The sequence below is a fragment of the Dromaius novaehollandiae genome, chromosome W (genome assembly GCF_036370855.1).
Source record: "Dromaius novaehollandiae isolate bDroNov1 chromosome W, bDroNov1.hap1, whole genome shotgun sequence".
Lineage (NCBI taxonomy): Eukaryota > Metazoa > Chordata > Aves > Casuariiformes > Dromaiidae > Dromaius > Dromaius novaehollandiae.
Window position 1 is genome coordinate 21,698,093 of NC_088130.1, and position 220,239 is coordinate 21,918,331.

At 39.6% G+C, this 220,239-nt stretch overlaps 1 protein-coding gene across 1 annotated transcript; it reads right to left on the minus strand.

Annotated features, from left to right (window-relative positions):
- Nucleotides 1–51,961: 51,961 nt before the first annotated feature.
- Nucleotides 51,962–215,448, minus strand: LOC135324160 (chondroitin sulfate synthase 3-like). Its single transcript, XM_064499765.1, has 3 exons — nucleotides 214,354–215,448; nucleotides 212,768–213,051; nucleotides 51,962–56,664 (listed from the first exon to the last, which is right to left on the minus strand). Exons 1-3 carry the CDS (start codon nucleotides 215,045–215,047, stop codon nucleotides 55,102–55,104), a joined length of 2,541 nt encoding a protein of 846 aa, XP_064355835.1. The 5' UTR covers nucleotides 215,048–215,448; the 3' UTR covers nucleotides 51,962–55,101.
- Nucleotides 215,449–220,239: the final 4,791 nt, after the last annotated feature.

Genomic DNA, 220,239 nt, shown 5'->3' on the forward strand with positions numbered 1-220,239 from the left:
ATCCTACTGGGGTCTGTCTTATCCCTCACCTCCCTCAATATTTAGAACAGGCTCCATGGTAAAATCACACTGAAAGGATTTGCCAGGGCAGAGGGAGCAATTATCTGCAATGCCAGAGGTGCTCGAAGAGGATGGCTCCAGGAGAGCAAACGCCACCACTAGAGATGTTTGGAAAAGCCAAGTGCCCTGAAAAGTGCATTAGCCTATCCCTAATTTTGATCACACGCACGCACTACTAGGATCACACACTGATGACTGCTGGGCAGCGCTATGCCACCCTACAACCCCCACAGCAGGCAGAATTGCTATTCCTAGCATGCTGCAGCTTGAGACTCACAGAAACACACTGATAAATTTGGCATCTCATTTGCCTGGAGAATTGAGCTGTTAGAAAGCTGTCTGTGAACACTTTTGCCTATTTTGATACACCAGGCAACGATCTTTTATAAGGTGGAGCTGCACCATGGAGCTGATCACTTCCTGCAAGAAGAAAACGCAAAACAGTCCTGGTGTGAGAGCTGAGTCCCAATGTCCCCACAGGACAAAGGCCAAGAAATCCCAGAGCATTAACTATTGCTAATAGTTCATAAATTAAGGAGCCTTTTCTTATAGACTGTGCCTTTCTAACCCACAGTTATACAAAAAGAAAAGATTTCTAGTAATTTGATGGCTTTAAACTAAAAGAATGATCACTCTACCTGCAACTTTCTTTCCCTAAATGTATTCAAGTGTAGTGGTAATTGCAGATTTGCTGTATGATACATCAATTTTAAATGCTAATCTGCTCATATCCTTGAAGCATCTCAGTCTCCAGCAAGTATAGTACAACCAGATCAAGAGAGCCTACTTGCATCATTGCAAGATTACAACCACTTTTAATTCAGTCATGCTGACCTTCCAGCGGTGAGCTTAAAACAGCTGAAAAATGAACCCTTCAGTGATAAGGATGACTGTCATTGAAATTTAATTGTCCCTGGTGTTGTTGTGATTAAAGGCCTCACCTTGTCAATGCTTGCACTGGTTTTGGTAGCACCAATAAGCAGAATGCTTTATCAGCTCTGACAGTCATGCCTGAGAGCAAGGATTTAAAATAAACTAGTTAAAGGAACAAAAATATCCTAGCCGCTATTTAAAAATGAAGAGTTATTTTGAGATTTCTTATCCAGTCAGCCTTCTAGGATCTGCAGTTTAATTGTTCCAAATACTTTTGGGGGGCTTCAAAATACAGGAACTTTTTCATGCACTGAGCTTACATTAAACTTGCATGAAACACACAAAAACCAAAGCAGAGTGCCAATGCTTATTATAGCTGACAAATAAACATCACAGGTGGCAAGTGACCCAGTGGCATATTGGAGAGCATCTTTCTGCTAAAAAATAAGGAAACATACAATCACACACTCCGTTTAGCTTTTAAGTGGAGGTTAGCTGTTAGATACATTTATACTTCAGAAATGTTGGACATGCAGTGAAGTTAAATTATCCAAGTACCAATCCAGTGAAAAAAAAATGTTGAAGAGAGTGATATGCTAAATTTACTTCACTTCATGCAAGAAAGCTGGAAATGGGCAGAGGAAGGTCCTGAAACATCTTTGTGGAAGACATTTTTGGATAGAGGCACTGCATGTTATATATTTTTCTTTTCCTTCTTAGAGCAAAATTTCTGTTTTAAAGTGTGCTAATGGTTCACATTAATTCCAATTAGTAATGTAAGGCCAAGATTATAAAATATAATGTCAGGACTTCCTGACAAGGACAGACAGGAATGGAGGAGTAGAGATCTTAGGAAAACTAATACAAATGACAGATATGGCATTTTTATGATCGCTATGTCACGTATGAGCTGCATGACGAACAAATGGCAAGCTAGAGGTTGTGAATTTAATAAAATGCAAATATGGTGAAACTCTTTCATGATATATGATTTATAAAGTGTTGCAACAGTCTTGAAAATGCTGTTAACAGCAGAAAGGCTCTTGATGCTAGAAGGACTCTGCTGAGTGATGCTTAGAAGAGGAAGAAGGTGAAGTTTTGGAGCAGGCACAAAGCTGCCTCTGTCCTCCCGCTGCCTTCGTATTGGAGTTTCCACCCTGGTGATGGGAAGGGAAAGGAACTGGGGGAAAAAAGGTGGTTCCTCATCGCCCCTTCTGCCCTCCCCTTCTGCCAGCCCCCCTGTGCCCTACTTCAGCAAAGAAGGAATCTCACTGTGAAAAACTGTCCCGTCATTACTGTTCTATATGAAGCAGTTTCCAACTTGGTAATCAAGAATTTGATCCTCTCTTCTGCTAGTCTAGACACACAGCAAATTTTTTAATAAAAAATGAGCTTAATGTGAATGCGGCCAAATACGGTAAGTGGATTTTGCTGGGATTGTTTGCGGTGCTGCAGATAATCCCTTTGGATGTCTACGTGCAAAAGCAAGTTTGGAGCATCTGGAAGTTCAAATTTGTTTTCCGCTAATGCAGATCAAATTAGGGACTAGTGGAAATGCAGTCTGTAATGGATGTAACAGCGAAGTTTCTGAATCTAGATGTACTTAGCAAACGAGTATCCTGAATTGTTAGTCATGTACTGACTCCTACCAAATTTCAACTGAAAAACTTTGAAAAGTAGAAGCTTATCATTGAGACAGAAAAGCAAATCTTCTGGTGTGTTGATTTCTAAAACTACAGCTCCTTAAGGAAGGGCAAAAAGGCTTTCAAAAAAAACCCATGAAATATTGACAAATGCACACTAACAAGGCAGAATATTATATTCTTCAGATGTGTATCTAGAAAAAGAGAGAACTAAAAAAGTACATCCATGTCCTTTAGGGCTCAACTGGCTAGGGCCAAAAACAGTATAAAGGCAAATACAGAACAGAAGACAAAAGTAAATTAGTAGAGACGAGATCAAGACTACTACTAGGTGAACCAGCATTTCCAGCGAGACCTACACCTTCCTGTCCCCGGGCAGGGTTGCACATGATTTTGTGTAGATACCAGAGTGCCAGTGCCTAGGTAATTTGTAAGCCTCTTTAAAAGAGAGCTGGAATAGTGGATGTTCATCTTAAAGAAGAAAATAAAGCTATATTGGACCACAGCTGTCACATGAGCTTTAAGCCCCCATCAGTAGTTTTTGACCTTTCCCGATTTGTGGGCTCCCTAGCAGTTCCAACAGGGTGTAAAATGGAGAGTGAAGGTAAGGCTACAGATAGCCAAGCTTCCTTGTCTTTCATAAAGATCCTAAAAATAATCTGTGCCCCCTCAGTTTTCCATCCCTCAGGTGCCTCTTATCGCAAGTCGAAACTCTTCAAAATATCTAGACTTCCTAGCCGAAGGCGTTGGCCGTTTAGCCAGCAGAAGGCCGTAACTCCAGTTCTCGGTGCTGCCTAGCAGCCAGCTTGCAGCCAAGAGAGGCAGAGCAACTGCACTTCATGATGCATCGTGTGCACAAGCTTAGCCTGAAACCCCCCTACCTGAGCAGAGCCGCAGCGTACAGTCACAGAAAAACATCCTACACCACTGCCACAGACATCACCTGAACATACTAATTTCCCAATGTAAGATGCATCCATACAAAAGATGCTGCCACCGTAACAATTTCTTGTGAGTGTGACTTCTACCTGAAATAGAAAGTTTTGCCTTCAGAACTACGCTGTATTTGCTCTAAAGGATCACTAAACAACAAAAAGCAAAGCCATATACAACAGGAACTATGCATGCATGCAAAGACGTATGATAATTTGTCTGACATGAAACATAACCCCCTTACTACCTAAAATGTATTTCCATTTTTTCCAAAGACATATCAGATTTGGCATGTTAAATTGTGAGATCACTTTTATAATTTAAAGAAATTTGAAATAATAGAACCTCAGTTCAAGTCACAATATTGCTAATGCATTACATCTATTCATATTCATTTAATCCAAAAACTCCAATGCTATTAACGTAAATGAACCTGCAGAAGAGTATATTTATCTACTACTTCCATGCAAATGAGAAAGAATTATTAGTAAGAACTCAAGATCCAGTTTGCCCATTCATCCACACACAAGAGCACTGACTCAAACTCATATTTTACATGGAAAAATTCCAGATCTGGGCCCAAATTTGTGATCCTGCTAATTCAGGAGTTGTCATTTTTGTGAAGTTAGGAGCTAAAACTGCCTAAAGGAAAGGTCTAAACCCATTCATTGTTATATTCCAAATTGTAGGTCTGATCCTGTCAATACTCATTTTGATACTCTTTTTATGTATCCATATATCTGCATCTATCTATATAAAATGCATAGTCCTGCCACCTATAAACACTGCTAATGGTACAGAAGAATATATTCCAGCTGTTGATTTAATAGTATTTTAATATTTTATATTCGGCAATATTTTTACAAAAGGAGTTCTTGGGCTGTCTAAGAAATGCGTATCCTAAGCAAGCAGGATGTGTGGGATGTGTCATGTCCCACAACATATTTCCTGTGATGTATTTCTGAGGCTTGTCTAACCGTGCTTTCAGGTTTGTAAATGTTCAGTATATCATTGGGGGACAAAACAAGGATGTTCCTTAACTCCTCCACAGCCTTTGATAGTGATTGAACTTCCTGCTGTAAATACGGTTAATGCATTCAGCCCCTGATGTCGGTAGGTGATGTTCTGCGAATATCAAGCCTAGGAAAACTGATAAGAGATACGACATGCAGGAAGAAATATGGGAAACTCAGTTCACAGCCATACTGTAAAAGAAAAGAACAGTCAGGTCTCCTTAACATAAAGTTTCAGCATATTATTTTCACCGATCACTCTTTTTCCCCTTAGGGAAAGGTCAGGGTTTGCCTTATTCAAGTGTTACAAATTTGTGATGTTACTATCATTACAAATCTTTCTTTTGCTTGCCTCTCAACCATCAGAAAAATTAGATGAATAATGCTTTTCAGAGCAGGTGTTATTCTTTGTCTGATTTAGGAGCCACAATATATGAAGCCCATTGATTGAAAATTAAATATATATATATATATATATATATACATTTATAAATGTTGCTTTTATTAACTGGTTACATGTTAAAACTATTACCAGTTTTAAAATCCTTCTTAAACAATTCAACACCAGCAGAAATTATAATGTTGTTAATAATGTTACTGTATTACTATTCCCCATCTTAGGAAATGCTAATCTTCTGTTTAGATTTTGCTATGGGAACAGCCCGGCTCCTTTCTCACCCATACACTCCTCTAAATGTGTGCCACGCTCTTAGCACAGTACACCTGCTTGCAGTGAGACAATTAAACCAGTTTTTCTTTTGAAGTTTGTGACTACAAGAAGATTTAACTACTCCTTTAATGAGATATAGCATTCCCACTGGCATTTTATTAAGATCATCCTTTGGCAAAAAAAAAGAAAAGAAAAGAAAAGAAAAGAAAAGAAAAGAAAAGAAAAGAAAAGAAAAGAAAAGAAAAGAAAAGAAAAGAAAAGAAAAGAAAAGAAAAGAAAAGAGAAAAGAAAAGGAAAGGAAAAAGAAGAAAAAAGAAGAAAAACCTTCTCTCCCCAGCCCTTACTGAAAACAACGCTGAATTTATAATCTCATTCTCTGCTCACACAGAAAAAAGAAATCAGCAGCTCAGCAAGCGGCTTCAGTTCAGCCACTGAACCGCTCTGTGTGCCACTGCTTGTCCTCGAGCGCCTGCCCACGGCGCGGTCCTGTGACCAGAGGTGAAAAAGAGGGAGAAGGAAAACACTCTCCTCAAACCAGAGAAAGACAGATTAGGAAGTTATGCTTTGCTTCTATCTGTGCTTTCCTCTGTTATGTCTTCAGCCTGTGGCTGGAGGTGCACATGGCCAATTTTAGGCTTTTGCTGCAGGCTTGGCTTGCTCTCGCACTGATTTCTAGAAACTCTGGAAACCTCTGGTTTCCATCTCCCAGGCTTTGCGTGCACTGCCTTGGCACACACAGTGGTCACCTCCACAAACACCACCTCCCCCATCGCCCCCATCCGTAGTAAGCACCCTCCAAGGCAGGGTTCCGCTCGTGCAAGCATTGCCATCAACTCCAGTTAACCAAAAATACAAGCTTGTGTTGGCCTTGTGCCCGTGGAGATCCCTGAGTAGGGTCCTCTCCACTGCTTTCTGCCCCAGGTCACTTTGGCCATTCCTCTGGTGGGCTGACAGGAGTTCTTGCAAAACCTGCAGTCAACCAGATTAATTCACAGACTATTAAAATTAAAAAAAAAAAAAAAGAAAGAAAAAAAGAAAAAGGCTTTTCAGCTGGATCAGTTTGCTGGGTTTTAAGTTAACCAGCTCCTCATGTTCTTTCCTGCATAGGAATGGAGGCAAACCAGCGCTGGAGAAGTTTCCTTGCCAGAGCCCCCAAGACTCAGTTAGATCCTAATTTCTGTAGCACTGCTGTTACACAACCGAGTAATAACGCATTTAAAAATAATAGGAATTAAGCAAAATGCACTTTATGATGTAGCACATAAAATGAGATTGTAGAGATTAAGAACATTTGTCTCCGGCTGCCACATACAGATCAGGCCTTATATATGCAGTGTGGTTGACCAGCATACCTAATATTTAAAAAACTGAAGAATATGACTGAAGAATATAGTTAAAAATAATGATGGAAAATGCTTCTAAAATCCAAAAACTGTTTAAAATCAGAAACATAGATTAAACAATCAGGAACCTTTAACACATATTTTTACTATAAATTGTGCCAAGAAAAGTATGTGAAGAGACTCAGCAATTTTCCTCGCACATTTTTCACATATGCACACTGACGGATAAATACACATATACACGAGCCAGCTTCTTATAGGAAGAATGGCATCTAATTCCCCTTGCAGTTAACAGAAATAAGGCACTTATTTTCACTTCAAAGTCTGGACCAGATTAGAAAATTAGGGTCCAGCCCTTGAAAGTGCCAAATGGCGTTTGGGACATACTTGCTTCAGTAGTTGGCAGAGCATTGAACAGTTAGCTGGAAACTCCTGCAGATGTGCTGGGCTTGAATTATGGTGTTGCAGATAAAGGGGTAGAGCTGTGAGTTAATGCTGATTTGCTATTATGCTAATCTGTTATTTAAAATTGTAATCCTCAAAGATGGATAAAATATAATTTGTGGCCTTTCCAATAGCATACATTGTATTTCAACATTGTAATTATGAGCATCTGTAATAAACAGCAGAGGCAAAAAACATGGGTTCCTGGTTCTTCAGATTCATTCATGCCCAATCATCCTATGACTAGATTTCTCATGGGTGTTACTACACAAACAACAAAAAATCAGTCAACGCAAAACTTTGACAAAATTTCGCATGGTTACCTGGTGTTACAGAAGAAAGCGGATGCTCGATATCAAGCACTTGTTCCCAGAAGAGTTTCAGCACATTACTGGTGTTCCAGTGGCTGGTTACACGTTGAGCTGAGAAACATGGGCATAATAAAGTGAAGAGGAAGGGGACAAATCCCTTATTCTATCCTATGCTTCTGAAAAGCTGATAGAAATTTTGATGTCAATGGTAGTAGATGGATGAGGCTTCTGACCTATCATGGATAGTGTTTTACGTCGTGCTAAAGAAAACACCTCTTTTCTTTCTACTTTCCTAAGGAAATGCAAAATCCATACATCTTACTTTCACAATACTTGGGACAGTTGGCCTAAATCTGAATTCTTTTTCTCTCTGAAATTTACTTTCCTTCAACTTGTATTCATTTTCTGTGTAAATGGCCAAAGGATAATTTTAAATGTTACCCAGGGACCCTGCATAAAATGGATTAAATGGTAAAAACTTAATGTTTTGCATGCAATTAATCATCTTGAAATGAAAACCAAGCCTTAGTCTAAATGCCTCGTACTCTGTAATAGTTCAGGGACACCATTACAATGCTTTCCATGTCTATGGTTGTAGCCAGTAAATTATCTGTACTCTTCTTTTGCATGTCTAACAAATACAAAGAGATAAATCAAATTTTTGTTCAGTTGATCTAGAGTGGTAAATGAGCTAAAACCAACTGCTTTCTCTGTGTGTGCACACGTGTGCGTTTTCAAAACCTGGTGCTGGGATTTAATAGCTTTTATACACATTAGTACCATCTGGTAGAACAATAGAGATCTCTTAATCTCCACATCCTTCTTGGTTTAAATATGATTATTCTTGAAAAGCTAGCACAGGTTTCAGAAGGGAAATGAACAAAAAGACAAAACCCAAACAACAGACACCAAATTAAAATTCATGAAAAGGATATCAATCATCTCTGCCAATTAAACAGCATCGTGTGGTGTTAGTTTGCTTTACTATCAACGTGTCCCATTCAACTCCCTATGCAGTGATGTAGAGCAACCTTCTCTATGTAAATACAAGGTCTTTGATCCTGAATTTGGCTTCCTTACTGAAAATATCTGAGAACTGTAATCTCCATACAGTCACCAAGCTGATCTTTACATCTGACATATACTTAATCTCTCTTCTCTTGTTTTCACTTAAAATGTCTGGATGAATTTCTTTTCTTCTATGACTTTTGGAGAAGGCTGCCACTTGCACTTTCACGAGGTGTGAAGTACTTCTTTTGTCAAACCATTTTCCCAGTCTGCTGTGTAAATACGCTGGGTTGCTTTGGAAATTTTGGGTGGAGTTTGGGTTAAACTTCAGAGGTTGCTGCAAGCCTATTGTTATATGATACACAAACTGGGATTTTGTCTGAGATGAGTTCTGTTATATGAAAGAGAGAGGAAAGGTTGGAGTGAAGGTTGTCTATATGAAAGAGAGAGGAAAGGTTGGAGTGAAGATTGTCTAAAAAATATCATCACTGGGGGATTCTTCTGTCCTGAGAACTACAGCCTAAAGATACAGTCTCATCAGTAGATTTATTTTTCCATATTTATCAAGGCACCATCATAATTCTATTTCAGTCTTAACCTGAGGGGTATGTTCCCTGCTTGGTGCATAATTAGCCAAACAGGTTTGTAGCAATATGTAAAAACACTGATTACTAAATGCTTTAACTCTGTAGAGGGCAGATTGTGCCACTCTTATTCATATTGAAGGCTCTGTTATTGTGCGAGAGCTTTATTTGCTGCTTGGGAGCTACGGAAACAACCAAGGCCAAAATGCGGAAGAAAGGCAGAAACCCTGTGTGCCAGTTATCCATTTCGCTTCCTATAGACTGTAACATAGAAACAGCTTGCTTTTTCTGTAATTTGGATATCTGCATTGCTTGCCTGAATGTGTCTTATGTGAAATAATGAGCTCTCCTCGAAAGTGTCCCCTTCAGCATACGTAAGTGGGAAGTAGCTCTCAGAAACATAGCTTATTGCATTGCGCACTCACAGGCGAGCACTGAAGCAAGATTCGTCATCAAATAGCTGCTTAAGTATTTGCTTCAACTTTAAATTAAAATGTTTGGAGTTGAATCCTAAGCGGCTGCTTTCAGCGAGCTCTAGCTTTATCAGAGATAACAAGTAAATAGCTTCCCCCCCATACAACATTTAATTACAAGGGATGCAAAAATGAAATCCTTGCTAACATCCAAAGCATTTCGAATTCTTATACAGTCTTTCAAATATAAATTATGATGTTTCAGCTCTGAATAGGTTCTTTTTCATGCTCTTATTATGTCTGTTGTTGCTGCCTGAATTCTTAGCCATATATCGCAGCAACATATAAAGCTATCATACCGAATAAAATCGGGAGGGCAGAGGGCCATGCTGACGAAGCCAGAGTACGGTGAAGCACAGCTCGTGGACGAGTCGGCCCCACTGCTGCTCCCCTTTCTCTTGGTCACTCACTGCGCCTGGGTAAGGAGGAGCAGGGGTCCGAAGGGAGGCTGCTGGCACAGATCCTTGATGGTACAGAATACCTCACCTGGCTTCCTGCACCCTGCCACGAGTGCAAAATAAGCGCAAACCCTGCTTTGTTTTTTGGCGTCTTGCGTACTGAAAAAGAAAGTTGTTCTCTGCTCTCCCTTGGGGAGACTCGAGAATCTCTGCAATACAATCATTGGGTCTTGCCCAAACTGTGCAAGAAAGAAATCCTGTGTATCACTCGTATATTATAATGTTGTCTTTCCCTAAATCAAGTCTCATAGCTTTCCCAAGCCATCCACATGAAGATCCAGCATCATTCTCAGACCTAACGCTTCCTCTTCCAAACAGTAATAAATATGCAGGTGCACAAACAAGGGTACATGAGGTGCTATCACTGGTTTTTCCATCTGATAATTTCTTCACTATAAATGTAGCACTCTGATTTTATTAAAAGAGATTAGCTCATTTCCCTCTCTGGGACTGATGAAATGCTTAAGAAAAAAGGTGTTTTTTGGCCAGCGTCACTAGTTACTGCATGCAGTCTTACTCTTCTATAGGAAAATGAACTGTTTGCTGTGCCAGTTGAAATTGGAAAATACACAGGATTGGTAGAAAGACCCTAATTCTCCCTGAAATCCAAGGTGTCTTAAACATTCAGGATATTATGTTGCTATTAAGCTGTTAGATTTAGGTCAACGTGCTATTCCTTTGGAGGTTATAAAACCATTCTGACCTGGATTCTGACAACACAGGGCTGTCTCACAGCAGCTCCTGAAGTCGGCAAGCTATAATGTGTTAACAAGAACAAGCCTGGACACTTTGCTATTTGGATACTAGATGGAGCTCAGGGAAATTATTTGGAAATTATTTGTAACAGGCTTTCAAACAGTATGAATCATCCTCAACACATACATAGCAATTTACCCTAGCTGCTTTGAGGTGTATGAATGGGATGCTAAGGGTCTCTAGCAATTACCTGTCTGACTCTGATTTACTATCTGCGTATACAGATAAGGAGAAATTCAGTGTAGTAGTAAGAAGAAAATCAATATTGTATTACTTTAGATTAGACACTTCGCTGGTGAAGACATCAGTACTGTAATACACAGCAGCTATTCTTTTCCTTCATCTAGAAACAAACTGTGACAAAGTTCCTTCCTTAAATGGCGTAAAATACTTACTTGGTCTTAGGCTTTTGAGCAGCTCCACTGAGCCAGGAAAGAATGGGCTGTCTTATATTATGGTCTTGAAGCTATAATTCCCAAATCTTTATGAGGCAAAAGTGAGAACAAGAAAGAAAGGGGAAAATTTAGATAAGAAAGAGTGCATGAGCAGAGTACAAGCTTCAGGCCTTTCATACACTTGCTCTAAGCCAGTAACAGCTTCATGCTCCAATCTCTGCTTTGTTTTCAGCAAAAACCCGGAGTAGCTGTTTCGCCATGGAACAGCAATGACATGTATGGTGATTATTAACTTTATTATTTCTCATTAACAGGCAACTGTGTAAACTCTCCCCTAACCAAACACGAGCTGCATATTACAGTAGAAGCTGTTTCTTATGAGTCACTGAACATGCAATGTAGGACCAAGAAGAAGGAAAAGTGTGGCACAAGTTATTGCATGAATCAAGATGAACAAAGAAAACCAACTTTTCACATCCCTTCTCTCTTCTGGTTTCAGTGGGAGTTGGAATAGATTCATAAAGATTTCACTGAGAGCTGAACAGAGGCTCAAAATAGCAAGGGATCTGATCCAGCATTAGGAGGCGGAATTGTCAAACAGCTTTTAATGTACACTTGTGGTTCCTTTTATTGCCTGCAAACCTAATTTCTTAATAATTAAATGTCAGGCCTCTCATATTCATGAATCTGTGAATGGCAGCTAAAAGAAGAAAACCCATCAAAGGCTGTGAAACTCATAATGAAATGATGAGAAACTCATAATAAATTGGCCAAAATTGGCAATACGTAAGGGTCTCAAAACAGTAACTGCTTTCCCCAGGTGTAAGCATTTGTAATACTTGAAAGGTACAAGATTTTTACCAGGAAGCCAGCCAAGGGCTGCACACTACATTTGTATATCTCTTCTATGAACTTATTTGGCAGAATTGTAAACAGGAACTGTTACTACAGTTGAATACTTAAGTATTTGTAAAACTGCAAATAGCTAATCTGTATACTTTTGTCTTCTGAATCAATACTAAAACTGCATCCTGTATTGTTTCTCCTTTTTCTTAGGCCAAAGACTTTTTCAGCAGGATAGATGGCATCGTTCAACCGTTTTTTTTCCCTGCTAAACTTTATGTATTCATTCGTAACGCTAACCACTCGGCTTCAGGGAGTATTGCTTTATTTTCAGCAGGATATATTTCGGTATCTCTGGTAGCAAGCCACTGCTTCCAACAGAGCCAGGTGTAACGGCAGCTAGACGAAATGACCCGATTTCCCATGTAGAAAGCAACCTTTTTTTCTCGCGGGGTGAAGCCATGCCGCTTACTCTAGGTGCTGCCATGCTGGAAAGGGAGGGCAGAGTCCATCCGCCTGCTGCAAAGCCCAGGGAGGTCACGGCTGCTCGCTCCAGACGGGTGAAAAGAACAACAGTGAAACACAAACTGAGCATCTTGCCAGGAAAATACATTTTAACGGGATTTCAGAATGTTAAGGTTTTGAATAGCAGCGTTTGGGGATTTAGTTATCCCTTATGTATTACAGAGGCTCTGTACTCTAGAACTTGTTTTTCATTTCTTAGGACTGTTTCGCACAAAGTAGGAATGAAATATTAAAATGCCAGTGAGCACACCAAAGACTTAGAGAACTCCAATTGCTTTACTTATTTTCACTACACTCATGCTCTAACTTATTAAGCAGCCACTAATCCTTTCAGTTAATATTCACCCAGAGCTATACTTTAAAGAACTGAAAAATCATTCTCTCTGCAAGGTCTACTGCATTTGAAGAGCTGTTTTCTCAGCCCCTGTGCGAAACTATCGCTTAGGTATGGTGTTGTAGTAAGTACCCTATTGCCTACACACAGTGTGGTTTTGTTTTTTTTTGTTTTTGTTTTTGTTTTTTTGTTCCAGATGAACAGGCCAGAGAAATGATTGCTTTAATTGTCATTTTAAAATCTGCATTAAAGTGGATCAAATCCTGGTTTGCTGTATGCCATTCAATCCACACGGTCCCATATCTGTATTGCAGAAAGTTGCAGGCACGGTATTATATGCAAGATACCAATAACTTCCATGCATAGCATAGTAGTCAGATGTATGCACAAAGGCTCTCTCTTTTTTTTTAATTCCATGGTTTTCACCGTGGCTAATAACATTATGCAAAATCAGGGTACATCAAAAGATGTAATTACCTTAAATGGAATATTCTTCCATAATACACGAAAAAAACCCAGCCAATATTCCACATCAAAGCCTTTTCAGAAACAATTGTGACATTTTAGAGAAGGAATTTATAAACTGACAACCTGAACTCCATGAGAGGAAATGGCCTTCCCGTATAGAAAGTGCTTGAAATCTTGTCTTTCTGTCCTCACATGCACCTACAGAAGTGATAATAGACATTTTCTTCATCTGCACATCAGTTATATACTGTTGATGTATTGTTTTATGTTTTGCTTTGTTCTCTAAACATTTTCCCCTTCTTCCTCCCCTGCAGACAAGATGACTTATTCACAGACATACTTCCTGACCTTTTCACTCGCATTAAATTCATCTTAACAATCTCAAACAATCAGGAAATTACAGATGTCCCGAGCTGAGTGAAGGCATATCTACACTGGGTTAATAATACTAAATAGAGCTGTCTCCCATTGCTTTGACTAAGCACTTTGCCAAGACTCTTGCCCTCCACAACCTACTGGTTGAAGATTTTGTCCTAGGATCAGAGGATCCATAGATGTATACAGGGTCATGGTGGTCTTCACTTTCCTCTTCTCTTTTGCTTTCCTAAGAAAGCCCTCTATGTCCTCTTTGCCCTTTCCACCACCCCTGAGCTGATCCTTAGAGAACTGTTTGTAATGAACCCATGGTTTCTTTCTGAAGGGTAACAAGTAGGAGAGCACCTGATGAAGTGAAGATGGGGTGAGTTATTCCTGTGTTACTTTGTACTTATGGCTATTGAATGCCATTTGCCATCTCATTTGCAGTCATGCAGCATTAAAAGATCTTTCTGCAGCATTTCACTTTCAATATAACTATTCTGGGTAATTGAGTTTCACCTGCAAATTTGGTCACTTTACTCGCCATTCCTTTTTCAGATCAGTTATGAAGACATCAGCCAGCACTTCAGAAATCTCGTGGCCTCTCCCCACTGGGAAATGGGATTATTTCCTTGCAGCCTTTGTTCCTTGTCTTATCATCAGCAGGGATACGGCTTGCTCAGTTTCTCAGGTTTCTTTCACCAAGCACTAACCTAGACGCTGGCAGACTCCAAATTTGACTGAGAAAGCTGCTTATGTTAGAAGCGAGTGCGAGCCCTGAAGAAGACAGCTCTGAGCACTTTGTAAATCTAGGTGCACACTGTTCCTAATTGCTATGAAATGCTGGTGATTTTGTCTCTGACTTCTGTGGGCACAGAAGTCCGAGTTTCACATGGTATTATGAAGATACGTCTTGTGTTTTGTACCATCCCATCTATCCTCTTATTTTTTTTTTCTTTTTCTTCAAAGCCTTATTTAATTTTAAGCCTTATTTAAGCCTTACTTAAGTTTGAGATGAAAGTTTTCCCCATGTTTCTATTCACTCCAGATAAATAGCTTTTGTAACTACTTGCTACCAAAGCTGTATTTTGTATGTGTCTAACATTTCCTATAGCCCCAGGATCATCCCCATAAAGATCTCGGAGCCCAGCAGATGAAGGATTTTAATGAGTCTGAGGGAACTTCTAATGAAGTCACTAGAAAATCATTCTTTGTCTCTTTTATTCATTGTCTATGCTCTTTATTGTCCTTTTTTATTCCTCAGGGAGTCATGATACTTTCCATTTCTGCAGTGAGAAAGGACATTACTCAGGACAAATTGGAGACAAAATTTAAATCCAGCAAGAGCCTGGGTGATGTTTTGTGTATATCACTTTATACCAAGCTGCTACATCTATTTGTATCTCTGCTCTAATGAATTTTTACTCTAACGTTACTCATAGGTTTTCTGTAAAATGGGAGTTTTAGTCATAATCTGCTCCAGTTCTTTTATTTCTGATCCCTCATTTCTCCAATTTAAATGCAGTAACCATGTAGATAGCTGCGTTAGAAGCCAAATCAAAATGATAAATACATACATGCATGTGGGGACATATATATGTGTGTGTGTATACGTGTGCATGGTTATGGATATAAATATATATAAAAAATATATAATTATCAAAATCTGTTCCACTGTTGAGCACGCACAGTTACTTCTCTTATGAATTATTGAATGTCTTCTACCTAGACAAAGAGAAAGCTTAATTAATTGCCATGAAATAACTTGCATGACTTTCAAAGCACCATTTGGAAAATAAATGCAAAAGCAAAATCTACAAGCATGACCCTCTATAATAAACAAAAAGATCCGTTTTTCATTTGTTTCACATTTTTTCACGGTAGTTATGGAGCAGTATGGCAGAGGTTCTCACACTTTTCCTGGAAAATCAACACAATTGGCTGCCTCTCTGAAGTGCCTGTACATTAATGCACACAGAGTGGGGAACAAACACAGGAGGCATTAGAGGTCCGTAACTGCCTTTACTGGTAAGATGTGCCTTCAGGATTCTCTGACCCAAAACCACAGGGGAAGTTTGGTGCAAAAAAAGACTTACCCTTGTTGGAGGAGCATCTAGTTATAGGACCCTTAACCAAACTGGACAGTCCCATGGGACCCGGTGGATTCATCAATGGGTGCTGAAGACACAGGCCAATGGGTTGCAAGGTCACCCTTGATCATCTTTGAAAGGTCGTGCTGATTGAGGGAGTTTTTTTTGAGGGCTGGAAGGATGCAAATGTCACTCTTACCTTCAAGAAGAGCAGGAAGGAGGACCCAGGGAACTGCAGGCCAGACAGGCTCACCTCGATCCCTGGGCAGGTGATGGAACTAATCCTCCTGGAGACCATTTCCAAACATATGAAGGAGAAGAAGGTGATTGCGAGTAGTCAGCATGGATTTATGCAGGGGAAAGCATGCCTGACCAACCTGATAGCCTGCTATGACAAAATGACTAGCTCCTTAGATGAGGGGAGAACAGTGGTCATTGTTTATCTTGAATTTAGGAAGGCTTTTGACACTGTCTCTCATCACATCCTCACAGACAAACTGATGAAATACCTACTATAAGAGGGGCTGGCGAGGTGAACTGAAAACTGGCTGAACTGCCGAGAGTCCAGCAAAGGGCCACGGAGATGACTAAAGGACTGGAGTATCTGACATACGCGGAGAGGATGAGGACTTTTCAGCCTCAAGAAGGAAAGGCTCTGGGGGAATCTTCTCAATGTGTATACATACCTGATGGGAAAGTGAAAAGAATATGGAGCCAGACTGCTCAGGGGTGCCCAGGAACAGGACAAGAGACAATGGGCACAAATTGAAACACAGGAAATTCCATCTGAACTTAAGAAAAAACTTTTTATCATAAGGGTGGTCAAAGACTGGAACAGGTTTCCCAGAGAGGCTGTGGAGTCTCCATCCTTGGAGCTATTCAAAACCCACCTGGACACAGTCGTGGGTAACCTGCTCTCGCTGACCCTGCTTGAGCAGGGGAGTTAGACCAGATGATCTCCAGATGCTCCTTCCCACCTCAGTGACTCTGTGATTGTGTGACTGCTGTTTTCAAGCAGAACATACACTTTTAAATTATCATTTCTACCTCATTTTAGTATTTTGGATAAGAAGAGCATCAAGAATGGAATCTGTTACAATTCCTCAACAAATACAAAGACAATGCACACAGCAGCACTTTGACAGAAGAAAGTACACCTGTCAAAATGCATTACAGTCTTATAACACACTCTGAAACACAGAACAAGACTTTCTGCAATATTAAACATAATCTAAAAAGAAAAGAAATAGCTCATCACATGAAGTTTTCCTCATTTTAAGTTAAGCATGTCCTCAGATCCAGGAGGATGGTGTTGTTCCCATTTCTATACACTGCAGGAGAAAACCCCATATTCACAGAGCGATTAATACTATAATCACACAGCTCTTGTTCATCTCCTGTAAATCTATGATTCTGTGACAGTAATAATTATTGTTGTCTGTTATACAGTGAAATGCATTGACATGAAATACAATAGCCTGATGGAGAGTAGTTCTATGAGTAAATGAAAAATATCTATTTATTGTTCTTTTGTGCCTGTCATTATAGTGCTCTTAAGTAGATCACAGCAGTATGTCCATTTTCAGTTGTTTCTAATTTTCCCTAATATATATCTTCGGGGCTGCCATCTCCTATCCTTGGTCACTGTTTAAAACATGAATGTTTTTCTATACTGTGAACAACAGTTCAGTTTCAGTTATGTGATGATGAAAAAGTTTCTCTGCTTGTTTTCCAAACAGAAACGTCATGCTCGGACAATTCAGTAACTCAGGAACTAGAAACTCCCAAACTGGAAAGTAGCTTATTTTGCAGAGACCACCATTATCAAGGTTGCAACATATTTAGCATAATAATTGTTTAAATTTTCTGCTTCACCATGAGCAAAAGTGTTCTTCCATGATTCAAAGGCATTTTCATGCTAGGTACTCACTGACTGGAGAAGCAGGAGGTTATCAGCTTCACGGAGCAAACTGAATCTACTAAAAATTCAGCTAAAAGACCATAATTTTATAGTGAGGTGGAAAGGTCTATGTCTTCCAATGACCCGGAGTCTCCAGCTTTTAGAAATTCTGTCAGGAGATATATGGGATTAAAGAGCCGTTAGCAAACAGAAGGATTTTAAACTCCTGAATTTCAAAATAAAACATAACAAAATTCCTTTTTTTCCTCCTATTAGTTTTAAAAATCTGAGGCAAAGGCCTAGGAAGAGTTCATATATTGCTATACTGCAGCAAAGTCAAGCACTCCGAGTAGGCGTGCACTAGAGTTTTCAGGAAATTTTATTACGGACAAATAATGATGATGCAGGTAAAACCAAATTAATTACAGCCAGATCAGTTATTTCACTTGAGTAGTACCCTAGGGAAAAGAAAAAAGAAAAAAAATGAGATTCCTATAGAATTTAGGAAATCAGGAATCAGCCCAGCAGTTTATCACTGCAGATGACTTATTGCAGCCTCAGAGTAAGACGCAAAAGCCACAGAGCAGAGAGCTCTGGAGACACTCATTCTCTGAGATGGCTTCATCCTAAATGTTTGAAATTGTTTTAAGTGCAAGAGAAAAGGGGGGCTTTTATTCCTCATTTGCTATGTTAGAAGTCTTTAGCCAAGATTTTCCAATCAGGAGGGATTCTCCCCTATAATAAACGTCCGATGAATGTACAGGGATGTTCTGAAGAAATCTCAAAAAGCAATTTATGAATGCTCCCACTTTCTTGCTTGGCCTGCTTTCCAGTTTATTATCAGGAGCCTTAGTCCATACCTCCAAGCTACATGAGACATGCTGAGATACACTTTCTGACACTCAGCTGGGAAACCTCTGTTAATTATTTGCCCTGCAGAATTAGGGAACACAGTGTGAAAAGTTAGATTTTTTTTTTTCTCATGTGCTGTGTTTACAGCAAAATCTCAATGTGACATCAAGGGAAGGAAGTGATTGTTCAAAAAGAAAAACAAGGCAAAACCCAAAATTGGATGATCCCATCACACTGAGTCTTAAATGATTCAGTGGTATGTCTGAAAAAGATTACATTAGTAAGCAAATAGAAATGGAACATTTTTTTGACATCTTAGTCATGATTTTCAGTAAAAGGAGACTGCATAGTCCTTAGCTGTTCACATTAATGGTCCGCCAGCCAGCCTCTCTCATCTGATGAAGGGCTGCAAAAGCTGGCTGAGAGCAATTCAAAGGGAATAATTATATCACCCTGTGAATTAAAATCTCACCACTGCTATTCCCCCAAAATCGGGCAAGCAACAAGGGCAAGGGGAGCTGCAGTGGATTTCCAATGTAAGGGAGAACTCACCTCTGCAACAGATATATTTAACCCATTTGGTTTAACTCCTTGTCATGGCTTCATGAAATAAAGGCTGACAACAACGAGAGGAAAGTTGCAATAAAGGTTAACCAAGACGAATGTTTTAAGGCATTGTCCAGATCAAACATGGGTTTCCATTGCTACGGCGCGGCTCAGTTTCATGTCTTCTGAGCTTTGCTGCGGACATGTTGAAAGGCGGCTGGAAAAGTGAAGCTCATTTGTGTTTTATCTTACATAGATACCAGAATACTGCAAGGTGGTAAGCAAAACAGAGCCGCACTGAAATCAAATATGTTCATGTGCAGACCTCAAGGCACTTCTCAGGGCTACAGCTGAACCACTAAGGCAGCTGGCCACTCAATGAAATTAAACATAGTAAATTAAAGGCACATGTAATTGGCTCTGTCTCTGTATTTATTGCTCTCTTCCTTTTGAGTGCATCTGAATATGCTCTGGACTGATTTCCTAAGATCTCTTTTGGCAGAATTCCCCTATTCTTTTTCTTGTACTTTCCTGTAAAAAGGACCTCAGTGAACACCACAAAATAGATTACAACTAGCATTAAACTGAGGCATATATGCAAAATGGTTCTTCAGAGGCCTTCCGGTCCCTCTGTTATTTGTTTGCTTCTCTCCAAGGGGGTCTCAGAGGAGACAGGATTGACTGTTATGGTCTGAACTGAGCCCTCGTATTCCATTTTTTGGGTCTGAGGAAATAATCTCTTCTCTTTTACTGCCTCGGTTGAAGTAGGTAATGAAAACAAATATGTACAAATGAAAGCTATCTTTCCAGTCCCCAGACATCTCTTTAACAACCTGTCAAAATCTGTCATCAGTGCCATTATTACAATACTAAGTTAAAAGTGCTCCTGTTCCATTTACTTCAACATCTGACACATCTGTCACTGGTATGATCAGTGCTCCCTTGCACTGGCCAATTATTTCCTAAGTGGCAAGGTAAATCTTAACAAGGGAACTTAATGTTGATGTAGCAAGAGCCCAGAAAATGCCACTTTTCTTCATTAGGGTCTTTGAAATTGCAGTGTTTATATGTGCAGTTGAGATCTCCCAACCAGACTAACTGTTTGACTGTGAAACATCTTCGCCAAGGCAGGAGATACAGCTTTTGACACGTGGAAGGTGAGAGAAGGCAGTGCTCTAACCTCATCCTTGGCCAGCTTTGCTTGTGAACAAGCAGCACAGCGCCTTCCCTCTGTTACTAATTTATAATAGGAATGCTAAAACACATTGCTTATTCCACATTACGCTGCCTTACCTTCATTTTGTTTCCACCGGGAAGTCAGATTCATTATGTGGCCAGCTCTAAGGAGCAAGCAGCTTTCCTGGGACCGTTTCTGCCCTCCTCCTCCATGCAGATGCTGCCCAGCACGGGACCAGTCCTCCGAGGCTGACGCAAACTTATTGGCCTTTCAAGGAGAAAAGCAGGCTTTGCATCATGTTAACATTGGGCTAATTACTCCACACAACCTCACTGCGCTTCACCGAGAAAGGAAGCTCTTGCCATTTATAAAATTGATAGATGGAGCTGATACCAAAGTGCATCAATCAACACAGATTTCAGAAAGTAAAAGAGTGCACATCTAACAGATTTAAAGCCCCTTTTGTAAACATGATGGATCTTCATTATCTTTAACTTAATGGAATATCAAATGTTACCAAAAGCAGAGTCTTTCTGACAGATTCACATTAATTTCTCCAGTACTTTCTGGAAAGCAATTAGCTATTAGAGGACTTCTAGAGTATTTTTCTTTTTCTTTCTCTCTTTTTTTTTTTTAACATGCAATTTAAAGTAATTAAAAAACTGTCTTCTTTTATAATAGCTGTGGAAAACAGAATGATTTATTTTGCTTCATGCACAAAATGAACTGCAGAAGACGTGTTCAAACTTTGTAAAAGACATCCGGCAGCAGAACATAACAGAACCTTGTACCAGAAAAGCCAAAACAAAAAGAAATTAAAATGGAATTTTTATATATCATTTTATACATCCCAACTGCTTCACTATGTTATTCTTATCCTTATATCCCAGCAGGCAGCTTTAATCCAGACAGCTCATGTTCTGATAGCAACCTAGCCACAACAGCATAGGTTTAACATAGGCTGCTTAACCCAGCTGATGTTGTTCTCAGTGCCAAAACCAGCTAGTTTCAGTGCTGAGACCCTCATATTGGTTATCTCATCCCTGAAACAGATTTACCCATGGGAAAATAACGACAACACATCGGTGAGCCTTCTAAGACTTAGCGTGCCTCTCTGCTAAACTACTGGATTTGTAGCCTTAGAGGTACGTAGTGAGTCTGCTTTTCAGGGCAGATCTCGTCCAGGGGCAGAAGAGACTCCCAGAGTCAGAAGAGCTCACAAACTCTTTTATTCCAGCTTTGCAAACGCTTCACTCGGACTAGCCGACTGCAGTCATTTACAACTTCTGTTTGCTTCCTTCCATTTTTTGCAGCAGCGAATTTCTCTTGCCGCCCTGGGATTCTCTTATCAAGCAACCTTCATTCTTTCCAAGCAGAAAAGGTGAGAGGAGAGCTTTGAAAAGTGAGAGGAAGTGTGATGGAGAAGTGTAGAGAGGGCTCCAGTGGGAAAAAAAGGAGCACGTAATCAAGTAAGAAAGACAGCAGAGAGCGAGGCGCAGAGCTGCTGAATCGATTACATTGGCAATGTTAATTGTCATAGTTTGTAATTTCCGAGAGATTGATTTAGCAGCCTTTCTGCGTTTCCAGCGCTGCCCGCGGGGTCGTTGCGCAGGAGGCTCCTGCTGCACAGGAGGCCCAGGGCTTCCCTGGCATCCCCTGACAGACAGCGGCGGCCAGGAGCCAGCGCAGCAGCCCCGCACTGCTGCGCCCCGCCGCGCTTCTCCACCGCAGGTCACCGGGGATCTCCTGAGCTGCCAGACTGACACGCTGAATTATCAATGAATTCCCGCTCACTCTTCCTTTCTCTCCCCCCCCCCCCCCGCCCCATCATTTTTTAAAGAGCTGTTCAGTTGAACTGGCAGGATAGTTCTCTTGTTCCCAGGGGGGGAAAGAAGCTGGTTTATTTTCATATGAATCTGCCAGCCTTGATTCGTCTGCTTACTACAGTGCAAGTAAGTTGGTACATTTGCTTCAAAAAAAAAAAAAAAAAAAAAAAAGAAAGAAAAGAAAGCAGAAAAAAGCCATTAAGCCAGTTTCCCTAAGTCAATGCATTTCCTCAGGGGAGCACAACCAGGATGTGGAGGAAGAGCCCTTTCCCCTCCGCTTTCGCTCTCTGGCAGAAGGATTTGCTGAAGATTTCATGTTTGGAGCTGCACCCATTCGTTTCCGACCCATTCATTGATCCCAAACTGGGCCAAAGCGCTCCAGTCTTCCCTTCCCAGACGAGGCCATTTCTAGACCTGAAGGGGACAGTCCTAGTCCATTAGCTGATTAAAGCTAATTCAAAGCTGCTGAATACACCTGCCTCTTGTAAACCAGATGTTACAACCTGTGCAAGTTACCACATTTAAGAGTGCCTTTTCAAGCGGAGAAACGGGGGTGGGGGGAGTTGGGAGGGAGCTTTTCAGTTGTGCTGCAGCATTACAGACAGCTGAGCATAGCCAAAAGGCAAAGGCAACCCAAGAAGAGTGACAGGAAAGGGTGACCTTGCCGACATGACAGAATAATGAAATTATCTGAGTATATAACCTCAGTGAGAAGAGTTGTACATTTTCTGAGCTGTGTTATTCCCCAAGTATGCCCTCGATACAATGACCGTAATTTATAACTCTGAATGTGAGGAAAATAAAGATCAGGAGAATTTATTATGGAGTTGTCTAGCAGCATTAGTGATGGCTTATTAGTGCTCTTCTTATGAGCTCCTGCTTGCCTCAACCCCACTCACGGCTTTATAAAGCTGAGGACTGAATCAAAATTGAAATAAAATGGGAATTTGCTTTACTGGGAGCTAAGTGTGCCCTGAATTTAACAGTACTAATTCTGGCTCCACCCTTTATTTTCATTCTAGTCATGCATGGTTTTCCCAAGGTCTGACCAGGATTGGAACAGATTGTTAAAGCTGGTTGGAAAAATCCTGATGAAAATTTTCTTTCCGTTTCCTGCTGTTTTGCCTGCCTCATTCTGGGGCAACCTGCCATAAATCCTGTCTGTATGGATTCCATTATCCTGTTTTTCAGCACAGGGTGCTTTATTACATTTACTTTCAAACATTTCCGGAATGTTAGGGAGAGGTGGAGCACATGGTGGAGGACACAGGTTTGGGGAAAAATATACTGAATTTGGGGGATAAAGGGGATATTATGGGGAAAGGGTTTATTAGAAAAACCTTATTTCAGTCTGTATATACTATGCACTATACAGTCAGTGAATCTGATAATTCAGGGAAAATTTCAGAGGTACTGAGCACAGGCTGAACGCTCACTGCATGCCACGTGCAGTGGGGTGGTAGCTTCAGTGAAAGTTCTGAACATGCCACAGCACGTGTCCTTCTTGCCTTGAGTTTTCATGAGAACAGTAATCTCATCAGAGACATCTTACCTTCTAGAGTCACCAAAAATTGCAGGGAAATACATGCATATACACCTCAAAATCAGGCTGAACAAAGTTTCTGGCAAGAGAAGACAACACATCTTTGAAAGCTTTGGGACAGTTTTTAGCAAGTGTAGATCTGGTGGGAGGAAAAGAGGAAAACAAGGGGTTAACAGAGAGACAGTAGGAAGTGGGTATCTGGAAGGAGCAAGGAAAGGTATTTTGGGGTCAGGAATGCTCAGAGCATTATTGCTGCTGTGACAAGGAAGGAAACAGAAGCAAGCAACCTTGTGAGCTTACAAGGATATCCTGCCCATTCTGACTTTAAGGACCACCTTACTTTTTGATAGATACTTTCAGCATGTACCTACACAATGATTTTGCATTGAATAGGGAGAGAAATCTGCCACAGCTATTTCAGGAAAAGTTACCAAATGATCATACTGAAAAAGTCACAGAAATTAATTTTTAAAATCTCAAAAACCCACCACATCTCTCTATAAAAAGTAATTTTTTTTCCTCCCCACTCAGTGCAGAGAAGGACTGGCCTGTATACTGCAATAATAAGGAACAATTTTAAACAAGCCCAGTTTAGTTTCATGATCTCTCTGTAACATTTCTCAACTAATCTGATTTTTCATATGGGGACAGTTTTTGTTGAGCTCCCACTAGCCTTTCATAAGTTCCAAGCCTAAAACTGTAACTGTAGGATGGATAGTTTAAATGATTCACATCAGCTCCATCCATCAACTCAGCCACATTCAACATCAACTATCAATATCACTTATATCAACAAAACGCAGTAAAAACTCAGATCATTAATGGTACAAGTCCAGATTTAGCTATTCTAATGTAAATGGTAAAAAACTGAAAAACTGTGATTAAATATATATATGGAATTCAGGCAAAAAACACATTTTCCCCATGAGGTGACTATGAGTTTGGCTTTTGATTTTGACAAGGACAAGATGTGTGCAGTGACAGTGAATAATATCAGACCCCCAGAATCTTTATGGAATGTACAAAGGCACCGCTTAAGATTAGAGCTGCAGCCTTTGTATGAATTTTATTTCTTGGCTTGCTGAAGTTGAAATGTTAATGGCTTTTGGGGTTTGTTTTGATTTTTTTTAATTTATAGGGATAATTGCTTTTAGCAGCAGTAGCTCTAATTGTAGCAATTAACGGTGTCACTTTTTTCCTCTTAAAAAAAATTCCAGCTGAGAGTGTGGAAAGAAATTATGAAAGAAATGAGATTAAAGGTACTGAAGACTTCCCATGATGGCATATTTCACTTATACCTTCACTAAACAAAGAGACAGCAGGATGATTTTCATTTTTGAGCTTACAGTGCAGCTCTGAGGAAAAGAAAAAAAAAATCAGCACATAAAGGAATCGTGGAGACCACAGAAATTTCTATCCAGCCTAGAAGGTCACCTGTTCTTCACCTGAATAAAACCTCACCGTTCCATTTCCGTAATTGCCTTTGTCCTGATGCACTCCGCATCCAGAGGGCAGTGAGTGGTAACCAAAGCTTTCAGACTACCAACAAATAAATAACTAAATGAGCTCCGGGCATCTGCACTACATCTTGCTTTATTTCTCCTCCCTTTACTGCCTATTAGTACAGCTGATCGGTTCATTGACCTCTGCATCTTCTATTCATTAAACGCAGCCTTTATGTAACTTGTGAAGAAAAAGAAACTCAAAGAAGTCATTTGAACTTCCAAAGTATTTCCAGAAATTTTTCTAGACATACGTCGTGTGTGCAGCCTCCCCAGATTTTGCAAGCTTAACTGCCCTAGCAACTGCTTCCTCCTCTTGGGACCTGGGTAATGACAGAGGAGCTCCGTAGCCCCCCTCGTGCCCTGTCCTTCCTCTGCAGAAGGCAAACGCCAATAACGACCAGCGAGGCCAAGCCGGACAAGGCAGCAGCACGTCACAGGCAGACAATAACCTAGCTGAAGGAGCACGTCATTAGTCAGAGACGGAGCGCGATGGCATGGGCATTAGTTTTCCGTATTGCTTTTTTTTGGTCAGTCTCCACCGAGCAAAAGGGTGTCCTAGTTTCCTCAAAATCACGGTAGCTGCTTTGTCTCTCTTTTTCAAACCCATCTCAAAATCCTGTCAAACAGTTATAGGAGCGTTTTACACAGATTATGAGCATACAACTGAAACTAAGGCATGCCAGCTATATCAGCCAAACAGGAAGAGGAATACATTTTTGAAGGAAGGATAAAGAGACGAGGCACTTGGGTGGCCTTTAGATGAATAGCTGTGGTAATCCTAGTACTGTTCTAGGGCTCTGTTTCAGATCCCATTAATATACTATAACTAAGCAGCTGCATATTCAGGTCACTTTTAAACCACCCCCTCCAGCCATACAAGCTGCACCTCTCTAGCAGCTCAAGTGCAATTTCTTCTTTTCAGCCAGTGCGCAGTGCATTTAATAATCTATTACATATCCTTAGGTAGTACAAATTGATACACAGCATTTTTTTCATGAAACACTGATTTGCAGCTCAGCATCACTTCTTGGCGTGTCTTGTCACATCTTAACCTAACACAAGATGGCCCCCGACTGCATACCGTCTGAGAAAAATACTGCTATAAAGGGAAAAAGGCAGAAATATGCAGTTTCTTGAGTTTGTATCATGAACAGAAGGCCCCTCTGCAGTAGAATCTAAGTACTTTCACTATATTCCCAGTCCTTCCTTTTTATGCTCCAGCAAGCAGGACAATCAAAGTGAATTTAATTCTGGGGAGTTGTTCAGGTGCTCTGGTAATGTGCACTTTATAGCAGAAAGGAAGAGTGAAGGAGGGAGGTGCCGCTGTTTTGTGTAGGCTGTTAATATCTCCCTTGCAATAAGGAGGAAGGCCATTGATTGGAGGCCAAATGGTTTTCTGGAGAAAAGACAAAAGGAGGAAGGAAAGAAGAAAGGAAATCAAAGCAGTGGGAAATGAGGAATCAGCAAATATTTAATAAAATAGTTGACTGGGAAAAAAGCAGAACTTAGAAAATATGTGTGTTAACAAAACAAGTACATCTGAAAAGGTCTGGAGAAGTTTGAATCAGTTTGAATCTTCAGAATTTTTGAGTTTTGATCTCCCATTAGAGATTAGTATCGACCTTTCAGACTAGAAGATTTGTCGAAGAATGTAGATTAAATCCAGTGAAAAACAACATGGAAAAATTTCTATAGCAATTGAATTTTGGTTGTGAAAGGAATACAGGATCAGGCTTTATATCAGTTAGCTGAACTTGTTCTTAACCATCTGTTCCACATCTTGAATTAATATTAGAACCTTCCCTGGGGTGGTTGTGGAGTCTTAAATAATTCTGCTTCAAGAAAACAGCCAGAACAACAAACAGGTGGGACTGGCCCTGATCAACGTGAGTGATGTCCAAAGGCATTGCTCTGGGTAGCAGGAGCATCTGACAATGTCCCTTCTTCTCCAAGCACATGTCAGATTAGGTTGTGTGAATGCCAGGGTTGCAAAGAGAAAAGAAACCAGATTATTCCTGCCTTCTGACCTCACTGTAAATGTTCAAAGGGGAGAAAGAGAGAATCACATTTTAATAGATTTTTTTTGTAAAGGAATTATTGTTACAGAAGAAATTCATCTAACTGATCAAATACCGTCTATTCTTTGCAAGTTTTCATTTTAGGCTCTTTTCAAAGGGAAATGTTTTAAAGAGGATAACTTTCCTTAAAGGAGTGCTCGGGGGAGTGATCCAGCTGCACTAAAATGTCTGGCAGCTGAGTTCAGTTTCCTTTAAACAGCAATTTGTTATAACAAATAGAGACTGACTGGCAAGGTACCTAATACACTTGTGCTATCAAAATATTGGTACAAGTTCAATTTTTCATTAATAATTCCATCCCACGCATTTAACTTGTTAAAGGTCAGGCTTTCCTTTCTGTGTACAACATCCCAGAGAGAGCTCTTCCAGTCCCAAACTGACGTTACAGATACCCTACAAAATGCCTCTGTATCATTATGCTCAGCACTGGCCACTGGATCCTCAGCTGAAATCATAAAAACATAGCCTCGAGCATACTTAGGTTATGAAATCTAGTGTATTGCTGACTATAGTAATAACAGTAGAGGTCAACATCCCGTCCCCTTGTGGCAGTAACCCTAGGTTGTCTTTTGATAGAGGAACAGAGCTGCTTCTGCGAGGGCTACATGGAAGTTGTCCATGACATGACATTATCCTCATTCCTGGGGTTTTAGCCTGATATGTTCCTGACATGTAGAACTTTATAAAGTTTCCTGGAGCTTTGATGCAAAGATGGACAAATGTGGGAGAGTTAGCTCCTGTATTTCTGCTCAAGGTTGTTCATCACTTGGTACTGCTCTTTTAAGCATTAGGTCAATGAATACTGCAAGTAATTAGCACCTTTTCCTTCTACACTTAATGAGAATATGCAGCATCATGCCTCGCTCCTGCTTTTCTGAAGGGTGGGTTTGCCTTTATAAATGCAGCGATTTTATATTACATTCTTTTTTCCAGACTGCTTCCCTGAGTCATCCTTTCCCTCTGGGAGAATTCAGAATGACCCATGCCTTAATAGTCACACCTGTGAATACCACAGTTCAGGTCTTAACTTCAATGGGATTTTAGCTCCATTGCAACCTGGGAGACACTGAGAGGCTACAGCAAGAATGGGAACGTCCTGGACTTGGGGTGTGACCTGGTGCGAGTCCTCCAATAGCTGGGGCTGATTTGTCTGATTTCGACAGGCTGCTGATCACTGTATGGAGTGGACTTTGGTTTTGATGCTTCTGAAAAGGTGTAACTGATACCTTAGCCCAGAGCGTGAACGCAGACGAAACACTACGTAAAGGCAATGCCTGGCTCGCCCTGCAGCATGCGGCCCTGCAGTACCAGGCATCCCTCTTTGCAGGGAAGTGGTGATTGCCTCTTGCGGAGCTGGGCATGCCACCGGCAGAGCTGCCTGCTCCCCGTGGAGGCACATCTGCCCCCAGGGCCTCAGACAGTGTGACTGACATTTGCTCATTGCTAGGAAGGCGACATGTTGTAGGACCGATGTGGGATGCTAAGCAGTCTGTTGCTTTTTTTCTCTTTAAATGCGCAATTGCTTTGAAGCTGGTTCTTGTCTCTGCCTCTCTCTGCCAGAGATGGCAATGTGATTATGTCAAGTATTCAAAACTGCACAAGCTGTTTCCCTGGAAGTTATTCCCGTTGGATGAGATAGGAAAGGCTTATGAGTTCAACTGCTGTTCAGATTGGGGAATGTGAAGGTAAAACAGAGAGGAAAGCTTTGTACGCCCAGGATAGTTCCTCGAGATCCCTTCATAGGCCCAACATTTCACAGGTGAACCCCAAATTGTCAGTCTCTCTGCCTAAGTAGAGGGACTAATGACACTTAGGAAAGTTTTGAATGCTCTTCATATCTTTCAGTTGGTTTCAGCGTTAACATTAGGCTGCTTTAGCTCACTGTAGCCCCACAGCTGTAAACAATGTAAGCAAAAAATATTAATTAATACTTCCTAGGTATCTGGCCAACAATATTGTTTCAATAAGAATCTCTTCCAGTAATTTCACTGCTCTCTCTTCCTTATGATTACATATTAAATGAAACCATGACTGTAAAAATAATTGATTTATCTAGAAATCCTGTATGGGATCTCTGGCCAGAGCAGCTGCAAAAAGCCTTAAAATTTACAGACCTCACTGGCAGCAATTTTAACAGAGTTGGCAAGGCTGAGAGAAACATATTATCAGCAATATGTACAAACAGCCTATGATCTGTATCCAGAAAAAAACTTTTTTTATGCGGACTGAATCTGCTAAGACACTGCATCCAAAAATACAGAAATCTGCTCATTCAGTATTTGTTACTCTTCCTCATGGGACTAGCCCACGTGAAAAATGTCAACCCTTCAGCACATGGGGAGGCTACAGGGAGCTGAACTCCTACTTACACTTTCAAGAAATACCTGAATACCTGAAGAGAACCTCGCAACACCACTTTGCAAAGGTCTGGCAGATATTTGAACCGTCATGTTTCTGGCACAACTTTTCTTATACTGAAGATTTAAAACTAAGGGATAGTGGAGGACTTTGTTGTTTTACTTGGGTGTGTGTTTTACTTGGATGTGTTTTATGAAGTGTCTTCATAAAACTAATAAATTATTCAATTCCTTTGCCATTTATCTGGATCTTTTACACTGGGGAGAGGAACATGCTTTAAAACACAAAAAATGCAGTCTATAAAAAAAAAAGAAACATGCAAAACCACACCATCTTTTGCAGGATCCAAAGGCAATGCAGCATCTGAACTAAGCTACTTCTGATCCTTTAAACCTAATGATTTCATATAAAGATTCTCCTGGAATTCTGGATTATCTGATGTTATTGCCCTAAAATTCACAGAGGTCATGTCAAGAGCTCCCAAGCTCCTAACAAATGTTGCATTCTCACCGGTCCACTTGCTCAGGCAGCGAGTGTTGGCTGTGATGCAGAGCTTAGCGGAAGTAGAACCTGGAGACTACCTCCCTTTGCACCACTGAACATCATCTATGGCTTGGGACATCACAGGAGAGAGCAACTTTTGCCTCTTGTTTATAAATTCAAGTCCAGGTCACGCTGATAGTAACAATATTTTCTTACCTAGGGATGCGGATTTCACCATGCTCCATGTCAGAAGAAGTGATGCCACATCCGCATCAAACATGTCTCTGCTGAAATCCAGCAGTTTTGCCTCTGACTGCGGTGGTGGTGGGAGCTCATTGCTGGTAGCTCCTCATCTACGCCAGCCAGTGTCGCAGAAGAGAGACCAGTGTATTAGTAGGCAAGAAAACCAAGTGAATTCTGGCCGTAGTTGTTGGAGATGAGGTTTGAGCAGATAGATGCAACTCACGTTTGTTATTGAGAGCTTGCAGATGCATCTGTGGTAGGTTTGACCTGTAGCTATTCAGAGAATATCCATGACTGGCAGTTTGTAGCCAGCAATGAGCACTAATTGCACATGGTAGTATTAGAAATAATAATAGATCAAAGCAGAGGAGATGCTTTTGAGACAGAGACATCATCAGTGCAGAGACAGACAAAACACCGATGAAATAGTTTTCTTTAATGATTGATTTTATCTGCTCACTTCAATAAAAGGAAGAATAGTAAAAGCCAGAAATGATGCACAAAAGATGTAATATTTGTAGCTGCTTTGTAGATGATAAGCAGGGTATTGTAACAGAACAACATGAATGTTGCAGACTTTCTTTTCTTAACAAATTGGCAGGACTAGCGAATGGGCATATGATATTTTGGGAAAAGGGTACTCAGTTCATATATCGCAGAACAGGCAGCTGTAATTGTGCAAAGCTCTAGAAACTATTTCAGACATGCAGTATGAGGTCTCTGAGCAAACTCTATTATTATTTTTCTCCTGCTGTGTTTATTTCGAATGTCACATGTGGAGATGGTTTCTTTAAGGAAAGGTTTTGATAGGTTGCATTCAAAGAGCCTAGCACTTGCCAGCATGCTAACAGACTCCTCCCCACCAAAATGCCCCTAAAAAGTAGTCTTTGTTGTTGTTGAAATATTCAGATGATTTTTCTTTTAGCACAAAAGGTTAGGATGAATAGGTGACATCTCCCTCCTCTGAACCAAAATGAATGGAGCAGATGAGCATTTGCCTAGCAACAGCATAATGTTTATTACTGTCATGTGTAGTTAAAATAGAAATGTTTTGCTTTTAACAATTTTTATAGGAGATTTTAAAGTCTCAGGTTGGCCTTTCACAACCATAAAGCATTCAAAGCCATTTTGTAGATTTTACAAATGATATTTATAAAGGAAGGCACCATTTTGATCAAAGGAAGATATGCAATTTTTGAGAATCGAAATTAACTACAGATGACTAATTTAATGGTAAAGACTGATTTGGTTTGTGCTAATATTTTCCTTTAAAACTGTGATGAGGTTTCTTAATTATAAAAATACAACCAGCAGCTGAGAGGCATCACCCTTTACATCATTTTGACTGGAGGGAGCTTTTCACCTGGCCTTATATTGGTATAAAGAATTCTAGCAATGGGAACACACAGTTTTGAAGTCATTGTCACCATAAGGTTGTCATATTATTTTTAAGTGGCACATTTACTGGCGAGGGCTTTTATTTGCTGTATTTAATTATTCATTTTTCAAAAAGGTGTCTTTGAAATAGCTTGTTTATAACATAGAACATCCTGCTACTGTAAAACAAGAGTGGCTCGCTGATCAACAGCACACAGTGACTACACAGAAAAAGCACAGCAAGCATCACTTCAGGTCCAGCTCTTCTGTAAAATGAGAGCACTCACTGGCAAACACTCTCTCCTTTGTTCCCATTTCCACTCCTCTTAATTTTAATTTTCTCTTATAATGCAAGAAAATGTGTGCTCACAGAAACCAGCCAGATGACCAATGTGTGGCATATCTTCAAGAGGAATACTTCAGTAATAAGGCAACACATTTCTGGGCAAATGTAACAAGCCTGCGGTGGGGCTGAAAGGCAGGGGAGGATAAGCCAAATGGCTCGGACATGTGCTACCTGGAGAGTCTAATGAAAATGACCTTACGCATAGAAGTGCAGCAGTCAGATTTGGCGGTGAGCTTAGCAGAGCTCATAGCCGCAAGCATGACGTCACCCGCCACCAGTGCCAAAGCTGCATGTGTGTCACGCGCTTCCAACCTGTTTCACACTTTACTGCGTACGGAGCAATTTGCTCTTAACCAATTTAAAGGAGTAAAAGGGTGCAACCAAAAAAACAGTAAACCCCATTTTCGTAAAAGACTCTTCTGGAGTTTCATAAGGAGGGGAAGGACATATTCGAGGCACCTTTCCTTTGGGTTCCCAGATAGTGCTGGTGCTGCAGAAAAAAACCTGAGTGTTTGGAATATCCCCCATTTCATCTCTAGTAGGCGAGAGTTTGTGTAACACACTTACGACAAAAATATACTCTTTAACTTGGCACTTTCAGCGTCACAAGCACAGACCTTCAACTATCTGACCCAGTGCAATTACAGTTAGGAATCCTCCTTTTCTAACTTGCACATCTTCAGGGAAATTAGGATCTGCTCTTCGACAAATAATAGTTTTGGTATTGGATGGAAATATTATATGGAAGTTATTTTATAGCACGAGTACAAACCGGCTCCTTAGAGCCTTAGGGTTTGTAATCATTTCCATTTGATGCACCTGACGGGATGTGCGAGAATAAGGGTCAGACACTTCCCCCTCAGTGCAAGAGCATGAACGCACATACCGCATTAGTAAACTGCCTTCACTGAGGATAAAGGAATGTGTGTTCCTCTGTTGTTTCTCCAGTCATACTCAATGTACTGTGAGTCAACAACAGAAATGCAATTAGTCTCAAGCAATACAAATATGCTGTTGAAGTTGTACCCTTTTGTTCATCACTTCATCGTCTACTTCGGAGCATTTGCACTGAAATTAGTTTAGGATCTGTTCAGCTGGCGATATGGGATATAGCTGCAGGTTGTTCTGATTGCACCCACGTTTTGCAACAATTAACTTTACTTTCTAAATAGTTTTTTCAGCCTTTGTGAATTATGTTCATTTTCATATACCTGATTTCAGAGAAGTGAAGATACTGAAATATAGCAAGGCAGCATGATGTCATAACATTTCTTGCCCAGAAATTTTAAGTCTCTCAAGAGCAAATCTGTTCCTGTGAGATTTCCAGACCAATTTCCCAAGCAAAGAGCTTTGATAAGAATCTGAACATCAGGGCACTTCATCTGAACTAGTAATCCTTTTGAGGTCTGCCCTTCACTAATCTTTATGTAATTCTGCTCTGCTGGAGAACCATTTAAAGATCTTGGTAGCTGAAAATACTTACCAAGGAAGGATGAGGGTTCGCTAAATTACGGGAGTTTTCTGAGGAATGACATGGCACTGAAGATCAGTTAAGGAAGGTGGAAATACGGAGGCAGGATGGAGTGTTACAAAGGCAACATATAAAGAAGAAAGCAACATTACTCCCTCCCCAGGATCTACTGAGCAGCATGCAATTATTTATGATAATTAAACAATAGGAGATTTATTTTGGACTGTTTCATAATTCATTACATTTTATGACACTTTCCTAAGGTGGTAATACATATATGGCCCCCATCTGCATAGTATTTGTCAGGAGTCTCTGTTAGTACTCACAGTTTAAGCCCACTCTGCAGCAGGCTTTTGCTGGTTTGCTTACAACTTCTTCCAAGAGTTGCATCACGGTTCTCTTTTTATGAGCAGAGAGAAGGATGATTTAGTTCCCTTTTCCTCTCTCACAGAGCCATTCCTTCTAGGAAGGAAAAAAAAAAAAAAAAAAAAAACCATAAAGACTGCTGAAGACTCAAAAGAGTGCTGAGCAACCCCCATATCTTTTTGCCTGCATCTTCTTACTTGAAAGCAAGTCAGTGCCTCTCAGGATTTTTTTTTTTTGGGGGGCCAGTGGAATTACAAATAAATATAGCTTGCCTTACACTGATTTATCTCCTTTTTGAATCTATTTACTGCTTTCTCCAGAATTACTGAAACTGAGGTTTCGAGTGTTAAAATACTGAGTCATAGGATTCGGTTCTTCTCAAGTCCCCAGAATGAACCTGGTGCCATTTGGAAATGTGACCATCACCCAACTCAGTAAGACAGTGCACTGCACATAGGGTAGCCCAAAAGTCCTCCTTATTTTTATATATATATATATATATATATATATACATATATATATACACACACACACACACACACACACACACATATACATATATATATATGTATATACTCAGAGGGCTATTTGTCTTCAAGCTGTTGTTCTTAAAACAAAAAGAGACTGAAGATTCTGTAGCAATAAAGGCAACTTTGGAAGTACTTGCTTCTGCCGTCCTTTGTCCCATTTCAAGGTGTTTGTGTCCTTCACTTGGAGATCCTGCATTTTCCCCAGACCCTCTGGCATCTGCTGAAAGCCAGACATGTTGTTGCATGGCAAAATGCATGCATAGGCTTCTTCGCAGCACTCCTGTCAAAATGCAAGAGAACAGGGATACATCAACCTAACTTGCAAATGACGTGCTTTTGACAAGTTTCCTTATGTTCTTACTGGCAGGAAATTCACCTATTCAAAGCTTCTAATATAATACAGTTTGATTCCTAAAATGGAAACAGCTAACTTTGAATTTGTCAGACTGTAAGGATTTGTCAGTGATATTCTGAGTTATTTCTCCTCGGGCCACCGGTTCCCTAGTTCTCACAAGGAGCTCTGAGCTCTCCTCTCAAGGAGGCCACTCAAGCGCCCTACTGGAAACACTCCATGGCTGGACAAGCATGGCCATTCCTTTTCACTCTGTGGGCAAAACAGGACCCAGCGTTTTCATTTAGCGAACCCACAAACATAAAGAAGTTCAGAATTAGTTACAAAGGGGTCACACAGAAAAAGTGCTCTTTAAACAGGGCTGAGGTTATTCCCCCTCTGAGAGCCTCTTCTGTAACTATGCCAAATCCTAGCAAATCCACTTTCATCCAACTGACACGGTGAAGCTGTAACCCCATTACTTCTCGAGAGTCACTTCTAAACACAGAGGCTGTCAAATTGAAGGGGAATATATGAACACTAAAAATGCTAGCACTAATTACTATGGCAACTCTGAAAATGCTGGTGTTAAAATTAGACACTTTGGTTTACATTTCCCTTTTCCTCTGGAGGAAGAGAAAACCAAAAACATTTCCTATATCTTACTTATAATGAAAACATTTAAACATATTTACATTCTTTTCATAGAATTTCTTTAAATCCAGATAAGAACCCTGAACACAAGCTGATTCTGATCTGAAATCCATGAAAGATCGCAAATGTAAAGTGAAAATATTCTACAGAAATATTTTGCAGGTAGAGTTGAGCAATGCAGTGTGGAAAGCAGCCCGAGTAATTATTTTCCACTCATGCTTCTCTCACTAGCTATTAAAATGCTTTGTTTTCAAAATAGCAAACAGCAATTCTCTATGTTAAGAACTAAAAGCTTGTAAAATGTCATCCACTGAAACAGCTAGAGGAATGACAATGATGCATTTAACAGGCAGAGAATATTCTTTGATGGTCTAGAATTAAACATTAATTTTAAGAAAGATTTATCTGGGGACGGGGGACATAACAACTAAAAATCAATTGGAAGAACATAAAGTGAGATTCCCACCTTGATATCAAGACTTCAAGTTGCCTAGGTTTAAATTTAAACTCTGAGTTATTCTACTCTCTAAGAGGGGAAGTAAAAATAATATTACTAGAAAAGCTTAACAGGTTTTCCTTGCTAGGCACTTTTGGATAGCCTTTGCTACTGCTTTAATTGGATGCTGAAACGAAGGTCGATAAAGCATCGAGGCAGGCAGGGCAAAGCAGAGAGAACCAGGGCTGCTGTCAGATGTAGCTGCTGTGCTCGCAGAAACAGCCAAGTGGCCGGTGGAAAGGCCAACCCTGCACTTAGCAACTGCTTTCCATCACGCACGTCACCACCTGCCTCCTCAGCCCTGACCCTCTTGGGCAGCCCTGTAGCTCCTCTCCACCCACTCAGGCAAATCTGGTCCCTGGGAGGTGCAGGCGGATGGGGAAAAAAGGGCACGGACAAATCTTGCTCTCGCTCTGAGCTGGGACAGGGCTTGAGCATCCTCCCAGACCTGGGAGATGCTGTGAGCCAAGTCAGAATCAAACCTAAAATAAATATCAAACACCACTTCAGTAGAAATTAGCACAGCTTCTCGTGGGCTAGGTACCACATTCAGGTCTTAACACTAAGTGTATCTTTAACTTTCAGACATACTCTTCCCATGTTTGAGTCTCTCTTAGCAGGACCATATATATGTTGTCCCTCTTGCAAGAGATAGTCAACGGGGAATTTTTGACAAAGAACGGGACATGAGTATCAAAGAAAAAAACTCCCTCATTTTTAATTAGATATTGCTCAACAAACAATGAGCACCAGTGGTGAAATGGTGTGGGATTTTATGCCTCCATTCTCTTAAAACCAACTCGCGATCAAAGTGATTCCGAGTACAGTAGTCCATCAATTTTCATAAGCAAAACCCATCAAAGAGTGTCTGGTTGCTTACAGTGGCCCGGGTCTACAGCATAGCCATGGTACACTCCACTGTGTTATCCCTATGATTTCTTCCCTTTACAATGCCTGGAAAACGCGTGGGAGCTGAGACAAAGATAGGCTTCTTGACGGAGCAGGGAGCTGTTCTCCTTCCCCCTCTCACTTTGTCACAGTTGTCAGCTCATCTCAGATTATGGAAATGCTTTCAGTCTGCCTTTCTGCATTAGCCTGTCACTAGTTTTACACTTTGTTCCTTCATCAATGCCTCTTAATTACTGTAATTTTGTTCCACAGTCTTTGATAAACTCATGCAGTGTCCCCTTTTCACGTTTTCATCCTGTTGAGTTGCAGGCGAGGGCTCCGGGACCTGTACACGGCGGTAATGCAGGATTAAAATACCCCACCACACACAAATGGTTGGATACTCATATCATGATTCCCGCTTTAGTGCAGTTATTATAGAAGATAAGGCTTTGACACAGGTTGAAGAAAGGCCGACGTCCAGCACTCGTGGGAGGGCAGGGAAGAGATCCATGCGGCAATTTCATTACCTTTCATCTGGACCCGGTTGTGGGCTTCACGCCCACAGGTCCCTGGCAGGTTCTCTGCTGCCTGTGTCCAGGTATGCATCAGCTGTCCCTGCCTGCTTGCCAGCACCAGGCGGCCTGCAGGAATAGGCTTTAGCTTTATAACGCTTAAATGAATGGATGAGGAGAGAGAGACTTTGCTCCCTGCAAGCTGACAAAAACAAAATCCTAATCCGTGACTGGATACAGCTGCAAACACAAATGTTGCTCTGAGGATGACTTCCAACTGACAGCTTCAGAATGAGTACGTTCAAAGGCAGTGTGACCTTATCTACAGACAACCTTGACAAGACAATATTTTTTTTTTTTTTACTGGTCCACTAAAACCAATTACTTCTTACTGGCACTGTTTCTCTCTTTTCCATGCAAGAGATATCAAAGACAAAAGTGTGAAAAGTTTTTATATGAGGAAATTAATTGCCTTGTGCTCTGAGCCTGGTAGAGGGGCATTTAAAGTGGGAGATCTATGCAGCAGCAGGGGTAAGCCTCTGTTAAGCAGACACAGAGAACAGTTTTCTGGGACATACACATTCAGCCTTTGAATGCTCTAGCTATAAGCTTCTAAACCCAGAACCATTCAATTAAACCTTGAGTTGCAAGGGGATTTAGCTGCAGCACTCATTGACTTTAATAGGAATTGCATGGCTAGAATCCATGCATTGCTTTGCAAATGTCTATGTAGCTGTTCAGTCAATTTTGTTATTTAGCATTTCTAGTGACTGAAGTATTTATACCTAATGGAAAGCAATTGGAAGTTACTACAAAATGATTGAAATTACTGTAATATGCATTCCCCTGTTTCCATGGTTAAAGTGGGAGAGGTCTAATGGCTGTCATGTTATACAGCATTGTCTCTGCAAAACTGGCCTAATTAGATCCTGTATCAGTATATATTTTTATTTGAAAATAATATTATTTATGTGTAATCTATTTTTATTACACAGAGAACTGTAAGTAAAATAAAAGGCAAAATCATATAGGGTTTTTTTGTTGCTGCGGTGTGCAGAAGCCCACAACAGGACTCAGCATCAGCATTGTGCACAGTGCAGACATACCAAAAAGTGGAACAGGCCCTAGACACCAACTAGCCATGCCTCAAATGAAAGAGGAAGGCAGCAAAATGAGGCTGTGTTAGTCAGCAATGGCAAGCCAAAGCCACCCCAAAACAGCTGCACAAGGTGCTTGATTTAAAAATATAAGAACAGAATTTGGCAGTACCTGGAGCTGGGCTTGGTATGTTGATGATGAAAGAGAGGTGGTGAATAGAGCAGTGATGCACTGGGCTGACCTCTGAAAGCAGAAAAGCAGCATACGTTGTAAGGAATAGAAAAGGCAGCTGGTTGGCATGCTGCCAGGTTCCTAACTTTCTGTGAGTTACAATCTCTTAATAAAAGTTAAGGAAACTGTATTATGCAAAATGGAGCATGTGTTAAGCAGTTGAAGGTTACTCCATCCAGACAGGTACCCTCCGCAAACCATTACTGTTAATCGAAAGTGATAACGCTGAAACTTGGGAGGGTTTCTACGGGGACAGTGGTGATGGTGATGATGATGTTTAATGGCATCCTATTTCCATGGAAGGCATCCTGATCTCATTGGGTTTAGCAGGCTGTCAAATTACATTGCTTTGATTAAACTTTGAGCTGTGAACTGATTGTTCCTATGATCAAAAATATACTAGTTGACAAAGCTAGTCACGTTTGATTCCTTCGGCTTTTGTTCAAGAACAACTCCTGTGGCTGTAGGAGCTTTTCACCAGCTTCTGCCAGCATGGTCCTCTGAGCCCTTTCAGCTCCGGCACCACAGACGTGTACTAGACCTTCTCAAACAGCTCCCTAGCTTCAGGGCCATTTGCACCCCTACCTTTTCCTGTAAACAAGTTAATAACCTAGGGTAAGCAGTAAACTTCTCCCTGACTTCTCTTTCTTGTCTATACAACTGTAACATGTAGGGGCTCTGGGCATGGCCCAAGATGCCATGGAGGTAGGCACTGTGGGCACGCCATCATTATGCTTCCCCAGTCACTGGGAATTTTCTCTCAAAATTCACCTCCAGCATCTTCTCTACTCTCCTTTTTTTTTCCCTTGTGCCCTCTGACAGCCAAGCCTGAAACTAGACCACACTCCTGGTGTGACACTTGGCAATGCCAAAGCAATCCTTTTCTTCTCCAGGTAAAGCAAAAGGTTTGCAATGTCTCCACAGCAGGTATTTCTGTCACCCTGTGCTTCCTGGAGATGTCCTGCACTTCTCGCCAGTCTGGGAACCACTAGCCGCCACAGCTATCCATGGGATATCAACAGCATATGCAGTAACTGTCCGTCAGTTAATCTCATGTGACCAACCAGTCTTGGCATAAATTAAAGCAATTACGGGGCTGCTGCAGCATGTGTTCACCTGCCTATTGGGCTCTTGCAGCAAGTGAGACAAGCTGAAGCACAGCAGTCCTTTGCCAATGTCTTCACAGGCTTTTGCTAACTCTATCCTATTCAGGAAAACCACCAGCCTACCAGCCCTAACAACCTCTCATGGTCCAGCTGTGGGCAGTCAGCAGCTACCATTCTTGTTCCCTCACTCCACAGATATATATATGTACTGTCAATCCTACTTTCATCTTCTCAAAACTTTTAAGCTGTGGCTTGTAGTCCCAGTAATGAAGCCTACCTGAGTGGTTAGTTCCTGCTCCTTCTCTCCCAATAGCCACAGGAAACCTGCTGCCTCCAAACCTGGCAGAGTCTCACCACCTGCAAACCCCTCTTTTCTCCGCACTCTGGAGGAAAATGGAGTTTCCTACCTGTTCCAGTCAATTATTCTGTCTCCTCCTTTCCTGAACCTGCGTGCAGTCTTTCATAACATCAGTAATCGCTCCCCATGCCAGGGGTGAAGCTTTGTAAGGAGTGACAGAGCTCAAAAGAGACTTGGGCCTAAAGTCTGTCTTAAAAGATCAGTTCAGCTTTCAGTACCATTTTGTCCAATAATCTTAAACCTTCGCATTGGTCACTCTTGCTTTCTCCTAGATGACCTTTGTCGCAGCACTTTTCCAAAAGCTGGTCTTTCCCATGCTGCAACAACAGAGCTTCTGCAGAGCTTCTGAGCCAGTTTAGGCATTTCAAATGATGTCTGTTGAAGTGGTAATCTGCCAACTAATGTCATCCAAATGACATTCATCCTTCACTCTATTCCTCTTCCCCACAGAGTTACATTTTAATAAAAAAACTCCCTGCCGAAAATCTCAAAAATCCTACATCAAAGCCTTCTCATCTGTGAATGGGCCATGAAATAATATCAGAAATTCCTTCTGTCTTACTCTCGAAGTGAGGGCAGATGGAGAGGCAAATATGATTCACTCATATGGCTGAATGAAAGTCATACAGATTTCAAAAAATCCTCTCTAACAGTTAAGTTATTAAAAAACTAGATACATGGCATCATAAAAAATATGGTTTATATAGAATATGGCCTGCTGCAAACTGCCTTATCAGTCTGATTTATGAATCCTTTCTAGGTGAAAAAAAAAAAAAAAAAGAACCAAAAAAACCCACTTTCTAAATCAGCCCAATAACTCACTTCTGTACCAAAATAGGGTGAACATATCCTGGTCTGAAGTGCTGCAGTTCAATTTCTCAGGAACTGAAAGAGCTTTTGGAAAAGGCAATTGGTTCAGCTGGCTTGTGTCTCCCCACATCCCACCACTGCTCTTAACTTTCTGAAGGTGTGTGAAAAAGAACAGAAAAATTTGGTTCACATTAAGTTTTGCTGGATGACAAGATGGCAGCAAAATACCAAACACTCACAAATGTTTAAAAACATTTTAAAAAAGGAAAAAAAACAGTTTGCAAGAGGAAGAAAAGCAGAATATCTAAACATGTTTTGTAAGCAGCACTGAAAGAATTACTTCCTAGGCAAAATTTTATTTCATTAGAAAATAGATACAGGTCCAGACCCTGAGTCCTCTCCAAATGTGATCTCAGTGAATGGCTGCAGTAGGACCTTCAAGCCATTCTCATCCCATCCATTTTGTCTAGCCTGTGACCAAACTCAAGGCTATCGTCATATCATTCAAGCTCTTCTGTCAAGTCGAGGAAAGTGTGCGCCGCACTCTCTGATGTGGCATGTCAGGCAGGAATCATAGTATCTTGACACTTCTCTTTTAGTGCTGACACACTTTCAGACACAGTCAGGGAGTTAGGTTCCAGCTCTGTGTGGTCTGATTCATGCCAAAATTAGATACATAAACTAACAAAGGAGTTCTTGTCAAGACCCCATAGAGTATACTAGAAAAAAAAAAAAAGCCCCTAATTCCAGTGGCTTGTAAAATACACCATCTGCATTGCTGATATTAATGCGCAAATTCTGAAGTTACTACAGTAATCTGAAATGTACAGCTTGCCATTGCAGGATCAATTGCTTTTTAGATATAGGAAACATTAGGGCACTTCAGTGCTGAGTTCTAACAGATGCTTCAGTCTTAGAGGTATCCTTAATAGCTTTGCAAAAGTGTCATTTCTTGCTCCTCCTAACTGTTAAAATACCATCAGCAATAATCTAATTGGCTACATGCTGCTCTCCAGAGCTCTTACTATCATTGTTCTGTTGATGAATTTGTTCTGACAGACTGACGATGAGTCCATTTTGGCATATACTTGTCATCAGTGCTGATGACCACCACTTTTAGCAAGCCTAAGTGACCCAGAGCAGACAAACACAAAAAAGAATCTATTGAAGGAGCCATTCACTCCTTTTTCTAGGAGTAAACATTACTGGCTAAAAAAAACCCAAGCACTGACAAAACATAGATTTCTCTTATTTCTATAATCCTAAGAGATAGCAATATGTACAGAACATTTCCCATGAGTGTCAGTGACATTCACCACAGTGCATTTTCTTTTGTAATTGAGATGTTACTATTGCTCTTTGATGCTTTAAGAACAGGTCTGCAGGAACCAAAAGCAAGCCAAACTTTTGTCCATATATAGACAAGATTATTTTAAAAGATTTTGAATGACCATGAGAGGGGCAAGCGAATTCACCATTTATTAGTAATGGATCTCAATCAAAGGTTTTCAACCCCCAAGTATGTGATGACTTAGTTCATCAACGCAGTATTGTTGCACATTACAGATATCTCTGGCCATGCAGGTACTCAAGCTCGTCAACCCTCATGATATCAGTTCAGTTCTCAGCACATAACTGTCTTCTTAACAGAAGTAGCACTATTGGTTCGATTAGTAACGTGAACAAAAAACTTCCTTGAGGTACTCCATATCCTTTCTGACTGCTCACCATTGCATCTTCTTCCTCAGAAATCATCGGCGAGGACTGGACACGCTACCTACTATCGTGAGACAAGGTAGGCCCTGGACAGAAGCTTGTACTGACTATTTTTCACCTACATATTTCATTCCACAGATGTTTTTCAAACAACAATCCAACAGAGTTTTTAGCAGTATGAATTGGATCTGAAAATACATGCAGGTTACTAACCCAGAGTGAAAGCAGTGGTTTCCACTGGAATGCTGCCTGAGTGCCACCGAGTTTGAAAAACATGGTGCTTTTGACAGTTAAATTCTGACGAAAGAAAAAATATTGTTGGCAGTTTTCCCAGCCAGTTCTTCTCACATATAATTCTACTGCATTTTTTAAGAACATAAAATTGTTTCAAGAGAATTCAGTAAAGAAATAATAAACATTGTGATAACATTTCGTGTATTGTAACTTACAGCAGGATCACAGTCCTGACCTTTAGGAGAGCAGACTTTGGCCTGCCCAGGGACCTGCTTGGAAGAATCCCATGGGGGATGGTCCTGGGAAGAAGAGAGGTCCAGGAGAGCTGGTTGATTTTCAAGGGTCACCTCCTCCAAGCTTGAAAGTGGTCCACATCCCCATCAGCAGAAAGTCAAGCAAGAGTGGCAGGAGGCCTGCGTGGATAACCAAGGAGCTTCTGAAAAAACTCAGACATAAAAGGGAGCCTACAGGAGGTGGAAGCAGGGACAGATGAGCTAGGAAAAATATGGACACACTGTCTGAGTGTGCAGGGATGGGGTTAGGAAAGCCAAAGCCCAGCGGGAATTGACTCTGGTGAGGAATGTGAAGGGCAACAAGAAGGGCTTCCACAAGAACATCAGCAGCCAAAGGAAGAGCAGGAAAAAAGCGGGCCTGTGCTGAATGGGGCAGGAGAACTGGTGACAAAGGACACAGAAAAGACAAAAGTACTCAGTGCTTATTCATTTCTGTCTTTTCTGGTAAGATTTGCCTTCAGGAATCCCAGGCCCAAGACCACACGGAAAGTCTGAAGCAATAAAGACCTACCCTCAATGAGGGAAGATCAAGTTACGAGGCACTTAAATGAACTGGACCTAATGCAAATCCATGGACCTGATGGGATGCATCCACGGATGCTGAGGATCCTGGCTGATGTCACTGAAAGGTCATGGCCATCAGGGGAGTTTTCTGAGGGCTGTAAGGAAGCAAATGTCACTCTTATCTTCAAGAACGGCAAGAAGGAGGATCCAGGCTGGCGAGGCTCACCTTGACCTCTGGAAAGGCAATGGAGCCAATCATCTTGGAAACCATTTCCAAATCTATGAAGGATTAGAAGGTGAATGGGAGTAGTCAGCATGGATTTATGAAGGGGAAAGCATGCCTGACCAACCTGATAGCCTGCTATGATGAAACGACTGTCTCAGTGGACTAGGGGAAAGAAGTGGGCATTGCTTATCTTCACTTTAGCAAAGCTTTTGACACTGCCCCATATCACATCCTCATACACAAACTGAAGAAGTACAGGCTAGAAAAGCAGATGGTGAGATAGTCTGAAAACTGGCTGAACTGCTAGGCTCAGTGGATTGTGATCAGCAGCGCAAAGGCCAGCTGGAGGTCAGTCACTAGTGGCACACCCCAGGGGTCGACACCAGGGCCCATGCTGTTTAACACCTTCATTAAGATAATGGGATTGAGTGCACCCTCAGCAAATTTGCAGTGATACAAAATTGGAAGGAGTGGTTGAGACACCGTGACCCAGTGGTTGTGCTGCTATTCAGAGGGACCTTGACAGGCTGGATAAATGGGCTGACATGAACCTCATGGAGTTCAACAGAGGGAAGTGCAAAGCCCTGCGCCTGGGGAGGAGTAACTTCATGCACCAGTAGAGTTGACTGGCTGGAAAACAGCTTTGCAGAAAAGGACCTAGGGGTCCTGGTGGAGAAGTTGATCATGAGCTGGCAAAGTGCCCTTGTGGCAAAGAAGACCAGCAGGATCCTGGGCTGCATTAGAGAAAGCATTGCCAGCCGGTTGAGGGGGGTGATTCTTCCCCTCTACTCAGCCCTGGCAAGGCCACACCTGGGGCACACACTGGGCTCCCCAGGACAAAAGAGACATGGACATACAGGAGTGAGTCAGATGAAGGGCCATGAAGATGATTAAGGGATTGGAGTGTCTCCTCTCAGATGAGGAGAGACTGAGGGAGCTGAGATTGTTTAGCTTTAAGAAGACAAGGCTCGGGGGGGGACCTTGTTAAAGTGTATAAATACCTGTTTGCGGGGAGCAAAGACAGAGCCAGACTCTTCTCAGCAGTATCGAGTGCAAGGACAAGAGGCAATGGTCACAAATCAAAATGCAGGAAAATCTGTTTAAACATAAGAAAAAAACCTCTTTACTGTGAGGGCAGTCCAACACTGGCACAGGTTACCAGAGAGATTGTTGTGAAGCCTCCACCCTTGGAGATATTCAAAACCCGACTGGACATGGCCCTGAGCAGCCTGGTCTTGCTGACCCTGCTGGAGCAGGGGTTTCAACCAGATCTCCAGAAGTGCCTTCCAGCCCCAGCTGTTCTGTGACTGTGTGTGATCCTGTGATATATGAGCGGTACACCAGCCTGAGGGTCTCCAGCAAGGTGCTTATTCATCTCTAGGGAGCCTGCCAGCTTTGTGAAAGGGAGTGTGACCTGCAGAGGCCTTGCTGACCCCGCATCCCGGGAGCCCTCCCAGAGCAAGGTTTGGGGTAGAGCAGTGTGGGTGCATTTCTGCTCCCATTTCTCCTCCAAAACCCTTTCCTAACATTTAAACCTATTTCACAAATAATGTGATCAAACAACACTTAGCAGTTAAGTGTAATAAAGCAATATAGTTTTCATGAGTGTTAGCAGAAAAAAAGGTACTATAAAAATGTGACCACAAAAAGTCTGATATATGTCTCAGCAGCTAAGCACCTCTCTTTTCTTCATCATTTTCTCTCTCCATTTTAGTGGGCTCGCTCCTGTGTGTCACTGAATCTTTTAACATCTGCTGGAATCAGTGGGAGTCTTGTATGCTTCAGCCCTAATTTTGGAGATGCATTTTAAAGTCTGGAAAGGTTTTGTGTTCCTCTTCCTGGCAAGAAACTCAAGCTGTCAGGAGAAGAGACTAAGGGAAGCAGTAATAAAATTCAGGATACTTTAAAAAGTGAAGTGACAGGCAGATGGAAATGGCTTCCAATAGAGCTGGGAACTCATTCAACAAAGTGCTGTAGTTCAGCAATTTGACACAGAACTGACATCATTACAGTGTCTAACTTAATCATACTTGCATAAATAACCTACCAAGGTGTTGAAAAATCATTTTTTTCTGGAATATCTAACATTGGTTTAAATGTATGCTCACAACAAGAGCTGTGCCCAAAACCTGATTCCTTCCTATGACAATACTAAAAAGAAGATACATTTCCAAAGTCCCCTGTGCTATATAAATTTGTCAACACAGCTCAGTACCTAAATACACCAGAAGCTGGAAATCTGAAGGTGGAATGGGAAGGGAAGAAAGGACAAGCTCCCTCCAAGTGCCAGCTCTTTGTCTGATCTTTGTCATTTTAGGACATGATAATGTCAAAAAAAAAAAAAAAAAAAAAAAAAAAGAATTTGGTTCAGAAGATATAGAGTAACATCAGTGTTGCCATTTCTCTACCACTAAGCATCAACTGTCAGTATCAAAAAGAGCTCTCTCAGCTTGTTTACTGTATTCAGGAAAAAGAAAATGCCAGTAATATCGAAATAGTATGCTACCCCCCAAAAAGGGTAGGGACAAACCAATATGAATATAAATTCAGATATTTTAGGCTCTGAGAAAAAACAAACAAAAGCGCGAATATTTTAATATTAGCTTGTCATTTGCTCCTTAAGTGACTCCAGGTAAAATACTGTGGTGCAGTGCTGCAGAAATGTTTCCCATAACCATTTCCTAAACTCAAACAACACTGGGAAGTGTACTGTGCCCACGGCTTAACTGTTATATCTACCCTAGGCCATGCTTTTCTATTTCAGTTACTTTTATATTTATTAAATCTTTCCAAGTTTGATTTTCTTATTTTCTTCCTGAAGTTTCCTTCCTTCTATTGCTTGTTCTACTTTTTATCCATCTATTTTCATGCCAGTTTTTCTGTTTTCTGCACTCTTCCTTCTATTCTTATGTCTTTATGCCTTCTTATTCTCTCTCTCATCACTGGCTCTTCCCCCCCGCATGTCAGGGCTGGTAAATTTTCTTACCCACAGACCTGAATTGCTACTTCACAAGGACAAAAATCCGTTTTCTTGGCTCCTTATACAATTGCCCATGCACTTTCCTTCCTGTCGCCCACCCACATCTGTTCCTCTGGCACACACAGCAATGTGCTTCCCTTCCCTAGGGCTTGCTGTACGGGCTTCTTTCCTGCTGGTGCTGCATCCAGATCTGAGCAGACCTAGCAGCTCCCTTCACAGGCTTGTGATGTGAGTCCTTTTGTCTCCTCTTTTCCTCTTTGAACGTAGCAACACTTCAAATAATACAGTTCTGCCATGCAGAGCAAAGTGACATGCCAAACAGAGAGGAAGAAAAAGAAAAAAGGACTCTTCTCCTCTTGCCTGCTCCTTTCCTTGCCCATCCCCATGTTTCTCTCAGAGTGGGCTCTCTTCTGCTTGTGTGCTGGGCCAAACCGTGATCACTTTTGGGCTCCTTCCTACATGAGGGCCAGATCCAGGGCCGGATCCAGGGATCTACTCTTCTATGGTTCCCTTACAGTGGTTAAGGTAGAAACAATGACTGTGATATAATTGTACAAACTAAAGGAATCCTCTGGTACAAGCTGCTTTGGAGTAGAAAACCCTGCGTTCATCATTCATTTTTACCAGAGACATCTTCCTATAACTTACATATATTCTCCAGATATCCTCCTGGGTGCACAGCTCATCACTGCGCTGCCGGTGCTCCATTTGGTCATTATTAAAGAAATTTGCTCAGTTTTGTCAACAGAAAATATTCAGAGTCACAGTGCACATTTATACTGGTTTTCCCATCAAGCAAAATCATTGCATCAATGCAGCGGATAAAAAGACAGAAGTGAACCTGCTTTATTTCAGCCGTGTAGCTGTGCTTGCTAGCTTACACCAGAGGTACACCAGTGCTCCGCAGTCTCTGCTGAAAGAAATCCTTTTTCTGACTTAAAGCAGCAATGCGCCACCTAACAGTGCACAGTATGAAAGCCACAGTAGAAAGACTAGAGCATCTGAGGCACAAATAGAACAAACTGTCAAAGATCTCACGCCTAGTTAAATAACAATAAAGTGTGTCGTGCTTAAAAAGAGAACAGGAAAAAGTCATAATTGCCAGTTAAACTTTCACTCCAGTGAACCTGGCTTTTTTGCTCAGAACAAACCAGGTGTGAAAGGTCTATAGTTTTGGTACTGCTCCAGATGGTTTCAGCACTTGTCACTGCGCGTACGAGTTAAATGCAAAGCTAGGTGAAAAGGTCTCAGGAAAATAAGGAAAGCAAAGTTCTACTTTAAAACAAGTCATGTGTTCTGGTCTCATCTCTTAACACAAAAACACACATCTCTGGATTAACACCATTCCCATCCCTCCTGTCACCCATCCAACAATTTTTACTCATTCACTTCTTTCACATACAGGAACTGAGCAATCCCCTCAATAACCCCAAAATATACAGCATCTCCTCCACTGCTGCCTGTCCTACCCTCCAAACCCTTTCTGAGCCTAGTCCACATCCCAGTCCTCCCTCTCCTCATATTCCTCAGCCACTTTCTCTCCAGTGTCTTCTCCAGGACTTCCAAAGAGCTGTAGGCTACATTTTCTTTCCTAACTTCCAGCTGCACATTTATCCTTCATTAAACACCAGGGCTCTTTCTTTACGTGCGTAAGGCTTCCATTTTTATTCATTGTCTTCTCCAGTTTTAAACTACTTGTGACTAATGTAATACCCCTATTCTCATTTCCACCTACCAAACTGATCCTTCTCCATTACTCACGCCATTTATTGTCAACTACTGAGGCTGCTAACAAACTTTAAAGGTGAGGCATGGACTGGAGCGGAAGTGAATAAGCTTACTTGGGGTGTTTAGCACCAAAATGTGCTCCATATGAAGTAGTGAGTGGTGCCAGACACTGGTGGGGCAGAGAAAGGAGGCGGCTGCGATAACAATTTTCCCTGAAATAACTACTGCAAACTAATGAACTTTGTTCTCAATCTCTCCTAAGCTACTGGAAACACATTCAAAGTCATGCAATAAGTTAGTTTTCTAAGTCAGGTACATAAAATAGCAAAGTGCCCAGGCATTTGACAAACCAAAGACCTATATAAATACTGAACAACTTCACACACTCATCAAGTAACTGCAAATAGGTGCCCTAAACTTAAAAATACTAGTCCAATCCACAAGTGCATACTTGCATACAAGAAATTACTTCTCTCTACTCTGCCTGGCAACTATTACTATTCCACAAATCCCTTCCCCAGACCCATTTCTTTCTGCCAACTTTCTCTTACTTTCCTCTCAGGCTTGTACTTAAGAATGCTATAATTGAAAGCAACAAAAAAGTGCTCTACACCAGCAAGCTTGTACCAAACCTAGATGGCTGTCGTACGATAGTTACTACATTCCTCACTTTTTTCTGAAACTGGTGGTAGCACTGTGACTGGAGTGTGTGCCCGCTCCCCGTAATGGCATGCCAGAAGCATGAGGGTGGATCCCCCAATACCATGACCTTCTGTATGAACTCAGGTTTCTCCATCTTATGTCTGTCCAACACAGCCAAAGTCAGTAGAATTGTCCTTGTTCTGGCCTGAAGTCTCCTGTGAGGAGAGCTGAGTTTTGGTTTTGAGGCTGAACCATTCTTGGCAGTTCTCTGTCTTCAGTCTTTCACAGTCCAACCATCATCACCTTCAAAGCATTTAGAGAGTCTGATCATCTTCTCTTTAGCCGAAACAGCAGCATATGGATAAATGTGTGAAATAGGTAGAGCTTATTGCTCCACATAACTCCAAGCAAGGGCAAGAGCGAGTTATGAAGGCTTCCTAAATAGCCCATAATAAAAATGTTTGTGATCTCAAACATACTTTTTTGCATCACTCATCTTGTTCTTTCCATTCCTTTTTTTTTTTTTTTTTTTTGGACAAAATCAGCTAAATGCAATTTGCCCGTACTAAGTGAAGGTATTTGGCGCCCTTCTTAGCTAATGTGAAGCCCTTTCAGGAATATCTTCACAGAGCCCATGATATCACTGGGGTGTCTGTTTTGAAGGGGTGCCTTTGGCCAGCACGCACAGAAGTTGTGGCAGCAGATGCACTTGACCTACGCAACTACTTACTGTTGGAACACGGACCGAGAACGCCACACCGGAGTCTCTCTGAACCTGTGGATCAGCCTCTTGCACGTTCAAGTAAGTCTGATAAATCACACTTGCTGTACATACCTGGATGCTCTGCCCATAGCTTTGCAGAAACTTAAAATAGCTGCGCCTCAGGACTGTTTTGTGGGAAACGCTGCCCCACTGCAGGGCCTCCTATGCACAGCGGAGGCCCTCATCTGGGGAACTTCTTCCCACCAGCACTGCAAGAGAAAAAAAATCCAGCAGGCTACAGTATATAGTACATCCTTTGATCTCCACCTACGTGGTTAAGCTTTCCACTAATGCTAAATAAACACAAACCCAGCAAGGATGCTTTCATTTATCTACAAAGTTCCTACAAGCAGCAAACACTGCTGAATCATTAGGGATCTAGAAAATAATACAGCAGTATGTAGAAGTACAGCTTGTATCCTCTAGTTCATATAAGTGCTGTCTTACATCCTAATGATCATTATTTGTTTTACTGAAGTATTTATGGAACCACTAAATTCACTTCTGGAATTGTGGATAAGACATTTTAATGCCAAAAAAAAAAAAAAAAAAAAAAAAAAAGTGGGGAGTAAAGAAAAATCCCAGGTTCTATTCATTTTCCTAGAACTGAGGATTGGAAAGCCTTTGCATTTCCTTGCTTTGGTGAGATTCCAAGATGAAGGAGACTAGAGGGAGGGATGAAGTAATAATATTTGGAATACTTTTAAATTACAGTGGCAGGCAAATGGAAACAGTTTGAAGCAAGAATGGAAACTCATTCAGCAAAATACCCAAGTTCAGCAGTTTTATATGGCAGTGACATCATAAAACCATCACACTGGATCAAAAATTTCCAACCACCGTAGCAATATGTACTGCGAATGGGAAGACCCAAAGAAAAGCAAAATGGGAAGGAGAAGGTGAGTCATGAAAAGCCAGCACATTAATCAAGTGACTAGATGCTGACAGAAGAGAATGGAAAGAAAATCATTCTAAGAAACAAAAGAATTAAAAAAAAGATTGATTTGACTTTATATGTTATTTATGGACGCAAAACCTTCAGTGACACTCAGCTGTAGTAAATAGTTCGACTTTTGTCATGCATCTCCTTGGGCCGCAATTTAAGACCATAATCACCACTGCTACCCTCACATTGTGGCTGATTTTTGTATGCATCCATTATAGCTTTCTTCTCTCATCTGATTCTCTTTTAAAAATAGAACGGAAGCAGAAATCTTTCCTCCAGTCAGCGACTCACCAGTTCTCAGTCTGTGTTTTTCTCCAATAATTTTAACTGATTTCAAGTTACAGGAAAGCAAAAGATGTTGACTGCAAATGCTTTTTTAGCTATGATATCTTAAAGATAGCTTTGCTCTTTGGTGTAAAATTCTCTGTGTGACAAACTACCTGTTAACTAATCACTAGAATTGTCTTCTAAGAAACCAAGAGACATTTAAATGATGTATTTACTCTATTTAAAGTAAGTGGTTAACTCATGCTCCTGGGAAGTCTTCACATGTCCTCAGGATCCATAGTACACTCCTCTGAGCCGTTTGAGCATCGTTATAATTTCTGTAAGAGCAGTGCAGCACTCTTAACCCTTCACCCCTCCAAGGGCTCGCAAAACCTTCTGGTCTTTGGTGAGTGCAGGAGGCACTTCTCTCTCTGTACTGCTTTTTGTGAAGACCCTTAGGCACCCTTTTCCCTAGGTCTCCCACACTATGGCAGGACTCCAAGGACGTGGTCTAACCCCACAAGCTGGACTGAGGACCAGGAGCGCAGTCTCTGCCCTTCCTCCCCTCCGCAACGTCCCTTAAGGAGGAAATTGGGAACATAAGCATACAAATGGGGAATTACTCCCATTCCCATCTTGCAACAGAGAGAATCTGTGCAAGACACAGTGCTGCCCCAACCCAGCAAAACCTGCGTTCAAGATCCTCCTCCCAAGCCCCAGTTACCCTTTTGCTTCTCCAAAGCAGCTGCTCTCACCAAGCACTCTCTTCCTTCGCGCTGCCTCGGGCTGCCCACATGCAGCTCCCACGAGACGCGGCTCCTAGGGCCGAACCCCTCGCCTCCCCCGGGCACTCCTCCCTTCCCCACATTGAGAACAAATGTTCTAATGCAGCGTTTACTCAGCAGCTCTTAGCAAGCCCAGCCTGACGCCCTTCCTTCATCTGGAAGATGCAAGTGTTACCTTAAATACTGTGAATGGCAAAACATGTCAGAATGGGGGAAAAGATAGGAGAAAAAATTTATTTTTTCTGGTTTTGTTTTTGTTTTGTTTTTGTTTTTTTTTAAAGAAAGGCAGTGTCTGAAAAGCCAAAGTGCAAGCAGTTCACATCCCACTTCCCAGCAATCAAACTGGAGAGCCTATTTCCAGGCTTAGGTTTTGGAAAAATTAGTCACTGTGTTGTATTGTGAAGCCATTAACTACGCATATACAAAGGGATATAATACACACTAGAAATTTCATTTTACAGTCAAGATTATGATTAAGACTGGACAAAAGCAAACAGTTGTTTAGCACAGACATTCCCATCTTAATCTATACATCCATAAAATTAACACTTTTGTGCTTCTTTTTTTTTAATATGATCTCCTCAGAAGGCATATTATTCCTTAAACGAACTAACACAAGTTCTCAAGTTATCTCAGGACAGTTATTTCAAAAGACAATGCAATATTTTATAATGAACACTTATAATCAGGCTTTTAACAAAGTAATTCATCATATAAACAAATGAATCAGTCAGACACTAAATAAATATTTGTAATGGTAAATACTAGCATTTTGTTTATATCACTTAGGACCTGATCCTGCAAGCCCTCTGCATACAGCTTCATCCCCGCTGAACGACTGGTTTCATTTCTTCTATTCTACTATTTTAATTTGAGCTGAACAAATACTTTCTGGCCATTAAGTGAAGTCAGTGAAATTAGCGCTGGAATATATCCAAGGAGATAATGACTTCCTCAAATATGTTTGTAAATCATTATTTTTATTCATGTTTATGGAATCATCACAAACATTTGTCGGGGGTACTTATTTTCTGGTATTTGCAGTCTGAGTTGCACCAGTTAGTTGAGACTGCTCAGACAAATCGTATGTTCCTTGTTCTTGGCTCTCTAACTGAACAAAACATGAGCTTTTCTGGTAGAAATGCTCATGCAAATTCAAAGAGAGGTTTCCAAGAATTTGTTCATAAGTAATACCACATTTTACTTTGGCCAAACATCTGAGTTAAGAGTACTGGGCTAGGAAGACAAGAGCCCCCCCAGGAACATAACAGAGGAGGGCAGATAACTGTGAATTACGCCTGTTGCGCCCATGATCCATTCTCCTCTACCACAACTACCCCCGTCCCCAAGGCAATGGGAATAGCCTTTTTTTGAAGCACACCAGAGGTGTGAGAAGAGCCACCGGCGTCACAAGATATTATAACCTTTTAATTAGAGCATCTGCCTCAGCTCGCGCTTGCTGCCCACATTAACCTGTGCGCATGGCTGCTCTTAGCGATATAAGCACGTGCTATGGAAGAGGGGCGTTGAAATCATCCTGCCTCCATCTCTGTGCAATTATAGCATGCCAGGACACCAGGGGCACCGCAGAGCAGCTATGGCCAGCACTTTTAACTCTGAGTTTACCCACTCCTTTTTTTCAGTGATGGCTTTTTCCTCGCATGGTAAACCCAAAACCGAGAGCCACAGACAAGAGCTCTTAACTGACCTACGCACCCTCACAGTGCCTTAGGTACCCTTCATCTGGGTATCTTCATACAAATACGTGTGCCAGTGAAGGCCCCTCACTTGGTTGTTTTTGGAAAGTAAACACAAGAGGGGCCAGCCACAGCCAAAACCTGCATTTAAGCATATCAAAACTTAAATTCCAAAGTGACTTAATCTATTTGCCCAGCTCAATTTGAACTATAGTTTGAAATCAAAGGTACCGGATGGACCCACTACGTCAGTTTAAGTTGGGCTGAATTCTGACGGTTCCTTGGACGCCCTGGAGCTCTCACCACAGTATATCATGAAACGGTCCAAGCACGTGGCAAAAAGAATGACAATGATTGTAACAAAACTCCACCTGAACTGAAAAAAGGAACAGCTTTTGAAATGATTATATATATATTTATATAATATATAGGGATATATACACACACCCACACAAACATATATATATATCCCTATATAAAAATCTCTCTAAAATACAAAAATGATATTATTTCTTATGTTGGTTTCATTTTAAATTACTTTACTCCATAAATCCATAATATGATAACTTCAGGCTGTCCAGAGAGATAAATCTTAATACAGTCCTACAACCTCCACTAATATAAATATAATGGCAAGGAACTTTGACCAGCAATAGTAAATTTTCAAACTTAAATAATTATTTTACAGTTATTTTAAATTTCAACAACAAATAGTTTCTGCGTACCAATATTCATGGACAACGTAAAAAAAGATGCAGCTTTAACTTTCAACACTCTGTATCAAGTGCAGCTTTAGGAAAGGAATGTAAAAGAAAACTATATATTAGACTCATTCTAAAAAGAGAAAGAGCAACTTTTACTAGGTGTTTGAAAAAAAGAATACTGTATGCCTGCACTTTATTATAAATAACCATGGTATGTCATAGTTTCTTCTTGCCAGCAAATGAAGGACATTGGTTCACAAAGCTTCGAAAGTGTACATGAGTTTTTGATTAAATCCTGTTTCTTGTGAAAATAAAGTTCATTCACACTTAGAGTGAACAACAATGAGGAGCTCGATACTATAATAAGACATTTAAGGACCTTGGTAGCCAGTACCAGTTGCATTTGCAAGCGACTCCTCAGTTTTTCTTTTTTTTAAAAAATAAAGGTACAATCATAGTTATTCATTTACTTTAAAAATTCTAAAGATGAAGAAAAGTAGTGTTTATATATTTAAGTCCTCATATAAATTATAAAACTCAAGTTTATGTTACAGAGTTCCTTCCCCAGAGGAAGCATAAAGCACTTTTGTGGTACCTTCACCAGTAAATATTTGTATCGCATCAAGTCTGAGAAACACAACAAAGATGATATTGCATCCTAAAGCCCAAAGAGAACATTCTTCTGACGCAGCCTCTCGTGAGGGATGTGCTCCATGGGATCACGATTGCCATGACTTAACTGAATTTCAAACAAAAGAAACATGAAAGATGTCACCTAACCAGTTCAGTAGAAATAAGAAACATCAGTGAACAGCAGACTCGTCCTGTTTGAGGTCAACAGTCTTTGGAAGACAACGAGGAGGGAGTTTAAAAATATGACAGCAAAATAAAATAATAAGAACAATAATGAGGTAAACTCCCCTAAAAAGGCAAAATGGGCTGGGATGTCAGGAGAGAGTTCGATTGTACCGGACTCCCAAATGTTTCTCTAGCCAGAGTTCAGCAAGCTGCATGGTAGAGGCAAATGTACTTGCTTTGGACCCTAAGCACATTTTATATTGTTTTGGATCTAAATTGGGGTCACACTGAACTGGATGAAAAATATGTACAACTCCTACTTCTTGACTTCTAAAAGCCTTCAAACCAGATGTTATCACTTTAGTAAAGAGGTCTACGTCCTCAAGTCCCCAGCCTTGAATTGAGGTATCAAATCCACCAGCAGTCAGCAGATCACTTTTGTAAATACAAGTAATTCCAAATCCATACTCTCTCCAAAATCCAGTTCTTTTTGTGAAAACAAAATTACTGTCAGCTGGAGGGTTGCCTCCATATATTACTTTTGGATCATATTGGCTAAAGATGATAGGATAGTAAACCTGTTCTCCCTGAATAGTGTTATCTCTACATCGTTGGAGAAAGTCTGGTGTGAATATCAGATCGACGTCACAGAATAGCAGCAAAGTGTCATTGTCAAACCGAGATGAGGCCATTTCAAGACCTAAACCTCTAGAAAATTCTCCTGCCATAGGAATCAGGGTCATATCTGCCTTGGGATACTTGTCGCTATATTCTTTCATCAGCTCTATGTGTTTGCTGGAGTCCTGGCTAGACTCCGAACCAAAGAGAATTATTGCCAGCTTTACATTCTGCCTGGGAATCAGGCAAGTCTTCTCAAAGTTATCCATAAATCTTGCAAAAATATCGTATCGTCCTGTGAGAGGGACAAGAATATGTATTTTCTTGTCACTATGTCCCACAATGTCTTTGGTGCCTTGGAACGATGAAAAAATCTTTAAAGAATTTGAAAGAAAAGAAAAAGATTGAGTGTCAGTGTTAGTGTCCTCCACTAGACTTCTTACATCGAGCTCCTCTGCTTCTCTGAAGAAAGGTTTGCTGAACAACTGCTGAAGGTAAGCGTGACGTCTCACTGGAACCGTAACTTTTCTTCCTTTGTGCCTCTTGTACAAAAGCAGTAAATCCAGGATGTACTCCACTCCATGCATAGGGTCCACCCTGCGGTAGCCATACTGTATTTCCTTGAAATCAATGAGCCTTCCTCTAGACTTAGAGTTCTCGTTTATCATTTCCATGACTTGCATGACTGTGTCATCCAGCGCGGCCCGCAAGACGCTGCTCAGGCTCTGCCGGGGCGGCTGGTTCTCCGCCATCGAGTAGAGAAGTTTTCCCGTCAGGAACTCCCATTCGATGACTTCAGCCCTTTCGCGCGGCTGGAACCGATTGAAAGATGGCATCACTCCTAGTTGTTGGTCTTCCTTATTTATTTCGCTGTTACTGAGCTTGCTCATCAGGGCACTTTCCCTGTGGAGCTGAATGGTCCGATAGCGCAGCTCCGAAATTTTGCGGCTCAGGATGTAATTGTGCAGCCTGTATTGGTAGGCTGGTCTTTTGTTTGGATGAAGCGTTATGGCCGTATGGATTTTGCTGTTGTGAAGATCTTGAATGTAACCCTTCCGGTTGTGTTCATAATTTTCATGGAACAACTGCTGCATCTAGAGAGAGAGAGAGAGAGAGAGAGGGAGAGAGGAAAAAAAGACATTAAGTAAAGGTGCTTCTACCCACAAAAAGACTCCTGTTAGTACTGCTGATAATTACTAATTCTTAGAGACCACAGATTCTTCTTTTTGAGCACAGAACTTCAAAGTGTTCAAGGAGGAATTACTTATATCGCTGCCTGTCTCAGTTTCAGTGCTGCCCACAGCAAGCAAATACTGTCATCTAAATAAATACAAAGGCAGACACCTTGATTATCTTGACTTTATCCACCTACAAAACTAAACCAAACACTTAGTGAATAACTATATATATTTATGAGGATGCAGGCTGAATGCTGCTGTGCATGAAACACTAAGTCACCAACTACATCTAAACCCCTATTAGTACAGATCCTTCGTGAAAGCTTAGCTGCATTGAGGATGGTTTCTTAAGGCCGTGGATTTATGTCTGCGGAGAACAAAGCTGCTCGTATTTCCTACAGCAATACACAAATGGATTGTGCTTCTTAATGTTGATTAAGCAAATGGATGTCATTTCAACAAAACTGTTGTGGGGTTTTTTCTTTTTTTTTTGTTTTTGTTCCACGGAGACAAAGAATTAAGTGACTGAAATATAATCACTGGAATATGTGTGTTGGCAATGATACATGTATAACAGCACATCAAATAAACTATATGTCATGCTGGTATAATCTACCCTGAGTAATTTCCAATTTATTTCTGAGGCAAGAAAAGACATTCTACCTCTGTCAAATTACTAGCTGCAATATCTTCTAAACAGCAAAGAAATACAGTCTATGGCTAAAACACAAGACTAGGATTTAGAGTACCTGGCCTGCATATCTTTCTGTGCTAATAGCTTCACTAAGAGCAAATCGTAAAACTTTCTGTGACTCAGTTTCCTCCCCAAAAGCAAAATTAGCTCATTATTCACTTACTGCAGTGAATACTTATTCTTAAACAGGGAGCACTATAGAGAAGTAAAATATTAACTTCATAAATATATTTAAGATCCAGCGTGCCTTGCTAAGTTAACACCTACTAACTCCACAGCAACAGAATCATGTTCCCATGAGCGACAGATTAAGGAGGAGAGGCTGCTCTTTTTCATCTGAAACCACACAGGTCTGTAATTAAGACATAAGGAAAACGTGCTAATTAGGTAGAAAATGTTGCTCAAGGAGGTGTTGTAAGCTCTAGCTATAATCAGATTTTGAGGCTGGCATGGAAGCTTGTCTTTTACATGCTGAGCAGATCAAGAAAGGTGACATCTGATAACACAGTATCTCAGACTCAGAATGTTTAGCCCATCTTACTGCCATTCTTTCTGGAACAGAGGTTTTGCTACTAGAGGTAACATTAAACCTAGGATAATAAATGTAAAGTAACTCGCAGCAAAGTTAAGATCCATGACAATAATAACTACATTAGCACATACAGTAAATGCATATTGCCATATTTAGAAAAAAAAAGTTTTAATACATAATTTCTAGAATCTCCCCTCTACTTCGTCCCTGAATGATTCTGCTTGAACACATACAGCTATTATGATCAGTCACCTCATTTTTTTTAGGCTACAATCACAATATGGAAAAAAGAACCAGACTATTTCAGAAAAATGCCTTAAGGTATGTTAAATTTGCCTTTAGTATACCAGGTATTTCAGACCCAGAGCAGCAATAAAAAAATACATACATAGTTGCAAAAGGACTCAAATACTCTACATTCCCAGAAAAACTTCTGTCTGAAGCTCTGCGAGCGCATCTGTCCTGCCTCTGGTCTTGTCACTTGGGATGAGATGAAGCAGGGACTCGAGGATTCGGGCGATTTTCTCGCCATCACAGAGAACAGGCACCAGCAGGACTGAGTCAGGGTTTACCAGCAGTGCCGGCAAAATTGAAATTTGGCTTCCCCTTGGACGAAACGTGGGCACTGGCAGGATGGGCAGGTTGGAGAATCACAGACCGAATCCTGGAGAAATGAGCCTGCAGCTGGGACAGGGTTGGGTGAGGATTCCTGCTCTCAGGAGGAGCCATTCCTCCTTCTGCCCCTACGATTCATATTTTGAATCATGAGAAAACATCGGCTGATCAGCTGAGATTCCCACCTCTCCAATTACATGCTAAACTCCCATCCTTTCCCCTTTTAGTGGAAGCTGTCTATTGTGTACTAGGCAAAGTGACTGTGATTTCATATTCTCCTTTCAGTCACAAATCCCCAAAGCCAGAATCTCCGTTTCCTTAGGACACCAAAAGTAGCAGTATTTTATTTATCGTAAAAATATTGAAAAAGTTGTTATTTTCTGGACAAAGCTGAACCCATGATTTTCAGGTCTAGAATTTCACATTAAAATCCACACCTAAGAGAGAACGTACCCTATGAATTTGGGGAAGAAAATGCATCACTTTGAAAAGAAAGGTCAGAAGAGAAAGTGTTTCTGTTAAGGAATGGTATCCGACTCACGTACCTCCCCCACAACCCCTGATACTCCACTCTTTCCAAAATCCTCTAATCATAAAGAATCACTTGGCTTCCTCCTTTCCATCCCCGAAATGGTATTTGAGTAAAACCCACATGACCCTAACTACCTATACACATTTAACTTACGGTACCTGCATATTCACAATATGTTTCTTTTAAAGTATATAGCTTATTTTACCCCCCATTTTTTAATAGATGACAAGCTCACTGTAAAACTAAAAGCTGTCCTTCTATCGTGCTCATTTTTCCACAACCCTTGACTTATTACAGGCTCAGCTTCACAGCAGATTCATTAGCAGCACTCATTTAATAGGCATATTCTATTAACATAAATAGTGCATTTCTATTACGTTCCCATTTCAGATGCCTTGGTTTATGAGATATGCTCCAGCGAAATCCTAGCGAGAGGATGTACTCCATTATACTAATGATTTAGCTTTTGATAATCAACAGCAGATTGACAGCAGTACTGGAAATAATTTTGAATCAGGTTGGTAGCACAATATTATCACATACATACAAAAAACAGTATTTATCTGTTTTCAGTGCTGTTACTGACCACTTTTAATACATGTCAACATTGAGAAAACAGTTTCTAACATATCTGATCCTGAAACTGTAAACTCTATTTTTGAAAATCAGAACAACTGTCTTCTTGGTTGTTTCTGCACTGCAAAGTATAATGCGCTCCTGGTACTTGAGTAGATTCCCACGTGCTATTATAATACAGAGTATAAATAAAAGAGAAGGAGATGAATTTCTGCTTGAAGCATTATGCTAAATACTAACAGAATATTCAACCGTCAGATGAATTCTCCCCCAATTTGAAAGCAATGGTACAGCAAAACAAAAACTTGTTTGAAAGAGCCAATTTCAATTAATCAAATTTCAATTTTGTCAGAAGTATCCCATCTTAATCTCTTCATAACAAAACCTTTTTGATTTTGAAACAATTAACTTTTTTAATTTCAGAACTGAAATTCATATTAGAACTACAAAAATGTTTTCAATTTTTATTTTTTATCTTGCTGCAAAATAGAAACTTTTTTTCTATGTTGTAGGACAGAAAATGTCTTCTCACCACTCAAACTATTAACGTCTAGATGAAAGCAGTTCTAAGTGATCCTAACTTTCCTTTTTTGATATTTAGAAACAACATGGTCAAGCCTAAGCAGCAAAGGAAAAAATGAACAGTTTTCCTGGAGAATGCATCTGTGCAAGGGCCCGAAATGCTCAACAGTCATAAGTGATCTGGAAAAGGAGGTGATTCAGGTAGTAGCAAGATTTACTGAATCCAAATTAAAATTACTTGGGGTGATAAAAGTGAAAGCCGCCTAAAAAATTCTCATGATTTTGAGTGGCTAGGAAATAAAAGGGCAGATGAAACTCTGTCGATAAATGTAAAAGCACATGCGAAGAAGGCAATCCTAATCATCTCTGAACAACCATGGACCGTGTGCTAGCTGCTAGCGCTCTGGAAAGAGAACTTAGTCTTACAGTAGACAATTTATGCAAATGTCACCTTGATCTTCACAAAAACAGACAGGACATAAGGAATCATCAGGAGAAGTCTAGAGGGAATCAGAAACATTATTATACCACTGCATAAATCCATAGCGCACCTAAATCGTGAACGCCTTGTCGATACCCTGACTTCCCACCTGACATTGCGAACGTAGGACTAGAAAGGCACGGACCAAGGCAAGGAGATGGTCGCGGGTATGCATTGCAAGGTGACTAAGCAGAGACCAGGGCTTTTCAGCGTGGAAGAGAGCTGTCAGATGAGGGCCAAGCCAGAGATCTATAAAATCAATAGCATCCTAGAGAAGGTGGACAGGAATAAATCACTGTCTCTTGTAACGTAACTATGAGACATAAAATGATGTTATCAAGATTCTAAAGCAGAAAAGGACATACATAGTTAAACTATGCACGCTCATTGGCATAGCAAGTTGTACGTGTTAAAATTTTACACAGGTTCAAAGAGCGAGTGGACAGTTTAATGAAAGACTTGCATCATTGCTATTTATTAAACACAAGGTCCAGTCTCTCCCGAACATTGCTGCACTGCCAATTGCTGGAGCCTACACGGAGGAAACATCACCACAAGCCTTTACTGTTCTTAGAGCCCTCCCGATGTTTCTTCTAGCGGCTATTGCAGAGAGAGGATACTTGGTCAAATGAGCCGTTGGTCTGGCATGGTACAGCTACTTTGCATTCACCAAAATCAATGAACAGGAGAAGTGATCTTTAATTCAATAAAGGGAAGCACATGTTAATTTTTCATACTACATGACTCCGACTTTTCTGAAGAGCTTGCTGCCTTCTGAGGAATTCTCACAGCACAACTAACACAACGGTTGGCAAGGATTTCTGCTTGCCTCTGCTCACGCTAGCTGAAACTAGAAGACTGTGAGAAACGTGGATAATCTAATCATGCTCTAAGGAACTCTGAACTGCAAGCAGGAGAGAAAAAAAAGGAGAAGAGCTGAATTAGAATAAAGGCAATGCTTTATTACCGTGGCAGAGAAATACAATAGTTAATACGTAAGCACAATGTAATTTGCATTGCAAAACTCTGAACTCATTGTAATCTCCGTGATTTACTGATGTAATAACAAATGAAAGTTCTTATTACACATACACAAAAGCCCAAACCAACACACTTTTATTATTGCAAGTCTATCACATATAAAAAGACTGAAAGCAAATGGTGCTTTTTAAATTAACACATTTTTTTCTTTAAGCATTGTTTATAAACAATTTCTCCCATTTAACAGGGAAGACATGAAACTTAATCTTCCATCCACTCTAGCTCTTTTTTAAATCTACAACACTACTAAAATGTCCACCATTTTATCTATTCTGAACTTGGCTTTTAATAAAGTTAGATACGAGATGAATGGGAACTATTCCTTGGCTTTCCTCAACCTGCTCGAAGATTTTAAAGTTTAGGGCTCTTCCACAAGATAAGGATATATTCAGTATTTCCAGTGACTTCAAGGGGAATTTAATTTGTATGAAGAACATATGTAAAATCATAAATCCACTGAGTTCAGGATAGTACTTTCTGGCTGAACAGCAGCAAATTTAGTACCTTAATTGAAGGACAAGGAGAAAAGCAAATTCAGGGAACTACAGGCACGTTAGAATGTTCTCAATAATACGCAGTATGATAAAATGCAACACTGAGCTGTCCAACGGGTGATCGTGAAATTCTGGACAAGAAAATAGATTTCAGCAAGTCACTTGGTATGCTGCTATGAGAAAAACTGTTTTGTTAACCTGCAGAAGATGAGAATTAAGATGGGAATTAGAAAACGAATATGAATGAGATAAAAGAGAGGCAACGCCAGTTATGTTGAAATGGGGAACTAACAGTTTGGAGGGAAGCTATTACAGAAGCTTCTGAGGAAAATAGGCATTATACTTAGTGACGCTGGCACGAAATGTGGGACACAGTTAGCCCACGACCCAAAGCTGGTGGCATCATCAAGAGGAAAGAGGAGAGAAGAGGCAGAGAACGCCGAGAAGCAGCACTGCAGGAAATCCAACCCCCCAAATCCTGCCCCTGTGGTTTCGAGAGGTAGGTGCCTGAATGTCCTCAGAAAGCGGGCGTCTGGAACTGCAACGGCGAAGGAGAAGGTAAGCGTATATGCAGACTCTCAGGTGATGCTGGCAGGTCACGAGACACCAGTGTGATGCAGCCATGGAAAAGGAAAATGAGAGTCTAAGTTGCACCAGTCACAGTATTTCTGAAAGAGAGCAGACAATTTCACACGTTCCTGCACCTGCATATGACCATATCAATGCAGATCAATGCCCAGGACTGGAAACTACCCCATGAGAAGATGTTGATGTTACTTAGCTTGCTTAATCTAGCAAAAGGAAAGAAAAGAATCATACTGTCCATAAATACATTGAAGCAAATCCATGAGAGAGAGAGAGCGCACAAACTAACCATAGGTGCAGCCAGGTAGGAAATCACAGGAAAATTTGCAGCTGTCTGAAGAGAAAGGTTTTGGATCAGATTTCCAATACAAGTAATGGATACAATTTAGAGTTTCATCAGGTTATAAAAAAGATAGATTGCTTGTGAGTAGGGCAAGCAGTGACTTGAGAAATCCCATCCGTTTTTCCTAATGACATGGTGTTTGGCTTTAAGAATTAATTATATATTAATTGGCAGCAGCCACGATTCTTATGAAACAGCCGTTACACTGAAAGCGCCTAGCATCATCTGTCTATTCACAGCCCTTAGGCAACGCTGCTTCCTTGTTTTCACTTGGTCTAATACCTAACACAAAACGGTTTTATATCCATAAAACCAATGATTAGTAATGTAGTAGCTTTATTATTTTATAAGCAGCCGATTTGTTTGTAGTTGATACTGCATCCAAGTTGCAATGCTACGAAACACTTTTGCCACAAAAACAGAACAAGGCTTCATGTTCTACTGGTCAAAGTACAGTGAGGGAGAAAACCTGCCGATATTTTTATATTATGCCTGTCGCTTTAAGAGATGATGCACCCAGAAATAACATAGGCAGAACTGGAGTGCAATTATAATCTACCAGTGATTGTAAAATGCCATTTATGCAAGAGTTATGTCTTATTAAAAGGCACATCTGCTAATTCTTAGAGAAATAAGTTTAAGCCCCCTTGGCGGCAGAAAGTGCTGAACACTCTTCTGTTTCACACATCATTAACAGATACATTAACTAATTTAAGACACGAGAAACTACAATCTTGCTGCTGACATCCTTCCCCAGATGAACAAAACTTGATGTATTGATTCCAGCTCTGGTACGTAAGGCTTGGTAAGCGGAAAACTTGTAACTGCAGGTCACAGTTTCAATTAATTGCTTCTTCAGCACTGGGACTGCTCACTCATCGGAAAGGAATCTAACTTCTTATTTATAGATTAGCTAGATGCGATATATAGCGTGCAGAACAAAAATGAGTTGTATGTTTTTTGATAGACCTTTGTAAGAGTAGAACTGTGCATTAATTAATTACTTACAACTCTTTTGTTTGCCCTCCTCTTAATGAGATTAATAAATGAAGGTTAACAATAAACCCTTCCGCATGATTTTTTTCCAATTTTTCTCACACTAGTCATGCCCTTGGACTGAAATCAGCTCAGCACTCTTTGAGCCAAGTGATATCAAGGAAAGTTCTGATGAAAGAGTGCAGCTCGGTTAAGACTAGTAGGGTTTTTTTTTTTTTTTTTTTTTTTTTTTGGTCTTACCTTTTTCTGGGCACAGTTTTAAAACCAAAAAACAAACCAAACCAAACCCCCAAGCCCCAGTGTTTTGCTGCAGCATAGGAGAGACAATACAAGAAGGGACCTGATTTGTCAACAAGGTCACGCTCTGCTTATATCCAGTTCTAGCGAACCGTTTGTTATCGGGGTGCCTCACCAAAACCGCGATATAACAAAATTCAACAAAACCGTACAGGGAAAAAAAACCCCCACACTAGAAAAGGAACGGCAAATACTTAAAACATCTGCAATTTAGCCCATAAAAAGACAAACTGAATTGCCAATCTATAAATGCTGCCAGGCAAGTACAGCAGCATACATGCCCGAAGTCAAAGGAAAACATTTAAAATGACCCCGTGGGGACTCAGGAGACGAGGGAGGGTCCGTATTTTCCCTTAGTTACGCAGAAGACCCTTGCAGGTGCTCTGGAAGCCACCAGTCCTCCCGCAGAGCCCACTCGCTGGCGGTGGCTCTGCCCGAGGACGTTGCCTTAAATCGAGATTCTGATTTTATTCCTTTGGGAAAGACGGACGCCCAGTATTGAGGAGCTGGCACCGTCTGAAGATTTAAGACTGCTGCCTTGGTTTCTAAGAAACCTGTTGCACCTGGGGGAGAAGGGAGAGTCCAGGGCTGTTCCCCACCTGTCAGCGAGCTCCTAAGAAAACTCAGATGTGGAACAACTGTGCCAAAGGTGCTGACTTTGATTAACTGTCGGCTTCTTGTCTAAGCTTTCTGACAGGTAACCCTTATTCTCAAACAGTTCTTTGGTAGGGAGTTTCTTTAAAAACAGACCTTTCTTCACATATAGCTCATAGAACTTGAAGCTGTATAATGTCTTACAGCAATATCTATATCAATAATTTGGAAAGTATAATTCTTTGTATATCAAAATTATATTTTCAGGCTGTAAAGGCTATGATGATTGGTCTCAGAGCAGCAAGCAGTACCGTTCAATGCTCTCATGCTGAGCTATTATTTGCTACGATCAAGGTGAAGAAAATCCATTTTCTTTACAAATGCTAAGACCTGAATTTCAGTAATTTCTCTTTGAGATATGCAGTATGGGACAGGCAGGTATTTGATTAATAAGCAGTATTTCATAAATTCTTGTTCAGCATTTCAGACACAATAAAAATGAACTCTTTCAGTACTTCTATCCAAAACCCTTAAAATATTTTATTATTAAAACAGCATGCTTAATTTCATTATGATGGTCTATTAATTATGATTAATCTGAACCGAGTACATGCTGCAAAAAGCAATCTTAACTGTGTTACGTACTTCTATTGCTATTTACAGAATTCCTATTACCTTTCAAAAAATGAGCATTACAAAAATTGCTTCCCCACAATTACTTACAAAAAGAGAAAAAATCACCTTCAGTATACATCACTAACACTTCAAATGTTCACAAACAAACTTCATCACAGCATTTAAAAACAGAGTTTTATCTACAAAACACACACATTTTTAATATGCAGTTAAGACGTCAGCTTAATCCTTAATTTTAAGCAGCAGAAAAAGAGGAAAGTTATTTTGCTAACATCCTCTCCTTCAGGGTAGAACCCCTCTGGACGTATTTTACAACTGTCATCAAATCATAAAATTAAAATTTTGTTTTCCTCTTAGTAAAATGAATAATTAACAATTTAATATTATTACAGAATTATTTATTAAAGTAAGTGAAAGGTACCATTAACTGTATTGCATAATACATACAGTCTCTTTAACTGACCCTTCCACACTCTGTTAACTAGAAAAAAAACCAGAATCTGTTTAGATTGTCTAGCAGCTATCTGCCTCCTTTTATAGGCCTTTTTCCTAACCCCGGACTCATCGGATCCCTTGTGTCCTTATTCTGCCAACCCACAAGGCTCAGCAAATCACTCTAACTTAGCATGCTAATAAACCAAGGACATAACTAGTGTTCATGCAAGACTACTTCTCTGCATTAAGTAAATGCTCCTAATGCCTTTTCAACACTTAACGCCTAATGCCTTTTCCATGGAAGGTAGCGCAAGCAGCAAACTACATTTCTACAACTGTTGCAAGGAACGTGGGATGAGCTGGCCAGATGTGGCGTCTAGCACTGGGTAAATATGAGCTTTGGCCTTACGCAAAGGCAAGAATATTAAAATCAGTTAAATCACTAGTCCTCAACGCTTTTGCATCAGAAAAGAATGAAAAAAAAAGTCTTTAAATGTCATACATTTGGTTTCAAATATCAAACTGTATCCTTCGGATTAAATGAAATGGTGATTTGGGGACTGATTATCTCCTGTGAGTCATTTCAGTGTTTTTTGTGAAATGAGCTAAGCACATTTGTTTAATGATAAACTTTACCAAAACAAGAAGCTGTACATCTGTGTATCTGATCAAAGATCTGAACACTGTAATTACTCTTGTAAGTGCATTAATAGCACAAAAGCTGATTTCACATTTACAAATTCTATAAAAACCAGAAACTTGATATTTTCATGCTATATGGATAATATTACGTTTGGATTAACCATATATCCCACTTTCCAGGATTACCCAGGAATGAATTTTCAATTAACAATTTCTCTTTTGTTACAGAGACCTGGGCCATGGGTGATTCCATTATTTTCACATGTTTTCCCAAAGCAGGTTGGATTTCTCAAGGCTTATGATTTTTGATCTTATATCTTATTTATGTAGAATTGGGGAACATTTGGTGGCTTGTGATATTTAGTGGGGACCCTTCTGCATCAAGCAACTGGGATGTATTTGCCTGTATCGGTGCCTATAATCCACAGCGATGGATTTCCAGCCTTACATTCCTAACAGCGCTCCTATTTTTATATTCAGCTCATTCCAACAGCTCAAAAGAAAAAGTGGACTTCCAAAGAAACCCTCCAGGTCTGGACAGGTAACATGGTCAGTGTTTTTCAACATGAAAGTAGTAAGCACAGTAAGAAGGCTGACGTTCTCCACAACGCTACTTTGTTTTATGATCGTATTAAGGTGCACAAGACTTTTTTTTGTAGGTACCTGGCTAGAGCCATTCCTATAAAAAGGGGCCGGAGGCACATGCCGGTGGCTGTGCTTTGGGCCGCAGCTTCACCCATACCATACAACCCAACACGAGCGTGGAGAGCCAGCGTGTGGGCTCTGCTCCTGGCACGTCAACCCATGTGGGAGCATCATTCCCTCCACTCGCACCATTGCCCTATGGGACACCTAAAAACTCTGCCACTTCATGAAAGAGTGGCGAGATTTTCTTATGTGCCTTGATTTTATGGTATAATAAAAACAAGTCACTCTTCCCACAGGCTCTATGCTACAAATACTCTCCATGGGTCATCTGAACACAGTGGGAGAGAACACAATTTAGACAGCGGGAGAAAGCAGTCCCCCCCACCGAGTAACAACACTGGCTATATAGAGTACGAGGACCATGTCACGTGAAAAATCCTTCTGCAGCGTTATTTTGTAAGACCCAATCCTCCAAATGAATTACTGGGAGAAAAGTATCTCTGCATACTACACGAACCTCACACAAAGGCTCCCTGGTATTTATGAGAATAAATTCTCATAAATCTCTTACTCTCCACAGGGGAATAAATCTGTACCTTACGCAAACTGCTCTGCAGCACAGGCGCTGCACGTCCTCAGTTGCTCTGCAGCAAAGTCCGGAAGTCCTTCCTTGGCTGACTCCAGCCATAAGCCTCCTCGCTTCTGCAGTAACTAATTCAGTAATTCAAACATCACGGAAAATAGTGAGAAGTCATTTTTGTTTCTGATTCATCTGAAGAGAGTATAAAAACCAAGCTTCAGGACTAGAAACCCCGAGGATCAACATTTGGAGGTAAATGGCTTCACATTAGATGCACTTCTCTGCCTCGCTAGTTGGTCATATCGCTGGCTAAATGAAATGTGCTGAAGAGAAGCAATTATTTGCATTTAATGTTCACAATGTATTTGTCAGCGTATAAAAAGGAAATGCTCTGAGGTATTACGTACCAGCACGGGCAATTACGAGAACACAACAGGATTTTCCTCTTCCTGTTTGATCGGCTTTTAGGAGTCTGTATAGGTATTATTGTTTGAGGCTAAAATTCAATGAAAGACAAGAAAAAAAAATGTTTTTAAAGATTTTTTTTCACTGCTCCTTTTCCCTGAGTTCTGCCCAATTTTCTGCATAATCAGTTTTGATACATAAGACTGTCACAGCAAAAACAAACAGCCCTATCCACCCCCAAGTCCACAGTTATTTGAGAAGAGCATTTCATTTCCCATAAATGTTTAAAAAAAAGAAAAAAAGAGTAGAAATGTCTGTACTGTAACTATAGGATTTATCCACACAAGTCATGTATTATAAAGCTTCTCCTTTTAAGCACAGCATTCAAATTATTTATTAGCACTTAATATAAATCGTCTTTGCATGGCAATAGGCGTTCTGCCACACCATTCTGTCACCGTCCATACTCCTGTCTTCCACAAAAAAATGAACTTCAGGAACTTGCTTGGAAATACTGTTAATCCAGAGCAGCCTGATTCAACTTTGATCTTCAACCTTAAAGCTGATCCTGCTTTGAGAGCAAGGGTTGGACAAGATGATCTGTAAGGTCTCTTTTGACTTCAATTATTCTATGATTCTATGATGCTGTATTAATATTCTGACACTATAAAAGTAATAACTTGAACAGGAACATGTTGCAGAAATTTCTACTGCCCTACCAGTGTTAGGGGGTCTGTAGCTAGCATTCTCCAAAAGTCCTTCACTAAAATACAAGCTTTGGGAGCTTGGAAACATTGACAAGCCAGAGTATTTTTAACTCGTTAACACATGAGCTACGTTATACAGCATATATGGCAAAGGTAAGCAGATGGCATGTTTCCAAATTTTTTGGAATAACTCAACTTGAAAAAGATGCTACCTCCTCTATTCCACTCCTTCATCCCTTTATTTCAGTCACAGTTATTTTATTTATCTTTTTCCTCTATTTCTTTCCTTGGGAGTCTCTTTGTCTTCTGCTGACTTCTAGAAAGTACCCAGACACAACAGAAATAATCATTCTCCTTTGCTTAATCGACATATTTTAACTACCATTTAATCAGATACCTGCATCTTTTTTTCCTTATATTTTTTTAAATATTCAGGAAGTCTGCAAGTAAGTAATAGTTTACATAGGCCTGAAATCATGTAACAGGTGCCCTATGAGAAGCGTAATACAACATTGCTGAACACGAAATACAAAGTCTCACTGCAGACCTCAATAAACTCACTAATCTTCTACATGGTAAAATGAAACCAACAGCAATTTAATCAGCTGAACTTCCACGCAACTTAAAAATCCTGGCTAATATTGTGAGAGCAGCCAGCTGACATTATGAAAAATGCTGCACCATGAAGCATATGAGACTTCTTTTTTGCTAACCAGACTGTATGTACCTCCGCCAGATAAATGGCAAAGGAGAATACTCAACTTCAACGTATTTATTGCTTGGTCAAATGAGAAAATCAGTTTGAGAAAGTGCTTTGAAAGGCATGCGCGGAAGAGAACGGAAATCTCCCAAACACGAGAACTAGTGAGAAAGAGGCATCTGAAAAAGCCAAAACAAAAGACAAGAGACCATGACCCAAGAAATTCTGCGCAGGGAGAGGATGGGACGCAGGCTTGTTACGGAGCCGGGTGAGCACCAGCTGAGTTATGGCACCTAACGGCAGCAGGGAAGGTGAGATACACTGGAAAGGACTTTTTGTGCAGAAAACGTATCTTGCCCAGAGCAAAGGAATGCTGTACATGGAGGAGATTGCGCTCTGCTAATAAAATACTCCTGAACAGTAAAGAGAACGAGGCAGAAAATTACCTACAGGGCTTATTTCTGCCTGAACTTATAAATTCTTTAGGCAACAAGCGAATACCAACTTGCACCAGCGTGCTCCTACTACGACTGCGAAGCAAGCGTTGCTTGCTGCACCCATCTCGCTCTGCTGGAGAGTTAAAGGGCACCCAGGACACTCGCACAGCTGGAATGGCGGCATGTCGCTGCCAGGGAGACGTAAGCACTGGACTCTTGAAGAAGGCAGCTTTTCTAATACGAACGCGTTGCCAGGCAGATGAGCGCCCAAAGGGGCTGGAGCCGGCAAGCGTCCCAACACGGACAGCATCCAGATCTCCGACCACTATAAATGAAGATGTATAAGAGAACACGGCATTTGCCTTTGCTTTTCCTCGCATGATTACTCCTAGGGAGAGTTTCTCCTCACTTATATGCAAATTGGAAAATAAAAGCAGCCTAAAGTGTTTTCATAGCTGAAATTATTCATAACTCGTAACGGCAAATCAGATTAGTAATGAAAAATAACTCGAGCACTGAAATGAGAAAAATTGTTTCAAAAATCTTTGAGGTCCTCAGGAAAAAGATGAGATTGCCTGGGAAAAAAACCTGTAACTCTATCTGTGTTTCTATGCAATCCATAATAACTATAATGCATCGGAAATTTCATTTCTCTTGCGGCAGAGCCGCACAGTTTGTTTTCTTCTTTACTGTTCACGAACTATAATTTTCTCTTTTTTTTTTTTTTTTGCTATCTTAAAAAGTTATCATTCTACTGCAAAATACACTTCAGAAAACTAATGTTTTACCCTTTAAAGAAGCTTTTGAAGGCTCTAATTATTAGAAGAAAATTCAATAAATTGGTTGCATAACGAATTAAGTGCAAATTTATACTCCAGCACCGACTAGCAGATAATGCAGAAATGATGAAGCAGAACAACCGTAGTTTCCATTAAGCAACACCATGAAGCCCGAGTTTCAGTACTTCAACAACCAAACAAATCAACCGCCTGAATATACTACCTACAGGTTTTTAATAATGCCTAAAACACCTACAACAAAACCAGCGTAGCAAAAACACTTGGCCTCAAATGTCTCTGTTTATCCACAGCAGCAATATTTCACATCCTGTTAGTTTAAATATTTCAATTCCCCACTCCATTAGCCCTGTTCGGATAGTTTTTTTCAGAGGAAATAAAGACCGGACAAGTATTATAAAGAGACTTACATAACTGAAAGCCTTAAAAGCTTAGCATAGGTGTGATACATAGTTATCTGTTTAAAAATAGAGATTAAGAATTCAATTTGCAACATCCATTTTAAACTACGTTCAGCCAGGCAGCATCAGATAAAAAGTCCCTGAAATCTTTCATGTGGTGCTGGCATAAGGACACAGGCAGGAATGGGAGCTAGAGGTAACACATTTTCTGAAACTAATGACAAACTAAACATGCTTTTAGGGGGACAAAACATTAAAAGACCTACGAAGCTGCCTGGAAGCCTTTTTGACTATTTTAGCAAACTGATTTCCTTGCTTCAAGCACTGCAAATGATGTTTGGCTTTCTGTCTCCTGGCAATAAATGCAAAACATTGACAAAACCTGAGGTATCAAAAGGCACCTTGGCCGGCTGAAGTTGGCAAACGAAGAAGAGAAGTAGGTCAGGGCCAGCGGGTGGGTATCTGACCCCCAGATTTTTAAAGCTGGCAGAAGCTACAGCCCCTTCTGCACACACTGGCCAGGGTGGGGAAGCACAGACCGGCTCCCGCTTCATGCGACTTTGGGAGCTCTCGCCTTGACAGGCAAATGACAGGTCACAAAAGCGCTGAAGTGCGTTTAAGTGCCCAGCTATAACTTACGCATATGCATTTACATGGAAGCGGCTTGGTAGGCTTTGCGCTGTGACCATGGGCCGCCCACAGCAGGCAATGCTGTTACCTAGTCATCTTAACCCCTCTTACATTTGACTAAAAAAGCAGCCATAAACTGTTCCACCGTGATGAGGCACTAAGCAACGCCCCTTTGTGCGACACGGCACCTAGGGGAGCCAAAACGCCTGAACACTACCGAGGCACAGAAGTTGGCGTGAATCGAAGGGGTGAAGCGCACGGAGAGCAGGAGCAGCCAAGCAGGCGGCAGAAGGGAGGGGAGCGGCGAGAACCCTGGCTGCTCCAGGGCCAAAGCAGTTCGGTAGCTCGGTAACGGCCCATCGCGAGGTCTCGGCAGACAAAGATCAAGGCTACTGGATGTAACCTTAATAACCCTGCTCAGAGAAATGTATTTAGTAGAAATGAGAATTGGTACGCTGTTGCGTACAGTGCAGTCGTGGAAAAAAAGGTCACTTAAGCGAACATACTGAAAGCAGAATTTCAAGACCTTTGGACAACAAAATAATCAACAGGGGCTGGTGGAAAAAAGAACGTTTCTCTGTTTTTAACTTGGTGAGCACTCCACACAAACATTTAAAATTTAGTACCAAATCCCATTTCTAACTCTCACATTAATCAAGAATGAACACAAGTATCAGCAGAGCTACATGGCATGGACCAAGGCTCCTAGTCTCTCTCTACTGATTAAATGCTCCTTTCTGATAACTAAGTTGAGCATAAAATTTGCAAGCAAACTCGGCGAACTTTGAGAACAATTTAAACCTGGTTTTAGTGGCTGGTAGACTTAGAAGTTGCTTCCCAGATCTTATCGTTGGAGAATTAAAGACTGAGCTAGAGAAATCCGAAACACCCAAAAAGTCAGAGCTCTCCCCAAGAAACAACAGAATAAAACCAGTATGTAAAGATTTTTGGTTATGCTTATCCATGCCCTTGACAAAAAGGCCGTTCAGCAGTCGGCATAGTGGTAGCCTGCGCAAGAGGCCAGATTTAATCTCCCTTTGATTTAATTTTCCTGCACTTACTTTTACTTTCTTGCATTGTCAGTAAAACAAACAAAAAAAAAAGATGTTCAAATTAAGATTTTAGTCCTTATGGTGTAATCAAGGGGATTAAGTAGAGCTTCCTTCCAGCTGATTTTAATAACATTAAAGTTTATGATAAATTATGAACCACCCTTGAGCTAAACATCCAATTAAAATAACATAAGCATGGCAGGATGTCTGTTATAATGTTTTTCTTAGAAGAAATCCTAATTATATTGCCATTATACTTTTCCACGGGCATAGCTGTGTTTTCTGCCTGGATGGGATGAAAATGCAGCATTAATTAACATGAATGCCTGCTTGTAACTTTACTGAGAATTAGTCTTACACTAAAAATAAACACAATCCAAGCCTACAGAGTTATACACTTCATGAGGACTGGAGATGTCGCATTGAACTGCGATTCTTCATCTTACCAGCATTACAAAATAACCTTAAGAAGATACTTCACTGTTGGATTTCTGAATTAGGAAGTGCTGCAGATTGGCAAAAAGAAAAAGTCTTCCAGCTATACAGTGGTAATTTAAAAACCATTTTATACTGCTTCAGATGTCTTTTTGGCTGAAAATGTTATTGTTTTTAATATCCATTTGAAGATTTATGTTATGAAAAAAGGGGCATTACCCTCCTAATGGCAATTTCTACTTCGAGTCATGGAATTCAAACTTTTTTTTTTCATATGGTAAAAGACCCGAGTATTCATTGGTTCTTCAGTAATAAACTCTAGCAGCTTTCTTACAAATCACAAAAGCACGTCGAGCTTAGTGATTAACTCTTTAAGGAACTCATTGCCCACATACACTGTATCTTGTATAGCATTAAATTACCTCGTTCAGTTTCAGACCAAATCTGTTACAACATGATCAAATAGATGGAAAACAGTTCAACAAATGCTTACCCTAAAGATCATGGGGGAAAGAAAAGACAGCAAATGGCCACAATTTATATTTTTGAGGAAATACTCAAGAGAAAAGCATCTAGTGAATGCAATTCAGAAAAAATAAAACACACTTCAGATTGCATCAGGGTAATATCAACAATTGGCCTAAATCACTCAGAAACGAGTTAGACTTAGGTTTTTTTTAATTATTGGTTGGTTTGGCTTGTGTTTTGAAGGAAGGACTTAGGGGGAGAAGGGCACAGGGAAAGGGGTGTAAAAATTAAAACAAAATGCATTAGCTCATTTTAATTCTCTTCTGACCCTCACTATAAAAGTGTCAAAGGACATGAAGGAATGAGACCAGAACTATAGAGAGCTGGAGTTACTTCTATAGAATAACACTGTATATTTTTTTTTTTTTTGAATAGGATGAATACTACAAAAAAACCAACTACTCTATCCAAATGGCCATTAGTTCTATTTCTTAATAATGGCCGCACCACATAATCAGGAGATACAGGCTTTCTCACACTATTTCATTTTCTGGTCAGCTTGTAAAAAACATTAGGGAGCATTTTCTGAGACCCACCTCCCCGACCATCTCTATTTGTTTTCTCAGATATACGCCTAGTGGGAGCTGTCACTTCTGTTACAACTGTGCCTTTCACTTCCTATCGAAAGTAAAGTCACATGCTGTTTGTTTAAAATGGATAGGGAGTGTGGGGCTATTGCCCATGTGCATGAACCTTGGCAGCTCCCAGAAGCAATTGAGCACCAAGGGTATTTACATTCAAGTTACACTGAGATACAGCTCAGGAAAGTGGGTCAAAAAGTCACTGTATTTGGCTCAAAACCAGGTAGACTTTGCCTTCCCAGAAAAATTACATGCTATACCATGCAAATGACCACATTCTTTACAAACCTTATCAAAAAGGAAAGAGTGTGTATTGGGACTTCCATTTAATAAGTTAAAAAAGCATTAAGTCCAGTAAATAAAGACAGAACTAGTTGCTGTTCCTACCTCCAGAGTGAACACTGATCCATTGGTTGCTGAAAAGTATTCAACTATCTTCACTTTGAAATGAGTTTTAGTCTGTTCTCTTTACTGTCAATTGGGTTTTCAAATGTTTAAAAAATCTACCAATATATTTTCCTAACAGCTATCACCAACAGGATTTTTTTTTCCCCAAGTGCGTGGGTTTTTGTTCAAAAAGAGGTTTAAATAGAAAGCTATGGCACCATTTGGAATTGCAACAATTTCTTTCACCAAATAGGAGTGTTGTATTTAGCCAGTTTGTAAAATGAAAAATAATTCTGTTAACAATTTGGATTTAAGCTTTATCGTGTTTAGTCCATCTATGCAACAGCTGCTATACGTTAATGTATTTCAATCACTACCAGTCTGAATTATAGTTACACCGGTGACTTAGAATAGCTTAACACCACAGTAATAATGAACAAACCCATTTAGCCAAAAGTGAGTATTTTAAGGATCTTTCTGCATTTACAGAATTAGGAAGCATGTAAGTTCCATCATTTCATTTCTATCTTTGTATCAAAGTGAAAAACCTATTTTTTTTTTACTTTCCAATTATATTCTTTTCCAGCTCAAAAAGCCTGCAGGCTTAGGAACTGGTTTTCACTTATCTTTCCGAGATGGGTGTGTACAAAAAAATTCCTTACTATCTCTTGATTTCAAAATGTCCACATCACATGCTTTGCTGCGTGAAATATATTTTTGCATTTTTAACATATTCAAACACAAACTCAAGGCAGTAACTTATTACCTGTGTCTTTTTTAAGGCGAGTAGAGAGTGTCACGTTAAGGCAGCAGGGATATACATTTGAAGAATATTCTGCCCAGATGCAGCTCCCACCTATCCTGAAACTCAAAATTCTGAGCCTCTCTAATAAATTAAACAAGCTCACTTAAAACCAGACGTGGAAAAAAATCTGCTTATAAAATAGAATTTATAGGAAATCGTTTCCTAATAGGAAATAGTAAAAAAAAAATACCCCAAGCCCATGTCTGACAGCTCATCAATTTTTTTTCTTTTTCTTCACAAGGACATAGCATGGCAATATTAATAGACTAAATTCCTTAAAAGACATGTAGCCATCTTTATAAAAACACTAATTCATTTGATTTTAAGACAAATCTAAAAATAAATTCAGAATGACTGAATTTTAGTCTTCTTGTTTTCCTTGTCAATCCTTCCCATGCAAGACTTGGAACACAGAGCAAAACTTAGACATAACCCATACACAGTAAAGAGCATCCACAGACTATTACACTTAATAACTGCCTTAACATGCTGCAATTTTGCATACTAATGATCTATCTTCCATTCAGACTTAACTATTAATTTGATATAAATGGCTTAGATTAGAAGTAAAGGGGGGGGAGCAAACCCACTTAAAAGCATCGCTTCCTATTAAACACTGTTCCTGGTGATCCCTGAATAGCAGCTTTATAGTGTCTCCAAATGCATACAAAACTAGGCACGTAACTCTATGGTACTGCCTTCACAGAGTCCAAATAACTTATTCAATATTTCCCAGGAAGTTGCCACATAGAGACTTTTTAAAGTCACTTTAAGCAACTTTTGTTAACCTAGGAGAGCCACAAAGCCCCTGGCTTCGTTGGTCTCAAGGCTATAAAATCAAAACCTCCTGCAAAAGGTCCTGCAGTGGCAGAAAGTCATCAGCTGGCATCAGGAAAACCCTTCAGGTTTGCAAATATTGACTTAGCGGGCATCAAAAAAATTTTGTAATTGAATCCTCTCTCAAGACTTTTTTGAAAGACATCAAAAACCCAATTCTGATCATTTCTATTACTCCCATCTGCTTAAATTGCTCTTTCTCCTATGCTATATCACATTCCATTTCTTAATAGGCTACTAACACTATTAGTATAATTGATACAGTATCCTGAACGACTGCCAGATAGCTTTATTCTTAATTCTTATATAGATAAGCACAGAGGAGCCAGAAGTCGTATACAGAATTGTTAACATAATGCCTTCATTAGTCCTGGAAAAGATGCTTCATATACTTATTGCATACTGTGTACAGGGAACGCACCTGCTAGTCACCTCTACTACCTACTTGCAAACAAAATATACATGTTTATTGTTCTTTTTCCCAAATAAACACTGCACAGTTTGCTTGTTTGTTTTTTAATAAACCTGAAACAGATCAGTAAAATGCAGGAGTGACTTTCCAGTTTAGGATCAGTGAAAACGACTCAGGAGTTCATCAGTTGAGACACCATGGTAAAGGCTGCTCACCAAAATCAAATACCTTTCCAGAACACATGTTTGGAAAACTCATGATACTAACCCTATTTGTCTAAAGTGACAGCCACATAGGAATTACGGTAAGCATATCAATACCGAAGGTCAAAATCCTCTCTATTACCTACATGTTTACCCTCCAGAGATGGATTATAAGTTCAGTAAGTTCAATATCCCCAAGTGAACAAACAAAACTGCAAATAATAAAAACCTGTGTGAACGCAGTATTTAGAAGCAAAAGTAGCTAAAGCACACATTTCCCAGAAACACTAAGTAAATTGCAAAGGAAATCCACAGTAAGTAAAAATTTAAGTTTGCAAAACTAAGATTCAGACCTTAGGAAACACAAGGTCCTTTGGAAAAGGACCCCCCCAAAATTTAAAACAAGTAACTGCTATCCCTCCCATATGACATAAATTATTGCTCTGCTCCAGTTCTGGACTTCAGGAGTATTTCAAGATTTCGAGATCAAAGCCTGGGAGACAAGACAGCTGAAAGCGCAAGGGCTCAAGCCTGGCCTGAAAACACCCAATTATGCCCATTTTGACCCCTGGCTGATAGGAAAACAGCTTGGCCTTCTAGGGCCTCACCAGAGGCTTCATCCTTTGAATGAATGAAGAACCATTAGTAAAAATTCCCCAACTGCTTTCAGCTCCTGCTGACTGGAACGGGCTGTAGAAATGAGAACTCTTGTTTTCAGGTCAGAAAAGTACATGCTCCAAAACTTACAGATCTTTCTGTCTCTGTCGCCCTGTCGGTCACCATGCAAAACCACAATCCCTTTAGAGGTCAATTGTCACAGTGATGCTAAGTACCCAACTCGATCTTGGTCACCACCCTACTAACTTGCAAGTACCCAGCCCAAAGTGTGACTACTTTGGGACAATTTTATCAGTGAGAAGGCACTTCCATTTTCTTTAACGTGGACCTGCAATAGTTCCCCTAGTCTTGTTCTTCGAAGGACAGCAATATTTTCCACCAAATTTCAACAAAGCAGTTTGTGGCATAGAAAATTTCAGAGCAAATTGTTTCAACTTGGTAAAATTGTAAGCAATGAAAATGAGCCTCTCTCCTAGGGAGAGTTATGCAGCACTTCATTAACAGCAGCACCAGGCTAAACGAAATGATCGAATAAGCTTTGCAGAAGAATGATGGACTCCTTAGACTTCTCATACAGAATGAAGTTTTTCTTCCTCTTGCTAAAGCAAGAGAGAAATAAACACATTTGATCAGAAGTCCTGTCATGTCTATGAGATATACTTTGATTTACCCCAAAGTTCCTATCACACCTACTACTATAGCATCTGTATTTGATAAAGAAGTTCAGCTCTTCAAGGTCCCTGGTTAGATTTGCAGCTGTTTGAGTATTACCTTTCATTGCGTAAAGAATATTTACTTTGAAGACTTCGCTTAAGGTTTAAAATATTGGAATTTGTTATTCTTTCTTCTTCCTTTTATTTATATTTCTCTCTCTCATTTTATATTATTTTATTTCCTATCTTCTTTCAATCATAGCCACAGCAGGCTTTTTTTCCCTTTCAGAGAAACAAGGCAATATAGTGCAATAGGCCCTAGCATCAGTGCATCCATTTATTTCCCTGTATTAGACAAGTTATTAATCCTGAAGATTAATTTATGAATAATTATTAATCCTGAAACTGGTGCTTTATGATTGGACAAGAGTAGCCAGTGCTTTTTCTGTCTGTGGTAGGTAAAACCATTTGAAGTTTCATATTTGCAACTGTTCCTGCAGATTTCTATTTGCAGAAGAAACACCTTGTTCTTATCCAAGGCTCTTCAGTAGTCTTGCCACGCAGAAAACTTATTTCCTCTGGACATTACACTGCAGATAATAGCTGACTGTAAAATTTAGGTTTCCTCAGATTTTGCCAGAGATATTTTGAGAGGAGTCATTTTTGGCAGTCAGCAGTCCAGCTAATACAGAGAGCGCTTTTTCATAACCAGCCCAAGATGCACCAGGTACTTCAGAACTGTGAACCTAAGATATTATACTGGCAAACACGTAACTGAAGTTTGGGGATTTTTCTGGAAAGATTTGGTTTGAACTAAACTGAAAATGTAGAAGGAAAGACTGTAATCTGATGAGTAAGTAAAAAAACACAAGGAAAGTTCTTTGGATTGCAGACCAGATAGATGTATCTATTTAAAAAATCATTGTCCAAAATAGCACTGTGTGAACATACCCAAAACGTGGAAGGGAAATTAATGCAATGAACGGTTTCACAGAATTAATTTCTTCCTAATTTTTCCTCAATAAATCTACAGATTTTCTTCAGAAGGCATGACCACGCAGACCATGCCTGTCTCTTTTACCCCCTGGCAGGATGTGACATGGAGACAGAAGCCTGCACAAAGAAAAGCCTCGAAGCAGGATCGTGGCATCACTGACAAACCTTTGACAGCAGCAATCCAACTTGCACTTGCCTGCTCAGCAGAATGTGTATTGTATTTATAGACTTCTACTTGTATGAATGAAATCTTTGCTGATAAAAGCAGAACTACCATCACTTGCACTAGCAAAGTGCTTTGCACAGATGTTCAAGGGCTACAAAAAAATTACAAGTCAAGCTGATTTTATACTTGGTTATATTTTCTTTTAAAACAGATGGGTTTCTTTTTATGGCTTGTAAAGGCATTTTTTATATATATTTTAATTATCTCTATTCCATCTGTGCAGTTTAATTACTGATTTATTTCCATTTTTAGTAAGATATCCATCTACATATATTTAATTACTGTCTATAGTGAGGAATGCAAATAACTTCATTTTCCTCATGAAAACGATGATGTGTCTTTTAAAGACAGCACAGACAGGAACATGTCATCACAAATAACCAAACTAAAGAAGCTGCAAAGAGCAACACAGCACTGTAACTGCAGTTCCCTTTACCAGTCCCTGTATTTTATCAGCTACTTGTAAAAAGAACAGTTTTGCTGATGAGACAAAACAATATAGAGATAGATAGATAGATAGTAGTACGATGCCTGATTTCCACCTCATTTTGCGTAGAGCTTGCCCAGAATTACATTACCATCAACTCTGCAACTCCACATGATCCACCCCGGGGCCTCTGGAAAAGCCGATCACTTTTTAACCTAAACCCTAAGATACAAATAGGGTAATTTCCCACTTCAACCTTGGACAGACCCATTCTGCTTTTGCTGCAATTCTGCACAAACGGAGAACAGTGGCACGCTCCCCCCGCCTTGAGAAGGTGAACTCTTTTCAGCAATAAAACATAACGTGGGCAAGTTATGAACACTTTCCAGCTTTGATATCAGCCCTTTCCAAAGCAAAGAGGTGTTTAAGCAGTCATAAGGAAACATAGCAACACAGTAAGGAAATACTAGGACTGATTCTGTTCACAACTCGCAGTTGGGAGGTTATGTATGTGCATGTATAAAGTTTTGGAAAATGGTATTGTTAACTCTTTAGAATGGATCATCTGAATTAGTAAAACTAACACAGTTGCTTTAACAGATACCACACTTTTTTTTTATCTCGGCTTTTTTGCACGTCTAAGATGCTTCAGATCAAATGGAGTATACAATAGAATAACCATTTATTGCTATAGCTCATTAATGATTTTCCTTTCTTGGAGTAATTGCTAAGAAATAACCATATATTTCAATGGTGCATTTTAATAGATGCAAAAAAAGTGAATATATATATATATATATGCACACACAGAAAGCCTGCAGAAATGCAATAATATTTCTACAGGCTAATATGTATACCAATCCAAATTTTAAGTCTTTTAAGAATGCACGTTATCTTTGAACATGCTGATAAAAAATGGGATCAAATTGTACCCAAATAGGCATCTTTTGCATTTCACCTAGCAATAACCAACATTGACATAATAATAACGATGAGAGAAAATAAAAAGGATATGCTAACACTCTTCTCAAATAGCTGCTGTATTTAATTTATATGAGAGTTGCTGTGAAATATAAAGACTTTCTAACCACCTTAAGAGAGCTGAAGTGTTTTCTTAGAAAGAGAAATGCCTCAGATGATCCTGGCCCCGAACGGAGAGACTGCACATGCCAAAGGGGCAGCTAACCATGCTATTATCTCTTCTCTTGCAAGCAGCACGGCAGAAGAATTTGAAAACTGTACTTTTGTTCTTTTTGTGCTTGATCTTAATTGTAGCTTAAGATCATACATTCACACCAGACGTCACAAAGCATAGAGAAGTCTTTCAAAAATAAACCATTTATCAACCCAACTTGTCTCATTTGGGATTGATAGGTCAGGGTTAGGGCTTTATTGGAGCAGTTAGCGCAAGCTGTTATACTTCAGTTACTCTGCTAACTTTAGCCCAAGTGAAAGCAGTCATCCTAGGAATCGATGCTGAAGCCAGCGTGGTTGGTGACGACCTCACGAACTTCGGTAGCTCCAGCTGCAACGTCTCCCGCACCTTACTGCTCGGTCATCAGCATCACGCAGGTTTTAGGGACCCTTCCATGCTCTGGCATAGGCTGCCTGACAAGCTCAAATCACCACTTACTTCAAACTGAGGATTTTTGTACAGAAAAAGGGTAAAAGGCAAGAGCGACGAGAGTCACGGGGCCGCTTTCGTGGAGGACGCGCTGGAGCAAACACGCTCTGCCGACCCCGAGGCAGCTCCACAGGGACCTACCGCCACGCTTCTGTCCACGGGCCGGTCAGTGCGCAACTCGAATGATCCAGCCCCGATTACTTTGAGAGACCTCCGCGCACAGAGCTCAGAGAGCTGAGGAGACGGCCTCCGCGCCAGCTGCACCAGCTATCACACACGACTATAAATTGCACCAAAGGAGTCTCCTCCTGTCGTTAACTGAAGCACCATCTTACAGCAGGGACCCTTTTAAAACTGAGTTTTGAAAGACTGATGACTATTTAATTACCCCAGCCAAAAGGAAAGTTGGTATTTTTATTTGCATATTAAAACTTGCAGGTATCTTCTTTGGTAACTGCTGCCAGAGTACTGGAAGGGAGCCATAGTCGTCATTAGATAGGGAATAACATTACTATAACTAAACTCGCCATAATTATGTGGTTTTTTCTTTTTTTTTACTGTCCTTTAATTCAGAAATAAAGTTACTTATTTAAACAGATTTCTCTTCTGTAAGATTGATTAGAAACCTGAACACTGCCATCAAAAAAGAGAAAAAGAAAAACCTTAAATAACTCAAGACAAAGTGTAATCCTTTGCAGAAAACTAATACTTATAAAGACATTCAATATGATAAGGCAGGATTCAATAAAAAGACAAAAAGAAATTTAATAATTTCAGCAAGAAAAACAAGGAGAAAATTTCTGATTTAAGAATATACTCCTAATCCCAGTATTTCTTAAATCTTAAAATAATAAACTGAAATAGTTCAGCTGATCACCCAATTCTCAAACCCCAGGCTTTTAAGAAAGCCGGATCCAAACACAAACAACGTCTCTATGACTATTACTAAAGAGCTCTGGGCAAACCCTCAGGATGTCTCCCCACAGCGATCAGGACAACATACAGTAATGCCGGGTGTCCAAGACCAAGGTCTAAAGCCAGTGGTCTCGGAAGGTGACAGGGCATAACTATTCCAGACTTCGCTGAGGCCATTTCAGGCACCAGTCAAAAGAACTACTGCTTCTCGATGATCTCCTACTAAACCAAATTTAACCTAAGACTTACCTGAATCTTCTTTCAGCTAAATTTAGCACTACATTTTGAAATAACATAGAGGCAGTTAATACAGTATTACCAACAAACGCATTAAGTTCATACCAGCAGCTCATTTTGCCTCCTAACGTCCAGTAGCCTGTGATTAATCCGACAGTCTCACAAAGTTATACATTTTCCTCTATTTTCTCTCCACAGCCTTCAAGAAAGAACCTCAAATGATTTCTTAGATAGTTTGCAATTGCTGTTAACTTGATCAAAGCTGAAACTGTGAAGAGATAAAATCAGAAATAGGTAGAAGCAGGCAAGTTTGCATAAGATGATGAAATGAAAGCTGAAATGGGAAGAGGGGGAGTCCACTGCAACAAGGTTTCTCCTCCTCTTGGGTTAGTATTTTGTGCCAGGCAGTAAAATCATTCATGCTATCAGAAAGTGCTCCAGCCAGAGAGAATACAAGATGAATTTGATGAGCTATGATCAAGACAAAACTTTAACAACCTGTCTGGAAATATAAGCAAGTTATGAATCTTATGTAACAGGTCATCGGTTCTCCTTGACCATTACTTCCTCCTTTTGCCTTAACTTGGGATGGCTACTGTAACCAAATCGCCCTTTCTAACTGGAAATGCTCAGGCAAACAAGATATATTTGCCTTTTAGACAGCAGCGAAGGGCTGCTTCTCTCAGCTATCAAAAAAAAAAAAAAAAAAAAAAAGCCCTTAAAAAGAAAAGTACAATTTAAGAAGTTATAAAATCCAAGAGGAGCATCCCGCTATATTCGCTGTATCCACTTTGGGTTAATATATGGACTCCAATAATACCAAACCATACAACAAGAGCTGGTAAGCTGCTGGAAGGGTACTTCCATGTATTTAAGAAACAACTGATGGTATTGTAACGCATGGCTTAGTCCAGGGTCCCAGGCATGAACGTTGATAAATCTCTCCCTAGACAAAACCAAGCTACTGAATTCTTATAGGAACATCTCAAAATAAACGCTCCAGCAAATGTAGCGCTACTGATTTCTTTTACTAGACGGTTCAATATATAACCTTAGGAAACTAAGCAGCTTTGCGGAAGCACATCTATTTTGCATTTTAAATGGGATAAGCTTAAAACCATTTTTAACATGAGCTCAGATTGTGTTAATTTTCACAAAAGTATCAGACCAAAAATAGCCTTTGAAGTTGGACTTCTTTAAATATTATGGTTAAAACGTTGTGTTTTAGTGTGTTCTCTTGTCACAAGCATGACCATCACACAAGAAACATGGTTTATTAAGAAACTTTTTTGCAAAACTTTCGTGGTAGCTTCTCCTAGTAGTATCTGCCAAAGCTGATCAAAATATGATTTTGTCATCACATTTTTTCCATCTCCTATGCTTTTTCCCCCATGTTGTGTTTTAGGTTTCTCACATACATAACATTATAAGAAACCAGCAGTTTTCTGCAAACTGAATTTTCTTTTCAGCTGAAAAGCCTGTTGAGAACAACTAATAGCGCTATAAAAATATAGCAAGCACTATTATTATTAACTGAACTGTAAGAATCTTGTAGATTGTATTCACAACACAATTGTTCTTTGACACTCATTTAATTTGTAATATCAAGTGACAGCAGGAATCAACAGCAATACTAAAGCAGGAATTAATAACAACAATAGCATAGCACTTCTGTTGTCTGCATGTGATTATACCTGTGGCATCTGTACAGTAGCAACAAAATTTTAAGGTGCATCTCCAACCTTTTCAAGTGTCAACATTACAGGCTAAATGATCTGCAAGCACAAAGTAACACAACTTTTTTGCAAGACTGTCTTCTTCACATCCCATAGTCTTTTGCTTCACACATACTACGCTCCACAAAATATGTTTTCACGTTAGAGCAAAAAAGAAATGAATTTGCCTTTACATTTATTTTCCAACTGCTTCCACTGTTAATAAAAAAAAATGGCATGGTGACACTTACTGGACAGAAATTCATGTGTTTGGACTGAAAACCTGATGTAGCAAATATGTTAGAATTAATACTTAGTTAAAATATCTGCTTTGGATGCTACAGTTCAAACTGCCTTCAGTAAAGGCTCATTTAGGGAGAAACTGCTAGTTTCTGGTTATGACCCTGAACACATATGAGAAACTGCTAGTTTCTGATTATGACCCTGAACACATATGTTCTCATATTTCCAGAATAGTAAGAAACAGCACCTCACCCTTACTTCCACTATTCAGCTACACCTCATGGCAGTTTTAAATTTAACAATCAACTGATTCTTCAGACTTCAACTGCAAAATACCCCGGTTTAATAAATGGCCTGGCAAGAAGGAAAGACCTCCGGTTTTAAAAACCTAACCAGACACAGTTGGCTATGGGCATTCTTGAGATCTCAGAAGGAAGCATGCTGAGGGCTTTCTTCTCTCTAGTTAGAGAAATCTTTCAAGAACCACTTAAAAAAAATATATATAAAAATATGAAATATATATATACATATATATATATATATATATAAAAATGTATAAAGCACACACATATATGTTTGTGTTGGTGTATCTTCAGGGCTGAGGACTGGCTCTTCCTCTGGTAAATATGTTTATTGACCATGTGCAAGAGAAGCATCAGGGACGAAACCTTACAGCCACTCCAAGCAGGGGTAGCAGTGGAGCCACACAGGGTCCATGAGTACCCACCCCTCTCTCCAGCGAGGGAGTCCCGGTCCCAGTCCCGTGCCCAGGGCAGTGCTCCACTGTCTCCCACCTCACAACCTGCTCCTATCGTCAGGCTGCAGTAGAGCAGTCCCTGTGCTTGAATTAGGCTCACCTCCACGTATGTGGTGGAAGGGAAGAAAGGAAAAAGTAGTTTCTTTTTTAAATTACTTTTCTGGATGCACCTAACATTTATTTCATCTGCCACTTGACAAGAGGAAAGGAATCCAAAGTTTCATGAGCTGTCCTTTTGAACTCAAATGCCAGTTCTCAAGAAGAAAATTTTCTAAATGCAATTTATCATAGGTGAGAAGAGAACCCTGCAGAAAGCTTGAACAGAAATCAGAAAAAAAAAAACAGAACAAAAAAACCTGGGGGTTGCTGTTTGTGTCCACTACCAATTCACAGTTACATTTGTGTTGGAAAGGGGGGTTGTTCAGTTCATGCGGTTTGTTTGCGGCAGTCACACCGCCTTCTGAATATTACTGGACAAGTATCTTTTTCAGTGTAATTCAATATCTATTTCCAGCCTTCAAGCTGCAAAAATACTATTAGAATACTAAGTAAAAGAACAGTACATCGGTTCCTGTTACCATTTCTTCCCTCCAAACATGTTAAACGATAGCCTGTAAATACTAGCTCTCCCCGGTTTCTATTGCGTTGTAAAGAATGCCCGCCCGTAGGTGAGGTAACAGGTGACAGCTGTCCTTTAAGGCTGCTAGACCAAAGATGGCTCTTTTCCAATTAAAAACACAGAAGTCGGGGCGGGGGGGGGGGGGAATGAGGATGCCAATTTTAGCTGTCATATCCTATTACCCATTCTGTAAATTCTAACACATCTCAAGTGCTTTTTCAGGACATAAACAGTCTATAGTTATTACCCAGAACATAACAGAACATATTACTTTGTGCACAGAATTTCTCAAACAACCTTTAGAATTTACCTGGGAATTTATTTCCAATGCAGACAGCCACAGGCTGAATTTATTTTTAGATCCTTTTGATTACTTCCACTAACATTTCCAAGAGAAAAATTAATAGAAACAATTCCTGTCCCCCCAAATGATCACCTATCTTCTGATTTTTCAACCCATGGGACCCAAACATTGAGAGAGAAAACAAAGATGTTGCTATGAAAAATCTGTGAATAAGTGAATTGTGTATCACTACTGCCTACTTTGACACATCAAACATATAGAAAAAGAACAGCTTCAAAGACTATTCAAGGGAAAGAAATCTTTGAACCTTCAAGAAAGAAGTTTCTCGTTGGAACAAGAACACTTCAGCCTTTCTTTGCTGACTTTCTAGCAGAAGACATCTGCTTATGGTTAGGTCTTTCAGCAGCTATTCTCCAGCACATCTGATCCGTGTGCCAAACTTGCTTAAGAAACACTAAAATGAAGTTTCCATTAGGAAACACCTTGCAGCTGCAGAGCACTTGCCAAAATATGACACCTTGCTGCTATGTTAACACATTTTATCATACTCCCTATTGGGCCTCCGTTTCTTTCAGAAAGAAAGAGGGTTGGTCCTGTCTTTCATTTGCTCTTGCCAAAAAAAAAAAAAAAAAAAAAAAAGGCGGGGGGTGGAAGGCAGCAGACCTGATGGCAAAACCCTACTGGTTCCACACAAATATACTACTGCAAGATCTAGTGATACAGCTTATTTAACAGATGCATAGAGTATTGTCTTTTTTTTTTTTTTAATAAAAAAATAGCATCTTTCCTTTGTCATTCTGAAAACTAGAAATATTCACCCCAGCTATGGACTGATACAACATTGGTAAAAAATTATCTTCCTCTTTATTGTACCTCAAACACTCATTAAACAAAAGAAAGTGTAGATAAATAAGAATGAGAGGAAAGACAAGACTGTGATTAAGCCATAGGAGTTTGAGGAGCCATATCCAGTTACTTAGGGCACCACAAATCTACTGGTGTCACTTGAGACAAGTCACTTTGCGCAATGAGAAAAATCCTAACACAGATGGGCAACAAGGCACTAAACAGAGATTTGGGCACTTTGAACCCAAAGTCACACTAAACTTCAAGGACTTATGGATGCGTATTGCTAAGTCAGCACTGGGAGGTACCTGTGCAGCTGGAATGGAGCAGCACCACCGCCAAAAAGGTGTTCAAAAAGTTGATTAAATAATCCACCACCAACAATTTGCCAGGTTTTGGAAGCTGTTATATATAGCCTTTTTCTGTCTTTCCTGTTCTCCTCTTTCCCATCACGCAGGGCTCTTTTTCTTTCTTCTTGGGAAATGAGAGGAAAGGGGTAGTCAAGGCAGTAAGATCAAAACCCAGCTCATTTCAAGTAAATTTTCCCCACCAACACCAAAACCTCCCAAAGAGTGCTAAGAGAAGTCTTTCTCCTAAAAAGAAAAAAAAACCCCTCTACGGTTAAAAGGAAAAAAAAAAAAAAGAAAGGAGACTGTCAAAAATGCAACCCTTACTTAAAAATTTGTATTTCAAATGCTTTAGTGGTTTCCCCCCCTTTCTGTATGTTAATGAAGTGTTTAGAAGATTTAAGTAGCAATTATTTGCCAGATATATGGCTCCGTATTGAAATCCCAAAGCCTGCATAACTGCTTAGTATTTTTCAGTGAGAGGATCATATTAATCCAATTGACTTTCTGGACTCATCTAGTCTAGCAAAATTAGAGCAAATAGGTACTTGCAGGGCAGTTTCAAGACGATGCATGTTTGAAAGCATGGAAAATCTGTAAGCTATCACCAGAAATTAATGAGTTTTTCAAATGTGGTGGAAAGCCGCATAAGCCAATGGTTTGAAGTACTCCAAACACGTGGAGATGTCTTCACAGTACATTTGCAGCTGTCAGTATCAGCCAAATCCACATGTTCTCTCTCGGTCCATTTGTCGGACACTATTCAACACAACATCATCTCTTCTAGGTCAAGGGATTTGAAATGTTAGGCAAACCACTCTCCTAGGTAGGTTTTTCCCTTAACTTCCCCTAGTCCTAACGCTCTCCTGGACTGTTGTGTAGATGGTGATTGCTGCTGGTGGCTTTGAGAGCGCAGCAAGAACAAGGACGTACTGCAGGGTTTCCAGTCGGAGGCCGCAGAAATTTTAGGTGCGGCCACTGGCCACCTCGAGGGCAAGAGAGGAGAATGTATATCACCATCAATTGTCAAAGCGCGGACTGCTTCCATTTTTAAACTGGAAGACATCTAGAAACCATTTTTTCCGAAGCTTAAGATGGTAGCTGGAAGTGCCGAATAAATGAGAGAGTCTTCAGCCACCCATGTCTCCCCCCATAGATATTAAGGCCAGAAAGTAGTTATGCGAATTCATTTTTGCCTTCTATATTATATATTCTATAGAATTTTACCTTGAATTTCCTGAAACAACCCTACAAACTTCTGATTAAAGTTTATCTTTTAAAAAGATAGCCAATCTTAAAAGACCTGGTGCGAAGAAAGCCCACATGCAATTGATACACTGTTTCAACAGTTAATTGCCTTAATTGTTAGGAATTGTGCCTTGATTCCTGTCCAAATTTGCCTTGTTTAAACTTCTACTTGCTTTTGTATCTTGCAGTGCCTTTGGGATTGAAAAGTATTCAAACCAAAGCATCTTACCCGTGCCAAATTACAGTATGAAAAGGGATTAGAAATGCCTGAAGAACATAAAAGAAAGGAGGTGGTTTTGTGGATTTCCTCAAAACTCCAGAGTGACTTAAACACATGTGGCTTTTAGGAAGATTATTACTATTTACTTAAGAATAGCCAAAGATTAATGACCTTTCTGAAGAGTGGGAAGAAGAGTCAGAGTAGGTAAAAGAAGAGAGAAGTAAGAGTTTCCTCTGTATACTAAAACTCTTCAACTTTGCTTTGCCGTTCATACATGTGGCTCATGTATTTCTAATCCTTTGTCTCTTGTGCATATACAGCTCACGCTATTTACAGGAGATATGTTATTATACATTATTTTATCGTTCATTTCTCCCTTCTGTATGCGTTTTATTACTAGACAGAGCTGTAATTTAAAAGGCAGAGAATCAGTCCGTCTTTAATGTTCTGGGAACAAACTAACACAGCTTCAAGAGGGGTCAGAACCAATAGAAGCCACAAGGGAATTACTTAGGAAGCATTGAGATTCATTTCTAATTTTCTCAAAGACCAAATTCTATTAATTCAATCAGCCTTTTGGTCTTCAGTGCTTTACCATTTTCTGAAATAACAAAAGGAAACAAACAGGAAAACTTGTTTCTCAAACAAGAAAAAAAAGGATAAATTTTGGTAACTGTTCCTAGCTCTAATGAAATCTTCAATCAGACCCCACTTCTTGCTAAACATGGAAGATGTACACAAAATACTGTCTCAGACTTCCAACCTAGGTTAACCAATGGTGTCCAATGGAGAGAAGACTATTACCAAATTCTTCCACTGGCTCATCAAAACAGCGTCAGTTGACCGCGTTTCTACAGGCAAAGCACAAGAGAGGGTACCTGCAAGCAACACAAAGTGGAGAAAGGTTGCGCTATGGAAGGATGGGCACAAGCACCGTGCCATGGAGGAAAGCAAAAAAGAATAGGAAAAAAAAAAGGAAACATCTGGAATAGAAAAAAATTGAAACACCTGGAATAGAAACTGAAAAACAGCTAAATGTCTGCTACTTTCAGTTGAGCAGAGGAACTGGGCTGAAGAGAAGGAGAAAAAAACACAAGTGAACAACTGCAATAGGGGAAGTTGGAAATGTGCTTCAAGGCAAAAACAAGGATTCACTCCCAGAAAATGAAGCAAGCAGGAAAAATGCAAAATCTCTGGGTTTTGCTAGATAAAAACGCCCCAACATCTGTTTCTTTTTTCAATTTCACTTTGTGTTTCAAATATGACAAGCAAAATGCCTTATTTTTAGATATTCTCGGTGCATAAACAGTATAGAAATTCTAAACATAAGAGCAATATAATCTCTGCATAAACAAGTATATTCAAGCTGCTACAATAATCTTCCTTCAGAGAGATTTTTAGAGATATTGCTCTGAGATGCTGGTGTCTTAAACATGGACTGCCTAATGTTCTCGTCCACAGAAAACTATTAGTTTTTCTTCTACAGTCTCAGCAGCGTAAGATCCACAGGATATTTCACATCCTGTGAAAATTACTATGAAGTAGTACAGGCCAGAGACTCCACTGAATTTAAAAATGCAAGTTATAAAGAAATTAGTAGATCCATAGAAAACTAATAGGGCCTTGCCAAGCCAATACTGGAGGAAATAAAACAACTGGAAAGTTTTAGCTAACTTTTTTTTTTTCATGGTTAATCTTTTTGGGAATTTCTCGTTTTAACAATAAATGCAGGATGACCAAATTTGGCAATTAATCTAATAAACTGTAATAAGTTTCAGCACTGGTAACTAAAAAGTAAATACCTTTTGTTTCTCAATTACTGTAGCTGTAGAATTAATATTTCATTTCAATAGTCCATAAAACATAGTTACTTTTTACATATGGCAGCTTTAGTATTGAGTTTTCCATTATAATTGACAGGAAACAGGAAAAGATTTCAAAATTTGAATCGCCAACATCTGTGGGCCTGACTATAAATAGGCATTTCACTACAGAAAGAAAATAATAATTTTGCCCATTACTGCCTCAATTCCACAACGAAAAAGTTAGAAAGGTTTGTGCTATTGTTTTTATAACATTTTTTTCTGGATTTGTTCTTAAACATAGAAATAACAGGAAAATTAAGCCCTCTCTTCCTGGGGTTTTGTCTTTACAAAGATTCTGTGCATGCAGCAAGAGAGTTCTGTTTTTTCTGCCTTTAACTGGAGACACTTGGATATACTGAATCTTTAGCAAGTTACATAATTTCTTTAGTCCCTTCAAACTGTAATTGAGTTATCCAGGTGTTAATGTCTAAAGCTGTATTTTGTCTTATGAACAAAAACTGCTTCCTTTTCTGCATCAGCTGTTTGCTCCTTAACTCAAAACATAACAAATTGTATGGCCCGTCTTTTCCTTTTATTTTCCTTTATAGGCAAAACTATAGAAAAGATTTTTTTTAAATGCACAGAATGGGAAAGAAAGATTTCTTTTTAGATTTTTTGCGTATCATATTTCACAAATGAAAGAACGCATACATATAAAGTGCTTTATATATTTTTTAATGATTCTTTATTTTATATATTACGTGAAATTTGGCATATTAAAGTTCTTAGCAGGGTTAGTGAAAGGAGAATACCTACAGGAATTCTAATTTCCCTACAAACCCAGCCACAGTGTTTTAATGCTTACAACTACTATTTAAAATAATAGCAAATGTAAGACTGCCTAAATAAAATGCACATCCATCTGTGACCACCAGTTTCCTTGCAAAATTGCTATCTGCCCTGGACAAGCACAACCCAGAGATTCTCGCTTAGAGATGGACTTAAACCAACGTGTTTCTTTATTCGTGTGATGGGGAAATCACTGGAGAACTCCACAGATGAGATGAAGTCACTACTCTGGACTTGGGGAGGGATGCTTTTGCCCAGTTATTTTCTGCATTGCTTTTGAGACAAGAGTGGTGACAGTCTTTATTTGGCTTAATGAATCTATCAATTTTTTTCTTAGTCTGTCACCATCTACTGCATAGTTTCTGAACTGTACATCATTTGCACCTCAGTCTGGTACAATGCCTTTCAACCAAAAAAAGATGCTGTAGTGCCTGAAAATCTCACAAATTCAAATTGTAGTCTCACTTTGGAATGTGCTAACTTATTCAGATTTGGAACAAAACACATGCTTAAAAAAAAAAACCCTAAAGGATGTTTTGGTTTATTTTTAGGCTGAAAACATTATTATTGCTCAGGGATTAATTTTACCATCTACTGGATGCACCCTCATGCCCGATGCATGACTGTACTAGCTTTGAGCAGGTCCTGACTGTACCTAGAACGGGAAGGCTGAACTCCACTGCACCGATGCAATTAGTCTTTACTGATTCAGTGCGTGAACAGTGAACAGCACATGCACTGGCAGCAGCTCTCCATAACCCTAGCGCAACACGTCTAAAGAAGGTACTGGTACAAACTGGGACTCACTGGTGCAACAGAAGACCTCGCCACTGCACTGCTGTGGCCTGTTTGGGCGATCGCAGGAGCGCACAGGAGCCAAAGGACAGACCTCGCCCTACCTGTTCTTCTGTGCACCACGTTTGCCTACTGTATTTGGCTCTCACTCCCCAAGTTTCATATCTCTCTTATTTGCTTTATTGTGATCAAACAATTGTTACCTTCTGTTTCGTGTACCAACCTGGCCATTATTTCCTCTCGGTGTTGACAGTTTTCAACTTTTCTTTGATTTTAATTATCTTAGGTTATTATTTTAACCCACCAGGAAGCGTCAGCAACACCGCTGAGTTGCGAAACATGGTCCTTCAGTTGTTAAAATTATTGCTCTGCTTATTCGTATTAGCAAAATGCTGACAGCGATCTTTTAGAACTTTTTATCACCACTCTCAAAACCTAACGTCCTCAGCTCCACCAGCTCTTACTCACTCTATCTTAATTCTCAGCATTGTATTCAGACTTTTTTTCTACAGTACCATGCATGCTTTCATCCTCCCTCCTCTGCCATAGCTTCAGGAGCACTGTGTTTGCCACTTCCTTTTCTTCGCTTTGCTGCAGGAAGACATCAGAAATGCAATTTAACTAGCTAACACATCCAAGAGCAACTTGGCAACCGCTAAGCCAACAAGGGTCATTCATTTTCATGCACTAATACACAAACTAATGGACCAGAACATCCATTATAGGACACGGTCAAGCTTACATACAACAAGCCTTTACATACCTTCCAGTTAAGCCTGGTTCTGAATTCTATATATTATGTTTGGCAAAGATACAACTTTCCAAAAGGCACCTCCTGATTGGAAGGCAAAGGGAAGAGAATCTGCCATTTGCCTTGACAGGTGTTCCAGGAATTAAACACGCTCTCTTTAAAACGATTGTAACCTTTTCAGCTGGAGTTTTACCATTCAGCCCTTTGCTCTTGCTCTGCAAGAAAGAGAACCATTTACAGCCAGTAATTTTTTCACTACATATGTTTGAAAGTACATATGCAGTAATCCAGTCATGTCTTCATCACTTTTCTATAAGCAAAACCATAACTCTTACATTCACCCAACGTAAGATGCTTTCTCTAACTCTTGACAGTTTTCTGGTTCTCTTTTGAATTATTTTCTCTTTTCAAAATGCAAACACTATACACCTTCAGGCAACATTCATGAGTTTTCTCTGTAGAAGCAAAAACACTGCCTTTCTTCCGTTCACTTCTTCCCTGTTTCCAAAGACTTCACTAACTTTGCTGACCACACTGTGAGCTCAAGTTCGGTTGTTTTGCTGCTCTGATCTCTGAATCCTTTACAGAGCTGTTGCTTTCCAGGACAGAAAGTCTCCAACCATACCATATAGGAATAGCTTGCATTCCTTGTTCCTGAGGCAATAACTCTTCACTTGCTCCTGCTAAAAAAACCAACTGTATGCTGGTCAAATTTACTACACAATGCAGCTCACTCTGCTCTCCTCTAACCAGTCTTTCCATCATGCCTTTTGCCATTTATGTCAGGTCTAGCAGAAATCTCAGTACCTAGAAAGATCTTGTGACAATCACTCCCAATTGACAAATGTTTTTAGAGATCTGACACATACTAAACTGTATCTTAATGCCTTTAGCAAGCACTTTATTCATAGTATTAATGCTATTAAGAAAAAAAAAAAGGATGCCATGGAGTAATTAAACACTTAACAAAAATCATTAGTTCTACACAATTTACCTTTATTAAGCAAATCTGAATCTCATCAAGGACTGCAATTGGATCTGGCTGACAATTTTTATTTTCCATATAGCAATTCTGATGAACATTAATTATGTTCCTTGCTTTTAACTCTAACGCATGCTCTTTTATAATTTCTAACACACAGTGGAAAGGTGCCATTGGACCCGAAGCCATTACTTTAGTTGCAGTACCAGTTTACAGAAACAAATTACACAAAAAGTACATTCCACAACGAAAGAGCAAAGAGGGTCATATAGACATTGATGTGCGGGCATACAGAAACTGAGTAGGAAGTATATTGGGTTGAGGCCATTTCCTTTATGTTACCAAGCTTGGAAACGAGTTTCATCTGAAAAGGCTGAGGGGCACATCACTCCGTAGTGCCACCCCACAACATGAGGACAAAGTAAGGCAACCTCTCTACAGATGTGCGGAAAGGAAACCACTGCCAACAGATAAGATGGTTTTCTAGCACCTGCAAAGCAGCTGCCCCAGTCTACACCAGGCATGGCATGATCCACTAAAGTAAAATATTTCATGAAGTTACTAATGAAAATACAGTAAGGTCTGAAATACTATTTCAACAGTATTCCCAATGACATCCAAAAAAACCCAGCAAAACCCAAAAACAAATAAAAAGTGAAAGTCCTGATAAAAAAGTCAGATGAACATTATTCTTTCCTTTATCAGTCAAAGCTTCCCCTCCTCCCCATCCCCATTAAGCACAGAATCCACTCAGCTGGTTATAGGAAATGCTAAGGACATCAAGCTGGAGATAGTAATCTCTTAATTTTTCCTGAAAAAATATCACGAAATATTCAGGTCAAGCAGTTATACAGAGAAGCGCAATTATAGAGTAGCCACAGCCTGAGAGAAGGCAATATGCATTTTTTGGACTGCAGGAGTTAACTCTCCAAAGTGAACAAAGAGTCTTCTGTCTGAATGTAACCCGCTGAGGCCAGCAGCCAAGAAAACAAATAGTCTAACTGCGCTTTTACAGTAAATTACATAATTTCACAGTTATAGATCCTATTAGCAGATGACATCATATTTTTGATCTAATGCTCAAAACTCCTGGCTGAAATCAGCTATTGTGAGCACACTGTCAACACGTCTGTAGCTAAGGCTCCTCCATGAATACTCTACTACATGTTACAGTTCAACATTTATTGCACTGATTACTATAAAATTGTAAAATAATATAACAACATGAAAGCTCTCTTTTACTCATAAAATGAAGGACTAGACTCAGATATAAACCATCTAGAAACTAAAAAGAAACCCATCAAAAAAACTGCATGGTTTCAACATATCCAGTGTTTGCTGCATGGTAGCTAGCAGGAGACAGAAAAGCTAACTGCTTTTTGGGTTGTTTTGTTTTAAATAATTGCATTATAATTAAAATGAAATAGGAATATATTCACAGGATGCATGGAATACATTCAGCAGATAAGACCTCACCAGGGAAGTTTGACTTGCATGATAATCTTTAGTTATAATACAAGCAGTTCTTCAGAGTTCACACAGAGTCATCACAGGAGCAAATTCTAGTATCTAAGCAGCTCCTGGTACAAAAGGTCTTCTCACATTTCTGCAACTCATCTTATATCAAAGGAATCACTTCTGTTAAAACATAAACTGAAAGTCACAAAAATTGAACATACTCTTAAATTGTCGTCAGTGCCAGTAACTTAGGGCTCACAACTGATTCACTTTAGGAAACTGAGCCTAATATGGGGCTGTTTGTGCCTGCATTTGTGACAGTACATAGCTGATTCATCTATAAATTCAACATTTTTTTTGGCTGAGATTTGGCTGAGAAGTAATTTTTTGGCTGAGAAATACAGCATTACAAAAAAGGCAGCAAGAGGATACAATACTACTTATCCAGATTACCTTTTACTGCACACTATATAAGCAGCTCTGAATAAAATAAACATATAAGTTACAGAAAAAAACATAGTACATTCTAAAGATCATAAGTTCTTAAGCTTGCACACAACGGTCTTCAAAAAAACCAAAACAAACGCACTCACTAAAAATGTATTTTGAAAAGAGGTGAAAACACTGCTGTATTGTTCAGCTTATCTCCATTTCCAAGAGAGTCTTCAAGATTGAAGGCAAATGTAGCGTTCTTGACGTACCCTACTCATAAATGCAGAACAAGAGTATTTAGGGCAACATCTGCCTCAATTTACCACCAAATGTTCTCTCTGGCCACAGTCTGTAAATAAATCTTCTGGGATTTAAAAATTAAGAGAACTGATCTCCACTGGATCTAACATCCAGTGGCGTCAGTATCCAACAAGGATAGATGGCATAATGTAGTTCTAAAACACGTTTCAAAATATTTTATTCAATTTCAGAGAACTTGACAACAAATAAATAACTACTGATTTCATTTCCAATGCATATTTTACTTTACTGCACTGATTACTTATCACTCCCACTGAAAACAGTAGTTAGCTTGACTGTTTAACCCAGATTTCTTTCAAGGAAATCTAATCTTTACATAATCGGATGCTTTTCTGCATTGGTTAGATTTCGGGCTGTAAAAGATTAGATTATACCTTAACTTTTCACCCTACCATGCAACCCAAGTACACTAGAAGTGTCCCACAATAATGACATAGGTAATGTTGTAAGGAAACAGAGAAAAAGCTCCTGATTCTATGGTAGCATCATTAGGTACCACAGATTTGAGTCTGGGGGGGGAATACACATGACCCTCTTTTGCATTTCTTCTCTTTCCAGAAGCAAGAGCTCCTAGAATCCTGCACATATATTTACAATTATACTTACAATTTCAATACTTTAAGAGTAGTATTCATATATATTACATATAATCTCACTGTAAGAGATACCAAATCAATTTTCTATATTCTTTTTTGCTCAAACCGTGGATAATCAGGTCTGCTTTGCTGTCAAATATACAGTGCATATACAATACCTGTCACTCATGTAAAAATGAATTATTTTACAAGCAGATGATCTAAGCAACCAAAAAACCATACACTTGGTTACACAGAAACCACAAAACATCTGTGGCACACACAGCTCTCCTAGATAAGTCCTTATGCAACAGACAGGCAGCAGCTTCTCCTAGATATCTCTCATTTCTCCACTCTCAGGTACAATGTAGTCAGCTTGGGTGAAAGGGGTAGAAATTCTCATGTATTACTAAACATGGCTTAGATAGCATCTAACATCCTCCCAACCTACTAGAGATCTATGACATTAAACACGTGCCAAATACATGTCACGGGATAGGACCTGCTTCATTATGCTGCTGTAATCCTACTGTTACGCTGCTTTTTCAAGCATCTGCTACTCTCGGTTCTCCTCCGTCACAAGTTCATTCATCTTGGCAGGCAGCTCCGCGCAAGTGACCAGCAGCTGCTGGGTCAGTAGATCCTGGCACTAGATGACAATACGCTGTAACGATACACAGAGATGCACGTGCTACCTGTTTCAGTTTCCTCTCTACAGGCTTCTCATCCAAAAAAAAAAAAAAAAAAAAAAAAGCATATATAAGTTTCGATTATTTAAATGAACTAAAATAACAAATGAGATCAAATGAAGTCATGCTCTTCCTTACAGCAAAGGCCTTTCAGTGCAAAATAGCCTTTCAGTTCCTTGAAACACAGCGCTCAATAAATCATGTTACACTTACTAACAACAATTAGTTTAAGTTATTAACAGCACTTAAAAAAAATCTTAAGAAATAAGCTTGCAGAGTGCTTTATAGATAGTAATACCAGAAAAGAAAGATCAATCTCTAAACAAGCCCTAATAGGATTATTAGCTATGCTATTGGTGGAGAATATCCTGATAATATTCATCCCACTGCTAGCAATATGCCTCCAAGTGCAAACAGATTTACATGAAGAAAGCATGAAGCCTTCTAAATCAATTAATAACCCTCATATTAAGGAAAAACAAGGGTTTAGTTTTGCTTATTTTTTAAGCACACCTTCATAAACAGAAAAGGTTTTCCTTTCTTCCTCCCACATAAAAATTGCACAAGCTTTGGAGTGTGCCATGAAACAAATGGAAATGAAATTCCACCTGGTGTGCAGTCTTCTTTCTACGATAAACTCAGTGTGACAGTATCGATGTTTCTGTGTGTTAAGGTTGGTAGCTAGCCACTTATTTTCTACCTTCGAATCTTCCAAGTGAAAAATATAACGTCGTCTGCACTCAGTGGGTAATATTTAAATTTGCACTGTTGTATCAAGAAGTTAAGTGCGTCTCTCCTAGCTCCTAAGAAGCTGGGATTTTACAGTACATATTTTACACTACACAGAATCCATTTTCTGGGTCAACTGCTCAACAAGTAGCTTCCAGTTTTTCAATGGCAACTGCTGGAGAAACAGTGTCCAAAGCTTTCTACAGAATGAACTGCCTCTACCTTCCAGACGCAACATTTCATTTCATTACGGGGCCTGTTCCATGACCAGGCTAATTTTGTCTGGACAGAGCTGCCAGGATATGTATAGCCAAGGACATTGTGCCAGGAAATTGAAAACAAGCTTGAATGCAGAATTTCAGACCATGCTAGCACAAAACCAGTTCTGAACACATCCTGGGTTTAGTAAGGTAGGTAAGACTGCAACCAATAGCCAAGTCAATATTTGAGCATATATTTAAACTTCTCCCAATGCTACTAAAACAAAAAAGGACAACTCCCTGAGTATCTGGCCAATACAATATGCTTAGTGGACAAACAACAATGCAACACTGATTTTAGGATGAAAGCATAAATTGAATCTAAATTAGTCAAAATATAAGTGATATATTCAGTCTGCATCTTCTTCAATGTACCTTTTGAGTGATGAGCTGACCTTCTCGTCTTGAAAATATGCAAACCAGTAGAATACTCTTCAAAGATGGAATTCAATGACATGAAGTGACAGATAAGAACTAACAGTACTTCCTTACTTCTTCTTAGAAAACACATTTTGCTCAGCTGAAGTTCAGCAGTACTTGTATTTTATCACCTCTAAAACAGCAGAAAAGAAAACTGATTTAAGGGTCATATTCAATGTTTTAGACCTCATAAACAACCGTTGCCCAATAGCAACCAAAAGAGAAGAAAAGCAACAAACAATCCCCCAATATGTTTTCAGCTTTTCTGTCTAGCATAGGATAGCTGTATGTAGTCTGGAGCTAACCTACTCAAGAGAGGTGAAGATAATCAAGAAGAAAAGCAAAATCTAGGGGCAGGGAGGGGTAGATGGCTTCTCAGTTTAACATAATTTTATTTTTTGGCATAAGCACAATGCAGTAGGCAGCTAGGTCCAAAAATCAACGTTCATCGGTCTTCTAAAGATGCTATGATGAGCATAAATCAGGGAACATTAGCACAGCCGCTTGGGCCAGTGGCATCAGAATGATGACAAGGTCCTTCCTGCACCTGCTGAAAACTGAAAGGCATAAGAAACAACACAAATGAGAAGAGCAGTACACATCCACCAAAGAGGAGGAATGGAAAACCAGAATAGGGTATGTAGACATGGTATCAGAAGGAGAAGAGAGAGGCAAATATATAACTTGAGCTCTACATGTAATCGTTCTTCTTTGGTCACTGCCAAAAAACCAGCATCTGATTTTTTTCATACACTGGAAAAGGAAGAACGCAACAAGTAATTTGGAGATCCAGGTGCAATTGTCTGCTTCTTCCTTATACTGTTTTCTAACAAATCTTTCAAAAGCCTAAATGAGAAAGAGTAGCATATAGCTTCTATAGAAAACATATTCAGAAATCCAAGTTGAGAAACAATCCTTAAATTCAAACTTTTTCGGAGGATCCTTTTCCTTCATTTCTTGTTATGATTAAAAGAAATGCTGACATCGCTGCTTGTGGCCTTGATTCCTCCCAGCCAAAGAAGTAGTGCTGAATCAAGACGTGACATGACAAGGAATCACTGCTTCTCTTAAATAACCCAAGCGAAAACATTAGAAAAGTGAAGAGGAAAATGCAGCAAATATGACTAATACATCTATAACAAATAAGTAGTAACCCTTCCTTTCAGCATTACTATAACCCCTATTGTGTTCAGTTTGGGGCACTGCACTTAAAAATAATATAAAGGATAATAATGATAATTTTCAAGGCCTAAAAGACATGATCAGTGAAAAGTGATTGAAAGAACTGGGGATGACTGAGAAGAAACACACTTTTTGATGCTAAGAGATATTGTCTCCATAGTGGACTGGGCAAGTATTAATAGCTGGACTTCAGCACGGGAGAGCAAGGGAGAAAGAAGTTAGTAAGAAGAAGTACTGAAATAGCTTGCCTGAAAAGGTTATGGAATGACCATCACAGTAAGTTTCTAAGAGCAGCCTAAGCCAAGATTTATCTGGACTGACACAGCTAATTCATCCCGCAAGCGGGAACTAGACAATGCTGCGAGGTCTGTACAAGCCTCATTTTTCCACGAGTTAACATTAAGGGCTTCCTCTACTTAAGGCCAATAGCAGCAAATATAGATGCTGATGGTCCCTCATGGAAGGACAAGTGACAACATGGGATGTTTGCTGGGTTTTTAAGACAAGGACAAAAGTCAAAATATTTTTTAAATTTGAGCAATTCACAGCCTAAGATACCTTTACTTTCACAGATATTCAGAAGTTCCAGAAGCAGACCACATGTGATGTGCTGACCATCATGTTTAGATGAAGTTAAAGGAGCTAAAAATATATTCTGGGACATATTTTACATAGTGACACCTTATCTAGAATATTATCTTCAGTTTTGGACATCACCTTTTCATGAAGATGCAAACAATTTACAGAAGTCAGGAGAAAGCACAAAAATAAACAAACATGTTGATAACATGATCTAGCTGGAAAAAACTGAAAGAGTTGTGCTTATGAAGAGAAGAATGAGGGAAAATACAGTAGCAATGTTCCAATATTCAAAACATCACTGCAAAGAAAATGGTGATGAATTTTTCCCCATGTCTAGAGGATCTCCAGGCAAAGGATATGAGGAATGGGATTTAATTAGCAGCAAGATTATTTTGCTTGTGCATTAGAAACAGACATTTCAGCTACACAGACAGTGAAACTCTGTGACGCATCCTTTAATAGGATATCCTAGAATCCGCCCCCAGGAGGCCTTTAAGAACAGATTTGCCAAACTTACGCAAAGGATGGTCTAAGTAGATTTAAGCAGGCCCCAGTGCACTTAATCAGCTGATGTGAGATGACCATAGTTCTATTTTTGTGTATCAAAATAACCCTGAAAAATCAGACCCACACGCTAACTTCAGCAACCAAAGACTTATGTACCCAAATCAGAAGGAACAAACCAGAAACCAAATATATTTCAGCTGTGAATTAGCACCAGTAATGATCCTTTGTAAAATGCCTGAAGATTCATGAGATAATAGTTTATAAACAGAAACATCTACTTTTCATATAGTTGCAATCTAAAAAGTTCTGAATTTTAAGCAGTATCTACAATCAAAAAAGCCTTCCAATAAGACAGTGATCATTACAGTGTTTGAATAAGACTCTGAGGATCCGGAAAGATATCATATTCTTTCAGGAGAACTTCCAGTAACCTTGGAGTTTTCGAAACTGCTGAAAACCATTACTCATTTCAGTAATAAAAAAAAAAATACAGTTCTAACTCAAAGGCTATGCTTTGCTTGGCTCTAAAATACAAAGGCAGGTCAAAATATTCATGATGCAGAGGAATGCCTTTCATGTACCAGCTAGGGAGTGCTTTATGTACACTTCAAATTATCAAAGCTTTTGTCAGTCAAAAAAAGTGTTTGTCCTTTAAATTTGTCCCCTTGAAGACCATTAGAAACCTCTTGCTCAGAGGCATGAAGGTTTATTATATCTCTCTCATTGCTTTTTTGGTACAGTTTGACTGTTTTGCAAAGAGGAGAAATCCAAGGTTTTCTTTTTAAAACACTCCCCTGAGGACAGACCACATGCAGGAGCTCACTCATAAGCAGAAGGCAAGAGGGCTGTAACGCTGCATTGCCACACAAAAGACAGAAGGGCTCCAGCTCTTCGGGATGCTGCTAGCAGCCACATGTTCCAACACATTTCGGTACACTTCAGAGGTCCGAACAGCACAGACACAACACCAGGGGCAGGCGACAACCTCAGAGTGTTTGGGTGGGTCTGAGCTTACTCAAGAGCTCAGAGAGGTAACTGTTAACTTCAACTTGCACGGGGAAAAAAACTGTCCAATCGAAAGGGTATACCCACCAATCCCACCTGTAAAGTTAGCACTATAGCCTCCTCATTTTGTTAATTTTTTGCATTTTTTGCACTGACAAACAAGAAGATTTTCCTCCAGTCTTGTTTCCTGATACTCTGGTTCAAAAAAAAAAAAAAAAAAAAAAAAAATACAGCCTGGCATAAAACACCTGGAAGAAGCTCAGCACAAAGTCAAGAATATTCTGGCATCTTTATGAAAACTCAGATAAGCAAAATGAAACCTTCCATGATCAGGTGAGAAGTGAAATGAAAATCCATGACTATAAACAAGAATCTACATTTTAAATACTGATTAAAAATAATACACTTATGAAAAGAAGGCTCAGTGACATCATTCCGATATGCTGACTAGAACATCTGCTGAAGATCAAGTCTTCTGGAGCTAAAAAAAGGACAGCCGTTTCGCAATGTTATGAAGACGCGCATTATTTATCATTCATTGTAACTGGGTAAGCCTTTTGATCATGTATTATTCACTCTAATTTATTACCATATAAAATCGAGTAAACACAATGCTTAAGTTACTGCTTTCGCACTAGTCCCTCTTACTAGCCCTCAGTTTTTTCTTTTTTGAAATAAATTTTCCCACTCTCCTGTTTTTTACTGAAAACTGTTTTTCCCACTCTCACCTTTTTTTGTTTGTTTGTTTTTACCTTTCTTCCAGTGCAGTATTTTCTTTTTTTTTTAAACCACAAACCCTCATTCCCTCCTCCCAGTACAAATAAGGAACATTAACATGTGATTTGACATATTAAAAGCAACAAAGAAAGCACTCGGGCAAGGCAAGAAACACAGCGCTGAAGTTGAACTATCATCGCATTCCCAACTGATTATGTGTCAGCTCATACATTAAATAACAAAGCATGTCCCTTCCGTATACAAAATATTATACGAAGTCCAATCAACGCTAGCCATCAGCCTGGGCTTGCTTATTAACTTGCGGTCACCTCAGTGAATGCAAGCTTGAGGAAAGTGAGTGGTGGTGGTCGGACTGCGCATGTGGAGTGGTCCCATCCACATTACCAACCCTACAAGCACTCGAATTTGTTTCTTTGGTGCCACTGGGGGTTGAAATACATAGTGGAGAGCAGTAGCGCTATACTGACATTTAAAACACAGAGCTTTACTGCTATTTGTGGCCTAAGAAAGGTCCTGTTTCAGATATGCCTTTTTCTTGGTAATTTTTAACTACATATGCACGTTTCTGTGGCCAGTGTGATCCACAGCCCCATAGCTAGAAGCAGGATTTATATCTAACTACCCTTTTTTTCCATTGGGACGCTTGCTGTCAGAGGACACCTCCCCTTACCTCATTGACCCGACCTGGGAGCGGGTTCACACTCTGCATTACACACTGCACTTTTTAAACAAGGAGAAGATGTTTGCTATAAAAGACAGTGTTAACAGTCGGGAAAAAGGTAAACTTTTAAAGTGCTAAAAATACCTACAGGAATTCAGCTAAGCTGAGGGAGGTTTATCCTAATAAATTCCTTACTAAAGGAAGCTAAATGAAACTAAGCTGCACTGAAACCAAATTAAGCATTCAAAAAATAATTTCCGTCAGTTTAACTAAATGGATTTAACCTAGTTAAACCATTTTAACTATGAACATCGATCGGCCTTAGATTTCTTATCCTCACAGAGATTTCCGCACTTTCTGCATGGACACGAATGCTGAACTTTGATAGCAATTCGCCTCCGCAGCGTACAAATACGAGTCACAGTTACGGGAAAGGGCCAAGTGCTCTGAAAATGTACCCCGCCTTGCTCTGCCGTAGGCCTGGGAAAGGCGTTGTGAAACAGCTTTAATAGACTTTGCCAGTATCGCCAGATTTGGCTAATACGGTAAGTTTTGGAAATCAGTCAAGCACCATCCTCTGGAGGCACCTTTCTCCATTTAGCCTGGGGAGAGTCCAAGGGGATCCATTAACTGAGCTGACACACAGCGAGCTGGTATGAAGACCCCCAGGTGCATAAACAGAAAATTCACACCTGTACCTTTCCCCCCTCAAAAGGCGTTATTCTTCTCGTATTACGCCCATCTTGCCTCACTTTTGAGGGGACAGAAGCAACACAAGCCACTGTCTTAAGGTGCTCGCCTAAAAGATCACACCACCAAGAGCTGCACTGCACCGCTAATCAGACTGGTTTACTCAGCCTCCACTATTAACTTAATGTTCTTACAGTACTCACAAGTAACGCCAAGATAGCCATAAAAACACCAGACAAATGTTTGGATACTAATAGGTAGCCTGTGAATAATATTTAAAGGGCAACAATAACATCTTGACAGAAAATGAAGTACCCCAAAGACCTTGAATGCTGACTGCACTTACGCATTGACATAAAAAATGAATAGGTTACAGAAAGCTAATAATGGATATTAGAATCATAAGATCGCATGTGAGGACACTGCAAACGATTCTGGAGCTGCTCACAAGCAAGTATCGATAGCTGATTGCAACAAAATCTTAAAGTGCTAGCCAAAGTAAAAAGCATGCAAGCATTTTACTCCAAGGTAAAAAGCATATAAAGCATCTCGAGGATTAATTTACAAGCAAAGAAAATTGGAGAATGGCTGGCATACAGATTTCTAGCTATATACATTTAAGACTAAATGTAATAAATTCTTCTCCTGTTCCACAGTTGCTTTTCCTCACCCATCCTAACACCTACCTGCGAGTCCTGTCATTATTGCCCTTCTAGCTGAGTAGACAACACTTTTCCTTTCATTAAATAAATAAATAAAAGATGCAGGTCATCCACGCTATCAGCAAATGTTCCTGCTTAGTCAGCAAGGATATAAGGAGGGCAGGGGTACTGGTTTGGCAAGACAGCTTCGGAAGACGGTGTGGGCGAAAGTGTGGCAAAAAGCAGTTAAGACAGCTGATTTTGCACGTCCTAAAAGCGGGTCCCTGGTTGGCAGAAAACAGCAAATCAAACATGCCCACGAGCAGGATAACTTCTAGAACCACAGAGTCAAAACAAACAAACAAACAAACAAAAAAACCCAAACACCCACTTCAGAAGGGTGCTATTTTGCTCTCTTCCACTTTGCACCACTAATAAAACCTGCCCGAATTTTTAGCTTGCGTGGATCTCAACATGCGATTTACAGCACACAAAAAATGAAAGCTCCAGGCTTCATTTGAAAACAAAATACTTTATTATGCTGAATATTTTTTTCAAGGAAAATGTGTAAACTGATCTGACTCCACTATATTCCGCTAAAGAAAAGAAGAAATGGACTATGCATTATGGACTGTAACAATTTCGAGTTCCTGAAGCCACCCTAAACTCTTCCTAGCAAAAACTTTCAGGCTTTTTTCCCCCCGAAGCTATCACAGCAAAGCTGTATTATATAACAGCAGGTGCCACTTCCCACTTTTAGGATCGAAGGGAGCTGCGACAAAACGGAGGGCAACTGGCTCCGGTGTCAGCGCTAGCTGCCTTCGCGCAGGGTGAAACGAGCCACTCTCACCCACAGCTCCCATCGCTGCCAACGGGCGAAAGAGCTCCTTTCGCGTGCAGTTTTAGGAGCGGTGCCATTCAGATCAGGTAAGCGTCGGAGCTGCCTAAATTCCAGATTTGCCGTTTGGCTACAGAAACCTGCTCCTCGTTTCCATCGGTCTAAAAAGGACTTTATGGCCTACAATCCACTTGTTTGCTCCTTGAATCTCGTTCCCTAACGTGAGCTAACGGTGAAGCTTGACAAGACTCTTCTACTTTATTTTGTTGAGCATTCAAATTTCTCTACGCTGCGAGAAATGGATACCTGCAAAGATATGTCATGCAAGAACAACTTGCCCAAAGAGACCTATATGCATGGTACACACACACACACAGACACAGACACACACACACACACACACACACACAAAACCCCTTCCTGAGCTTCATGACATGCTGAGGACTGTGCTGCAGAGTGGCTCTCCTGTGGCTTTAGGGAGAAAACAGGCAGATGGAGGCAAACAACTTCTGTCCTACTCTCCTGCTGCTAAACTGCTTTTCTTCCTCCTGCTGGGTGCCTTGCAGTGAAGTGCTTCCAAGAATCTGGCATTTCATTTCAATACTTTCTTCCTGGCTTCCTTCAGGAGGATACATAGGTTCTTGCTTTTTTCATTAAAAAAATTAAAAGTCTAATATATTTATTTGAAAACAACAGTGCCAGCTATACCTTTCAGTTAATGTATTACCAGAATTGAGCAGTTTGGTATTCACAGGAATAATATACAGAAAAAACCCCAAACAGAAACAGTGTACCAATTTAGCAAGAAATAAAAAAGGAAATTCTTCTGCTTGAAGGAACACAAGTCCCCAGCCATTCTGTGGACAACCATCTTCTGTTTTACATCAGTTTTTTTTTTTTTTTTTTTTTTTTTGAAAAGCAGAAAATACTGTTTTATCAATGAAGCCTCACAGGAAAATAAGTCTTAGAGGAATGTTTAGTGCTGGCGTTTTAACTAGACACATTAGTTTCACTCTTTTCCCCCACATTTTGAAGCTAGTACATAAAATCCAGCCCGGGGGCTTAGCAGGCAAGCTCACACTATGGCACAATTAAGCGTAACTTCCTTCTCCTTTTTCAAGCCTGCAGTCAATGGGAAAGCCATGGCACAGAGCTCTCCAGCTGGGAACTACCCAGCACAAAGCTCTTCATTGGCCATGTCCTTCAGGACAACTAATTTATATTTACAGGCTTCTCAGATGTAAAAAGTGATATGGCATTCATTGGGCCAGATACTTAAAAATGCCTTGGGAAAAGAAAAACCATGTTCATGCTGGGCCTGCACAAATGTTCAGGCATCCTGATACAGAAAACCAATGAAATGAATTGGAATTAATTGAAATAAATGCCTTGATAGCTTTCACGTTCCATTAAAGTTTATTCCTATGAAAAAGTCTATGAATTTGCACAGTACCTGCAGAAAAGAGTTTTTCACCCTGTTTAATGACTTGTAATTACATTTTTAGGCCAAAGTGAAAAATCACTCAGCACGCAGAGTGATAACATAGTAAGTGGCCATAATTGGAAGATTCACTTTAAAAACACACCGTGATTGCAGCTAAAATACTAGTATTGGCATACTCAGTGTTTTCCTATTAATCATAGAAATGCAATCCAGCTTTGTGCTCATGGCAAGATTTTTCCTAGGCTTAACATAGGTCTTCCAAGCTTGTATCATAGACCAAAATATGTATGTAAATCATGGTGACACCTATAACTATTGCTGGCATTTAAAAAAATCTAGATCTACATAATTGCAGCTTTCTCATAGTAGCTTAGTAGTTCTAAATAAAAAATATAAGAATAGCACAGTAGGTTTTGTATGCTATTTGAAGGTTCAAACGAATTACTTTTAAATCTGTAAACACAATGAAGATGACAATTCCCTCAGAGAGTAAAAAAGTAATACTACGTTAGTATATATTTATAACATAAAAAGAATTATTTTTGCTTATTTTCATGCAGTTGTGATATAATTTTTCATCACTTCCCTCTACAGAATTAATAATTGGAAAAGCATTATGCACTAAGTATGCATTTGAAAAAGGCCCCTGTTTTCAATGGAAAATAAACTAGACTTTCACAGGAACCATCTAGTTTTCAATGTTTTTCTCATACAAGTATCTCACTATCAATTTCAGAAAATTATAATATCCTCATTAGTTTGAACTTGCAAGAAGAGATATAAATACTGGTAACACCTCAACTTTAATGTCTCCAGGTACAGAATAAATGTGCCGAAGGAAATCCTCACCAGTCTGCTTTTCTTTTTGGGAACAGCAGCTGGACACATGGGAATTGAATCTGAATGCAATTACTGAACTTTGTCTGTTATCACAATTAATAATGTATTGATATAACACAATATTCATAGCTGATATAAAACAGAATCCCTCCTATTTTGCTATTGAAGTTGCCCAACTGAAATTCATCCCACACTGTCCAGCTGAAACATGAAATTACTGACAACCATAAATGAGGAACTGTTCTAAGATAAGGCGCTGAAAATAGCAGGTTTCTCATGCCTGTGGCTTACCAAAGAATGAAAACTGAACGTCCACCTGAGACACCAGAAATCGCTCAAGGGAACCCCAACGCCAGAGATATCCTTAATTAGAGGTTGTGACAAATCACAGAACGAGTTGAGAAGATAACCGGGCTCCAGTTCCCATGCAGAGCGAGCTAACTGGAACTGGTGGGGACTCTTACACTTTGCAGGTGGTGGAGAACTCAGCAGAAAGTTTTCTAGCTGGTATGTATGTGGTTGTGTGTCCCTCTGCATACGCGCATAGTGCAAAAGCAGAAAACACCGTCATGCAAAAGCAGAACAATAGAGGTTGATCATTACCAAGATAATATTGTACTTCGCTGGGTTGCATGCAGCAGAGTTACAAGGCACCTTACCACAAAACAACTAATTTTTTTTGTTTTCAAACTTGTAACAGCTACTTCCATTTCTTCAACTACTTCCATCTCGTTAACATTATTTTGATGGGTTAATCACCTATGCTATTCTTGTTTTGTATGACACTGTGCTGCTCAACCGACGTTGCTTTATGCCGTCACTGCACGTCACTGTCAAGAGGAATCATAATGAATGATTTTAGTAGGTTTTATAAAGTTCTGCCGTGGAGGGACTCCACTGTACGTACGGGTGAGAGCACCTCCATTACGGTCAAAATGCATTTCCAGTGCCCCATGAAGTTGCAATAAACACACATCCTCAATCGCTGTTGAACAAGTTAAATGAAATAACCAAGTAATCATGTAAAACTCGCAAAAACCTCCCAAAACAGTCTTCCCACCAATTTTCTCCTGCCCAGGCCTCATGTTCTCAAAAGCATCCGCAAACAGGCCCCAGCTGTATGAGGGTCATTTGGGCTGATTCAGTTTGAAAATGTTAGTTTAAAATTTCAGTTTGCCACACAAATCTGTGAAAGTATCTGAATAGTTTATAACAGTATGTTAGGAAATGTGGAAGTAAGTAGCGCTAAGCACTATCATCACATTCACTTCAATCTGCACTAGAACGTCAAGTGCTTAGCGCAGATAAAGACTTCTGCAAGCTATCAAACGATGACAGCTCTAGATGCAACGAACATAATTTAAAAGGAAAATATTTTGTTGCCTTCAGAAAATATGGTTTACACTGATTTTTCAGAAAACCTTCTGCTGCAGAGCTTGACTATGTTATTTACAGCTAAAAGAATCAGGACAATACTGCAGTATGTCATCTATCCCAGCTGTAAAATTCTCCCAAATAAAATTGCAAGGACAAGTGGTATAAACAGAAACTTTCTGATTTATTTTATAATAAATATGGACTTCCTGGAGTGACATGTTTACGCTGACAGATAGACAACATATTTGCCAGCAGTAGATGTTTGTATGAGCAAAGGTTTGCCTATAAGAAACTGTGTTTTTCATCATAATGAATCCCATTTAAAATCAAAGATACTTATTTTTTCACTATTTGCTTAATTGTATTTTCATCCTGCACTAGTTCCTCTTCTTTTCATTAGATTTGCCCTCATTTAATTGGATGCCTCCTCTTCTCACTAGTTGCTTTTCCTATCCCTGGGCTATTCTCTAGGTATCAAATTTCCTGTTTCAGATTACTGCTCGTTTCTCTCACACTCTGTATTACTTTCACTCTGTTTCTACCTGGATGGATTCTTTCTGAGACTTATCTTACCAGATTTTGCTTCATTATGATCAGTACCTAATAATCCATTTAACCTTCCATTTATGCCTATTCATTCACCTTTTTTGACTTGTTGTATGCAGGCTCTGTAATTTCCTTGCTTGGTAACAGTAGAGATATAATGAGAAATGTACAAAGAAAAAAAAATTTTTTTAAAGGAAATAGTGCTTAAATTACAGTACATTATTGGATACACCATCTCCCTCTCTAAAATTATAGGCTGGAATACTGCACTGAAAGGAATCGTATGCATGAAACTGTGGGAGAATATGGTTTTGTATCAGTGTTATAGTAAAAAACCTGTATGGCCACAACACATCAGTTCCCACCACAAGTCTGAAAATCTGCAGACATGGCTATTCCTGCAGCATCCTGCAGTTTTTAGTCTCGTAAAACACACACTTCTTGTTTCTGCATTAGCTCCACTCGTCTCATAGTTTGCTGGGCAATGTGTGCGTTTTGACCAAGAGACTGCCTTCAAGCATCACTATAGCTGTGGTAAATTCATTAAAAAATTGATAGCATCTTTTTGCACAGGAAGAGCATAGTAAACCTTCCTTCAGAAACGTAACTTTTATTTAGCCAAGCATGTTGCTCAGAGCACCTAAATTACAATTCCATATCTCTTCAAATCTTACTCAGATTTGACGTTTGGTACTCCTGCCACCAGGAAATTTTTTTTTTTTTTAATTCCATAGAACAGATTTTTGTCTTGTATTATTTTTAAAAAACAAAGTCCTAGGATCCTATAGACTAATAATAGTTTTTGAAAGTTTGTTAAATTTATTTACAAGGAATCTTTTCTCATAAACTGTTTTCAACTCAGAAGACAATCGCATTAGACTTCTTCAGAATTCAGAAATAATAAATGTAACACCCCTTATTACTAGGGTGATTTTTATATGTAACACAGAAGTCTAAAAATGTATTCCTTAAGGATTATTCTGCTTGCTTGTCGTTTACCTTCATGAGGTTGTACAAGCATTTCAGACAGAGAAACAAACTGTATATAAAAAAACATGTTTTGGAAGCTCTGTTTCACCGAACGGTTTGCTTTACTGGTAGATGAGCCAATAAACAAACTGTCTGAAAATCATACAGCATATTTATTGAAAAACATTATTCTGGATGCAGCAAAATCCAAAAGTCTGAGTTATTTAAAGTTAATCAGATATGTAAGTGCATTGCTGAAGCAGACTAAATTAGAACAGCAGTAATAAGGACCAAATCCCACATTCGCAGGTAGCAATAATATTCTGTTCAACTTTTTAAGCAAAGATTGCAGCATAGATTGGCTGAAACATCACATTGCTGACTGTTCCAGACGAGCAGGAAAAGCAAAAATCGATTCAGGAGCAACTGCAAAGGTCTAACCTTTAGACCTGGGGTTGGCTGGGTTATTTGTTGGTTAAGTTGGGTTTCTTTTTAAGCTCTAAAAATTACTAACATACACAAAAATCATAATTTAGTCTATTAACATTTTAAGATGTATAAAAGCTTCCTTAACTAACTTTCATATCTTAGGAATAAGGTGAATGAAAGACAGAGCCACATGTGAACCTTGTTGGTTGTTTTTGTGTTTAACCTTTCATGCGAGTTGCCATGTAGTACAGGGATCCTTGACTTGCATTTCCCAAAGGTATGGGTCCATCTATAAATTTACTATTTTGCTGCAGTACTTGGCAAAGCAAAAACCAACCATCAAACAAAATGAGAAAGAGAGGGAAAAGACAAAGTTTTTCCATGTTTTTTTTACCAGCAAGTGTTGAAGTCAGATTCTTACATTTTTTGACATCAGAAGAGTCTATCATCTCAACCTGGCTGAACTGCAATTTAAATTGCATATTATTCTAGTAGGAAATCACTAAAAGCATAAATAGTAGTAAATATCCAGAATGAGTTAAGTATAAGCCCGTGATGCAGTAAACTGTCATATGACATAAAATTGGTAGAAGTATACTTACATGTCTACTTTCATGTTTTTCTGAGGTAACACTTAATTAAACGTATAGGTATGTTGATAAATGACGCACAGTGTCTCACTGCAAGATTATTTCTTCCTTAATGGATACACAAGTATCTTCCCTTCACCAAGTATTTCACCTTTAGTACATGGAGCACCGTGGAAGATATTCAGAACTATTCTGAGTAAGCAAAATGTATAAAAGAATAAAATATTACAAGACTACTAGAAATGCTGAAAAATATGAGGGAGTCGTAAGGATAGATTACAACTCAAATATCATTGTCTTTTTCAGACCAAGGGTTGTATTTACTTAAAATAGCACAGCGTCCAGATTAATTGCTATTTAATTTCAGGCCCTTACGTTAAAAGCCCCAATGCCCGAGGTTCCCTCTCCAGTGAATGGCAACCTAGTTTATTAATCACAGATGGAATAAGCCAGAGTTAAGTACTGCAAAAATTAAGCAAACCTTCAGTGTATTGTCAGCCCCTATGCACAGATATCAGGACTAACTATAAAAATAAATACTGCTCCTCTTAATGTTTCAAAATTTATTAGATAGCAATGGCACAATCCATTTGGGTCTGACTGGAACCTACAATAGATTTCTTAGCACATAAAAACCTCTCGAGAACGTGTTCTTCGAAAAGCTTTTGGAAACCTTAACATTTAATGTAAAACTGGAGAAGATATTTTAACCTACTTTAATAACTTGGTATGCCATACTATATTAAGGCAAGTTTCCAAAGATGACTCCAGTAAAATGCAGTAAAATGTAACAGCTGCAAGGTAACACTGCACTAGGATTAAAACGCTGAAGCGTCTGTAATGGCATAATCATGGCCTGAAGCAAAACGAGCATCTGAAGCCGTCGGCTGGTGAGGCGAGGCGAGGCGAGGCATTACTTAGAGAGAAACTACACGTTCGGTTCTGATGGAAAACTTGAAACAACTCATTCTGAACCAAAGGCTTAATACAGAACTCTGATATAGCTGCACCTCCGCTCTCCTGCCTTACTGTAAACCTCAATATCCGCAGTCACGAAGTTTAGTTCAATCCCTATGTAGCAAGTTCATCATTCTAGCAGACTTCTTAAATTTTAATTCCACGTGACAGCTGTGGCTAGATATGCAAAAACATCAAAAAATGTGTATTACTAAGTTTCGAATGCACTGCCTTTGCCTATTTTACCTACCGTAAGAGCTTTTCAAATAAAGTTTTCAATTGATGAAAGTAGTTTTTTATGCTAAAAATTAAAAACAGCTTCAACACTACAGGACCACAGCAGGAGAAAGTTAACAGCATATTTGCAGGTGCAGTTTTGGATTGCAGAAGCAGTACTCATCACTGGCCATGCAACCAAATTAATTGGATTTACTTTCAACAAAACATGTAATGTTTACTTATAATTTGAAATAAAAATGTTAACTGAGCTGTATGATTATATGGATTTCAGTTTTCCAATTATCCAGATGAGGTTAACTGGAACCTCTTCTTGATGGAAACGATGAACCATTTTTATCCTTGTTTCATTTGTAAACCAGTCACAGGGGGAAAAGGAAAAAAAAAAAAAAAAAAAAAGACAACATCTTGAAAACTGAGGAATCCTTATTCAGGGAGAAAAAAAAATCTATTTAAAGTCATTTTTACAGTTTAAAGCCTGTATTGGGGGACATTTGTTCCTAATTGAACCTTTGAAAATGCATAGCTGAAACTAAGAAAAATTCGTCTTAAAGAACTTAAGACTTTCTAAAACTGCTGAAACGCCCTATAAAAGGTGTATGCGTAGTACACTAAGAGAGCATGGCGTGGTACCACTAGCAGCCTTTGGAAAGACTTGCATTTGATGGGTCCAATCACTTTGCATTGCAGGACATATTTGCATTATATAAAATATATACGATACAAGTTTTATATTACACCATCATTCTTCATGCAAATTCACATACGTAAACACATTTTACACATGATGGCACGTCCATCAAATGCCCTTCACCAGGTACTTCAGTGATAGAGAACTCCTACTATCTTTTTTTAATATTGGCAAATTCAGTTGATAGTCTTCTAAGGAACAGAAAATCCTACGATTAAATTAGCTGTCATGAGAACGTCAGCTGGGCGTTTGATAACTGCAGCAGCATATTCACTCCTTACAGCTATGACTTGTCCTCCGATGCAGTTCTGCCAAGTGGTGACTGTCCCATCACTCAAAGCGATCAACATGTTTATTAATTCCCTTAAGACACCTAGCACAATAAAAGTTACAATCACATCAGAAGAGCACAACTTCATTGCTTTGATAGTAATTCAGTCCCACTCAGGAGAGCCCATGGCAGTAAATCTTGCCAGAAAGTCGACACATATTGATGCAATATTTTTTAATCAAATAGCTAGGTAACGCACTGTTTGAGTTTTTAATCAAATAGCTAGCTAACTTTTTAATCAAATAGCTAGAGATATTTAATCTCTATTTCACTTTTTGAACACAATTTTTTTTTTTTTTTTTGCATATATATGGCGATGGGCAAATTTTTCATTCAAAAAAAGAAAACCCTTTGCCTGATTTATTTTTGTACAGCAATTATTTTGACAGTAATAAATAACAGCAAATGTAGTATTTAGTTAAATTTTACAGACCAAAGTAATCCAGCCTTGTAGTTTGGTGTTTTCTTAAAATGCTATATTGCCCTCTGCAAACTAGCACCTTACTAAAAACGTCATACGCAAGTAGCTTCTTTCCTTCTGTGCAAAGACTGTGATTTACTGGGCCTGATACACTTCATAAAGTGTTTGGTGAGCAAAATATCATTGCAATACACTAGGTAAATGCTTTAAAAAAAACCAGATATATTAGAAGTTCTTCTTATTAATGTAAATCTATTAAAATCTTAAAGTCTAAGCATTTCCACCATAAATTACGTAAAGGCATTGTACAGCCATTTAACATATGAACTCTATTTTTGCCACTGTGAATCTGACAAAACTATTATTTATCCCCTCCATTTTTCTAGAGTTGGGTTAGTGCTCTGGCACTTCCTTAACTCAGTTCTATTTTCTTTTCTTTTTTTTCCTCTCAGCAGAAGGACAGCTAATCCAAGCAATTGAAATACAAAGGTAGATTTAGAAAGCAGCACATAATACCACCGCAAATTCACTGTGCAGAAGGGCAAAGAGAACTAGTTCCAAATCTGGCTCGAAAAAAGATCTGAAGCAACAATAAATTATAGTATTGAACACAGAGTAATTATGCAAGCTGAAAACCGGACCCCAACTGGTCTGAAGTTATCAGCTAATCTTATTAGCACTTTTAAAATACAATGTATTAGTTATCTCCTAGAGGACAAGTTTCCCCATTATAAATGGCACTCCTTTTGTTCAAGCTGGAAAGTTGCTCATTTCTCTAAGATGGGGAAAGCTGCAAGAGTTTCTGGCACAATTTGACTTCCAATACTCGAGCCCCGGTCCTTCTGGAAAAGCGAGAGCCCTCAGAGCCCTGACTGCCTCATCACACGTATGGTCGTAGGCAACAGCACAGTTCCAAATGCAGGGTGAGAGCCCCCTTCCTTTAGAAAGCCCCCAGGCCCTTTGCCACTCACCCAGCCACCCCAAAGCAAATCCCCTGACCCTGCACCCTTTCAGATCTGACAAGGCATCCAACTTCCCACGCATCTTTCCAAAAGTCTTCCAAAGCTCAGCCAACCTCCATCTTTTGCATCCAGCTTTCTCTGCCTTCATATAGCTATTCAGACATTGCTTCCAACAGCAGCACACTGGGCAATTAAAAAAAAAAAAAAAAGTTTCTCCAACGCTGAAGGATGCAAAGATGAGAAATACAGTTTGGCTAAGCTTACCATGGAAAACAATATGCAGAAGGCACATGCAGGAAGATACAGTTGCGAGAAAATAGCACACTTACCATGGAATCACTCTGGTACCAACAATACTAAGACCCAAGCAATGAATAATAAAGAGAGACAGCTAATGAAAAACATAACGTTTAGGGATTACTTGAATTCAAGTAAGTTTGGAAATACAATATAAAACAATTTACGGGCAAAAGCTGGAATGGTAAAAAGTCTGTATGTTATATGAAATCTATATATTATGTGAAATTCTTTAACAAGTCTTTAGGTAACTGTGTGAAGTCAACACCGAAGCTGAAGGACATGACTAGCTTTGGAGATGCATTTCTTCCTCCATAGGGGAGAGAGTATGGATCTGTGCAGTATAGCACTATCCCTCTCAAAGGGCTAAAAACTGGTGTAAAAACTAGAAAACAGTCTCCTGTCTGGAGACATTTAATTTAGCATGTTTGAAAATGGATTGTAAGCTTGAAGGTTTCATGGAAAGCTCACACAGACCTTACTCAAGCAGCAAACAGAGTAAGGGATCAAGTACTGGACAAAACCTGAATTTTCAGTCCCGACTCTAGTCCTTTCCTGATTCTAGTTGATGCTTATTGATGCTAATGTTCAAGACAACGTGACCCACAGAATATAGCCAAATTAATAACATAATCCCTATAATAAGGTAAGCAGTAAAATAAGAGATTAACTCCAGTAACAGAATATGGGAGAGCAACAGAAACAATCCACAAGAGGAATAACTGAAGAGAGAATAAAATTATGGCAATTATGAAATGAAGAACACCATACATAAAACAAGCTAACTAGTTAATACCAGGACATCAGTAGAAAGCAGAAAGAGAACGAAGGTACTATGAATTTCCAGGACTCCGAGAAAATGAGTTTACAGATCAACGGTTTGGACAAATGTAAAGAAGAGTGGTTTAGAAGAGATTTGGCTGGTGAGGACCAGCATGGGCTGCTTTGACCAGCGCATTATACCGGAGTTTGGGATGGCAGTGAGAAAAAAAGCAAGGCAAATAACAGAGGAAACAAAATCGAAACATAGGTGTGAAGAGAGGTGAGAAAGAAAAGAAAACAGAAAGAAGATGGACTGCAAGCAAAGTCTACCTCTTTTCAGCTGGAAATGAAAAGAAGTCTGAGAAAGATACATAAGCCTGAAGAGAGAATTAATGACAAATTACAAAAGTCTCCTATTCCTGAAGGATTTTCCTGGCAGGTTAGTCAGCTCTCATAAGAAATTTAATTACTCTCTGGCTACACTGCAAAGTTACTTTGGCTACAATTATTAATCCATTAAACCATTCATTAATCCAATTATTAATCCATGTGAATTTCTAATTTTACTTAAAATAATACTCTTCTAGCTGATTTCACTCCTTAATTGTATAACTATCTTAAAAGTTTAAGACAATTCTAGTATACTCTTATTGTGCAAGATGCTGCACTTTATGCTCAGTACAGATATACTATACAGATGTAATATATATGATAGTATATACCCAAATAGTACTCGGCACCTCATAAGATGGTTTCCATCAGCAAAGCACCAGAATAGGATGTATTACAAGATTCCTATTACAATAGGTTAACTATTTTTAGATGCTTGCATTTTGTAAAATGGAAACAGGGAATGACACAAAACAAAAGACTATATTTTACAGAATAATCTACAGATTTTATTTTAACAAGGTTTAATTAAACAAAAAGTTTAATATTTACAAAATGGCAGCAAATAAGTAGATAAAGATATTTACATTTTCGTTAACATTGTTTTTACTTTAATAGGAAATATTTTATAGAAATGTTTCCTCTCAAAAGCTACCTACGATTTTGTCCCAAACAATAAAGCTTGGGCTCAGGGTGACCTCTATTTCTTTTCAAGTGAAGGTATTAGCAATGGAGTGAGAAGATATCAAGTATTACTTTATCTCAACAGCAAAAAGAGCATGTTTTTGTAATTCCTGGACTAATAATGCAATGTTTATTCAACCAATAAAGCATAGTTCTCTTCTTGCCCAGGATGTCCGAACGGCAGTTTATGCAGAATGTCTGCACTTGGATTTTCTCAGGAGATGAGAAGTATCACAGTACTTTTGCAGGACACCGACCACTACTGACACCAGACACATCACTGACCAATGCTCTTATTAGGTCTGCTAGATTAGAACTAATTAGACAGTGCTTTTAGTGTTGTTTGCGTGTAAACTGCTAGTTCTACTTGAGGATCTCAAGCCACTTTAGAAACGTTACCTTTGAGCCTAACAACAATCCTTGGTAAGAAGCCAGCTATTATTTTCCCCTGTAATCTATATATATGAAATGCCATAAGAAAGGATTTGCCCAGAAACACTTGTGTAGCTCCATACCATAAATTCTGCTGCCTGCAACACACCATATCTCTTCTGCCCACCTTGAGTAGTTCCCCTTCATACAACAACTTGCTTAAAACACATCATTAGACTGGAGGCTATACAAAAAAAAAACAGCAAAATGTCCTCCTAGCATACAAAGTGCAACTTTTCAACCTAGCCATCAAAAAATGAAACCCAAGACGACTATTTCTAGATGGCAAAGGATGGAGAAAAGTGGCAGGTTTAATAAGAGTTATGAATCAGATCACTATTTACATTACGCTCATGCTCAGGTCTGAAATTTTGTATTAAAGATGGCTTTATAATACCTTGGGAAAAATCTGCAAAATTCACCTATGCCTTTTTAATAAAACACACGCACAGCTGCACGTAAATGTCAGATTTGTAGGAATGACTTCTGAAATGCTGAACTTGAATACTTTTGTAAAGAGTTCAGGTGCACGATTTTTCAGGAATACAGTAACTTTTTACACACACAGGCTAAGAGAGACACTAGACCAGATCCTCATCTCACACAAAGACATAGCCTTTAAAGGAGTTATTTCAGAATTTCAGCCAAGTCGATATGAGCAACTCAAATCTCCTGACCAAATCACCACGACAAGGCAGCTAAGGTGCAACTCACTCATATGCTCTTTCGAATCTCTCCCTTAGCAATGCCGTCTGCTAATTTTGCTCTTTTAATAAACTATCCTCATTGCAAAAAACAGAGGACGTCCAGAATAATTATATATCAAAAGAAGTCGGAATCAGAGGAAGAGTGAGATAAGATGAAATAAATAATGCCTGGGTAATTAAACAGAACAAAGAAAAGAAAGAGAAAACCTCTCTTCCTGGCACAGCTCCAAACTCATTAAAATTTATCTTTTGGTAAAACATCAATTATAAATATTTCGCAGCAAGGCTGCCAACTGCAATCGAATGTTGATAAGCCGGAAAGTGTCGCTGCCATGTTTTAAAACGCACCGGTGAAGTTGGTGCGCTTTCTCACAGCCGAACGCCCCGCGCACCCGCAGCTGCAGGCGGGCTCTCCCTCGCTGCGCGCGCCGCACAGCCTCCCCGGCGCCCTGCCTCTCACACGCACAGCGGCAGCTAGCCCTTAAAGGAAAACCAAAGAAAAAGAAAAGCCAAAGAATAAAACTGGAGGGGGGGAAAAGAAAGGAAAGAAAAAAAAAAAGCAGAGCTCAGAGCCCCCCAACTAGGCTTTTTTATTATTTTTTTTTATTTTATTTTTCCTCCCCCCCAGCCCCTCTCGGTTTCCTCTGAGACTTTGCACCCATTGCCTGGCCTGAATTTCCATGTGATCTGCTCCAGCTGACCGAGATGCGAGTGACACGAGCACAATGATAGAAATTCTTATTGTTTATCGCCATGGAAACACTCTCCTGATATTTATAATCTTATGTATTTACTTTGGCAGCGCCAGTAAAATTACTTTTTATCAAACCGTATTTATTAACCAACACCACACTCTTCCCAGTAAGTACAGTTGGGAAATTTGCAGTTTTTCAACATGTCTCGTGAGAACAAGTTGATAATTTCCTCTTTTATAGATGAAGAATCATGGCAAAGAAATTAACTATAAGGTTAATGTTAATTTGGGGTGCTGAGCTATTTCATGCCTGCAACCCCTTGCTCTGTTCATTACGTAGCATCCTTTGTTCCCCAGGCAAGGGCTCCATCTATGCACTTCTTAAGCTTTATTTTTCCTGTACCCAAGCCAAAAAGCACATGGATATAAAACTGGAAATCCCGTCATAAGGCACGTGAATAAAAGGAACGAATTAAGTTGGCATAGCCAGCCTTCACTTTTTAACAGGAACTCTGCAACAGGCCTCTGAATGTAGTATCTATACAGTCAAATAAGCAGCCACATCACGTTTTTATACTGTATTTGCAGAAGCTAATCAAGTCTAAAGCATAGATTTCCAACTCTCTAAAACTCAGTGCCAGCTTCTAAAGAATGCAGTTATGAATATTTTACCGATAAAAAAACCCTAACTCTGTCACGGGCAACGCTAATCTTGTTTCACCACAGCAAAGTTGCACATAAACTTATGAAATTTTACTCTATCGGTTTAGCGGTTTTTTATGCCAGCTAACACTGGTTGAGATGAGGCCTCAGTCCTGGACTAATCCACTCTAAGTTACTGTCGAAGTGTGTAAAGCCAGAAAAGATGTGTAACTCAAGACAAACAAAAACCACTGCTGCCACTTGATAAATTTGCACGTTCAAGGTTTTGACAGCTGAAAGAATCACTGTGTCCCCCCGAATGTTTTATATTTCATGTATGAAAAATATCCAAATATTAGGTTTTTTCTTTAATGCAGTAGGCATAAGTTTCTGCCACCACTGAGCAGAAACTTAGGCTCCCTGTAACTATCTCTAATTCAGGGACGGCAACATGATTTTAATTTTATGTTGCTATTTTGCACAGTAAATAGAAGATGATGGATTTTCAGATGGTTACTTCATCACATCACTGAAACAATTATGTTTAAAACTCGGCAGTAGGAATAATTACAGTTACATGACAATGATTGTAGGTAACATACTTCAAAAAGTTCAATAAATCATTCACTTGGCAGCCATTAGAAAGTGTCCCAGTGGGAAAAAAGAGCAAAGGTAATTCCCAAGTAACAAAGTGCACCTACTAGAACGAAAGAGAAAATAGGTATCATTTATTCGACACGTGCTATAGCTGACGTGAGTACTTTCTGCAAATGGCAAAAGGCCGACAGTGGCCAGCACATTAACAAAACCCCTCTGACAAAACAAGATAACCTGAATATAGCCTACCCTGAAATTAGAAGAAAATGAGGAGCCCGCATATTCCCAATCGCCAACTGCTACAGATTGCAGGGGACCTCTGTGCTACGCTATCTACTCAATGACACGCAAAATCGGATCCAACCAGCTTTAAAATTAACATCGCCTCTATCACCTGGATAACCTAAGAATTAGTTTCAAGGAAGCACTAGTAAAAAGTCCAATTCCCTTCCGTTTCAACTTTCCCCTCTCCAATAGACTTCTTAAGTAGCTGGGATTCATCAAAATCTGGAATGGTTTTCATCAGCCAAATGCTGCCTGACAAACAAAATGATCTGACAACACTAGTATCAGAAAAAGGTTTTAATGTGCCTATAAAACAACCTACCTTTTCCCTGAGGCATCCAGAAAATAAAAGCAGCTAAGGTATGCAATTAAAAACATAATATAGAGTTCTTATTTGCACTATGCAGTAAGGGAGAACATAATCTCCGCTTATGTCTAACTGGGAGACTGCTCCTTCAGGGAACTCTTCTAAGTCTCATTTTCTTTACTGACTGGAGCTCGCAGTTGCTATCTGCTTATATTTCCAGTGTTTTGCCTTTATTATTGGTAGATATATGCATATACATGCATTTGCATATAACTGTATTTGCCACTTCAAAATATATAAACTTTGAAATTATTTTACAGATTTTTCAGCTAGTTGCCTTCATGTTTTCCTGCTCAGCTTTCGCTCTTCATACGAATGAGAAACTCTATTAAGCACAGGCTTAAGGTAAAAAGACGTCAATGCTCTCCATCAGTAAAGAGTACTCTTGCTATATTCATATATATGCATCATATCTCTATACCCATTATTATGATCTGAAGTCAGATGAGCTTGTAGAAAGAATGTTGGATGAAGGCAGTGAAAAGGAAATGGCATTATGTGACACTGAGGTTACTGCAGAATGTCTGCTCTTCTCGCTGTGTTAAATTCCAAAGGGGACGGGGGGGAACAGAAAAAAAAAAAAAAAAAATCAGGGAACTATTTTTCACTAAAGCAGATTCCATTTTAATCCCAACGATTACTGCTGAATTCAGCAGAACAAGTTTCTGCAACTTTTCATAGTGGGAATGTTTCTTTGATTGCTTTTCTACATAGTATGAAAGATGCATAGAAAAGATTACAGCAGTTACAACAATCACTGCTAAATGGCAGAAGCTGGAAACCTTATCTGTATAGAAAGCCAAAGTTTGGAATGGTCAACTTCACTAGCTTCCTTATTTCTTCAGGTGTTACTTACCCTATGACTGCAGCACCATAAGAGCAGATTCTCCTCAATTCATAGTACCAGCAGACTGTGAATCATTACTTTGAAATGGAGGGAAGGGGGAAAATTGCTATTCTGGCAACTTCAAGGACACCAGAACTGGTTCCCTAAGGAGCCATTTGCAACTACAAAAACATCACTTGGCTGTGCGGTGGGTTTACAGTTGAAGGAGGAAGGTGGTTTTTGTTGTTCTGTTCTTGGTTTTGTTTTGTTGTTTTTAAGGCTGCTGGACTCCTTTCAGAGCAGTGGGCTTTCCCAGGCATCCATTTCAATAAACTTTAAAATTACTGAGAAGTTTTCCTTTCACTTTGTCAACATTGCAAAACTAAACTAGTACAAATACGCAAGTATACATGAGGGAAGACTTATTTGCAGGAATATTGTTTAAAAGTTAAATAAAATGCTTTGGAGTAAAACCAACAAATGATAGAACAATGAAATGTATTATGTGTGATGAGTCCGACTGTGGAGAACGAAAGATAAAGAACAGTTATTCCTGGAAGCGAGAACTTAAGTTGCTCTGATAAAGTACACTTGAAATACAATTCTTTCACCACTCCTGTAGACCAATGACAGAAGTGAGAAATTACTCATGCGAATGAGACCACAGACTCTCCCTGGAGGAGAAAAAGAAGATATGCTGCTTCACAGGTGGGTTCCACAAACAGATACCTAAAAATAGTTGACACAAAACAGTTCTGTAGATGATGTTCAAAAAATTCCAGTGACAGTCTCTGGCTGAATTCAAGGAAGGTGAATATTCAATTCTAGCTATCACAGATGTGTCATGTTTAATCTTTTGAAGAACTTTTTTGGTACATCTGTCTCCACTTTTCCACTGCCTTTCACACTGTACTAAAAGGATTAAGAAAGACTCTCATAAACCATGTAAACGTCTGGCTGTCCAGCAGCACATTTTAAATATGAAGTGAGAAGGCCACAGAGAAGCCATAGGGGTTTTCAGACTTCAGTGTGTTGCTTAGTGGTCAAAAAAAAATCAGGTTTTTAGATAAGAGCACATTATCATAACATTTATATTTCTCCCTCATGCTGGAGCAAGTTCTCTAAAAGAACTCTGACACCAGGAGGCTCCACGTAGAAACACCGAAACGACTGCTTCCAGAAGCAGGATCCAGGATGAAAATAACATAACAGGGCTATGGTTCCCTGCGCATCCAATGAGACAGAGGTACATGCTAGATGGGGACGCAGAAACACCAACAGGCCCAACTCCCCAGAAAAGGGTTTGTCTAAAATTCTGTCTCGTTTCTGGACTTCAGCACTTTGAGCAGCGTAAAGCTCCGTGCTCCATAAAGGTAAGCCTGAAAGCTTCTTCTGTCCAAAATGCACCAAGATCAGTATTTCCTCTTTTCTATCTACAGAAAACTGATTTTCGAATCTCAAACAGCTTTGAGTAGGGCCCACTTTACAATTACAGGTTAGCAAAGACATAGTAGGACTCCCAGCAAATTTAGACACATTTGGAAGTTTCCACAAGCAACTTGAGGGGGATTATAGTGTGGCGCAGAATTCCCTTAGATTCCTCTCCTGGACTGGTTTTATTCCACTCGGCATTCACTGTCAAAGTTCTTCAAGTCTTCTTTTAATCTGGTCCAGTTACATCCACCACTACAGAGACCTCTACAGTAATGCTGAAAGCATACAATTGGATAATTTTGAGAACAGAGGGTGTTATACTTTCTGCAAAAATACAGAATTACCTTGAGTAAACTTCATTTAACTGCTGATGAACTGACATAAGATAGCCATTATACTAGACTACCTCCCAGAAACACAGATGACTTCTACTGAACAGGGACAATAGCATACACTTCTGCTTCAGAAGGAATAAATTTAGCTATTGTAATCCCTGATAATTAATTGTTGCATAAGAATTAACATCAGGATCTTCTTAAACTTCAATTCTTTCAACTGCATTTTGTGCAATACGAACCTGTAATGCCATAATAAACAATTCTCCTTAGATAAGGAAACAAAAATCTTAACAAATCGTGAAACATACAGAGCACCTTAAAAACAGAATTTTTTTTTCCTGCGGTACCACACAAAGGAGTTTTTTGTTTTGTTGGTTTTTTTTTAAATATGGCCATTGCTTTATTTGAAAACCCAGATTGAATTATTCAAGAAAAGATTCAACAAGAAACTTTTAGAGATACCACGCAACGGTACAGTATTGAGAAAGATCTTCAATTAAAAGTTCTCTATTTTATAAATGAAATAACCCAAGATGCAAGAAAATCAATTCTACTTTCCATTGCTTATAAAGAAAAAAAATCAATACAGCTTCAACAATAAGCATCTCTAATTTGATTGTGAAACAAACTTTTTCGATTTCCTTTGCAGATCTAGTTGAGAAGAAAAGAGATCTGACATTTGTAACAAAGCTCTGAAAGATGCCGAAGGACTTTCTTCTGTCTGGCATACTCATTGTTTATAATAAAAATAGAGAATCATCTGCAATACGAAAGCACTAAGGATGATTTCACTTAGTACTTTTCAGAAAAATATTCAACAAAAGATATCTCAAATCTAGCTACTACTGAAGGTACACTGAACATACCACCTAACACCAAGCAAATGAAAAGGTACAGTTATATTACTCAAAATGCTTCATGTTAGAATATGCCAAAATACAATAGCCAATTTTTACAAGAATTAGGGTTAAGCAAGGGGTCAAAGCCTCTTTTTAAAACCATCCTTTAAAAATTCTCTTCCTTCTTTTATTGACAATTTTCAGCATTTGATGACATCTTAATTTATTTGCCAATAGTTTTAGGGTAACTTGAACTACTAAAAATGGATGTGGTATTTCTAAAAAGGAAAAAATAAAGTGAACTTTCCCGATTCCAGCTCTTCTGCCTTCCCAGCCAGCAAGACCAATACAGTTTTTTTAAATAAATGTTTCAAGTCTTCTTAATCAATCGTAAAACTGAAAAATATAGCAAAGCCATCCTGTTCTACAAGGAAGTTTTACTGTTAACAGCTGAAAGTTTTCATGAACATCTAGCATACTTATTAAGTGATTTCTGTCCAACAGCTTTCAAACATACCAATGCAAAAATAGTACAAAATGAGAAAAAATAACTGACTTACCCTACAGATTTGGGAGGGGTAAGGGGAATGACACACATAACACCAAAACATAAGACAACTCATGCTTCCCTGCGTTCCTTCCTCAAGGCATTTTAAAACAAACTTGACAGACTTGCGGAGGAAGCCCCAGGAGCAAAGCTCTCTCGGGGAGATGGGGAATGGCGAACATCCCATTTCTCTGCCACGGAGCCTGGAGAGAAGGCCTCTCCAGAGGCTATGGAGAAACCCTTGGAGTAGTGCCTGCTGCGGAACAACCTCACAGCTCCTTCTCTGAAAGGCGTATTTTTCCCCCAGCAGAGCAGACAGCAAAGGCTGGCAAGAGATGGGGTGTCTGAGTTGACATGAAGGAAGGGTTATCATCAGGTTAACACAGACTGGTTGAGGTCACAAGATGCACTTCTTTAAGGGCTTAAGGGTACTTAGCTCATAGGACTAACAACGAGCTTTAGACATGGAGTACGTCCACTCTTACTCAGGAGCAGGTAGGCAAAGTTATCCCTTTGCCTTTTCCAAAAGCAACAACCTCCCCAAGTCAAAGTTAGCATATTTAGGGAAGACAGCATCTATTTTAAAGCTTTAACAGTAATCAAAAGATTCACTTTCAAGTCATCTTGCTGGAATAATATTTTCAGATTCTTAACAGTGAATTCCGATAAATGTCTGTTGTCTCTCATTGAATGAAGACTGTCAGTAAGGAGGTAAATTGATGCTTATGGATAGAAGAAGGCAGCAACATGAGTTACTGCTATGATCTGTTCTACTGCAGTGCTCAACAGCGCTATCCCTAGACCGCCTGAGGACGGGACTATTACCCTACCCTTTGGACGATGGGAGAACTTAAAGCAGAGACAGGCATGTGCAAACACGCTGTCCGTCTATTTCTTAATCACACAGCTTTAGAACAGAAATGCAATTAGCTCTCATAGCTGTTTATGATGGAGTTAGCAAAATTGGCTCACATAACTAATGTTTGATTTACAAATAAAACTTAAAGGTAAAAACTGCATACCTAAATCAAATAAACATTGTATTTCCTTTATGTACTAACATATGGTTTTCATAGTCATGCAACAAGAGGTGCTATTTTAGAGTTCCCAGACACACACTCTTAAGCATGCTCAGCACATCCCCGCCCCCAAGAATTCGAGGTCAATGTAGTGCTGATTATCAATAAACAAAATGTACTATCTTTTTGTAAGAGGAGATGTAAAACCTGTTTTCCAGAAGCAAGCAGCAGCTTACTTCTTGGAGTAGTTAGTATTTATTGCTCATTAGCTTTCCTGACTTCTGAGTAAGCTGTTCAGAATTCAAAGACTTGCTACAAAAAGAACGTGAAGCTTCTTCCATTTAAGAAACCCACTAAAAAGACAGTGGTCTTTAAGTGTACTCTTTTCAAGTGTGAAGTTGTTATTGCTAATTGATAGCATAATAATTGCTGCAGGTTTACATATTGATCGGTAAGCCTCAAAACCCATCTATTCAGTAGTATTTGATGTATTCCCTGTACAACATGGCCAACTTCAATCCTTTCCATCTCTCTCAAGAAAAAGTAGCTTCTAGTACATTTTTGCAAGAAACGGTCATCATCCAAAGCTCCACAGAGAATGGACAAGATGGCCTAAAATGTGAGGGCTGTTGTGGTGCTTTGCCTATAAAGAGAACCATAAAGAGACCATAAAGCAGAGAACAGTCCAAATGCGCTATTGCTGTGGAAAGAGCTAGTCCAGCAGAGCTGAAAGCCATCCTTAAATATAAATTGCAAAAAAGCTTCTGCAGCTTGGTTGCCACTTTCGTCATCTTTGCAAAAAAGGCCGTCTTGTAAGCTTCCCCTCTAAGAGCCCAGCCACAATGTTATTCACAGTCCCTTAATACTGACAAATGTTAGTGGGCTACAAGACTCGACAAATTTGTCACGTAGCTATCAATAACATTAAGTTACTGCAATTTTTCTAGCAGGCCTTTCTTCCTAGTCCTACCTGTATCGCACTATTGGAAGCTTTACGTTTCTGCAGCTCTTATCTGCTGTTGGCTTGGGTAGTACCTTATTTGTACTGTCCTCTGCTGGCTCTTCCACTGTGGGCTACTGCATGCCTCTCGCTTTTTGACTTTGAAAGTTATTAGACATAGGTCCTCAATCTACAGCACTCTTCATGAAGAACATGGTTGCTCATAGTGATGCTTTCAACATAAAGGAAGAGAAGTGAAGCATCAACAGCACGAGTACTCTGCAGGACTCAACTGCAGACTGCTCCTGGGACATAAAGGAAGGTTTATGGCCTTTAAAGTCAGTGAGGAGGGGGAAGGAGGGAAAAAAAACACAGAAGGGTTCCCCACTAATGCAAAATACCTTCAGGAAACGGACAAAAATATATCAGAATACATGCCGATACCTTTTACACAACAGCAGAACTGCTCTGTGTGGTTTTATTTAATAAGAAGTTCAGGTAACCTGGATGTGTGCAAAAGGCAGTGGAAGAACTACCAGCTCAATATCAATGAGCCACGTTCTTACAGGAATATTCTAGTTGTCTGTTAATTAAGTCTTACCTTTCGTTAACACTAAATTAGCTGTTTCCTTTTTCAAATTAAAGTATGCTGATATCTTATTAATGGCATATATTAATCGGGCAGCTCTATATTTGGAGGGGGGAGATGAAGCTCAGTTGAAGGGATATCATAGACAGCAAATTACCTTTATACGGCCATTTTACTCTACACTTGCGGGAAGTTTTTCTGTGCAGATGGCTTTGGGCATATAGAAAAGTAGCTAACAGAACACAAACGGCTAAGGGTATCATCCTATACATAGGACATTTTCCAATTCAGAATACCAGAAAGTTCCAGGATTATTCCTTTTATATTGTGTAATATGCTAATTGTTCTGCTTTGGAGCTCCCCTCCCCTGGTTTGTGTTTTTGTGTAATACTGTCCGTACTTAAATCTCACCAAATCTAATAGAATGAATGTGAAACAAACACCATGTAATGATACTAGGAACATTTTGGCACAGTAAATTACTTAGAAGCCAAACTTGGCAAGCTTCACTTCCAGAAGTCAAAATGTAATCACTCCTTCCATGGAGTAACAAGACAATGGAAGTTTTAACAATACAGACAATCTTAATATCCCTTATTAAACGGTGATTTAAATATGAGATAGTCCATTCTACCCATTTTATGAACAAGAATATCTTACAAAAAATAAACACTGTGACAAAAATGAAAGTCACTGAGCAAAAAAGGATCATAATGTGAAGGGTAAATTCAAAGACACCTAAATCTAACATCTTAAGTAAAATGAGCCCATGCATGGGGATAGGGCATGGCTAGGATGTAAAGGTTAGACTTCAGACATCACATGAGTTGCCTCCAGGTAAAAAGTCTCAGGAAACGGTGGCTGGAATTAACGACTCTGCATTGGCTGGAAGCAACGTAAACCAGAACAGCCAATGGGAGGAAGACGATCTAATCCACTTTGGATTCAAATAAAGTATTTTTCCGCTTGCTTCCACTGGACAAATACCCAGGTGAGGGAAGAAGGCAGACCGGCATGCAGGACCCCAAGGGAGAGCTGACAGAGCGCAACGGGAGGAGAACAGGGCTGAGCTGAGTTTCCGAGCGCCCTGCTGGTGGGGCCGACCCCCAATTAGCATCTGTCCTGGGAGTTACATTACCCTGCAGCGAGCCCTACCTCAGCGTCAGATAAATAACAGACAGAACGTAACGCAACAACCTATACCAAGTTGAAAAGGCCGTGGCCAGCCGCTCAGCACAATGCAGGGGATTTTATATAGCCCAAGAGCCACAAGCAACAACCTTCTTTTAGCCCAAGATTTCTCAGTGAAGCTGAACAGTAGATATAGCTATGACATGATGCATCAGGATTTTGAGGAATTCATTAATTAAAGGGGTGGAGAGAGCTAGGAAGGATATTTTATTTGCAATTTCACACACAGTCACGCACGCAACATCTTTCGGTGTTCTATTTTAAGTCAGTGTTTACATGCGTTTTCTGCCCAAACAAGATTTTTTTTTTTTCATTTTATATGGTGTACTCCCAAACAATTTGTGCATCATTTACTTTTAATAATTCATCTTTGCAAGTAGCATTCCAAGCTTGTAAACAGAAGAATTTTACATAGAACATAACAGGTATAAGCTAAGCACGTTTCTTGCTCTATACCCCAAAACAGAATAGCTTGCAGCTCACAAACAAATGATATTAATTGTAATACGGTTAATGCAAGAAAAAAAATTATCCAAGGACATTTATTCTGAGGAAAAAATATATACTGCTTTGACATCAGCACAATACTGCACGTGTGCTAACCAAAAATGTTGCACAACTCAAGTCCTACTTACAACACACAGCAAGAAAAATCAATATAAAAAGAAAAACTTCCACAGAATCCTTATCCAATGTTCCCTGGTGCGTTAGAAACGGAAAGTATGAACTTCCCTGTTTCCAAAACCAGCTAATAACGTAACTGCTGTTGCCCACAATTGCTTAGACTGTCAGGTCTGTAAATAAGGAAAACTTCAAAAAGACCATTTCTCCATTATTGTCACCAGACCTCTTGCCAACCTGCATGGTAAGAGCAAAGCCAACTGAATTCATTTCATCCAGGCAACATCATTTCAGTATCTTTCCATTATACAACAGTCACCATGAAACTAAAATCAAAACCTTCTGCATGACAATCAAGATTTTTCCTAAGAGTTTAATCAGCGTATTTCAACATGGCTCATAATCTTAAAACAAAAGGGCAAGCAATTACTGCCTTGGCATGCTCTTTTACACTACAGTTCCAGAGGGAAAAAATAAATAACAAAGCTGCAGTTTAGCTGAACCCTATCTTTTTCACCTTCCTTTTCTCTCTGTCACAAAAACAACTCAGAATTATGCTGGAAGAACGAGGAACAGTATCTTGATCATAGCTTGTCATTAAAATGAATATTTTCATAAAAGAGAAAAACATGGAAAGGTCATTCTGGAGCAAAAGTGTTACTTTTTTAATATTGCCCCCACAAGAAATCACACAGATTTTATGATTAAAATCAGGATGTTGCAGTTAGCCATTTCAGAAGCTTTGGAGAAACCATCTTAGATAGGAAAAAAAGAAAACTCCAAACTTGCCCATCTATCCTGATGGAAAAAGCACTTCCTTCCAGCAACTCTTCTCCAAGGAGAATAAAAATACAACCTTAATTTAATGCCACAAGATTACTGAGGCCACAGTGATGAACCATGTATCAAAAATAGAAGTTAATTATGTTAAGAACCATTTCAAGAATATTTTAAGATTTAGCATTCCCTTCCTTCACCCAGTGAGATCAGTCTACTTGGCTTTCTCTCCCTACAATCCAAGTGTGCAGTTTAGACATCAAGAGGATAAACCAGCTGTTACTGTGGAGAAGATAGCAAGCACCGATTTCCATCAGTGCTTTGGTTAATTAGGCTAAATTCTAAGTTAAAAGTGTAAAAGGCAAGGATGTCATTTACAAAAACAGAAGCAAGCAAGTTGCTGATGAAGATAGTAGTAGTAGTTGTTGTTGTTATTTTTCTGGCATTTAAGTGCTTTATTATTTTTAAGTTAAAAAGCTGTTTCATGACCTAATTTCTGTACTTGAATTTATAGAGCCTCTTTAATGCCTCCATTAATCATAAACAGTCTTTTTGTAATTGTTTTGCTTAGAATTAACAAATCACCTTTAATATCTCAGAAATCATGGGTCTCCCAAACTATTCATGAAAGAACTCAATTTTGGGAGCCATTTCAAAAGTGAACCACCTCAGCCCAGCACAGCTTGCCAGAACAGCTACAGCTCTATACGAAAGCAACAACGGATTATTATTGCATTTGCCTGTTTGTAAGAGTGAAAATGTAGAGCTAAAGCACACTTGACAAGGACGTGCAAATTCCTTGCAAAAGAACAGAGGAAGGTATTGCCAGGCAATAGTGCCCTCTGAGATCGACCCGCTCCATAACTGCAATTTTCTAAGCAACATTTAAAACTCCAGTTAAGCTCCAGGTTATTTTCGCTGTTTGGAGATAAAAGCAAGATGCCGCGTTACTCCAAAGTACAAGTGAATTAGCATAAAATGCAAAAATATTTTGGGGCTTATTAATGCCACACAATAAAGAAAAATAATTAATACAAATACGGTATTGCTGATTCTGATCAGCTCCTCTTCAATAATGAAATAATTCCTAGTTTACAACAATGTACCATATCCTGAGGCCTACCTACACAAGGAAATTGAATCAAATAGAATTTAAAAATGAAAACCTGTTTGTGTATACATATATACACACACATATATGAATAATACCCTCATTCCTGCTTAAATACTTTGGTACCAGATCAGACCAGTGCAAAATACATACGCACACACCCCTCCCAGGAGTTAAGTATGAACTTGTCCCCTACTGACAAACTCTTTGAGCGTATTTTATATCCATATATCAGAATCCACAAGATATTTATGATCAAAATTACCATCCAAACTAATTGCCAAATACAGAGACTATGCAATTCCCAACAATATTTTTTAACCTAAGTAATCCATTGGACTACATCCAAGTTGACAGTTGTTAACGATCGGATTATACAGACATATTAAATAAACTGTTTGAAAACTAAGCAAGGAGATGCTTAAATGCATTCCTAAGATTAAATGGCAAATATTAATCTATAACAATGACAAAAAGAGCAACGTATCCACCTACCACTCATGGAAAACTGGCTTCATTGCAAGTAGGGATTTGACTTGTCAAGTGTGATGTTTATTATTTCTAATTTTCCAAGTTTATTTTTAAGTCATCTTACAGCTCGTGGATAAGGAAGAAGACTACAGTTATTTCCGCATTTAAAATACTTATCTAGCTTGCCCCAAAATGGCAAGTGCTCATAAGCAAGGGAAGACCTCAAGCCCCACATCATGTCTCTCTGCAGAATTTATTCGACACTTTGGTCCATGAAAGCATTTAAATGCTAAACAAGGTTTAAGAGAGTCTCAAAATCTTCTCTCCAGATTTATCAGCTCTAACCTGAAGAAATTAGCAACTATGATTCTTAATGGCTCTTAGGAAGCACAAGCCTATATTTCCATAAACACATGTATTTATCCTATTTTTTTTATATAGTGTCTAGCAGAAGGGAAATCATAACCCGCTCAGCAGGTTCATCCTGTTAAACAATTTAACTAACTGTGCCCATGTGCCCATTTCTTGGGGGGGTTGTTTGTTTGTTTGTTTGTTTGTTTCCTTTTACTTCAAAATATTTGGTGATTGGAGGGCCTTCTTAGGTTTGCATCCCCCATCCTTTTCCCGGGGCGGCTATACCTGTTGATAGAGGTAACACTGCTTTCAGGGGTTAAGGACCCTGCACAGACAGGCGTTTAGTTGTGCATAATTGAGACATAAAAGCATTAAAAAAAACCCAAAAAACATGACAATGGCTGTCTGGGAGAGGGATGTTTCAAGGAAAGGGGAGCACGGGCTTCCAGTACTGATACGCCAAGGTTAACTTCCAAAAGCAGAAAGACAGCAGGTTTGGTGATGGTTAGTACCGTTATTTTGTTCAGTTTAGAATCATCATGTTAAGTAATTTAATTAAACACAGACACCTAATCGGCCTGTGCCGCCTTCAAAGCACCGGTGTTCAGTGCCACAAAAACCATCACGTGTGAAATCCAGTGTTATACGTTAAAGACAACGTTTGTTTTTATTGTGACAAAAACTGAATCCTATCGCATTCATAGATATAACAGTAGGAGAAATAGGCAGGAAAGAAGCCTTTAACAGCAAAAGCAACTCAGTAGTATCTTTTACCTTTGCATGGCCACCACACTGTCGGGCTTTTTTTCTCTCAGCTGATGGGACTGTGCTTAAGCAGCAGAGCCAGACAGTTTGCATTTAGCGCCTGGAAGCTGCCAGCTGATACTTTCTGGGTCAACAAATTAAATTAATAATAATAAATTAAAAAATAATAATAACTAAAACAGCCCACAGTGGTTTTGCAAAGCCAGGAGCAAACTTTTCAAATGGATGCTCTTGTGCTACTGCAAAATAACCACTAACTAAACCAGCGCTTGGCCCCACGGGCCTCTTGAGCAAATTTAAGCAACTTGATTTCAAACACAGTGCTGGCATACGCCTCTCCCCTCCTTTTCGATGCCTCATAAATATGAAAACAGCCCCCTTAGTTTAGTCAGCGCCTGATGAATTAGGCTGAAATCAGGTGAAATGGATCAATTTTATGCAGCTTCCCCCCAGTTCAAGGTGCAATGCAGACTACGCTCTACTGATTGCATTTCATTGCCCTCTACACTGTTTAAAGTTACTTAGCCTAATGCAGGTTTCATTCAAATTTCGTTTCTTGGTATAGTATTAAATATGATGTTGAAGATAATTTTAACCTAATTCAGCAGTATCTGATGCTTGGGCAGGTTCTCACTCAAGAAGGGGCTGGGAGGCAGCAGAAATGCTCTTGCCCAAGGTCCTGTTCCCCTTCTTTCTTCATTGCTCCAATTGTAAGGACAGTGTCTCACAAATCTGTGACTACAGTTAAGTTTTGGAGAAAGTTATTAAATGATTTAGCATATTTCAATTATGTACATTTTTACATAAACAAAAAAAAAGGAAAGAAAAAGTTGCAGCCTCTGTACTTAGTATTACCAATTATTATTGGGTACACATAACAGTGTTAGCAGCGGATGCTGCTTTTAAATGTTTAAAACATTAATCCTCCAAAATGTTTCTTTATGTCTTTCTATAAAGAGATCAAAGCCTTAAATATGTTCAACTTTAAGCAAGCGAGTAGACCTGCCAGCTGTGTTTGTGTAGTCAGCTCTAAGAGTATTAAAAGTGTCTGCTGAGTATGCATCTTTGGCATTTATGATTAAATTCAGCCTCAGAGTAAACTGAAGTTTTGCCCTCGGTTCCAGCTGGAAGCGTAATTCCACTCCTAGAACTCTAGACAAGGATTTTTAACTTACGCTCTGATTACAGTTAAAATTCCTACATTCTACATTTTAAAAATAATGTATAATTTTAAGCATCATATGAAGTTGATTATTCAAACTATCAGTGATAACAGCAGCTCATCTCTGAGAAGTAAGTTAAACTAAACTTCAAAAGCTTCAAATTGAAAATTATCCAAATACTGAAAGTTTATGCACAGGTTTCTTGCACAAACTTTCTAAACTAACCTTCCTTTTTCCACCACCCCCCGCCCCATGTAGCCCACAAAATTGTAATAATCAGCATTTATGCAACATTTGTATATAAAGATGGTGTGACATATCCTATAAGAACAAAGGATAAATGCTCTCAGCACTCCAAAAAATCATTGCAATGTTGCATGTTTTCTTCTACAGAAACTTCTTAATATATATTTTTCTGATGGAATAATCTGCAATATGAAAAAATACAAGGAAATATCTGAGGAATCTCTGCAACCATGTAAAAACAGTAGCAAACAACACTTACAGAAACACCAGTTGATCGGGTTTGAGCCATCCCTGAATGCTGGAGAAGAAAGCTACCAAAAATCACTCACCTTCCCTCAAAAATAAATACATAATCACTGCAACAGCATACATGTTTCTTTAAATAAGTAGATTACATATAGTGCAGCAAGTATCTTACTAGCAGCTTCTGCACTTGCAGTGTTGCTCCTTGAAACCTCCATCAGGAGCACCATTTAACACTTAGTAAAGCATTACACTGAGGTTAAAAACGTATACACTACTCAATATAGCAATATACTGAATGGTGATGGCTGTCCTAATAGATGTGTCAAACCCCATTTTTTGTTTCACCTAACGTGCTTCAACCAACATGACCTTTATCCTATCCCAATTCCTTTTGAATGTTTTTCATTCTGCAAATGTTAGGGGAAAAAAAATTCTGGTAAACAAAAAGAACTGGTCTGCAGAACTTTTTAAATAAAACTTATCACTCACTTATTAAAAGAAAAAACAGTAATAATTCTATTCACCACAGAAGTAAGTCTGGTTGCTAAAGTTACTTGATCACATAATAAAATGTATATGGTATATAATACATACACAGTAAAAATGCTACTGACCATTTTGAAACTTAAAATTCTTCTGCAAAATCTCTTCTTACATATTAATCTTAAAAAATCAAACCAAACACAACACAATGAGATTGTTTTCTGGCAGTTTTAAGTTTACAAAGCAAAGGCCTGTCCAATTCAAGAAAGCCTGCAAAATTAATCAACCTGAAATCTATTAAGTTTATTGCAAGTCTTTGTAATAAATGCAAAACAAATGTTACTGAGGCTGAGAATACATCCATTCATAATGGTTTTTGAAATGTGGTCTGTAAGGACATGCAGAAATGTGCTACATTAAGCCACCTATTCAGGGAGCATTTAAAGAGTTTTCCAGAGTTCTGCAGTCACAAATTTCAAAACACAATTTTAACTTAGCAAATGTGTAACTGTGAAGCCTGTAGACCATTTTAATAGAGGATGAAATCATAATGCAATATTGTAGACCCACCGTATAAAATTTCAGCCCTGTTGCCAGTAAAAGTTTTTGCAGTTGGCTGCAGAAAGGAGTTACTTATTCACCATCAAAATTCGTTCCAGACAGCAGCGTTCTAAGCGAGAGGAGCAGAAATCACTCATTTAACTCAGATGCAAATTGAAAAGAGCAGGGATAAAATGGGAAGAAGTGTATCACTCCTATTTATCCTTAGATCAAGCAGTGCCTTTCAGAATTGTGGAAGCCGGAATAAATGAATAGGATATGAACCAGCTCATTTATAATTTTACGATTACTGGCCATGACTGCATGCAAGGTAGCATTTCCATTTTCCCTTCGCGTTAAGAATATTTCTGTAGAACGCTAGAGAAATATGAACATTTTAGCAAATCCCTAGATACTTTTTTTTTCTTTTAAGCTGACTTCCCTTGGAACTTCAGTTGATTTAATTTCGTTCTCTCTATGGTATTCTACAAGTTTCTTGATTAATTCCACCTAAAAGCCTGATACTACATTTTCCATAACAGGCCTGTGCAGTAGTTTGAGGAAGACTAATTTCTGCAATACTTTTAGAAACCAGCTTGCTAATAGGCATCGCACAGTTCATGAGGGATCTACCCAGAATAATCTACTTCAGGTTCAGAAAAAGGCTCTCTCTCTCTCACAACTTAAAATGATGAAAATGATAAAAGTATTGGTGCTTCATGAATAGGAAAGTGCATTTACTGTATTCAAAAATCTGATAGTCAAGGAAGAACTTAAAGTTAAACTTAGAGTTAAGGGAAGATACCAATTCAATAAATCCGTGGAGCATGCGCACATTAAAACAATTGTGTTTCACGTGGCCACTTACATTTGGATTTCAAAGGGCGGAGCCCCTAACACCCACCAAACTGGAGTCTGGCTGAATTGGTGGGACTGACGTGAATGGTTCGTTTATGTAAGTCTAACTTAGGAACATCTCCAAGTCCTCTGTACTGAACCCAGAAGAAGCCAGCCAAGCTCCCCTCAGCACTCTGGTCTATTCGTGGCTACTCTGCTATAGCAATAAGCCCATATGATAACTAAGACCTAACAAGAGTAAAGCAACAGAGCGATGCAGTTATTTGCCACAGTTGACGGGGGTCCTCTATTCCCTCTCTCCCACACATGTTCATTCAGAGGCATGCCCCCACACAAACATTAACCAGGCTGCCTCCACAGGCATCTGTAAACACCAGGGCAAACTGCTGCCTGGCCTCAGTACTGGGCAGCAGAAGAGCTATTAGGTATTTGTTGCAGCGCAGATACAGTCAAGCGTCCCGGCAATGCCATTCCTGTGGAAACATCGTCCAGGTATTTCCCTCTACTTCCGGAACAAAAGCAAATTTCCAAGCCTTGAAAATGGCCATGAAATGAATTCTAATCCTCCTGTCACGCTATCAAATACACTCCTCTCCGTTGAGAATACACAGGCTACTCCAAAGACAAAAATAAATGTAATTCATAAGTTACAGCCATGTAATTTCATGAAGTGCATTCATGAAAAAATGATTCAGAAAAAATAATTAACGAGTGAAATGAACAAATTAGGCTAGCTCAGCCAGAAATTATGGGCTTAATACACAGATTCTTCACAACGATTCTTGACTCGACTAGATATTAATAAAGTTTTCTTCAGACTTGAAACACACAATCACTCTTATCATTTCATACTTTTTTACTCCCCAAACATGCAGAAATTACCCACTGTCTCCGTTTGCAATTCCTCAGCCACTGCCTGGGGAGCTCTGCCATATGGTGTTGCAGCACGGCAAACATGCAGTGCCGCTGCCTGGCGCAGCAGACCTGTTTTTTCGTCATCGCTGTTGGGTGATGCACTGTCTCTCTGAGACAACGAAACACCCGATGGCCTTGGGCAGCTGGGTTGCCCAGGTGGGTCCTACTTGACCAAAGAAAGTTGCCTTCAGGCAACAGGTTTCCAGTCTTTCCTCCCACTGCTGAAACACAGACAGCAGGTGGCTGTGCTTGCACAGGCACTAACAAAAGTGGGGGATACAGGCGGCCACTTGCTTCTACAGCATCTCCTGGGGAAACACAACACAAATCAATGCAAGTTCTCCAGAGGGCCAGAAGAGAGGAGAAAGCCTCAGTATTTTACAGCAGGCTGCCAAGCATTTTTTTCTCCCGAGCTAAGACACAAGCAGTGCGTTAAAACGCGGCTTCTTTCCTTTTATGCCCTCCCCCTTCTGAAGGGCATCAAACCTAGTATCCCAATCCCAAGTGGGATAAACACACTCTGCAGAGCCAGCTAGCCCTCCCTTTTCACTGACAAGTCGTTTTTCACGTCCTGTCCTAAATCTCTGCGTGGTGCACTAACTACCAGCTTGGTTCCAGAAGCTGGTAAAATAATGCACCTACGTGTATGAAGTACCTTCCTCAATTTCTTCCTGGATTCATTCTGCAACTAGAAAGAAAAGTTTTGTAACAAGTCAGAAAATAAAACTCCAAAATCATCAATACTGTTGCTGAAAACAAGAAAGAAAAAATACTAGCAACATTAGAGGCGTTAAAAAAAAAAAGCATGAAAAAACACAGATTAAAAGTGAATACTGCCACCACAAATGGCTGAAATCAATGTAACATGCAGAATTCCACAGTCAAGCAAGAGAGTTAGGGCAGCAAATACTTCGCAGTTCCACATCCCAAAAAACGAGGCTGATAGCCTGCTAAACGAACACAAACCGCACGACAGGCACGATGAAAACCTCCTCGTTAGCTTCTGCAACTATATGGCTGAGATTCCCTTTTCTATCGGCATGGGGACTCTATCCTTGCCTGAAAAGCCTCTCTTCTCGCATGCTAAGAAATCCCTTGGCATCTTTCACACCTGACACTCACAATTCTCCCTATAGCCCCGAACGATCTTACCATTATACCCTCCTGAACCGGGCACTGTACAGGCACACAGGAAGACACGGTTACTTTCCACTGTTACTGTTAAGTCCCTCCATAAAAATACTATATTAAATATCCTTTGGGGGAAAAACAAACAAACAACAACAACAACAACAAGAACAAATATTCAGCTGAGGCCCTCAAAAGAAAAATGAAAATAAAAACCTGGATCGCATATATATAAACGCTAAAACACATTTTTTAATCTTGCGCCTTTTAATTACTGTAAGCAGGTCATCAGATGAAAATTAAGTACATCTTGATAAGCTCCTCAAGCTTGCTTCCAAACAGTTTAGAGTACAACAGCATAAGGAACCAAACCCAGGTGTTGTAGAGCATTTCCAATACAAGCATTGAAGCAGTTGGAAATAAGATTCAAAATTTTCTGAACTGGGTAAGAAGAGAGCTGCCAAAACTAGAAAAGGCAGCTGATCCCTAAGTCCACGTTTTGCGGAGATGTAAATTCAAATTGTAAGATATCGCCAATGAGAATAGTGTGCGTGCTCTTTTAATGTAATCCTACACCTATTTTTTCTTGTGATTTTATTCCACCTTTCATGCAGGACAGATTGTCCACTGGCAATAAGAAAAGCGCAGAATTCGAATTTCTTCCTCCAGCATTCAAACAGAAATTTCTCCTAAGTGTCCTCTAAAATCCATGGTCAGAAATGCTACCTACAAAGAACCTCTGTTTTGAATATTTTCATTGATTCTTTGAGGTTTTCATGTTCATCCAGTTAAAAACTGCAGAACAAAACATTATTAATGAAGCATAAATTTGGGAAAAAAAATCCATTTTTCTAGCAAGTCTGAACAGAGGGACTGACAAATACCATCCATACTTACAGGGGTAAAATGAAAAAGGTGTTTCTAGATGTGATTTCTCCAACTGAAGTTGGAGGTTTTGAGTAAGTAATTGCTCTTATCTTTTTGTCTCTCTTTTTCAGGCATCCCCTTATACTTCAGCTGGAAAAAATTCATTTTGTTTCTAAATACATACTGCTGTATGTATGCTGTAGCTCTTATTTTTAATTTTCAACCAAGAAAGGTCTATCTTCATATAGAAAAAAAAATTTCAGTCCCTCTTCATTTCACACAAGGCTAAATCTGAAAAATTAACTGTTTATACCTACCTCAGTAGAAATATTTCTCGGCACTTAACATATTTTAAAACACAGTTATTTTTCTGTGCCTGCAAGTTCTTTGTATACTGAAAACCCAGATGAGTATTGAAGTGTATGATGATGGGTGTATAAGACCGATGTTTCTTAGTCAAAACTGATCTGAGATTCTTCTCTACCCTAACACCACCTCTGCTTAGTATAGTTTCATGATTTTTCTTCTCTTATACACAATAACACTGAAATATAGAATTCAGCTATGTTGGAAAAAATTATCATCATGCCTGATGTACCTCACCACCTTTCCAACAAGACAATACTAAAACTCAGAAAAATTAAATCACTTTTTTTTTTTTTTTTTAAGAAAAACAACTTATTCCATTACATTTGTAAAAACTATTTAATCATCCTACGTATGACATACTCCTAGACATACAGTTTTAAGCTGTGGCAGTTCTGCAGAAGGGTGAACCTCGGCTGTGACGCCTGCGATGTTGGGCAGAACCTGCCACCCCACTGCATTTGGTGCATGCTAGCTAATAGTACAGAAACTGCAAAGCACATCTTCAAAAGCATAAAAATTCAGGATCCAAAAATCAAAACTTGCTTTCTTTGTAAGAGTACAATTTAAAGGGATGCTGCCGAGGTGTTTATTTTTTTTTCCTGCCAAATGTTAGGATTCCAACTCACTTCCCCAAACGATCTTCCAGCTTGTTACTGTGAAAGACAGGCTGTAGCAATCAGCCAGAAGCCAAGGCAGGGCTCATGCTGTCAAACAAACTTTCTCTCAGGTTCTCAATTCTCCTGAGATAGTAAATTATTCAAGTCAATCAAACTGAAATCAAAAATACTAAAGAGAAAAAAAAATGCATTTATCTCCTAAAGTAAGCTATACACCATGAAAAATCATGTGTCAGTTACTATCAAAGTTGTTATGAACAGATGCTAATATCTATAGCTGATATACATGTACTTACCAAAACTAATGTCCTATTTATTATTTATTTGAATAATCATTAGTAAGACAAATTCCATGAAGATACAAACTGTCTGTCTCAATTAACCCTGTGGAATAAAATACTCTAAGTCACTCAGTTTTTTTTCCTTGCATTATTTTGTCTGTCACCTTCAAAATTGACTATAAAGAAATAATTTTGTTGTCCTACCTTGAATATTGGGCTTGGGTTTGCTTTTTTTCCCCTCCTCTCTTCTTTTCCCCCTAGCTTTTCTTTTCTCCCCCCAGCATCTTGAAGTTTGGGCTCCTTTTCTGTTTCCCTTTTTATAAATTTTCTTTCTGCTTTTTTCAGAAAGCTCCGAAGAACTACAAGTATTTTTTCAGAAGATTCTGTTCAGTCTCCACCTTCAGCTAGTCTGTGGGGAAAAAAACTCCACAAAGTGTGATCAGATCAGAACACTGACAAACTACGCAACCAATCTTTAAAAATAAAACACGATTTGAAGTTACTGCCATAGCTTCGCTCAAACATGTTGAAATCAAAATAGGAATGGGAACATTTTGATTCTTTTCGGGAACAGGAGGACACTTTCACTGTTGAAAACGGACAATGTTTAGAAAACAGCTTATCCCTTAAGCAGTGCCTAGTGCTGATGTAGCAGGAATGGTGCAACAACATACCTGTATGTCCCCAATGCATCTACAAGGGCACCTAGACAGTATTTAACATAGAGGGCACTTTGTTTAGGTATCTGTAAGCAACCAAGCACCTTCCTCATGAGGTAGAAGCTGCTTGGTGAAAAAAGCACCTGACTATATAAACAAACATGTATGCCTCAAAAGCTGTAAGAGTTCATAAAAGATTTTATTATTCAGTGTTCTCTGACTTCTCCATTTCTTTGCTGTCTTACTGTAAGAACCAATTTTTGCTGGGAGGAGAAGCATTCGCATTAATAACTTAGTTTTCTTCCTTCGTCAACACAAAGCAATTAATCCCTTCCACCTGGACGCTGACAGAGCCCGCCTGTGCGGTGGGACAGGGAGAGGGTGGAGGACGAGCTGGCCAAGGCACAATGTGACAACCGCACCCTGGGACACAGATTTGGCCACTTTGTAGTCCTCCTGCCCTCTGGGCAACCCTGGATGTTTGCGGTATAGACTGGTAATACATGTCCAAGATGCTTTTCCCACAGACACAGCCTGATAAAATCAGCACTGGTTCACTTACTGTGCTTCCACATAAATTTTTAAAAACAGGGTGAAGCACGGCTCTGATGTTTTAAAGAAAGTCAGAAAGAGGTAAGAAAACCTGGGATTTCATTTCTGAAGGATGAGTGAGAGAAGAGGAGCTCCATTCCTTTAGCTAAACACAAATCGGCAAGTTCACTTTTATCTGGAACTCTACCAAATGCAAAGCTGGCAAACTAAAGTTAAAGGCTTATTAATTGTCAGCCTGAGAGATCACTATATGCACAGAGCTGATCTTCTAAACTAATACCATATCAAGTAAAAACCTAGAACACAAATGAAGTCTGGAAATTGGAAAATGTTGCCATTAATGCAAGCACGGCCCAATTCTAAAATAACCACAGATTTCTTTTTCATGAAATGATATATTTCTGCAGGACTAGAAACAGATAAGAGTACAAGGAGCTAGTGAGATTCAAGGTGGGTTGATATACAGTATATTTCTATGCACCTATTACAGTACTAGTATTGTCCTTACCATTTGATTCTGATTTTATTTCTTACTGCATTGCTTTTCTAAGATTTCATTAGCAGATGCTTTGTTATCTTCCATCCTCTTTAAGATTTGTACAAATACCATCAATCATATCTTTGTTTCTGAATTAACCCAGCCAAATCTCCAAAGCCAAGTTTTACAAATGCAAATTGTTTCAACTAAACTCATGCAAAAACTCAGTACTCTGCAATAAATAGTTTAGCACAATTCAGGTGCAAAATGTGCATTCCAGGTCCCAGTGGAACTTGATTTAAGAAACAATTTCAGAAATAATGTTTTCCTTGAAATCACAACACAAGCTTCAGGAATTCCATCTGCACTGCAAACACAAAGAAAAACATTTGAGAGGCATAATATAATTAGATAAATGCACGAATCCAGCTTATCCGACTGTGTCAGTGTAAAGAGACCGCCAAATCAATCTGGACTGATTTGCAGAGCAAGACCTCAAAAAGGCCAGGTATGATTTTTGGGGGTGGGGGCGGCAGAACAGGCAAGTAAATAAATTAAAGAATTTATAATTATAATTTATTTTCTATGATTATAACCATTTATAAATTTATCAAATAATTTCTGGCGTAAGTTTCCTGACACATTATTTGGGGAGGATAAGCCTAAAGAGGCTTGAAGTCTGAGGCTGTGCACGCTCCTGAAGCACTTTCCAGTCACTCCTAACCTTCCGGAGCAAGCAGCTACTTTCCTCTTCCCTCCTCACCCAAGCAGTGTCCATGAGGCCATAAAAAGGGGGAACTCAGAAGTGAGGAATGGGCTAACGGTGACTCACCTAATCCCAAAGAGAAGGGAACAGAAGAAAAATAGCTTCTGTAGACACATTAAGATGAAAGGAAATTAAAGTCACACACTTGGAAGGAAAATTCTCAGATATTTCTTGCTTTCTTATTTCTTTGCAGTTCTCAGCTTCACATGAGTCACCATCTATTCTGATTTACGGTCTTCCAAGTCTATTTGCGTACCATAAACTGCCTTCTCCTCAGAACGCTGTTCTACCTTCTCTACTACCCTGCTTGGAGTAATATACCCATTAGATACTCTTGGCTTTCCCTTTGCAGGTCTGACCTAAGAAATCCGCATTTTCATTTAGGAAAAGGAAAATGCCACTCTTGCCTTATTGTACATTCCATGTAGTTAACATTTTTTCAGGTATGTATTACCTGGAAGGACTAAGCAACCACTACCAAAAGCAAAATCAAGCTACAAGGTTCACTCAGTAGGAGCTTTATGTTACAAAAGATTTGGTCAAAAGGTTATTACGCTTACTTTTTTTTTTTAAATGAATAATAAGAATTTGACAGCTTTATAAATAGACATTAATTTGGTTTAATTGTATTACGAGTATGGTTTTATTGAAAGAAATCACTGTATGCAGGTGTTGCTTTTTGCTTCAGCTACCATCCCCAGTAAAGCATACCCAACTTCCTATCTATTGGCATCCCCGACACCAAGTTAGGTTTGGGGTTCTTTTCTCTGGTTAACTTTAGAGCATTTGCTTATTCTCTAATACTGCTACTGTAATTAAGATCAATGCAGATCAATGCACAGAGCAGATCAATGCACTTCATCCGCTTTATTGGGTTTTGGATCTGCCCCTGGATATTTTAATCCTTAAAACAGTGCTGGGCACACGTGCTCATTCCCAGTGCCTGTATGGGAAGGGAGAATAGTGGGAACCCCGAAGAGCGGGGCAGCCCGTCAGGGCCAACCAGCGACCCAACGCACCAGGCAACGCGCTCCATCCCCAAAGGGACCACCACCATTACAGCGCCAGCACTGTCCGCTTAGCTTCTGTTTTAAGCAACTAAGCCACAAAACAAGGACATTTTTCAAGGGCATTCACACTCCTCCACGTGTTAGAAAACTTCTGATTCCCTAGGCGGGAGATATAATTTCTCCAAACTACTTCTGAACGGTGAACACTTCGGTTCAACACTGACTGCTGGCAACAGCAGGGTCACCTTCCAGCAGCTCAATAGCTCTATTATCAGAGACTTCCGTTGCCCAACTAAATTCTTATTCAGAACGTATCTCACAATAAGAAGCCTCACTTATCCCAATTCGTACTTTCTGTCGATAGCATTCAATACCGAAGTTTCACAACAGCATATTGACTTAGGTTTTAAGCTTCGGTATTTTCTTACTCCTCCGTTTATCCATACTCCAGGCATTATGAACCAAAAATATACACTTGCTGCAAAGCTGCATTTCCAAGCACTATCTGTTCTACAACTGAAATACTGTCAAAGGAAATCAAAGGATAAGTAATCAAAAACGATGCAAATGGTATTTCTGAACTGAAAATAGAAAGCTTCTACCACAACACCTGGAAAAACAAATTACACAGAAAAAAACCAAAATATTATTCCATTTCAGCTATTGAGTAAGAATGCTTTTTTCATCTTCCAGAGACAATAGTCTCAAGGTTTTGTTTCATAAGAGGAAAAGTTTTGTGACATCCAACAGAAAACAGAGAGGGATAGATGCAAACAGGCACCCTAAGGACACGTATTTATAAAGGTGGAAGCCAGACTGAGAAAGCTCTGAAGTGACAACATCAACTTCACTGCCGCAGTACTTGATCCAACAGTCAGAAGACAACCATTCTCCTCCTCCCGCCAGCTCATTTAACTCTGCTGCTTGCCTATTCTTTCTATCAGGAGAGTGTTACAATAATTTTGCCTATAGCTGCCAAAGAGCTATAGATATTTTGCCTGAGCTTTGTGCTCGTACAGTCTTAAACAAGATGTAAAAATCCAGAGTGGCTTACTAATATTTTTTACAACATTTACCAAAAGCCAAACTAAGTCACAGAAAGTTTTTCTTTAAATTCAATAGGGGTTGACATTCATTTAAGAAATTCCTCAGCTTTTAGGCTGCATTTCCTAAAAAATTTTTACAGAATAAAAACCTCAATCCTTTTAGTTCTTTTTTTTCCCCAGATCCAAATATAAGGATACTTAGGTTAAGAAAAAAAAAGGCTGCAAAAGTGAGTTGTCATATCACGTAACAAACTCTGCAGCAAGGAGACAAAGAATAGATAAATCTCTCTGCCATGCATATGAGCATATCAAGAAAAGACAACACAGAAGGAATACATGTTAAAATAATCATACTTGAAATGTTTTACGCATAGAACATTTGAAACATTTTACAATAAAATACAGTTCTCTGGAGAGGAAATACCTTAATTAGAAGAAATGAGATGATCTGACTAAAGCAATACGCCAGGCAAAGTAGATATGGAAGAGAGCCCAGACCTCACCCTTCAATGCAGTAACCCATGTAATGGGCCAAACTGGGTCTCAAAATATATCAGGCTAAACATGATGATTCAACTGATCTTTATTAACAAGTATTAGGAGAAAAAAAAGCTTTAAAAAAATCTTGCAATAATTATTAAAAATACTGGGAAAAGTGCAAAATCTTCAAGAAACAGAACTATTTCAAAAATACCACTTAAGTCTACGTGAGCAAGAATACCACTAGAGGACACCTCAAGTCGCTTCACAAAACCTTGGACGTGCTTTCAACAGAGACGTCAGCCGAGGTGGAGCCTTTGAGTTTCACTAGAAATGCAGGAAATCTGCAATTAAGCCTAAAATTTCAGAGATTAAAAACAAGAAGACCCACAAAAATTAATCTGAGAGTTCATTAGGATTCTGCCAAATTGTACCAAAACAACGACAGCAAAAACCCCTTTGTTTCAGTGTTCCAACAAGCTCTTCCAGTGCAAAATTATTTTTTCTGACACTTCCCAATTTTAAGCAGAACATTCTTAACATTCAAAAATATTCCTGTTGCATTCAAAATTGACACTGAGGTTCTAAAACATTTGCCAGGTCTCTCTTTCCCCTTCTTGCCCTATGATTTAAAAGACACTGAGAAAATTAAAAAAGATAAAGGAAGCAGGAATAACAGACTTCTCACTATTTTTTTGTTTATTCAAGGTACAAGCATATTTTAAAATTGAAATCGAAATACTAGATATTTGTCATGATCTAACAGTTATTGCAGTTTCCCCTCTGCTCTGATTGTTTAAAAAAGGAAATAGTATCTTCAAGCACCACAAGTTTTCAAATGGATACAAATAAAAAAAATTAAGTCATATATTTCTCAAGAGCCTGAGTATGCAGAAGAAACAATTCCTCCAGTTTACCTTCAGCCCAGCCTTTCTTAAGATTTAGAAATGTAGCTGATGACTAATTTTTCAGCTGTTCAGCAGCATCTCAACCTATTGCCTCGCTCTAACAACCCCACAAAGTGAATTACACACTGTTTAAGGAAAATTCTTAACATTCGTTGCCCTTGACAGTGTTTACCTACCTGAACAACGTGCTCCTTGTTTTAGCACTGACCCTCACGCCTGCCATCTCGCACCTCGCGGCTGCCGACTAAGCTACTCGACGATAATCACAGAAAATAACCAACCAAGCAAACATGGTGGGAAGGAAAAATATTAAATCTGACTGCACCTCAACATCCACTGACAAAAATTAAGTAAAAATCGGACTCAGTGCCACCTCAGCATTCAAAGTTACATCTATATAAAGAAATAAAAAATAAAAAGGACAAAGTACATTGAAAAAATTCTCATCCGAAATACATGAGATTTTTTTTCCATTCAATATAAGCCTCAATATCAAAAACTTTGCAGTTAATATTTGAGGCTAAGAGCAATTAAAACAACAAAACTCTTTAAAAGATCTTCAGTAAAATCAGTTCAGTTTTCACTCCAATGCTATTCATTCAAAACCAAAACATTTCAGTGGAACATATATGTTCTCAACACATTTTTAATGAAAGAGATTTCAAATAGTTCTTTTTCCATCTTGATTCTTTTTCTACTTAAACAGTGCAATACCATATTGTGAACCGCATTAACCATCAAAACATTTCAGGGATCCAAACCTAAGGGAGAGAATGGGAGCGGGAAACAGCATGAAGCTTATGCTTCATGTAGGCAACTTGCTTTCTGCTCTCGTTCATAAAGTTTCAAATTTCTGCCAGTTCTCAGTAAACCAGACATGAATAGCAGTACATTGATATATATATATATATATATGTATATATACACACATATTTTAATATATATATACCTACTTTCCCATGACTAGTCACAGAATTTTTCTGCAACTACCTTGTGTTGCACAGGGTAATAAACAAGACCAGGCACGACAGAAAACTGTGCGGAGCACCCACAAAATCACTGCAAACAACGTATGTGAAGAGTTCCCCCCCCAGCAGCAGTGGCTTGGGGCTGATTAAAGAGGAGGCAGCAGACTGAACCGCTCACTGTGGCAGGCGCATTCGCACCCGGCGCTACAAAAAGCCTCGCGCACATATTAAAGGACAGTTGTCGAAAAGAAACAGCCTTGGCGTAACCTAACACAAAAAAGACAGAACAGTCCCTGCTTCCAGTGGGAACATTGATGACTTGACCAATACAAGGAGTCATAGGTAGGAATAAGGATCTTAAAACAGGGATAAAAGATTGCAAATAAATCTTAAAAATAGCATGAAATTAATTGAAAGAGGATCTGCAGAAAGCATAGAGCATTTAGGAAAACACGGAAGAAAAACAGTCTAAAAATATAGGCACTCTCAGTCAGTATACAGGACGAAAAATACTGTTAAATATTTCTATCAGATCTACTTCCCCTTTTATCAAGTACAAAAAGAAAAAAAAATCATAGGTGAAGCAGATCTTTTTCTACCTTCTGCTGCCCAGCTCCAAACTGGAGGGGTATCAACACCAGGCAAGGCTGAGCCCTCCCAGGATTTGAACTGAGCGGAGCGTATGCTGATGCAGAGCACAAGAAACAGCACCGTAACGCAAGCTGGCAAATTGTTACCTCCCCAGAAAAGAAAATACACCAAAAGACAAGGTAAAGAAAGCTGAGAGGAGAAGTCACAAGACCCTGAATACCAAAGGGGCTTTAAAAGAGACTGACAGGAATAAAAAAGAATAAAAAAATGAAATTATAGAAAGAATAATAGTGAAAGATAAGAATAAACACAAGATAATAGGGACAGTAATGCACAACTGGAATATGGAATAGTGAATGGAGAAAGGACACCTGAAATATGACTTTGAACAGCTCTTCCCAGACACCAGTCTCTGATGGAAATAATATATTTTGATGAATACAGTATATTTCATCTGAGATCACAGTAGAGAGTCAACTTCAAAAAAAGGTTCTAGGAAAAAAGGTTCTTTTCCCCAAAATAAAAGCACAGGTTTCTACACAGGAGAAAGCGATGTCGGATAAAGCTAAAACAATAAGGGTAATTTAGAAGGCCGGAGGATAGGACATATGACCGGATGAACCACAGCGGGAGTGAAAAAGGGGAGGCATATAAAGTCCCAGAGCAACCACTATAACTCAAATGTAAAGGAGGACACGCAGAGGACCTGCGGAGCCCTCCAAACATGCTGAAACCAAAGAAGAACAGTATGTGCGGTCAGCATGGGCACAGCTATCATTCTGCTGGCGAACACAGGACAAAAAAGAAACGGGTATAAAAAAAATCTTATTTTTAAAAAACTGGAATTGGTAAACTGGAGAGAGCATATTTTAATAAAATGGCAGACTGAAAAATACATAACTCCTAAGCCAGAATATAAATGTAGCTTCACAAAAGAAAGCCTTACCAATCGAATCGAGTCAACTACCGTTTCAAAGAGAAAAACAAGCACCTCCAATCTCGGGCTTAGGAAACCACAAACCCACCAGAATTTTGTGTCTAAGCACCTGGCTATTTTCAAACACCATTTGTAGGGACATAATACAATAGAAATGACTTAGATAAACCAAAAAGTTGGTAATTATTGTGGCGCATGACATCCCACGTTGATGAAATGAAAGGCATAATAAGTTTCTACACATGATCTGGGAAACAGCATTACCAGGAAATTTAACAGTGAAAACAAACTGTGATATAATTGCCATAATTATTTCATAAACTGCATTTCTTTCCTTCCTCCAAAGGAAAACACTAATATCTTGTTGTTTGCAGAATATAGTGTTGCCTCCGGGAATAGAGCCATATTTCTGTTTATGATACCATGGAGAATGAACTCCCTGTATTAGTGATTAATGTACTGTGAGACTGAAGTGGTTCGTGCATTCCTTCCTAAAGCGACAGTTAGGAGGAGCGGTCAAGAACATCTCCATAACCTAATGTCAAAACATTACAGTTTTAGTCCACAGCAATATTTAAAAAAAAAAGAAAAAAAAAGAAAAAAAGAAAGAAAGAAAGAAAGAAAGAAGATAATTTGTGTAATTATAGTTTGCTCTGTCTCTCTTTTTTCTCTGTTTTCTTATACTCAACTAGTGCCAGCTGCTCTACACAAAAGAATCCTAGTGTGCCTAATGTGCTTAAAACATTAAAATGCTTAATAAATTAAATGCTATTGCACAACACACAACTACGGAAACGAATGTGGTAGGACTGAAAATAAGGTTCATTTAAACTAATGTTACACTGACCTTTACATATTTTCACTCAATGCTGCATCGGTACAGTCACCTTCAAGAATACCAAGTTCTGTGTTTACTGTTTATTTATACAAAACCTCACTATGTGGTAAAGCAATAATATAAATGCTACATCCCTTTAAATGAATTACTTCCTTCTCGATATAACGCCTTGACATTAAGTTCACCATTTTTTCTTATATTGTTTTATAATAGTCAAAGTCTCATGTTTCACAGTAGCTTTGCCTCATTACTCATCTCTCCATTTTATTAAGTCCTCCAGCGACACTGTGGTACTGAAATTATGAAATCTTCACGACTGCAAACCAATACAATGATTTTGCATTGTTAGAAGAGAAAGTCTTCAGTATTACATATGTATAGCATGAGCTACACAATCATCCCGAAATTCTGTCTGAGCTTCTATTACAATGTTTCTAATACAAATCCCAACAACTGCAACCACTCCTCTCTTCAAAACACAAGTTGACAGCTGTGGTGAAACAGAGAAGCCTTTTCTTAAACAGTATCTGCCTCTTTGATACTAGAAAAGTAACCACAGAAAATATTCTGTATAAATACTGCCTATTTTGCAGGGAAACAAAGAAACACAGAAATCCTGCTCGGAGGAAGAGGCAGTCCTTCTGCAAGCACATGTTTGTTTTGCAGTGCTCAAGTGCTTCTCTCCTTCAAGAGGGGAACTGGAACTCATCAGCGTCATCTTGGCAGGCGAGAGACTGAACTGCTGAATGAACAAAGTAACGCTCTGTACGACTAAATTAAAGGAAAAAAAAAGCCTGTACCTCACTACAAAACCAGAATACTTGTGAGAGATCTGCAAGTTCCAATTCTTATGCAAATCCAAATATAGCCCTGAATATTTGTATATCCAGCATGCATCAGTAATTTAAGCTTCACTGTGTATAAGGTGAAAAATAGGCTGCTTTTAAAATAGTAATCCTGCAAATTGACTTAATATTGGAGAAAAAAAACCCCTTAGTTATTTCATCTGCATTGAATAGTAAATGACACTTGTAGCACATCTCACAGCAAGGTTTAAACACTGTCAAAATAAAGTTAAATATATACTTACAAGTAAAACTAATTGAAATGTATCTCCAACTGATACCATTACTGTGCACAAATACTCCCCTGCACCTCACTTGCCAAGTTTATTACGACAGAAATCACTGCTAACTTTTATTCAATGAACTGTCACTGTAATTAACGCATTGATTTTAAAACTTAGGTTTCTTTTCTGAATCATGACATGCTCTTCCTCTTTCCTAAATCCAGCCGTTTTGAGCCTGTCACTTTTCAGTCTCACTTTTTTCCCCACATGCAGGTTCTCAGCACTACTGACTCGGGGGAGGATGCAGGTGGGAACGGGATTGCTCCCCTGCTATGGACACTGGGATCCAGCTCCAGCTGTACCGTGATGCCGCATGCTTAGCCTGCAATGGTACGAAGCACAAGACCCTCTTTTCAGGGGCTTTGACCTAATTTGAGTTGAAAATTGAAAGGAATGCAGAAGATTTCCTTTTTTAGAAGCATATGTAACCTTAATCTCTTGAATTTAATGAAAAAAATTCAGCATACCTGTACGGCACACCCTAAAAAGACTCAAGAGTTCAACTTGCCCTTCTGTCCCACCAGTTGGGGGAACGAAAGCCACTTACTGAGCACATGAACAGTTTGAGGGATACAAGTCTTCTGCATTAATTTATTATTAAACCAGAACACATTTTCCTAAGTCTTCATTGACTTGCTCCCTTCTGCCAGTTGGATCTTCCTACTTTACAATCCTTGCCTCCTAGGAGAAAACCTCCTTTGACAGCTATAACTTATCAATAGCCCCCAGTGACTGTCAGGCTCTATCATTTCTCACTTCTTTCTCTGTCCAGTTCATTTCTCACTTTGGGTTATTCTCCATATACACTGCAAGACATTCTTCTATTATGAGTTTTAGCATACGACATTTAAAGACAACCGGAGGCAAAAAGAGGTGATGGGTTTTCACAGTCTGCTGTGCTAGTGTACATTGGAGGAACTGTACATTCCTCTGTACGTTGCAGAAAACTAGCTTCATTTTCAGCTACGAAGCAGATACCATTGCTCCGTAATCTATTAGGACGGGCACTACCATGCATCTTAAATGTCTTTAAATTATTTGCCATCAATACAGTAGTTGTTTTGATGTTATACGTTTAAATGAGCCGACTGAACTGACGTAAGAAAAGATGCCACTCAAATACATTCAAATCCTAGCCAAGATGGTTTCTTAATTATACTAAACTTCTTTAAAAAGATATTTAGCAAGCATACTCTGAAGTGCTAATTTATAGTATTTTTGATTGTAAAAGTGTTCTATAAAAAAATGTAATTCTTACTATAATGTACTATAATTCTTACAGCAACGTGCAGGAAACCAGAGCAAGGTAAGCAGCAGAATATTTCAGTTTAGCAACTAGTAAACATATCACTGATGTAACCTGTTGAGAAGCAAAGAGAAACCAGTCATCTTATAGTTACAACTAGCATCTAATATTTTAATATTACATGCTGATGCTACCTTCTTCCTTTGCTCTTCAGTTATTAAGAACTAAATTATTCTCATTTAAAAAAAGACAAATCACTTGAATTCATTAAGGATACTGAACATTTACAGTTCCAAGAACCTACCCACTGGAAAGAAAAACCTGAAAAAGAAAAACATACAAAGACACACATTTTGGATGTTATCTAGATGCTAAGGCCAGGCAATACTTCAGAAACCCTCTTCTGCATTGCCTACAGGGACGGATGCTGTTGTGCTGTGGATAAAAGGCCAATACAGCCACCTGGCTGCTGTCATGCCACTTGCCCGATGGCATGCATTTCTGGAAAACATTAATAAGCAGCTAGCCTTTTATGTCCACTCCTTTCCTGCTAAACCCCTCTAGAGTATAACTTCACCAAACTCTTCACCACTAAGGTTCAGCATGGAAATTGTCACTGTCTGCCTCAAGATAAAAGTCTCTTCTGGGGAAGAAAGGAGGGAGGAAAGACAAAGAAAAAAAGCTCAAGACAACAAAGCACAATATTGTTTCATCGTATAAAACTCCTCAAGAACTGTTCTCGCAGCAGTACAGGCAGCTCCCTCTGCAAGAAAACTAGTGTTTGAAGTGTGGTAGAAACAGAGCGAAAGGGATGTTGCTTTCTGCTATCCTTTTGGAAAGCTTCCTGCAGAAAACAGTTCTCCTAAAAGCCAAAACATTTTACGACATGTTTAAAGGACCGCAGTTGCAAAGTCCAACACTCAAAAGCTGAGAAATACTAGGATCTAGGGTCCCTGGGCAGTCTTAATTTGACCATACGATTAATACAATATAATCTGTGGATATACACCTCTCCAAGAGGGACGACGCCTCCTTGAGCACACACAATCTACTACAGCTGTCAGCAAACAACTACTCAATACCTTCTTTTTTCTCTATAGACTCAACTTAGGCTCCGAAGGGACAAGCGTATGTTTTTCTTGTGCTCTTCTGCAGTGATCATACAGTCAATGTGTCTCACAAACACTAATAATTTTCTCCCCCTCACAACAGGGCTGTACGTTAAACACATGCATTAAGATCCTAAGTGCGCACTAGATCTGCATATCTAACTTGAGACATGCAGACTTAATTTGTGAGTGATTAAACATATAAATCACTATGCAATGCTAAAGCACTGTTAATTCAGTGGCAGCACTGAATGTACTAGAGTTGGAATGATTTTGGACTTAGGTTATTTTAGTTAGTTCAGGTTTTGGTAAATAAAGTGTGTATTAGCCACATGTGATGTTAAAAGAGAGCCTGCTCTTTCAACATCAAGAAAATCCCATTTTTGCTTAACAAAACAAATAAATGGTTAAAGAGCCATAATGGCAGAATGCTAAAGTCTTTAGCCTTAGCTGACATCAGCGAGATGCCAAGTAAGATGAAGAGCCTTGAAAATCTGACCGAAGACCATAGGCTCTAAAACAGAGATATTTGCATTTCCTCATGTCACATTCTTCACCATTTCCCTCCTTCCGAGAGGTCAGACATTTAGAAGCTATTCCCAGGCTTCGGTGAAGACAAAACACATGGCAGAGTTTTGAGTAAAATTGAGGGGAAAAACCTGAAGAGATGTATACAGATATGTATTTCAGGTCAGTTTCTAGCTCACATAGAATCATCACTCAAAGAAAATGTACTCTTACAGTATGTGAGTACAATTTGTAAGGAATTACGTTAGCAGTAAGGTACACCCAGATCACAGCATTAATTCTTAGAGGAACTAATTACATCAGGATAGTGGTTTTAGACAATGCTGAGTCACCAAGAACATTTTTATTTTCTCTCTCCAAACTAAATTTGTGCAGAATCTTTAAGTTTAAAAAAAAAAGGGAGGGGGGGAGAGAGACAGAGGCAGATTTCATCAGTATAATGATTTTCTAGCTAAGATTTTGCCCCTTTTTTGAGTTAGGAGCCAAAATTTTCAAGAGGTTTTAGAAAAAAACACAAGATTAAATTTAAAAATTATGAGAAAATTCTGATTTCACACATGTATCGAATGTCCTGGAATTTTAAGCACTAGTCAAAAACATAGCTTTTAATTTCTGGCTTTCTGCACTGCCTTACACAACAGCTATATTTTATTCAAATCACTCAAAAACTGAAATTATCCAAAATGATAAGAACTGAAACCGAACTTCCATCTAGCATTCTTGTATTGCTCAGCTACTGTAAAGAAGTTCAGTCGAAAAATGATGACTACACGCTCTTCTACTGCGGATATAACATGAACTCTTCCAAGGGCAATACCCCCTTCGCTGTGTCTCTCAGGGCTCTCACGGCAGAAGAAACGCGATAGCTCCCTACCCATGGCCACGGCACAGCCGCTTGCTTCTTGCCAGCGGCACACAGATTTGACCCAGGCAGTTTTGGACCAGCTTCAGCCTAAAAGTTCACCCCTACAGGCTTCCTAGTTACCTGCTTGTTGGAAATCTTGTATAGCTTTCTGGCTCATCACATCAACAGGAACAAATTTAGCCCTTTTTTATTAAGAATTTTTTCACCAAAAAAAGGACTAAGCTTCATGCAACCGTCCAAGTTTGTCCTGTTCAGAGCACCCGACTATTAACCCAGCGCTTAGCAGACCAGCCTCTTGTTCGGTTGTCTCTTGAAGAGCATCGCACTTTGATGGCAATGGGGTGCAGCACTTGATTCACTCCTTGAGAAGGTTTTCTGTTTTAGGCCAGAAGGATCACATAACCCTGTCTCCAACACCTGCAACCTGGTCAATAATTTAGACATCTCTGTATACTGGATGACTGACAAGCTGCCATGGCAATAGTATGAAGAACATTTTATATCATGTAGTATATACCTACTTTTTTTTTTTTTTTTAAACTAACTTTGTCAACAACTCTTACATAGTGAATTTCTGGATTCTTTCTAGTAACATAGTTACTAAAGTAGTAAGACTGAAATCAATGGCTCCTTAAGCATTTTCAGTGAAACAGAAGAGCAGTAAAAACACACTTAACAGCCATATTTCCCCCCAGAACTAAGCTTGCGCTACAAAGAGGTATACTACAAACAAGGAACATGCTAGCAAGTGCCAAACATTCCGGTTCAACATGGGAAAACGCTGAGATGCTGCAAGTTTACAATAGCTACGTGGTCCCCTTACAATCCTTCTAAACGATATCCTTGGAAAAACTGTTCTTCCTCTCTGGAGATTAAATTGGCCACTGAAGATTTGCTGGAAGGTCACTAGAAGGGGCAGTCACACATAGCTTTTATGGGAAGTCAGCATTACTTTCCATGGGAAATGTACAGATCATCTTATCAGTTCCAAAGCTTACAAGCTATTCAATAAAGCAAGGACCTAAACATTCATACAATTTAAAAGCAATTTGAACAAAAATATTTTTATTAAACCAATACACTGAACTGAACAAAATTCCCTAGATTTGTTATATTAGAAAATATCGAGAGAATAATTATGCCTCTGGGGGAAAGAGCATGACTCTCACCATCTTTGCTCTCAAATATTAGATCTATGTATTATATGCTAATTGGATCTCCTGAGCAATACAAAAGATATTGATTTTTATTTGGCAAATACTGTATTCCATAAAAAGTACAATCATACACTTCACGTTTTCCCTACCATATTATGTGTATACACATACCTATTTTTTCACATAGCAAATTACTGAAAACTGCAAATCAAGAAACTACCTATACTATTTTGAAGCTTATTAAACCTCAAAAGCCCATATGAGCTTAAACAAGAAAGAAATTATAATTAATTAGGTTGAAAAGTCTGAACATACTGTTCACAATTTTGTGTTTAACTAAAAACCTTTCTCTGTATTCACATTGTGTGTCACCTATCTGCCTTCTCTTTTCCCATTAACTTCTTACTTTTTTTTTTTTATATATACACCTTCAAAGCTGCAAATCTTCTTTTCTTCCCCTCCACACCTCGAGCTCAGCTCATTTCAGGAGACTGTTTTTGTACTTCTTGTTGTTCACAGGGTTACTAACTGATTCTTGACAGCACAGGATAGCTTCTTCCAGAAGGAGAATATGTTTCACTGTGTGGTAATTAAGGTAGATGGGCATCCGTAGCAGTAGATCTCCTTCCAGCATAGCAGAAATGCTATGGTTGACAGTGATATATTTGTGGTGAGGTGGAAGAAAAGAGCTCAACAGCACAGTTATATGAAAACGCACATTATTCTTATTCACTTCATGGAGACTTCTCTGAATATACATGTGAACAGATTGGGTGGTATCATGAGAAACAGAAAAATATAGATGCATGGATGAAAAAGGAGACTGAGTATCATAAAATAATTAAGATAACATCAATAAAGTTTTTTTTTTCCAGAAACTTTACATTCATCCTTAAAAAGGCATTCATTTCCTGCATTTTAGGATTCTGACTCAGAAGGCGGCAAAGCCAAGTTATTGAAAAAGTGTTTTTCCATTTCCAGTGCAACACATACAGAATAAATGGCAACTTAAACTCCTTAAAAAACAGGCAGAAAAATATTATTACAGAGAAATTCATTTTATATTCTGTAAAGATTAAAAGGAGAGATTGAAACTTCTAGCTATTCATGTTAAATGGTGCATTGTTTATACAATAATGAATAAGGCTGCAAAAGATAATTGTTAGATAGACTGAGCACAAAATAATGTCAGGAGAAGTCGGGCTGTGCTGATGGTACATATTTAAGAGGATTAAATTCCAGGCAGTCAGTGCAAAGGAACCGAAGACGACACCGATAGCCTGCAGTTTCAAACTTCACCTTCTGGAAGCAATTACAGCACTGATGGAGAGAGCATAAGTTTCAGAGGCAGACGCTGCGATCCATGATAGGCGTTTAAGTGAAGCAGAACTAGATCAGACTGTCAGGTCTTAACACTAAACCCTCTTTGAAGTCCTCTGTTTCCAGAAATATTACACTGAGCTGCAGCTTTAGAGAGCGAGTCAAAGTTCACCGAGGAAAAAACGCTAAAGCTTAAGAAACACACAAAGTACTAGCAAAAGATGCCTCACTTCGTCCCATCTTGACTGAGCACGGAAAGCGCTTGGGACATGGGACAGCCCCTTGCCAACGGGATCGTGCTGACAGCAAACCAAGTAAGGGTTTAGAGGTTACCAGAAGGGTGAAAGAAGCAGCCCCATGAAGACAAAAGAACTTGCGTGATGATGATTTCCATTCTTATAGCTGAATTAAAAATAAATTAAAAAAAAATCAAACCCCCCCTGTCCAGACAACAATTCTGAACACCACAACCACACATCAGGAATTTGGTTAACGAGACTTAAATGTCTCATTACTTGCAGGCAGTTAATGACATGCAGTCTGGGCCTGGATCCAAAATAGTTTTGGGGACAAATCACTGTCACACATTTCTCATAAAGAGCTACTGCCATTTTTGTACAGCAACAACAGCGTCCTCTGCGGCAGAGCAAAGGCGATGAGCAAAGTTAAATACTGAACATCGCAAAACTAAAGCTGTTGTATTTCACAGAGAACACAGGCCTCAAGATCTTCCCCTGTTTCACCATGGATCTGCTTTTACACTGCCTAGTCCCCAAAGATAACAGGACTTCTGCGGCTTAGCACTCCAGAGTCACCGTAGGTTGCACGCTATCCTCCACTCATTTGCTTTGGGATACAACAAACCCATTGGCTTTGAACAGCAGGCTATCAGCAAGCAAATATTTCAGTAACTGGTAAAAACAGGCAAATACCTAGATATGCAAAATACAGATCATCAAGACACCGCTCCCGAGGCAAATCGGCTCCCACACAATTCAGCTGGAGCCTTCCCTCCCCGCAGCTCTCCACACACAGGTGACTGAATGTGCCATGTGGACTATTTTCGTTATGCTGTAGACACAGCTAAAGCAAGAGGCTAGCTTGGCTGGCATCTGGTGCATGAGTTTCATTTACCGTAACCCAGCTGAAGCAGGCTAAATTACCACACTGAACTCCATGCCGCGATCCCTTCTGCACCTCTGTCATCTAAGCTACTTCATTTACCTTTCTACTATCCTGAAGGCCGTAGTACAAAGATACCTATACGCCAATTGACTTGAGTGAAATGGGAACATCATTACTATCATTTTTCAATATGTATAATCTTTACTGCACTGAAATGCAGTCTTGTGCTAATTTAAATCATCAGATGCTCAAAAAGTACCAATTGTGCAACTGCGTCAGAAACTAACTTTACTTCATATTTAACCTGCAGTAAGATTAAATAAGATTACTTAACTATATTTAATAATATTTTTCACATACATTTCTTTTAAATCTTTTCTTTACTGATGAGCTACCTGAATAGGACTTAAACTACTAATATTCAAGAAATAATTCCTGCAATGTTATGAAACACAGTTAAAATTAAATTATTTTCTGATTGGCTAAAATAACCAAATTCTTTAACCCAACTAGGGGGCATTCAAAGAACACCACAGGCTGCAACTGTTAGTATACTCTTACCAACTGAAACGTGCAACATTTGATTGGTATTATCCCTATACTGAGGCTGTATCCTTATTAATTTTGAAAGTCAGTAGAGACACCAGGCTTCCCTTGTAACGATATAATTTGAAGTGGGATAATCTTGAAAATACAAAGTTTGTAAATGTTAGCAATGTAAGAAGCAGCAGTGAATTTGCGAAAGACAGTTAAAAGCGAATACCACCCTTGCAGCAGAAAAAAAGTAGTGCTCTAAGACTCCTGAAAGTAAAATTGGCAGAATTTGTCAAATGCAAGTGTTTGTACCAAACACATGAATGCAGAGAGTTGCAAAAATTCAATGTTCATATCCATTTCATGCACATACCTAATGGAATAAGCATGAAGACTTTCCAGATATCCTCCTACACTCCTGCCCTCAGAAGCGGTCTGACCAAAGCTCAGTGAGTGCCCAGGCACTGCAGCTTCTGGACCCATCAGGGGGACCAAAGGGGAGACAAGGGCAGGCAAAAAGAGAAACTAAAAAAGGGAGGGAAAAATAGTCTCTCTGGTTTTCAAGAAAAGAGAGAACAGGAGCAATCAAGATACAGACCAACGTCAAAGGTCTCCGTCATGGTCTTACTGCCTGGAAGATGCATTGCATTCTCCTGAACTCAGCTGACCACTGCATATCACAAGCTACCCACCACGGCTAGCACATACAGCTGGGCCAGAAGAAGGCTGAATTTCCACATTTAAACAGTCCTCTATCTATGGCCAAGATACAGAAAGAAAAGAAGATATAAGATGCAGAAGGGGGGGAAAAAAAAGTCTAATCTGATACCCTCAGAAAAGACAACGGAAGAGAGCAAGATACCAGCACTCAGTCAGCAGGCTGAAAACAGCAGCGAGTACAAGATCAGAGAGATAAGTCTAGGGGGTGTTGCCAAGGCTTTACTCAGGTTGCCACCTGGAAAAAAATAAAATCTAGAGTAATACAAGAATTCAGGCTCTTCACTACCTGCTTTCCAGTACTGCCTAGGGACCTTACAAAACATTAGCTTTCTAATTACCTTCCAGATGTAATGGCAAAAGGCGCCTAGTGAGCCGCTCTTGCTGGGGATCCTCTACAGCAAAGTCATGACAACCATCCAAACTCCTCTTCCACATAACAAAAAATAGCGCACAGAAATCAAGTATCCAAAAAACCTCCAACCCCATCCTAAAGGATATAACATAAAGGAACAAAATCTACTTTAGCTGCATACAAAATTAATAAAAGAAAGTAAATAGATAAAGAAAATGGGTATGTTAGCAGCCTTTACATGTCTATACACAAGACAATGCAGTAAAATTATTTCTGCTTAGTCTTCAGTTCTATCAATCATTTTCCTCTCCCTCTCCAAATGCAAAAATGCTAAACTGGCTTATATCTAGTAATAGCAGAAATTAAATGGTCAATGCACAGATATCAATATAAATCAATTATGTAAATTAATGGAAACTATTATAAACGTTTTACACTTTTGAAAAATTGTGCTATAGCTGATGATTCCACACTTTGGATAACTTCATTCTGCAGTCATTCACACAACTTTAAGTGATAAAACTTGTTAAAAACTCTACTAATGCTTGTTAAAATTCAGAACAATCCCTTGATGAATGTAATGACCAATTACAATAAAAGATACATTATTTCAAGCAAGGAAATGCCGACCAACAATTAATCTCTTTATTTCTATTAAGGTGTCTGTAAGAGTAAGGCAAGGACAATCTGTCTTGGAATAGATGATCCTGACACACTGTTCAGAGAAATGCCACCGGCATAGCTCTAGTGTAATTGTTTCTACAACAATGGCAGCAGGAAAGATTATAATTGCAAAATAAAGTTCAAGGAAAAACAAACAATGGAATTTTGAAACAAACCAAACAGCAATTTCTGTGATATTCATTATTACTCTTAGTAGCCAAATATAACTTTCTATTTATTAAGTCGAATTTAAGAAAAAACGAACTTACTTCAGGGACTGATAAGGAAAGCGTCTTGACAAATTCTGATGATAGATTTAGCAACAGTCTTTTCTACGGGGGTTTGCTGTCAGACAATTATTAAAAGGTCTTATATTTATGCTTCTATTCTTTCATCTGGGATAGTTAACTCATACTTCTACAAATGCTGCAAGACATCATGACAGCTAAAATAAGAAAATATTGCGCAAATCAATTCACATCTACTTTCTGATTCTATAAACACTTTTTTTTTTTTTGAATGTATCGTGGTATGAATTTCCTCTGCCCTAGTGTTTGAACTGGAGCAGAAAAAAAAACATAGTATCTTTTAGTTTTTTCCTCAATAAATTCAGATTGCAGAGCTTATATGGATAAAAGCATTAAATAAAGAAATGCAGAAGTTACCACTTAGCTACACCTTCACCCAATTACAGAACTGACCTCAGTAAGTTCTACTACTAACGCTTGAAGTGCCATCTCCTTCTTTGCAAATCCCTGAAAGAATCTGCATTCTGGAAATAAAATCATGTAAAAGGTCAACTAGTTCTCTGAAAAACTGAGAATTATTCTTGTTACTGTATCAGAGCTAAATCAGTATGTCCAATTAAAATTACATCAGATATTGTGAAAATGGATACAGAAGGAACATACTTGGTATATACATACACCAACCTGTAAGAATCTCCTTTCCTTTGACCCTCTTTTCCCCAGTGTTAGTGCTTGCTACACTTGCAATTCAGGAACAATTAAAATTTGATGCTTTTCATTCATTATTAAATATTTAAGATAATAGATGCCTTTAAACATCAAACAGTTTTGGTGTACTTTCTTTTAATTTGTTTGTTTTCTGTTTCCTCCTAGACCTCTGATATACAGATCCCATTTTTAACACCACAAATAACAGTCGCACTGGTCACAAGATACGGCATAACTTAAGACTACGCCACTCTAAAAGTCATAGTTTTAGCACATGCCCATCTAAACTCCTGTATCTGGTTGAGACATCCAGGCAATAAGAGCATCATAAAATGCATCATGAAAGAGGTTCAAAGAAGGAATGCAGGTCTTGCAAACAAAACAGGACATTAACTGGAGCAGCACAAATAGGAGAAGTAGCTGGAAATGTAAAATCCCAAAAGTGCATGTTTCAGCAGATATGGGAGAGTTTAAGATAAAAAAAAAAATAGTGCTTAAGAAAACAAGATATAAGATATCCCTAAGATATCCTATCTAGATAGCAGGCAACAGACTAAAACACACTACTAGATGAGCAACAAAATAGTCTTGGAGGAAAACCCAGTTAGGAGCAAATGTAACGCATGGGCCAGACTTGACGGGCAGCATCGGGGCAGGTTCAGGAGCGCACGTCCCACTGACTTGCAGTCACCTTGGGCACCGCGGTTTCCAACAGCTCCTTCTGTACCATATCATACAGGAGAAAGTCTCTGAGACTCTTCTCTCTTGCACCTTGCAGAAGGCTACATTTCCTACCTAGTCATTGTGTTTCCTACCTTCCTCTTCCTCCTGTTCTCCAGGCTTCAAAATTTGTGCTCCAGCACCAGAAGTTATCGCCTTTGATAACAGCAACCAGTCATCCTTGGACAAAATAACTGTACATAAATCTGTGCCAGCTAACCACACCAGAGAGCAAGGGATGCACCTGGGGGAGCTGTTTTCACTTTGGGCTTTAGTCACTAGGTTTGCAGAAAAGAGCACAATATATATACACAAATGGCGTTTTAGAATCGGATGCGAGAAGGAATATGAAAGCGTGGCGATGTTGAACGCAGACATGCCTAACTCTTAGGCTTTTGGCATCTTACAGTAACAGTTTTCCACAAATTACCCTGTTAAGTTCCCTGGAAAACTGGGGAAGCTTAATGGTAAGGCACCTAAGGAAAAAAAAAAAAAGAAAGAAATTAATAAGAAAACCTAAAGTGTTTCCCCAGCCTCAGTATGCTGATTAAGTTAGGCAAATGAAACACCAAATAGAGGGATATGTCTGAAATCTCACGGTTTTCCAGGCCTTCAGGCGGCAAGTCAAATCCTTGGTAGAGAAAGAAACAGAAAACTCTGGAGAACAGGAAGGGGTCACGACTCCATGGCTGGCCGTGAGGAAGTCTAGCAGAGACACACCTTCTAACCACGCTTCCCCGACTGCTTCGGCATTAAAACAATAGTAAAAACCACAGTGTTAAGATACACAGTTAACTCTGAAGAGTCTCTGACGTGCAACGGGCAGCTGCCAAAGTCTGCTGGAAGAAATGCTTCCCGACACGAACAGCAAAGCCCAAGCCGGCCGGGTGCTCACGCTGCTCTGCAGACCGTGGAGGTTAGGCGAGAATCCGACTCTTGGACTTCAGCCTCTAAGTTCACCTCACATGTGATTTGGACTTCAGTTTTGTTTGCTGAAAGTCAGAGAGTCAGTGTTTATTGTTGAGCTCTGTGAGAAAAGAAACCAGAGGCTGTCAAATATCTGTCGTCAGATGCCTTGAATAACGGCAGAAGGCAAGGATTTGAAAACAGACGCTTGATTTTGTTTGTCCTGCACAGAGGTCGCCAGGACAAAATCTCTACAGCGTGTGTAGCGATTTTGTTTGTTTCTAAGAAAAGCTATATTGCAATCAGAAGAATATACCAGAGCATTTTAGTGCATACGCATGAGGCAAACGTAAAATTCACAGCTAGGAAATAAACCTCACCGTTCGGGACTGACTCCTTGAAGTGCAGCTACAGTCTGATGACATAAAAAGAATCACATGGCTAACTGACTACATATTTATTCCCTAAATTAATTCATATATCTGCTTAACTCAGAACAAAATGTTTCAAAATACTGACTTCTCACTATTCACCACCATGATGTCCAAACTAAATATTGCAATAATAAATAAATAAATAAATAAAGTCAGGTTCTGACTATCACATCCTATCCACTTTGCTTAATAAGCTCCCATACAACTCAAGCACAGGGGGACAGTATGTGTTAACTGAAACTTTTGGATTAATATACAGTGATTTCCAATTTTTCATCTATCTTTACTAACCATGTGCTTTAAGGAGTCTGGAAGCTACTGCGTGATTTTATAAGAGACCACAAAAACACAACAGACAGTTTGGTTCCCAAAAGACTGGTTGTGAAGCAGTGCCTTACAACGCTGCCTCCGCTCGCGCAAGCGGCCAACTGTCGCAGCAGATTGGCACCGCAAGGATGGCAAGTGCCATACGGATGATTCACACAATTAATACTGTGATTTGCTTAGTGATTCACTATGGTTTAAAGATCTTTAATTGATGCTTTTCCTGGAAAAAAATAATTATATAAGAGATTAGATAATTCTATGTCCTAGATTACAATGGATTTAGAACCGATTTACAGGCCATTGAGTACACATAATTCTAGTTAAAAGCAAGAGAGGTTGTGGTTGATTGGCATTTGCGGGGGAAAGCCCCCAGCTTTAATCATACCACAGTCAATCTAAAATTTTAATGTACCTGTTTCCAAAGCTCCCCGTATAGTCTTGAGGTTTTATAAGCCATTTCTGTGTCAAGTGCTCTTTGTCTTTCTATCACGTGAAAGATCAAAGCCCTGGAAACTGGAGTTGCTACATAGAAATAATAGTGAACCTAAGTTCAGAAGTGTTATTCTAAAAGCAAAAAAGTAAACCATTAATAATAATTTTCAGTAACTTTAGGCACTATTTGTAAGAAAAGGCAGTTGTTCAGTTTTCTGATAATTTTTTTATTTGTTTAACTATAATTTTAAAGTGGTCTCTGGCTGCCTAATGAGTACTAAAAAACCAAGAAACAGAATTTTAAACACATGAACATATTTCGTTCTTCTTTGTACAGAAACGCTAGTGTCACAAATAATTGCAATATTTCTCTTTTCACAGTATGTTACGTAGGATATTTTTTCTTATACTAATTAGTACTTCCACCTTATACATCTACTCATTAAAATGGATTATTTTGCAACACTTTAAACATAAATGACTACATAATGTGATCTTCATAATGGCTCTTCACAATCACAACGGCTCAAATTTTTAATTGGATCAGCATAGATGCACGCATTTGCTTAAAAATGGAATCTTTTCTGCCATCTCAATTAGAGTACCCAGGGCCTGTGGTGTCCAGTATTGCTACTCACTCTTAACTGATATGACTGTTATTTCCTCTGTAGTCAGTCATAATTTACTAGACATAACTTACTGTTGCAGTTTTAAGCATTTCAAGTAGCATACACTATAGTATATTGCAATAAATCACTGCTAAACAAGATTAGTTTAAATTAATATCCTCATCCCTCTCCTCTCCAAGAAATTTTCTCTGGTTATCAGCCCTGCAAGTTTGCTACTTATCTGTCTTAATTTTGCTCCAGGTGACAAGGCAATGACTAGGCCCTCACAACTCGATAATAAAGCAATAAAACATACTCATTCTTTTTCCTTCAATTTATTTTCTTTAGAGATACCATCCTCCCATCATGCAGATTTTAGTCTTATCCTGATCTTCTTGATAAATACCAAACTAACAGCAAACACTGGACAACAGCTGCAGACATTCAAAAAGATAGATTTGTTGAGACATGCTGTTTTAATTAAAGTGGCAAGTCACTCTCCTGAAGATGGGAACACGGGATACTTGCAAAGGAATAACTTACTTCCCTCTGCAGTCCACAGAAAAAGAGACAAGTCCATAGCAGATGACTGAGGGTAATGCAGATCTGGCATCTCTTTCCAGCCACACAGAATTACCTGTGTGTCTAAAGTCAGTCCTAAAACATCCGTCTTAGGTTTATCTTGTGGTCTAATATAACAAGCATCTAACTGCTGCAAGTATGGAGCTGCAGAGCCTTTAACTAAAATACCAATAGTACGAAACAGACTCTCTAAAACCCGCTCTGGGAGCAAGCTTGCTAGCATGATTTTTTGCAGTTGTTTCTAAAGGAACGTCTCGCCCCGTGAGGAGCCCAACGTCCCCCTCTCCTATCGGCAACACAAGGCAGCACGATCCCTGGGCTTAACCTACGCCTCTTACGAGCACTGGATACAAGTCACAGAGTTACAACCACTTTTCCTAATGTAAAATGCCAAGTTCTGTTCAACTTAGTTAGGTTGGCACCGATGGAAAATATTCACCACATATCTACCAGTTTGTCAGGTTTTGGCAAGGGAGCAGATTTTTTCCATAGGCGCAAACACACAGTAGTCTGAAAACCCAGCACTTACTTTACTGTTAGGCAAAAGAATCGGACTGAAGCAGGAGTAAAAGCTTTTAGAAGCTTAAGAAAATTCAAACAGCCCTTGAGATTAAAGGACTAGTCCAGCTAAGAGGAGTAAGAACGGTCTGAATAGGGAAACGTACTTCCACCTTAGCAAGGACCCGCTCTTCCATTCCCACTCTGCTACACCAGTCTCCCAGCAGCAGCAGCAGCAAAATGCAACAGGAAAGTGAGAAACAACTTCACAGATTCTCTATCTTCTCATAAAAATTTTTAAAAAATTAATAGCCTGGTTAAGGATATATTTTAAATTTCCAAATCAGTTTCAGAAGACCTTAAAAAAATAAAAATAAAAAAAATCCCTCTGCTCCACTGTTGGCAAACAAAACACTAGTGGACTGTCTGATATTCTGCACATATTTTGAGCATCTTACCTCTGTTTTCACTCTGACATCACTGAAAGAAACCACTAGATTCTCCAAGTCCTGTCAAACATAAAATATAGCCAGCTTTTCACCATGGGAATTTCTAGATTTGTTTCAGAAGCCTGAAACACTAATCCAGCTCCCTGAGTCACAAAAACCAACCCAGCAGCTTTTCTGTGAGCAACTGCGCAGACTAACGTGAGTTAGAGTCAAAGAATTAAGTATACACCATGGTAGATACACCACTATTCAACCTGGTTTTGTGCATGCCAATCACATCAGTAAAGTCTCACTGCAGGCTAGCAATGGTTTTCCCTTAGGAGAAAGGAGAAGAGGGGATAAAATAATTATTGTAGACAGGGCGTTTTGTAAGACATCGCCATTAAGGTGCAATGTGGGGCTCCACATACAGCTCAAACCAGTGAAGCACAGACTGTACAGACACCAGCACTTTAACATTTTTCTCTACCACTTAAATTGCTGGTATGTTCACTATCCATTTCATGCATTTATCTTGGAAACAAAGTGCATTATTTCATTGTTATTGGCTTCAGGTTTTTCTTTTTTCATCCTCACTGCTTAAGACCAATTTGCCAACGTGTTTCTATAAAGCATTTTGTTAATTTGTAGAAGGTTTGGGACAGGCAGGCTTTCGTATGCTGCAAATACCGGTAAGCGAACATCACTAGGTCAACACAAACACACAGCAGATTAACAGCCTGTTAGGAACTTGCGATCATAAAAATTGCCATAAACAGACTTATGATTCATTTAATTCAGTATCTTGTCTTTCCCTTGGACACATCAGACACTTCAGAGGAAGCTCTCAAAGTCCTGAAACACGTACAAAACACATGCGGATGAAGGAAACGTCTTCATTGCCTTTGGCAATCAAAGCCAGCTTATGCTATGAACAATTAGGTTTGAGTCATTTTTCAAAATATCCTTAATGTAACTGAAGATGATAATCATCCATACAAATTAGCTTTTTTTCCCCAAGTTCTTGACCTAGCTCTCTCACAGCCATGGGTTGCCAAGCTTCCCCACACACTGCAGCACAGTCCTACTATTTTTAAGTTAGACGCTTCTCAATTTCACTGAGTGCCCTCTTTCTGAAAATACGAAAGAGGATAAAATAAAAATTTACATTCCAGTTATATTATTGTGTCTATATTCTTCATTCTAAATTGAGTGGTACTGTCCACTCAGTAGGCAGGGACAGTATTTTCCCCTCCCTCAAGTCTCAGTAAGAAAATGTCTCAATAAAGAGTTGTTACTCTGTAAACTGCTTTTTGGACTTTGTTCACTTTTTAGCTACCATTTCTTCTGCAAGTTACAGTTAATATTCACTTCCCCCGAGCCTGTCAAGGCAGGCAGGTACCTATTTGTGTAATTGTTATGTTTTAGTATTTTCCACCCCATTTCTTAGCCACAGTAAAGTTTTTTTTCTTGCTTTAGTCCTAAAAGCTTGTGCTGCGTAGTCACAATGATTAGGCAGCTGAGAGACTTACTGACCTTGGCCCATCCAGCAGCCGCAGCATATTTAAAACATAACAAAAATGCAACTTTTTCACTCCGATAAAAGTTGCCACAGTATTTTTCACAACAAGTACTGTGCCTGCCAAATGACTCCGGGATCACTGGAAGTTCTGGGTTGCTGCACAAGCTACAAATCAAGGAAAATAAGTTTCAGACTGAATGACACCTTGCTTTATTGAAATTTTTTGGCACATTTTAAGTAATTTTTATGTAAAACTGACACAAGTTTCCAAATGCAAAGTTATTTGGGAAGCCAAGAAACTGAAACATGGCAACTTTCCGATTTTGAGTGGAGGAAGGTGTTTCTCCTACCAGCTCAATTAACTCAGTGAAACTGATGTGAACTCATCCAAAAAAGAGAACCACAGAGGTTTAGATTCTCTATAAGGTGTATATCTGTGGCTAAGCTGCTTGACTGAAAACACGTATGCCCAGCTCTTACGTGCTGAAGTTTTTTAAACACTTTTCAGCTGGGCTCTGCTTTTGCATTAACATGCCAGGAAGGATCTGCTGAAGTTTCTGTAACAGAATGATCTTTCTCTCGGTGTCAGTCAGTTCTTGCCATCTGATTTCTCTTCATCTGTCCAAAGTAAAAGTTGTTGACTTCCAGGTTATGACTGTTAGCTTCTTGCTCAGCCAGATCTTTTCCTTGAGGCAGACTCCTTATACACAACTGTACTTAAGACACTACATTTCACGTGTTTTGATGCAGTCACCATAAAGCCCCCATTAAAGTACACTGCATATGAAGAGTGATAAATTTTAGCATTTAAAGGTCAGCTAATTAAACAAAAAACAAATAAAAAGACACTCCAAGCTCTGTTATAAAACTGTCTTAGTATTAGTCATTTGCCTTGGCTTTTGTATACCCTAGAGCTTCAACATAACTGGTCAGCTGCCCTAAATTAACAGTCCTTGCTTTGCCATCTTAAAAGAAACGCCCCTTATTGTGGATGGGCTTCTCTGTACAACATCGTGACACTCCATTGGAAAGCTGCCTTCTAGCTTGATAAGAGCTTGTTAAGAAAAAAAGGAAAAAAAGAAAAAAGAGGAAGGGAATCATGTAGAGCATTTTTGCAAGACATAAAGCAAAACTCTCGAAGAGCTGTTGTTGTATGGAAAGCATGGCTTGTTAGTCATATACTTAACATCATAGTCATATGATCTAAAGCAATTTAAAATATGGAAGCATCACCCACTAAGTGGAAATGAAATACAAGATGAGCAATGTTACTAGAAAAAGCACAGTCTAATCCAGCCTACAATCACTGTGTCTCCAACTTTAGGCAGGCAAAGCACATTAATCCCAGTTTCCCACGGGCACTTAAAATGACCAAATTCAGACTTGCTTAAAATAGACAAGTGTTTGATCAAAATATTTTTCTTTCCAATTGCAGCACTGCATGTGTTGGAAAAAAAGAAGAAAAAAAGCTTTTCCAACAACATTTATATGCCATTTCAGGTCAAACCTTCTGACCACATACAAAATCTTCATACATTTAAGAGTCACAAACTCCCAAAAACTCAAGTGGAGGAAGAACTCTGGGAATCGTTCACAGTTAGAAAACAGCAATTTTATTTGAAAAATCATTACAGATATTCATGCTATAAGCACTCTAGGAAGGCTCCGACACAGGAGCACCCAAGCCCTGCAGGTGACGACCTCCAGACCGCAGGGGAATTTCTCTCCTGTCATCTGCTGACCCACCTCCTCCCCAGTCAGCGGCAATTCAGCCACTAGTCCCATCACCCTGCAAACAAGTAATCCCAAGGCACAGTCCTCAAGGTCCTAATTAAAAAGTACAAACAAATCACTAACCTTCAGTGGACCACAGGATTTTACTCTTTGCTGAAATTGGGGCGGGGGGAAGGAAATCGACTGTTAAAGAGACTAATTTCTCTGTACTGCATTATACTACAGCTCCCTGGTGCTCTCTCAAAATTTGGAAGAACACATCCTATCAGCTCCAAAGTGAGAGCTCAAACATGCTCGCTGTGCTTTGGAAGGATATAGCTTGGGCGAAGAGCAATGCCTTCAGACCTGGTATAACCAAACTCACATTATTAATTTCAAGCCCCTAATGAACACTTTAGACTAGTGAAAATGTCACAACTGTAACAGCACCAGAAAAAAGTATTTTCTTCACATCATTTTTGGCACATCAGATGATAAAATTTCACTAGTATGTTAATTTCAGTTGCTGTATATAGATATACAAATATAATATATAGATATGCATATATAAATATTCTCTAATAGATCAATTCTTCATTACGAAAAGAAAGAAAAAAGAAATTAAAGAAATCATCTCTCTAGGTAGCTGGTTCCAATGCTTTGTTTTTCTTCTTTCTTGGCATTGTTTCAGATAGTATTTTTAACCCAATTTCATACAGCTTTTGTTTTCAGCTTGCAATCCAACGATGCTTTGCACTAAGTTTGTCAGTTATCCTTCCCACGAAGGTGTTCAATCACTTGATTTTTATTTTATTTGTTTACTCACAGATATGAGTAAGGCAAACATCATAATGGAAACTACAGAAATCACACCATTCTACCCACTGACACAATTTCTGAGAGATAAAAACAAAACCAGGCATATTCTAGAACTAACTTCTAAATCCACTGTTGGCTTTCCCAATCAAAGAACATACAAATTGGGATTATAATAGTTAGAAAAAAAACAAGAATTATCTTGCAATTGTCTAAAACACATATGCCTTGGAAAGAAGTCATCTTTAAGAGTGACTCAGTTCCAAAAGACGACTCTAGAAAAAGAGTCATTTGGGGGTTATTGTGCATGACAGATTGCATATAAAATTGTTCACGTGGTGGTTAAAAGTCTTCCTACCCATCAGTACTGCAAATTTGGACTAGGCTCTGAGCCAAGTTGCATTCTTAGCTTCTCATACCTTACCACAAATACTAAAATCTGTAAGCCCAGTTATCAATTTAGCAACTTTATAAAATGTACTGAAATCTAATAGGTCAAAAATATATTTCTCCCAGCAAAGACGAGCTCCTTAAGCCAGCATCCCACCTCTCTAACTTGTTATTTTTTTCTTTTCAGAGTTCTCCAGTCTGTTTTTGGGCCAGAGCATAGTTTTCATCCAAACCCCACTTCGCGCAGGCACGGCTTCTGTATTGCAGAAAGCGCTGGTGTTAGCGGACCCAATTCCCAATGGCCACGCCAATGTTTCTGTGCTTCCATCCTGACCGGCAGCAGAAGAAAAGGCCATCGCACAGGGGCATGTGCAACTGAACAGTCATACCTGGTGGGGATTGCATTCAGCAGAAAGAACTGCAGCTGCTGCAAGTTTTGACTGACATTTGCTCTTCCCAGTTTTAGGATACTGGATGCAAATGATCATTTTGAGCTCATGCACACACACACCCCCCCTCCAGGGCACTGCACAGATTAAAATACAAAAGGTTTTCTTTTAAAAAAGAACTTAACTCAGAAGTATTTTCATTATTATATTTCTTCCAAAGGATTAATTCCTCACTTTTTATGCAATATAAATGATTAAATTTTTATGATATGGAAAGAGAGAACCAGAGTTCCTGCATCCAGCCCTCATTTTATTTAAAGAGATGAAGATGAGGGGCAGGAAGTGTCCTATCTTCTATTACTACTTTTTTTTTTTTTTACTTGTTTGTTTTTTTACTTCTTTGTTCCCATGTTTCTCCATAGAGCAAGTTTAACAAAAGCACTAGCAAATGTTCTTTCAAGCTTAAGGTAGCATATCACCTAACTATTCACCAAGTTCCCTAACTATTCATTCAACTACTTTTATCTGACGACATAACTAACAAAGATTTCACTGCTTTTTAGTAGACCACATTGCTGCCTCATTTTTCTTGTCAACAGACCAGGTTTGCCTCGAATTAAAACTAAATTCATTTCTTGTTTACTACTGCAGCCTATCCCATATCATGTGTCCTCCAGTCCCTCCTCACACACATCCAGTGGGACAGCAGGAGCACATCAGTGCTTTAAGTAAACATATTTTCCTGTTAATACTTTCCACCAATATTCAGTTACCTTTGCCCTCACTTCAGATCTTTAGCCAGCCTCTCTTTATGCCATACCACCTAAAGTTTTGAGTCTTTAAAAAGATGTGTAGGGTGCGGTGATCCCATCAGCCTGTTCTTCCCCAAACACAGAATACAAGACCTTTAACACATGCTTCCTCCAAATTTGAGTTGCATACCATTTAATTTCATTTTCCAATAATTTTATTAGGTTGTTGAAAATATATCTTGCTCCCTTTTTAAAGCAGACAGCCATAACCAAGTTTAGCTATATAACCATGGCAAGTATGAAATAGTATATTCTTCATAAATGATGTGGTTAACAAGGCACAGCATACTCATTGACACATCTTCATAAAAGGTATAATTATATCCTGAACAGCATGCCTTTACAACACAGTAACATATTACGGTATAACTCACAGTGGCACTTTTTAACAGCCTGCCAGCATCATTTACAACTTAGGAAGGACTGCACATTAAGAAGGACCTCTATTTTTGTCAGATTTTATTCAAACTAAACTCTATTTGCTACTTTCCAGCTATCGTAAGCCTCTGCCACAGATTTTGAGATAAATGACTTGACAACGGATTAAATTTAAAGAGCTCCAAATACCAATGACAATTTTTGGTGTGACCCTCTAAGCCTTTATAACAACAAAATCTAAGCATTCAGTTTAATTAAACCTGTCAGATGAAGCGCATAACACTTGGGGACAAAATCAGGTTTAAACAAACACAGCTCGTCTTTGAATCACCCTTTATAGTCATCCAGTGTCTCCTGTATAATTAACAGCCACTCTACAAAATCATAAGTCAGTTAATGAGATGCCGATAAAGGCTTAAAGGTCTGTAGTGCAATTCTGTCTTAATGACAGTCAATATCCCTTTGCTGAGGAGCTCCAAATACATTTAACATGCCCTAATAAACAGAAGAATTTTATGTCAACTAAAGACTAGAAATAGGTAGCAAAACGTATGGAAAGTGTCATAAGTCAATAAATTCAAGACAAAATCTTTCTAGAGTGAGTTTATATCTCAAATCAGTTATGTATTATCAGCAGCATTTGAGAAATGATAGCTACTTTCTCTGCATATATAATATGAAGACTTTCTTTGAAGATACACAGGATCATGATGATGCAGACAATATGATATAGCACAGAAAATACTCCCTTGTGAATCACAGGAATGACTAAGGTCAACCTTCCTTTTTGGGGGGGAGAACTTTTTTTTGTGGATTAATAGATTTGTAATGCTTCTGGCAACATACCACAAAAGCACATTTCACAGCAGAAGCCAGTACCTTGGCTGCAGCCAGATACAGTCTGTCCGTAAGAGAGGTGATCAGCAGAGTGCAGCCACGCGAGTGAGACCCAATTCTGGCTGCACACAGTGCAGAGAAAGCGATATGAAGTTTTACTCTACAAAAACACAGGGGAGAAAAAGGAGATTCTATTCAAGTAGATCTGGAAAAAGTTACAGGAGAAGGCCAGTTCATGAAATTTAATGCGGGGGGGAATAACTGGGGATGGTGGAGAGGAAGAAGACAGAGAAAGCAGGATCCCACAAAAATAGAGCAGGCAGGAACAGAGGTATCATCTCATGGGCTTCCAGAAATTGAGCAAGCTAACAGGTTAAGACAGTGATGCAACAGAAATGAGAATGTGCCACCTCACAGAAAACAAGTAAAACTACACAGAATGCTATCAGGAAAATACCAAAAGATGAGAAATTGGGAAAAACATATAGCAACACATAGCTATAAAGAAGTCTCTCATGACTACATCTTTTTTTCGCAAGTCTGATGTTTCAGTAGAAGCCTGCTTGTCACATCCTGCACAGTACATGACGTTTTCAAAGCATTATCTAAGAATTCTCTAAAATATTCGATGCCCTCTATATGTGTTCTCGATGGCTGGACATGAGCACAGATGAAAGTTTTGTGGAGATTATTTCATAAAATTAGTGAGCTGTCTGCTAAGGGATACTTCATCAATACATTTCTGGTAAAAACTGAAAAAAGTCCATCTTGGTTGTAAAACAGAGTATTCTGTCTTACAAATACCAATACTTCAAATTATATGAGATTCTGGAACACAATTTTATTGAAAGAAAAATTTCCAAAATTCTTTCTTTGAGGCCCATTGCTTCACTGATGTGCATTGAACTGATGTGATTAAATTGACATTAAAGGGGCAGGTTAAGCAAGTACAGGTTTTTTTTTTTTTTTTTTTTACTTTAACACAACCCTTTGGTGTAACTGGATAGAAAATGGTCTTCAGCCTGAAGGAAAACATAGTTGGTCAAATAAGACCAGAAAAAGAGCAAACAGGGTGAGAAACCCCCTTACAAGCTTCCCGAGAAAATTCAATGACCCCAAGCTACATCAGCTGACCCCATCTGCTCCAAACACACATAATACTGAGTATTACACGACAGCAAATACTGACTTGAAATCAAGCCAGTACCTTAACATTGGTGCCAGAGGTATGGGAAGCACTTGGCAGACATTACACACAGAGTCCACTCAAAGAGTGACCTGAAGCCAACCCAAAAGAGTAACTGAAGAAGCTTGCAAATCTATGATATGCTCCCAATGGTGCAAATATGAATTTTCTTCTGTTCTCTATTCTATTCTATTTTCTTCTAACGTTACAAAATCAAGTAAAGAAAAGAGCATGCGATTAAACACACAGTTGAGTATACAGAACAGTTTAGCAAGGGGCTATTTCTGACAAGTGTGACTACACAGCCAAGGGCTGAGGTGCCCCTTCAGAGCCAGCAAGGCATGCCTACTTAACAGAGAGCACGTGGGTAAGTATTTTCCTACCTATTACATATAGAGATCTGTATATTGATATACAGATCTCCCTAACCTACTACCTGCCTGCCTGACAAGACAAATTACCCACCGATGAGCACCTGGGACTTCTGAACACCTCTAACTACATAGCTGTTGTTTCCCAGTCAAAGTTTCCCAATCTAATTCTGGCAAATCTGCAGTCGTTACTTTCACTTTGATTAATATGTCGACACTGTCTGGAGAAACAGGTATTCAAGACAAGTTTGATTTTTATCTTTGTTACTGAATAAAACGCACATTTTTCCCCAGCTTCTGAAATCTTATTGCTAAAGTTTTTCCATCTCATTCTAGTCCTCTACATTCCGTAAAACTTTTTGCACTGAGTTATCAAAGCAAGTCCAACCTCGCAGAATTAAGGGCACTTCAATTGTTAGGAGAACCACCAAAGTTGAATGCAGTTTGCATGTTCAGATAACAGGCAGGTTGCGCTGGCCAGTATCAGCGGAAAGGCAGACTGGACTTTGATCTGCCGCAGGAAACTGCAGTCTGACGAACGCAGACTGACAGCAGAACAGATAACCAGGGACGCAAAAAAATGAGGCATTTGCAACTTATCTTCTTTCTGGCACTGGAGGAAGAAAGAGAAGAGTATCAGTACTGTTAACTTTACTTACGAAAAGATAAACCTGGAAAGCATTTTTCAATGACAGCGCTGAAAAAGCGTACCAAGAGAAAGAGATACTGACAGCAAGCACAGCCGAACTTGACCAAGCTGGCCTAATACTGACTGCCTTGCAGATGAGATACAGTAGCCTCAGTGAAGGCTTTCGCCTTCAGTACACATCTATTCCAGCAGGCTTACAGGGAGACTTACAGCAGCAGAGACTTACATATATGACCAGCCAGCTGACAGATAATTCATCGTTCAATCGTGTATGGCTTGCACCTGCTATTCTACCCACTGTTCTCTTCTCCCACTTCATAAGAATAAGCAGAATTAAAAATAAAAAAGACTTGAGTACTGAAAAGAACCCAAACTGAAGATGACTGGTTTGGATATAGAAGATACAAAAGTTAACTGAGATCTCAAGAAGATGATCTCTGCTGTGAGCTGCCCTGGGCTATGTGGATGTACGATGGTATCCAGGGCTAGCTAATGGATCGCTACCCTGTAGGCAAGAAAGTAGGCAAGACAAGCACATAATTACTCACAACTTGAGTATATACTTAACTGTAAGTACATTAATTGGGATTATTTTGAACTTGCCATTGTGGTCAATTAAATGGTATAAATCCCTAAAAAGAATAGGAGAAGTGTGATAGCCATGCTTTTTGCACATGTGCTTTTGGTACTCACATCCCCAAATATCTCATCATTGTCTGTCACAATGGTCTCCGAACATAGTGGAAGAGTGCTAACTACTTCTATCAGCTGCAATATCAGTGTGTTTTATACCTGCTACAAGGAGAATAGGGGATTCGATGGTAAGAAGGAGAAGGAAAATGAAAACACTTCAGTTATAAATAACAACTTTCACCATTTTGAAAGACTGTCTTTACTCCTTCGGAAGCCTATTTCTTAATGGAAACTTCTCACAAAAACCGTAATTACTTCCGCCTCAGATTATTGCAAGAAAAGCTGAAGCAGAATCTTTGCTGCTAGTGAATATCTGCAAAATCCCAAACTCGGGAACCAGGAAGAAGGAAAAAAAAAATTATAGTTGTCAGAAGAGGAAACAGCATAGTCTCCTGATAATGATTAAAAACAGTGATAGCAATTACCCAAATCCATGCTCAGATTAAATGATTGATACTACTGAGAAGGATTTGCATATCACAGAAGCATTACAATTATGCTGAGATTGTATAAATTAGACACCATAGTCAGCTTTGCAGACCTCTGTAGCCTGAGCATTAATTACCAAGTCCAGCTCAATAGTTCAACCTTGGTCCTTAAAAATAAACTAATTGAGATGATCTGTTTTCATGGCAAGTATAATTCGAGTGTTATCCAGATTTGCCAGGATTTTTTTCTCCCTCCCTTAACGAGGTGCATCTGAACACACTTTTCCACAGATCTTCAGAAATTTCAACATGTTACCGACTCGCAAAGCATTTGACATGAATATTCATCTTCCATATACATAATTCTCCTAAAAATATTTTTAAAAATGAGAAACTCAGAAGAGTTGAGTGCGCAAAGAGTTTGTGCAAGAGCGGAAAGGATTCTGCAGGGCTCATCTCAAGAAAGAACTTATGCAAACAGCAGAGACACACGAGGTGCTCTACAGTGGTAGATAACATCTTTCAAAGTTAATATAATAGTATTTGTCTTGCCAAAAATATAGGTGAGTCAGACTATGCTATCAAAAGAAATTGTTAATCAGTGTAATGCGCTGTGATTGTCCTCACTCTGTGAAATAACAAGGTGACACCAAAGGAAACCAGAGGAGGCTCCACAGGAGGAAAAAAAACATTTATATATATATATATATGTACACACACACACACACACACATATATATATGTGCACTGATCTTTTCTGAAGCTAAGGTGGTGTGGTTTTTTTTTTTTTTTTTGGTAAATACTTCAAAAAAATTCCTTAAGAAGAAAAGTCAGACAAACAATATGTCTTGACTTCAATGCAGCTAAGAGATCTAGACCTAGGATGAGATTTATAGTAATATTTAGCCATCAATAGATGTAGATGTGTAGGTGACATTAGGCACATCTTAAGATACCTAAGCACTTTTATAAACCAGACAACATGGGGGCAGGGGGAGAGACACTATTCTTCTCCATAAAGCCTCAGCAATTATTGAATCCAGTAATATAATACTTACTCTAAAGTCTGGAAATTCAGAAAAAAAACAAACCATATTTTGTTTGCTTTATAATAGAAGCACTGAGGAACCTCAACACAATCATTTCACCATGGTAAAAACTACCATGCGTATGAACTGACAAAGATGGTGGCCAAATACCTTGTGATAAAAAGCAGACATTCAGTTTTTCTGCTAAATATCTTGATTTAAAGTTACTTTATCCTAAAGTTTCACAACTTGTTTTCTTGCTTCCTTCATATTTAAAATGACAGGAAGACCGAGCTGACTAAATGGTTGCCTCAGGTTTTGGATATTCAGATTGTAAAATAGCCCAAATACCAAGTGTTCCAACAATATTCTTCCTATTGCAAAAGATTTGAATCATTTGCCCAAGACTGCACAAACTGATTTTTATCACCCTTTTAACAGGAGATAATGGGTATTGTGCTCAGGGGGAAAAAATACAGTAAACTTTTGCAAATTCCTCATCACTTTTTTTTTTTTTTTTGGTTAAACAACCATTTTATTTAAACACCCAGAATAGACACCAAATAATAGGGAACAATCCAGAAGTCATCTGGGCGTAAAGTACTGTCAGTTATACCAAACAGCAAAGTCCAAAGTCCCTAGGCTTACCCTGCCATATTGCCTTGATTCATAAAGATAAGAAGTCAACACGCAACTCTTAGGTTTTGGTCTGGACTAAGAGAAGTCAATAGCCATATGGAAATACACATCTGGAAACCAAAGTAATTTGCTTTTATGCAAGCAGCCTTAAATTTTTTTTTTTAATTAGTATTTGTAACTAAAGCAATCCATTAAAAAGTTGCATCTCAAACTCATCACTGTCAGACTGTATTAAGGACAACTTACTACACAGTAATGCAGAACATGAAGGAAAAAAGAATACATAAACTAATAAAATATACATATTACTGTCTTAGGAGAACATGCAAAGCTTTTCAAGGATGACTACCTCTTACTGGCTTAGCTAGCAAAACAATTAGGGGACGGCAATCCTTAAACATGCATGCTGAAATGCAGAGGTAAATAAATACATGTCTTAAAATATTGTACCGCTGAAAAATCACAGCATTAAAGTGCATCTGATTCCATAGGACAGTTCAAAATAGTTATATATTTTCAATCTGTATCTTATGTTCAAGATTAGGCAAACCAATAAAACCACACTTACTTTTGAAAGAGGCAGAAGACCTTCCACTGTTAGGCAGTCATGCCAGCCTGCAACTTTTCAAAAGTTTTTACTCATCATATTTACTCATTAATGCAGTTCAAAGTCATTATGGATTCATTTCCTCTCTGATACCTATTTTGAAGACAGACGATTGAAACAAGTAACTCAGCAGTACAGAGGGATGACACCTACTTAAATTAACAATCCATACTTCACCTATGGTCCGCTAATACAGAAATTGCCACCAACGCAGGAACACCGCATGGCTATCGGTCCCACCTTACACTAACACCGTAGCAGATGTCACGCTGTCAGCCAGGCGGACAAGTCATCCTACGCTCCTCCAAAGCAGAGCGCTAACAGTCACAACTTTCTCCTTTGAGGCTGCACGTTTTTAAAAGGTTGCTGGGAGCACAGCTAAAAACAGGACAAAAATAAAGCTCTAACCTTGTCGACTCCCTTTAAGCTTAGTTCGCATACAAGGTAATGGAAGAATGTATTTTCATGTTTTTGAACTCTTCTGGATAATGTTTTTCTTACAAACTCACCCAAAAAGCTTATTTTTTTATAGCTCCAGGTTGGATGTAGAGGGAACTCTGAGGTGGAATAAAGTAAACTTTCACATGTTTGAAAATACTGATTTTTGAAGTGATAGCTTCAGCCATTTGAGAATACTCTCCTGTCATAACCAATAGTTATTTTCCGCTAATTTTTACAGCATGATCTGAAGTGCAACTCAGTGTAGCTGAACACAGAGAGAAATGATGAAGATTTAACTCAGGTACCTTTGAGATGCAGAGACCTGCAGCCATCTAGTTTTACACTGCCAGCAAGGATTGCCTGTTACACACCTGTAAAAGTGACTTTAAATTTATCAACCTGTCGAAGCTATAATGTTTTTGAAAGTTCAAAGCAGACAAATATAGTACATGCACGTTCACCATGCAACAAACAAAACAAACAGGCATTTAAGAGGTCATATTTAAGTAATGCTATGCAAATTCTGCATTTTATTCCAACATGTAGCTGACTAGAAAATAACCAATGGTCCACATAACTGGGCTGACTGCATCCGAATTTCTCCCATTTTAAACATCGTTAAAGGCTGAACACATTAAGTGAATATAATATATGGGAAATAGGAGCACTTCCCTGTGTAAATGGGCTCTTAAGTGATTTGAAAGTTTAGAAGGTGTCTAGCACCAAGCGATCAGTATGAAGCATCTCTCGCACATTTTCTTCCAGCAGTCTTCATTAAAAAGGCAAGTCTTGTCACACAGGGTTTTTCCCCCCTGGAGTTGATGGTGACTAAACACTGCCACCAGGGAACAAAACACCATCCTGAAAGTCACCTCTATTTTTTTGTTTTTAATCAATGTAGCCCTCAGCAGGGCTCTGAGGATTTTACTGCACCTTGAACTCTTAATTCAGAATATTCTATAGCCTCTTTAGGACCCTTCTGGTCACACACAGGAGAGCCATAAAGTGACATATAGATAGCAAACTTGCATTTTTATTTTTTAATACTGGACTTCAGTACATCTCTCTCCTGAAAAGCTTCAAGATTTTATTATGAAACATATAAATGTAAAAATAAGCTAAGATTTTGTGTCTTCTAATAGAAGTTCTGCCTGTCTTATTTGGCCATGTTTCACTAAACAGACAGTCTTCTTTCTGGAGTTTATGCTGAAGGAATCCTTTTTAACTGACTGATATAAGAAGAGAGGCAATATGTAATAAGGGAAAAAGTCCCTTAAGTTTTTACTGTCCTGAAGGGTTTCAGAGTAGAGTCTTGATTTCATTCTTTTGTTCCAACACACTCTACCAAAAGGTTATTAGAGATGATAACTGTTGCATTTCAAAAGATTATGTATGTCGATATGATACAGCAGAGCTAACAAGAATAGCATTAACCAGAATAACCCTCAGTGACTGAACTGCATTTAATCAACTAGGGGTTTCTAGTAGGCAAGGCCAGATTCTAAACAGCATTTTATGCTGACACATTTTTGCACGCAGTTGTGATCCTGACGTCAGAAAGTGATCGTAGTTACGGGGCAGCACACACACGCGTATTGCGAACAGGAAATTAAAAAAAAAGACAAGATATTAAACGTGTTGCTTTGGTAGAGTGTCTAAGAGCACTTGAAGTGCTAGAAATTTTGTAAGTGAATAGCTGAAAGGATAAGAATCACATCTCTGCTACTGTGCGCATTGACACTTTAGAGAAAGTAATTTGTACTCAATGTGATATACCTATACGCTTTCATTTATTTCATGAAGAATTTTTCCCAGCATTGCCGGTTCCGCTCTGCCTCGGCCAGGTGAGGAGAAGTAGAAAGGCAGCAAAGAGCGGCGGGAGAGGGCGCGAAGGTCTCTAACATGCCAGAGAGTTTCCTGCAAGACCGCACTACTCATCTTAAATCACTCAGTGACTTGCAAAACTTCTCCCACAGTAAATAAGTTGAATCCCTTATCTGTACTTAAGAAAGCAACAGTTGGAGTTTACAATATGCACCCAGGGCATATATTGATGCTTATCACATTTAAGCAACTTCAGACAATTTAACAGGGGGTCAACCTTAAAGAGAGAGGTAAACCTAACCCAATGTGGTCCTTAAAACAGTTTCAAGAGCAGGCTTTTGTGATAATCCCACTCCAACTAATTAATATTTTCTAGCAACATACTCAATACACACAGCTTGTATTTGCAGTCAAATTGCTGTTTTCTTTATTTAAAGCCCTTTTTAATTTTTGCTTCTAATTTTTAATACATAAAAATAAAATTAAGTAAGACAGAGAAATTTCCACAAAACAATCCGACTCATCTACAAGCTCACCTTTCTTGCTCACTCACCCCTCAAAAGCCTTGCAAATCCGTAAGCATAGTTAAGTGTTTGAAATCAAGCTGTAACAGACTTCAATTGATACAATATATTATTCCTATAAATTATGCCTACAAAATCACTTTCTTGTTTTAGAAGAAAGATCTTTGAAGTGAAGAAAAATGAGTGCTGTAGCTTCTACTTTTGCAGAATCAGAATAGGAAAGTGGGGTTTTTCTGCACATATTATAAAAGCAGGTACGCACATTATTTAATATTTGGAGAATTTGTTCCTAAAACAAGAAAACATTTTTTTATTGAACTGTCCAATGCACACATTTTTGTTTATCCATGTCATGAACTAGATGTGATTAGCAGTATTCGAGTGTCTTTCTTGAATCCTTCACTGATAGGGACGATATGAGTATTTCTCTGCATATTAAGTTGCAAGTAATTAAGGTACATGCGTGTGGTATACACACGCTCCTGGTGACGGCAGCCAAGGCAATATTCAGTCAAAAATCAAGTACTTGGATTATGTCAACAGGAATGTAACGGAGGGGAGGATGGGGAACAGAGATCACTTCTAGAAGTTGACTATAATTTTATGATAAGCATATGTAACATTTGCTAAAAATTAAAAATTATGGAAAATGTTTTAGGTTAAGAGTTATCCTTCCTATCCTTCTATAAAATTGTGAGGGGGTTTTTTGTTTTGTGTTAAATTCAGTCATATCTTTTGGGCCGCTTTCTTTAGCTAACCTCAACTCTGGTGCAATGAGAAGAAAAGGAAAGCTAGCATGTCGGAAAGACGGACGGAAAGAAAGAAAAGAAAAGAAAAAAGCCACAGCCACAACAGCAAAACGCCACACCAGACAGCAGCTAGCAGTCTAATTTGGGATCATCAATACTACAGGACCACAAGCCTTAATTGTAATTACATATTACTGGTGGCTGTCCTTAGAGAAAGAAGCTGATTTAGGTATTACAACAGTGCAATCAAGTTTTTTTTTTTCCTTTTTAATAATCCCTGTAGTAAAAGGAAAAAAAACAAAAATAAGAAAAGTCTCTATGATAAAGAAAAATCCTTGTTCACCTTCCTAAAGACAGAATATTGCAGCAGTTTTGCATTACTATTATTATTATAATGTATAAGTCAAAGCTTCTGTACAACTAAAAATTTTTTAATTAGTAAAAAATGAGCAAAATCTGAGCCACAACTACTAAGTAAGTACTCTCAGTGGAATATTTCAGCATTCGAAAGGTACTGAAAAGGCCACAATCCTGTTTTATGTCTGGACCAGGTTTATAAAACTTAGCATGGCCTATCAGTACAATCAAACACAAAGCGCCATTTCAATTTGTAATCTAAAGCTAGACATTCTCACATTGTGTTTGCAAAGCTCCACTCGGGTTCAAAACAATACTTAAGCTACTGACTGACTTACTCAAACTTAATTCACGTGTATTTTTCATCTCTATTCAGAAATGAGATGGCAAAAATTCTATTTTTCTAAATACTTTGTGAAATACTACTGCCATAAGATTATTTTCATAAAGAGCTAGCAATCATGAAACAACCTGTTTTCTTCAACAAGCCATTTTTTTCCATTATTTTCTGTTCAGGTAAATCCCTCTTTTATTCAATAGTTATTTTTGTAAGTGTGAAGGAGACATGCTTATTATTATGCAGTTATTTCTATACCATGGTGTGGGAATTTGGAGTCATCCAAAATTGCAAAAGAAAAGATTGGTGTTATGACACTTCATCTGAACAATTTGCAACTCTGACAGCTCTTCCTAGGAGCAGGCAGCATCCTAGATTAGCACTGGCAAGGGTCTGCAGCTCAATACTTTCTTGGTACAAATCAAATTAGTTCTTATACACACAAACCGTTCTCTGGTCGACATAACCCCTCAAATGCTAAAGTTGTAGATTGATATGACATCAAATTCAAAATTTGCATTCTTGAGCGTTTAGTGGAAAAAAATAAAAACAACATAAGGGAGACGAAACGTTTCATCAAGGAGATGTACAGACTTCCCATTACCACTGCCAGTGCTGTTTAAAAGAATAGGAAATAGGCTTTTCTATTTTTTAACGTTAAAGAATGAAAATTATTAAAAGGTTAGATTTGATTACTATTAAATTGTTTAAGTTAAAAATCTAAAAGATTAAGTTCACCTTCCCTGAAAGTCTGATCACAAAACACAGAGAAACACACATTAGGCCAGTAAGCAATCAAAAAGAGCATGTGTCAAGAAATAAAAAGCTGGTATCCAGAGATTAAGCAAACTAATACCATCACTTAATATATACAATATATGCTCAGTGTTTCTAGTTTTTACTGGTTAAAAAATAAATACTGAGCCCACATTTGCAACCTACATAATACACCCTTTCCATCTATTTACTATGGAAAAAAAGAAATTGTCCGCTTTCTCCACACAAACCTATTTCAATGGATAGGCCCACCGCTACCCTCAACAAAACAGCTCACGGCATTCTCGCCACTGCAGGCCATCAGCACTGCTTAAACCGGAGTTTTCCATTCAAACAGCACATATAAACCACGCTGCCTCCAACTGCTCCTTGCTGTATTGTTTCTGTGCGCACTCACCTCGCGCGGGAACGCGGAGCGAGCCTGGCTCCCTGCTGCCAACGCTACTTTTCACATGGGATGAATTTACTCCCTACAGCCGCGTCACTGCTCTGGACGCACGCAGATAACCATAATACATTTTTTTCCATTTTAAACACTCTGCCCCTACAGACCCCAGGCGCACAGACTCACCGCTGAGCCCTGCAGAGTCTTATTTCACCACTCTTCTGCGGACCAGGGGACGGACGCCGCAGTAGTTAAACCACATTAGCTGCCTTCTGCACAGGGACCTAAATTCCCACGTTGAAATCCTTTGACTAAATAAATCTACCTTGCTTTAAATGGTAAACTGCCATTACAAGAAGAGTATCAAAACAGATTTTTATCTGAGATTTTAGAAGAAGTCTGCGCTCTGGAGATGCAGAGAAACTACACAATCTTTCCGTCTCAAACACAAATATTGAAGTTCTTATTCAAAGAATGTGAGCTTGAAATTATCATCACACTTCCATATGACTTTATAGCGCCTGCCATATCTTGAGAGCTGATGAAGCATTTTATATCCAGTATATTAATAACACAAAAACGTATTCTAAAAATATTTGCTATTAACTAGGCAATTCAACACTTGCAGGACCCATCAGATATTCAAGTCCATGAAGCACCGACAAAAAAGACCACCATTGAAAGCAGGCTTGAAAAATAAAAGGAGAAAGCACAGACTTCTTAGAAATTAAGTTGCATCTATCAAAAACTGTTTCTACTCTGTTTTTATATTTCCACATCTGTTTCCAGCCCAAAGTTTGGCTTGAATATGCTATTAATGAACAGCATTTTAATACTGAGAGAAATTCAGAATTAAAATTGTTTTTTACTCTAAAATTAGGTTATGGTTTTCCTAACAATCGCAGTTTCAAAAGAAAGAGGCTATTGCACTGCGCTGCTTCACCGAGGCTATATAAGGTGTTTAGATCAGCTTCTGCTCTGCTTTTACGGATACAGGAGGAGGTTATTGTTCTTTTATGCCAACAGCTGCAGACATACAAACAGGCCTGCAATTTTCCATGTATCTCACAATCACTCCGTTCTCCACGGGCTATTTTAGGTGTTGCAGAAGCAGTAATGGCTCGAAGACCAGTACGTTCCAGTTCAAAGCTGCTCTAACAGTGGGCTGTGGCACAGACTCGGACTCCAAGCGCATGTTGCTCAGATCTCGGTCCAACCTCTTTCAAAGCACCCCCTGTTCATAGTAATGTCGATCGGATGGGGCTTCTGCGGATCATCGAGTCCAGCGTCTCACTTGAAGGGTGACTTGTAGACCTCCCCAGTGGAGACCACACAACCCCTCTGGGTTACCTGTCCCACTGCTGCCCTGCCCTCCTCATGCAAAAGTTGTCCCTAACATCCAACCTGAACCTCCCCAGCCACAACCTGTGACAACTGCCCCTTGTCACATTGCCTACAGCTGCGGAGAAGAGCATAGCTCCATCACCTTTGTAACCACCCTTCAAGTATTCATAAGCTACCATTAGCTTAGATACCCAAACCCATCTCCTGCAGCCTGTCCACACTGACCCCTCGCCATCTGAGCAGCCTTCTGCTAGACTCTCTCCACCTCTCAACGTCACTTGAGCTGGAGGGGTGGCATGGTCCAAAATCCTTCCAACACTGAATAGAAGGCAGTAAACTTCCTTGGTCTACTGGCCATGCTCTTACTAATGCAGACCAATATGTGGCCTGGTTTTATTTGCAATGTAAGCTTAGTTTTGGCTCATACTCGACTTGGCATCCACTGGTCCATGACCAGACTGTATTGATGCACGGGGCTATTTCACCCCACGTGCAGAACTTGGCAATATTTAATTTTAGCATTATGGGGTTTCTCATGGTGCAGTCCTTAAGTGCCTCAAGGCCCCTCTGTAGTGCAGGTCTCTTCTTCAGTGTGGATCAATCCCTTATTGTAGTGTTCTCTGCAAACTTCCTGAGGATGTAGTCTTTCTCAGCAACCACACTGTCGATAAAAATACTGAACAATATTACACTTAGGACCGGACCCGCAGGGTACATCACTTTTCACCAGACACCAACTAGACACTGAGTCATTGCTTACTACCCATTAAGGTCCTTAGTCCAGGCGTTTTTCAATCCATCTAACACTGTTTCTCCAGCTTATACTTCTTCAGCTTACAGACCAGAATGACACAGGAGAGCTTAAAAAAGTCTTTTAAAGTGAAGATATGCCAGACCCACCAGTCTTCCCTCATTCACAAAGTCTATCATTTCATCATAAAGGCAACGTTGGCTGAGAATGATTTGCCCTTAATAAAGCCACGTTAACTCTCCTTGATTATCTTCTTTTCCTTTACAGGTGTTCCTTATTATTCGCCTGTTTTAGGGAATGCACTGCCATCATCCCTGGGGATTTAAGCTGTTTGAGCAGTGTCCAACACCTGCATAGCCCAGGAGAACTGGAGGGCCCCTTCCTGCTGTGCAGGCCTTGGTAAAGTCAGTAGCTTTTTTTTTTTTTTTTTGGTAGGGTTGGTTTTTTTTTTTGTAGTTTTTTTATATTTAGCACATCTAAACATAGCACAAAAGTAAAGCAACTACTCTAAAATCACAGAGCTCTCAAAAGCCATTTAAGACTAGTGGAAAGGAAAAAGCACTCCTCCAGGGAAAACATCCCAGGCTAGCTTTTAAAAAAAGGTAATGCTCATTGTATGAGCTACGGAGGAGGAAAAAGAAAGATTCTTGCTTAAATGTTGGCGATATCTTTCTGAGAACACACTCATTACAGTGGGATTTTCATTAACAAAGGCCTGAGCTGTTGATGCCATTTAAATGAGACATGACCTACTAAAAAAATTAAAGAAAATCAAAATATTGGTAAAACTAAGCTTGCAGAAGGGAGGAATTGACAGAATTACTGAAGCATTTTTGTTATAAATGCCTTATTTCAGAATCCAAAATGAAAAAGCAGTGTCTATAGCATATATAAGGAGTGCCTGGAACTATATTTCATCACTGGAAAAAAAAAAAACACAATAAATACACAAATTGTCATTCCCATTGTATTTCTCATGTGGTTTTACTGTATTACCTCCCATAGGTAGGAACTCCCTCAATTCAAACCAAATATTTAGAGTGGCTTTTTTGATATATCCTACTCTTGTGCTCTACTAATGCACTGAAATAAAACTCACTTTATATATGCAAATAAATGCAATGAAAATATAGTGTTTATAGCCGAGAGCTTAGAAGTCATTATAAATAACATATTTTGAAACCAAGTGATATATTAACTGCCTTTTAGGGAGTAAAAAGGCTTCCCCTCAACCTCCATCTTTTTTTGCCTGATGTAGGCAAAACAAGTAATTTGCACTTGCAATTATATTCTGAACACACATTGAATATCAGCATGAAGGAAATTTTCAGTCCACACTGGAGATCATCCAAATATTTTTTTAAAACACTTTTGGAAGTGTCATATAATATTTCTATCTTCTCCAATAATAACGTGAATATTCAACAAATATTAAAATATTACTTTCCTTTATTTAAAAAAAAAATACTAGTTAATAGGTTTTTGTACAGTTATAATTAATAAGAGAAAGCACAGCTAATAAAAAATAACACATGGGCTTGCAAACAGAAGAACTATACATGCATCTGCATAGAAGACTTAAAACAACTCAAGTATAATGAGATATCAAGAAGATGAGAAGCCGAGAGCAGAAAATGACACATCTTTACTTCTAATCAGACTTTGTCAGTCTTTTTTTTTTTTTTTTTAATTGTATTTGATTGTGTAAGGAGCAACAGTAGGAGACAAGTTTTGTTTACCAGCCCTTCTAGAGAATATCATCCTGATAGCATCAAGGAGAAGAGCGGGGAGGAAGGGGGAAAGGCACACAGTAATTACTGACTAGGAGCCAGAGTGCACTAGAAACAAAGTCATCTAATTACAGTGGCAAAGCCACTGCCAGTGAACTGATCTGATTATTTATGGAAGTCTGTTAGAAAATAGGAGACAGCATCACTTAAAATACGTAATCACAGCAGAAGTCTATCCAACTCTGCTAGGTATTCAAGAGGGTTTAGTACTAGGATTTCAAAACTTCTACTACATATTAGCCAAAGAACTAGATTTACTGCTCAGCAAGGTAAATATGTAAGACTACATGTTTCCTCTCCATCAAATCTAAAAATGAATCTGTGTATCCTCTGATTACTTCATTGGCTACTTATGGCATTTATTCAACCCATCTCTGTTTATATTTTAATCACAAGACAATCTTATCCTTCATTTTTGACCAATTAAAAACCAACATGTGCCAAAATAAAATCTTGTTATGTCCTCAGAATACTTGGGGGGGGTGGGGGCGGGAGCCAGACAAGTCTTACTTAGTACTTGTTCTTGCTTAAATTTTTATAAAAACAATTACAAGTCAATTGTTTTAAAAGCTTAGATGGCTGTTGGATAACTATCAAAACCATTAAGCATAGCAGGAGAACATTTATAACTGAAGAAACTAAAACAACACTTATACCAGCAGAGTGAAAAAAGCAGTAAGAAACAGTGGGGGAGGGAGGTTTTAGACAGAAACAATATTGCTATTCCAGTATAGTACAATTCATGAAATCCGCGACTATCAGCTAGAGCAGTTAATATACACTGCTTGTATTTAAACAAAGCATATTGTTTTAGAATTTTTTTTAATAAAAGCTTTAACAGCTCCTCTTTCTCAAAGGGGAAGATAATCACATAGTCAAGTCTCATATACCAGCAGCACTGTTGAAATCAAGGAACTATTCACATGTAAACTCTCCAATATATTCTGTCATTCTTATAGGATTTTTAATATATTTATTTCACAAGCTGGGGGACCAAGCGTTGGACTATTTCTTTTCATGAACAGCTCTCTTCCCCGTACCTGGAACCTCATGACATCGACCTGCTCAAGACAAGAGAAAACTGGGAAAAAAAATTGTGGGGGAAAAAATAAAAGAACAGGTATTTACACATGTATTCATAAAAGTGTATATTCGTAATTAAAAATATATATATACACACATGTTCCTTCTGCATCTGGACAAAGTAAAATAGCTGCCATTCCTTGGTACAGAAGTGCTGCATCTTGCAAATAACCCAGGTTTACTTATTAGAGCAGCTCAAAGAGGCCGACATAGTTACGCAGTTAGTATGAACCTTAAATAAAAGGCAAAAATAAAACCTTGTCTACGTGAAACAGTCCGATAACCTAATCATTAAGCAGAAAAGTGCTCAGAGTACTAAACACGGAATCAGAACTTACAGTTGTCCAAATAATTGTATTTTTTCCTTCTGTTTTTCAGGCAGATTCACTCAAAAAAATCCAGAAAGGAGAAATACGCCTTTTCCATATTTGGAAATATATACGTCTGCTGAACGTCGAACAACGTCTCCTTCGGTGGGCTCCCAGCAAGCGAGGCCCCTCCACGCACCCCCAGCTCCCCGAGGATGCCGGGAAGCAGGGCTGAAGGGAAGAAAACCTGCCCGAACTGTATCTGCCACGTGCGTTTCTGGCTAGCAGCACCGCATCGGGAAAAAGTGCTCCTGCCCCTCTCTGGCTGCCCAAAGGCAGGCTCATAGTTTTTCTTCTGCGCTCCTCGGCCAGTTGATGACACCTCTGCCTCCCATCGCTTCCTCGCACAACCAAACGAGCAGTCGAGAGAATTTTTTCCCGGTGTTTCCTGACAAAGAATGTTTTTTGACTGAGGACAACCGTAACAAGAGTGTTATGTATTACAGCGAAATATAAAACAGCCCAAATCCATTCACCTCCCTTTGGCTATATACTTTTTATTTTATGAGATGGTCGTTTGCTTTTGTTTTCGAGTCCTACTTTCAGCATGTCTTCTGAAATGGGCAGGGAAGGGTAAGAGAAATTCACCCCACCTGGGTGGCAAACACTTGAAAGAAATCCCATTTTGTTACCTGTAAGCAAAGGCAACTTGTTAAATTGGTTAAGATGAATCACTAAAGAATAGTTAAAGTTACTGCCTCTACACAAGCTGTTAAAAACCCTACAATTTTATAAGCTAGGAGGTAGGCAGGGATCAATGATACTAATCTATTTCTACACGATAGCTGTTCTGATCTTAAGTTACTTTTTCTACTTCTGTGGTGCACAGATGGACACAGCCTGCAAAAACTGACAATTTATCAAGAAGCTAGAATTTTATCTTTAGCTTGCGCTTTCAGAAGTTGCTGTACACTGCAGCATATTGCAGTTTGGCTTGCTTTTGAGTTAGCTTACTGATAACAGTTGATAGATGTGAAATACAAGTATACACTTCAAACTGAAAAATCTATAAAAAAGGACTGTATGCAGCACAAGCTATACTGGCTAAAAATAGCAGATAATGCCCCCCCCCCCCCCCATCACAAAGTAGAATCAAAAAATTGACTGGTTCGACAATGAGACTCCCGGTGAGGCAGAACAGTAAAATGGACAGAATAAACAGGCACAGTTTTCCAGCCTGATTTTTGGTTATAGTAGTTTTCTGTAGGAAGAGAACAAGTCATCTGGTAACTGACAAAAAATTGTATTTCGGGCAAGACCAGAAGCACGCAGTTAGTACAGAACAAAAAAAGAGAAGAACTTGAAAACTCTGAGTGCCAAAACTGAAAATGTTTCTGTAATAGTTATTACACAGTGTTTATAAAAACCCTGGACAATTCCCAAAACACAAACTAAAAACAGGTCCCAAGAGTTATATCATCTAAACTCTTGATACTGCAGTTTGAGCAACATGGACACCCAGACCTCCAATTTCAAGTTCCCTAAAATAACACTGAAAGACGTTATAGTTTGGCTTCTATTTTAAACACCCCTTCCACACTATATATGCATTTTTAAATTGCAATTTTATAAATTATAGACAGATTTTAAAAGGATACATAGCTTTTATAAGCCAACTGCTACTTTTAAAAACATTTCAGCTAAAAGGCAATCACCAATTTTAACTCCCTTCCTGGAAACACTGAGAGGTACCAATGCTGGAAGATCATCTCCTGGGACCAAATCCCGTTTTGCTCCCCTCAGCCTTGACAGCCCATTTCAGCTAGGCAAGAACTCAAATCTCTGGGTATTTTGGACTACAGAGGAAGAACTTCACTTTTATACAATGGCCAAAAAGCAGCAGCTGAAGAGAAACAGGAGCATAACAGGTATGAGGGGGGTGCCACAGGGTATAAAATCATCTACCTAATAAACATATAGAAACCATTTCCAGAAGTGACCAAAGCTGCTAGTTTACTTTTATCTTTTTCCCCATGTCCCCCCTGAGAATTTTTAGATTTATAGAGGGAAAAAAAAAAAATCAGTTCCCAACAAAAGGTAGATCTAACAGAACCCCTCTAATAGACCCTCAGTTCTGTCTGAAATAACTGGATGCTACAATTTGGTGTTTCAAACTAGTATTCTCAAAATAAACAAGATACACACTAGTATTCTAAAAATGAACAAGATAAACAATAAAAATCACCCTACTGTAGAGATTCTGCCATAAAAAAATAGATTTTTTTTTATTATAGTGAAAGGTTGATGAAATTCATTCCTAACAAATGATGGTTCACAAATACCTTAATGACAACATTACTCTATTATACTTGGGGGGGAAAAAAGCCACCACCACCAAAGAAGCCATCAGTAGTGACAAATAACTATAAAACATGCCATACATTTGAATATACTTCCAGAAGTTACTTTCATCCACGGATCATTGTTTCTTTCTACAGCTCAATTCATTTTATTTATGTTGGTCTGGATGCTAACCCCACTGCTGTGGAAAAACAAAACAAAAAAAAAAAAACAAACTAGGAGAGCTTTAAAGAAATTCCTAATTTGGAAAAGATACCCAGGGAGAGGATTTCTAGTTATCAAAATTACAATTTACTAAACCCTTAATTCAGGCTTCATTTATGTTAGCTATAAGCACTTACTAAATGGCATCTTTTGAAGACTAGAAGACCAGCACATTGCCTCCTCTGCCCACCACATATCATGTCTTAACCACTATGCAGTGGTTTCATTTCACTGAGAACAACCCATCACCATTACCAGGTTTGAACTGACTGCCTTTGGTTTCATTGGTGTAGAAGTTACTGCAATTTATCCTTTCCTCACCTACCTACAAGAATGCCAATGGGATGTCCCTTTGCCATCACAGAACGCCTCACCTTGTTTCCAACTCCGATACCTTCAGCTCAAGGCTACACAACTCAGGCTAGACATCTTTGGCTTTTACCCCTTCCTAGACAACCACATTCTTTCCATACTGTCTGCTTTTCTCTCTCAAGCTTTCACTTGGTCACATTATGCTTTACCCCAATGGAGAAGATGGTGGGAGCACTGCATTAAGTCCTCCTTTTTGTCTTCTCCCACAAGCTCACAGAAAACTTCTCAAACGAGTGCCTGCTCAAGTGTCCTTGCTCTGTCTCCTAACAACCACCTTATGATTTTGCCGTCTGTTATTGCATCCTGTCTTCAGCGCCGATCACGCAGATTACACACGCTGTGCGCGTGACACTGAGCTGGAGCACCCTCTTGGCCCTTCGGGCCCTGCAGAGCTGCAGGGCTTGGCCAGCACCCAGTCACATGCTCAGTCAGGGCCTTCTCTCGCGGACTGTTTGCAAACAACTGCATTCCCTGTCCCTTAATTGCTGTGTAATTTTTCAGCAGCGTGGAGAATAACCACCACCAGCAGCAAAGGCGAATGCAAAGACAGTTTATAGTATGAGGATGAAAATTCCCGTACAGGCTTCTAAAACATCCAGATAACAGTGCCTGTCAGTTAAATGACTATTCTAAACCTACCAATTTGGGCAAACAGATTATCTAACAAAATATTCGCTAACATATAACAGGAAGGCTTAACTTGAATATTCTTTTCCTCAAGAAGAGTTTACTTACCAAAAAAGTACTTAAATATTTTCTAATATAATCAATTCTTTAGGTTACACAACCTTAATTCATTTCTAGAGCACTTTACAGTACTAATACATACATTCTGCAGCCAAAAGCACCCCAACAGCATGAACTAACAGTTCAGGATCAAAACAACCTGCTCAGCTTTGCATGTCATTGATTACGCCGTATTTGAATTGCTCGCTGAGCACACACACAGCAGAAGAGTTACCTACAAGCAGGTCAGAAGACATTTGAACACTGAAACATTTTGTAATTACTTATGTTGGATAGAAACCCAAGGAGGTCAGCTCTTCTAGAGGGTAAGAAATCACCTAGAGACAAAATGAAAACTAATGACCTGTCTAATAACACACGGCAATACTGTAACATTTTACAAAGAGGTTTCAGTAGGCTGACCATAAAGTGACAGAAGTTAGACAAAGGCTGCCAAGCAGATTAACACGGGATTTCTTACACGGATGTGTCCAGGAGGCCCCAACAAAACTGAATTTCTCTTCAGGTAGGTCTTGTGTCAAGGCAGTATCTCAGGGGTGGCACTTAGTTGTTTAGCACTATAGTGCTGACACAGAGGGAAGAACAAACAGCAGCATCTTCAACATCCTCATCACTGGTAAGAGAGAAAAACTTGGCGACTCAAACTCTTCCACACCACAAATTAACATAGCAGTAAATGATTTCCCTTCCAGTCTCATGGAGATTTACTACCTAGGTGTCGTCTCCCCATGATATCAAATCTAAAATGTGATTTAAAAAAAATTACTTTCACTGAAGCCCTATTCTTATATGTGCATATGCTGCTGGAAAAAAAGATTTAATCAAAATTTCATGAAGAAAATGCAGTTGAGAAGTCTCTTTATGCACATATTTATTGGTTTAAGCAAGCAGACAAAAGTAGAGCTACTTTTCCGAGACTTCAAAAAATTAGTTGAAGAAAGGTTAGAAAAATTGTACTTCCTTCTCAACAGCCTCCAGAGATTATTAATTTTTCATGCACTGTGCAGATGACATCTTCCCTTTCTAGGTATTTTCAAACTATTAAATAAAGCCTTAAAGCCTGCTGCAAGGAGACACCTGAGCCAATTTTAGGACTCTAACTTGCATTCATTCATTTACTGAAGAAAAGTTGGGTCCTGACAAAGTTGACATTTTTCTTCCAAGAAAGCTCCCAGAGCTGGCATGAGCAAGCTGCTTGTAAGCTGAAAAGACTCAGCTGTTTGTTTCATATTAGTTGTAGGACTGATGCCAGCCTCAAGACACAGACATGATCTAACCTGCTTGAGGAATATAGGCACGCTAAATTTAACATGCATATATTTAGCGATAATTGAAGTTGAAAAGCTCTGAAGAAGCAGCAATGCTGGAAATATTCCCTGTAATCATCAGAATTAATTTAAAAGACATAACTGAAGTAAAATTTTTTTTATATATTTGTACACACGTGTGTACACACACACACACACACACACACACACACACACACACACACACACACACACACACCCTCCAGGAGACCTTTTTCTCCCCAGGTGAAATCTGATACGTGCTTCTGAATGACTCTCTTTTCTCTGAAAGTATACTCCTTGTCCTAGATTACCGAGTGTATCACCATCTGCAAAATGGCATATAATTTATTTGCACTTCAAAGAAAATCCACACTAAGGACTAAGGCTAATTTCACAGAGCCATACATTAAAATTTTCATTACATACATATTTACATGAATTTAATGAAACTTTAAAATAGTTTGTTGCTAAACTAAAAAGGGAGCATTTATATTGCACTTGCACTATTTTTTTAAACAATAACTCATCCATAGTCAGTTGAAAAACAGTCTATACAATGATAAAAACAATTAAGTCCGACACTACTGAAGTTCAAAAAACCTCAAGAAATCTGCTTTATGTACACCAAGCCTCAGCATTGATTCAAAGATCACCTGAGCGCAATGGGAAATCCCACTCCTCCTCTTCCACTTGCTTTCAGTTAGGTGTGAAAAAGACCACCATTGATACAACCCAAACCCTCACCACCCACAAAACAAAGCTCTGCAGCACCTAGAAGCACAGACAGCCCCTCTCAAACCGCTAAACACTTAATGGTCACCAGCTGTGCCACTAAGAGGAGCAGGGAAAGGAAAGGGCAGGGGGGGAAGATAGTGATCCACCACAGTAAAACTACTGCATAAACTCAAAGCATGTCTTCACCAGAAAGGGACGCTTAAGGGCCTCCATCTGCTTCGCCAGTGGTTGGCCCCCCTGGCATACATACAACCACATAACAGGACTCATTTTGCCAGACATATGGTCCAGCAACAAGCTGCCGCGCATGAAGTACGCTGGGTGTATCATATAGTCATCATCCCAGAGTTGCTGGTCTGGTTGAACAGACTAGTGCCCTACTGAAAAAACAGACGTGCCTACTTCTTCCTTCGCACGCGCTACATAATCGGCCAACCATGCTGTCACAAGCCATCATGAATCTGACTAGTAAGGCTCGTGTACAGGCAGCAAGGCTTCGATTAAAATTGGGTGTAATTGCTCGTAACAAACCCCCCAGGGGAAATGAGTCCCAGCTGAGGTCCTAGCCCAGGAGCAAGCTACCTTATCTCAAAAGAGCAAGCAGAAACCCCACAGTATGTTCTGCAATATGCATGGCATGTCAATTAATTACGCAGCTTTGTTCTGTTTCATTACAGAACCATCACTGTTATGCTGTTATTACTTCTCTGCCTTATACCATCCATATCAGCAAGGAGCAAGTGCCAAGCATCCGCAAATACCACCCACTTGGAAAAGTCCTGCTATCTGCCATACCAGCTAGGCACCTGAACCTTGTGGTAGAGTCTACACAGTCAATGTCTCAAAGGACAGGGGAAAATGAGTGGTTCAGGATGGCTTACAAGGGCACAGGGTAACAACTTGACCCCACATCATACTGGCAAAGGGGCAATTGAAAATGGGACACTACGAAGACTAAAGGGTAGTATTAGATATTACTGTATTGGATAGCTAATCAAACTGTTACTGTTTCACCTCTTGCTCCATCTATAACAACTTTACATTGTTTTTGACCACTATATACTTTTGCTCTGTACGTTAAAACCCTGTACATTGCCAGGCAGCCTAGAGGCATGAACATTCAACTGGCATACATGCAACTACCTACATGTAGTCAAGGCGTGGAGTAGAGTAGTTGGCCCAGAAGACTTCTGTACAAGGAACTAGTGATCCACATAATGCCCGGGCTAAGTGTATGTCTCTGTATCTCAAACACCATGTGACCACTACTTAATGTGTAGTTAACCAGTGTAATCAATGTGTATTTAATCACCAGCATGTGTGTACTGCATTGTTCTGTCCACTTGAAATATTACATGCACCTGCTCAGGAGCTGTAGGTTTATTAATGAGATAAAAATATTGGGGCATATTGCCCAAGGGACTCTTCAGAGCTCAGTCCACGTTTCAGACCCAATTACAGATTAATCAATCACTGAGAGCATTTGTAAGCAAGACTCTGTAAGAGTGCAAGTGAACACAGAGCTGACGAGCCTCACCATGGACAGGATCTGCACAGCACGCCATGCCCTGACCAGAGGTCTGTCTGATGCTCTCTCATCTCAGGGTTCCCAGCATTGCAAGGGACATAAGCTTCTATAACTTGCTATCACCTTTTCAATGATATGAATAAACAGTTATCTGTCTTGAAACCGTTTGTGCCTTTCTTGGTGTGATCTGAGAAGAACTGGCATTTCCTGGTGCAAAACACAGTTGAAGTTATCTGAGAAGGGTTCTGCGATATTTCACATACCAGAGTGTACAGGCTGGTACAAATCTTCTCAGAGCAGCGGTCAGATTTTTCTCCTGCTCCTCCTTTCTCCTTTCCTAAATGCTGTGTTTAGTTTTAGCTTTTTCGCTACCTTTGAGCATCTTCTGCAATCCCATTTTCTTTCTGTGCTTCCCCAGAGCTAAATTCTATTCTTTAACTGTGAAGAGCATGGGCCAAAGATAAAGCACAGAGAATCTATCCACAAGGATTACAGTTATCAGCAAGCAAGCCCTGGTCCACATGTTCCGTTATTGCTTGCCAGATAGTCACTGCCATTGAAGTTGGAAATAAGATCCTTAATGAAACAGGCACGGAAGAACTTTTGAAACCAAGCATATACCGTGTCAGCTCCAGATTCACAAAGAACCCCTCAAAGGATCCCACTGACCAGAGCATATTAACAGTAGTATGTTCTTTATTAATTCATGGCTTTTGTCTATACTTTAATATTTTCCCTTAAGAAAAAGAAAAAAGACAGTGTGACCTTTACAGTCATTTGCATATACAGAGAGAAGACCTTTGGTATGCTTCTGTCCTCATCAACAACCTAGAACTCTCTTCGTGCCTAACGTTCTCGACTTATTCTCTTGTGCAAGTTCACATTTTTCAATGAAAAACAACAGATTAATAGGCTGTCTGATGTGGAAGTTAGATCTTCCAATTAGAGAGCAATCTTGTCCTCAAAGAAACACAGCCCACTCCTCTAAAAGACGATGAATGGCAGATTTATGGTATATAACAAATTCACCAACACAGCTGATACTACAACTACTATAAAAGCTATTTAAGACAGTATTTGGAAGAGAAAAAGTTACCGTGGCCTAAGATAAAGACTTTATGATCTTTGGAAATAACTGCAATCTCATGATTGTCACAAGTCTCTTCATAAAACTCATTCACTCGCATGTGAAAGGGAAACACACACACACACACAACACAGCCAGCATCACTAAGTGCCTTTTGAAAGAGAAATCTGAAAGATTGAAGAACATACCTATCCAGCACCAGAACTTTTCACTTTGCATTTTATTTTACCAATCTAGTCTGCTTGACACTATCACCTTTCCTAAAGGATGCATTTTCAGCAGGTGATTTCCCACCACCACCACCTTCTCCTGAGAGTCCTCAGTCTCTTGAAACCAATGCATTTCTGGAAGTCTTGTTTCCATGAGAACATATTTTTCCAGTGCATCTAAAAACCTCTTTTAAATGTCTGCACCTTATTGTAGACATTTCAAGGAAATTACCTCAAGCTGTCACATTAAAAAGATACTGACATGCTCATACATACACACAAACATCTATTCAAGCTGAAGTTCCTTAAACAATTAATTAGAGTTCCTTTCACCCCATCTGAAAGACGGCATTCATAAACAGTACATACATGAACTCTTTTTCCAAATTAGGTATGAAGTCAGAGCATGAAAAATTCTGCACAATAGTCTGTGTACTTCAACTATAAGCATCAACTCCGACGATGAAGTCAAGTACTTATTCAGTATTTGTCCTGCCTACAATGGCTGTATAGGAAAAGCTGGAAACCATTAGGCATGCTTATCTTCCACAGATGTCCAGCTTTAGATTCAGATAAGTGACTTTAAAAGAGAAAGTATTCTGTGATACCCCTTCGAGCTCCTTCGGAGGTTTGTGATAATTTATACATTTTATTTGGAAAATTTTCACAAGAAAAAAAGAAAAAAGATAATGGCAAATCAAAGAATGTTTAAAGACCAAAAGTGAACTTTCCTGTAAGACATACTGAATAGCTTCTCTGAGTTAGAACAAAAGCATTTAACAATTCATACTATATGCAACTTTTTGCAGAATGACGTCTTTTTCACTGACTAGTCATTTTGTAAGCAGTCAATCTTAAAAAAAAAAAAAGTTTAATAATTGCAATTTAGAAGCGACAATCATCTTTTACCCTGTATCTCAAAACACAATCCCACTTTCTTCAGTGCTACATGCTGCCCTGTAGCTTCTTCCCAAAGTTAAAAAGCATAAAAACGGCCCTACTAAATCAGACTGAAAAGTCCATATATTCTAAGAAACATGGTGGACATTTCCAGAAATAATACAATATCCTGCAATATCCCTTCAGCTTCAACCACGTAGAAACTTCCCAAATTGGCAGCATGTTTAAGTAGTCACCAGATTTGCCATTATAGCAGTTCCCATTGCTGCTGATAGCTAACGCTGTAGCATCTTCAAGTTGTCCTACAAATGAGACATGAAGCTAGCTGGTATTCTAACATACTCATTTAGTTTTGCCTTTATGAAGAGAATTGCATGTAGCAGAAGTGAGCCTTAAACACAAAAACCATGTGCTGAATTTACATGGACCAACGTGCTGAAGCAAGTTAGCCACCTAATCCAGAGCAGTGCGACCACAGCTACCATGGAGGCTAGACACAGATTTGGGGTGCCAAGGCATGTCTCCTGTACGCGGTCCCCTGAAACCTACCAGCAGACCTCAAACACCTCCGGAGAGAGCCGTCCTTGCACACGCATCGGGGAGCCAGCCCTCGGCAACAGGCTCTGCGGACGCAGGAGAGCAGGTCTGGCTAACTGAGCTACTCCTGCTACTCAAAACAGCTCCCAGAGAAAGGGCTCAGGCCAGACAGTTGGGGCTGTTGGGCCAGGTTTAAACCAGGAAGGAGAAGCACCATCTACTATGAAGGAGGGAGAAGCACTATCTACTATGAAGGCACAAGCAGACTTCGCACAGTTGTTATCATTTTCCAAAGGGGACATGATCACGCGATGCAGCACATCCCCTCTCCAGCTGCCACAGCATCTGCCCCAGCTCTGGAGGTCATTACACTAACCAAGCTCATTTGCACTATTCCTTTCAATGGGCAAAGGGGATTTTTATTTGATATTGCAACATCATGTTTAGGATAGCACAGTTTTCCAATAATAACAGGATTAATATGTACTTGTAGGGTATATATTATGGTATAATAAGATTAATGTATACTCACAGATGTTAAGAAAAGTAAAGTTTGTTGCTAGTCTGAAGCTCAATACTTGAAAATGCCTGAAGATAACACTGACCTGGGAGTACTAACCAAATGAGGAGAGAAAAAAAAAAAAAAAAAAAAAACCTTAAAGTACAATGAAGCTGTAAAAATCGTCAATGTAATCTTGAGTTGCAGCAGTAAAGCTATTGCCAGTAAAGGAAACACAAGTGCCACTGTACAAGCTACAGTGGAGTTGTCAGATGTAGTACTATGCCTTGTTCTGATCACATGTTTTTAGAAAACTGAGACTGAGGCAGGGTCTCAGAAGAAGGGTCTTTATGAGAACAAGAGGAACAGAAAGCATGGATCCTTTTGCCTACGGAAACAAAAGCTTGAGGCATTTATTAGTCTGAAGGGGCAAGCATCTGGGCACAAACAAGAGCTTTCTAAGATAAATGGTAACAACTGGCGCAAGAAGAAATGGCTCTCAATCGTCCATAAAGAAGTTAAGAAGCTACTTATTAAAGCAATCAGATTTTTAACAGTCTTCCAGTGGCACAGCAGCAGTAAAAAGCACCCCCCCCCCTTTTTTTTTTTTTTTTTTTTTTTTTGTAAAGACAGAGATCAGTAAGTTTATTAAAGGAATGAGGGGAGGTGATGCTTGTATTAGCAGAAGAGTATAACTAATGTATTCCCACAAGAGCCCTTCCAGTCTTGCAAGAGCAGAGAAAGAACACGTCTCCAAATCTAAAAGCTACAAGGCAACCCAGCTCAAGAGCCAAAGATTAAATCCACCTCCAATAATCCTGATAGCTGGAAGCAGGGGGAAGGATATTTAATTTCTGAAAATGTGTTGGAAGTTTTAGGAATCTTAATATAGTATTAAAGAAATGAACAATAAAAAAATCCTTCAAATGAGTACTTTAGATGTCAGTAAGACTAAAACACCGCAATACATCAAAAGCTTCATCAGTGCTTCAAAGGCACTGATGATCCTAATCAACCTCAGTGGCATTTTAAAGGTTGAATTTTATCAGACAAAGACAAGAGAATCTTTTACATTTTTGGTATATTCAAGAGAGAGAGAGGGAAGGACACTCCTGAACATAAGCACAGTAGGGACAAAAAAGCGTCTGAGTTATGCTTCAAAAATGGCTGGGTTTGTGTGATACTTGCAATTTTTTCCTGCTCACATACTACTTAGAAATCATTTCTTGCTCAGGTTTGGTTGCCATGTGATAAATAAGTATGTTCTAAAAACAGTAAATGATATATTTTAAGGCTTAAAAGTTCAGTTCAAGCAATTTAGAAGCAAATTCTTATCAGAAAAATTTTTACTTGCAGTCCTCAAATATACTTTCCTTGGAAGCTAAAAGCATTTAACAGCTTGCAGCATCAAGCCAATCTCACTGGAAAAAGCTTCGTGTTTTATAAAGTTAGCTTAAAAAAATAAAAATAATAAGAAAAACCCTAAGAAAGTGTTTACAAGGGCAGATTCAGAAATACACAGCTGCACGGAACGCTGCAGCACACGCCCTTTAAGGCGACTGGCATTAGAACACAATCCGAGGTACTCGCAGGCTTTAACACCAGCACCAGTTGTGCAAGAACATCCAAATGAAACACATGGCTCCTAGCACCAGTTCGCCAACCAATCCTGCAGCAACCAATTAGTTCCTAAGCAATTAGGAAGCATAAAAATTGGTTCCAGGCACTGAGCTCTCTTAAGTATTTCCTTACTGTGTGCGAATCAATGGAAATATCATCTTCCTAAATACAATAGTGTTTCTGTCTTACTATCTGTACTGCTGAACAAATGCCAAAAAAGCCTTAAGCCTAGCCCTGGGCATCTTTCATTACTGTGCATTTACCCCTAATCAACAAAGAATAAAAACTGCACTAGAAAATACACAATTTTTTTCCTTGAAACAAGAAAAAAAAGAGCAACAATATATGATTCTAGCCTTATATTATTCAATAATCTTCCTCTTACCATATAATGGAAATATTTAAGAGAGTAAGTATTTTTACTACGTACTACCTGTATGATCATAATGGATGCAGTAAGAAAAAAAAAAATTGTCAATTAATTTGCATGAGGTAGAATCATGTCTCCAGAGAAAGATTTATTTTGATCAACATGATTAACGGAATTGTGACCAAACATAAATAAATAAATGTCAACAAGTAAAGCATGAATCCCTCCCCACCCCCACCCCACACGGCATCACATTTTATTACTTTCCTTCAGGTTTCAAAGGATACAAAGCGTAGCTACACTGAAGATGGCAAAGATATTAAAGCTGCAGTGAAATTTTTAGTTGGTTGTTTTCCAGTCAGCTGTACCAGAGATTTAAAACGGAGCTTCCAAATACATCTTTTCAAAGGCCAATTCCAAGGGAAACTGTAAGTCTCTAAATGATATTTAGCAATGGAAAAATTAACAATGAGGTTACTTTACTAAAATTATGAGTTCAGTACTAAAGTAAATATTCCAACCAGCAGTTTTTAAACCAAGATGAGGTCCTAAAGGGAAGCGCCTGCACTTCTGGAGTTACTTGCAGAAACATTACTACAGCAACATATTTCCAGATGTTAGAGTAGGTACCACCAACGTTCAGAAACATGAAAAATTTGAGTGCTCTTACTTAATCAAGCCAATAACTAATCCACGTTCAAGAACAGACTGGGTAGATATTTAACATGGTTGTTTCAAGGACCTCAATTAGCTTCTCCCCTTCCGAAGTAATGCACTTGTGTGAGCAGCCTCTCAGCAGCGTGCCCAGGTAATGGAAATCCTATTCGGATCAATAGGGGAGCCTCAGTGCTTTCACATCCCTGAACACACTCGCACAACACAGCGATCAGTAAGCAAACACTATGGGAAGATCCCTGTGGTCAGAGCCTCTGTCTGGCAGATGCAGACCGACATCACGCCATCGGAGCCTCGCCCAGAGCTGGGTGAGGGTCCTACGCTCCCAAAGGCGTCCAGACAGCACAGTCGTTAATCACCACCCCATCAACAGCACATCACCACAGGCTCCAGAAACAGCTGGTGAGGATGAAGGACCCAATCATGAGCCACCATTGGCTGCAGCTCTTCTCCAAGACAAGATGCCCCACTCAGGGAAGGAAAGACAGTCTATTTCTTCACCCTACCTCCTTCCAGCATCTCTTTGTCCTACCTCTAGCAGTATGCATGGCTAAAATAAAGTCACCCATGTTCTCAGCAGTCTTCCCATTAGGAAGCTCAGCCTAGGTTGCGGTAGCTAGTGAGCATACTGAGGAGACATGCCTAGCTCTTACTCATCAAGGGCGCTCTGTCCCATGGGGAAAAAAAAAAAAAAAAAAATAATCACACGTCCCTTAGATATGTCTCCTACGACACAGCTGTCACCTTCCAGCATAAATGCCAGCAGCAGAGCTGGGACAGGAATTTAAGGGAGATCCCAAAGTAAGGTTTATTCCCAGCACTAGTACATTAAAAACTAAGGCTAACAGATTTGAACGGGGGAAGGGGAAAAAAAAAAAAACCCACACACAAGGGAAAGGCAGTGAATACCCACTTCTCATGGCCAGGATGCATTTTAGGAATGCCCAGTGCATAGTTTTGGTAAGGAATTCTTTTTTGAAGATACAAACCAGTCTCCATTTCTGCAAAGTGAGAACAGACACACTCCGCAACTCTAAGGAAACCTCAAAGCACCAAGATGCCACAAAAAAAACAAAACAAAAAAAACAAACATACACATAGAGCTACATGACTCTCTTGGTTATACAAATACTATAGATCCCAAAATAACCGCAACCAAACATTAAGGAAAATTACTTTTCCCTGTTTTACAATATTTCATATTCTTTCACTACAGGCCACTTTCCACAGGTATGTGAATTCAATCCCTCTATCACATGAGGAAAACATCTTCGAAAATTTAGAGTACAAGAAGAAAAGAATCCCAGGTAGGTGGAATAACGACTTATTTGTTTAACAGGATAGATTTATACCTAACAACTTCTTTCTAAACAACAATTTAAAACATAAATAGCACTTAATAAAACTGTCAGTGCTTCATTTGCTGAGCTAGGAACTTTCTTAAACGTTTGGTCATGGGCTACATCTGTTCTGGTTAAATTCCCTGACTTCTGGAACTGGGACTCATGCACTTTTGAAAATTCTGCCCAGAATTGATAAAAAGTGACAGAAAAAGCCACTATGTTTTATCATGATCAAGAACAGGAAGCTATGCAATCCTGGCAGCATAAGAGCTGGTCCATAATGTAGCCCCCTTCGGTGATGAAAAGGGATTATGGTAATAGGTGTGCTACAGTCTGCAGCAAGGAAAATGGAAAGCTAAAAAGCAAAGTTAAATTGAAGCTGGAAGCCAAAATACACACATACAGATCAGAACGGCATAGAAAAAACTACAAAGAGATATGGGGAAGAAGCTAAAAGCTAAATTCTTCAGCTCCAAAGGAGACACACTGCAAGCAATATCCAGAAGCACAGTTTAAAAGCTCTAAAGGAGCCCAACTTTTGCCCCAGGAGCTTGGGTATCTATTAGGTACCTGCTTTAAATGCATGCAGTTGTATCTACAACGTAGACACACACACACACACACATTTGCAACATACACCTTGTGCAGTAGTTGAGGCCATGTGTACTTACAGTGCATTCCTTTAGCATATCCAGGGGCACGCCTGCATGCCAGGAAGAGCTTGCTTACGCACACCACACCCAGAACAAACTCATCCCATGAATAAACATCTCCCCAGCACCAGCAAGAAAGAGTCAAAGGGAGCACCTTCCCTGGAGATCAAACTATCATCCTGTACACATTAATTTGCTCTTGCATTGTAGCAAAAATAAAGAAATGGGAAGTGGTGGAGAAAAAAAAAAAAGAAAAGAAAAAAGGTTAGGAACTGTGGAAAGATAAGGCATCTTTAAAACCTTCCATCAAGTCTCAAGTGCACCAAAATTTCAGGCCTGCTCAACCTAGCACATTCCTGTAGAGGTTTATCTTAGACTTTTTTTTCCTCATGTTCCCAGTGCTAGCTTAGTAAAGATAGAACTTAAACCGACATGGAGAAAGATCTGTCTTACTACAAAGATGCGTTTGCTTCTCCAAAGATTTAGTTGAAATAAAGGAGAAGGTAACCTCCATCTTCCAGCTTTGCTTCAAGATTAAATTATTCATAAAACAGCATTAAAAAAAAGCCTGTGTCGCTTACCAGGCTGCTTATCCTCCTTCAGAACTCTCCGAAATTATACCTTTAGTTTAAGATGTTCTGTGTTTCCAATAGCATATACGTTAAAATAAAAAAAAACCCACACCTTAAAAGCTGACCAAGAATCTTTTCTTAGTGCAATATCCAGGAAGCCAAAAATATTACAGGTGGAATGAAGCAACACATTTACTTGTTGTCCAACTTCAAACACATACCAGAGAGTTACCAACCTGTGGACTGATCCTGAGCTCAAACTATTAGAAAGCATTGGTCAGAGAGAATAAACTCCTCAAAGGGTAGCAGTTCTTGCTACACTTTAGTACTTTTCTGTATGATGTTATGTAATAAAATCAATCCCATATTAAATATTTAAATAAAACAATATCGTAGAGCATATAATACAGCAGCACACACAACGACTTTTTATAATACATACACACGTATATACGTGTATATACATACACATAATATAAAATACACAGAAACACACACACACATCCCTTCTCATATGAGCACCAAAAATAGGTGGAAAGCTGTTTGGTAATGATAACCACTGAATAAATAAAGCCTCAAGACCTAAAACAAGCTAGCCACACATTACACCTATTTGTCTACTGGTAGTGAATTCCCAAGAGATATGCAGAACAGGAAGAATATCTTGAAAGCTTGTTCTTCTAAAATAAGAACTGTACCCTATTTTTTCTACCTAATGAAATAGCACAGTATATAAGTGCATTTAATTAGTGTCTATTTCAAATACTTTTCTATGGAAACATTGATTTTTTTTTAACCCTTATTGTTTATAACTACCAACTTCTTCCTTTCAGAGCATTTTCTATTTCAGTAGAATCTAGCCTTTTGATCTCAAAGGATGTGAAGTTTGAAAGGGAAAGTCAGAAAAGAGTCATCTTTGTGATTTTAAATACACAAAGTAATCTCAGGGTAAAAAGTAAAAACATAAAAACGTCAGTGTTTCCTAATACTTCGTTTCATGTATTCACTTAAATTACTAAGCACGTTGTTGCCCCTAAACCAGACCTTAAGTTCTTCATCTGTACATCTATTAAAAATAATAATAATAATAAAGCTTTTTCATTGTGTAATGTGACAGGCACTGTCAAGAAATATGGTGTGACAGATTTAAATCAGATGACTATTACAATAGTTGTGTCAGAATCACACCATTGAACACTATTTTAAAAAACACTTTAACAGCTAGTCTCCTGCTCTAGACTTTTACGGAAATATCACCTCAAATAGAGCAAGCCACCAAAGACCCTAAAATAAGAATGCATGCAGGAATGAATAACCACGACTGTAGCAGGGGTCTCCCAGGGTTTAAGGACAGGTGCAGGATGCTCGGACCAGCCTCAGAGCTACTTTCATAAATGGCCAATTACCGCCACACAATTGTGCAACTACCTAATGAAGCTGCCCAAAACCAAAGGCCTTGCTGGGATGGTTATTAAAGTGTTTATATAAAGGCTGCAACAAAAACAACTAGCTGCGGGTGCTGCTTCTTCAAAATTGATCACTCCCTTATCCTACATATGCAAAATATCACGTTATCTTCATCAAAGGCCAACACACCTCTAACACTTGTGCTTGGGCTAATGGCTCCTGAAGTTTGGTTGGGACCCAGCAAAGAAAGAGAGACAGAGACTTGAATCAAAAATTAAAGGATATCAGGAAGCATAACTGCTAATAAAAAGGAGAAGATGAAGTGGCTTTAGCAGAAGCAGAGATGGCTTTTAAAAGCTGCAGTACCTTAGGAGATCGTCTTCGTGCCAATAAACTGTACGGGGAACGTTTCTGAGCGCGTAACTTGATCTGAATAAATATTTTCATGGGATATTTTAATTAAACTATCAGAAATCAACAATAAAAAGACCTTTATTTTTAAACAAGTATGTTACAGCAATAAGACTGTATTCTTTCTACACTTCTCATAGAATTTCAAACCAGGACAAAACAGTGGGAAAATACACATCCAGCCATTAATGTGGATTGCTTGTATGTATGCTTGAAGTAAAACATCTTAGCCATAGATCCTTCTCTTCCTGTATCACAATACATAATACCAAAAGGTCAGAAGTACACGGGGTGCTTTGTGCGAAGTTAGTTTTAATGCATGCTCCTCACCTGCAGAAGGGAGAAAAAGATACCCAAAAGAGAAAAAAAACCCTCTAAACAACGTCACAATAAATGCCCCAATACATTGATGAACAGTCATCTTTTTACCTTTCCATTTACCATTTTTTGTTTCCTAAAATACTCTTCTGCTTCACCGATCCTCAGTAGTTCCACCCCGACAACGCTTGATTCCCGCTAGAATTGCTATAGCCAGCTAATTTATGCCTTGCATTTTATTTTGCCCTTTTGCAGAACTGAACTATTTGGTTTGTCCAGCACATGCGCTACAAATTACAAAATGGTCTTTTCAAACCAGAAACAGCATTAAGGGGAAGAAAAAAAGAAAGAAAAAAAGGAGGGGGGGAAATAAAGCAACCAGCCTTTTTATCCAAATAGCCTTCCATAGTCAGGTCCCTCTTGAATGGCAAAGCAAAACAACACATCATCTCAGTTTTTAACTATATTTTTATTTCAGAATAAAATGGGTATGAGTCACTAACACCAAAGCTAATCTCTGCATTCATTTAAAGAGAAACATTTTTTCAGCTTCAAAATTAAAGGAGAAGAGCAGAGTGTGCTAGACGGAAAAATGGATTTTGGAAGTGCAGAAGCAAAAGGCCTCTTTTAATTTCTATTATTGATCTTGGGAAGCAAAAGTTGGTAATGCCTAACAAAAACAGAGATTTCTTTTAGACAAACGTGCCAGGTTTATTGCACCTCAGTCATTATAGCATCACCAAAACTGGAGAGTAATCACTTAAACTAAAATTTAGCTGAAAAAAAACATATCAGAACCAAGACAGACTTTGTGTAGAAAACAGAAAGAAAACCCATCCAAAGTAAGAAGCTTCTAGCAAGTATTTCTTAAAGTAGTAGGGAAGTGCCTTCGATTTAGGCTATAGTCCAAATACTGATTTCAGCCAATTTGAATGTAGCCTGCTATCGAGATGGTCAGGAACGAAAGAGGAGGATGGGGTGACTGCCCAACTGCTACCCTCTTTCCTTTTTTTCCTGGTGCTGCTGCTCAATAAAGCTTTGTGGCGAGTCCTGACCCAGGTGAAAAAAATAATTTTGGTCAGGCTCAGCTTTCAAGTGGCTCGTTCCCCTGCTCCAGCTCACCGCACGGCTGCCCCAACCGTGCCACAACAGGACAGCAACTGGAAGGAGCAACCACCCTTCGGCGAAAGCCCGTATCGATGCTGCCTTAGAGAAACCATTAAATTGCAGCCCAAGGGCAGGGTTTTATCTCCTACTTCCAGACAAGCAGCCTCAAAACCCTGCTATTAGACTCACTCTCTCAACAATCTGATGACATTCTTTATTTAAAGCAGAGGAGCTCTTTAAGGAGAGGCAGACAGACTGATCACCTTCGAGATGAGCCACGAGGTATGTGGGAGACGCAGGCTTTGGTCCTGCCTCCAGGTCTGCGCCAAGACGACCTCAGTAGCTTCGCACAGCGCTTCCCATGCTTGCCAAGAATCAAAGCGCTAATCCGCTCCTTGCCAGTATGCCACGTAGATAACCTAACATGGAATTACTGCTTTCTAGCTAGCCCTGAACAGAAGGGGAACAAACCCAGACAGACGGCCTGTCTTACCTACACACCTTCAGCCGCCCAGCAAAACTCCAGCATTTCAGTTTTTCCTCATGAGCACTTCAGTTTCTTCCACCTCCACTCCCCAAAAAAGATTTTAAGTTCCAATTCTTGGAAAAAAAATAATAAAATGATCCAACACTGATTCAATTCTTTTACAGCTTTCCTACATCTATTAATTTTAATGGAATTGCATCCAGTTTACATTTGCCTTACAAAACATACACTAAATACAAACTGGGCATGTTCTCAAAAGCAGTGAAGTTCATAAAGACCTACAGCCCAACACAGTAAGAGCAGCTCAGGACAAACTTTAAACTGCTTTTGCAGAAAGTACTAGCCTCAATCTTGGGATTTGTACACATGTAATGGGGGGGGGCGGGCGAATCCCCTTTTCATACACAAATCCCGCTGCTAGCCTAAAGCAGCCATGAGAAAGCACACAGTAAGAGTTTCAATGCCCTAGGAAAAAAGTCACACCTGGGACAGTCTAATTTAACAACCTGCAATACTGCAATCAGTTCAGGTGGAGTATCACAGATTGCTTCAGAACAACCTACTAAATAAAGAGATGAAATGATGCTAAAGCACAAATGCAACCTAAGATCCTTTGGTTTATCAGAGTAGCCAAAGCTCTGCTGAAATCAGAATATTAAGCTCCCAACTCTGCATCACAGCAAACATGAAATTTGACCCAATGGACTCTTGCAAAGTGTATGCCTAAAGTGACTCAGATATTTGAAGTTTTTAATACAGAAAAGTAGATATCTGAAAACAACAATCTTAAGTAAACCAAAAAACAGAGAAAATCAATTTGTCTGCAGAAGCTGTGGTCCACTTTACAGCATCTCTAAATGGAGGCAGAGGGGAAAAACAAGGTTCTCCTGTCTGAAAACGATTGGATTTTGGTTTCTCACAGTAAGATACACTTTTTCACATCCTCCCTTCCACAGAGATTTAATATTTAAATACTATCCTAAGAATAGCTTTGTCTTCATCATTTGTGTATTTTAAAGAATACGCTGTACAGGCAACAACATTAAAGATATTTCTCAGACACATACTGCTCCCTGATAAACACCTGATGCTGCAATGCCTCAACACACACTTCTTTAAAATTCTTTATTATATAGTCGTAGGGCCTTCAGGAACGACTGACAGTCAAGACCGGTATCGCCTTCATTCTCGATCCTATAAAAACATGCGGCCCCATCGCACAAAACTTTACATTCTCAGATCCCAATCCTGCCATGAAAAAGCCTCTGGGCAGTCGTGTAACTCCAAAACAGAAGAAAATAAATGTATTTTTTGCTCTATACCACTTGCCCTCTGTGTCTGGAGTCAAAGTTTCCTGACATTCAATATCAGTTATAACCATGGGGATAATCTTCATCTACTATCAGTTTTCTTCCCTTCCCTAGATCTCTCCCCAGTAAGAGAAAAATCAGAAAACAAAGAAAGAGCTTCCAAAATACTACTTGGAAGTTAAGGCAGAATCATAATTCTGCTACCTGGTACACACCAGCAGACATCAAATACCACTAAGGATTTTAAAGCTAACACATTCAGACAGCGCCTAAACATATCGGAATACAAGATCAAGTTACGAAATTAGCACACTGTTTAAAATACTGATTAAGCAGCACTAGTCAAACACTGACATCCACCCGCATGATAAATACCTTCCCCCTTCTACCAGCATAACTAGTATATTTTTTTAAAAAACATTGTAACGTGCAATATTTATTGAAGCTATCTCTAAAAAAGCCCCACATTTCTATTGTGGAGAATGTGATTCCCATCGCTAATTAATCTACTTACCCAACATTTACTTTCATTCATCTGTTTACATCCACTGTAGCCTACCAAACCCATTTTAAAAAACAGCCACCTTTTCCCAAGCCTTTCAGAAAAACACTAACGCACAAAACCAATTATTTTTCTTGTCTTTTTGTCTTTAATGGCACATAACCTCTTTCAGTGGCCCATTTAAATGATTTTTCTTGCTTAATGAGGTAGTGCCACAAGGGAAAGCACATATTAATAATAAAGAGCCAGTCAAAATAACTAAAATCATATTCATCATATTAGCTATCACCCTTTAGCCTTTCTGTCAGCATACACTTAGTCTATCCTGATCTACAAAGATCGTCTCGCCACGGCCCACAGCCTTCCCAGTGAAACAGCCATGGGGGCTGGCCACAGCATGGCAATCACACCTCACTGGTGCTGTAACACATCCTTATCACTTTAGAAAAATGCTACTACTGAATGAAGTCATCTGCTCCTGAAACAATCTCAGCGGGGTAAAATTTGCTACACTGCTGAGGTCTGCAATGCATACAAGAACAGTGTTAAAAATGTAAGTGAAACACTGTTGAAAATATAACATGGATACAAGCAGTGTAATAAATTTCCTTTCTGTACAAGAAAAAAAATAGTCTGCTTTCACTTTTGAATATAATGAACTCTACTGAAAGGCACTGGAATAATTAAAAAAAATTACAGGCAATTTTTCTTCAAATACCACTATGTATTTTAAGAACGCATGTTGCAGAACAAAAAGATGCACTGCACGATTATACAAAATGAGTTTTAAACATTCCAGTCTTAAAAATGCACACTTAATACAGCAGCATCATGTCAAGGATTACATAGAGAAACCCTAAAGGCAGTGCTTTAGCAACTTCTAGCACAGCTGTACTTAAAACACGGCTTCTTACAAGTAGAAGCTACAGTAATGGTCACCAAATGAAAACTGAAAGCTACAAGTAGGAACAAACCCACGTGCAGCAAATGCCTTGCAGTCTGTAGTTCACATTCGGACGCACGCGCTAACATAACCACGGTGCAGAGACTTCAGAGAGAGTTACGCACGTTGCAAGACGTAGGAGCCTGCAAACAGGCACCACACCGCCAGCTGTGGCGACTTACCTCGTAGGACCAAACGCACTGGGTTCCCCCGAACCTGCGGACACACCGGCCCACCTCCACGTCCTCGTGGGTGGTGTACATCTCCCGCAGGCACTCGCCGATGTGCGGCACCATCCTGCGGAGCACCTCCCGGCTGAAGATCATGCCCGGCCCTCCCATGCAGAAGTTCTCCCCGGGCTCCAGCCCGAGTTTGCCAAGTTCCTCGATATTCCCCAGACCGGTCTGCCCCAAGTACAGAGGTTTGCTGCTGTTTAGCGAGCGAAGAAACTCCTCCAATTTTTCACCTGAAAAAGATAAAAGACGTGATTACTTCTCGTTCTAGTCTGCCACCCATCTGCTTGTCTGCATCCTGAGCTTGCTCTCAATCCAGCAGGCACTTGAGAGCATCGCAGCAAGTGACTCCCAGCGCAGCATCTGACACCTGACTGAAAACACCCGAGGACAGGTTTGCATTTTCCACACATTCTTCTTTAAGAACACCCCCAGCTAATACTGCAATGACACTTTCATTCAGTCAAAAGCCGGTCACGGGCAAAACATGATTTTTCAAGTAAACCTTGCTCTGTCCAACCTGTGCTGATGGAAAACACTCCTTTGCTAGTTTAAAAACACTCTCTAAAGCAGGACAGGTTGCCAATATAGTTCCAGGGTGGGGGGGGGGGAAATGTCAGGTATTTTATTAGGATTAATTTTTGAAAAGACTGGAACAAAGCTATATTAACTCATATAAACCTTTTTGACACAGAATAATTTTCTGCCTGCTCCTCTAGGAACCTGGTAAAACTCAGGCACCTTCAAAAGCACCTCCAATGCTACACAGTCTATGCACTCCAGCTTCCAACACCTTACCTACCTGATGCAAGAAATTGCGATTTACTGTTTGTACATTTTTAGTATTTTTTGAAGTTTAAAATTGGTGGATATGTTTAACTGGGCTCCAGTTAAAGAAGGGTTCACTTCAAGGCAGAGACGAACCCAAAGAAAAGAGTGACTGCTTTTAAGTCTGCAACTAAATACGTGTGTGTGTGTGTATGCATATATTTCATAGACAAGTGACAGCTGACAAGCAAGCAGTCCATTAAATCATTCAAACAAACCAAACGACAAACAGGCAAGTCTGCAGCTACCTCAAGTTAACTTTCGACAGATCGCACTACGCTCACGCCCTCGGCTCAGGCTTACAGCACCACCTTTGGAGGTTTCTTTGGCTTTTAGGTTTTTTCTTGCTAAGCCCAGCACCCGGCACGAATAACAGCGGTTTTTCTCCTGCTCCCAGAGCGCAGCCTCCCCCCGGCAGCGACCCGCGCCCCAGGCCGGCGGCCCCAGCGCCGCTGCCAACCCCGCCCGCAAACGCGGCGACCGGCTTCCAGAGCCGCCCCGCTCCGCGAGCAGCGCCGGGAGGCTGCGTCCGCCCGGCTAAAGCCTCTGCGAACCCGCTGAGAACTTTTATGAGTGTGCAAGGGAGGGAGGGAGGCGCGCAACACCGGCGCCTCGGGAGCCACCCGGAGCCGCCGGCGGACCCGGACCGCCCCCTCGGGCCGCGCCGCCCCGCACCTGCGGCCGGAGCCGCCCGCGCCCGCGGTCACCTTTGATGTAGACGTCGTCGTCGGCCCTCATGAACCACTCGTACTTGTCCAGGTAGTGGTCGTGCATGTACTTGATCATCATGAAGGACTTCTTCTGCGGCGGGTACGAGTCGTCCACGCCGGGCAGCGCCACGACGGGCAGCGGCGGCGGCCCCGGCGGCGCGGCCGAGCCCTGGCTGGAGAAGAACTCGACGCGGCCCGGCACCGAGGGCGCCCACGTCCGCTGCGCCGCCACGGCCCGGCTGCCCAGGTACTTCTGGGCCGTCATCACCCCCACGTAGAGGAAGTTGCGCGGCCCGGCGCAGCCCGCCGCGGCCCCCCAGCCGCCGCTCCCGTTGCGGCCGCCGCCGCCGCCGCCGCCGGGCCGCCCGCCGCGCTTCTCGCCGCCCTCCTCCTCCTCCTCCGGCTCGCCCTCGCCGCCCGCCGGGCTGGACACGGTGCCCTCGTCGCCCGGCAGCTCCCAGGGGCCGCTCCGGGCGCTGGTGCCGCCCGGCGCCGCCGCCTCCTGCCCGCCCGCCGCCGGGGCGCCCCCGGCCGCCGCCGCGCGGCCGTAGTAGGCGCAGAGGCTGGAGCCGCGCCGCCTCCTCCCGCTCATCTCGGCCACCCGGGGGGCGATGAGCCAGGAGGCGGCGGTGAAGCCCAGCACCAGCCCCAGCACCACGCTCAGCCACGGCCGCCGGGACCGCGCTGCCATGGCGCGGGCGGGGCGGCCCCGGCCCCGGCCCCGGCCCCGGCCCCGCCGACGACCCCCGTCCCGCTGCGCTCCGCTCCGCTCCGCGTCCGCCGCCTCCCTCCGAGCGCCGCCGCGGGCCGCGCCGCGCCCGCACAAACTTCTCGCCGGCGGCGGCAGCGAGGCAGCGCTGGCGGCCGCCGCTCCGCTCCGCGCCGCGCCGCTGGCACCTTGTCACGGCCGCGGCTGGTCCCTCCCCGCCCCTCCCACCGCTCTGCCTCCTCCGCACGGCGGCCGCGGCCCCCGCGCTGCTCCGCGGCTGCCGAGCGCCTCACCCCGGAGGGCGCCGCCGCCCGCCCCGCCGCGCCGGGCAGGCGAGAGCGGCCGCCGCCGCCGCCTCTCCGGAAGGAAGCGATTTTTTTAGGTGCCGCCCGGCGGCTCCCCGCGCCGCCGCCCCCCGCCCGGGGCGCCCCGCTTCCCGCCGCGGCGGGAAACTGAGGAAGGGGCGGGCGAGGGGTGTCGCCCCCGCGGGGACGAGCCGCCCCCCAGGCTCGACCCCCCGCCGGGGCGCCCGGCCCGGGACCCCTCTCCCTGCGGCGCCCGTCGGGCTGCGCGGGCGCGGACGCGGCCCGGGGCTGCGCGGTGCTGGGGCAGAGCCTCCCCCTCCCGCCGCGGCGCCGGCTGAGTCCCCGGGCCCCTGGCCGCGCCCGCGGGGCTGCCGCTGCTCCCCGGCATTCACGTGCACCCCCCGTTTGACAGCGCAAGGCGCCCGTCTCCACGGCCGGTAAAGGTAAATTGCCCTTAGCATCCAATTATCGCCTCGCCGGAAGAGATCCGAGCGGCTGCAGCGCCCGTAGCACGTGTATAACCGTTTGTCAGCGAAATCGCCCCTTTTCGCAGCTCTCAAAGTCTATGGGATTGCCTGACACTTAATGTTTCTTTAATGAATGTTAAGACATATATGCCAAGGTAAAAGGAGGAGGAGGAGGAGGGAACCTGGCACAGCGTGAGGCTGGCAAAAGCAATGGAAGAGTAGGGAGAACCAAACTTTTTTTTTTTTTTTTTTTTTTTTTTGAGAAATAGTCTCTAAAATTATCCTCAGCCAAAAGAATGAAAGAATGGAGCTTCCTTCCCACTTCCGTACTTGGCAGAAAAATCAGTGCAGCTATTTTACCTTTATTGTAAGAGTTTCAAGCCTTTCTCCAAAAAGACAAGAATTACTTTGCCAATATAAAAGGGCGGGGGGGGGGGGGTAGGAAGCCCGCTCTGCATAGTCTTTAGCTATGAAGAGGTCACCTGCTAAATAATTTTTGTGCTCTCCTTGTGCCTTGCGCAGCGGGCGAGCTTCGGGTTTCCAAGATGCGCGAGCATCGGGCTCGGGGAACCTACCCGCCAGCTTCCCAGGGCTGAGCATCCTTTCTGAAACAGCCCGGCACTAGCTCCCTCTCTGCGCGCCGGCCGGCTGGCGCACTTGGAACGCCAGGCAGCGAGGCGCTAGGTACCAGGCACACCTGCGTGTTCACGTGCAGCTCTCGCCACTAAAACCAATAAACCTAGCAACATGCCAAGGCACATAAATACTGTCCCAGCCTTTTCATGAGCAATGAGGTGCCAGATCCTGGTAGAGAACACTTAAAAAAAGTAGAAAGCTCTTAAATGGCAACTTGGATTGCTGGACTTAACTAAGCACCGGAACTGGTTTCCTGGCTCAGAAAGGCGGCAAGAGTCATACCTCAGGTACGGGTGTCCTTCGACAAGGCTTTGCCACGGCATTATCACTGTTATGAGTAGCTCAGCTTTTCATATGAGTTTTCCACTTAAAAATACTATCCCTGCACTCCTTTCCTCTCCCACGCGCAATTTTGCTTGGTCCCCGTGAGTCATACGCAGCCTCTCCAGCAGCGAGGGCTGCTTTGCACCTCTGGGTCCCCGTCATCGCCGAATCGTGCTCGCCTCGGCGTCCAGACGACTCCCTGGCATGGACGGGGTTGCACAGGTGTCACCTATGGCGCTTCCTAACTGATTTCATTCTGCACACACAACGAAATGAGTCCGCTCAGCATCAGCTGGGCTCACTTCCCAGCTCTGACAGCTTACTTTTGCCACAAAAGGAGCAGATAGACTTGCAAGACACAACCATCAGGAGCTTTACAATGAAAGTGGACTTTAAGGTGTTGTGTATCATCCAGATAGTTTATAAAGGAATCAAGCATAAGGATGTTTGGGGCAGAAACACAGAAAGGCTGCGGCTGCACTTAAGTTTTTGGTTCAGTGTGTTGTATTATACCAGTGATTTGATACACAATTGGGAAGTTCTGTCCTTAAAAAAGTCTTTTAACAGATTTTTTTTAAAGTCACACACTAAAATGCATTTATACAAGCAACTGTGGCATCTAGTGGTTAATGATAATCCTGTATCTGTATTCACTGAAGTAATGGAAGCCAGAATGTCTTTCTAGTTACAATAAATACTTGCTATAATAACAAGTTTGGTTGGCTATCAGGAATTCATGTCTAGTTAGCTTATTACATTTTATAATGCAGTTGATAGGAATATTACACCAGTGTCACACTGAATATGTTGGAAAGGAATAGGAGAGGCCAAGGCTGGAATAACCTCAAAAATTTGAAAGAAAATTTTGTAATACAAATTTAGCATGGCAATTTAGGGGAGAAAAAAAAAATCTATCTTCTGTCCACTGTGCCACATGCTTCTAATCATAATCTCTGGGGAGTCTCTTATTTTTTTTTTTTTTAAGAGAAAAACCAAAGTAGAAAATGCAAACTCCCATTTTATCTCAATAGTTTTACAGCCTCTAGTCACCTTTCTAAAGCAATCTGAGATCCTTTGAGGAAGGAGGTGCAGACATATAGGACTATCATTAGTAATACTCTTAAACTGAAACAATATTGCTTTACTTTTCTGAGAGTAATTCTGGCCACACAGAATCCAGCAGTTCTGTCTTCCACAGCCACAAAGTCCAGGATCGAAGGGACGGGCTGTACTTCTGCAGCATCAGAAGGGAGACGACAGCATCGCAGAGCTGGTTATTCCTAAATTTTCTCTCTCATTCATCAGTCTAAAGACTAATTCATTGGTCTTCAGACATTTTATCCTCAGGTGCAAATCCAAAACCATCATCTATAGATTGCTAGGAATTGCAAGCAGGGCTTCAAAGCAAAGACTGGACAGGAAAAAAGGAAAATGCCTCAGGTAGATTCTTGGCTGTTTTCACTCCTCAGCTCACTGAGGCATCTCAATATGATGCTGATGCTTGTTCTGTCTACAGATTGTATCTGGTACATAACAGGGCATCTAAATCAAGCAAGCCTTACTAATAACTCCATCCATAATTTCTTCTCAACGGGTGTAAGTGAAAAGCAGCAACCCAAGATAGCTGCCCTGCAAGCGAGGCTGAGGGTAAGCTGTGAAACGCTGCCTTTGGGCACAGTCTTTTATCCAGCCGGTCCCATATCCTCTGCCAATAACCTCAAGAAGCGATGCTGTAAAGGCGTGGGTTTGTCAGCCGAAACGTGTGTAGCCCAGGAGCAGACTACAGGGAAGAGAAAGCATCTGATTGAATTTCACTGTCAGGAGGAGCTCACTGAGCTGGGTTCTGTTCCAGCCTTATTTCACTCGCCCCCAGATATCCTACGGGAACAAGCAAGTCTGTTAGAACCGTAGGATTTCTTTCCTGCTTTAGGAATTAGCTGCTAAAACCTACAGCATGTCACCTCCAAAACAAGACTTAGGAGTGACAGGGAGAAGAAATGAATTTTTCCACATATGTTAGATCTGCTAGTTAGGATAGATCTCTTGACACCTAACTGCACTAAAAGTTTTGCTCTAAAGAGAGCCTTATGGAATAGTAAGATTTAAATAAATAAATAAACAAACATACATAAAAAATATGCGCACACCTGTCCAGGATCAAGTAGCTGTTACTGTATGTGTTGATAAAGTAGTTTAGCGACGTTCCAGCTAAGGGCCCGCTTACTCCCTGAACCACCAGCAATGTGTGCTTTCCCCGAGACAGGCCAAAATCAAGTTTGCCACTTAATCAGTTTTTAGTTTGTATTTTGAGGTATTAATGAGAGCTTTAGAGAACTTCAGAAATAGAAAACCATTTCAGTTGCCTATTTTGTCTTTTTTTTTTTTAAACAGGATCTCAGTAATATACTGTGAGAATTCAAAAAGCAGTCTTACGGGTGGCTTCAGTTTAGGTTGTAGCAGCCACTAAGATCAATTCAAACTCTCTCAAGATGTTGCCAACAGAGTAATGGAAATTAATGCTACTTTCAAAACAACAACAACAAAAAAACAGACTCCAAAGCCTAAAAAAATTGATGACAAATGGTTTTGCTTGATGGAAGAAGTTTCAGTATTCTTGTAGAGCAAGTTTTTTTAAAAAACGTGGAGCTTGAAATTCCCCTTGTGCATTCAGTATTCTTATGTAGGCACATACACATCACTTACAGAGCAGTCATAACTATTAATCTTCCTGTAACATTTTTATAAGCATATGTTTATTCATTGATACATCTGGGTAATCATCTGCATTTACAGTGCATTAACTAAGGAATAGTTTTGTTGTGTTTATTTTCAATCCTATGCACTAAAACTCCCGGGTATTTGCGCTGAAGCTGGTATTGTTGCATGGTATTTGCATTATTACAACGTTTGACTTTTATAGCCATCTGCATTTCAATATACGGTTTGATTTTGAAAAGTAATTATAGATCCGATCTATTATCCATCATACTGAATTTGATTCAAGCCTTTTTTGTTGATTTTACTGGGTGCTGGATCCAGCCAAATCTTGCACAAATGCAGGCCTTTCTTCTATGACAAATCAGCTCCCCGTGTATATTCAGTCATATCTACACACTTACCTTCTTACTATCATTTCCTCATGGAGCAACAACAGCTCCCAGAGCAGGAATTGGATTGCAGTATTTTGCACTATTTTGCTCCTTCACTATCATCCACAGGACCGTTTCTGAAGCTCCCTGTACAGTGTCATGTTGCAATCTGAGGTCAGTCAAATTAAATGGATGTTACTGAAAGCCAAAACTTTATACCTTCTGGAAACATATATGGGTCTAAAAATCCAGCAGTAACTTGAATTTTAGACTCAGGATGAGTTTGCAGCACTAGCTATTACAAAAACCCATTTTTCACTTGTGAAGTGAACATGCTTGATCAGCAGATTAAT

Excerpts from the sequence above, each read along its gene's own strand:
- LOC135324160 (XM_064499765.1), bottom strand. The coding sequence starts at position 215,047 with ATGGCAGCGCGGTCCCGGCGGCCGTGGCTGAGCGTGGTGCTGGGGCTG. Across the intron at positions 213,052-214,353 it reads CGACGACGTCTACATCAAAG|GTGAAAAATTGGAGGAGTTT; the intron begins GTGACCGCGGGC and ends TATCTTTTTCAG. Across the intron at positions 56,665-212,767 it reads AGTGCGTTTGGTCCTACGAG|ATGCAGCAGTTGTTCCATGA; the intron begins GTAAGTCGCCAC and ends CTCTCTCTCTAG.